At 41.2% G+C, this 285,063-nt stretch overlaps 22 protein-coding genes and 6 non-coding genes across 43 annotated transcripts; 8 read left to right on the top strand and 20 right to left on the bottom strand.

Annotated features, from left to right (window-relative positions):
• The first annotated feature begins 13,315 nt into the window (after positions 1–13,315).
• Positions 13,316–19,055, top strand: cibar1 (CBY1 interacting BAR domain containing 1). Of its 3 annotated transcripts, none has more exons than XM_034545173.1 (9): positions 13,316–13,505; positions 13,966–14,200; positions 14,302–14,370; positions 15,200–15,301; positions 15,538–15,543; positions 16,227–16,331; positions 16,512–16,625; positions 17,617–17,736; positions 18,613–19,034. In XM_034545173.1, the coding sequence occupies exons 1-9, from the start codon at positions 13,456–13,458 to the stop codon at positions 18,736–18,738; spliced, it is 927 nt and encodes a 308-aa protein (XP_034401064.1). In that variant the 5' UTR covers positions 13,316–13,455; the 3' UTR covers positions 18,739–19,034. The 3 variants fall into 3 exon arrangements, with proteins under 3 accessions (XP_034401064.1, XP_034401066.1, XP_034401065.1); XM_034545174.1 differs by lacking the exon at positions 13,316–13,505 and adding an exon at positions 13,828–13,860; XM_034545175.1 differs by lacking the exon at positions 17,617–17,736 and having other exon boundaries at positions 18,613–19,055.
• Positions 19,056–48,270: 29,215 nt separating this feature from the next.
• trib1 (tribbles pseudokinase 1) lies at positions 48,271–55,612 on the top strand. Its single transcript, XM_034545260.1, is given in 4 exon segments — positions 48,271–49,022; positions 49,768–50,060; positions 53,045–53,270; positions 53,272–55,612. Coding segments are annotated over 4 exon segments (1,089 nt in total). The 5' UTR covers positions 48,271–48,701; the 3' UTR covers positions 53,521–55,612.
• Positions 55,613–78,637: 23,025 nt separating this feature from the next.
• lratd2a (LRAT domain containing 2a) lies at positions 78,638–81,090 on the bottom strand. The gene is made up of 2 exons (XM_034545954.1): positions 80,913–81,090; positions 78,638–80,811 (listed from the first exon to the last, which is right to left on the bottom strand). Exon 2 carries the CDS (start codon positions 80,622–80,624, stop codon positions 79,815–79,817), a length of 810 nt encoding a protein of 269 aa, XP_034401845.1. The 5' UTR covers positions 80,625–80,811; positions 80,913–81,090; the 3' UTR covers positions 78,638–79,814.
• A 7,280-nt stretch (positions 81,091–88,370) lies between these two features.
• Positions 88,371–108,634, bottom strand: fam91a1 (family with sequence similarity 91 member A1). Of its 3 annotated transcripts, none has more exons than XM_034545106.1 (24): positions 108,319–108,634; positions 107,477–107,561; positions 106,967–107,118; positions 105,809–105,866; positions 104,018–104,085; positions 103,601–103,714; positions 103,289–103,379; positions 100,507–100,569; positions 100,120–100,226; positions 99,853–99,891; positions 98,673–98,785; positions 98,315–98,421; positions 97,727–97,839; positions 97,517–97,603; positions 97,232–97,361; positions 95,527–95,675; positions 94,751–94,885; positions 93,762–93,875; positions 93,173–93,245; positions 92,047–92,199; positions 91,515–91,616; positions 90,908–91,031; positions 90,738–90,807; positions 88,371–90,082 (listed from the first exon to the last, which is right to left on the bottom strand). In XM_034545106.1, the coding sequence occupies exons 1-24, from the start codon at positions 108,388–108,390 to the stop codon at positions 89,897–89,899; spliced, it is 2,505 nt and encodes an 834-aa protein (XP_034400997.1). In that variant the 5' UTR covers positions 108,391–108,634; the 3' UTR covers positions 88,371–89,896. The 3 variants fall into 3 exon arrangements, with proteins under 3 accessions (XP_034400997.1, XP_034400999.1, XP_034400998.1); XM_034545108.1 differs by having other exon boundaries at positions 92,053–92,199; XM_034545107.1 differs by having other exon boundaries at positions 97,727–97,836; positions 108,319–108,604.
• On the top strand, positions 108,202–114,553 carry klhl38a (kelch-like family member 38a). The gene is made up of 4 exons (XM_034545110.1): positions 108,202–108,314; positions 112,227–113,583; positions 113,777–113,882; positions 114,264–114,553. The coding sequence occupies exons 2-4, from the start codon at positions 112,228–112,230 to the stop codon at positions 114,551–114,553; spliced, it is 1,752 nt and encodes a 583-aa protein (XP_034401001.1). The 5' UTR covers positions 108,202–108,314; position 112,227.
• Positions 114,554–118,204: 3,651 nt separating this feature from the next.
• Positions 118,205–143,377, bottom strand: spire1a (spire-type actin nucleation factor 1a). 2 transcript variants are annotated; one of them, XM_034544950.1, is made up of 18 exons: positions 142,843–143,377; positions 138,684–138,715; positions 130,246–130,524; positions 128,134–128,259; positions 127,222–127,296; positions 126,951–127,115; positions 126,653–126,739; positions 125,979–126,108; positions 124,323–124,370; positions 123,927–124,084; positions 123,688–123,769; positions 123,446–123,588; positions 122,182–122,211; positions 121,269–121,406; positions 121,100–121,170; positions 120,283–120,310; positions 120,011–120,174; positions 118,205–119,919 (listed from the first exon to the last, which is right to left on the bottom strand). In XM_034544950.1, the coding sequence occupies exons 1-18, from the start codon at positions 143,192–143,194 to the stop codon at positions 119,649–119,651; spliced, it is 2,379 nt and encodes a 792-aa protein (XP_034400841.1). In that variant the 5' UTR covers positions 143,195–143,377; the 3' UTR covers positions 118,205–119,648. The 2 variants fall into 2 exon arrangements, with proteins under 2 accessions (XP_034400841.1, XP_034400842.1); XM_034544951.1 differs by lacking the exon at positions 122,182–122,211.
• A 1,848-nt stretch (positions 143,378–145,225) lies between these two features.
• si:ch211-215i13.3 (brain and acute leukemia cytoplasmic protein) lies at positions 145,226–148,570 on the bottom strand. 2 transcript variants are annotated; one of them, XM_034545881.1, is made up of 3 exons: positions 148,243–148,570; positions 147,867–147,991; positions 145,226–146,549 (listed from the first exon to the last, which is right to left on the bottom strand). In XM_034545881.1, exons 1-3 carry the CDS (start codon positions 148,379–148,381, stop codon positions 146,424–146,426), a joined length of 390 nt encoding a protein of 129 aa, XP_034401772.1. In that variant the 5' UTR covers positions 148,382–148,570; the 3' UTR covers positions 145,226–146,423. The 2 variants fall into 2 exon arrangements, with proteins under 2 accessions (XP_034401772.1, XP_034401770.1); XM_034545879.1 differs by having other exon boundaries at positions 145,228–146,549; positions 147,847–147,991; positions 148,243–148,566.
• A 1,100-nt stretch (positions 148,571–149,670) lies between these two features.
• Positions 149,671–157,741, bottom strand: atp6v1c1b (ATPase H+ transporting V1 subunit C1b). Of its 3 annotated transcripts, none has more exons than XM_034545870.1 (13): positions 157,648–157,741; positions 155,740–155,914; positions 155,578–155,645; positions 155,394–155,479; positions 155,085–155,179; positions 154,768–154,859; positions 154,221–154,319; positions 153,577–153,645; positions 152,183–152,275; positions 151,791–151,884; positions 151,421–151,518; positions 151,126–151,249; positions 149,671–150,436 (listed from the first exon to the last, which is right to left on the bottom strand). In XM_034545870.1, the coding sequence occupies exons 2-13, from the start codon at positions 155,869–155,871 to the stop codon at positions 150,338–150,340; spliced, it is 1,149 nt and encodes a 382-aa protein (XP_034401761.1). In that variant the 5' UTR covers positions 155,872–155,914; positions 157,648–157,741; the 3' UTR covers positions 149,671–150,337. The 3 variants fall into 3 exon arrangements, with proteins under 3 accessions (XP_034401761.1, XP_034401760.1, XP_034401762.1); XM_034545869.1 differs by having other exon boundaries at positions 157,518–157,685; XM_034545871.1 differs by lacking the exon at positions 157,648–157,741 and adding an exon at positions 157,518–157,632 and having other exon boundaries at positions 155,740–155,873.
• Positions 157,742–160,325: 2,584 nt separating this feature from the next.
• azin1b (antizyme inhibitor 1b) lies at positions 160,326–166,735 on the top strand. 3 transcript variants are annotated; one of them, XM_034545243.1, is made up of 11 exons: positions 160,326–160,507; positions 161,321–161,464; positions 161,895–162,079; positions 162,240–162,413; positions 162,647–162,819; positions 163,038–163,251; positions 163,415–163,489; positions 163,895–164,060; positions 164,269–164,378; positions 164,886–165,103; positions 165,211–166,735. In XM_034545243.1, the coding sequence occupies exons 3-11, from the start codon at positions 161,978–161,980 to the stop codon at positions 165,284–165,286; spliced, it is 1,308 nt and encodes a 435-aa protein (XP_034401134.1). In that variant the 5' UTR covers positions 160,326–160,507; positions 161,321–161,464; positions 161,895–161,977; the 3' UTR covers positions 165,287–166,735. The 3 variants fall into 3 exon arrangements, with proteins under 3 accessions (XP_034401134.1, XP_034401136.1, XP_034401135.1); XM_034545245.1 differs by having other exon boundaries at positions 164,886–165,114; XM_034545244.1 differs by lacking the exon at positions 161,321–161,464.
• Positions 166,736–169,096: 2,361 nt separating this feature from the next.
• adnp2b (ADNP homeobox 2b) lies at positions 169,097–175,791 on the top strand. Its single transcript, XM_034545812.1, has 5 exons — positions 169,097–169,230; positions 169,356–169,655; positions 170,486–170,607; positions 171,756–171,860; positions 172,080–175,791. Exons 3-5 carry the CDS (start codon positions 170,500–170,502, stop codon positions 174,765–174,767), a joined length of 2,901 nt encoding a protein of 966 aa, XP_034401703.1. The 5' UTR covers positions 169,097–169,230; positions 169,356–169,655; positions 170,486–170,499; the 3' UTR covers positions 174,768–175,791.
• Positions 175,792–175,985: 194 nt separating this feature from the next.
• On the bottom strand, positions 175,986–178,622 carry ggcta (gamma-glutamylcyclotransferase a). Its single transcript, XM_034545813.1, is given in 5 exon segments — positions 175,986–176,557; positions 176,788–176,829; positions 176,831–176,921; positions 177,005–177,150; positions 178,174–178,622. Coding segments are annotated over 5 exon segments (489 nt in total). The 5' UTR covers positions 178,282–178,622; the 3' UTR covers positions 175,986–176,455.
• A 769-nt stretch (positions 178,623–179,391) lies between these two features.
• On the bottom strand, positions 179,392–182,059 carry snrpd1 (small nuclear ribonucleoprotein D1 polypeptide). Its single transcript, XM_034545815.1, has 4 exons — positions 181,928–182,059; positions 181,230–181,306; positions 180,529–180,720; positions 179,392–179,615 (listed from the first exon to the last, which is right to left on the bottom strand). Exons 1-4 carry the CDS (start codon positions 181,939–181,941, stop codon positions 179,539–179,541), a joined length of 360 nt encoding a protein of 119 aa, XP_034401706.1. The 5' UTR covers positions 181,942–182,059; the 3' UTR covers positions 179,392–179,538.
• Positions 182,060–183,121: 1,062 nt separating this feature from the next.
• Positions 183,122–201,711, bottom strand: LOC117739419 (ankyrin repeat and IBR domain-containing protein 1-like). Of its 2 annotated transcripts, none has more exons than XM_034545810.1 (21): positions 201,514–201,711; positions 198,013–198,365; positions 194,989–195,160; positions 194,739–194,870; positions 193,985–194,176; positions 193,024–193,141; positions 192,662–192,882; positions 191,687–191,775; positions 191,441–191,585; positions 191,060–191,220; positions 190,730–190,818; positions 190,370–190,500; positions 190,103–190,237; positions 189,776–189,862; positions 189,579–189,645; positions 189,348–189,493; positions 188,479–188,657; positions 188,256–188,307; positions 188,043–188,099; positions 187,764–187,887; positions 183,122–187,422 (listed from the first exon to the last, which is right to left on the bottom strand). In XM_034545810.1, the coding sequence occupies exons 2-21, from the start codon at positions 198,198–198,200 to the stop codon at positions 185,954–185,956; spliced, it is 3,954 nt and encodes a 1,317-aa protein (XP_034401701.1). In that variant the 5' UTR covers positions 198,201–198,365; positions 201,514–201,711; the 3' UTR covers positions 183,122–185,953. The 2 variants fall into 2 exon arrangements, with proteins under 2 accessions (XP_034401701.1, XP_034401702.1); XM_034545811.1 differs by having other exon boundaries at positions 190,370–190,494.
• Positions 201,712–203,371: 1,660 nt separating this feature from the next.
• Positions 203,372–205,266, bottom strand: LOC117738895 (receptor-transporting protein 3-like). Its single transcript, XM_034545046.1, has 3 exons — positions 205,103–205,266; positions 204,235–204,406; positions 203,372–203,915 (listed from the first exon to the last, which is right to left on the bottom strand). The coding sequence occupies exons 1-3, from the start codon at positions 205,116–205,118 to the stop codon at positions 203,555–203,557; spliced, it is 549 nt and encodes a 182-aa protein (XP_034400937.1). The 5' UTR covers positions 205,119–205,266; the 3' UTR covers positions 203,372–203,554.
• Positions 205,267–210,190: 4,924 nt separating this feature from the next.
• fam83hb (family with sequence similarity 83 member Hb) lies at positions 210,191–222,846 on the top strand. 2 transcript variants are annotated; one of them, XM_034545045.1, is made up of 8 exons: positions 210,191–210,511; positions 215,251–215,443; positions 215,540–215,872; positions 217,088–217,252; positions 217,395–217,519; positions 217,639–218,190; positions 218,328–220,746; positions 221,568–222,846. In XM_034545045.1, the coding sequence occupies exons 2-8, from the start codon at positions 215,321–215,323 to the stop codon at positions 221,586–221,588; spliced, it is 3,738 nt and encodes a 1,245-aa protein (XP_034400936.1). In that variant the 5' UTR covers positions 210,191–210,511; positions 215,251–215,320; the 3' UTR covers positions 221,589–222,846. The 2 variants fall into 2 exon arrangements, with proteins under 2 accessions (XP_034400936.1, XP_034400935.1); XM_034545044.1 differs by lacking the exon at positions 221,568–222,846 and having other exon boundaries at positions 218,328–221,140.
• Positions 222,847–223,279: 433 nt separating this feature from the next.
• si:ch211-199g17.9 (uncharacterized protein LOC108180085 homolog) lies at positions 223,280–225,897 on the bottom strand. Its single transcript, XM_034545461.1, has 8 exons — positions 225,862–225,897; positions 225,483–225,582; positions 225,325–225,372; positions 225,125–225,179; positions 224,091–224,180; positions 223,931–223,994; positions 223,764–223,830; positions 223,280–223,653 (listed from the first exon to the last, which is right to left on the bottom strand). The coding sequence occupies exons 1-8, from the start codon at positions 225,895–225,897 to the stop codon at positions 223,559–223,561; spliced, it is 555 nt and encodes a 184-aa protein (XP_034401352.1). The 3' UTR covers positions 223,280–223,558.
• LOC117739898 lies at positions 225,740–225,872 on the bottom strand. The gene has a single exon (XR_004610461.1). It is a non-coding gene; the product is annotated as a U8 small nucleolar RNA (small nucleolar RNA).
• Positions 225,898–226,419: 522 nt separating the features above from the next.
• Positions 226,420–226,536, bottom strand: LOC117739902. Its single transcript, XR_004610466.1, has one exon. It is a non-coding gene; the product is annotated as a U8 small nucleolar RNA (small nucleolar RNA).
• A 318-nt stretch (positions 226,537–226,854) lies between these two features.
• On the bottom strand, positions 226,855–226,987 carry LOC117739901. The gene has a single exon (XR_004610465.1). It is a non-coding gene; the product is annotated as a U8 small nucleolar RNA (small nucleolar RNA).
• A 321-nt stretch (positions 226,988–227,308) lies between these two features.
• Positions 227,309–227,441, bottom strand: LOC117739896. Its single transcript, XR_004610459.1, has one exon. It is a non-coding gene; the product is annotated as a U8 small nucleolar RNA (small nucleolar RNA).
• Positions 227,442–229,339: 1,898 nt separating this feature from the next.
• Positions 229,340–229,472, bottom strand: LOC117739899. Its single transcript, XR_004610463.1, has one exon. It is a non-coding gene; the product is annotated as a U8 small nucleolar RNA (small nucleolar RNA).
• Positions 229,473–229,802: 330 nt separating this feature from the next.
• LOC117739897 lies at positions 229,803–229,935 on the bottom strand. The gene has a single exon (XR_004610460.1). It is a non-coding gene; the product is annotated as a U8 small nucleolar RNA (small nucleolar RNA).
• An 830-nt stretch (positions 229,936–230,765) lies between these two features.
• Positions 230,766–244,401, bottom strand: grinaa (glutamate receptor, ionotropic, N-methyl D-aspartate-associated protein 1a (glutamate binding)). The gene is made up of 7 exons (XM_034545757.1): positions 244,266–244,401; positions 236,144–236,483; positions 235,368–235,483; positions 235,029–235,229; positions 234,332–234,460; positions 233,568–233,711; positions 230,766–232,473 (listed from the first exon to the last, which is right to left on the bottom strand). The coding sequence occupies exons 2-7, from the start codon at positions 236,445–236,447 to the stop codon at positions 232,324–232,326; spliced, it is 1,044 nt and encodes a 347-aa protein (XP_034401648.1). The 5' UTR covers positions 236,448–236,483; positions 244,266–244,401; the 3' UTR covers positions 230,766–232,323.
• A 2,407-nt stretch (positions 244,402–246,808) lies between these two features.
• On the bottom strand, positions 246,809–256,095 carry mapk15 (mitogen-activated protein kinase 15). Of its 3 annotated transcripts, none has more exons than XM_034545957.1 (15): positions 255,423–256,095; positions 255,102–255,287; positions 253,624–253,722; positions 253,316–253,345; positions 252,355–252,445; positions 251,832–251,962; positions 251,079–251,242; positions 250,748–250,887; positions 250,582–250,639; positions 249,603–249,740; positions 249,265–249,370; positions 248,832–249,135; positions 248,163–248,293; positions 247,877–248,029; positions 246,809–247,706 (listed from the first exon to the last, which is right to left on the bottom strand). In XM_034545957.1, exons 2-15 carry the CDS (start codon positions 255,183–255,185, stop codon positions 247,521–247,523), a joined length of 1,815 nt encoding a protein of 604 aa, XP_034401848.1. In that variant the 5' UTR covers positions 255,186–255,287; positions 255,423–256,095; the 3' UTR covers positions 246,809–247,520. The 3 variants fall into 3 exon arrangements, with proteins under 3 accessions (XP_034401848.1, XP_034401847.1, XP_034401849.1); XM_034545956.1 differs by having other exon boundaries at positions 255,102–255,244; XM_034545958.1 differs by having other exon boundaries at positions 255,102–256,095.
• A 1,411-nt stretch (positions 256,096–257,506) lies between these two features.
• Positions 257,507–259,538, top strand: LOC117739162 (proline-rich protein 2-like). Its single transcript, XM_034545460.1, has 4 exons — positions 257,507–257,608; positions 257,725–257,777; positions 257,915–259,447; positions 259,534–259,538. The coding sequence occupies exons 1-4, from the start codon at positions 257,592–257,594 to the stop codon at positions 259,536–259,538; spliced, it is 1,608 nt and encodes a 535-aa protein (XP_034401351.1). The 5' UTR covers positions 257,507–257,591.
• A 745-nt stretch (positions 259,539–260,283) lies between these two features.
• On the bottom strand, positions 260,284–264,556 carry vps28 (VPS28 subunit of ESCRT-I). 2 transcript variants are annotated; one of them, XM_034545356.1, is made up of 10 exons: positions 264,475–264,556; positions 263,136–263,199; positions 262,986–263,014; positions 262,769–262,806; positions 262,565–262,654; positions 262,355–262,460; positions 262,151–262,252; positions 261,746–261,799; positions 261,576–261,667; positions 260,284–261,193 (listed from the first exon to the last, which is right to left on the bottom strand). In XM_034545356.1, exons 2-10 carry the CDS (start codon positions 263,173–263,175, stop codon positions 261,073–261,075), a joined length of 672 nt encoding a protein of 223 aa, XP_034401247.1. In that variant the 5' UTR covers positions 263,176–263,199; positions 264,475–264,556; the 3' UTR covers positions 260,284–261,072. The 2 variants fall into 2 exon arrangements, with proteins under 2 accessions (XP_034401247.1, XP_034401248.1); XM_034545357.1 differs by lacking the exon at positions 264,475–264,556 and adding an exon at positions 264,178–264,437.
• LOC117739081 lies at positions 264,522–266,595 on the top strand. Its single transcript, XM_034545359.1, has 4 exons — positions 264,522–264,839; positions 265,144–265,257; positions 265,433–265,589; positions 265,780–266,595. Exons 2-4 carry the CDS (start codon positions 265,165–265,167, stop codon positions 265,908–265,910), a joined length of 381 nt encoding a protein of 126 aa, XP_034401250.1. The 5' UTR covers positions 264,522–264,839; positions 265,144–265,164; the 3' UTR covers positions 265,911–266,595.
• Positions 266,596–267,111: 516 nt separating this feature from the next.
• On the bottom strand, positions 267,112–283,677 carry cap2 (cyclase associated actin cytoskeleton regulatory protein 2). Its single transcript, XM_034545360.1, has 14 exons — positions 283,390–283,677; positions 280,008–280,135; positions 279,798–279,898; positions 278,478–278,555; positions 273,456–273,599; positions 272,814–272,918; positions 272,189–272,276; positions 270,973–270,984; positions 269,151–269,333; positions 268,759–268,922; positions 268,529–268,652; positions 268,360–268,442; positions 268,082–268,222; positions 267,112–267,948 (listed from the first exon to the last, which is right to left on the bottom strand). The coding sequence occupies exons 2-14, from the start codon at positions 280,123–280,125 to the stop codon at positions 267,865–267,867; spliced, it is 1,425 nt and encodes a 474-aa protein (XP_034401251.1). The 5' UTR covers positions 280,126–280,135; positions 283,390–283,677; the 3' UTR covers positions 267,112–267,864.
• Positions 283,678–285,063: the final 1,386 nt, after the last annotated feature.

Raw genomic sequence — 285,063 nt, 5'->3', positions numbered from 1 at the left:
CGATAGTTGTGTTTTCTTATACGGTGATTAAGGTTACTGCATTCAGTGCTTGAGGGAGGAAATCTTTTTTTATGCAGTCATCAGAAAAGGCCTTTCTATTCAAGCAGACTTGAGTCCACAGAGCTCCATCAAAGGCAGGACTTGGAGCAAGGCCTACGGCTTTTCTTTGGGTTTCACAAATCATAATTTTTATTATTTTTATATAATTATTTTATTATCTGTGTGTGTCCTTTTGCTGCACTCTGGGTATGAGGGAGTGACATTCCCTGTAGAAAACTGACCTTGTACATGGAAATCAGACCTGGAGAGAAAGAGTATGAAGGTGAGAGCACGAGTGACAGAGGGTCGGAATAAATGTGTGTGTATGCGTGTGTCTGCAGATGTGTACATTACATGTCTCTGCCTGTCTCGTCAGTGACAAGTGTCTGGTGCTCGCTCCATTTGTGTGTGTGTGTGTGTGTGTGTGTGCATGCGTGTGCGTGTGTGTGTGTGTGTGTGTGCGTGTGTGCGTGTGTGTGTGTGTGCGTGTGTGAGGGTGCCTGTGAGTGAGGCAGAAATGAAAGGCAGGAGTCCCATCTGTTGTCGTGTAATGACTGTGCTATTTGGAGGCAGGAAAGGTTTGGTGCGGGAGCAGCTGGTACCTCGCCCGGTGACCTTTTAGCATTCCTCCTCTCACCATCTGACAGATGTGTCAACTCGATTATTTCAAAAGGCCCTGAATAAATAAGCGATTGTGAGAGAGCGCCACCCGCTAACCCAAAGAGTCGACGGAACGTAGGCCCCACACACAAACGCGCAGGTGAAAGTGGATGCAACAAGGAATACGCCGGCAAGCACACTAAATACTTGCACGAACGAAGACCGACACCAGCACATGCACAGTGAACAGCACAATCAAATTCACCTGCGCTGAACAAAGTGAATGATCACAGAGGTGAGCGGACCATCACCCCTGTTGTTGCATCGCTCTCCCCTCGCTCTGCTCCACCCTCTCTTTCTTTTCCTATCATCTTCTAAATAGCTGTCGAGTCGCTGGTATGAGGCTTGGTAAAAGGGGTACAATGGGGGTGAATTGAATGCCATTGTGGTTCGGGTGCCCTTGGAGCACCGCTATTAGCTGACTGTGGGTGGAGGGGGGGCATGGGGGGGAGGGGGCTCAGGTGTTACCGGGAGGCCGCCGATGGAGTCTCATTCCCTGGCGGAACCCACAGCGGACAGAGGGGAATGGGAGTCTGTTGTGCATATTGTATGTGCGTGTGTGTGCGTGTGTATATCTGTGTGAGTGTGTGCGAAGGGGCGGGGGGCTAATTGACTCACTGAGTGATTGGGGGACTGTGAAGAGGCGACCGCAATCAGACCTGCCCTGATAGAGTTTGATGCCTCCCTAAATAGTTTTCAAATGGAGGAGCAGGTGCTGTTTTTCCGAAGCAATCCCCATTGCCCGGGTGTATAAGAGAGGGTGTGTGTGCTCTGGTCTGCCTGTGTGTGTGTGTGTGTGTGTGTGTGTGTGTGAGCATGTCAGTACATGTGCACTAGTAAGGCTATATCCAGGTCATTGTGTGGATTTTGTGATATTGTACAGCTCAAAATCAGAGGGAAAGTAATCAGAATTGTTATGTGTGTGCATTTGTTGTTCCATTATATTAGATGCATTTTGTTCTGTTTTGTGTCACCTTTAATTATTGCATTCAACATAATATTCAAACAAAGAATTCTCGATGTGAATACAGAAAAAGTATTATTATGTGAAGGTGGTGAGCGAATACAGATGAGGGATATATCCCACAGAGGAGCCTCAGAATTCAATTTTGGTGGCTAAAATTGGAGAAAAGCCCTTCATTTAGTCTATTCCTCTGTGTTAAGAATGACTAGTGTTGAAAATCCTTCGATGCCGTTGTTCAAAACCCCAGGGATTTGAACAGGCCTCGGACCGTCCATCTCTCTCGGCAAGTGTGAAATGGGCTTCATCAAATGATGCCCAGTCCTCTTGATTTCACTCGATGCATCCAAACTGGTTTGGTTTGCTTATTGGGATGTCATGCTTTGGGATGTGTAGAGGCCGACTTGGCGCAGTCCATTCTCTGCTTGTTTTATTGCCTTGTTTTACATCAACTCCATACAACATGCTTTGAATAACCCCCTAAGTGCTTTACGAAGAGAGAATTTATAACACTTCTGGCACAGGGGCAAAGGCAAGTGGGTGAGTGCTCCAAACATATGCAACATTCAGAATTTATTTGATTTTTCAAAAGCCAGTCTGTAGCGTTCTTGACAGTCCAAAGTCGTATCAACCCAACCTCAGAGCGGATGCTAAATTAACATCAGGGCTTTTGCCCGCTGGGTCAGGACCATGCACCATAACCGTGGTGGTTCCTGGACTCTTGTCTCAGTGCTTCTGTCAGCACAGCGAGCCCTCCCCATCTATCATCTCCATTGATCTACATTAATGACAGATGGTCGTTATGGGTGGTGGAGACAGCTTGCCTTCAGCACAGCATGGCTTCACAGGCATGTTCAGGCAACACAGACTGTGCATGTGTTCTCTGGGCGTACTGGTATATGTGATATCTTATCTCTTCTGATAAACAAAGGCCCATGTCTATTTTGACTGTCAATACAGAGAGAGCAAAGCTGCTGGATTTTGAGAATTCAAGCAGGAGCCATGAGCACAGGATAAATGTTTCATCATAGTGTCATGCAGGATGAAGAACACATCATCAAACCGTGGCATCATCCAAAAAAAATAAATCCATACTACTGCATTGGTATAGTGGGTTTTCTTTTATATTAGTGTCTTCCTGGTTTAATGTTTGTGTAATTATCAAAAAAGGAACATCTGTCTGTGTTGAAAAAAAAGCAATTCTATTTTTTTTAGACACCTAAAATCCCATTACAAAATCTGGGTCACTAACCCATTCACTTATGTAATGCACCCAGACACCATCCAGATGCGTAGCATGTGGAACGAAGCGGGGATGCTCACTTTCCATGGAACATTTTGCTGAACTGTTGTATATTATACATTTTGAATGTGGGTGCTTCACAGATAGAAAGTGTATTTAAAGATGCAGAAGCCATGTGTGCCACAAGCCAAAGCTTGCACTTTAGTTCTGCCCAAAAGGGCCAGACTCAAGACCAGCCTCTGCAACACCTTTGTCCTGTTCCCTCGTATTCATGGTGATTGCTTTAAACTATCGAATGTCTTTTTCAATAAGGAAGGAATTGATACCTCTACTGAACAGTCAGGATACATATTGAGAGTTTCATGCATAAAATAACTAAACTTATTGAGTTCATGTTTGGGTTTACTCGTTTGTGTGAATCTTAACACACAAGTATCCTTATACACGTAAATAAGGTAAATAAGGTAAATAAGGTAAATCAAGATCATTTCAATAAGCAATTAAGCTTCTAAATTATTCTTTGGTGTGGAAAATGTCCAAGGTTATGTCCTTAGATGTTTTGTTTTGTCTGACCAACAGTGGCAAACCCAAAGATATTCACTTTACTGTCATAGAAAAGTATTTGGGGCATTTTTGATTAACAAATGACTTGAAAGATTCACTGATAAGGAAAATAGTTTTCCATACATTTTCTGCCAATAACTGACTTCTGTTTCAGCTATAATATCATAGAAACTGATATTGCTCTGATAACAAAACACATTGATGAGCAAGGTTATACAGCCCAGTTATAGAATAAGTGGGTGGTAATATGTAGTGTGGCAACCAGAGTTATCTAAGTATTTACTTAAAGGTGCTCAATACTAAATTAGAGCATATCTATATATTGCCTCCACACGGTTTTCAACATTACGGCCATAACCTAGAAGGTGGAGAGCAACAGAATGCAAACCAAGGAGAAAGTCAGATTACAACACACACAGAAGGAGAGAGACTTTATTGCTCCACTATACCTTTACATTGCAGATAGTTGTCTGCTGCTATATCAATGCTCTGAATATTGAATTCAGCCCTTCGCTGCATGTCGTCTTCCTCTCTCTGCAAATGTCCTGTCAGACAATGCAATCGATCCAAACAAGATACCACTGTGGATGTTGGGATAACAATGAGGTCAGACGTGGTGATGAGAAGTGCCTTTGTGCTGTGAAATCTTTATTCTTCGTGTTGTCAGAGACATCAGAGGCTATTAAAACAGACGTGTTTCAGATCACACAACAGCAGAGCTCCTTCTTTTAGGTTTATTAACTGCAAACCTTGAAAGACTGGCTCTAACTAGCTCAGTATGATTTATTCATAAGACTATGGATCTGCATAAAGCCATGTCAATGCAGCAGGCTATCTTTAGGAGGTCAATAAGTGGTCAATACATATTTTACTTGCATGGGAATTATTCATCATTCTTTTGACTGTTTATCTACCATAGTGTCAGAGGACATCAATAATATACTTCAGTTACCCCTCCTATTATAGTGGAGAGGGTGACTTGTCATTATGTTGGTCAGTTATTTGATATACGAGCAGTTTTTCCAGTCATGAGGTTGTCGAATCAATAATTCTTTCCTTTCCAACCATAGAAGGTCAATCCACATATATATATAAAAATAGATGGTTCTTGCAAAACCCAAGGGATTAACAAGTTACAGCTCATTATTCTTATGAAACAGAGGCCCGATCAATGGAAATTACATTGTGTCACTTTCAGCAAGTGTATCGCAAAAGAGATTCCAATCTGATGAATATTTTCGTACCAAAATACATGCTGCATTAATATGCATTAAATATTTCAAGTTAATAATGGAACTCATTGGTTTTGGGTTTTGTCAAGATTTACAAAGAGTAACTGATTTTGCAAATAAAAGGTTGTCTAGATAAATAAGCAGATGCGATAGAGGAAGTAGTCATCGTTTGTCTAGTTGTAGTTATTGGGGGAGTTTTTCCTGATCCGATGTGAGGTCCCGGGACAGGGATGTAGTATGTGTACAGATTGTAAAGCCCTCTGAGGAAAATTTGTAATTTGTGATTCTGGGCTATACAAAATAAACTGAATTTAATTGAATTGAATTTTCAGCAGAATGAGATCCACTTACGATATTTCTTCTGGAGGAATCAGAAAGTTTGACAATTCCACAGTTTCCACAGAAAGAAGAAATGATTTTGATTTCTGCAGCACTATATGATGGAACCAAGCTCACATTTAAACCCCACAGGGGTAGAAAGTTCATGTTGGATACAACTTGGCCTCGCTTCCAACTGCTGCATTTAGGCTGCGTAAAATGGGATCTGTATGTGTAAACATGGTTCTTGTGTGCAGCAGCAAGAAGAGCATCTATAATCAAAATAGTTATTAAAGTCAAGGTGGAGCTACAATCACAGAGCTGTCTCTGTGAACTTAGATCTTAAAAGCTTGTCAACTCATTGGGTCCCAAAGGTGTCCAGCAGCCACTGGGGCCCCTTGGACCCGGTACCAGCTCAATGATTTAGATGAGGCCATAACATTCTAAATGGAAATGGGAGGCTATACTTGCTTAATTGACCTTTATTGGATGTTCTGCTTCATTTGAATACTGGATATTAAATGAACATGATAATTCAGGCCCAGTGTGTTAATGCCATCACCAACCCCCCTCACCCCCCTTCATCCCCTACATTTTAATATTACCCTGTCCCTGTAACTTTTATGGCTCCCATTGATTTAGCACTGCTTTTTATTAACTGGCTTTCATTTTCCATATTGGCACACACTTACACAAAGAAGGGTTTACTCCAATTGAGCAGCACACTAGTACACGATTGGGAGTTGATGAGGCTGTTTCTATTTAAACCATTCACTATTCTTACAGTGACATATATAGGCTGTAACATGGAGATGATATCTAATAAGTAGAGGAGAGCCCAAGGATTGGCTAATGGAACAGTGGCTACTTGTGTTACAGGTGTTCGTGGAATCGTTTTATTATTATTTTCCATTGTTCTGGACTATTTCTTATATTAATAGTGTGTTTAGTTTACTCATATTTATCCCTCTAGCCGTCCCTCCAAATATCTCAAGCTATCAGCAAAACCTGGCCACACCGATACACATGCTAACTGCTGCATGCACACATCTACAAAGCAAAGGCGGTGTGCATCTTTGTGAGGACGATAATTCACATACCATCAATGTCGAAGTTATGAAGACACTGTTGTGGTCTGGCTTTGAAAGGGGAGGCCAAGAGAACGCTACTGTCCTCTTGTGGAAGCAACGGGGCTCGAAAATGGAGGCTTTTTTTTCAGAGCATCACATTCACAGAGTCACACTGCCAAAATAAATGCACATTTTTAGCAATAAAGGGTTTACAAATTTGTTTCAATTAGCAGTGACAAGTCAGAGCTTGAGTCCCACACTGAGCCTGTGTGTGTGTGTGTGTGTGTGTGTGTGTGTGTAGGTGTGTGTGTGTGTGTGCGTGCAAGTTATAGAGAGAGTGAGAGAGAGAGAAAGAGAGAGAGGACAAAAGGGCAAGATAGAGGTCCCCTTAGTCAGCTTGAAATAGATACACTTTCTCACCAAATGTGACAAATATAAAAAATAAAAATAGGGAAATATATTTCCAAAAGAAGATCCAATGCTCCACAGCTCTCACATGATGACAAATTACCAGACCTACTGGAGGAAGACCCTAAGAGCTGGCAGCAGCAGCCTACTGCATGTTGCTGCCACTCATAAACCGAGGGACATGAGTAGTGAGTCACTTGCACCTTGTTATTGTTTTTGGTTGTGTGTTGGTTCGGCTTTGTTTCCTGTTGGTATCATTCCAACCCACTTTTAATTTGTAGAACGTTACGTATTTTGTTTTATTGATTTTAATACTTTTCAACTTTTAAATATGCGTTGGTTATATGTACAGTGTTACATCATCCCAATAAAGCTATAAATGAGAGAGAGAGAGAGAGAGATGGGGCAACTCCACACACAAATGCACAATCGACAAATAGGGACACACACACACACACAATCTGACAAAAAGCTAATAACCCACCAGCGCATTAGAGGTGAATTACTTCCCGGATGCAGCTCCTGTTCCACCTCCTAAGTGGATGCATTATCATTGTGTCTGTCAGAAAAAAAGTAGCCAAAGAATATGAATATGCGTTTACATCTGTCTTCTATTAGTATGCATGCCTGAATCCACACCTCAACACAAAAGCCAATTTTCTGGCCATCTGTGGGATGGCTGGTAGAGGTAATGAATATTCTTTATGAATATGTTTTATTTTGCGTGGCGGCGATACATCATGAACATGCCACTTTCATTCCCTACTCTCTCTCTCTGTCCCTCTCACTCACTCTGAGGGGCACAACTTGATGAGTTTAACTGGACTGTACAGAGGAGGGATGGATGGATGGATGGATGGACAGATGGAGAGAAGGTTGGCTGTAGCCACACTCTCTCTTTCTCTAATAGGAGCCTTAATAAGCCACGCAGCTGCTCTGAATGGTGATGCTGGAGAGAGAAATATGTCTGAAGGTAATAGCTCTTATGACTTCTGCAGTAACCAGTCTACAGTCCTGATGTTCATTTAATTACCAAAGTAACTCAAAACTGAGGTACAAACGAATGAATATTCTTTCAGTTTTACCTTTAGCTTTAGAGTCCTAACAACAAGAATCAAAGCTTATTGTTTGTATAGCTAATTCACAAGTGTTTCTAAAATATCACAACAAATACATAAAATATATTAGTAAGCAATTACCCAAATACTTTCTGGCACAAATCCAACAACTGCATCTCTGACATATGCTGTGTTGAGGACCATGCTGCTTAATTACAGAGCATATACATTTTTATGACACTGAGTTACAAAATGAAGATAGAGAGCTCCAGTGTAGGATCTGTACGCCTGTAGGCACCTTTATATGTCACATCAATGATTTAGACATCAGTGACAGTATTACTTTTGCTCTCTGGGGCCTTGGCACAGTCCATTGGCTACTAGTGTCCTTTAATGATTTATGATTGAAGTTAGCCTGCGAAGTCCCCAGAGCATCCCCCAGAGCATCCCCCAGAGCGAGAGGCGCAGGGAGTGACCAGTTTTATGGCAGGACTGGGAATCAATTATGCTAACGGTGGCTAATGAATGCACTTGAGGGAACTGCTCCCCGCACTCAAGGGCCATTCACTATTTGCATATTGATAGCAGAAGGACAGCGGCCACTTTCATCTGCCTGTGATGAAGCACCCTGGAAATGGACTTCTGTGTGTTCCTTTCAGTCTTACTGTAGATCACTTTGTTTCTGGTTCATTTTTCCCTCCTATTTTTTTACAGAAATGGTTTACATTTAGCCGAGAAGATCATTTTCATTTATATAGAGTCGGGGAAATTATCCACACAAACAGTTTTTTCCCCACTTCTTCATAGTAAAACACACACACACACACACACAATAGTGTGCCCTCTAAGCCTCTTCCTCTCTTTCAATAGTCTGAAGTCATTTTCAATTAGGGCTCTTTTGCGGTCGGTCCTGGAAGTGCTCCAGTTTCTCCCCAATGGACTCTAGACACGGTTTAAGAGGAATAATGGTGAGGCCTTTTACTGCCGGCAAAGGTTAACATGCATTAAAGTCATCTGTTTGCAAAAATGGACGTCTGGCAACACTCCCTCTCACTCCACTAAAATGCATTAAGGTAAATAACGCCAGACCGAGAGGGAAATCACTATGTCCGCCGCATCTCAGTGAAGTAAAGAAGGCTATGAATATGAAATATGCTATGAATAAGTTATGTTGTGGTGGTAACATTGCGAAAAAGATTGTGTGTGAGATGACGGCTTTTTCAGAAAGCCATTGTGGGGCCTTCCTCATTCAATGAGATGATGAAAGTGATACAATAATTATTTGACATGAAATCAGAAGCCCTCTTTTGTAAATGAGCTTAATGAATGAGAGTTAAATGAGAGGATTGATACAGCTGGACTTTTTATTTTAAATGTCTGATAATGTCTTTGTTATTATGTAATTGCAAACATATTGTGTCCTTTATCTTAATACAAGATAATTGATGCGTTACCTTCATATACTTGTTCTCCCCTACTGTACATTTAACTAAAGCTAATAGCAAACACCAGTCCCTTGACGGTCTTTGATAGTTAATTTGTGCTAAGCTACGCTATGCTAACCGTCTCTTGGCTCCAGCTTCATACTTAACGAACAGATCTGGGAGTGGTATCGATTCTCTAATTTTACTCTCAGCAAGAGAGCAAATAAGAAAGGTCCCAAAATGTCAAACTATTCCTATAAATGGTCAACCGACAAACAAACCAGTGTCTAGGATGTCCTTCAGCATGGCTGCCAGCCTATGTAAACTTGCGTTGTGACCACATGCATGTATGTCTGTCTTTTAAGGGATACTTTTCTTTCCTGTAGGAAATATAATACAGTGGAAGTTTACTTTAAAACAACTTTAAGAAAAAATAGTTTATTACAAGAGTCATAGAGTATCATACCTGGGGAAGGTAAAGTTTGGACACAAACTTCTAGAAACATCCATGAGTGATGCTTTCACTCGGTGGAATAGACAGACAGAGGCAGACAGGCAGTGTTGGAGGCTCCCACTAATTTGATCTGGTGACATTTCCTTCTCCAGCTCCTCGGGGGTAAAAGAGCAGCAGCAAGGGAGTGAGGGAGTTAGAGGAGGAGGTGTTAGAGAGAGAGTATAAGAGAGACAGAGCTGGAGAAAGAGAGAGAGAGACATAGAGATGGCGAAGGAGACACTAATGAACGCAGACAACAAAGACCCTAACCTGAGCTCCAAGCCCCTGGAGACACAGAGAGGTTTTTCATTGGGTCAATAAAAGCACTGGACCGTGTCTGCATTGGCTTGCCCTTCAAGCACCCTCTTAACTGCAGTGGGAGGACTTTTGTTCAAGGTTGCTGGAGTTAAAGGGGAATATCGCAGAATGTCATATCAGGAATGTGTGATTCTGAACCATCACTCATGATGTCTGTGCACAGGGAGAAAGGACCTGCGACATCTTGTTTATGTGTGATGTCACACGAATGTTTATCAAAAATATTTCCCACTGAATATTTCAGGGTTAATTTCTCCAAAAGAGCAGTGTTGTGTCCCTCTGCCAAACCACAGGAATGCAGCCGCTAGAGGAAGGAGAGAGAGGTAAGTTCAAATCAGCATGAGCAGATATTGACTCTTGGCATGTAATTTCATTTTATGCACCAAGTCGCAAACAAGATATCACACTGTTCATAATCCTCAGCGTCCCTGAACACACACACACACACATACACACACACACAGACCCCTTCTTGTTATTAACGGGGATCCTAAAGCTGTATGAGGGCCTCTGTGAGAGGGGCGAGAGGGGGTGGGGGGGCGGGGGGGGGGGCTTCACACTAGGACTTGCACCTGAAGGGTAAGAGTCAACACACACACACACACACACAAGCACGCTAGGGAACACATACTCAGTTGCCCTGCTAAGTCCCCCCACGTCTGACATATGTCACTCCCAATCTGTTCAGCAGGCCACACGTTGTTCCCGTGTCGTACCGCCGCTGTGGCATAGAGGGCTACAGAGGGGGAGAGTCAGGCAGAAAGAGAAACGGAGAGAAGGCTGAGCAGGAGGGCGTAGAGGGAAAGAGTGAGAGAGAAGAGAGCAAGATCGAGGCAGGGAGAGCTGCTCGTGGTTGCTCTCCTCTCCTTGCTAATTGGTAGTTTGGAAACAACACCATCTGTTCTTTAATAAAGTCAGATGCACAGTCGAAAAAGATGCCACCTCTCCTGAATACATTTTCCAGCAGCCAACGCAAATAACTCAACAGCCCCAGGCTTCTTTCAACAGAAAGATCCTGCAGGACACCAGCTAGACAGACATCTGTTCTATTTGTTACAGTAGGATGTTTAGGGATTGTGATCTAGTCCAGGGTTACTGCCAGGGAGTCCTGAATAATGTAAGCATGTGATGACGAAGATAGTGAGGAGAGAAGTGAGTCAGTGGACTCTTTGTGTGCACAAAGAATCCACCTGTAACCATGTGAATTCCTGTTTAGAGCTTTGCAAAGGGACAAATGGAAGTGGATTGCCACCATGTGGTTGAGTAATGCAATCACACTGAAGAAGCTGAGAAACTCTGCTTTGTCTTGCTGCAACTGTATTGTATTGGATAAAAGAGAAAATAAGAGAAGAACAATGTTCACTGTCTCCTCAACTCCATTTAACCCCCTCCCCTCCATGTTATTATGTGTCATAATGAGCGGAGTAAACATTATTCTGCCGTGTACATGTATAGTCTTGAATTACAATAAAGTTGACCATGTACATTTTTCTTGATGTATTTTAATCAAAACTCACACAGCCTGAATCATTTTCCAGGAAATTCATTACACCATTTTATACTCAGCATAAAACTAAGGGTGCTTACTTGACTTTACACAACTCATGTAGGATATCATCACGCAGAAAGGTGTTGGTATCTCTGTATAATGACCCCTTAGTCGTAGTAGAGGAAGGTTAAATCAGAAGCATCTAACAGAAAAAATAATCTATACCAGCATCAACTTTACCAGAGAGTATAAATCAGCTCCTCTTGGGATTCCAGGCACAGAGCTCAATGCAATGACCGTGTTTTACATCGCCAATCTGTTACAGTGGGATCTCCCTTGCTTCAATCCCATGGATGATTAAGCGTGATAATTAAGGTTTTTGGACATTTTCCACAGAGGAGCAGACGTGGCAGCTGGTGACATTCATGCATTCCCAAACACAGAGGAGGGAATTACAATGAGGCCTTCATTCATTTCAGTGATCCCAAAGTCTGCTCTTGGCACCAGCTCAAAAGCTGTCAAGCTGTTGTTGAAAAGGACTATTTGTGTCTCTCTTTGTTGCAATGTAGGCAATGTACCTTGATCTATTTGTGGAATTATAGAAGTCGTAATATTTGGGGGGTTTTCAGCAGGGATGTTCTTGCCAAGCAAAGAAACCATGGAGATTATCCAATTACTTGTTTAATATTTTGTTTAATATCTCTCATAGGTATGATGCAATATTACAGATTTATTTTATAGCTTTCTTGGCTTGAAAACAAAAGACTACTTCTTGCTTTGCTATAGTGACAACACCTTTTTCTCTTGCTCTCTGCTTTGTTTTTGTTTATGTATTATTTTTTGCTACTTTACTTTACTTTATGACAAGGCGTATAAAACAGTTTCCTGAAGTCATTGTGAGGATTATTTGTTTTTAGCTTGAACATTCATTGGAAGGATAATTTAAGACTGAAACATAAAGAAACTAATCCATGCTTTCATTTCCAGCAGGTTAGATTGCTGCATTCAGAATGTTGCTGCAGTTTAAATGAAAATACTTGTATCCGTCAGTCTCTAAATGGCCTATGAACAAAATACATATCTTACTTTATATAACTTCTCACATTAAGAGGACTACTAACTGTTCCCAAAGTGCATCTAGGAGACGCAGCATTTAGTCAGTGTGTACACCACAGAACTGGAACAAACTTCTAGAGGATATAGACTTGCACTAACTTTGACTACCAGGTTCAGAATGTTCTGCTCTGCCTTTGACTGAACCTTAAATACTCATCAGGAACTATCTTTCCCTTCTTATTCTTGAAACCATCTGAACTTTCTAAACAGTATGCATATATGGAGAGCAATACACTTTATGGGAGGACAACAGGACCACGGTTATTTCTTAATAGAAGTGATGGTGATGCTAACTAGCAATGCCACACTATAAAAATATGTAATCCCAAGTACAAGACCTGCGTTTATTCTGTGACTGAAGTTAAACTCAGTATCCTCAGGTAGAGCTGGCTGTCCAGTAATGGTTGCGATGTTGGTAGTTTATTCTCCAGCACCTGCTGCCATTGAGCAGGATGCTGAACCCCAATTGCTTCTGATGGTTCGGCCATTACTCTGGCATGTGTCAGTGAATGAGAGGTAGGAAGACCTTTGGATAAAAGTGTTCTATAAATGATGTTCAGTCCAGTATTATCAGCAATATATACTGAAATTATCAAAAGTGAAAAAAAAATGGTCTGTGTAAATAGGTGTAAGGTTTATATACTTATTTCATTATTATTTGTGGTTGTGATTCATCAAGATAGGCAGCATTTGTAGTATTTGGTCGAGGTGGATAGAGCATGATTTGGACTGCTTTACACTGTTGGGTTGTCTAACCTATTACTATACTATCATATTCTTTTATATATAATCTGCTCAGAAATTAGTTCGGTGAATAAAAGATCTCTGATGAATATGGAAATAAATGTCAATATTGTCCTTTGACGGACTGGTGTAGTATCAAGACGGATAGATATATAAATGACTCAATCTCCCAGAATCCATTGCGCGAGCGGAAACGCCGGGTGACTCCATGGAAACGGGAGACTGGCGTTCTAGCTTGGGAGAGACGCAGCATAGTTAGCTTGCTATCTCGCGCTAAACCTGCGTCCAGATAGGCTGCCTGAACGCTGACAACATTGCATGTACTGCCTCTCTGCAAAGATGAGCCGAACACCGGACGCAAGAGCGAGGTAAGGGGCACACTGCGTCACAATAATTCATCATTTAACGCCAGTGAGTTGCGTGGGGAAAAACTAAAACGAGCATACACACGTTAGCTAGCTCTCAGTCAGCTTGTGCGTTCACGCTTTAACGTTACATTAATTCCAGATATAACCAGTTACCTGTTAAGCTAGTGGACGAGGATAACTCTGACCCTGTCAGCCACAAGCAGCAAAAACAAAGTTCCGTTCATAATCTTGAAAAGTTACCTTTTGTAAGATGACATGTGTGTCTATAACGGTAACTTCCGCCAGCTGTTACGAAATGAATGGGTTTCACAGTACTCAGACATGCTCAAGATGTTTTCGTTATGGACCGACACAAGTAAAAACACGTTATAATCTCTTCCCCGAGCAAATATGTGAGACGAGTGCAACTTTTGTGTCCTATTTGATGGCCGCTGTTCATCTCGTCCGTCACTCTCTCCAGGGACAACCAGACCAGAAAGATCCAGGAGAACATCACCAATGTGGAGAAACATTTCGGAGAGATGTGCCAACTGTTTTCTGCCTATGTCCGTAAAACAGCCAGACTACGAGACAAGTCGGATGTCCTGGTTCGGGCAATCGGCGTGTACGCAGACACAGAAACGCCCCACCTGAAGAGGGGCATGAAGCAGTTTGCTGACCACCTGGCCAAGATTCAAGACTACCGTCAAGCTGAGGTAAAACTACTGCTTTCTCTTCATTCATAAGTGTATAGTCATCTCACAGTCTAGATGTGTTGGGTAAGACCAAACCGGATGTAAACGTGTTTTCCTTACAGGTGGAAAGACTTGAAGCCAAAGTCATAGAGCCATTAAAAAGCTATGGAGCTGTGGTGAAGCGTAAAAGGGTGAGTGTTTCTGTGAGCTACAGCCATGTTGACCACTGCACTGATTCCAAGTGAGCCAAATGACGCAGATAGCTTAAATCATGTTCCAGTTACACAAGTACAATGGGTCCTTAAAGAGAAACGTGTCCCTTTCTTGTGTTTCCGTTACATCCCATTTATTGGAGCTTTTTTTTAAATAGCATGTTTCAAGATTGACCTCGTTCTGGGGCAATTTTAGTGTCAGTGGTATTACCACCACATGGCCACATGAAGGCAGTGTTGATTTAATTATGAACTTCCCACTTCTTTGCACCATTGTTATCATCTCCCCCTCAGCATTTTGTTTTAGGATTAAAAGAAATGTTCAGCGTAAAACATTTTTTGGAGTCCCCTCTCATACAATGTTGCCATATATTTTAAAATGAGTCATGTTGCCTTGTGTTGTCTGGTCACCCACTGTTGCAAAGTGATATCCAAAGTTGCCTCTTTTTCACGTCATCTTTTTGTTAAAACACTTTGAAACTGCAGATTTACCAGAATTTAAAGTATGTGCCAAAACCCCACAATACACTTTTGTGTGAGTTTAAAGAATGCAGTGCACTTGGAGATTGTGATTGGTCATTGTAAAGGCAGAGTGAGCATGCCAAGAAAACATTACCAGCTGTATCAGAGTAAAGAAAACACAAAAAACCTGCACCACAGAGTGTACTCGAGGTCTCGATCTGGAAACGCTGTGGCTACACCAAATATGGGTTTGATTATGTCCCGACACAAATGTATAAATAATTGACTATCATTGTTCATTCTCATAACGACTACTTTGTCCTTGTGTGCTCGTGCATCCATGCAGGAGGATCTGAAGACGACTCAGAGTGCCAGAGACAGAGAAGCCAAACAGATGGCTCAGCTTGAACGGACCAGACAGCGGAACCCCTCGGACAGGCAGATCATTGTATCCTTGCCTTGTTTCTCAAATGTCCTAATATATAAAACAGACGAGTAACTTTCAATGTGACAACAACCACCTGTATACTGCATGTAACATATTGAGCATAACTTAATTCTAGATGTGGATTAATATTGCAGCAGGAAAATAAAGTTGGAGAAAGTTGTAAAGTATCTTTGTTACAGTATAGCCATCTGATGCAGGCTGGTATATTTTTGATGTTTCCTTGACCAAGCTTTCAGTCTCAGGTGTGTCCCATGGTATTTGTGCATCTCATTCCTGGTAATGTATGACTACAAGATGAACCACATTCCATTCAAATGGAGGTGTAACAAATCAACAGAAATCATTTAATGTGTTCATTCTTTTCATTACTCTTTATTAGATGTGAAGCACATCATGAAATTACTTGTAACTTACTCACAAACGTATAAACTCCCTGGAGTGTGTCCATTGTCACACCAGTTATACACATACACAACCAGGACTTATAGGAAATAAAAGTAATAGCAGCAGCTCATTTTACACGGCTCAGATTGCAGATGTTTTTCCTATGTGTGTAGTTAAGGTGGTAAATTGCATGCATGCATGATACACATGTCTCAAAATTGCAGAAGCTATTGTTTCCCCCTTCCTGTTTAAAGAGTACATTAGTATGTACGTATCTGAAGGGCTTATGCAAATAGGTGGCATATGTGGGACTGGAACGGCAGGTGTGAAACTTATGGTACTGCTGCTCTGCTGTTGGATGCTATTGGCCTGGGTATCAATTATGAGTTTTATTTTAATGAGTAAATTAACAAGTATAAAGGGGTGCTGTTGAATTTCTATCTTGATAAATGGTTGTTCTCAAAAACTTCAACCCAAACCTCTCGTGTTGGTCCGATATTGTTTTGTAGCATGTTGTATATTCATATTTTTCTCCCATTAGGCTGAAAGTGAGCTCCAGAGAGCAACCATGGATGCCACACGGACCACAAAGCAGCTGGAAGAAACCATCGACGAGTTTGAGAAGCAGAAGATCCGGGACATCAAGGTCTGCTGCGCTGAGCCACCTTAAATTAAGTACTACAATTGCAGTGGTTGGAAATACAGTATATTCTTTTTTTCTTCTCTCTATTTCATGTCTTGTTGGCCCCATGTAATTGTTAATTATTTTAAATGGTGCTGAAGTCTACTCGGTACTTAATTATTATCCATGTCTTTCCCCTGATAGAAAATCTTTGGTGAGTTTGTGACGGTGGAGATGTCGTTCCATGCCAAGGCCTTGGAGGTGTATACCTTGGCCTACCAGAGCATTCAAAGTGTGGATGAGGAGGAGGACCTGGAGGTAGGCTGACTCTCCACTTCAGCTTGACCAGCATTACTGTGTTTGTGCACAGGAAATATTTGAAGATGCAAATGTAGGTGTAGTTATTGGCCTGCCATAATGTGTCACAGACAAACACAGAAAAGGACGTCTATTTAAATGTGCTCATGTACTAGAGATGAAAGCTGATCGAGCTTTATGTACACCCTCTGCTTTATTAACCTGGTGTTTATATTTAACAAGTCCAAGCTAGCATGGTCTTATGCAGCCTTTTACTCAACGACTCATTGCTCGTGTATCCTCTATAGTCCACACCCTCTTTGAAGTAACCTGCGGTGAACTCTTCACAATTCAGAGTCATAGCGCGCTACTTTCTTCTGTTTACAATTTGGTTTGAGAGGGTTTGCTATTACTATTTTAAGAAACACAGTCTGTAGTGAGAAAACAAAGGATCAATGATTCAGTAAACAAGGTTCCTCCTGCAGTTGCCCTTGAGCTATTTTCCTCCACCCCTCGCCATCTCATCTGTGTGTTTTGCACTGAATCATCTCCTTCCATTCATATTGAAGTGAAACTCCTCACCCAGACGAGGCTGTTTTTCAATGACTCATAGAACAAAGTATGGGAGATTTAATCATCTGAAAAAGGCCCAGTGACAGGCATGAAGATAATCCTGATTGAGAGTTCTTGTGGAATTTATTTTTGGTGTGGTTTAAATGGCAGTTTGCTGTGATATCAGAGCCATACCTGTTGAACTGCTTAATTGATGTGCGGTATAAGAAAGATTGCCAGTTGATGACTATTCAAGTTGTCTGTGTTTGCTCCTGTGACTACATTTATTTATACTTGCAAGTATTGCGTTACATCCCTTAACAAACAATGTGAAGACAAGGCCATTTTTTTGTTCATGGTTATGTTGCATTGTGTTCAGTGAGACACATTAAGGTTACTGATGAGTGTGTGTAGGCATTGTTTCTCTTTGGAAAAACGTAGCGCCTACTGTCTTTGGCAGGTGTTCAGGAGCTCGCTGCACCCCCCTGACTACCAGTCACGCTTAGACATAGTGCGAGCTAATTCCAAAACCTCCCTCGATCGGACCGGGTCCTTCCTGAGTACATCAGGGACCTTACAGGTAAGATACAGACAGTGCATAGATGCTTTAATACAAATTCCCCCAGAAGATCCCGGTTTCTGTTGTGGCATTGGTATTTCATCTTATGAATTTAGTAGTTGTATAAGTTTCATTGAGATGACGAAATAAATTTAAAAAATCCCCTTTTCAAACTAAGTAGTCTTCCTCTTAATAGTTGACACTGGTGCTCAAATAACTAATGTCGGAATCAGTTGTGCCAAAGTTTATAGGCAGCATTAGCTCGGCCATCATCAGCTTAAATCTCCACACACGTCATCGCATGCCAGTAACATCATGCATTTCCTCCTACGTTCACAGTGTACCCAGCATCTCAACCGGGGCACTGCATTAACTTGTGACTTCAATAGGATTGCCTTGAAAAATGTCTGGAGAGCTAGTCTTCATCATTTGGCATTCTTTAAGATTCGTTGTCTTTCTGTCCCGTAGGGTGTGTTCAGATGTCGTATCTTGTATCTAGAGATGTCAAGATTGCAACTTGCACGGGCAGATTGCAGTTTGCACGACATCAGAATGGGCCTCAAATGCATCTTGCGCCACATCTCGAGATCATACTTTGCGGCCATGATTAGGTTTTATTTTTATCTGTGGGAATCTGCAATCTCTGCTAAACAACAAACACAGAAAGTGAACTTGGCAGTCCTTCAACACAAGACATATTTATGTTCATATAGTGTTACTATACAAATATAGAAACATATAACTTGAGGGATTTGGTGCATATTGGTGCGTGTTCACACACGTACCTGGAATTTCCCGAGTGAAACAATTGGGAGAAAACCGGAAGTACCAATTGGGCTTAATGTCTACCTGCTAAGTGGTTTTAAGTGCATAGTGACTGTTTATTTGTTGTCACAGCAACAAAGAGCCTCCAGTCGGCAGACAAGAAGAGAGGGGGAGGAAGAGGACGACGAAGAGGATGAAGATGAATCAGAGGAGGAGGAAGACCAAGAGGAAGAGGAGGACACAGATGATGAACATTAATGTTGGTCTCATTTTGTGTGTCATTATGGAACAAAAAATGATAACTAAAGGTATATTACTGTGTCATTGCCAAATTCACCACTCGGGTGGTCTGAGCAGTATTGTAGTGCACGACTGTTGTAGCTGTGTGATGCTTTGTAAGAGAACATGTTGTCCTTTACTAATATTTGTCTCTGACATTTCAGCCAATGATTATATGTCTTATATATTTTTATATAAAACATTCTGAAACACTACATTCATATTGTACTGTAACTACCATTGCATTTTATTGCACCATGTTAGTCATCTTTATGAATAAAAAAGAAAAAGCCACGTGTATGTGTATGTGTTATTCTAGTGAATTACCATTCTATAATAAGTACATTGTGTACCCTCAGTCACTTTGCATAGAAATGGCAGAAGAGAGTTTGATTGTTATTTTAGAAATTGTGTGAATCAGCCTAAGTGACAGTAGTTACATGACGACCGCAGTTGAAAGTGAGTCATCTTTTCCACAGAAATACAAAAGTTGTACAAATGAAGCTGGGGCATTTTGCACCATTCTGTGTGTGTGGGGGGGGGCACAGTATGTGTTGTCTGCCACAGTGGAGGCTGATGGCTCCTATGTCTGTTTTTCATGAGTCACTCAACACATTTATTATTCTGCCTGAATACTGAACATGTTTCTGCCCTTGGACTTGTACATATAAATGCACACGTATTATATGTTTGTAAAGAAACAACATACGCACATTTACACACCTGCACAAACAGAATTCATGGAGCGGTCATGCAAGCAACAAAAAGACGTTTGATTCAACACAAATGAGGGTGACCAAAACCTCCCTTCCAGCAGCACTGATTATCTCGTTGCCTGAGATAATAGCTGTGTAGGTGGTGTGTCATCAGCCCTCTGTGCAACACCACCTTAATGCATATAAAGGTTAATGTTTATGCAAACACAGTCACACTGACACACTCGCGTACCAGTTTTACTTTGGTGTACTGTGGATCTGAATGGCCTGTGTTGCAATGAGTCATCACCTATAAAGTGTGTTTGTGTGAGTCAGAGAGCTTTTCCAATTCCACATAAACCTAAAGGCTCCACTCCCTGATCACAGAGCAGAAGAATGGACGGTGACAGGCGAGTGAAAAGGCTCTGAAAGAAAAGACATCTTCATGTGAGGCTAGAAGTTAGACCAATCTGCGTGTTAGCCAAGAGTCAAAGGTGCCAAGGAGGCAAGAGGTAGTTATGAGTCATTGACTGTAAAAAGAAAACAAGGGTAGGAAACAAACAAGGATACCCATGCAACGGACCAGATGTGAAGAGAAAGAAGGAGGAGTGCAGGCAGGAAGAGGGCCAGTTGAGAAAGGTCAGTCATAACCCCAGGTCCTTATCATTGACTGTGACTCATTGCCCCTCAGCGTCATGCCACTCCCATCAACTCCAACACCCACAGCACACGGCAACCACTGCAATCGTCTCGTTCAGCTGCTTTCATATGCAGCACCTTTCCCTTGAACCTCAAGCCACTGATCCTAAATTGCTAAAAGCCCTCTCGTTTGCCACAAATATTTCTCTGAACATTAAACTAAATTGCTAGTTTCTTCAAATACGGTTCTGCAGATGACTTCCAAAACTACCAATAAATGCAACTATTGGCAAGTGGAGTCCCTCCAATAAAAGAAACAAGCAAATAAACCAATGTTTTTTTTGTTCCCCGTGGGATTGAAAAACCCTTTGAATCGCTGTGCCAGTTATTTAGGTTATTCACTTCCCCAGACTCACCACCAGAGGGCGATGTGTAAAGCATTTCTTACATAGGCTCTTTTTTCAGGGAAATGAAGCTATGGAGACATTGTGTTCTTTTCAACCTGTAGGTAGCTGCATTGGAATAGTGTATGCGTGTGTGTGCGTGTGTGTGCGTGTGTGTGTGTGCGTGTGTGTGTGTGTGTGTGTGTGTGTGTGTGTATGCACGTGTGTGCGTGCGTGTGTGTGTGTGTGTGTCACCTGTTATCAGTTAACTCTCGAGAGAAGCAGACTGATTGCATTTTGAAAGCCACAAAAGAGAGCTTCGAACTGCGAGACTAAAATATCCAGATATGTAATTTAAGCATTTTAAACTTGACGGAATCATTTCGGCCTCCACCTTCATGAGAGTGCAGTTTTATGCAAACACATGTGGACTGACTGAGCCTGGTTGAGTCTAGCAGTACATGCAAGTGGTCCGTATCCATATTCAAGTCAAAACCAACCATATCAGTGCTAGTAGGAGCCATTGTTTGTGTCTACTTTCTCTCACAGGGATTCGATATTCCACCTCAGAAACTGACATAGGCATAGAGACATGTCTTGACGTGACATTTCAAGTACACACCACTCCATATTTTACTCCACCTACAGCTGCAGTCTGTTGTGTGATTGTATAGGGGGATGATTCATAGGCCAACCCTAATGGAGTCAGTATCTGTGCTGCAGAATCCTATGATTGGCTCTCCCATCCGATCTGGCTCACGAAGAGGTAAGGATTCCCTCTTCTCCCCCTCTGACTCTGACTCAACTGCAGTCTTCCCCAGTGATGGGCATGCATCAATGTGTGTGTGTGTGTGTGTGTGTTTGAATGAAGGAGAAAAGGCATGAAAGTGAGTGTTTGTAATAATATATCCTTTATTGATCCCACAGTGATCTCTGTATTTGACCCATCCTTAGTTATTAAGGATGCAGTGGGCCCAGGGGGCAACTGGGGGTTCAGTGTCTTGGACACTGCAACATGCTATGGGAAGAGCGTGGATCGAACCAGGTGCCTTGTGGTTGCGGGATGACCACTCTCCCCATGAGCTACAGCCGACACCAGAACAGAACTCGAAAATCATATTTGTGCTGGCGTACTTTCCCAAAGAAAATATAATGTGTGTGTGTGCCTGTGCGTGTGTGAGAGACAGTAATGCTGATGTTAATATACATGCATGTGTGCCACAGACTCCTACAGTACAGTTGTTTGGAATATTAAATACAGTGCCGTGCTGGCAGCTGTTATAAAATCGAGAGGCAGCATAGCCGGAGTGTGACTCACATACTGACTCACTGACAGCGCTGCCATGGTGCGTGTAGGTTTCTGTACGTGTGTGTGTGTGTGTGTGTGTGTGTCTCACACACTCTGTGGTTCCTCTGGCAGACTCACTGTGTGTTGCTGGTGTTCTAAGAACTCTGAACCCCGCCACAATCCCTGGATTTCACACTAGCGAACAAGGTTAGATAAGAGTGTGTATTAGTGAATGGGTGCGTGCGTGTGTGTGCGTGTGTGTGTGCTGTGCGCGTGTGTACGTGTGCGTGTGTCTTCCCTCCTGCAACAACATATGTGTTGTGCATTTGCAATGGTCCGGCAAAAGATCTTTGCACTAATTTAACAAGAGCAATGTTCCGATGCCTGTGAGATATTTGCAGGTATTGTCAACTCAATCATCACAAAGCAGAACAAGCAATATCCATAGATACCAACACATTCATCACTCAGATGGTCATAATGCAAGTCCATCTACTCTCAAACTGGACCAATCAGAGCAGAGCAATGTCTGATACTCCCATACAGGGCAAAAAAACATGCAACTATGGAAAGCGCTAAAGTATCAGAAAATGTCCAAAAGGTAAAAACTACTAGTTAAAATGATAGTTCATCAAACAAATCAAAAACTATAACAATAATGACAATATAATACTTTCCCAAAAGGGTTTGAATGACAAAAGCAAACAACAGAGAATGAGAATGTAAATTCAAAGTGGGGAGCTGTAGCTCATGGGGATGAGGTGGTTGTCCCGTAACCAGAAGGTACCAGGTTCAATCCCCGCTCTCCCCATTAGTTGCATGTCAAAGTGTCCTTGAGCCCTGGGTGATTTCACAGCAGCCCACTGCTCCTTAATAATTAAGGATGGGTTAAATGCAGAGGACAAATTTCATATATATGTAAAAATGTAATATGACAATAAAATACAGTTTAAGTTTAAGGATACATCAACAGATATTAACTCTTGGGAAATACAATACAAATATTCCTAATAGAATCTGTAAAAGAAGAGTAATCACACTTCAGAAAAAGGTTTGTTCCAACGATAAACGTTTACAAATAAACATAAACCCCATACGTGGTGTTATTGGTAAATATATAGAATTCCTCGCTCCTCAGGAGGATGTTTTTGATGACGTGTGTGTGTTTAAACTAGATTGTATGTTTTCATGTGTAACTACAGAAGTGTAGAGACTGGAGCTGCGGGAGACCTGGAGCTGCTCCGGAATGTCTTGCCAACATAGACAACAACCGCTCAGCCTCCCATTCACCTGATTTATGCACCAACATGAAAGGCAGTGTACCTGTTGTCAAGGGCAGTAAGTCAGAACAGGTCTTGTACAGTATCTGTCCTGCATTCCAGGACCACAGGTACAAGCGTAAATCAAGGGATGCTTCAAACAAGCGTACAGTACTGTACTATCCGTATGCGTCTTGTGCTTTGCAGTATATCATCTGATGGTGAGAAAGCAGAAAGCCACTTCTTGTTTACTTTCCAATGTCTGATAGATGCGTCACTTGGATATCCCCATGCAGCATAAATCAATGTTTGCAAATAATAAAAGGGAAGTGAGAAACCTGGTGCACACGAGTGAGTGAGTGAGTGAGTGTGTGTGTGTGTTTGTGTTCTCTACAGCCTGATTTTGATGTTTGATGTATTTCAAGTCATATAGTCTGTAATTAAAAGACCTGGAAAAAAACAGACATGGATGTAAAAAGGGTTATTTACCCAGATAGAGGTTGTCTTACAGTATCAATGTATATATATATATATATATATATATATATATATATATATATATATATAGATACTGTATATATAGTGTGTGTCTGAGAGCAGGTGCATCACTTGAATACAAGTTTATTTCATGTGTCATAAGTCATCTTTACTGTGTGTGTGTGTGTGTGTGTGTGTGTGTGTGTGTGTGTGTGTGTGTGTGTGTGTGAGTGCGCGTGTGTGTGTGTGTGTATGTGTGAAGCGTTGGCTTCATACTTGGCCTGCCAATCTATTCCGCCCCATGGCTGTTGTTAATGATGTCGAAATCATCCACTTTCAAAAGAATGGGCAGGACAGAGTGTGTGTGCGAGAGAGAGGAGAGAGAGAGAGAGAGAGAGAGAGAGAGAGAGAGAGAGCACACGCTTGCATCTGGGTATTGCACAAGATGCTTATCAGTTGTGATCAGTGAGTGTAGCTCTGTGTGCATGTTGCTGTGTTTGCCTTTTTTTTCTTCTTTTTTTAATCTAGCCCATGCCTCTCATCAGCCAACGGCCTGGTATCAGTGGGTCATTGTGAGCCTGTGTGTGTGTGTGTCAGGTTCCTGCCAGGTGAGCAGTGATCAACCACTTCCTAGTATAACACAACACTCCTATCAGCCTTTCTGTATCTCTGCTGTAGTTCATTAGACTATTAAACTATTATTATTATGAACCTTAACTCCATAAACAGTTTCTGAACCTTGGCCACAGATGAATTGACCTTTAGCTAAGCTTCACCACCTGCTGCTACTCCGTCAAGCTGTCAGAGCTGCCATGGAGCCCAAACTGTCATTAACTGCACTCCCTGAATAAATACTATCAAATCTTTGGGAAATGAAAATGTGATTTACAGAGAGAAGCTGACAAATGGGTCTACAATATGTATTTGAAGGATATATCCAGGATATCAAACTGATTCAGCAGTACAAACTAAAAAAAAAGCTATATGATCGCGGTGTAAAGGGAATCACCACATCACCTGGCAATCCAGACAGAATACAATGAAATTAAGGAACAACATATTCTTCTTTATTCACTCATACAGTCATTAAAAAGCAAAAGCAGCATGTGATTACATTCAGTATACTCTCAGTACTGAAGTATCCAGTAGTTTATGATGCACTACTCTGCTCATGTTAGCTCCACAGGTTTTTATAGAAATGTAATGTTTATAAAGCTGCTGATGGGGCAGGGCTTAGCAAAGGATCAATAGAAATGTGAAGTTTTGGCCCTTCTGGTGGACCATCATGGGACCTCAGTTTGGAAACAAAATATACATGAAACAGCGAGAAACAAAACATTTTTGATCCAGCCATGATTTACACAGTTGATACAAAGAGTTGCTGGATAAATCACATCAGGTAAGATAACGTTACATTAATGAATGGAACATAGCTAAGTCACCTCGCTGGCTAGCAAACCAATAAGGTAACGGCCATGTTGGTGTTGGTGACGTACAGTATATTGATGTAGTTCACTGATCGGTTTCATACAAAACTAAATGGTACTTCAGCAAAACTACAACAAACTGCGACATTTCAAACAGAATCCCAAAAGTATTTATCTTATCCCGCTGACTACTGTACTTTTCTTTCCGAAATAAGGTCCCATGGGAGACACTACAGGGGCGGAACTTTGTCTCTCTATAGAACCATATGCTTAAATGTTATGTGAGCAATTTTACTGCTGATTTACTCAATGTTGTTGATATTCACTATTACTGAAAAGAGTCATTTCAGCCTCGCTTTGCTTCCTGCTCTTTCCTTTGCATTTGTCAAAAAAAGGTTTATTCTAATTGGGTTTCGATTGCAGCTACTCAGTAATGGATCCACATATGAACAGAAGATGTGAAGCAGAGAGACCAACAGACACATGGGGACTCTTCTTTGTTGTTCATCGGTAAAGCTACAGGACTGACACAAGGAAGAAATACAACAAACACAGTTGTACTAGGGACATATATCATTTAAATCTAAAGCACATACCAAAGGAATTATTCAAAAAGAAGCCTCGTCGGCAAATTATATAGTAAAAGTATTTGTTTTTAATTTCTCTACAAACAGAGGGCATACGCTGCTACAGTCCTCATGTCTCAGGTAAGTGTGAAGTGCCCCCTCTTGTCCTCGCGCTCTCCTTAGCCTGAAAAATAAAGTGAAACCAAAGACAGAATGTGACATGAGAAGCTGTCAGGCCCAGTTCAGGTCAACCACGGGGGGTCAAAGCTATGTCTGGAACCACAGAGTCCCTGAGTGATGTATTAAGTGTCTCTCAGGGACACTTCAGTGCATGACAGCATGGAGAAAAGGGAGGACAGCGTGGTTGCGTGTGTGTGTGTCCATTTACGATTCCTCCAAAGTTGAGAAGAGTCCATGAGGCAAGCTAGTCTCTTGAGAACATCTCATCCACTTCCCTGAACTCCCCATGCTACCTTACTGAGCCTCCAGCAACACGTGAAAACACAGGCAGGAAGCCCGTCTTTTGACACTATACACAAAATATCATAGGAGCATCACACAATTACAACCAGGGAAGAAGACACACAGAGGTTCTCGCAAACAGCTACAAGATGACACAACAAATGTGTGACCGTATAAACAATCGCTTTCACCTACACACACACACACACAGTGGCAATAAGACAGCCTGGGAACAGCTAGTCCACTAATGAGGTCTATCCCATGAGGATTTGGTACTGCACAGAGGAATGCAGGCCCTCCGCTCTCATGACTGACCTGCCCTGACACACACACACAGGAACAAACACACACAGACGGAGCTACTTTAGTGTCCGAGAGCTGCCCTCTCACACATGAATGAGAATTGATAGAAGACATCCAAGAATAGGACACTTGTAATTTGGTAGGTGCTGCTTTCGAAACGAACATAACAAGCTCACTGGGGAATTTGACACTAATTTGAGACGAGAGCGGGTAGAGGCAGGAAGAAGAGGGGAACGGGCTGAGAAAACAGAACGAGACGGAGGAATAAATAAACATGGGCACAGAAAGGTCAAAGAGAGAAAGCAGTGCAGAGAGAGGAACACTGAGTTATGAGGGTATGAATCTCTGAGTTTTATTTGCTCTCAACATTTGTTCTCGAGATTGGCTCGTGGTTTGGATGTGAGAGCCAACTTCAGTGAGTTTACTAGAACAGATCTGGTGTCTGAAGCAGACAGACCCCATCGCCGGTGGCCTGTTGGTGGGACCTGCTGCTCGCCGATAGACAGACAGCATGAGTGTCCGTCTCAGTCACGACTCTCTCAGAGAACACGACTTCCTAACTCTGCAGTGAAAGTAGAAGTTTGAGCTGATTTTATACGTGGGTTTTGAAACGTTTTTTAAAACGTCTTTGAATAGTCGGCGCACTCGCAGATGTACGGCTCGAACCATTCGGAGTGAGTACAATATCAATATAAACAATACTACATTTTAGTGCTTATATATCTAGAAATTTAAAAACATTATTCATAGAAGAAACCACTATGGATTTGTTTGGTGTTTACGGTTTCTATTAGATAGATAGATAGATAGATAGATAGATAGATAGATAGATAGATAGATAGATAGATAGATAGATAGATAGATAGATACTTTATTCATCCCCAGGGGGAAATTTGGTAATTTGATATTATTGTCTTGTGAGATTTTTGGGTTATTTTGTAGAGCTCAGACGGTGCATAAAAAGATATACTGGTAGAACAAGACCTAGAGCCTGGGAGGCTGTATTTAGGCACGAGCTCAGCACAGCCCATTCCTTTGCTCAGACTTCTAACACGTTGATATTCTCACCAAACTTGGTAGTTTGGCCTCACGGGTTAAATCAGAGGTCACGAGCCTTGGCATCGGACTTGACTTTTAAATCCCACATAAAACAGGTGACCAACGCAGCTTTCTATTATTACAGAAATATCACTACGGCTGTTCCTTTCCTAACAAGATGCCAAACAACTAGATTACTGTAATGCCCTCTTCAAAGGTCTACCAAAACAATCCATTGACAAATTACACTTAACTCAGAACTCTGTTGCCAGGCTTTTAACTAGAAGAGAGAGAGAGCACGTCACCCCATAACCTGCACTAGCTCCCAGTCACTCTAAGGATTTATCTTCAAGTTCTTTTACTTGTTTACAAGGCTCTTAATGGGTTGGGATCAGCCTAAATTACAAATGCTTAGTGGTTTTATCATCCTTCAAGGCCTCTAAGATCCTCTGCTAGTGTTCTTTAACTATCACTCAAATAAGACAATTCAGCACCTTTTTTTACTTTGCGCCACAAATATGGAATTCCCTCCCCAGGACTATAAGAGATGGAAGCTGCGTAAACATTTTAATTGATAATTTAATCCATATTCAATCAGCATGGCCTGTCACTCTTGTTTACATGTGTTAGTGTAAGTATGCCTTCCTTTGCTCTATTGCTTGGTTTTGTTTAATTAAAGTTAAAGTTTAATTAAAAGTATTTTGAACTACCACCTGTATGAAAGGTGCTGTATAGAAAAAGTTATTAAATTATCATCAGTACATTATTACTGTTATTATCATATTCACAATCAGCAGGGTTAGCAATAAGTGTGCAAGAGTATTTGGCAGTTGCATGGCCTCTTATTTACGGTAGTTTGACTGATATTTTTCTGCGAAGACACACCTTACTCTGCTTCTGATTAAGTACTTGTTGCCTTCATCACATAATTTATTAAAGTGTAATGCTCATTAACAAGGTAGGTAGAGTTCATGATTTTCAACTCAGATGTGGATGTTTTCGTAAGGAGCCGCCTTCTTGTATAGTGTCCTTCTATATAATTACAATGTCCTGAATAGGAGAAAAGGTGTTTTAACAATGTTATGCCGATATCTGATCTTTAGCCTGTTAGCATGCTAACATTTACAAATTAGACCTGAACACAAAATACAGCTGAGGCTAGTTGAAAATGCATTATTTGGTCACATTTTTTAAATCTTATAAAGGCAACATTACTATCGGAATGAAATTTCATGAAAATCCTTCAAATAAATGTTGAGACAATTAAAACCATCATAGTAGCACTAGAAAAGATTAAAACATCTTGGACTCGTGAACATCTGTACAAAATGAAACTGCAATCTATAAAACTGATTTCAGACAAACTATCCAACACTGCCAAAGAGCCATGTCCATGTAGCTTAAAAAAAGGGTTTATGCTATATACTGTACTTTAGGCCTCCCAGTTCAGTACAGTTAACTGGTTATTGTTATGAAATGCTTCATTAATGGTATATAGCATATGTGTGCAGATAACTACCCTAAATATGGCAGTATGCATCTACTACTGTTTGCACTCATCCCTAGAAATAAACAGTGGCCTGCTGCTAATCATCCCTGTGTCAGACATGCGTAACACCGCATGTCACAGCGGCTGCGCATGTTGAAAGCCTCGCAGACCCTTGTTTTGGAAAATGTGGCAGGGGTTGCCATGGAGCTTGTATTTGATCTATTGTAATTAACCGAGCCCATTGATTGCACAATGCTTCTCCCTGGCTCGTCTCCATCAACAGGCAGCCCTGACGTTTAATCAAACACCACGTAAACCACCGTTTATGAAGTCGCCTCCCCACAATGATTTGTCCTCACATGGCCCAACAGGGATGAAAGGAGAACAGGAAGTGGAGGGAAGACAGGCCAATAAGGAGCATTAGAGGATTTAACAAAGCTCAGGTTTACTGTTTTGAATTATGACTTGAATCTGAGCTCAAGAGAACTGATAAGTGTTAACTGATTACTGTGTGTGTGTGTGTGTGTGTGTGTGTGTGTGTGTGTGTGTGTGTGTGTGTGTGTGTGTGTGTGTGTGGGTGGGTGTGGGTGGGTGAGGGTGGGTGTGTATGTGCTTTACGCATTAAGGTGTTGGTAAATGAGCTTCAGCAATGCTTGGCAGATTATTTTCAACATAGCCATGCTAGCTGTTTCCCCATGCCTTTTTATGCTAAGCTAACCATATCCTCGCTGTAGCTTCATATTTAACAGACAGACTAATGATCTCTAACTCTCTGCGAAAAAGTAATGAACTAAAATGTCTGAACTGAATTCATTGGGATTACCATTATATTTGTATCTTCTGTTAGCCACAGTGTTTAATCATTCCTCTGAAATCGAGTCACGGAATGTACGGTTTCATGCTGAGGAAGTCCTACTAAGTGGCCACATCCCTCTGTAAATGTGTCCTTTGTCCCTTAGTAGTACAGTCACTGTGTCCTAATGCGTGTCACGCAGCCTGCTTTAAAGTCAATTAGCCCTGCTTTCCAACCCCAGGGTGACAATCTGGGGCTCACATGTCCCGTCAGGGCTGACCTTCACATGAGGGACTGAGCCAACACTCACATATGGCCAAGCCCTGGGGTTGGAAACTGCCGACTCTGGCCAAGGACAGGACTGTGAAGGGTGGATGGATGGCTATGAGCATGTACTCTCTAGAGATATGGCAACTTTCTACTTTTTTTATTTTTCTAAGATATAAAAATAGTGTTTTGCAATGTTGTAGAAAAGGTATAGTAAGAAAATAAAAGCTAAGTTCACACAATCTTTTGGAGTATGGTGTTCACTTTATTTATCTGAAGTGTGAAAGCCGTTTTTCTGAACACAAAGTACAATAAACTTAATCTGAGAATTATCTGCAAGGGATTTCCAGTGAAATTGATCGGTACTGTTTTTGGGCTCGTTCTTTGAACCTGCTTGTAAAATGGTGCAATAACCCTACAGCTATTTACATCATACATCATAAAGCCATTTTATGGAATCTTGACAACGTTCAGTAGGCCTCATGACTTAAGTCTGGACTTTCCCAAAGCTGCTGTAAAAGCAACTTCACTTTTTTCATTTCTGTTTTAGTAACCAAAGTGGATCAGGAGAACTGGATCCCCCAAAGCAACAATCAGCTCAATGAATGAAGACTTTGCATTCAATATGGAACAGAGGACCACCCATCAATAAGCTACTGGATATGGGGAGGTCCACTCAAGGCAGCTAATCTGGACCATGTTTTCTCAAATGCATATTTCAGAATAACAAGAGCGTATCCGTCAGAGGGGATTCCTGTGATGTAAGATACAAACAAAGTTAAGACGCATAACACGTCTGAACCCATAATGCATTTTCACAGGCTCTGGGGGTCAAGCAGGTACTTCTTCTGAAACTGAGGTCTCTCTGTGTTACAATTCAATAACAGCATAGCGTGGGAGTAGGTGTAAGACATGGCTCACTGAAGTGAAACAAGGTCTTTCAAATTGCCTTGGCCAGCTTCTCCAAACAGTGTTTACTGCAGTGTGCATGTGTGTGTGTGTGTGTGTATCTGTGTGTGTGTGTGTCCCCAAATGTGTGTGTGAAGTTTTGAAGCGCTGATGGCTGCACTGTTGTGCAACTGCAGTCCATTTGCCCAAAGCAAATAGCAGCATTCTAAGAAAGAGGAAAGGGGGGGGTGCTTAAGCGAAGGCTTTTTGCATGTTTTTTTCTTTTCTATACTTCACCAATGTCATTCGCATTTAATCTGCAGGGCTTGTACACTTTTCTGTTACATTTGATGTTGAGCAACACATTCATAAAGGTGACAAACAGTTGTGGCACTCCTTTCAAAAACACCTCACTGAAATGCACTGGGTCATGAGTATGAATCCTGGGCAGAGCCTTTTTAATGTTAATCATGGTCTAAAATGTGAAAAGGTCATCTGGTTTGCACAAATGCCTTGCTTAAAAGTGTTGGCTCAACTTGTAAGAGCCTGTAAGTCTGCTTGCATTCCTGCATAACCATAACCTCTGGAAGCAACAGGTTGCCAGGTGAAAGCCTCAAGCTTTAATCTACTCACACGTCTGAATAACAAAAATGTAAACTGTGGGAAAAAAAATGACAAAATTAAAATCCACACTGTGTACAAAATCTTAGCCTATAGAAAAAATACACATATTTTAATAATTAAAATTACCAAGAGAAAATATTGAACTAAACTAGAACAACAAAACTCTAAAGCCATGGCTGTTATATGTTGCTTATTGCTTAAAAACGGAGAGGGACTACATATAAACAAAATGTATTTATTAGAAAGCAATAGACCTTCACGGTACTATGTCACTGAATGTATTGTAACCTGCAGTACAACCTGACTCAACAACAGCAAACAGGAAAGAGGAACACCTGTGTTGAAAGACAAATATGAAGGATGATGAAATAGATGTTTTGGTAAGGAGGTAACCCTGTCGGCACCGAAGTCAACAATGAACTACGCACATGCATATGTGTATTCATGTGTGTTTATGCACACACAGGAAGGGTGCGTTTCCTGACAGGCCCACAGCCACAGGGATTTTACCAGAAGGCAGAAAGCAGAGGGGTAAGCGTGGGTGTGTTGGGGAACACCAACCAGATTCTGACCAACCAAACTATTCCAATTTCCACTCCTTTTGTGAAAACCTAGTGAGGGCAAGCTGACCTGATCTGCCACCTGATCTGTCCCCTCAACCCCCCAAGCCACTGTAACTGTCATTACCTTTGCCAATGGGAATCCTGTGTTTACTGACCACCAGCCAGTGCCTGGTACCAAGATTGCTTACGGTCACTAAGCACACATATGTCCGCCTGTTGGTCAGTGCACTTCTCCATACTGGGACATACGGATGTCTGCTCCTCCTATAATCAGGATGTAAGTCGGTCATCTGTTCAATGGTTCTCCTCTGCCCAGTCTAATACTGTTGGAAAGTCGTCCTGTCTAAATGTCACATGTTCATAATTACTGTCCTGTCGCGACAAATAAAGATGGCTTCAAGAGAGAATGAGTGCAGAAATGAGCGATGGTGGTTTTGCAATAGAATTATAGAAACCCACTTTGAAAGCAGCTCTGCTGTTTGTTCTGCCTGTTTTGCACAAGATAAACCCTTATCTTTGTTATGAGGGGGAAAAAGTAACTTTATGTTGGTTTAAAATGTATTTACACAGTTGTGATACTGGTAAACTGACGAATAAATTCCATCTCATACATACACATCACTGGCCCTTTAAGTCATTGTAAGTATTAACTAATTTTAGTCATTTGTTGTGTAACAGTGCAATGAAGAGGCGGGTGGTTTTGATGTTGCATGTACATGTGTGTTTTTATGATCATTTATATTGAGCCCTTTTCTTTAACTTCAACTCCCTTTTGGTATGCTAATTGTTTGCAAGTAGCTCATCAACGCAGTTTCAATTATTCAACATATGATGCAAAATAAGTCTCATATGTAACCCGTTCCAACACTGAAACCCAAGGTCACATTTTAATTGGCTGTAGCAGAGCTGTGATACTCTCATATTGCCAGTAATGATGGGTTTCCAGGCTGAGCAAATTCCTAACCACCCGTTTGTCACTTGAGTCATCTCGCCCTATGCAATCCTTTGTCTGCAAGCCTTATGCGAGGCATAACCCACAGACAGTGGAGCTTTTGAAATGCAGCAAATTTGAAATGTAAAAATGTTCCTTCTCTTTGTTTGATTAATGCCCCAGACCACACACTGTGTGGCGGAGCGGTGGAATGTTTCTTCTTAATAAGCATGTTTCAGGTCCAAACAGGCTGTTTCCTTTCATCCATATTCATGTTGCAAAGTCTGAGAAAACAGGCATGTCTGAATCATCATAGCCCATCACAAGGCAACTGTGCATTAATGTTTACTTCAAAGTGAATGTCATTTACTTCCCAACATCAATATCACTGACAATTATATTCATGATCTGACTCTGATGAGAATGTGGCTTGCAAGGCTTCATTGCACTGCTGCGTGAAATCATTAATTTGGCTTTTAGTTGCAGTTCAAATAAATCTGTAGCTCAAAACTTTTATTTTCTAAACACAAAAAGCAAGTCACATAATTCTCCATATAGCTAAATGAGCACTTTCCTAGTCACGTCCCTTTCAACAATAAAAGCATCGGCTACGCAGCAGACAGACTTTTCTTTCTCTAGCTCAAACACTTCTGACATGACTATTGGACAATAAATGGACAGTCTGTGGAAAGAAATATTAACAGTGGAAAGTATGCTCATCCCTTGAATTACACATTCCACCTTCCCTTTCAGATATCTTATCTTGACAAATGTGTCATTACAAACATATTTCTCACAACTCAAGCCTATATTAGGTATGGAATGCTGTTCTGTGTACACCAGCAGAGATGGACAGAGGATCTTTAAGAGCTGGAGCAAGCAACATTAAACAATAGATTATTTTAGCTCACCGACAGCTGATTTACGACAGCAGCAGCCTCAAGACTCCTACAGGCTCAACACTGAGGTTTCCCTTAAAGTAAGACTTGCCTCTTCCTTCCCAGTATTCCTGCTGTATATGTTTGCATTATATTAATGACATATGGATAACAGTTTGCTCTCGTCTAAACCTTTCCCTTTGTATTATTTGCAGTAGGCTGAAGAATTAAAAGTAGAGCTAAATATATAGTCTATTTAGCTCTTTTGCTTGTGTTGACATTATACTCGATCTTTCATCATCTTTGGAGTAGTTTCTATATTGTAGCCTTAAGACGCGTTTCCTTTGAACATCAATGAAACTCATGGATTTCTGGTTTAAAAGAGGTGCAAATGATCTATTTCAGTTATGTGCTCCTCTTTTTTTTACGGCCTTCCACTTCTAAGGATGATAAAACATTCAGTGCAGGCAGGGCAGTATATGGATATCATATGGTGACCAATGGTCAACCCTACAACATTATGGCAATATCGATAAAGGTATTTGATCATAAATATCGTGATATTTGATTATCTCCATGTCTGCTAATAGATCAAATTCACTATCTATTCAAAGTGACTGGATGGAAAAATCACCAGAGTCTCCATATGAAACCATAAAAACATTTACTTTTACCAATATAATATTTTCCAAGAAATATTATTAGAGACTGGGAAGTATAGGCACTGCAACCATTGGTTTCATTCTCCAAACTGTTACTGCTCCTGTTGTAAGAGCAGATACAGTATTTCTAAAAGTACTACACAGCAAGTCGTTTGTGTTGTTATGTATTAAAACATCAAACAGGATCATAGTCATGATTATCGGAGGTTACATCTTTGTGACTGTTGAGCAGCCACAGCTTTGTATGTTGATACCTTTCAGATCTACAGCCTACAGGCGGTTAAACCATTTAGGTTCAAGATTCCTGGATGTTATGCAGGTGATGTCTTTACACACTTAGCACAGCACATGACTTTGGATAAGTTCAGCGATTACATCATTCTTGCCTGTATTGTCTCCTCAATAATGTCATGTTATCCTGTGCCCCCGACTCTGAAAGGAGATGCCTGCGTTTGATCAATGACTGCCTGGACCGGGTTCCGTCTACTCAACGTTAGACTGTTTCATTACATCCCATCAATCATTCAGTGATGTAAACATCCCCTGAGCATAACGGTTTGCCAAATGCCCTTTACAAAGTGGGCTAACGGAAGGAAGAGAGACAGGAGGAAAGGGAGAACAAACGCACGAGGAAGAGAGAAGACAGAGGATAACCAGAGAGAGAGAGAGACATGATGAAGTGAGGAAGCGAGAGACTCTGAGTCAGAGTCAAATATCCTGACTGAGACGTAGATGGAGATTCTGCGAGTATCCTGCTCTCCCAGTGGGAGAGAATTTGTTTGGGCTGGACAGGATACAGGGGGGTACATCTGGACAGATTAATCCCAAATACAATATACAATATATTTTTTCCTGTGCTGTGTGGAACAGGCCTTTTTCTCCAGAGACTCTCTACAACTAGAGCTTCACCATGAGCTAGTGCGCGTGATGAGCAATACCAGCTATTGATATGTAGGCATATATTACAAGTGGGCCACCCTTCTTATCAATACTAATAAGAAAAAGTAGTCAAAAAATGTATCGCTGAGATCTGAGACTGCAGTTACTTCCCTTAAAAGAAGTCTGACATGCAAAAAAATGTGAACAGTCATCATACGATGACTCACTTATCAGAGAATAAAGTCAAAAACTGCATTTTTTCATCCAAATTCCGAACTATAAAGTGATATGCATCAAACTGAATGATGACATTGCTCATAAAGCTTCCAAATATGATAAATACCGAAACCAGCTCTGACCATTAACACACGTTGTTTTACCTTCAACTAGATTTTGTTCACCTTACTCTGCACAAAAAAACATTCCCCACTTTATTTAAGTCAATTGCTTATTAATTTTCCATACGACAAATATATCATCTTTTTTAAGATTGCAGGTGAACCTACTATTAGGTTTTAGTTCAAAATAAAGTGGTTTATTTACAACCTCCTCTACTGCCTGTAAACAAGCCAACATTTTAGCCGGATTATCGACTGTTGCCCCATTAGATATATGTTTAGAGATCTCAACAAATAATTTGATGAGACAAAATAATAATAAATAATAATAATAAAGTTGTAAAATGTGTCCTTTGTAACCCTCCATACAGTACTTTAGTCCTTTGTCTGAATGTACAAACAATTTGCTAACCACAATGTTGCTGGAGTGATTTTTGACATACATTTGAGGTCGAGTTGACTGGCACAGACGTGTCCTCACGCTTGTAAAACTTGTGAAAGGAAAGAAGTGTGACGAGAGCGAGGCCTGTGGAGGTAAGGCGAGCGGTCACGGTGGTCTCGTTCCACCATCAGCCTTATTCTTTTATCACGAGCAAGCGAGAAAGCGTTACATTTGTGTCATTGTGTTCTTATGAACTCGGCACCTGAAAATGACCAGGCGAATGTCATTCCCCATATCTGCGTTCCTGTCCTCCTCAATCCGCCTGTTTCCAGTTACATTTCAACCGGTGAAAAATATTTACCCCTGAAAATGAAGAGGATAACTTTTCATCTCCGACACTGTTCCAGGAGACATCTGGCTTGTGTTTTCTGAGCTTTGGTGTGTGCGTGTGTGTGTGTGTGTGTGTGTGTGTATGTGTGTGTGTGTGTGTGTCTGGCGGAGAATGGTAATCATAAGAGAAGTGGATTGTTTCACTGTCTGTGCTCTCCAACAGGAGAAGTCAGCTGCAGTGAATTGCACACGTACACAAGCCACAAAGCCTACCGACATGGAGCAGAGAAACACTCTCTCTCACACACACCCACACATTACACACACAATGGGGATGTCCATTGTGTGTGTACTGTGTGTAGGAGGAGGAGGTTCTTGCTATGCTTACTCCTCCCGTATGAATGCACAAACACACTACAATGCAGGGGAAGATCCACCGGGGTAAAGCTTCCCATTCATACTTATACCACTAACCTCCAAGGTCAAACATGACGTGTATACAGTCTGCCTCCTACTTGCACTGGGGAATGGGTTCAGATCCTTCCCTTTTCTCCTCAACGAGCCTCTCGCATACTAAACCCAACCTTCGGACCATGAACCAGCTCACAGTATAAACCACATGGTTGAGTAAATCTTAGTGTTGACGTCTTTCAAATAAACAGAAAGTCCAGTATACTGTTAATGATTTGATCATCTTCTCCAGGTGTCTTTTGTGACACAGATGTGAACCGTTCATTGGTGTCTAATTATAAAGATAATAAAATGTGATGGTTTTCATAGCCGTGACTGTAAACAATACATTTCTCTGTCAAAAAATCAGATTTGGTTTAAGTTATTGCTCCATAGAGACTTAGTTGCGAAAGATGATGAAAGATGAATATCAAGAGTCTGCCAGGGTTTTATGAGGCTATTTAAAAGTGTTATATAGATCATGATGCCTTGCAGCAACCTGGCAGCAGTTGAGTCCTGAGCAGGTCACAGGTTTGCCAGTTTGGCACAATAAGTACATATATCAGATTCAAGAAAATATTTTGTTTCTGCGAAGTGATCAAATTCATTTGTGGCAGTCATCACTGACCTTACAGCCCCACACATCCTTACAATTATCTTAAGGCATAGTTTGGGGGAAATACGCGTATCCGTTTTCTTGCCGAGAGTTAGATGAGAGGTTAAATACATACGCAGCATAGAAACTGGACAAAGCTAGAATAGCTGTTTTCCTGTATTTCCAAACCTAACAAAATCTCCTGACCAGCATTTCTAAAGCTCAATGATTAACCAAATATTTCTCATATGTGTTATCAAGGTACTGGTCCGAGCCAAAATATTTTCCACTGACTGATTTCCATGTTTCCAGTCTTTATGCTACATGAGAGTGGCATTGATGAAGAAACAGTTCAGCATTTACAGTAACGTGTGTACCCTTGTGAACAATGTCCTCCTGCTTCTCCACACGCCAAGAATACTGTAAGTTTAGCTACATATTCACAAGACATGAGAGTGGTTTCGTTATCCTCATATAACTCCCAGCAAGAACGTGAATAATTCCCAATATTTTAAACCTTTCCTTTAACAGCAACAAAATGCTTCTCAGTATACAGTGCAAGTCATTCCCTCTAGCTTGTCAATATATTTTATGTGACAATTTCACTTTCTTCCTTTGCTTTTTTGGTAGTCTGGAACTTGACATCATCGCTAGCATGTGAGGCATCATTGACTAAAAGCCCCACATTTTTTTAATCCAGTTCAATAATGCTAATTTAATTATTAAATAATTAGATCACTAGCTGCCCTCTAGTCTTTGCAAGCGTGTAATTAGCCACTAATGCATAGTTTGCTCTTTCACAACTGGGAATCATTTTCTTTGGTTTCTGGTTTTGAAATAGAGCTGTTTATTCTCTCCTTTCATGTCATGAACCAATTGATAGATTGTATGTTAATCGTCAGAACCTCAGCAGCTACTGGTGAGGTGCACAAATCTCTCAAGAAGGCTGTTCCTTCGTGCCCCTCCTCTTCTCGTGAATACTGCCCATCTTTTCCAAGCAAGCCTCCACGCAGGTTTTAGCCGTTCTTTCAGATGCACAGCCAGGCGTGGTAAAGAATAATAACACGTCAAAAAGCTCACAAAAGCACAGACGGACGAAAATGGAACACGCCTGAGGGTGGAAAAACACTTTAAGATTTCTCGCTGGGCTCTTTGAATTTATTGAGTGCCAAACTGCTCAGGATCAGGGGACAACAAGTAAAAACCATGAGGCACAACTTTCAGAATTACCTTGCTATGCTATAAGTTAACTGTACTTCTGTGTAACCAGAATTAGTTGTATTATTACCAGAAATATTGCTTTGCTGTATAGAAGATTTCATACAAATCATCTTGGGCTATAAAAATGCATTTATAGTTTTCTTAGGAATCTGTTTTTCTACCACAGTCGGTTAAGTCGATAAATTATGATGTATTTGCTTCCTTCTGAGATTCTTTGTCAAATAACAATTTGACATTTGTGGCCAGCCAAAACGAATAGCACATTAATTTAACATACTGTATGATTGACAGTGCAATACAACACAGTTCATAGAATTGATAATAGCATTTGTTATCTGCAAAGAAAATGCAGATTTATCTAAATAACAAAGTTAGTACAATGAGTCCTCTGTTACTGCACCACTTCAATTTGAGACTATTTTAAAGAAAATATTGTTGCACCTTTCTCTCTGTGGCTTTTAGCTTTGTATTTCATCTGTGACAACAACTTTCAACATAAGCCCTCACAAGTCTCTTGTTTCATTTGTTACGCCAACGCTCAACTAGGATTTAAAAAAGGGCCGGCTCAACCTAACCCCTTTAGAATTTACCCTGTGGGAAAATGACATAACACCAAACAATGAGGAAAAATCAACACTAAACATTGAGTCACAGCCCAGTAACTTGCCTAACACCTAGTCCTGCCCAAACACTGCAGCACAAAGAAGCTCCTCTTCAGCCCACTGCGCCACGAATAGACGACTCCGGTCCTTGTTTGTGTGATTGCGATGGCCCTGTCACGACTACACTCGCCGACCTTCGAATGGCAAAAATAAAAGGACCACACCATTCATACATAGATCATACATACATATTTGATTTGTCATTCTCAGTGACACAAAAGTATAAAAATAAACACATCCACAACACATACTATGTTCCTGTTATGTTTTTGTCAGATGAACCAAAAAAATAATACGAGAAACACACACACACACACCCCAGGGCTGCTGAAGCAGCCGGGCATGACAGATCACGCTGCCTCTCCATTATTACGTTGTGTTCCGATTAATAATGCATGTTTCCTGACACCTTAATTACCTCCGCCCACACCCTATAGACACATACAAACCTTCATTCAGCACCAGCTCTCTCACGTCAACACACACACTCTTCTTTCTGTGGCGGGAACACATCAACAGCACCCACAACACTGGACGAGTGACTTGAAGGAACTGCAGCAGTCTGTGCCTGAAAGCACGCTGCAGGACGTGCTCTTCACTCAGCTGTCACGCACCCATAGCGATCCTGTCACACTGACTCAGCGCTCACTGAAATGTGAAGAACCGAAGACAAAACTTGTTTCCTGCAAGTCTGACTGATTGGTTTAAATTTGGCGCAATGAATCACCATTCAACAAAAGTGTGCATGAGGTTAACGTCGATGGAGACTTTTGACCTGGAGGTCTACAGGGAAGACAAGGGACTGTATACGGATGACACATTTCAGTCAATGTTTATGAACATTTGCAATCCTCATGCACCTTGTCCACCTTATCGGATGTTTGACTGATAGTGTTGCTGAGCAGTAACAGGAAGCACACATTGATTGGAACTACAAATACAAAAACAAGAGCTTCAAAATCCTTCATCGTTTTCTCACCTCTGTCTGTGTGAAGATTGAATATCACAATAATGCTCAAATGTCAGAAAGGTGTGTGTGAAACCTGGTGTACACGAGTGTGTGTGTGTGTGGGGCACTTCAGCTTTATTTACCTGAATTTAATGGAAGTGAATATTATGTTATTTTATAAAATACCTTTATGATTTATTAAAAATGCCACAGCAACACATGCCTCTAAAATGCCACCTTTCCTCTGCATACAAGTATCTCTTCTGTAATCTGGACCCTTTTCCTGTTAGTCACTGCTATGAACAAAGCACCACAAACAGAAATCCTTTTGAAAATGAAATCAAAACTTCAAGCAAATAATGCACAGCAGAAAAATATGCACTGTGGAGGAAACTCTTCAATGGACCACAGAAAAACACGGCTTGCAAAAAGTCCACGAGTTCTGGATCAACAGTTTGAAGCTTTTCGACGGTTCAAGACGTTTCTGAGAAATAATTTGCCCCGTTCTGGTCTACTATCTCCCCTTAATTAGGAAGTTGTACCATCATGACTCATCAGGGACAAACATCTATGAATGAATTCCTTTGAAAGACTTTAGTGCCTGTTTCAATAACATCACATGCTCTCCTTTATGATGACACTCTGCTGTTGAAACTCAAACACAAACTTCACAAATGTTAACGCACATTTTCCACATCCTTCAAAACTGATGAAACGCCAAGAAACGCGGGGCCTAATTTTCAGCAGCCACAGAGTCTGCAGTTAATGGAGCGGCGCTCGGCTTTCATCTTTCTCCCGTGAGTTGGAGAGCAATCATATCATTAAAAGCTCTGCGTTAGGTAATTTGTGAAGAGTGACAGGTTGTTGTTGCTGGCTGAATAGTAAGTATGCATGTGTACACACAAACACTTTCTTTTCTCGCTTCCTCTTTCTCCCGCTGGCCTAGCCCTCGTTCAGGCAGTGTGTTCCAATGCATGGGAAATAATTGGTCATCCCTTTCATCACGGGATTAAGAGAATAAATCTCCTTTTGGAGTGGAGCAGCGCTAACAGTCATTGAAATCCTGTTACATGGGGTATTATCCCGCAATTAATTGCTTTTTCCGAACGCTAAGCTCTTCTCTCCCTCTCGTGTTCGCACACTTTGATAAATTTACTACCGGTTGACTCACTCCAGAAAGAGGTTGGGGGTTATGGGACTTGTAGAGGGGATCGGTGACAAATAATTCTATCTCATTGTCCCACTAGAGGTGTCATTAATGATGGTCCGACCTCTTGTGTTTTGGCTGGAGGATGTACTTTGTATCCTCGCTTATTGAAATGAAGAGAGACTGAGGATCTGCTCACTTCAGGAAATAATTTAAAGTAGGTATGTGTTAAATGCAGATGGTCCTTTTGAACAGCTGCTGTATCTTATCTATCATCAAAAAGGTACTTTCACGTGCCATCCTCATGCGGCCCTTTAGGTAAAAGAATACTTTTAACGATGCCGGTAAAATAAATCAAAGCAACTGACAATCGTTTGAGCGAAAACACTGAGAAGAGGACAAACGACTGCAAAAACAAGCAAGAAACCTTTAAATGCATCTTTAGCCGTGCGTGCAGCGTGGACAGATGGAAATGTTAGTTCGTCCGCCACCACTTTGATTCAGACCGAAATATCTCAACGTTTGTTCCATGACTTTGTACAGATATGTACAATAGGTCGAAGACGGTGTAACCAAAGGACTTTGCTGATGCCCTGACATTTACTCTCGAGCCAACCATGAGGTTGACATTTTAGGTTTCAAGTAAATCATCTTAACAACTTGCTGTGTATTGTGTTTCGTGCTAATTAGCAAATATAGCGGTCAACATGCTAAACATTTTATCTGCTACACATCAATCAACATGTTTGCATTGAAACTGTGAGCATGTCCGCATGCTGACGTTAGCATTAAGCTGAAAGCATCACTATGCATAAGTACCATGGATGAATAAAGAACTGGATACAGGGTTGGAGGTGGGGCCATATTTCATTCCTATGAAAATTACTCAGTTTTGCGTGAAGCTAAAACAGTTTGACTTCCTTGATATAAAATATGCTTGGACAAAAACATTATCCACTGACTTACAGAGTTTCACAATGCAGGTCTATGGTGAAATGTCTTTTTGGGCACACAGGCATCACATGATGGACCCAGAAGTTGTAATTCCACAGTTTGGCCACTATGTAAAATGTGCTTCAAAGGCCGGTGCAGCCTCAGAGTGCAGGTAGATAGCAAAAGCATGGCTCCCTCAAAAGCAACTTGCCTTGTCAATCACACTTTGATCCAAAATGTTCCTCATCTACCACCCTGCTCTCCCACAAAAGTGAATGGTCACCAGAAATCATTTGTAAAAGATTCTCAGGGCAGCAATAAAGTCACTTCTTGTTTCCTTTTCTCAATCGGTGTTTTCTCATTCCACTGAGGGTGACATCATGGGCCAGACCCGGCAGAGCGGAGACAGCTTGTGTAACCTCAGTGATGGGCTGGTGACAGTAAGATGGTGACGCGTGTATTGGCCACATACACACATATGCATACACACACACGCATACACATGCATGCATACACACACATGCATACACAATTGCTATCCGCTTCCCATTACCAACCGGAAACCCCTTGAGTCATCCCGAAGTGGAGCTCTGAGGGTAAGGCCAACTATTTCAGTGAAATCATGTGTTGAAGAGTGACTAATAAAGGCACAGAGTTGTGAAATGATGTTCTTGGGACATGAAGGGAAGTAAGCTGATCTTTTCAAGTGAAATTCTGCTGATGAAGGCTTAACGGGGTTGACCTTTACCAATAAATTGCCTACATATAAGAAAAATAAATAAATTGGGTTTTTATGCCTGATGGTTGTAAATACTGCATTGCAACGTTATTGTACCGAATAATTTCAATCATACAATAAAAACAATTAATTGGTCAAACTTACAATTTCAATTAAATCATGCTTTTGTGGTATTATTAGAGGTTACATGACTGGTCAAGGAATGCAGATGCTTCCATGCAGATCTTTCTATGGTCTAATGAATATGAACACCTATGTATTATAATGTAGACCCATATATTAGACAGCACTAATGGAAACACTAAATGAAGGATTGTCCTTGAATCTTTGCCAAAGGGCCGGGAAGCTGTTCTGGAGGATTAACACCTTACTGAGACACGTAATGACAATAGTACCAAGTACTTCAAAACGCCAGAATCAATAATATTGATACCGATACATTTGCCTAAACTAAGCCCAAAACGTATTCTAATGTAAGAGGCATCCATTTTTTTTTTACGGTTTTATTAGTTTTGAGTACAGATCTGAAAGATGCTCACTTAAGACAGGACTATCACTACATCAAGAATAAATCCACCGTCTAAACCTCAACACCCCACGTAATTATAAACCTGAACCACTTGCACCATCTGGACAAAAGGGTTTGCAAATTAATGTAATGTTATTGTTTTCCCTTAGTATACGGTAAAAGTGCTCCTAAAGAGTAGTTTTCATTTAACTTTCTGCACGTTAAAACTACATTTAAGACGATGGAGTATTTAATGTTGCATTGGGAAAGTTTTAACTCAACATCAACAAACTAGGTAATGTGATCATAAATATATTTCATTCGGAAAATATTAGGTTTGACAACATTGGCATTGTCAACATGACTCAACATATCTGTTTAACATTTGAGAAATGTATTAAACTGTATTTTTATCCATCCAAAGTAAATGCATTGCTATAGGTGGGTCATCACATTCCACATTAATCGAAACAAAATGAAGAATTTTCTTTACAGCGAAAACTTTACAACTTCTCAGAAAACCTTTAGGGAAGTCTCTGTGCTGAGTATGTTCAAACTTGACAACTCCCCATAGTGAGAACAAATGTTTTCGATCAATGGGGAACAATGTGTAGGTGTTGGTTCCCATGTAAAAACAATTAGTGGTCATGAGCTGTAAAATCAGACCACATATTAGGAACATTTAAACTATATATTAAACTGGACTTTGAAATGCACAAATCATTCAGCCTAACAGATCAAAGAAATAGTGATTGACAGATTGGGATGACTAGAAAAGGAAGGCAGACATTTTTGGCCAGACTACAGCCTGGAGTTCATCCACATGAAACAATCCCCCATCTTAGCTCCTGGTTTGATTGATTGTCTTTCAGGTCAGCCAAGGTTGTGAAAATACACATCATATTCAGTAGAGATGGTTCTAGTGGGCCGTTGACTAATTTTGGATGAGGAGCTTATGTTAAGATACACAGTAGACAAAAGGAGTATTTATGTTGTTCTAAAGGCAGAATTTATGGAAATGGCAATTCAATAATCTTTATTGCTAGCATATCGTTGAATATCCAGTGGCTCACTTCTATCTCCCACACCCTAATCCTACATTCAGAAATTGTCAGCTGTCCAAAGACACAATGGTAATGGCAGACAACCAGACATTTACAGAAAACAAGTTCTGCTTTACAAAATTCATAATGGAAAATGTAGCAGTATAATACTAATAGAGGAAGATGGTGAGCTTGTGAAAAGAATAATGTTGCATACAGTTTCATTACTTCCTTCTTTCATTAAGTGCCTTTTTTTATATGCTCAGATATAGGTTTAAAGTTCTGCTGTAATAACAATAATTACCATATTTATAATAGTTCTGCATGCCAGTTACAGACATACTGATCGTGTGTCTGTGCAGAGATGAAAACATCTGGGGTGCAGTGTGACCAGAAGCATCTTCCAGCACATATCTTCAGGGTAATTATTAATAAATATGATTTAATAAGAATCACTTAACAAATGTGCATTACAAACAACAGCTATGCATGAACATTCAGTTCAAATGAACTGCCATGGCTGATTTTGTGTTCATGTCATATGATTCAGCCCGTAATCATGAGCCGCCAAGACGAAAACAATTATTGAGTCTGTGATATTCTGAGTTTTTGACAACTACGATTTCTCAGTGTATGTGGAAAAAATATCGAAGTGTCAACAAACAAGGTTATCTTTGTGGGAAATGTTCATCCCAAGGCATCTATCACCGTTATCCAATACAATATTTCACAGTTTGTAAGCAGTGATGAGGTGCATTAGTGTCCACATGCAGTTTGGCAACAGAAGAACAGAGAAATTAAATAGCTTGTCAAGCTGTGCGAGGGCATCAAATACTGAAGGTCGTGAATGCAAACTACACAAATTGACTTTCCAGATCTGTATCCTATTAGTTAATGGGTAATACAATAGCAAGTGGGCAAATAGTCAGTGACCAGGTACATGCATTTGGTGGAGGAACGCAGCGAGTAATGTTACAACAGTAAAGAAGTCACTATGCTTACAAGAATAATATCTGTGGTCATGTACAGAACGTCACACACCAGGATATGGACTCAGAGTTCACTGACTTTAAAAAAGGATGCTACAAACATGAGCGTTATTTCATCAGTCCAGTAGTCAACCGACTTGATAGCTTGCAGCCATAGTAGTAAGAAGTAAGCACGGTAACTGGTGACTCTCAGCCGAATGCATGCACGGTTGCTTGTGTGGCGGCAGCTGTTGAAAGCACCAAAATAACATGTAGTTGTCCTGTTAAAGCCATTAATCCATCGTTCAATACATATTCATCTGTATGTGCCAACCATTTATGTAAGTTAATACAAGCAACAAAGGACACATCGCTGAAAGTCACCTATCAACACAGTCACTCGTTTAATTGAAACACCTGTTGCACTAAAACAGTTGTGATCACGTTGGGATTCTGTCCAAACATTGATTCTTATAACCAATTATGCAACAAACCGGACATTTTGATGCTGTTAACAGTTGTATATCAATGTTTAAAGATAAAGACAAAAGGCCACTTCCATTGCCATAATGTGCACACATATTTTTTGATGACGTCGGCTGTGAAAAAAGGTATATATTCACACCAGAAAAAACTGGTTGTGAGCAAAGCACTAAGATGATCATCATTTAAAGGTGATTACATTGGTGTTATTAATTAAAAACTGATCAAGAGTTGTACTTTCAAATCAAGTCTGGAGTCAGGCAGTGAAGTTGCACGTCGTAGTTTAATGGCTACCTGTACATCTGACTTGAGTGTCAAATCAGCAGCTTTGCTCAGAGCAGCTCAGATGAGGAATAATTCACAGCGATGTCTGGCTGTCTGCCAGATCAGATTGAACTATTCTCAGAGCAGATCAATTCCCAGCCTCTCTTTACCACTGCTGGTGGTGAGTGACTCCGCTAATTATAACAAGGGAGAGCATGACCTGAATACTGTTTTTCTCTTGCAGCTCACCAGCACGGGGACACACTCCTACACAGCAGACACACACACACACACACACACTAGTACACACTGCCCGACCAGCTACTACCTGCAGTCCAGCAACATAAACTATCTTGCATAGGAGTAACGTACAGCGTACACATGTGGTATGGTGTGACCTTGTGTAATGACTCCAACATAAATTATTTTACGTTGGAACAAATCGTCATATCACATGCATGCAAACACACACACTCTGTGTTTATCACAGCCAATACAAATAAGCCTGTTTTTCCAGTGTATACCTAAACACTGTGTCACACATATACAAGCAACACACGTACATCATCACGTTGACGCACTGACACACCAGGTCCGGAGTATTGTCAGATAACAATAAATCATTGGGCCTTCCACGGCACTGCCGCCCATTCCCACAGTGACTGTTCATCCTGCTTTTTGAACTTCTGAAAAAGAGAGCGAGAGACCGCAGAGAGAGAGAGAGGGAACCTGTTCCTGTGCCTGCTCAACAGCATGACGAACACACTCGCTGACAGAGACGCACGCACACATCAATCAGTTGGTGAGTCACCTTATTCATGGGACGACCACTGCACAAAGAAAGAATGCAAAGCCTAAAAATAACAGCCATCATTCCTATGGAATCTGCAGCTCATACGTGTTTAGACGGCCTGCAGAGACAGGTTCACGTGACCTTTTTGAGTCAAGCTGAGGCGAGCCCTTGTGACCTGGTTAAGTGTGTGACCTCTTGTGGAAGGAACTGTGTTGGAAATGTGGAAATAAATGATTTGGAAGGGCACGCTTCTGTTTGGCAGGAGGGGTTTTGTAAAATAGAGGTGATAGTGCTCTTACACACACACACGCACGCACACGCACACACACACCACACACACACACACACACACAGGCCAGCTGGTGCTCTGTGTTTTGGTGAGGCACTGGGCCTGTGTGACTTAAAGTAGTGGAAAAAGAGAAGTCTTGTGCAACACGGTCATGAATCGTTTTCAATCACCCTTCAAAGTCTGGTTCATACATTCGTAGGTAACAGCCCATAGTTTACTGATCATCCTGCTTTCGAGAATACTGCATCACTTTCACACCGATTGCTGATTTGTGTATATACAAGTACAGTAGTTCTAGATTGGGATCAGTCTCTGGGAGCCCAGCTGCTATGATGTTGTTTACGGAGCCGCACTGGCATATTTTATGTGAATGCTTATAGCCCATGCACCACTAAGGCTTTATAAGAGTGAGTCATATCCACATAACAAACAAACCCAGCATGGGAACATATCATGGTGATGTTAAAGCTAGAGTTAAGGCCCATACACTGGAGCTTTGTGCGGGCTAGTTCACACTTGAGGCCGAACATTTGGAGAGCAAACAGCTCAGGTACCATACAGGAGGTCTGTGGAGAGATTGTTGCAATAAAATGGCTGAACATTAAGGAACAACTGAGTCAGAGAAAGATCTTTAAGGATTGTTAATTATTGTCTAAGCCATGTGAGCATGCTTGATCAGGCAGCCATGATAAGTAGCAGATGATTTCTTCATTCCTCTCACATGGTAGTTTTGTTTTTTTTACCCCCAATATCAGCAAAATCTCAGAGCAGTATTTCTGAGAATGTTGACACCATAACAAACAAACTGAGGCGGAAAAAAAGAGCACGGATGCTTGCGCCATATGGTCACGCAGTCTTCTGTGAAAGGTAATACAGCCGGCTGTTTCATCAGAGCGGAGCTCGAGCCGGTGCCGCTACAGGATTGCTCAATGGTTGTGTCACCAGGAGGCTGGACTGGTCGGGCGGAGTGTTTGAGCTCTGAGCTCAACATCACCGCAGCTCACTCACTCTCTGCCTCTCTCTGAGTGTGAGGCGGTCTCTCTTTCCATCCCTGTCTCTCCTTCTCTCCCCCTCTCTCTCTCTCTCTCTCTCTCTTTCTCTCTCTCTGTCTGGACTCTGAGGGATCGGGATTTTCTCACCAGAAGTGCACAGACCTCAGAGCCACCGTCGGGCATTCGCTCTCCTAAAAGGACGTGGGTCGGATTATCCCTTGAATCCGCGGAAGTTTCATTTATAGCTCAACGAGAATGAATCTCACACGGGGAAATGGAGCGCAGCGTTTGTAGTTTATTTTAAAGACACGTACCAAAACCAGTCAGGGTCTCGTTTTTGCTTTGATGGTGAGTCGGTCTATCAGGATGAACTTGCAGTGGAGCAGCCCGGCACCCTGCATCCGCACCGGCAGAGTCGCGCACAAGCGGCTGGACTCAGACGATCAGCCGCCGACCAAATGCGCCAGGCTGAGCGCCGAGGCGGGGGACACGCAGGGACTCCTCGGCACCTCTCCTGGTTCCCCGGTCAGCCCCGTCTCAAACGGTATCCCGGCGACCCACCAGGGGCCATCCAGGATAGGACCATTTCTGCTTCTACCTCAAATGGACCGGGAGAGCGTGCACAGCGCGATGAACAGCGACACCGGCGACGAGCAGCTGTGCAAGGTATGCGCAATCCCGTCGTTGTGCAATTGTCTTTGAATGAATGGTCTTTGAAGATATGGCGTTGCTCAACAGCCTGTCTGACATGTCATCGGGATTCAGCCGACTTGTTCGGCAAATGTCATTCTCACGTGCAATATGCGTGTCACACATTTGCGTAATAACAGGAGTGATTTTTTTAAAATCCCGAACTACATTAGATTATTTCAAATATGTTGACAAAGACAGGAAGCACCAGTCCGCCCCATAGCCTCCTCAGATGGAAATACAGCCTACCTATTGAAATCCACCTATCCTCGGCACTGTAGCTTCACACGGTGTCTGTCAACTCGGCTCATTTGCATACACGTCACTGCAATACGCCACGCCGTGACACACACAACAGGCAAACATGTGAGGCAAATATTCATGATAATGACAGTATCCCTCCGCTGCTCCAGATCTATGCGTTTTATGTTGCACGACAGACCTGCAGGCGTTTGGCTTTGTTGATTAATAAAGTTAATCGCTTCATGCTTTTCTAATTCGTTTGTCATGTTTTTGCAAAAGCAGCTGGAATCAAAGAATATCCCACGCCTTTGTTTTTTTTTTAACTCGCTGCCAAATGTGCATGCTTGTTTCCTCAGATGATCATTAAGAACACACTGACCCATTGCCTCCTCCTCCTCCTCACACACAGTCTCCCGCCCCCTCTCTCCGAATCTTCCTAATTTCCATCCTGCATCTCTGTTTTGCTCTCCTCTCTCAGGTCTTTGATATGGGAGTGTACCAGGAAAAGATCAGAGCCTACGGGATCCTACCAGCCCACAAGAATGTAGCCGGAGTCAGGGACATCATCCTTGGCGAACGTAAAGCCTACGTGTTCCTGGACAAGGACTTTGGGGACATGCACACCCTGGTGAAGAGCTGTCGCAGGCTGGACGAGGAGCACGCCTGCAGGCTCTTCCGTCAGGCGGCTCAGGCTGTGGCACACTGCCACCAGGCGGGCATCGTGCTGGGTGACCTCAAACTGCGAAAGTTTGTCTTCGCAGATGAGAAAAGGTGAGAAGCATATCCCTTGCAGTACTTTCAAGGACACTTAAAATACTGGTCCTCAGTGTCAGATGACACCTGAGCGCTTTCTCGCATTGTAACCGTGCACCTGCTCCGCATCATGTTCAATCGTCTTAGTTTCATTGAGCTCCTATAACAGGTAACTTTATTGTGATGCCGTCAGACCTAAATACATGCATTGCAGTGGGACGAGCCAGTGAAGGCGAAGAGCCAACGCAGCAGCAGCTGATACACACAGGCCATGTGTGCAGATATCAATGTGGGCACAGATAGAGTAGGAGGTTCTGTACTTGTGGAGGCAGACTGCATAGCTTCCCAGATTCTCGCCCTCTCTGTCTGTCTCCCGACGTGTCTCTTTGTATGCGTGTTTGTTTTGCATGTTTGCGCGCACGCATGTGTGAATGTAGTGGGTGGTAGTTTGGCAGAGCTGCGAGACGAGGCTGGTGAATGAGACAATCATCCCCTTCTCCATTCGATAGCTTAGAATATATCTATTCCTCATTATTTATTAACACATTACATCATAACAATTCTGCAGAACAACTGCTTCCAACAAGGATTCATTGAAATAAACGTTCATCCCTGCATGATTGAGTAGGTCAAAGTGCTTTGCTTAGAGCTGGCTCCCACACATTCGTGCTACACATTCGGTTCAGGAAGACACACAAAACGCCTGCTTACAAAACTATTTGTCGCCTCTTTGCCCTCGCGTCACACTCTTTCCTGTAAGCGCCTGTTGATGTAGCACTACCCCCTCCTCCCCCCTTTGGCTTTCCAAAGGCCCTTTTTCATGGAGACTTCTCAACAGTAACATTCTCCAGCCATGACCTCTGGGTTAGCAGGGTCACACTGGATGAATGAGAGCAGACAGCCAGTGAGAGAAGTTGAAGTTGGTTGTGTCCCTCTGATAGCTATACGGCTGCAGAGCGATGAGTCACAGAGTATATGTGCAGAAAGAAAGAGGAGGGGGGCTGCATAGCTCATTTTATTTCCTTGTGCGTGTGTGTGTGTGTCCATACATTCATATCTGTTGTATGAGCGCTAATTAAACATTCAGAGCCAGCTCAATGGCTTTTGCCTGTAATTTAGTATTTAGTTCGCAGAGCATTGCAACATTGATGCTGGTACATCCACAAGACCCTGAAGTTGTGGGATACTTCTCATTACACTTTGGCAGGCGACATACTGCAGTGCCACTACAGATGATTTACCGTGATGTGACTATAAGAACAAAAGCAGTAGATTTTGCCGATAGTGTGGAATTTAGCTTTGGTTCACCCTGAGGTGGCTTCCTCTCTATCCAATCACTGGCAGACCTTTGACGTACATCAATATCAGTCTTCTTGAAATGTTTCAATTCTGCGTAACCCCATCAATCCGAAATCAGGCATCTTTCAAATCCCGACAATCACGCTGTGATGCAATGTCCCTGCTAACAATGCAGCACCCGAGCCAGAGACAGAAAGTCACAACTATTTGACAAATGCTATCTCTACGCACACACACACACACACACAGTGCATTTGGAGAAGCCAGTTTAGGGAAAGTGACTAGCACTGTGAAGCATGCAGAGCTTCACTGCTGGGCCGGCCTTCCTGTGCGTCACTGATGTGGCAACAGCCATTTGAGGGTAATTATGGGATGGCTGGCGCCGCAAGTGTGGGACCCAGGTGCAGATAGCCGCGGAGAGAGAGAGAGAGAGAGAGAGAGAAAAAAATGTACTCTCAACAGAAGGATGAGTCATTCTCTCCACCCCTCTAACTCTCTCTGTTCTGTTTCCTTTTCTGTCTCCATCGCTCGCTCTCTACTCCCCTGACTTATCTCCTCCACTATCTTGGTGTTTAAATATTATTTTCTTTCTATCTTGGTCCTTCTGGCTGTCACTCTTTTCATCCCCTCTCTGGCTGATTATTCCTCTCTTCAGCCACTCCGTCTGACAACTGAAGTGTCTCCCAGAGTCAGTCGACCCTCTGATTGTGAGATAAAGAAGCATACTACTTGATAAAGCCTCAATCACTGTGTTAGTCTTGGGAGCAAATCTTAAGAGGCACACATTTAATTTTTAATAAAATCCTGGCACGTCTGTCGCTGTAGAAAATGAATCATTCATTTTCCCATTCCTATCAATCATTTTGAAATTGAGCTTCAGACATAAATGTCCTATTCTACAAATACAATTTCACAATCTCAGTTGCTCTGGACTAACTGCATGTCCTGTCTTTAACATGGCTAAATATAGCATTGTGAGTGTGAGTCGGGGAGGAGAAGGACTTGTATATTTGTGTGTGTGAGTGTGCATGTGACCATGTGTGCCAGGAAGTCATTAGAAATTTGCTTCGGCAGCTCTGATTCTCAGACCGGACTTACTGTTGTGCACTTAGGTCTTAGGGAGTTCACTGGTGTGTGTGTGTGTGTGTGTGTGTGTGTGTGTGTGTGTGTGTGTGTGTGTGTGTGTCCATCTGCCATGCAGCTTAAGGCTCAAGGAAGGATGCTTGTTTTTCCTGTGATGCAATTAGTGACTTACATTTAATAGATCATTGAAATGTTTGACAGTGGTAAACAAAGCCACTGTTAGAAATAGACTTACACCCACACAAACACTACACACCACTAGTGTTGCCCTAGATCAAGGAAAGACTATGATTTCAAATATTGTTAAACATGGGAACTCTGATGACATCTTTTCCAACAACAACACGACATTCTGCAAAGAATATTCGGCTTGTGACATGCAGATTTGGACGGAGGTTCTTTGGTTTCACAAAGCGTACAAGATAACAGATGATGTCACTTCCAAGTTGCAGTGCGACTAAGGCTCTCACTAGTAGCTGCTGTTCTTGTAGAAAGGGGATTCTCAAATGTAACATGTTGCTCACAGAAAGGAATGTACTACATTAAACTTCTTTTATTTGTCACAGCTTTTTAAAGGTCCTTTGAAATGTCCTGACCTTATTTTGACTTGTTCTTCACAGGACACAGGTGAGACTAGAAAGCCTTGAGGACTGTCGCGTCCTAGAAGACCCAAGCGACGACTCCATGTCAGACACTCACGGCTGCCCCGCCTACGTCAGCCCAGAGATCCTCAGCGGCTGCGCGCCTTACTCTGGCAAGATGGCCGACATGTGGAGCCTGGGGGTCATGCTGTACACCATGCTGGTTGGCCGTTACCCGTTCCACGACCCGGACCCGGCCAAGCTGTTTTTCAAAGATCCGCAGAGGCCAGTGCTGTTTGCCAGAGGGCTTGTCGCACAGGGCCAAGTGTCTGCTCCAGAGCCTGCTGAGGAAAGAACCCTGGGAGAGACTCACGGCGAATGAACTGCTTGCTCACCCATGGTTCCACCAGCCACCGTCGTCGCAGGAAGTGGCACTGGGTGAACAGGAAGTGAGCTCGGCAGAACAGATGGTACCATCCTTTAAAGTGGAAGAGGATGATGATCTGTTCTGCTGACGAACTCGATTCAGCTGAGACTGGCTGAGGGACCAAAACAGGAATTGCTATGAGGGATTCCATTGTTGTGTTTTTACAATGGCACTTTTTAGAAACCCATTTGTGTAGAACTGAGTGTACATGCACCCTCAAGCTTTCTACAAGAACTCACTGTACTGTATTTTGTTGTTGTATGTGCGTTACTTGCTAAGGGCATTGTTCACAATGATCATTCTTATGTTTCTTTATGTATGTTTTTCAAAATGATTTGGTGCTAAAAGAAATAACAATTTCTGAATTTGCCAGATTACGTTAACAAAATTAGCTCAGCAGCTACTATGAGTGTATCACAGAGAAATAACCCATGGCAAACAACAGTCACCGATCCTTGCTCTCAGCCTGGACTCAGAAGGCTTCAGGAAGCATTAGATGAATCTTGAATTGGAGGCGAGGAGACGTGACGTTGTTCCTCTCACTCTAGTCTCTGACCAGGCTGCAGGCTCCACCGGCTGACTCACTGCCCGGCTCGAGGAAGGCCTAGCACAAGCTTGACGTCTCGCAGCAGGCAGTGTCATAGAGTGAGAAAGACGCTTAGCAGAGGACTGATGTGTCACACTCAGAGGGGACGCTACGAAGGTGTCTGACTGCCAATCTGGCAACGTCTCAGCAAGTAGAGAGCTTTTACAAATCTCACACCATCCACAGAAGGTTGAGACCGGCAGGATGCTACGAGTGTAAAACTCACTGAAAAGTCACACACACACACACACACACAATAATAAGCAGTGGACTGGGCTAGCACAAGTCCTTGTAAATGAGGAGGAAGGAAGACGTTTTACAACTAAATCTTGTACCGATTCAAAAACATGCTCATATCTGAATATATCATCAAAAAAGGTTGCATCGGAACAGGAAGTGTCGATAAATGTGACTGTGATCAATCTGTTCAGCTCTTCTGAAACACTGCATGTGCAGTTAGCCACAGATAAACCCAACACTAATGTTTCTTAAAATAAAGTCAGACGTTGTCACATGGCTTTGCAGCAACAGAGATGGTTGATCTTAAGCCCAAACCAACAATTCCAAATGGTACTTTCACTTGAATTACAACGCCATGACTTATCTCTCAATCCAACAATGTTGTATTTTTACTTCTTAAAGAAATGTGTCAAATATTCAGTTAAGGAACTATTAAGTCAGAAAGAAACCCACTTCAGAAAAATGAAGACTTTCTCAGTTGAGCAGGTGAACGTGTTTTGTTAATTTCTGTTGGAACATTATGTCGAGCTGTGTTGCTTTAACAAAGCTGAGTGTTGTGCCCGTATCACTGTGTTTCATAAACTGAAATGTGGCTCTGAATCAGTCGCAGGCTGTATTTGATGTTGGTCGTCTAATGATGACTCAACACTTCAGCGTGTCTGTAGAAAATGGGCCTGACCTTGGCTGGAAGAATCGGTTCTGACTGTTTCACGCTTTTCATGGTACTTTTTCCCTTCCTTTTTATTTTATTTCTCTGTCGTTGAAAGCTGTATCCAAGGAGATTCGTCATCATAGTTAGAGACATGATGCACCATGTTCTAAAAGATCTCTTATCTTGAATAGTGACAGGCGGATGCAGACCTTCAGTGACATGTATCTTTGCAGGCTCGATCTGCAGCCAGCTATTTCATTCTGGCACAATCATTTTGAAGACGGTACTAAATATGGCATATCTGAGAAGCGCTGTGCATTACATGTTTGGCTCAACAAGTGGATTAATAAAACGTCTGCTGCAGTTCTTTAATTCTTTTCTCTCATCTGTTCGAGATACCAGATGGGAACGGATTTGTGACAATCTGAATTGTTCCTCACAGAAAAGTAATTTCAGAGATTAAGGATGTTATTCCTGGTTCGTACAAGCAGAGTCACACATTTGTGTGACACGTAGAGTAAACTGACACGGGTGCACAAACTTCATATTGCACTGTGAATTCTGTATTTGTGACACAACCTCGAGGCTATTGCTGGTCCGGACAGGTTACATACGAGATGTATTCATTGTACAAAAGGTGTAAATATGTATATTAGAAATATGTGTGGAGATGTTGAATAAAGATCACATTTTTTCATATGACCATGTTGTTTTGTTTTCATTACTATTGCTTGTCTCTCTCACGCACACCCCATGCAAACACTTGCACATTACACAGCCCAAGCTCATGCCAAGGATTCCTTGCAATTCTCATTACATTTTCTCATTTTCGTCAGCGTTTTCAATTTCCTCCTTGAAAGGGAAAAAAACAAACCTCTCTCTCTCTCTCTCTCCATCTCTGCCTGTAACCGTTTACTCTTCTCTGACCTTTGCGTAATGTAACATTTAACTCCTCAAACACACAAATGTCAACAGTGGGTCAGTGTCTTTTCCTGGAATACGCAAGGGGGAGCGGATACGCCACTCGCTCTTATTTCCTCAGCTTCAGCGGTAACTGGTGGAAATCATCAAACAGTAGCACTATTCAAACCCAAATACATATAATCCTTTTTTTAATCTCATCCACTTTTGCTTATGAATCATTGTTTGACCTATAACATATTGGCACGTCGCCACTGTCCGTGTGTTATGACTACCTTAGGCATGGCTGGCTGGGGCTTGCGTAAGCCCTGTGTTTGCGTGTGTGTTCATACGCATACCTGCCTGGAAGTGTGTGTGTGCATGGGTGTGCATGTGTGTGTGTGTGTGTGTGTGTGTGTGTGTGTGAGCACAAGAGTCAGATTAAGTATCAACAGGGTAGCTGGTGTGTCTCAGCTGGGAAGCTGCCAAATAAGCGATTGCCTAACCTGTCAGAGACGTTTTTTTCGGGGATGACAACTGGGCCCCCAAAAGGTAGGTTAGTAATTAGGTGAAGTAATACATATCAGGAGTAAGGTGTTTGGGGGAGGGTTGGAGGGCGGGAGGGAGAAAGGAGGTGGTTGTTTGAAGGAGCGTGAGGAAATTACTTTTGTTTGTACATGTAGAGTCTGTCATTTAGGGCTTAACATGATTCAATGATACAGAAATAGCTATTGTACACTTTGCTTAATACCAGAACACACTGACTGAACATCGGAGATATGGCTTCAGTTGGCCACAATAACAGGAAGCAGAATTACTTTACGACACTGGAAATCAATGAATGGGTGGAACAAGTGTTGAAGATGTCATCATAAGAGAAGGAAGCATACATAATGAGAGGGAAAGAAGATGTAGCTGAAGAAGGTTTGGGCACCATTCTTGGCCTTGACCAGATTCACACTGAACAGCCTCTAAAATGACAATCCACCATTTTGAAAGCTCAGGTGATTAAGGTGGATCCACTCCTGTATTGTTATTATGGTTTTACAACACTGGGTACAATGATGGGTGCACATTTGTTTTCTTTGGTTATGACATAAAAAAAAAAGTGGTTATGAAAAAAGTTTCTTTCAGCACGTGGGTGAAGGACTGTATGTGCATTGTAAATAGGATGGATGCCTACAAGTTAAACATCAATAAAAGATAATGATAAGGGAATAGTTAGACATAGTTGGGGAATGTATGAAAAAATGATGTTCCAAAATGTCACACTTCCTCAAAGGTTTAGGTCAACTTAAGGTTATGGTTAGTATTCAAATAGAGGTGTTTTGTGGTGGGGAAACAAATGAAGTCAGGTGTTCTCCATTGTGTGTCTGTGTGACCTCATAAAGTGTAAACGGCACCCTTCCTATTTATTCAGGTTCATTCCCAACCACACATACACACTAACTTCCTTGTTGGATGAACACACACTAGAGCGTCATAAGATAGTTCCTCAAGCCTCATGACCTCACTTAATGAAATTGAATTGCAGAGAGAGTTTACTGGTAATTCATGGGATGTTTGAAGCTCTTGAGGGCCGATAACAAAATATGTGATATCATCACATTTATCACAATATATCATTTAGGGTTACGGCTTATCATTTCATTATTGTTGATGATAGTTTGGTGAGGGATAAGGCTGGTGTTTTCAACTGTCATCTTAAATCACAAAGGCATACCTGGAGTTAATTTGAGTGATGTCAAGTTATGGTCTCTACTCCCATCTTATGGAGATACGGCAAACTGCAGCTCTGTGGCCGATAACATACTGCATGTCTTTGTAGTACAGTCTGTCTCTATTGCTCCTCCTCAGGTTTATTCTAGTGTTGCTCCCATTAAGCGGGTTTGGTGGATTTTATTTTTAAAAGCCATGTATAAAGTGTGCCTTTTTAGAAAGTGAAAACTTTTTTTAAATATATGACAATTAGGAATGACAGATGAAAAGACCAATACATAAGAAAAACATTACATTAGGTTTAAAGAATATGTTTAAACGTCTATATTCGGCCCATCTCATCTCTCTTTAATCTCTTTTATATTTGTACAGATCAAATATTCCAGTCAAGGTGAAATCCCATAGAACATAATAGAGATGACGTATAATAATACAGTGTGTGCAAACTGATCCGGTACAATAATCATAAGTTCTGCTCTGCGACTGTGTCTTAGTGGTGAGCAGGGTCGTCCTTCAATCAAAGGGATCGGTGGTTCGATCTCCGTCTCCTCTAGTCCATGTTGTTGTGCCCAGTGTGTGAATGGCGTGAACAATGACATGTAGTGTTAAAAGCACTTTGAGTGGCCGGAAGACAGGTCCAGTTACTATTTACTCATCCAACATTTAATTATTCTTCAAGGCTAAATTAAGGAACTACCTTGTGTGAATACTCTGACATTGTAAAATGAAATCCTACAATAAGTGTAATCATCTTTGACTTTCATTACACATTTCTGTGCAGTAGCTGAAAGCTTTCAGGCACCGCTGAGCACACTTCATGTGTCAAATCATCTTCCGTGTAGAAACATGTTTTTTAAGAGCTATGCGGGTGTTTTACTCTTATTGGCTAATCTGGCAACATCGTTAACTGTCTGGGTCAAGGCAAGAGAGGCTGATTGGTTTCCATCGACAGATGGACGATTTTACAACCAAACTGTTTAAACAATTTGGTCTGCTGCCGTTTAGGACCCAATAAAGCCCAAATCTGAGGTCGTATTATGTTGCCTGCCTCAAATCAAATTATAGGTTTTAATGCATGAGTATGGGACTTTCTATTGTTTCGGCAACATATGACAGCCAAACGTGTCTTATGATGAAACCAGCAATCTTCTTATGTTATGTAGATTTCCTCAGAAGAATTGTTCTATCCAGCTATCTCCTGTATGTTAATCTCACATCAAAGTCTTAGATCCACCCGTACCTTGTTTTAAAGAGGATAGTTCAATTGAAAAGAAGAGGGATAACCAGGCCAGGTGCATAAAAACACTGCCCTCTTCTGGAATTTTGTTGTCATAACATGGTCATCGTGAACAGTCAGGAGTCCATGAATCCATAAAACACAGAATTAAGTATGTTTAAAGCATTGTTTGATGTGTAACTTTCCAACAAAGTAAAAAGCTTAAGATATTATGTCTCTTGTATTTCCAGCTAGGAACTAGGGCTCAGAAAACAGGCGAGGAGAAGTTCTGATTAACAAACCCTGTAAATTCAGGCCACCAGGGGCCACATCATCTGTTTTCAAATTCCTTTTATTTTTCACGATGATAACAAAGAGCCCTGAAGGACCACTTTGCTTGAAATAACCTCATCAGAGAAGCGCTCTCCGTTCCCCTCCTGTCTATGCGTAACACTCAAGACCTCCACTTGCCTCCAATGGAGAATAATGCTGTCAGAGAAAGACCAAAGATTGTACTATTCCATGTTTTTTTGGGCAGCATCCAACGATTGTTTTTCATTGTCGATTCATTTGATGAATATTTTCTTATTTAGAGGTTCTCTGGGGAGTTTTTGACCATTTGCAGTGTTACAAAGCAATGTCTTTATGAGTGTTTTAATTGTTCTCGTGCTCACACATGAGCCGGTGGGTGACACGATTCACATTCCTACCAGTGGTTTCACACTATTCCACTATTCCACCGGCGGTGGTAATGTGTCAACAAAAGCATTGAAGAAGACGACTGTTAGATCCTAAACATGGATTTAAACAAACCTTTTAAAACCTTTCTTTTATGAAGAAGGAAATACATCAACATGTTTTTTAGAGATCAAGGATTTACACGTGTTCCAGTGCGAAACACTGAATGTAACTATAACTTTTGTTTGTTTTGTAGAAAACTCCAAAGGAAACCTTTAGTAACAGCTAACACGTGATGTAAAAAGAAGGGCAACTTTCATTCACTTCCATTTCCCTCCTCTCCTGTCTGTATTATTCTGTTTCTCTCTCAGATTTCAAAGGATATGGGTTTACTGAGCTTGCTTGATTAAATAAACATCTCTCCTGCAGGTAGAAGAGACCAAACAAAGAGAAGTGATTGATTCTAAGTGCCACAAATACAGCATGTGTTCTACATCCCACATGAGCTCATCATTACATCCATTTATCTCTAATAGCTACAGCAGAACAGGAGGTAGGCTGCATGTCGTTTCATCCACGAGTCCCACTGCAGTTTCCTGGAAATGTGTAATTCTGCCACCAGTGCGCACTCATGCTGCAGTGTGAACACTGACATGGCAATTAGGCCAAATGGAGAGTACCAGAGCGTCCTCTGGAAGCTTTGTGTCATTCATAAAGTCATACTGACAGACAGTTCTAAACAATCATATTTATTCTTCAGAAATTCTGCAATTTCAGAGGCAATTCTGAATATCAATAGTCAAAGTCATGAGGGGGTCGAGCCCATCCCAGCATCCCAGGAAGCATCGAAAACACGCTGCAAAACCATAACAAGACCAGCAAAAAACCCTACAAGAAAAAACTAATCTTTCCCACAGTAAAGCTTACAGCTGTGACACTATGCCTCCCTTATTTGCCTATTTTTCAAAGTGAAATAACTTCAGCTCTCGGGAAGTGGAAATACTAAATTGTATTGTTTTGGTTTGATAAAAGTGAAATTAAGACAGAAAACAACAAGGCCAGAACAAAAAAGTGTTATTCTTCTTCTCAAGTCTTCTGGGGAACATCGAAATGAAGCTGTACTCCCAACCTCTGGGGTCTTTTTACAAAAGAAAACAGAATCACCGCCAATCTCACTGCAACAGACCCAAGTCCGTGAGGAGAATAGAAATCAGGCGACTTTGTGGTTTTCATCATTGATGGTATTCATTGGAATTTAGCCCAGCCAGGAGTTGATTATTTCTTGTATGAAGGTCAAAAGATCTTTCAAAATATGAAAACTGTCTATATACTAAACCTGTCAGGGAGAGCTGATGTTTGTTAAGTGTGGGTGTACAGTGCATGTACATGCTGTTAATTCCTCTAAGGTCATACATCAACACTTTTCCTTACTGATGGCAGATAGAAATGGTGCAAGAGATTAGCTCAAAATTAAACAAAGAGCGCAGTGTAAAGGGATTTTCTGTACAGTGGCTGTTGCTGCAGCCTTTGTGGTCTTTCATGCCACTGAGCTTTAAAATTATTCTTACTCTCTAAAAATGCCCATTAGCCCACTTGCTGCTCACTTCAAGCTGCAAATAAGATGTAGGTACCATTGTACGGAAATACAGGGATCAGTTCAGCAGCATTAATGCTTGACCTGCATATTTAATAGCAAAACTGCATGCATGAGAGCAAAAGCGCTGCAATCTCACCTGTGTATCTCACAGTTAATCTACTGGTGGAATGAATCGCCGACATGACATAAACATTTAAGTGATGTACTTAATACATTTCTACTTACTATGGTATATTTCAGAGAGGAATGTTGTAAACACTGCAATAGGGGCAAAGTGTGGCTTCACTTTTGATACTTTGCTAGTACTTTGAGGTATTACTACTTTTAATTAACCTGCGTTTTTGGCCTTTGGAGACAAAGCTAACAAGCTGTAAACACAACATGAAGGTGAATGTAGCTACTGAAATTAATCCAAAGAGAGACAACACAGACTAAGAATCAAACACGGCCGACAATTAAAAAAGAAAATGTCTGCAGACAACACCACAGGGGCGCAACAAAGGCATCATTAGTCCACCAAAATGAAATCACGTGCCACTCCTTATAGAATCAACAGATGAGTAAAGCATAAATCACAGAAGCAACTACAAGGAGATGTATAAACAATATAAACTTCACAGCACCTGAAGCCACAAACACACAATAAAGCAAAAAGACAGCTGCAGCACAGTTTCTCCACACACAAAGGCCTTGTTACTAGGCAACATACTGGTTGCTGACGCTCTCCTCTGAGGCCTGCAGTGATTTACAACAGCAATAAGCCGGTGGCCATATGTACTCACCTGTCTCAACGTCATTCTGTGGGTCCTGTGCACCGCAAGGTCCTCCATGTTAATTACCAGTCCACTCAGAACTGTTGTCCCAGTGTAATCAGTCCAGTAATGTTTGCATTCAGCATGTTAGCAACGTACACCTGTTGATGATGCAACATCGTAGGTGTGTTTGATTTGAGTCCCTTGGCGTGATCTCCAGGTTGTGCATTAGATCGCTGCTTAATTAAGGTAGATTACGGTTGCTCCTCTTTGCAATCAGGCCAATGTACAACAATCCTAACCAAACCTCATGATGCATTCTTGTGCATTTCTGAACAGTTCAGCAACTGCGAGCCCCGGATAGCAGCATCTGGTCTGTCTTCCCAAAAGCTCACTGCACAATCATGGAACATGGGGGTGATTGATTTGTTTGGCATCTGCATGGAGGGTGTCCTAGTCACCTATTTCATGGGTGAGAATGAGGGGAGAGCTTGTCAAATTGTATTGCTTTCACTTCGATTGTTATCTCTCAGTACATCACAGTTTTCCATATTCAATTAAATCATACATTTAAGTTCACAAATATATGATCTTAAGATTGTTGCTTCTAATTGTAATGGTTAAGTACAGAATGTGCCCCATCGTCAGGGGAAGTTGTCACGCTATGCGGGGCAATTACCACATCAACAACAAATAAGAACATGTGTAAAGGTAAAGGCTTTCCAAACTCATTAATGCGGTTAAAAAATCTGATTAATTTAGAAAGATGTTCAAATAGCAAGGCTTCATCAGTGTCTGGAACAACCCATGAAACATAACAAATGAACAAATAACATTTAGTCTACCGTGGGCAAGACGACAAACCATAAAATAAATAATTAAATAATTAATCTTGAACCATGACTATTTTCAAAACCAAATGCAGCATGAATGTACTGCTACAATACTACAATCTATTTAAGAAAATATTTTATAAAAACAACTTTTTTACAGTAACAAGAGTAAATCTCACCTAATTCATTACTTCCACCACTAGTAACTCTCTAAAGGGGACAGTTCTGCATAATGATGAGAAGGCCTAGTTTAACTTTTCATGCTTTAAGTACAACATAGATATGAAGTTGATATGGTTGAACGTTCAACACATACAGAGCACCTGAAGCATTAATTCTGAGTTGTGTGTCTGGCCACCTAGCAAATGTAAGTCAATATCCTCTCTCTTTTCAGCTCTATAGGATCTCGACCAAAGGTTACTATTATTATACAGATGCTCCACTATGTTCTATGAATCTTCTTCCACCATTGAGTGTGCTTCACTTGCTCGTACTTATGACAATATGACAAGCAAGCTGCGTGTAATTGAACTGAACTTCATTGATCCTCGGGGGGGGGGGGATCAAACACACGCCCCCCTGACACGCTGTCTAGACTCATTTAATTGGGGACTGATGTTCGTTAAGTTGGCTCATCACCGTCCCTGCTCATTGGCTGGTTTGCTTTTCTCAGAGTGGGGGATATTGAGAGCACTAGCATATTACACTATAGTCTATATACAGAGCCTGAACTCTGTTAAACATGAACACAGATTAAGTCACCAATCCACATAGTTATACCCCTTTTCTCTCCAGCTACTCTGAGCTCCCCCACGGGTGAGCCAGGGGGTATGAACAGGGGAGCAGTGAAAGGGGTAATCTTTCACTCCTTTGCATAGCACAAAGGCTTAGCTGGCGATAAGCTCACACTCTGCAGCAAGCACGGCACGTAATATTAGATACACACTGCTCGCTTTAGGAGGAAAGTTGGTCCGACATCTGAGAGATTTGAGAGGATGTTGAGGCAATAATTATACATGCAGAGATACAGGAATACACATGTAAGCACACACAAAGAACCAATACACAGTCCTGATGTGTTTACCTTGCATTTGAGCTACAAGGCCTTTAAAAGTAGCATAATTACTTAATAACAAAAGTGCACTGTAAAATAAAATAAAACAAGTGTGTGTGTGTGTGTGTGTGTGCATGTGTGTGTGTGTGTGTGTGTGTGTGTGTGTGTGTGTGTGCGTGCGTGCGTGTGCGTGTGTGCATGTGTGTGTGTGTGTGTGTGTGTGTGTGTATGTGTGTGTGTGTGTGTGTGTGTGTGTGTGTGTGTGTGTGTGTGTGTGTGTCTGTGTGTGTGTGTGGCACAGGGTTTCGGGATGCTGTGGTCCATTTATTCACTTCTTTTGCACATAACAGGTAGCTGCCGCGTTCATGAGTCAGCGGGTGATGGATGGAGAGGAGGAAAACACTCAGAGGCTGAAGGAATGATGGACAGATGGAGCGAAAAGCAAGACAGGAGTTTAGTGGGACGATAGCGGAGGGTTGGGAGGGAGGGAACAGAGTAAAATGCAGCAGCAGCAGGATGGGGGATAAAATGGAACAAGAATGAGGGGAGACAAGGAGAGCGAAAATAATAGAACAGCGAGAAGTCAAGAAGGGGTGTTGCAGCAAGCTGAGAGTTCAGTTTGCATGGCTCCACTCTGCGGGTGACTTTAATTACTTTTCAGCGCCACTGCCTCTCCTGGTCATGAGCTGCATGCTCCAATCACCAGCTTCTGATTATCGGGCCACTGCCCGCTGTCAGGCCGTAATTACGTTCACGGCTGGAGAGCGTCTCAGCACGTCTGAAAGCTTACAAAGTCGTCATCCATGCTCTCCTTCTCTTTGGGCTTCAACTGCACAATGTCGAGTGTGCTGTTGTTGCTGGAAGTAGATTAAACTAACAATAATGAATAAATAACAAGATATGTAACGATTATAAATAATTCAACTATGATTTATAAACCAATGAATTAGTATAACAAAATTAGGATTTTCAGCTTATGCCACAAAATCACCATTAGGTTAACAAACAGAATATAAAATAAGATAAAAAATAGGTAAAACTTCAACATTTTATATTATTCAATTAAATCCTAATCTCAGGGTTGCTAGGGTACATGGATCTATAATTTCATATAGTGTATGCACAAATCAAATGACCAACTTCTTTATAAATGGAATATTTATATAATATTTATAAATGAATAAACGATACAATTTAAATAAATTAAAATAACTCAATGGTTAAGGCAGGTGCAAACCGGAATTGTGTTAAACTAGGGGATTTGCATGTGTTATATCAATTGTCCCATCTATTCAGTGGAAGTTATGATTAACAGTTTGTTTTCAAGGCTGACTTGCAAACAGAAAGGTAATAAAAAACGGGAACTGATTGCAAAAATAAATGTAATTGATTCATAGTGAAACTGCACAATAAAGCGCAAAATCATCCAAGTCATTGTGAAACACGTGTATACACTTCTTTAACGAATGGAAGCACTGCCTCACACACCCAACTTCATCCACTGCGTAAGCAATGTATACTTGTAACATCATGGCTGACAGCCTGAAGTGAGAAAAAAGCCTTTTGATTCCCAGTTAAAACACAACTGTCCCCAAGATCTGTATTCACACTCATGGTTTTCCATCTTCTTTACTCATCTAATCTCTTCCGTCAATCTAACTTGTTTGAGTTGTTATTAAATGTCAATCACTCTAGGCTACTCAACAAGCAGACAAAGCCGTTTTTGAGCGTGAGCCGACAGCATGGCACCGGCACCAAAACATAAATCCTGGTGGAGCTGAAAAGCTCAGGGAGAAAAAGAAGAGATGTCTGGAGGAAGGGTGCATCAAAATATTTACACTTATTTGGAAACCAAATACGTATGAGCGACTAGTTGCTGTGATAAGATGTGATGCATCATTGGGCTTTACTTTGCCCAACTTGTGAATGACGTGCTGGAGACCATGGATCTGGATGTGAAGCGGTGTATTGGAAATATGCAAGGCCAATGTAAAGGCTTCTCTGCACTGCTTTCCGAAAAGTACCCGACTCGAATCCATGTGTGCTATTCACACATCCTAAACCTTGTGCTGTCAGACAACACAGTGTGTACTGGCAAGTGGGTCTCTTTTTTCCTGATGAACAACACATCGCTGTCGAGTCCAACCAGAGGATGAATAACTGGGAGAAGGAGAGCAAAGACCCAAGATGCAGACGTCTCACCTCACGCTGGTGGTCCAAAGATGGAGAGACCATCAAGGGATACATCAGTCAGCTTCTGAAGTATGAGACTACACTTACAGCTCAGATGTTCCTAAGAATGTTCCAGGTTACGTCACCAGTCTCTGAATACCTTTCAGACAAGTGGAGTGGACATCCTGACAGCTCATCGGATGGTTGCGGCTGCAAAAGCAGAGCTGAAGGATATGACCAGAGATTTCCAGAGTGTCAAGACAGCGGCCGACAAATTTGTCCAGTGAGCCAACAATCAACTACAGGAGCAGGGTGAGGAGACTGAGCTGGAGGTGGAGAGCACTATGCCACAGAAACGGGGAAGAAAGAAGAAATCCATGCCTGGAGAGATGTCCTGAGATGAGGCTGTGACTGATCCCGAAACATCATCAAGATTGAGGTCCACAATCGAATCATGGACACAGTCGCAGGAAGCATGCACCAGCGTTTCCTCAAGAAGGGCACTTTGTATGCTGATCTGGCACTTCTGGACCCGAAAAACTTCAGCCAGGTAACATCTTACAGAGATAGAAGTGTTTTCTGCCATTTGATGACAGTGGCCAAGTTACAAAGCAAGCTCAAAGGTCTGACAGTGGGATGGGCTGAAGGCATCATCAGTATTTGAGGAGTAAACAATCAAGGCAACAGAACCCGAAGATGAGGCAGAGATGGTTTACAAAAAGTGCTCATCTTGTAAGGACTGTCCAATCTGTTCCGTACAAACTCCTGACAGACACATACCCCATCTCATAGGCCTTGCATACAGGTTCCTGCTTACCCTCTCTGTCACACAGGTAGCATCCGAGCAAAGCTTTTTTCGATGCTGAAATATTTTTAAAACGGGGTCAGGAGCTCATTATCTCAACAGCACATGGAGGCTTTTATGTTGATGGCTACTCAGACAGATGTTTTGCAGATGCTGCGACAGTGAGAAAATCAAAAAGTGAGCTGCTGCAAAAATTACTCATGTAGTGATGGTAATAATAACACTCACCTGGTTAAATAAAGGTTTAATGAAGATTTAAGAAAGAAAAAAAATTCACCTGGGCCGGCAGAGTTAGTTTAGGTTCTGTTACTTAACTTATTGCACCTTCAACACCCCCTACAAACAAACACACACACACACACACACACACACACACACACAAACACACACAATCACACACCCAGCATGCAACACTACTGATACCACTGATGTGTACGCCCCATCATATGTTCTGTTCTGTTCATTTCTACAATATAGTATATATATAATTCATATCCTACCCTCTGATTCCAGTTTCTTTATTGTGTGGTCTTTCTCTGATGACATGCATTCCTTAAGGCTCCGTAGTTATATCTGATACTAGCCAAGATGTTAAGCATATTCATCTAGCAAACTATACCTTGAGTGTTACAATAGCCAATATCATGTTATTCCATGTGTCCATCCAGGCAAATTGGTGGATCCAAGTGTTATTAAAAAAAACATATATGATGTAATTTCTTTGTAATCATCCAAAATAATGTTAAGTGTATGGGTATTTGTCCAAGTAGGCCACTGACTGGTCGATACGTGCAATGCATTGGGTGGGCAACGCGCCGTGTATTGAGTGGGCCGGTCTGACAGTAACTCCCGGGCCACTTTTTTCCCCCAGTCCGCCCCTGCAGGCAGCCCAAACTCCGAACGCCCACATCCCACAAGCCGGCATTGGTCTGAAGGTCGCATCTTTCCGGGTCACCGAATGAAGCTGCATGAGGCCTCTGAACTCTTGCAGACTAGCACCTGCCTGCTGAGCGCGATCAAAAGAGCTGGGACAGCCCGTCAATCGCAGCAAAGTCCAAAGCATCTCAACTTGTTATTCATCTGTCAAGAGCAGAGCGAAGGAACATCTCTACGCAGGGAACAAACCAATCTGAAATTTGTCTGTGATGTTTGCCTTTTTGTGTTCTTTCACACCCAATAGTGCAGCACTAGCTTACAACAAAATACATAATTTGTTTCAAAAACCATTACCAAATCTAAAATTGTAACCCTGCATATTGTGATCTTGTGTCAGATTTAGCTGACTCAGTGACTGGTTCTTTAAACCAGGCTGCAGATGACCCATTCGTATGTGATAATGGAAACTGACAAGATGTTCATTTAATTTTGCCAGCTAAAACCAGACAAAGATGAGCTTGGCCATGAATGAACTGAGGTTTTGAACCATTAAGGGAAAGTCTTTGTCAAGGTCATTCTCCTGCAACTTGCATTCCTTTTAACAGAACTGTAGAGGAAAGAATGTGAGTCTCCGTGTGCACCTCAAGGCCATTTTAACGGTGAGCAAACGTCACTGTGAAGATCAAAAGAGTTAGGACTAAGTAGAGGCCAAGCTGGAAAAGTGAGCCATCCAGGTGAGGGAGGTTATTATTATAAAGTATTTAATTATGGCTGGCTCTAGATAAGAGAACAAATTGCCAGTTGGGTCTGCCATTATTAGTTACATTAAAGCAGCATTCATTTATTTGGTTGTTTTACGACTCAGAACACTGACAAATCATCTCATAAAGTCAGCAATAATGCCCCTATTTATACATATATAGGTCTCCACCAACTCCTGAGTTTTTAAGAGCCAAATTACTCTTATGTTTTGATGTTGGGCAAGTAGTGTTTAATGGATTTATTAGAGCTTTATTTTTGTCAGAAACAGCTGCACGCCTGTGGCTAGAATTAAGGTTTTAAAAAGCAGTGAGAGTGAACAAAACAGCGAAGTAGAGAGTATAAAACCAAAGCAATTGCAAAGTTGCTCATATATTCTGCTAACTGACAAGGAAACATACTAGTCTGAGTTCAAACATGAGAATTAGAAGGAATATTGTTATCTTGATCCCTGATTTTCACGACTTGGCTCAGTCTTCTACTCGTAAAGCCTGACTGTGAAGGTCCGTATCCCGGCAACCATAGAATAAAACTAAAACATCTCCAGGGAAGATTTATAAGACACAAATATGTCACATTTCAAACCACCTCTTCAGTCATACATATCCATTGTTAATACTAATAAAACTCGAGACCTGGCCGTCCTTTAAACACGCGTTACAATCCCGACTGTCGAGGCATTTGGTTAGCAGATAAAAGCCTTTTGTATGTCGAGGTTATATCAACTGGAGCAAAAGGTGTCGACTCCCTTTGATTGCTACCAACTGTGTGTCTCTTTCATGTGTGTGTTTGCTTTCCAGCAAAGCATGCAGCCGTCAGAGGAGCAAGCAAATGTTCTCCCCGAACAAACTTCCCTGACACAGGATTTCTGTCAAGCTTGTCCTAGAAGGCAGCAATGCCACCAATTACCTCCGCAGAGCTGGCCAGCCGCCTCGCCGGTTTGACAGATGACTTTGACCTGAGCAAACATGAGGACCGTCTCTTGGTTGACACATACAACTGCTGTTAAGGGAACGGGTGATGGGTTAAAGTGGGCGTGGAGGACGCAAGCCTCTTTCTCACACTGTATCCAGTGCAAGCCTCAGGCAGGCAAGGACAGGTGAGTTATCTTGATGGTATCTTCCTGTACGACCCCTGCGAACGCACCTCTGTGCAGTTTTCCACAAACGCACGTACACACAGTGACTTGTTCCCCAAATGATCGGGTTCATAACCTGCTTCCTGCTGAGCCCGAGAGCTCGGCCATGCTCACACTGAGCTGTGAATGTGTGCAGCTTGCTGCGATAACTCAATATGGAGAGAGAGTCGTGGCAGATATGTCGGCGTGAGGACAATAATATAATAACCATCTCTATTTATATTGTAGCAGTTGTCAAACAAACATTGCAAAACTGCCTCTCATAAAACTGAGATAAAACCCAAATCACGTGAATAAAACCAGCAATATCAACAAAGCAAACAATAACAGGACATTTAGTTTTGTAATGTGGACAATGTAGATGACTGATCAACTGACTGTGTAAGCTTGCAGACTCCCTTGTGTGTTTTGATGAGGCCGATATGACTCCACTAATGAGAATGACTATGAAAAGCTGTATGAATTTAAAACTTTGACCCTCCTCTACAGAAAGATAGCATCCGTACATTAGTTTAATAACAATTTAATGTACAGTCAGCGCCACATACAGTGGAGGATGTAACATCTAAATAAACTTGTATGAACTACATGCACTTGGCAGTGTAATTGGAGCACACTTTGTGTTTTTCAAATTGCGGCACTGTGTGACTCCTTATGCTGTTATTAACATGCCCTCTGACAAAACATGCTGCTAAAGCACCTTAATCAGAGTAAGGCTCTCGATTTTTACGCTCCCCATGCAACTGAGTTGATCCTTTGTGTTCTGTGCAGCTGTTATTATCGTACTCAAGCCTTTCGAGGCACTGGAATTTCCTCGGCTTTGGCTGACACACCGGCAGAGGGATGAAAATGCACCTCATGAGTGTGAGCTCAATATTTTGGGCTTTTGGACACAGTATGAATACAAATTCAAGGATTCAAGGTTTTTATTTGCCATTTGTGCATAGACCAACAGTCCAGATTCAACAGTTTAGGAAATAAAAACACACTATAATAAGAAAAAAAATTATAAAACATTAAAAAAAACTATAAAGGTGGTAATGTGTACAGAAAGATGGTAATATGTACAAAAAAGCTGGTAATATGTATACTAAAAATCCTTTGTGTTCTGTGCCGCAAATAGAGTGTGAACGTAACTGGATAGTACACTCCACCTCACCCCTGGTAAATAGCAAAGTTAATGATAATACATTTACTAAGTTCCTGGGTTACCACATTCTACCACCAATTGTATAATTGTCATGTTAAATTCAAAGCTGGAACAGGTTTTCCTTGAAATACCGAACCGTTAAATTAAATATTTGAACATGTGAATTTACATTACCAATGTCCCACTGGCAAACCAAAAGGTTAGCTAATAATTAACTTTCTGTGATCTTACTGTCCTTTCAAATTGTTCACAGGAACTCAAAGGTCAGAAAATAATTTAACTTTGTATGAATTATTTGTTATTATCCATAAATTGAGCATAGCAACTTTTAAGAAAGGGTTTTTCATAAATTCAATTTCATACACAGAGACAAAGAATTAGAGCGACAATAGAGGCCAGAGTTCACTCACATATGCCAGAGGGGTGACCCAGCCAGCTGTTACCCTAACTTGCCACACTCCTGGCATCTGGAAGCCACACATTTATGCAAATGTACAGCAATTAGTACCTGGATGCTCATTTGGCCTAAAGCCTTCCCCAGATGTGACCAGATCAAGGAGGACAGAGCCAGAGGGTTTATCCTCCGAGGTGAAAATTTCATGAATGCTAATGTGTCATATGACATGCTAGCTGACCTCCCTGCATGCAATACTGCAGAATGATGTACCATACAAGAGTCAATTCTCTCTTTTGGCAAAGCCGTTAGTGACAGCACCTCGACCCCTGTGAAACCATTAGGAGAGAAAGCTCAGCATACTGACACTCTATCTGAGCAAATGGCCCCTCTGAAGAGACAGGTAAGGCAAAGCCCTTGACTCTGTGGAGAGAGACCAGGCTGCACTCTTGCAGCTGATTAAGTCACTGGGGACACCCAAGTCCCGTCTGGTTATCAAGCTGAAAATTCCTCTTCCTATGCACCCCGTCAGTATTTGGTTTTAGATCATCTCATAGAAATAAAGAGCAACACGAGATCAGCTTCCAAGAGTGATCGAACAGCGTCCCGCTTCAATTGCACAATGAAGGCAGTGGTCCCCAGATCTCAAGACAGATGGTATGTGCCAGTTAGACTGAGCCTTCAGCTGTCGGGCTGTGTCCACAATCTACTTGTCCACTACACTCCATCCACCATCAAAATTATACGACCAATAAGCACCCTTGCCATTATGGCCTATTTGCATCATGTACTCTTCCAGTCCAGAGAAGGCTAATATTTGGGTAATAACCTTGAAAATATCACGGTCTGGGTTTTTTGTCTCTTGTTTCTTGTTTCATTTTGAAGCCCTTGTCTCTTGTGACCTCTGTTTCCCTGCACTTCCTGTCCCTGTGATTGTCTGCCATGTCCCCACCTGCACCTTCCCTGTGTGCTTCCTGTGTATGTGTCTTCCCTGTGTCACCTGATCATCCCTCATTCCCTTCACCTGGTCCTCACGCCCGTTTCACCTGTTGCCCATTTCCTCATTAGTCCATCACTACTTAGGTCCCCTCACTTGCACTTGTCCTCTGCCAGTCTTGTGTGTTAGTGCCAATCTCTCCAGAGTACCGTTGGCTCATGCCTGATATACTTGCCCTGTTCTGTCGACCCTGGATTTTGCCTCCTCCTTCTCTGATTTGTTTGCCTGTTTTGACTGACCTCCCTGTTTTGACCCTGCCAGAAACTAAGTAAAGGTGTTTCGCTTGTCCATCTGCCTCTGAGTCGTGCTTGTGAGTTCCAGTACCTGTAACACTTACAGGAAACCCCTCTACAATGTATTGTGTATGCTACTATGAGAGTGCATTTTATCAATAATTAAATTAGGATAGATATCCACCATACTTTCTAAAATGGCCAAAAGTCAGTGGATTTAACTAGAAGGGGCATTGGAAGCATTCATACCTTATATGAAAATAGGCTATGGGGTGCAGTACAATTGTCTGTGCTTTCGAGAGCATCGCACTCTGAACAAGTGAATACTGAGCCGGCCTCATTTGTTTGTTAAGGGGTAAAGCTGCACAAGGAGGAGAGGCAGAATGCCAATCCATTTGAGTAGCTCCTTCTTGGTCTTTTCCCCATCTTTTGTTATCTACTTTAAAAGATGTTTAAAGATCAAATGGAGGCTGATTAGTTTGGTGCAACAATTGTGGCCAATAGGGATTCATACCAGGCTGTCTGTTTAGAGGCTGCCACATAATGAGGATGTAAATTGATTATGTAAGATCTGGCAGACACACTAACATATTGCATATTTATACATTTCGACCACTCTGTTCTGCTCCCAGAGATGTTTATATGTAAGCAGGACTGAGACGGAACGCTCAATGCACAGTCACTTCACGCAGTCTGGGATTTATGCAAAGTATGAGTTAATGACTAAGAGCTTAGATTCCTCTTCGGTGCTATTCAACACCAGCTGCATGTCAGTGTTTCAGTTTAGACTGCAAGCTTATACTGGATGAGCTCATACTTACTGTGGGGGACTTTATTTCTTATTAATTTTCCTGTGAGAAATAAACGTCTCAAATGTCTTGAAGTATTTTATTCAATAGAATTCAGCTGAATGGTCAGAGCTCTTTCCCTACGGATGGGTCAGAGGTCTAACAGTGAGACAAGATTTAAGCAGAGTACGAATGCTTCTCACAAACTGAACTGCTTCTTCATTATCAAACACACACACACACACCTTTTCAGATGGAGCTAAGATGTCAAGGCTTGACAGATACTGCTGTTTCTGCTTTAGACAGTGGAGTTCTGCTTCTGCAAAGTCTGGAAGCACACGATGTTTAGAGTTGAGCAATACAAGTTACATCTAAAAAAAAACTTCTGCTAAATTGTCACAATACTTAGAAGAATTACCAGCTAATCTTTATCTGGCACAATTTTACACATGTCTTGACAGAACTAAAGAGACACTTCAGAGACTCTGCAAATGATAGGGTGAATTGAAAACATGAGTACTCAATAACTTGAAACAACTGCACATCATTAAACCATAAACAGGAAATGATTGCCAAATGAAGTGATGTAACTATCCAGATGTTCAGATAGTTGCAGCTAATTGAATTGAAGTGAAAAGGCTGGTGTCCTTGTAAAATACACATAGAATGGGATTCATTCTCACTAAAGACCTACTTGTTGTTCTGCCCTTTCAAAGGTGATCTCTGCCAGCACATACAGCTGCGTCAACAGATAAGCAAGCGATAAGAAGAAATGATTGGGCTACCGCGTCCTTTGACTCACACGGTCTGCTCGTGTCCACTAATTTACCAGCTTGATGATGCGTTAACCCTGAAGAGAAAAGCCTGTACTGTTTGGGTTAAAGTATGTAAATGTGCTCCTGATTTCCTCACGTAATGCAGCAAAGTCACTTTCAAGTGTTCCATGAAATGAATGAATACAGCAGTTGGTCAAAGGCGTAGACCTCAAACCAACCTGTCGCCAAAGCTTTGTATAAACATGACTTGAATTGCTTGCGTTTACTTAGCTGATGCTAATTACCTGCAAGCCAACTGAGATCATTTAAAACAACTCAATTCACGTGACTTGTGTGCCCCCCGGCAAACACTGAGTCCTGTCATCTCAAAATGATCAGTTCAAAGAACCACTGCTAGTGAGCACTGCCATGGGAAAGACCAGGACAACAGCGGGGATAAACAAAGCCAGGCAGACAATGAAGCCACCTGCCTCTTCGGCTTCTGAAACCACACAGCTGTGCCACGCGACTGTGGACCTCATATGAAAGAGCACAGCTTCAGCCGGCATTTCGGGCAAAATACTCGGGCAGCGATCCCAGTAAAATAGAAAAGTTTTGATCAATTGCACATTGGTGAAAAGCAATCCCTAACTTTGATGGCTAATGAAACCCTGACTCAGCAACAATACCTCAGACATTTTTTATAAATTGGAAGTTTTGGACAGTCAAAGACTTTCTTTCTCATACTTTGATAGAATCTTTTAAATTCCGAGACGATGTAACAATTGAAAGAAGAATTAACACAATCTTCCTCTTAGAAAAAAGTTGAATTCATAAGCGGCTGCTCTTCATTGAAGGTTACCTATAGTCATGCTCTAAAAGCTGCTCTCTTGATGGGCGCTGAACAAATATCTAACTATTCACCATGCCAGTGATTCATTCTTTTGTTCGCTGCTAATGCAAATAACACATTTTAGTCATTCCTTCCTTCAAAGTGTGTCATATCGACCTGCCAGGTCAAGTATGACGTCAGTATAATAGTTGTCCTCGAGGCATTGGGGGGTTTTCCTGGGATGACTGGAACACACAATGAGAGGTTGTGTTGCTTATGTGGGTGGCTGTTACTCACTCCCAGCATGCAGGTGTAATCGCATAATGTTTCCCAACATCTTCTCTCTGAGTCTAGGCAGGTCAGGCCACGAAGGGAGTGAATCCTAAAACATTTATAAGCATTTGAATGTGTGCATGCAGTTAAAATGACATTATTAACACTTGGTTACTAGAAAAAAGGAACCCTGGGTGGGCCTCCATGTTGCGCCTTGAATTAGGTCCTTTGTTTATTTACAGAGAAGGATGAGTTTGCGAAATCATATGTCTCTTTTTAGATGCTGCACATATTCAACACACTGATTTCTCTACTGAGTTTTCTATTTGTACAGCTGCATTTATGAAATACATTGGGATGTAGTTATATGGTTGTGTCACATCTTCCATTTCATAGTAAGAAACAACAATAGTCATTATATAATCTTCCAGCACTATTTACATTTTAAGTTAAGCATTTTGAGAAGCTACAGCAGTATATGGTTAAGCTTATCATAAATAGTGATAACAGGAGAAAGCAGCAAGGTTGGCTCTAAAGGGAATTAATCAACGTACGAGGACATTTGAATCTCACTAATCTATGTCTTGTATCTTGTTTGTTTGATTGGTACTAAAAGAATACATATAAAGTCAGGCCATACATAAGTGTAACAGTTCAGCTCCACACCTTCTTTCTGTTAATAGTTGTTTTCATTATATCTGTTTGTCTATTAACTCTCTTGTCATTTCAGACCCGGTCATTCACACCTGATCGTCCTTCATTCCCTTCACCTGGTTCTCACGCCCATCTCACCTGCAACCCATTCCCTCGTTAGTCACTCACTACTTAGGTTCCCTCACTTGCACTTGTCCTCTGCCAGATTGTCTTGTGTTTTGAGACCAAGTTCTCCAGTGTGTATTGGTCATGTCTTGTCCTGAAAATATTCTGTTCAGTAAAGGACTATTTCTTACTACCTCTGTTTCGTCCATTGTGCTTGGGTCCCTGGTCTTCGATCCGTGACACATAAGGCTTTGTCTTACAGATGGAAAAGGGGCACCATTGCCTCCATCATCAAATGCAAATTAACTAAATCGACATAGAAAACCCAAAGCTGAGAAACTGACAATACTTGCAGTCTCTAGGCTCTTGTATTGAAAACCTGTTTGTAAAGAGAAAAAATATCTGTATTATGTGTTGGGCTCTAATGGTCTGCCAAGTCTTTTGTTTGTGTTTGCATAACAGAAAAATGAGAGCATTTCCAAAGCTAAAGAACCCATTTGGTGAAAATGAGAAATGGACCACAACAAGATGAACCTCTCAAACTGTTTTCTAGGTTGAAGGGTTGTGGTTGCTAATGTGCATCCACTTAAATGTATGAACAATACATGTGGAGGCATGAATAGATAAGAAAGAACATTGTTTCTGACCGAGTCTAAACGAGGCTTGTTAAAATGCTTCTTTTGATTCCTCATCCACTGTGTACATCTCACACGGACAGCAAATTATTTTAGTATTATTTAGTATTTCTGCCACAGTGGGACATGAGTGCTGGTTTCTCGCTCTTATAATGCAACTAATCTAATCAGTTCATTAGCATCCTATGGAAATAAACCACACAGAGTAGTAGCAGCAGCAGCAGCAGCAGCAGGCTAAGGTACCTGTAGGCGAGCGCTGACGGTTGATTATAATTGGGTTGCCTCCACCATGTCCAAGCTTTCACATCCCATTAAGAGTAATGGACTGGGAGAGAGTTGATGCTGCTTCACTGTAAGAGCAGAATGCACCTTTCAAGTATATGTAGAGTATTCTAAACAAATCTTATAACTCAGCTCATTAAAGAAATGCATTCAGTATAATACCTTGTTGTACCGCCATGATTGTGAATTATGTAATGGATCTCTGTTACTGGATGAGAGTGTAATAATAGTGAGTTGTTCACTGCAGATGCTCATCGCATCAACACATAGTCACATGTAGAGAGAATAGAATGTTGTTGTATTCAATGTTAATCGCAGCGACACTTCGATGGAAAGACAAAGAGACGGGGGTTTCACTTGCCATGAAGCATGGACATGCTGTGCATCAACCTGAAGAACAACCCTACCTGTGTTTAGATTATGATTCAATGTGCTGCCTGTATTCTTGACCAATGTGGTGAAGTCACTCCTTCTTTTACCTGTATATTTACAGTATGCATTTACCGGTTCAGGATTCGTAAGTTTTGCTCTGCAGACAGGAGAACGACGATTGTTTGACTGTGGCCCGGAGGAGGCTTGCGGATCTCTCATCTGAGACTACTCTGTATCACAGCGTTGTTTTTCACTTAATTGAGTATGCTTTATTATAACTACCGATCCAAGACGTCCCTTTGTCCTTAAAGAAGATTTATGAACATAACATATACCACAGGAGGAATTGTCTGTATGCATTTAATACACGTTGTGATATTATATATTGAAATAATATTGATTATATCAAAGACAAACATCGACCAGTGTAGTGAAAACATTTGTACTTGTTCTATAAATTTGTTAAAAATCAAGCAACATTTTCATTCTAGTGCAGCAACACGCATTTATGTGTGGTTTCAAGACAAAAACTTGAGACTATTAGTTCTGCTTTTAATTGGAAACAGATGAAAACCCTCATAGTACCTAAATATTTATTTCACTTGCAATGACAATGAGGGCTTTAGGATGTCACTATAGACCGAAATGCCTCCATAAGATTGTTGACAGTGTTGGTATGAAAGTTCTTTGCTTCTCAAATTACACCTTTTCCTTCTTCAGACCTTTGAGTGGAACAGCTTGAGAATGAAAACAGCTCATGTTCACACTGAGGACCGAACCTATGACGGGGAGTCATGAGTCGACATCGCTCCATTTTAAGAGGTCGCAAACAAGAAATGTTGAGCAAAACTGCATTGATGTATCTGGAAACTAGAAACAAGCACAACCAGCAGACGCCAACCACGCGTCTTCACACTCAAGTTCATCTGACATGAAGTTCAAAATAAGCCGAACATCTCAAGAACCAAGTGGTTCTTGAGATGTTCAGCTAAAGCAGTAACATCTGCACAGCTGCACTCCAGTCTTGTTAAATACATTTTAGTTCAATATGAAATTGCCTACTATACTTCAGAAACGCTGAACTCGACAAGACCCGAAGGAGTCCCAGTCCCAATTTGATTCTAGCACTGCCTTCAACATCAGAGCAACTGCAGGAACAGCTACTGCACGTACCGTGTGCACGTACCGATGTCAAGTTCAACAGTCTGACTTATTTGAAACTGGATGTCAGGCTGCTGCAGGTTTTAAGCTGTGGGTTTACAGCTTCCTCATTCGGTGGCTTGCAATTTAGTACAACAATCCAGTCATTTCTGCATTAAAAACAGTAATCATTTGGAAAATTGCTTAAAATATTTGTATGATTTCTTTTCAAGCATTTCACCTGAACTAACATAAAAGTCGGAAAATTAATGTTAGCCTGAAGAGTAACATTTCCGTTCTCTTAAAGGGAATAAACTATTAGAATAAATTAATATGAGAAAAAAACGAAACCTACGCATTGTAGAAGTTTCTGATGCGGGGAGAATCACTGGAAACTGCAGATAGTGGAGGCTTCTACAGCAATAACTAAATAAGCTTATTACTGCCATCATCAGGGCACAATGAGCACTCGTTCCATTGATGCAACGCTCTTTCATCACATTGAGGCTATAAAAACACCCTGTAACAATGTTCCCTTGTGGTCTTCAGGGCTGAGAACAAAATACCGTCTGGAATCGTACAAGAAATGATATGAAACAACAAATGTAGTAGGTTATAGTTTAATATCAAAGGTGGCAGGCAGATAGTTGAAAACATTGCTGCAAACATTCATTGTAGTTCTGATACAAACAAACAATCTTGGAGGAGCATTTCTGTCATTCTGTTTTCATCCAAACATCAAATCAGTGGGTTATTATTCCTGTTATTGCTCGTCACTTTTTACTTGAATGCAATCATTTTGTCCATACCTGGATCCTGTGGGCAGGGCCAGAACTAGAAATGATGGGTCCTTTGAGGATTATTGCTTTAGGCCCCCTTAATGAATTTAGTCAAGTTTGTCAGCTGTCAGCCCCGAGAATCATCACAATCGTTTCCATAACATAATGACAATGCTGCTAAAACTATCAATTGTTTTCATCATCAATTAATCTGACGATAGCTTTTCTTGATTGTTTAGTTTCGTAAAATGTCATAAAGTTTCCCAGAATCCCAAAGTTGACGACTTTAAATACCTTGTTTTGCCCAGACAACATGAACAACTCCCAAGACATCCCATTTTAAATGGCTAAAACAATTAGCGATAATCAAAACAGTTGATTATGTTTTACCTGAGAAATAGGCAGAAAGCAGGTGCTCTGGAGTCTGGTGTTAGACAGACCCGGCCTGCAGCATACAGTAGGTTCCAGTGGTGATTCCTCAGGTAAAAGGGAGTTCAGCGAGCAGTTCTGACACATTTCGGTCTGAGAGATGACACCACACAAGGATCAAGGAACAGGATGCACTACGAATAGAGAAGCATTCACTCTACTTACAGGGTAGTGACAGTTTGATGTGTAAAGCTTTTATAAAACTACAGTCTGTGTACAGTGACAGTCTATACAGGCTGTGAGCTACAAACAAGCCTATCGACTAATTCAATTCAATCAGTTTTCCCCTAGATAATTGCATTAAAACCTGATAAGGCCATTAAGCATCTGAGGGTGTTGATGATTGTGGTTAAGGCAATAACATTGTTACACACTTATGTCAAAACATAAAATTAAAATGACAATGTCCAAGTGGAAATGATGACGTGCGTGCTCCAACGTGCTCCAATTCAAACTCAAATGAAGGAGCGATGGCTTGCTAGCAGCCTGTAACAGTTCATGTTTGGTAAAGGCTCCTCTACTTGCAAAGCAGTTATTAAGAAAAAGCATCAAACAGGTGAAGGCGCCTCCATCAGTCGGCGCCTGGCTCACTTTTGATCTCCTCCACGTCTGCGGAAGTGAGCGGCCAGTTCCTGCAACATGGCTTTCCTGCCCAGTTGATCGTTCCTCCTCTTCTCCATGATCGTGTCCTCCAAACTCTGAAACTCCAACATGTGCGAATGTTTGTCGGACATATCTACTTTCAACCTGTAGGGCTGCTTGCCTATCCGTATCTCTCCGCCCATTTTGAACTCCCTCCTGCCGAATCTGCACCAGGCGGCAAAGCACTCGGAGTTCCTCCAGCTCAGCTCGCGGTTCTTTAAGCCCATTTGCTCCATCGCGTTCTGCACCACCATGTCCGGAGCCAGAGCTTTGAATTTGTAAAAGTCGTTCACAATCCTGCACCTCCTCCCTTGACTTGCATCTGTCAAAAAGCTGTTTTTCACCTCGGCTCTGTGCAGGTGCACGACCTGGAAGTCCCCCACGTACACGGCCCAGTGCGGCAATAGACCGATGGCCACAAACTCCACCAGGTCACCTGCTTTGCATCTGTTTAGTAGATTCTCAGGGGAGGAAACCTCCAGGTTGGCAGACTTGACGCTCTTCTCGTAAATGCACTCATCTCTGTTGTAGACGGCGCTCTCCACCTCGTCGCGCCGGTCGAATTGTTTCTCTTCCTGATTCGGGTCCTTCATCGTGCCATCGGCCGCGCAGCCATCCCCCAGCTCATCGTCGTCGTTAGAAAATATGTAAGAGACGCCGATCCGTGGACCTTCCTCCGTGTCCACGCCGTGCGGGTCCACTGTGGGAATTTCGGCGTAACTTAAATGGGACAGCTTGTCCATCTGGTTCCCCATGCCGCTTCTCACCTGGCAGCAGCCCGTGTAATACGATCGGATCGAGCAAGGTGTTACTGGTCGCCAAACATCACCTCCATCTGCTCCAAAACCTCGACAGGTTCAAACTTGCTTCGCTCTGCCGTCGGACAGGGTTTTATCCAAATTACGCATCAGTATGTCTCCGTGGTGATGCTGCTGGGATAGCCTGTTGGTACCACGTCAACAAGTGGAGTTGGAAGGAGAACACAGACTGGTTTCAAATCCAGCGAGCAGAATGATCCGTCAGGTGGAGCCCCGGAGACTCACCTGCTGTTTCCCTGCGTAAAGTTATGTCTGCCGGCGGCCACATGGGATCAAATGAGAGTTAACATCCAGTTCCGGCTCGTATGTTTGTCTACGCCGCGGTTGAACTAGTCCACAGTGATGACGGAAGAGCGTACATTGCGCACTGTGCAACAGAGATCCGGTCGGCGCTGAACTGAAAGCAGATCTTTCGGCATCGCGACAGCAACTCTCTTGAGCGAAACAGCTCCGCTTTTAAAGCGGAAGTGCGCGGAATTTTCTTCACCGCACATGAATATCCTGCTGTTCATGTCCAAATACTTCCATGCTGTTATAGATGTTGCGCCTTTGTCCAAACAGTTGTAAGCATACAACTTTTTCTATTTGGCTTTAATTTGAATTAAAGACAAACTTGATGTCTGGGGTAACAACATTGTGTCTGAGTGGTCTAACAATGTGAACTGCGCTATATATGTTGTATTATATGTAATAAGTTAAGTAATAAGTATTTTGTATTTATAGATGTGTTGTCCATTTTAGTTTCTTAACTTTTTAATGCATTGTAATTTATCTAGTAAATTATCTGTGTTTAGTTGTTTTTTATTTAATTTTTTTATTTACTTTTTTTATTTAGTTGGTTATTTATTTACTTTTTTATTTAGTTGGTTATTTATTTGTTTATGAGGCCACTTGGATTGTGTTCTATTTTAATTTTGTATTTATCCATCTATCTACTAGGGACTAAACTCTATTCTACTTTCTACCTTTAGATAAACAGGCCTTTGTCCTTAATCAGTTTTGGCAAGAATTTCACATTCTTGTCAAACTGAAACTTCCCTGGTTCCAAGGATCCTCCTGCCATTGTGCTGACTCATACCAGTATCCAAAAGTGGGCAATTCCTTCAACACCTGAGAGCGGGGTCACACAGCTGTAACTAAGTATTGCAGCCTCTCTCTCCTCTGTCCTTATCCTTGTAGACCTTTCTGCTGCCTTTGACACAGTGAACCACCAGATCCTTATTTCCTCCGTCCAGGACCTGGGCATCTCAGGCACCGCGCTCTCCCTCTTCTCATCCTACCTCACCGACCACACTTAACGGGTAACAGGGGCGGACTGGGGGAAAAAAGTGACGCGGGAGCTCCTGTCAGACCGGCCTACTCAATACACGACGCGTTGCCCCACTTGAAAATATACCCATACACTTAACATTATTTTGAACGATTACAAAGAAATCATATATGTTTTGTTTTTTATAACATTTGGCTCCACCTATTTGCCTGGATGGACAAATGGAATAAAATGATACTGGCTATTGTAACATTACACGGTATAGTTTGCTAGATGAATATGCTTAACTCTGGGCTAGTATCAGATGGTTATACTATAACTACAGAGCCTTAAGGAATGCATATCAGCAGATAAAGACCACACAATAAAGAAACTGGAATCAGACGGTAGAATTAGTATTAACTATATTGTAGAACAGAACATACGATGGGGTGTGAACATCAGTGGTATCAGTGGTGTTGCATGCTTGGTGTGTGATTGTGTGTGTGTGTGTGTGCGTGTGTGTGTGTGTGTGTGTGTGCGTGTGTATGGGTGTTGAAGGTGCATAACAAAACAATAAGTTAACAAACAGAACCTAAACTAACTCTGCCGGCCCAGGTGCATTATAGTCACATGGTAATAAAAAACAATATCAGTATACTTATGTGTTATTATTACTTCACTCCATGAGTAGTTTTTGCAGCAGCTCACTCTTCTCTGCAACACCGTCTATGATTTTCTCACTGTCAAGCATCTGCAAAACATCTGTCTGAGTAGTGTGGTGGAAGATTTCTATGTTTGATCAGGTGGAGAGTTGTGGTTCAAATATTCAATTGCAACAGAATCTCCGAAGGAATCAAAGTTGTCTTTCCGTTTATTCAAGCTTGCAAGCTGGGAAAGGGTTCAACAGCCACGTATCTCAGTGAGTAGCAGTCTTTAACATAAAAGCCTCCAGGTGCTGTTGAGAGAGTGAGCTCCTGAGCCTGTTCTTGATATATTTTAAGACGTTTTATTTTGAAAAGGAAATATGTACCCACGCATGTTTTATTTTGAAAAATGACCGGATACATCCGTCTGTGCGTCTGAGCCTCTTAGTCTTGACACATGTCAAGAGGCTACATGATATAACGTCCACAGGAACGACTCGCAGACGTTGGTTTCTTTAGCTTGCCGGTTTATTCACAGGAGCTCACAGTAGTGAAGGTATGCTAACAGTGGCTAACCTGAATCGCTAACTAGCTCACGTTGCTTCGCTCACACTTGTCATAACAACAACACAACACAGTCACTACTCCTCCAATCACAGGGCTCCACCCTCCCAACCAGCACGCCGCTTCCTTGTGATTGGCCAGCTAACCTGAACATTTCAAGCAACATCCAAACCGTGAGTGTGAATACAGTTCGCCAGGAGCAGTATAAATGTCAGTCAGTGATTACGAATTTTAGGTATTAGAGTAAATTGAACGTGTTCTGTGAAGCATAGAATGTAGTCCGGGCCGGCGATGTCAGAGGGAGGGCCGGTTGGTGACGGAGGTGGGCCGGCTGAACCCACGTCGGCCTACCGGGGAATCCCCGGTATCCCCGATGGCCAGTCCTCTCACTACTGGGTTCCCTCAGGGCTCAGTCCTCTTCTCTTCTCTCTGTACACCAACTCTCTCGGCTCTATCATTCACTCACATGGCTTCTCCTACCATTGCTACGCTGATGACACCCAATTGATCCTCTCGTTTTCCCAATCTGAAACACAGGTAGCAGCACGAATCTCTGCCTGTCTGACTGACATCTCTCAGTGGATGTCCGCTCACCACCTGAAAATTAACCCAGACAAAACTGAACTCCTTTTCCTTCCAGGAAAAGGCTCTCCCACCCACGACCTAACTATTAACTTCCACAACTCAGTGTTGGCCCCGACTGCCAGGAACCTCGGTGTGACACTCGACAGTCAACTCTGCCTGACTGCCAACATTACCGCAACAACACGCTACTGTAGGTACATGCTGCACAACATCAGGAGAATACGACCTCTTCTCACCTAGAAGTTCGGCACAGGTTCTGGTCCAGGCTCTGGTCATCTCACGGCTAGACTATTGCAACTCCCTCCTGGCAGGTCTACCTGCTAATAGCATTCGACCTCTACGGCTCATCCAGAATGCAGCTGCTCGACTGGTCTTCAACCTCCCGAAATGTACCCACACTACTCCGCTCCTCCGCGACCTTCACTGGTTACCGGTGGCCGCCCGCATCCGCTTCAAAACATTGGTACTTGCGTACCGTGCTGCGAACAGATCGGGTCCGGTCTACATCCAGGACATGGTCTAACCTCACACCCCAGCTCGTTCACTTCGCTCGGCTTCTGCCAATCGGCTTGTAGCTCCTTCACTTCGAGCTAAACACTCAACAAAGTCACGACTGTTTGCTGTGCTGGCTCCTCATTGGTGGAACGAGCTCCCCATTGACATCAGGACAGCAGAAAGTCTCTACACCTTCCGTCGCAAACTAAAATCACATCTTTTTCGACTATACCTTGAATAGGGAAGGTAGAGCCGTAGTAGCACTTTAGTAGCACTTAAATGTCTCTTACTGATAGCACTTTGAAGTTTAACTTTATTAAAGAAATTGTACTTTCTCGATTCTTGTTGTTCTGAGTTTGTACTCGGTTGAATGCACTTATTGTAAGTCGCTTTAGATAAAAGTAAAATGTAATGTAATGTAATATTTTTTTAATTTATTGATTATTTCGTCATTTATTCGTTGATGTATTTATGTAGTCATTCTATTGGATTTAAATGTATCTATTTGTTTAGTTTTTTAAAATATGATTATGATTTTTAGAGGGAATATAATCCCCTCAAAAAACAACTGTTTAAAAAAATGCAGAGTAGGCAAAGCTTAATCCTGGGTTTAGTAGTTGAATGTTGTCCTATTAATAATAACAACCTTTCACTGTGAGGAGCACAGTCAGAGGTCCAACATCAGCGATATTTACTGTTTTGACCACCTGTCAGTCCTTGAATGAACTGAAGCTGCACAGTCATTTGCTCCTTCTCCAGCTCCTGGTGGGACCATAATGTCGTCATTATATCCGTAGTGGCTTGTGGCCTGCCTAGACTCGCTCTCAGTTATGGGTTATTTTCTCACCATTGTATCCCACAGGAAAGGAAAATGTGCTCAATATGCCCCAAAAATGGCACACACTGCCGCAGCCTCTGTGTGAAACCACCTGTCTTGGAAATAGTATAGAGAGAGACTGGGAGAGATGCTGAGGGGTGTTTGCATGTTTGACAGGCTGTAAATAGAAACTCTGTGTGTTCAACTCTGTGAAAAAAGGAGACCAACCGAGACAAAAAACTTTAACGGAGAGGATGAACCTGAGTTTGACCCCAACATTGAGCTCGGCACCCACTGGAGGAAACATTTACAAACTAACTGCAAAGTCATCCAGTAGATATGAGGGCACGTGCCTCAACAGAAAAAAAACTCTCCTTGTGATCCATTAATCTAGTTTAAACAGGCAGAATGGCCTCATTGGCCACAGTGGACTCAGCAGATTAGCATGGAGGCTTTTGGGCAGCACTCCTTAAGACTACCACTTTAATTAAGAGACTGAGCTTTCTTAGAGCTGCACAGGATCACGCTGTGTGATTTCCAACTCTGACTAATCCAGATTGAATGTTTTCCCTGGTTGGTAATTCAACCTGGGTCACAGGGCTTCCAGGTCAAGGCCAAACCAACGTTTAACGATTTTAGCCACGAGAGCAGCGTGGCACTGTGTCAAGGTCCGTCTGTTGGACCACAACTGTTGGATGGATTGTTTGCATCCATGACCTTCAGAGGAATGCATCTGCATGGCTTTGTTTACACAACTTATCCATGAAGAAATCTCTTTGCACAACATCGTTCACAGTCATTCATGATCCTTAGATGTTTTATCCTGTGTGACTTTGGTGATGCCCAACTTTACCTCTTGCGCCACCTCGAGGTTGACATTTGTGGTTTTGGGTGAAATTTCTATTGGATGGATTGTCATGAAATTTGTTACTGAAATTCATAAACCCTTCAGGGTGAACTGAAATAACATTGCCAATTACCTGACTTTAACTAGCATCAACACCTGGTCAAAACATTAACACTTGTTGACTAAATGTCTGCAAAATTAATAATTTGAACCTCAGCTGTATACTTTGTAATTAGTGCTAAAAGTCAAAGGGCAAGATGCTAACATACTAAACCAGGATGATGTATGCTAAACATATCTGCTGTTAGCACCATTGTCACTGTTTTGTACAGTTGTGTTCAAGAATTCCTGGGGTGGACTCGAAGAAATAGCCGGAGATGGAATATTATAATAAAAAGTGTTTAATCGAAAATATTACCAAAAATTAATAACGGTTCCGATACAGAGTATAACTCTCAGCTGAGGGAACATGAATCACTGTGTCCACAGACTGCCAAGCAGTTAACTGTCTAACAGTAAATCACGCACACTAAATATAATCCTCAGGTGAGGGCTTCCAAAGGATCACGGCCTACATGCAGCCATCCTGCCTGCCATGCTTCTCCGTCCTCATCCCAAAGAAAAAAGCCCCATCTGTTGCAAAAATTAAATTTTCATAGTTCCCGCTCCTCGGTTCCCATTGGCTAAGCTGTTCAGGTAAGACAGTGGCGTCAGTCTGCTCATTGGCTACGACCAACTGTCTGTCGGTGTTGTAAGCATGTCCTTGCCCCTAGAAACATGATGTCATCACTCTGTTCCGCATCTCCTCTGCGCCATTTTCACATGTGCTCTCTGGCGATCTCTCCAGGGGGTCCAAAATGCCCCTAAGTCTGCTCCCCCATTCTTCTCCGGGCAGGGTGTGAGGACCCAGGTGGGCATCTGCATCTGGCTGTCTGTGGTGAATCCACATCCCAAAGTTCACACCTCTCACACAAAAAATTCCCTCCTCTAAAGCATTGCAACCCCCAACACATTCTTTAATAATACAGTACATCACTGAACAATCTACACAGAGATATCCTTCAATAATATACTAAATCACTAAACAATAATCTACACACAGACATTCTTTAATAACCGGTATGAAGTTATAGCAAATCATTAAATCCCAATGTACACATTGCTATAGTAATTTATCTAATTCTACAGTGCTAATGTTAGCATTTCGCTCAAAGCAGCGCTGTTCTGAACAGCCCCACAGAGCTGCTTGCATGTGGTGTTGTCTCTTTTGGTAATACAGATGGAGAATGGGTATCTATGACAACCTGCACCAAGAGGGATACAATGTAGCGTCATGGACTGACGTCATACGATGCAACACAGTTCAAGGGAACTTCTTGACTATTGTACTTCCACTTTTACACACCATGATGAGACGGGACAATAATTCAGTGTTCGAAAGGCCGATACATTCACAGCATTTCAGCCAACGAGGCATATGGTGGAAGTCAAAAATAACAAACATGTAGAATGAATTGAGCAGATACATTTCAACTTCCCGAGCACCATTGACCGCTTCTTGGAACTTCTTATCCTTAGGTGGCATGACCCAGTTTACGCCCCTTGTGCCACACTGTAATTTGTGGTGCTGGGAAATTACTGGAGCAGGGAGGCCTGGGAGACTTGGGGCTTCATCTGTCCGGTGAGGGTACAACCAGCCCCCGACGGACACCTTCATCTTCCTCACAAAAATGTGGGGTTTTCATAGCTTTTCAAAAGGTTTCCCATCCATGTAAGATACATTGTTTTTCAGTGTTCATTTAAATCTACAAGGATGGGTGAACAAGTGTGTACTTGAGGCAGATGGACAGAGCATCCGGGCCGCTGCATCTTGCACGCCATCTGTTCCACCTGGCTAGAAAAACATCTACCGTGTAATGTGACTGACTACATTTCGGAGGCAGTGGGGGTTGACATCAGTGGAAAAAAAACTAAAAGTATAGATCAGGAAAAATGACACCAAGACATTTTCAGAGAGGAAAAAGAATTTGTTCTTATTACATATTTATTTATATTTTTATATACTTTTTACATATTTATTTGTAATAATACTGGAGCAAAGGGGAGATGGAGCAGGGATGGAGGAATGTCACTTTCTTTTTTTGTACCATTTAATTACAAGAGCATCATCATCATTATTAATTCAGTCATTGGTATTCACAGTCCCATTAAACAAGCTACAACAAAGATTTCCTAAAATATAGGCTGACATATAAAACTAGCAATGTTTTTCTTTTAAACACTGTGGTAGATGTATACCTAGGGGAGGACGGGGAAGTGAGATGACTGCACACTGCAACTAGATAAACGATAGGCAGGTAGACGACGGCTTATTGTGAAAGGTAGGGGTGTATGAAAACACACCAAGAATGAGGTGTACAACACAACGCATACACACAAAAGTTTCTACAGTCATCATGCTTCAACGGGATCTTGTGTCTTTTTTTTTTTTGTCTATGTCAGCTTCACGTTATTAGAAACAACAACCACAAATGGGTCAACAACTGCAATGAAAAAATAAGAGGAACAATTCAAGCATAATAGCATTCTAAATGCAATAAAAAGTACTTAAAAAAAAAAAAGTATATTATTGGAGCCACACAAAAAATTCATGACAGACTTCAGACACTTTTTGGGCCATCACATCTCTGATATGCTGGGCAAAGCAGTTGCATTTCTATCCCAGGGGTCTATGACAGCCTTGGAGAGTGTGGTGGGCTGGCCAAGAGCGCCCTGCACACAAACCTGGAGCTGATCCAGAGAGATACTGGCATGGAACAGTGGCACCAGGCCTGGGTCAAACACACAGACCTGACTGTTCCCGTTCTATGCAATTAGGTACACTCAGTTAATCTTGTCGAATTCTTCAGTGGTGATGGTTGGTAGTTTGTAGTTGTTGATTTTATTGGTTTTAGACAATCATTCAAATAAATAATTTGTAAATCTAATAAATGGAAAAACAAACACCTAAACAAAGACATGGTTGTTTTTGATAGGCTGACAATAATAAAAGGCAGTAGAATAAAATAAAAAGGACCGTAAAACAGAAGATTAAAAAAATAATATATATGAAAAGAAAATGATCTTTGGTGTTCAAAATTATAACAAAGAATTTTTTTTAAAAACTGCAGTTTTTTATGGTGCCCTGTCCATTTCCAAGAGGAAACATGTTCTTGTTGTAAACCATGTGCGCATTACAAGGGATCCAAGGTTACAAAAAAAAGGAAATTACATGACATTACTTCATCCACAGGTTTGGACAAATTCTGCACAGTGCAAACCATAAATGACCCCAATATTGATTACAAGTAAAGAGAAAAGTATTCTTTTATGGTAGAAGTAGTGCAACAGTATCATGCATGAGATCACTTAACATGAGACAACATAGGGAGGCAGCGGGGTCTGTATCTGGACTCCGTCTGATAAGTCCAACAACTTGGTCCTAGAATATGCATATTGTTGAATGATTCCTGAAAATGTCTGTTCATTACGTCATTTTTACGTCACGTTTATTTTGTGGGTCATTTTGAGAACATCTATACAATTATTAACCAATTCACTCTGCTCTCACAGAACATCCATTGATTGAAGGGTAGGGTTGGGGGGCAGTGGAGTGTCCAGTTGAGGTGGTCTTTCAGGTTTTATGTTGTTTACCTGGCCCACTGTTGTGATAATAGCACCACTCCTTAAGATAACACTGCCTTGCTACGCATATAAGGAATCACAGAGGGGATCAGCAAAGGGGGTTTGAACTAGTGTTGGCAACACAGTCAGAAGGATGATTCCTCATACAGTAGGTGAATGAAGTGCTGGAGCTCATGTTCCCCTGACTGGATACTGACAGACAAGATGCAGGGTTGGACCTTGAATAACAATTTCCTCAGTGAGAGGGTGGTCCTTTTCGATGAGATTGTGTTTTTTCATTTTAAACTTGTGACCGAATCTGGAAGTTTTGAGGGGTGTGGCTTATGTGGGTTGGTCCTTCTGCAGAGCTGTGATGTCCAGAGGAGGAGGGGCCCGTCCGCTCCACTCGCTCAGCTGCCCTTCCTTGAAGAGGAGGTTGAGGGCGGGCAGGGGGACACCAGACTCCGCTGGGGGCTGACTAAGAGGGTTCGACATGCCACTGTCCAGGTCAGCGGGCTGCATGCCGTCCTACCAACAAAGGGCAAATGCCACAGGTCAGATCACCAGGTAGAGTGGATGATATGTGGGTCAAGGATAAACTTCTCTGGGACAAACTATAATGATCACATCCCGGTTGTATGCCTCCACCAGCCATCCGAGACCAGCCGTCATGTTGCAGTTTACATCCATGTCTGTCCAAAATATCAATACGTCATAATTTTATCCCTTCAGACATTTGTGTGAAATTATCATAATTAGCGAAAAGTTTATTGAGTTATGGCCGAAAACATGTTTTGTGAGGTCATAGGGACCTTTGACCTCCAAAATCTGATGAGTTCACCATTGAGTCCAGGTGGACGTTTGTGCCACATTTAAAGAAATTTGCTCAAAGTGGTCGGCGGCTACAAATGTTAAATCATCTTAAAATGTACGTATAAAATATGCAAAAGAGAATAAAAGGCTCAGTTACACCAGGAACGTGTGACACAAAGCAAAAAAATAAAACAATACATGTTCAATAAACTTTGTGTTCTCTCTGTCATCTCTGTCTTTAATTGATTCCAACAGACTCAATTTGTAAAATAAAAAAAAAGTGACTACTGATTTTTTCACCATCGTTATTTCTTTTCTTTTCTGCAAGTATTCTCAAGTGGCAACCTGAAAGGGCAACAGAGTGCTTTACCTGGAATGACTGCACAAAGCTCAACACCTTCAGTGAAAGCTTTCGGCTTAAGTGAAGTAGCTCTTGAAGGCTGAAACAACAACAAAGTCTGGCACTTTAGCAACACGCTTCTTTACATGCTTGTCAGTGTTTTAATCAAAGCTTCAATACTTGAGGATCTTTTTTTGTACCTTTCGTTGCTGCACAGTTTGTGCGAGGCAATTTTTTGACACACTTTGCGGTTCAGCTCAGAGCTGAAGAGGGGCATGCCGAAGCACAGTTCAAGAGGGACCCACTCATCTTCAGATGAAAGGTCTGAAAGAAAGGGATTGGAGAGCAGGGATGGGGTGACATACATGAAACACATACCATAAACAAGGATAGGCTGGTCTCCCATGCTGGTCTTTTCCGTCTCTTCCAGCTCTCTCACAGTATATAAAATATATATACAAATATATACATGAAAGAAATACTTCACCCACAAAAAAAATATGTGTATATCAATTGCTCACCCTGTGTTACTTTGAATTCTTAAATATTTTTTTCTTGCATGCCTTTACGGTGAATGAAGAAAGCCTCACGGTTGAAAGTTGTATGACAGTTTAGAAACAGATGTTCTGATAATTAAACAACAAGCCATCAAGACTTCGCTCAGTTTTGTTTAATTCTCCATTCGCCGTGGAGGCAAGTGAGAAAAACAATGTTTTCTTCAAGAATTCAAGGTAACACGGGGTGAGTAACAAACAGCCATTTTGTGGCTGAAGTATTCCTTACATTAACCAAAACAAGTAGACCTACTGTCTGTCTTTCCTTTGATTTCCCCGTTGTTTTCTTCTGTCACAAGCTCAAAGGACTCAGTGCTGCCGTTGGTGTCCAGGCCTCCACCTAGATGGGTGTCCCCTTGAAGAAAAGCAACACATCTCCATAAGCATTAAGGCACAGAAAGCTTGATTCACATCGAGACTACAGCTGTAATGCCTTTCAGTTAAGAAGCTTAATTAATTGCACAACGTCAGAAATCATTCCTTTTGCAGAATAAATATCAGAAGAAAAAATGGACATAACAGTTGTGCGCATAAATATCTATGATAAATAAGCAGAGATGAATTACGTCACCAACATTCAATCCGTTAATCTTAAGGTAAAGGCTAATGCTGTTCGATCCACATCCATTAGCAAAGGCTATCACAATTAGGCCCACAATTATGCAGACAAACAGAATAATCAAACAGGACTGTGAGCAGTCTTTATCTAATTTGCACCATCAGTGCCAATTGCCTTTAGAGGTAAGGACATTGTTACTAATTCAGCTATATGTCTCCTCTCTCACATGCACCTCTGCACTCCGTACTGTCGCTGGCCCTGCGACGGTGCCTGTTGTTGGCGTTGAGCATGGTGATGTAGCCACACTGATGCTTCAGGTCCACGTTCTCCTTCAGCTTTTGGAGCGCCTTGTGCACACACATGTTGGAGTAGGAGAACTCTGCACAGGATGGAGAGACAACACAAACAATATAAGTTAAGCTTAAAGCTCAGCACTCAAACTGACAAATAGGATTTGATATATACTTCTATTAATATCAGTGTAGCATGGCATTCTCAAAGGGTGTACTTCTGTGATAGAAAATGTATTGGAGGGATGAGTGTTAGTGTTAAGCTTCACACACAAATTCCCGAAAGACGGGTTTCAGAGGATTCTAATTACTTTTATGATGTTTGTTGAGGTAAAACCCTCAAAGCCAGAAACAAATACTTGATTCACCAGAGAAAGGAGCAAAACTTGACTGAGATCAGCTCCATAATGTACACATAACAATAATTTAAGCAGTGACAGTACACCAATCGCGATTTAGTGCATCTATTTTATTTATTTAACCATTATGCACCAGGACTATTCCCATTGAGATTCATAATCTCTTTTACAAAGGGGTATTGGCCAAGGCAGTAACATAAAAAGTTTCACAAATATAAAATAAAAACTAATATAAAATTCTTAAAACAAAACAGCAAAAAAAGTTTAAACAAACAGCATAGGAAATGTCACATAAAATAAACAGGCAACAGACTTAAAATAAGCAGCAAATTACAACAATGAATTTACTGTATCTGGTGTATTTGTATAATTATTATATACTATACTAAAGTGTGGCTCTTACCTACCGCACCCCCAAGTCTAGGAATGTGAATAGCAACGGGAATAATCAAATAATAAAGTCTCCCACTCCTTTCTAAGATAAATGTCAACCCTCATGCTTTTGAGCTTTTTGTCTTTTTGAAAAAAGTACCAGCTCAAAAATAGTGAAAACAATCGAAGCAAAATCTCTTCTTTAACATTTAAAAAAAAATAAAGAATAAATAAGCCTTGCACTGCATTACCTTAATATAATTGTGTATTAGCACAACATTTAGGCTGTCACTAAGTGACATTAAAGCTTTATCTCCATATAATAACTCACCTCCTTTCAGATCTTCTGCATTAAAGGGGAATGGGATGTGAACGGTTTCTCCATGGCCGTGCATACCGTGACCCTGAGGGTAACACACACACACACACACTACTGTTTATATATCCACACAGTGCCACTAAATGTTATTATTGAAAACACGCAAAGAGTAGATATATAACATTACAGTCCGTAGAAAAACTACTCCTTCACATCAGAGCCGACTCCTCCACTGAGTCACTCAAAGCGCAGCTCAATGCCCTATATTTTACTTTGGCTTTTGAAAGCATTTAAAGTGCCACTAGCTGGCCTTTTATGCTATTTGTTTTTTAGTTGTTGCATTACTCATTAGTTTGATCTTGATCCCTGCCTGGTTATACAATGTTTTTGTAGTCTCCCCCATTGACCTGCTTTATTTTGCCTGTACATTTTTTTTTTTTACTTTGGTCAGCCTATGTTGTTTTACATGTGCTATAAAAATACATTTCAATTTACTTGAATATTATATGATGCAATGTTCAAATGAAAGCAACTAAGCAAACAAACAAAAAAAAGACATCCTGAAACAACCAGACTGTAAAAGTGGAGCTCATATGTCTACCTGGATCAGTACAGCAGAGTGTGTGAGGGCATCGTTGAGCATGGTCAGAACGTTGGATGAAGGCACGACTCCGGGGTCGTGACCCCAGGAAGTGATCAACAACTTGTCGTAGGCCTGGACAGAGAGAGAAAACGGGTCAAGGAAAGGATTTTTCCTCAGCTGCTAATCACTGAACCCATCTAGACTGGGGTGTGTTAGTGTGAACAGCTCATCACTCACTATACTGAGGTGAGTGATTACCAATAATGATAAGATTTGTTTTCATATAATACTTTATTTATTATATACACTTAAAATACTACTTATGTCCTGTGGTGTACTACAACATCTCAGTCAAAAACAAAGTTGATGACGAGGAAACATCTTTCCACCGTTCATACTGCCAACTTGTTGACGTTTCACGACGCCAACCATAAAATAATGAAATCTCCACCCTGTGACTGATTGCATGGCTTTCCCTAACTGAGACAGATCCTTTCCAGGAAATTAAGGTGATATTTCTTGTCTGTTTCGTTGATTATTTTCAGCTCTTAAAGTGGTGAAGAAGGAAATCCTACTGTTAAGTTCACGTGAAGAAACACTGTTGAATTGAATAAGATGACAAGTATACAACAAGTAGAAAAATACATGCTGCTATGTTCCAATAAAATTGCATGATATTACTCTTCCTCCCCTGAGAATGCACTTCATCAAATTCTCTTTTCATCCCTGTTGCACATTACCAGGATAGTAAAAAAATTCCAAGACCATCAGAAAGCCTTAGAGAGGGAAAATGCAGGTGCAGGGTTTGGTATGACTGATAGTGATGCGCCAGGTGCTTTGTTAAGAAATTAAGGTTAACAGGGAGGAAGCAAACTGCGTTGAATTGAAACGGCAAGGTCACAATTTAAAAGGGCAAGAATCAAAGACAATTACATTTATTTCTTCTATTTTTTGCAAGTTTACATTATTTTTCCTACCTGCATGATTAATTATTAGTCTGGGCTCACCTGGAATATGTCCGGCAGTTTGCGGAGCCTGGAGCCTTTTGAGAGCAGCAGAGAGGGCGGGCCTTGGCCGGTGATATGGTACAGGTATAGCTTGAACCAGATGGAGCTAACCTCAGGAATAGCCGGGCCAATGTGCTGCCGGGAGAAACAAACATGTGTAAGTGTACAGAAGCAGAACTAATGCATACACATGTATACATCCTAAGATGACTGCATGCTGGAGAACCTCTTGTGGTTGCTGCGACACCACAACTTCCAGCCCACTTTTGTCTAGACGGGGGTTTGCCAAATGTGGTTGTTGCAGACACACTTAGTGGAGAATGCACTCTACTGAGAGCACCATTCTGGTTGTGTCTGTGTTGTTTTTATGTTGGAAAAGCAGAAATGTAAGCTTTGTAAGATATGAGCAGAAAATAATTCACTGAATTACACTTCACTGAGTCCCAGCAGTGTGAGAATAAACAGCAGCGTGAATGGCACAACAAGAGTTTAACTTTCTTTCCCTCTCTGAGCTCAGCTAGAAAGCTGGAGTGTGGCCAGAAAGAATAATTACCCATGAGCCTTGCCTCTCTTCCTCCCTCCCTCTCTTTGTGTAGCCTTGTTGTTGGGGGCAACTTCAGGCTGAGTGCCCACAAAGCACGCACGCACACACACACACACACACGAACTGTCGACTAAAACACAAACACACAACTCTAAGACCTTCAACATTTTATTCAAAATCCCAGCAGGGTGCACAGTATCTCCTCTGCTCTCCCTTCCTCCAGGCCTCATACCTGAGGCGTGCAGCTGCTGATGGGCCTGATCTCGTTGCTCAGCGGCGCCATTGAGACCAGCAGCTTGTAGTTCTTGTTGAGGACACGGTTGCAGGTGGCCTGGTCCAGACCAAGCAGGCTCTCACAGCGCAACATGTCCAAGGGGAAGCCTAGTTGGAGAAAAACAGTTACAACTTCTATACAAAATAGTCTGAGAAGTGAGAGTCATTAATTGTATTCATATAGTTTTCTTCTGTGACGTTTCTGAAGTAGCTGCATAGATCGCAGTAGAATAGAAGTCTGCAGTAGTAGAACATTTTGGCTAGCTGTTTCCTAGCTATTAATGAGTTGTTGACTGTAGCCTTGAGACAAATGTAAACAAGCATTGGAGGAGAGCAAATAAAGATCCTCTAAATGAATATGCCAAGTGTGGATGCATCAAACATTAACTGTGTTGAAGTAGTGGATTCAATTACATTTATTTTATAGAGCCCCAAATCACAAAATCACATCTCATCCAGAAAGCACAGTAAAGGTTCTTTCTTCATAGCCGTGGTGTTTAGAAGTTTTCTCTCAAGGCAACTTCTGTCAAGATTGTCCTCTCAAAGGACACCGTGTACACTTCATAGCTCCTACTTATATATAAGAAATGTCTATGATGTGCTCATGGTAATTATGTAATAAATAAAATCAGTACAAGAGTCGAATTTCACAAATGCAAAGAACTGACTGAAACTCGGTAAAGCAGGTCAAGGACCAGATGTTTATATTTATTCCACAACAGAGGGAAACAAACACTGACAAAAGCCATTTACAATACGCAATGAGGGTGCTGCTTCATACTGTATCGTCTAAAGGAGTTTGGATGCTGATTTATGTAATGCGATAATGTATTATTAACACTATTAATATTATTATTATTATCAGTCTTTGTATCATTGCAGGTTTAGTTTTAGTAGCTTCAGCCAGCGAGCCCTCAGTGCGCTCGCTTCTCTGCAGCCTCCTGCAGCAGCAGCTCAAGACAACTGAGAGATAAGACAATCAGAAATGAGGCGCCAGGCCAAACCAAACAAACAGCATCTGCTGGCACAACAGTTGTTACATGGAAATTCAGAGAGTTGCTTTGTAGATAGAACAATACAGCTTCACTCTGGATTGACAGGAATATATGACCAGTTTCAAGAAAGAATACCCAGACACAGATGAGGGGAGACAGACAGCCGAGAGCGACACAATTCACCAAAAGCAGCACTTTTGGTTGCTTACAAAAAGTTCCCATCAGTATAACTTTTAAACTTCATTACTTATTATTGAAGACCGCAGAACAAGTTTGAGTTGTTGAATAGGAGTAATTTACAGTAGTTGTTTGCCGTAACACACACACACTTAACCAAGTTCACTCTGCTAGTCCCAGCTCTCACCTTACATTTCTGTCTGATTAATATTTGCAGATTTGAAAATTTAAAATAAATGTTTAACAATTACTAAAAAATGTTGGCAGTATTTGTATAATAAATTATGTCAAGTGGCAAAATACTAACTAATAAGCCCAAAGGGAACTGTGTGCAGACAGCAGACACAAATATGAGTTTCTATTTCATGCAAAACAACAAATCTAGGCTCCAAGCTGCCAATTTACCACAGGTAGGTGTGGATCCAGGATCACCTGGATCTTGCATATTTGCCCATAAAGGGAATGGCAAAGAGGGCAGAATTGTATAATTACCTATATTTGGGATATCAGGTCCCTGGTCCTGAGTGAGGTCTTTGTTGTAGCGCAAGAAAAGGATGGTATTTTTCAAGGTCAGAGCATGGTCAAAGTAACGCTGGGCCTCGCCCTCTGCTGTGCTCTCCACCTGAAACCAGGAAATACATTCAAGTTGAGTTTGAAAATGTACACATCAACTTATGATGTATTTTCTACTTTGATTTAGTATCATCTGGTGTTTCATGACAAAGGCTTTCCTATATACACTAGCAAGTCTTTGTTTTCTTTGTTTCCATTGCTCACCTTCTCCAACTCAGCCAGGAAGGTATCCAGAGTCTCATCAGACAGCTTACCCACCTCAAACATGGTCACTGCATGACTCTTCAGGTTCTGATAGGAGGACACAAGAGGGAGGGGTCAAGATGTACAGTCCATGTACAAAGTCAAGGAAAATTATTCTGTCTCGATTAAGCCTTCTGTGCATTTTCCTGATGTACACATCCAGTCACTAACCGGAGACAGGTTGCCCATCATGAGGAAGGCTGTGAGAGTAGAGTCAAAGAGGAAGGCAATCCTCTTTGTGGGTGCAGCTGGTATGCTCAGGCTGCTTACACTTCCTGTGTCTGCTACAGAGATACAGAAACAAAATACATATATCAAGAGCAATAACCCTCAGCAATAACATCAATGCAGCATCAAACAGCACAACTCTGTGAGGTTATAGCATTCATAAATTCAGGATATGAACTTTAAAATTCAAGACATTTGCATCTATTTACACAGACCAACCAAAACCATGTCAAGTAATTAATGTAAATGTGGTTGTCGAAAAGCAACTTTGTTAACATCCAATTTGTTAGTCTGAGCAACAGTTCCGCCTTAACATGCATAATAAAGTCAAACAAAAACACATATTAATGTGAGAATTTCTTTCAGAAGCATGGCAAAGCTTTCTTGGGGAGTAATTAGCAAAGCTGTTAAAAAAACTTCTGAAGATATTCAGAACATGCTTTTTGTGCATACATAAAGTTATGTATTTTTTTGCATAAACAGCGACATCTCTGTGTATTGGTGTGTGTGTGTGTGTGTGTCCACACAGACCTTCTTCCAGACTGGTGGTGTCGGTGTCGGTGGCTGAGGAGCCTCCCTCCATGACAGGACTGCCCTGCTCCCAGGACAGCAGCATCTTCTGAGGGTCCATGGTGCTCCTAATAGTGGTTTATTAAATGAAAATAATCAAATACTTTAAATAAATGATATTTCCTGATGGAGAGCATTCCCCCCCCCCCCCCCCCCCACACACACACACATTTAGCTAACTAAATGTGTGGGGCGGGGAAATGCCTCTAAAAATGTAAAATAAACAAAGTTTATGGGCAAACATGGTTAAACACATGACTCCACTTCCAGTTATATTCTACGAAGAGGTGAATGGTTGATATTGGCCTCCTGCACATACTTGAGTCTGTTGACAGATGGGGCATTCTTCCAGGTGGGGTGGAGCTGGTCTGAGCTGATCACCTGACCTTTCTTTACAGCGAAGCCGAGACGACAGTACATGGAAACTGCATTCTGATAAAGCCCAGTAAAAACAAAAGATGTTTAACCCACAGAAATTTGACACTCTTTCACTGTCATGTACCATCAACCTGTGACCTGTCACCCTCTTGGACTGCTACTACTGAGGTGTTATACTTCAGGTGAGGAATATTAAATGATGAATGAGAGAAAAGGTGAACAGCACCTCTTACTTGCAGCTAAATGTGGCTGGAAAGAAATGGCAGCGCTCGATTTTTATCATAGATTTCATACTGAATGATTGCTGGTGTAACAAGAGTTGATCCAAAACCGCACGCTTACTGTTGACGTCCATGCAGGCAACACAACAGACCCTAAATTGCATATATTTAGTTAGGTAACTACATGAATTTAAGATATTTAGTGTTAGTGTTTCAGGCTTCAAAACAATTAATACAATGTAACGCATGGATCAATGTTTAGTCCAAAAGATGGAACCACTTGATAGACTTGTTATAAGAAGATTACTTCTGTAGATATTTTGAGGGACCAAAAGGCACTAAACACAAGGTGAATCCTCTTTTTGGGGATGCTCTCTCAATGTCCAACATGATCTACTATAAAAAGCCATTACTCAATGTCTGGTGACTAAAAAAGAGAACACTGTGTACTTTCCACAAAAGTTTGCTGTCTCCTTAATTCAAGATTTACCTTGCCGATAAATATGTGATGCCTGCTGAACAGGCCAGCTCAGTTAAGTACGGTGGGCTTGATTGCTTTCAACACCTCTGAGGTGGAAGCTGAGGTCAACTCTCAGCCCTCCTCCTATCATATCAAAAGAAACACAGCAAAGTGGCTCAGGCCATGAGGTAGTCATTACACAAGAGAAAGTTGAACTTGTCTCAGGGAAAAAGTTCTGCACAAAGAAGAACTCTCAGACATCTCAATCATCTCTTAAGTTACAGGGTTAACACTGCCTTCAGCCACTTCTCTTAAGTGCTGCTATTCAGCAGCAGGAATGAACTGACAGGGGAGTTCAGCTCTTCACACTGGAAGTCATAACACTGATAGGGAGCATTTAGGAAGCTGGGGAAAACCTTCTGCAGCAAGTGGATACCCACCTTCACTAAGTCCAAGTCAATCTCCAACACATTCGCCAGCTGAGAGGCAGAAGGAGAGAGAGGGAGAAAAAGAAACATAGGACTGGGTTGAAACGTTGATCAATAAACACACACAGAAAAAAAATATGTAGAAAAATTATACTCTACACCAAGTGTAAAATCATTAATCACGTAATTTATTATATGTTGAAATTTCGCACAAGTCATATTTCCAAGTTGCTACTAGGTCTTGTCACAAACACACACACACACACTTTTAAAGCCTACCTCCGCTACGTTTGTCTGCTCATCAATGGACACAAAGATTTTGTAGAGCAGTGTTTCAAAGTAATCGCCCTGGACGCGGTTCATGACAAAGCCTTCCAGCGGGGGCACTAAAAACACAAACAGTGACAAACAACTGTACAAATATGTCCACAAATATTTTTTACATCATTTAATTTTGGAAATAAATTATTATTTTAATTTGATTTTCTTCAGTATGCATCTGTAATTCCACTATCAGGCATAGTTTCGGATTAGTCCATTGCCCATTAACGCACCTAAATTCCCAGGGTTGTAATTTATGTATTCAGAGTTTAGTCGAGGTAATTACTCTGGGAACCATAATGGCAGGATGTGTAAACACACGCACATACACACATGTTGCTGTACCTGAAATGCAGCTGTCATCAGCTATGGGAACATCCAAGTAGATGAATCCTCGGTTGTACAAGCCTGGAGTAAAAACATACAGTAGTAGTGTGTTAGCACGTTTGACATAGTATAAAGCTTTGCCCAAATATTCGACTATTTGGATATGTTTGTTGGGTAGGTATCCTGTATTAAATTAGGTATTAAGAATTTTTTTACTTCTACAAATTACAAACTTGCATAAAACACTGGAAAATCCCTCTTGTTGAATAAGAAATAAAAACAATTTATTTTTAATGAGTAACAAGTGTGCTTGATTAAATTAAACACAGTTGCAGCACTTTGCCGTCCATCTCAGCCGAGAGCGGAGAAATGTCTGTCACGTCCTTCTCGCGTGATGACATGGAGACAAGCCCAGCCAGAGCCCTCGTTGCCTTGTTTGTATTCTACAATCAGCACATTTCAGGTCGAAAGGGCTGAGCGGAAGCCGCCGTAGGCTGCAGTACACATGGTCTTACAGACGAGCGCTGAGGGAGAAGCAGTGCATAATGTGAAGAGACAGCAGCCTCAAAACTCGAAAAACGCATGCACGCACGCGCGCGCACACACACGCGCACGGTTTTATAACAGGACTTATCATGAGACAACTTTGATCAAAGTAGTATGATAGTATCCATTAACATCACTGTCTTACAATAAAAAGTAGCAAGTTATTGATCATGTGTGAACAGAAAATTGCAAGAATGAGAATAGTGGACATAAAGTTGAGCCAATCAAATCTGAATTTAAACAGCTACTTGTATTCAACTTGCCGTGCGTCTCCTGTATTTAATTGTATTTGTTCCCACTCAGTCAAAAGCACTCCAGTGGCCGAGGGTCATGACTGTTCTCTAATTGATATTTAAACTGCATGGACACTCTTTCAAATTCACACCGGCACATCTTGAAACACCTTAAACTGCAACATTAGTATCAGCACCTTTGTTCAAACTTCAGCTGTAAAAGACATTTGCACCTTGCTACTTGAATTTCAAAGATTTCAAAAATCAAGGAATGCAAACAAATGTAATTCTTCTTGAATTTTATATAGAAATCCCATTTATATTATTACCCTGAGAAAATGTTTTTAAGGTTAGTTCATGGTGTCGACCGATATAAAACCAAGTTGAACCAATAACTTCAGCAGTGTTCTCAAACGGCTCTTTTCTGTCTCCAATTGCTTTTGATTGATCCAGTCTGCATAAATATTTAAAGAAAATACCAAATCTGAAGATGTTTCTAAAGAATAGTCAAGCTATAAAAAAAAACAGCCCTTTGGAGGCAACTTGTTTCAATCATTCCTGTTGAAACCGGATGCAAGAGTGGGACAAAATGCAAAAGTAGACACATTTTATGCAAAAACTTGAGCTGCCCCAAACTCCAGAAGTTCAAAGACCATGTATACACAAATATCGTATATATATATATATATATATATATATATATATATATATATATATATATATATATATATATATAGTGCATCCGGAAAGTATTCACAGCGCTTCACTTTTTCCACATTTTGTTATGTTACAGCCTTATTCCAAAATAGATTAAATTTAATATTTTCCTCAACATTCTACACACAACAACCCATAATGACAAAGTGAAAACTGTTTTTTGCAAATTTTTGCAAATCTATTAAAAATAAAGAACGAAAACACAACATGTACATAAGTATTCACAGCCTTTGCTCAATACTTTGTTGAAGCACCTTTGGCAGCAATTACAGCCTCAAGTCTTCTTGGGTATGATTCCACGAGCTTGGCACACCTATTTCTGGGCAGTTTCTCCCATTCTTCATTGCAGAACCTCTCAAGTTCCATCAGGTTGGATGGGGAGCGTCGGTGCACAGCCATTTTCAGATCTCTCCAGAGATGTTCAATCGGGTTCAAGTCGGGGCTCTGGCTGGGCCACTCCAGGACATTCACAGAGTTGTCCCGAAGCCACTCCTTTGTTATCTTGGCTGTGTGCTTCAGGTCGTTGTCCTGTTGGAAGATGAACCGTTGCCCCAGTCTGAGGTCCAGAGCGCTCTGGAGCATGTTTTCATCCAGGATGTCTCTGTACATTGCTGCATTCATCTTTCCCTCAATCCTGACTAGTCTCCCAGTTCCTCCTGCTGAAAACCACCCAACAGCATGATGCTGCCACCACCATGCTTCACTGTAGGGATGGTATTGGCCAGGTGATGAGCAGTGCCTGGTTTCCTCCAGACATGACGCTTGGCATTCAGGCCAAAGAGTTCAATCTTTGTTTCATCAGACCAGAGAATTTTGTTTCTCATGGTCTGAGAGTCCTGCAGGTGCCACTCCTCAGTAAAAAGCACATGACAGGCGAGCTAAATTTTGAGCACCTGAGCTAAATTTTGAGTGTCATGGCTGTGAATACTTATGTACATGTTATGTTTTCGTTCTTTATTTTTAATAGATTTGCAAAAATTTGCAAAAAACAGTTTTCACTTTGTCATTATGGGTTGTTGTGTGTAGAATGTTGAGGAAAATATTAAATTTAATCCATTTTGGAATAAGGCTGTAACATAACAAAATGTGGAAAAAGTGAAGCGCTGTGAATACTTTCCGGATGCACTGTATATATATGTGGATATATATATATATATATATATATCTTTGTTGTATTATATATATATATATATATATATATATATATATATATATATATATATATATATATATATATACACACATATCGTATATATATGATACGGTTGTCTTAAAAGGGAACATAGTATGTGACAGATACTTACTTAAGACCACATTGTACTCCATTGGTCCAGCCAGCTGAGGACCAGAATCTATCATCTTATCAATGGCTTTCTTCTCTCCTGGAGAACAGATCTGTGTTTACAAACAACAAACACACAACATTAAAACATACTTGTACACAAGGCTTTGTTTATCAAAATGAATGATGAAAAGAATAAACTCAACCTTCCTCAAATAAGAAATGAAATATCTTCATGTCAATACATCCTCTTTCCTCCCACCGTATCCATCCCAGCCTGCTATCACTAAAAATGTTATATCTACACACATGCCTATTATCAAATTGTACTGACCCTGATATCGTCCTCGGTGATGTAGCCTGTCTGTGCCGTCCACCACGGCTCCACAGAGATTTCCACTGGTTTGGCCGGAAGCAGGTCCCGCGCTGATTTCCTGCGGAAGAATTTCTGACAAAGACGACAAGCGGGGAGGCGAGATCGAATCACTTGCATCTAATAAACATGTCTATTTTGTTAATATTGGTTATATATATTCTAGAGAGAATGGTGGTCAAATATTTTTTTTTAAATATACGGAAAATGCAACTTTTATGAGGCTGTGTCTGCATATTGAGAATTGATATGCGATTGGTTGTTGACCACCCAATCAGGGCAGAAAATGTGCTCAAATGAACAAATCTATGAGCTAAATGTCTGAAGCGTTGTTCTATAGATGCTGATCTAAAAGACTATATTAGAAACAGGCCTTACTTTGGACGACCTGCACTGGTTCATTAGGTCAATGTACTGGTTTCTCCCGATGCCAAGCAGCCGCAGACCTGTGGGGTAATGAGAAAATGGTCAAGCCAATAAAACTCCATCATGCCTCAGTAACTGCCCATGAACTTGTAGTCGCTGGACATTAACACTAAGGCAAATAAATCTGGCTGCAGTGCAGCTGCAAAAGTCTCTCTGGCATTTTTCAATTACAGGCTCTTGAGACTTTACCAACAAAACTACAACAAAGAATTACAGCAAGAAGTTTGAGAATTCATATTGGAGTAACTTTGGAGAAAGGAGTTTGACGAGATGCAACAGTGACTCATCCAAACTGTGCTGAGGCAGTACGTCGGCACATACTCACACACTTTCTTTGAGACAATCCTAACACACACACACACACACACACACACACACACACACACACACACACACACACACACACACACACACACACACACACACACACACACACACACACACACACACACACACACACACACACACACACACACACACACACACACACACACACACACACACACACACACACACACACACACACACACACACACACACACACACACACACACACACACACACACACACACACACACACACACACACACACACACACACACACACACACACACACACACACACACACACACACACAGCCTCGCCATCCACCCACTGCTGCATGACACACTTCCAAAGCACCTCCAGGGAGATTAGAGGACAGAAGCCCCTGATAGGGCGGCTCTAACGGCCGGCTGGCAGCCTTCTGTCTCCACAGCGTGAAGGTCCTGTACAGTGAGGAGTGAGTCACTAACAGTGAATGCCAAAGCCCGTTTCACTTGACAGCAGTAAGTCAAAGAATGCTACAACTGACCTTACACTTGACTTTTAACTTTGACACAATTTTAATTTGATTTTGGAATAATTTCTGAGGAACACAAGATCCTCTGTGATGTAGTAGAAAAGCGACCATAACATGGGATTTATATCAGTCAATCCAAAAACCACTTGGCCAGTACTCTGGTTTGGTTATGGTAAGAAATGTTTTACGTTGATAAGTAACGGTAGTCATTGGGCTTTGAAAACTATTTAGCTAATAAACGTTCAAAAGAAGTGTGGGATTTGTATCTTATTCAAGAGCAGAAGTGTTAAGCCAAGGCTTTTTAAGAAAACTCAAGCCTCCACAGCACGAAAGCAAACTGAAAATATTTTGAAAAACAGATGCATCTGTCGAGAAAACTGAGCAACAGACGTAAGCTACTCATACCAAAAGCCTGGCATGCAGCTGCCGATCCTCACCCAACTTCCTAAAAAAACATTTTAATTGGCTTAATTTACTTCAGATATACTCGGTTAGAAAAACATCTTTACACAAACATTTCCTAAAAACTAAGTGGCATCCTCAAATTGCTTGTTTTTGTCTGCCCAACAGTCCAAACCAGAACATATTAACTCTATTTTACTTTAACTATTTATCAAACCAGTTAACTATGTGTCAATCGAATAATTGATCGTTCCAGCTCTAGTTGCATAATAGGCACTATAATTCATAAATTCGTTAAATCCCCAAGGTTCCTGAAAACATATTTTCACTGTGACTGTTCTCCCACCTCATACACTGACAACCCTTCAAAAACAGGGAAAGATGTAAAAAAACAGAGCAGAGAGGCCGAGAGGGCAGGAGTGGGAGGTTCACAGAACCCCAGTAAAGTCATTTCAACAGAGTTGGAGAGAAGGGGGGAAACAGGATGATGGAAAACTCACAGTCAGCAGCAGTGAAGTTGGGCAAGGAGTCATAACTCTTCTCACTGTTCATAATATCCTGGAGGTGCAAAAAGAGAACGGAGACAGGAGAAAAGAAGAATTAAACTCATTTTCTCCTTTCCATGTCCCTCTGCCTCTGATTAATAACAGGATTAGCAGATATGGGCGGCCGTGCTAATTTCTACACCCCATTTTCATTAGGTGCTTAAAATGGATTATAGAAATATGACATAACCTTCAGTGGTCACAATGGAAGCTTAGTCAAGTTTAGTTTAGCATGCATAGGAAATAGGGTGAATCCTTTTTAAGTATAAGCTGAAAACTAAATGGGTTGTCTTTATTTATGTGTGTAAGTCATAAGAAAGAGCACTGGGCATATTAGTCACATGTGATCTAATGAAATGGGGAAGTATGCTGAATGTGGAACAATCAAATATGACGAATCTGCACCCACCATCTCTGTGTGAACACACAGGGCGGTAAAGTTATGGATATACAAAACAGAGGTAACTAAATTCCAGGTGCATTATTTTGGACGAGGCCCAAATTGTCTGAAGCACACACAGCAAAGATTTTCTCTGGGTGTGTTAGTGCTGGTACATGAGGCTTCACTAGACAATGACTGACACCTAGTGCCTGACTGATGCCAAGTCCATCAACATAGGTAATACATTACCCCACACGCTCCTCTAAAACTGAAGAACATTTTATAGGCTAACTGAACACATATTTATCATAGGGGTGGTAAAGTTTGGCATGTGACAACATTTTCAACATGCAATTGACATGTAATTTCAGATGCAGGACTCACTAATTCTAGCCAATGACAATAGGTTTCTCCTCTATACATACAGACTATACAAAGGTGCAGCTGCACAAAATGATACCTTTATCGTAAGTCTTGTGAGGTGTACCATAATGTTTTATATATCCAAGCAAAGAGTACACTTGTGACATCACCATGTTATTGTCGTGAGTTTCAGAAGAAAGCAATGCTAGATGACTGAATCAGCCAGAGCGTTCACATACTGTGAGTACAAAGACAGATGTTTAGGTGCTTGAGAAGCTGCTGAACAGAAAAGTGGTTGAAGCCTAGCCTTTCCACGTCAAACACCTATCTTCCCGTTTCTGTTTGACAATCCACCAGAAGCTGCTTACCTCCATGATTCCTATGTAATATGAGAACGGAGTGATGCGTAGCCCTTTGACCATGATGTCAGACAGGTGGTAGGGGTACAGCATCAGGTGGTCCCGGCTGTACTTCAGGAGCTCTTCATAATACTTGCGCTCATCCTTCCTCACATGGCGCACTGCTCATAAAACACACACACACACACACACACACACACACACAGACACACACAGACAGGTCACAGTGTTCATACATTAACACTTCCAGGCAATCCATATACTAAGTAGGAACCAATGAAGTGTAAATAATAAGATGTTTTTTTTGCAGCACTGTTGTATTAGGATGCATTTGTTTTAGACAGATGTACCTGATAAACTGGAAACTGGGTGTATGTGTTGCCAGTCCATAAACTCACTTATTCTTGAGCTATTTAATGCAAGAGGTTTTTTTTGCTCCTTGTCTTTTATTCTCACAACTAACAATAATGCGTCAGTACAAGGTGGATGGGACTTAAATGAGGGGCAAACATAACTCACCTAGGTTATTGCGGAATCGCAGCTGGTTGCGGATGCTGTACAGCAGCACATGCTTCTCATACTCACGCTGAGAGTTCCCCAAACTCTGCAGAGCAAAAACACACAGCACACAGGTGATGTTCATGGCTGCATTCATTCAGTAACCACATACCACTGACTCTGTTGTTAGGACCACATCAACCTCAGGCCTCTGGAACTTATATCCACAAGGTTAGGAAAATAGATTGTAAATGTACCCTTAATTGAAATGTCAAAGTCTATATCGGGAAAGAAGACCTTGGAAACTAGGTGCATCACTATACATTTTAAGTTACATTAGCACAAACCAGTTGACACACAATAATCGTTGAGGTCTGAGGCATCAATTTGTCTGCTTAGAAACCTAATGCATCTTTGGTGAGGATGCACTGGGATGGAGGCAGTTAAAAGAGGGGCACATACACCTGCATCCACTGAACCCCGACATGCTGGCCTAATGGCACACAGTAGCGCTGTATGCAAGATGAGGGATGTGTACAGAAAATAAATAGTAAAACAATCCGAGTGATTTTCAACATAGTTGAGCAAAAAAGTCTGAATCCAATATTTGCAACTGACATCCACCCGCTAAAATCATGTGTCTGTCATGTGATGCAGCGGAGCTTCAATGGCCGTAATGTAAAGATGGCCAGCTGTGGCTCGGGATGAATGTGAAACCCTGCAGAGGAGGTTGGCGAGTCGTGCGCCACTGACAGCTGCTCGTATGACAGAGTGCACCGCCGTGACATTGACATGTTCCCCGCCCAGGACACAGCGGTGCCCCCCTCTCACCTCGACCCCGTGGAAACACTTAAACACGGTACCTGTTTGACATTTGCTGGAAGCTTGGTCCACGGGTCATTCTGCCTGATGTGAAATTCCACGTCCGTGTTCATCGCTAGCTAGCTATAGCTGGCTAAAAGCAGAATCCCTCGAGACGGTCAGAAACGGGCTCTCGGGCAAGTCCACGGTTACGTTACCCCCCGGAACCCAATAACCGAGCGCAGCGACCCCCCGGCTCGAGGAGAAGTTATCCGGTGATTATTGTTCCTTTACAATAAAGGGTCACTTCCTTGTTGTATTTTCGAACAAGCCGTTCGTCACGCTCGTGGCTACTTTCGTCACTTCCGGTCGAGGCGTGACCGTTGATGTGAATGGAGCTCGAGAGCGAGGTGATGAGAAATGAGAGATGATGGAATGATCAAACCTGACTAATATCATGTGAAATAGTGTTTCAGCATCTTTCACCATCATCTGGCTCGAAGGGTCGCACTCGATTTTCGTATTATCATTCAATCTAATAAAAAGACGATAAGCCAATAATGTGGTGCTCCATCTCTCAGTGGGCGACTTTCCCACTGCAGTGATCAACACCAAGCCATTCCTGAAGATGTCAAATAGATGATGATTGTATACTTTCAGTTAAAATAAAGCCTATGGAACTTCTTCAAACAGAGGGTCATTGTAGTTTTTAGCAAGCATTGTTCAAAGAGCAGTAGATAGTGTATTTTTTGGGGACTATTTTCAGCCACGGATTAATACACATTTAGAGAACGTGTATGTGGCTCAAAATAAAAAACACTGCCCATGTTTATGCTACCCAGTGTGCCTCATTGATGTGTTTTAATAGTACGACAGCAGTGGGTGTCAATAGCCTCATATGAATACGATATATCAGTGTTGCTGCCACTGTAGAATAACATTAACTATATAATGAGAATGGGACCTGTTTATGTGAACTAAGGTCTAATAGGTCTAAATCAAAATATACTTTTATAGAAATGTTTTTTGCAGAATTTGAGTAATTATTGTTATAACATATCACAAGTGAACATAGACTATTAACATTTATTCAAAATAGAAATGTATTTTTAATTAGTTTTTTATTAGATGAAAAAAAATCTGATTATAAAAATAGTGCAAAATGAAGATTAACCGCTGTACACCTTCAATGTTCTCCGCCAGTAGAGTCACATAAATGTCCCTCAAGCCATCATTAAAGGAAGAAAGTGAGGTTTTTCGGCCAGCAAGATGAAGCAAAAGTGGACAATTCCAATCTTCATTTCGTACCCCAATCTGCATTTATCAAGGAACTGTTTTTTGTCAGAATTTGTGCTTTGCCCCTGAAGAAGTCTGGAGTGCACCCCATGACCTATAAGCATGAAGCTGTCACTAGGTAACTGTTAACAGAGTGTATGATTTCACTTTGTGACAAAGTCCACCAAAGCTGCGTATGCTCGCATGTCATGATGTCGGACTTGCTGACAGCTCACTTTCTTGCAGCCTTGTCATTTAATCTGTAACTCCAGTTCCTTGTCATCTGCCGCTAAACAAACATAACAATATTTCATCTCACTACCTCAAGAGCTGCAATGGGTTCAATTAAGATGGGGGCTAAACATAAGGTAAGATAAAGAAATGACAAGTTAGAGATTTAAACTGTGAGGAAAAGGAGCCTTAAATGCCTCAGAACCATATCTCTCCCTCAAATATGAGTGGAAATGGAGGGCTATGACATAAAAAGAGATGATATTAAATTGCTCCTATAATCTTTCCTATCAGTGACTTGAAATAATGTTACAAGAGATTATATCCGGATTCATTTAGTTTTATCTTTCAGCAATATATCAGAGCATACTGCTTGTTGCTCTGTATCACTGATTCCCAGCTTTGGCCCCTGACTCTTTAAAATTAAGCAATAATAACTTCATCAAATGTTCTGGTTTCATGGATATGAGGTGGGTGCAGTTTTCCTTCTCAGACTGTTTAGTCTAAAGGATGTTTAGAGGCCTTAAGAGGTGAAAGTACAGTATTAAAAAAATAAGTCTGCATTAAAAAACACAATTGTGTTAACATGACAATGTTAAAGCAGAGTCCACCATTCCCTACTGTATTTAAACACATCCTAACACATTATCAGAGTTGTATGTTACTGCCAATGCAAACTGAACAATTTTCATGGGGTAATGGATGCTATTTGGCAATGTGACACATACATTGTTACAATATAACTGACACATTTAACAGGTGAATAGCAGTAGTAGTAGTAGTAGTAGTAGTAGTAACAGTAATCATCTCCAGTTGTACTAATGCTCAGAAACAGCACCACATTAAGATGCAAAATGAGCCCATTTCTTACAGCTGTTTCTCCTGATCAAGCTGGCCCATCAGCGCTGTACTATATTTACTTCATCCTGGGTTACACACATGAGGGAGGAGGAGGGGAGGACTTTAACATCACAGGAAGATGGATACAGGTCAGCAGCTCTGGGACACTTTGATTAAACACCAGCTTGGATGGGCTGGATGGCTGAGTCAGGACCCTGTGAAGATCCCCCCCGGCTATTGTAAACGCCCTCTCCACTGGACCCTGGCAGAGCTGTAAAGCCAGCAATTGGGTACCAAACAGCTCCGTGTCACATGAGAGGCCTGGCTTCAGTCACGGTGGCCCAGGATACTATTCTTAGCTGCAGGAATGTACACAGTGGCCTCATGGCGAGCTCCACAGCGCCTAACTGGAAAGCCTCGTCGTTTCTCTGTGTCAAGTTCCTTTTTTCTCCCTGACTACACTATTAACTTTCCCTCTGGATAATGTTTTGGTCCTCTTTTGATTGAGACTGATATTTTTTCTAACTAGACCGACCAGACATTTCGGATATTATTGTTTTTCTGAGGGCAGGAGGTAAGGATTCACTTATTCACAGATGTTGCTGATTAACTGCCAACAGGTTCAACACATTTCTCTCAGTTTGACACAAATGCTTCAGTGCTTTTGTTCAGCAATAGCATCAGTATCTGCTTCAATTGTATCCTTTTCTAACTGAGTTTGCTCTGATTCAAGTTTAAGGAACTAGGAAATTGCCAACATAATCCAGTGGTGCACCATTTACAATACTGCAATAAACATTACTGGAAAGTTTATTATTGATAATATATCAATAAATCAGCATGTGGCTACAGTATATATATATATATATATATATATATATATATATATATATATATATGTGTGTGCGTGTGTGTGTGTGTGTGTGTAATAGAAGAGCACACAAAGCCATAGTGGATAAATGTTCAGAAACATTATTGATGACCGAATAGAAAGTATCCCAAGTGATTGAATATTGTTTATTAGTGTCCATCACATTTTAATTTGTTATGCAATTTAACATAAAGAGTTCTTGGTACTACCAGCAGTCCAATATCCAGGTCAAAAGACACCAGTCAGAATGTGCCCCGCAAGTGGGAGTGAATCAGTACCTGTCGCTAGGTGTGATTATAATGCTTAGTGTTGCTAATAGCCCAATGATATTCCTTTCTTTAAACGGTAGGATAATCCTAGTGTGGGATATGATGGAGGAAAAACATAACATACAAAAAACAGCAACAGCAATGGAGTGAGAGATGTTTGGGAGGGACAGAGAGACACACACAGATGGTCAGTGAACACAGTTCTGTTAATGTCAGCGATGATGGGCTGGTTGATAAGGGAGATGTGGCCTAATGCTACATGGATGCATCAAGATTATTCAGAGGGGGTAAAAATAGCAATCTGTGAGTCACATTAAGGACAGCTGCTCTGCAGGGGTTTCGAGAGTGGGTTGATAAATGAAAGGGTTTGCTTATTTAATTTGGATTTGTAATGTATGCCAATGTTTTTATCAACCATCTCTTTCAAAAGGACAATAGAAATACAACACTATGACCATAGGTTCTCTCTTTTCCGTCTCCACAGAATGGCCTTAACACCACGAGAAGTTTTCATTTTCAAAGACTCAGAATTTCCCTCCCACCTACTTGCCCAGCTCAACATCCTCCGTCAGGAGCGTACCCTGACAGACGTCCTGCTCTGCACCGAGCACCAGGAGATCCCGTGCCACAGGAACGTCCTGGTCTCTAGCAGCCCATATTTCCGGGCCATGTTCTGCAGCAACTTTTTGGAGAGCAGTCAGGCCCGAGTGAATCTCAAGGGAATCTCTTCAAATGTCCTCAGTGGCATTGTGGACTATGTCTACACAGGCTGCATCACTATCACCATGGAGATTGTGCTCCCGCTCATGCAGGCAGCCTCCATGCTCCACTACGGAGGTCTCTTTGAGGCATGTTCCATGTTCCTCCAGGAGCAGCTGAGTCCAGAAAACTGTCTGAGCATGATACGACTCTCTGAGATCCTTCACTGTGAGAGTTTGAGGGAGAGGGCGAAGGAGATGGCTGTGAGGTGTTTCTCTGATGTAGCTGCTACAGAGGACTTCTGTGAGTTGTCTCTTCCCGAGCTTATGTGTTACCTAGAAGATGACCGACTTTGTGCCGAGGAGGAGCAAGTGTTTGAGACCCTACTGGCGTGGATCCACCATGAACCATTCTCACGACGCGGTGCCATCCATGATCTCTTCAAGAAAGTCCGTCTTCGCTACATCCATCCAACTTACCTCTTCCAGTTCATCGCCAATGACCCATTGGTGCAGTCCTCCACCCTATGTACTGAGATAATCGAGTCAGTGCGCCGCCTCATGCTGACTGCCAGCTCCAAGTGTAGCCGAGAACTTAAGCCGCTTTGGACCACACCGCGACGTTACACCTGCAGCGAAACACTGGTGGTGGTTGGAGGACGCAAAAACAATGAACAGACCTCACGTGAAGCCTTACTATATGATGAAAGGACTCATCGCTGGCAGTGGTTGGCCAAGCTCCCCCTGCGCCTCTACAAAGCTGCATATGTGTGCATTCATAGCATCCTCTATGTGGTTGGCGGGCTCAGCCTCTGCATGACATCAGGTGACAGCTCAGTCAGCGCCACAGTTTACACACTCTCCCTGAAGACCAACCAGTGGCGGACTGCTGAGCCTATGCTGGAGCCACGCTATGCCCACCAAAGTGTATCCTATCTGCACTTCATTTTTGTGTTAGGAGGCATTGGCGTTGACAAGAAGATCTCTCAGTCTGTTGAGAGATACAACAGTATGTTTAATCAATGGGAGGCCATGGCGCCGATGCCCACAGCGGCGCTGCATCCAGCTGTTGCAGCCAGTGATCAGAGGATCTACGTTTTCGGAGGGGAGGACGCAATGCAGAATCCAGTCAGGCTGATTCAGGTATCAGTATCGCAGTCCAATTCCTCTATTATTGCCACGCAAATTCAGACATGGCCTTGAACAGAATGCATTGTCAGTATCGACAGATAGAACATTAGGAATCAAAGCTATTGAGGATACCACACAAGCAGACAGAAAACTACAGTCTTTGTTGCTGCAATAAAGAGGTTGACTGTTCGTTGTGTGTCAACAGGTCTATCACATCTCTCGCAACTTGTGGTCCAGTCTGGAAACAAGGACAGTGAAAAATGTTTGTGCTCCTGCTGCTGTCATTGACGACAAGATCTACATCATAGGAGGTGAGCTCAATGAATGGCTGCTCCATTACATTATAAATGTAGTCATTAACATTTTTACAGTCGGTGGGATTTCAAAGTAATTTTTAAGGCATCGTCTCTTGTCTCTTTCTACTGGAGATGTAAATCTTAAACACATTTTTAGACTATTTAACTTCCTAAAACAGCTGGACACTTTATTAAACATTACTCAAACAGGAGTGAACAGTACATTTGTTTGTCAACAATGGAGCTCTGCAGCACAGAGGAATAAACTAAATCAGGCTTTGGCTACACATCACCGTTCCTTTTGGTCTTTACTTTGGATTTGTTGATTGTAAGAAAAATGTTAAACATCACCAGGCTTAATCTTAAAAGCGTGCTTGATGAATATCTATTTTTCAGGATACACCAGGCGAATGATCGCCTACGACACCAAAGCCAACAAATTCGTCAAGTGTGAGAACCTAAAAGAGCGGCGGATGCATCACAGTGCAACAGTGATCAACAACAAGCTCTTTGTCACCGGTGGACGCATCCTCAACGGCCACGATGTCATCGAGGACTCAGACTGCTTCGAGTGTTACGACCCCAAGACAGATGTTTGGACCTCCAAAGGTTCTTTGCCGTACAAGCTATTTGACCACGGCTCCCTGCCGCTAGTCTGTGTTTCCAATAGACCCAACCCACCGTGACCCGCCATCCAACCAGTCACTTGGGCAAATGCTTTGCTGCATGTTCTTCACCTCCCCTTTGCCGTGAGTTATTGGCCACTAACTACACAAATGGGAAACCATTTCAAACTGACTGCACTCCTTTATCACAATTTATTGATGTTATGAAGGACTCAGACTGCTTCGAGGGTTTAAGACCTCAAGACAGACGTTTGGACCTTGAAGCGTTCTTTAAATGAACAAAGGAGAGCTCAGCTGATGAGCAGAGGTGTCATTCCTAAGGCACCTGGGGTCGAACTGGGAGAACCCATGAGATGACGAGAGGCAGATGTAGCTTACTTACACAACAAACAGCTGTTCAGACACATACTTAATCCAAAAAGCTCCTTCCACCGATGGCTGCACTCGTTTGATGGTAGTTAAACGTGTTAATGCTTTAATTTCCCAGACATTTATACACATCATATTGCTGCCTAGCAGCTGCAGTTGATATCCCTGTAACAATTAAATACATATAGGGTATAATATCTCTGCGAGCTCTGCTTCTCATGTAAAACTGAAAGTGAAAGATCAGACAGCTAATATAATTTGCACTTTATATAAAATACATTCCTCTTTGACCCACATGCTCAGAGAGCACTAGCTCATGAGTTGATGAATTGTGAAAGAATACTGAGCTCCCAGTGCAAAGTACCGTAGTTTATCATGTGTGTCGATGAGATGCACAATTTTACTAAAACAAGATCTTCTGGGCATACTTTAATTCAGGTTAGCTGGCTTGATTTGTGACTTTTAGAACTGTTCCTACAACCCCCAACAAAGTATGTTCTGTATTGTCTCATGGATGATTTCACTTGCTACACGTAGTGCATATCATATGAAGTAGAATAAAACAATGTCGAAGCACTATAAGCACAAGGGTTTGTGTATTTCAGTGGCCGTTTACTTTTAATCTCACGATGTACAGTTGTTGGATGAATTAAATGGCTTCACAGGCAGCTGTGTTGATTTGAGGACATGTGACAATGCTGCCTTTGAGGCAAGTGCATGGCAGGGATGCAGTGATCTGCTAAGAGTAACTAGGACTGAAAAATGGTGTGGGGGGAGGATTTCTGGGTTTGCAACCTATAAAACAGGCTCATGCACACATGTAACCCGCATGTGGTTTCTCACAAACACGTTTGGTGTGATTGGAAATTCACCCTTCAATTCTTCTGAGAACAAAAGCTGTAATGTATCGGAGGGAGATGTAAGACAATGAGACTGTGGAGCCTCTCTGCAGGCCTCTACTGATACTTCTCTCCTGGCTTTGTAACCCTCTTGACCCTAATGGAGCATACATGCACTGTGCTCCAGCCCCTGGTAACAGTTGCCATGGCAACCCTGTTATCACCCCATTTGATAATTCATGGCATGCATCCCTGTAGAGAAGACTCCGTCACTGATTAACTGTGCTGCTGTTACTTGCACAATGGACTTCTTTTCTTTCTTAAATGTCCTGCTGTTCTCTATGCTTGTCCTTTGGATATTGATTTTCTTGTATGTCTATAAAGGAACACTGTTATTTCTGCATATATATGTGGTGAATTTCTAATTTATTGCTGAAGAAGAAATAATTATTTTGTTTTTGGACAGTGGTACAAATGTTGTTTTACTGAACTGGCTTTGGTTGAACTTGGTGCAGATTTAAATGGTTCTCCATCTGTCTGCGGACTGGCTGAGTCATGTTGCCCTCATACTCAAGGGAACATTGTTGACATGGGCACAGAAACATGTTCGCTGGCTATCAAGTGACACACATCAACAAATATACTGCATAATATTTAACTTTGGTGTAACATAATAGGAACTATGACAGAAAGTTAAAACCGTTTAGCTGGCCTGAAACAAATACACTGTTCATGTTACATTATGATGGACATGTGTCGACCTCTTGACCCTTCATGCCTCCTCATAAAGAGTTTCAGGAGGAGCTCAACATGTAGGCTAAATATCGAGTTACCAGTTTCCCCCCTGTTTGCATGGTATGGCCTACTTGTATGCAGCCCTCCGGTGAAGCCGACCTCAGGGAAAGAGATGCAGGATCAGATTTCACTCTTACATTTTGATCCCTGCCCATTAGTGCGGAAACATCAAAACTTGCCCAGGAGCAGCACACTCCACATTAGCAAGCCCAGACTGTCATGGCGTTAAACGGCTCCTTGTTAGGCTGGCCACTCTGAGTGCTTCACATAACCTTCTGTGTATGTGTCTGTGTGTGGATTCAACACCAGATGCCTAACCAAATTATTATCAAGACACACAAACAGTGCAGAATGACACATAAAACCAGCAGAATGCCTAAATTCAAATAACCTAAAACCTTAAAAATTAAGAGTCTGTGACGGTTAGGAGTAACTTTCCATCAGCTGAGTCGGATGTCATATGCTTAACTCAGTTAGTCAGAACAACAGCCTGTGAAACTTTTTATTGAGCTACTGCTAAATACACAGCCTATGCAGACTGTTTATTGACTTTGTTTGCCTGCTGTCTTTCCGTAGAAACCAGTGTGTGAGGGTCACCCTTCAGGCAGGTTATTTTAAGTGTCTGTTACTAACCCATCAAGGGATAGCATTTCATTTCAAGCCTATTCTGTGTGTGTGTGTGTGTGTGCGCACACACAGAATGACAATTGTGGTCAGAAGAACTATATGCTTATGTAGGAGCAGCATGAATGCTGCCATCAATATCCACCAGTATAAATCCTAAACCTTACCCTACATTTCACCATGTGGGTTATTTTTAACAAGCATCTCGGCATTGGCATACTTTTACATCTTTTTGGCTTAATCTGAATATCCACCAGGGTTTATCTGTACTACTGTGTAGCCAGAGAGTGTAGAAAAGCTATGTAAAATATAACCTGTCGGTAACATCTCATTTCCCTTTCTTTTTTTTTTAAATACATGTTTCAAGAACCTTTAGTTCTTATACTCAGATCTCAATAACTAGAAAAACGTGTTTGTTCTTCTTTGAAAGAAACTACAAGTAGTTATACTAATTGAGGCGTTTCCCTGCCGTGTCATGTGAGACCTATTCCCAGGCTGTAACTTCACCCCTTTGTGTTAATGTGGTGGACACGGGGATTTCAAATGTTTACACCTATACAGCCAGAAGTGGAGCAGAAATGATAAGAGATGCTGCCAGTCATATTCAGACCAGAAAGCTATTCAGATACAGTATGACTTTGATTTGAAACAACTAAAGTTTGATATTGTTTAGGCAATAATGCAAACATTTTGAATTAATACTAAATGGAAAAAAGGAAAAAATCTAAAAGAATTCAAGCACATTTATTTAAATTGCTGTAGAGCAACTTGCAAGTAAAGGTCACAAGGTTTGAATATAATTCACTCATTTTAAAACTATTACCAAGGGTCAACAACAAAGACATTTTTTGTATGGCAACACTCAATCGGATCAATTCTGAATATGGAAATAACTTTTAAATGCTTGCAATACACTCCTTCCATCACCTGATGTCCCCAAGACCAGAGTGATGTGAAGTGGAACAGACAGATTTATTTTCATTGTAGCCGTGTCGCCCTCTGCTGTCTCACACAGTACTGCACCTTTGTGAAAGTACATTTCTCACCAGGTTTTATATTCCGTTAAAGGATCATTGAGCCAAAGTAAGAAGCATGATGGTTTTATTATAATTTCTTTGACAAAACAGATTACAGCATGCATACATTCCTTACAGAGGTCTAAAATAAAACTGATCAGATGTATGTTTCACTGAACATGGCATTGTTATTGAACTGGTTAGGCTTTGTGTTCATTTGATAACTGTCACAAAACACACTATATGAACGTGTGTGTGTTTGTCAAAGTAAAGATATTTTGAAAGAAATAACACATTTATAAAGCATATTTAATGATGGTTATAAACTTGCCTACATTCAATTAAATGGAGTGTTTTGTTTTAGTCTTAGTCCATCTCACAAACAACCATCAGCCATTCACAAACACACACACACTTTCATTCATAAAGAACTCTGGGAAATGGCACTATGGACTCCCCGCTCCAAGAGGTGAAAAACAATATTTTTATAATAATTATTAAATTACACACAGAAATTAGTCCAATAAAAGTGCTATTTGTGATTTAGGAGCATTTTAACACTGAGTTCATAAACTATACAATAGAAATAAAATCTTATTACATTGACAAAAACATAACACCAATAATGTTTTCAAAAAGTAATTTCAAATAAAGAAATCTTAAAACATGGTAAAATTATACTCTTAGTTAATTTTATACTAAATTTAGAACAATTAAGATTTACAGCATGTACACATTCATAACCCTACATGTATGTGCTTCTGTTGCCCAGCTTGGAACATCAAAAAGGGCAACAAACCAAACCTTGGATTACCCTAAAAATGTCCCCCAGAGTATATAACACATATGTACAATAGGTCCATAACTACAAAAGGCATTCGAAGAAAGAAATTACATGTTGGCACCAGGCACAGAATTGAATTTACATTAAAACGACTAGCTACAAAACAAAAAAAACAAAAAAATGAATGATACATTTGGCATAATTGTTGCTGGAAGAATAAGAGGGGAGGGCAAGGGAGTGGAAGGGGTTTACCCCAACGGACCTGACAGGAAGCTGTACAGTGCATTTATGTCAAAAGACAATCTGTTGCTAATCCTGAGTGCTAGAAGTAAACAGGAACTGGAAAAAATATCCAAAACCCAAATTATGGAGGGGTCTACAATAACATATTATCATGCAGCTTTTGGCTTTCTGTATCATCTGATCCTGCTCTTATGTCAAATATACATTATCTTACCTGGTTCTCAATAGCAACATCAGCAACTAACAGATTTGACAGATTTTTTTTTTTATAGAAACATGGCTCTTCTTTGTTATCTGGCAGCTATCATACAGTCCTGACCAATCATAGCCTGCCAACTTTTCCTGAGACAGGGTAAGGTATAAAAACCTTTAGTAACTTTGGGGTGGGGTGGACTGGCTTCACTGGAGGGGTTGTTTTTTTTCTCCATTGAACAATTTAGCTCTACGAGAGGCGGGAAGAAAAGTGCAAAGGACAGTCCCACTTTCTACGCCTCCTTGATGGTGCGCTCAGAGGGCCTGAAGTTGACCGAGTTAGATGACGACATGTAGAAGGATTGGGTCTTGCGATTGAGACGAGCACGTTTGGTGGCCACGCACAGGCTGCGCCTGCTGGAGGTGATGATCTCCATGATGAACTTTTTGCAGTCTACACAGATCTCCATGGTGACCCAGTCCTCAGTGAGCTCCTTGGGCAGCTCAGGCTCATCCTGTGACTGCCCTTCTTTGCTGTTACTACTGCTGCTCTGCTTTGACAACCTGAGGACAGAAATTAAAAAAAGAACTACTCTGAAAAAGGCACGACATTTCCTCAGTAAATAAAATGAAAATGGATTGTACAGCAACATACTTGTAAACACTTCTGCGTAGGCTGTTTCGGCTGTGTCCAGACCCGAATGGGTGCTTTTCTGGCGCAGCAAGGGCAGACGCTCCACTTGCCTCTTCTTTAGCCACCGCACTGGGGCCCAAAGAATAAATGGGCAGTGTGGAGTAGGGCTTGGATGGCAGTCGCATCTGAGATTTTAAAAAAATATATTTTTTTATGCCCTTTATGGAGGGGGGAGGAAATTCTGAAGTGAGTGTTCAAAAGTGTGTTTAATATAAAAATCAACAGCCGCCAACCTTTTTAGAGCACTGGGAACACACAGGCCTGGAGAAGAAAAAAAAATAGCTATTATGTTGAACATGAACAGAAGCTATTCTTGAAACAGCACTTCACAAATGTATGTTCTAATGAACGGTTTAAGGATTAACCAGAGATATCATCTTTCTTATTCCACACGTGTGTGTACCTTTGAGTTGGTGTCCTAAAGCAGAGATGAGAAGCAGGCTAAAGAAGTCTGGTAACCTCAATTCTTTATCACTCCAAACCCCCAAATTGTATTTATTTCCAAACTTCCCTTAGGAGCCACAAAAGGCTTGATACAGTTTTCACTTATATAGTGCTGTCCTGACCCTCCGGATGGTTTATTACACAAAACCATCTGAGAATCCAGCCTTGGAAAAAGAAACGAGCAGGCACTTCCAAAGAATATTTGGCAGGGGAAGACGGAAGAGCAGCAAAAAGTTATTTATTCCTTGAGAAAAGCTTTCACTGCCGTCCATTGATCTTCTTTAAATGAAGAAATACTCTCCAGTTCACATAACTGTTGCTATTGCAGCATTAATACCAACCTCTTTAGGAGCCGCCAATGTCGTCTTAAACGAAAAGCTGACGCTCTCTGTCGTCTCGCTCTCACCTAAGACGAGCCCCTAGCTGCCGATTGTGTCCGGAAAGCCAGAGCAAACTATTTACTTTTCGTTTCGACTGATTTTTGATACCACGATTAATACATGACATCCCAAGAATCCAGCAGCCGTACAAGGTTAGTAGTAATTCCCAATGTGTGTAATTAAACTTGGAGTTCCCCTTTAAGTTGGTAATAGCGATTCAGTTTACCTTTTGCAGAACTGGCAGGTGTAGGCCCAAGTAAAGAGAGAGAACTTCTTGGTCCGACATGAAAAGCAAACCTAGAGAGGAAAGTATGCGGTGAGGAGAAGAAAGTACAAGGAATCTGTTGTATTCAAATGACAATGGAAAATGATCCCTCCGATGATGAAAATCCTACCTTTCCTTTCTTGAGGGCTGTGTAGATGTCTTTGTATTGCTGGAACTTCTCCAGCTCTGCCTTGACCAGAACCTGTCTGATGTGCATCACCTCCTCCACCGTCAGAGCCAGACACTCCACTGGGTAGCAGAACTCCTCCTGGAGAAAAAACACATCATTAAAATCAGCAAACTACCCGTACATATGCAGATTTAGAAAAAAGTGGAACAGCGAGAAATGATGATATCTGCTGCCAATGAGCCACCCATTGCACACCACTTAACCAACCGACCAAGCATGCGATGAGATGGTGACAGCACTTCCATGTTCTGTGAACCACAAATGAAGCTTCCACCGACATGACACTGATAATGAACAGAAAATACAACGCATGCGGGTGATGTAACGTTCCACTCATGTTGGTGGTCCACAGCTTTCAATTAAAAATCTATCTATCTAAATTAGAAGTGGATAATTCTTTTTTAATTACTTTTGAAATTACGAAATGGCCGTTTAAGTTTACTATAACCAATTCCACGCTTCCAATTTGCAAGTGGACCCCCGTCACGGTGCATGCTGCAGTCGCCAGGAGATTTGTGACATTGCTGGGAGCCAACCTAACATATTCATCCATCTATTGAACATTTCTATAGCAGAGCATCCAAAGTCAAAGCGAAGAGAAGTTCTTCACCAATCATACTCTCACTCTCCTTCAGTTGGCTTGGATTAAAAATGTAATTATTAACTGATTATTTCTCAACAGTACTTTCCTTTTAAAATTCCCTGAGACATTTTCAGAATGCCGCAGATCTCCTATTCACACAAATGATTGTGACACACGGTCCCGTTCATCTAAAACCAGGTCTATTGGAATACCCACAGTTCCCCACACAGTGTTATGTGCCTCTGAAGATATGCAGTAACAGTGACATACCGTGCCCCGAGCACCGCTGGCAGCTTCCACCTGACCAGCAGACAAAGGGAACAGGGCATTTAAACAGGTAGGACCTTATATTCTAACACGCTATGGTGCAACTATGTTTAATAGATTCATCAAGTGTTGAATTGTATTAAGAGGACAGTAGAGTTTGATGAAATGGCAGCATTCATAACTCATGACTAGAGGATCACAACCGGTGACTGGGTCTGATGGAACGAGAAAGGGACAGACACAAGGTCACAGTGACCACCAAAATAAAATCAGTTCACCCTTTGGACGTTTGTGTCAAATTTGAAGAATTTCCCGCAAAGGCGTTCCTGAGATATTTCACTCGCAAGAATGGGACTAACGCACAACCCGAAAAAAAAATAGAAAATGTTTATGGTAAATGATAGACAGAAGGGTTACTAGGTTACCTTGGCAGTGGGATCCGCCATCAGCTGCAGCATTATATGAGACAGGAAATTACTGCAAGTAAGTCTTTGGTATGAGACAGCTAACCAGTGCAAACATTTTAATGACATAAAATGAGTAACAGAAAGATCTTTGTTGCAGTTCCCCTGTAATTGTGTGGCTTCTGATTACCTCAAACTGTCACTAAGATGTTTAATTGTCATTTTTAGAGACCAGGATGTAATCACCAACATGAACGTCTTGAAGTTAAAGTGAGACAACTGTCCCCAGAAGAGCCGTCATTTCTTTTGATTTGATGGTTGAAACTAGGGCCCCTGGTTTGGCACCAGAAATCAGCAATTTAACTAGAAAGTGGTGCGAATTAACAAATTTCATCAGAATCCACTACGGCGGATACGGCGGCCTGTCCTGTGTCTTCAATTATATCCATCAACCTCACTAGAATCATACGACCGGCGCAGAGTTACTCAGAGAACCAGTGACCTCATGGAAAATGAATGACCGGTCACAGGACGGGAGTAAATTCAACAGATATGTTGTACCAAGTGTTGTTGGAAGATTTCAAATTATAATGTCTATATGAGCTGTTGTATACATGCACCTGTTACTCTTTAAGCAGACTCTCCTTTTGTTACATTTAATTTTTTTAACTGATAAGAGAATAATTTTTGTTATACCAATAAAGAATATAATTGACCATTTTAGAGTAACCACCTAATATAAGTATATTTGCAACGAGTGTAGTAAGATCTGTCACTAATGCAAGCTCTGCCATCTACTTTGGAGTCTTCACTCATTTGTTCATTCCTCCAGTTTGGGATGATATAACTCCCAGTTTACATACCAAAGACTTGGAGCTCTGTCTGGAGGGAGGTACAAAGGGGCAGACATTGGTGGGGGTCTCCTTCTCGATTGAGTGCCGCCTCTGTGGAGACCGACGCTTGTCTGAATGTTGGGTCGCAGACACAGGCAAGAGATTTGGTGGAACTGGACATATGGAACAAAAAAGTAAATATTATGAAGACAACTTGGACATGTTTGTACTGACCAAGAAGAATACGTAATATATTCCAGTTAAGAGCTCACCCTTCTTCCCGATGACGGACTCGGGTGACGTGTCCTCCTTCAAAGATGTGGACATACTGGAGCTGCTCCGCGAGGGCTCCTCCTGTCAACCAGAAGGTTACACTTATTTAGTCACGTGACGCGGATACCTTTAGATTACTTTGAATGGCAAAACAAAGTCCATTTAGGTTTTGACTTTGTTCTTGTGGAAACGTAAATCAACATTTTTCAAGCTTGAGCACAGGAGTCAGACATCTTACGTCAGAGTCGGAGCTGTCCAGCTCAGCCAGTGTGGGCGCTATGAGCAGCCTCTTCCTCTGGCTAGGGAGCTGGGCTCCATCTTGGTTTGGGCCCAGCAGGCTGCCACTGGCCAGAAACTGGGTGCTGACAGCCAATTTCCTGAGTCCATCAGGAGAGTCTGCGAGTGAAATAAACGAGTCAACTTTTATTACAAGGGAACAATACATTTTCAAGAACAATCTCCCCATTTTAACAGCTGGGTCTTTATATCGTTACTTCATACCACAGAGTCAGCATACACGGGCTACATGGGGACCAAGAAAAGCCCCGACCATATGCTTACATTACAGATTTTCTCCACAATCGTTTGATTCAAGTGAAGGAAATGTATTTCTTTACAAAAAGCTCTTCTTTACCTGAGGCCCGGAACAAGTCCTGAGGAGTGCTGATGCTTTTCCCTGCACCTGCAAAGGAATTAAGGGAACATAACCATTAGCAGGACCACGCATTTTCACATTGTCATTTCTACTTGATGGCAACAAGCATCGGTCAGGTGCGAATTGAGGAGATGCTGGGTAGTTGTGGGCTACGCTCACACGCACATATGTTGTGCATAGCTGGAAAGCACAGAGGGAGAGGCAAGTGAAGGGGAAGTGCCAGGGGGAGCAGAAAAAGACAATGAGTGCAGCACAGCGCGTAAGGTTATTCCCATACATCCATCTGGAATATGGTCATCCTGTGACACTGTAGTGACACATTCAAAGTGTCATCAGCCGTTCGACTTTTCACCAGCGTTATGCAATTTGTCATATTCCTCAGTGAGAGCGGATTAGGGTGACAAGCAGGGCAGACTGGCTGCAGGGGCAGAGTGATGATCTGTAATCTCACCCTGCTGGCTCCGTCTCAAAGGCTTTCCCTCATCACCTAGACCACAGATGGTCTCCTGTGAGTAACCCCACGCTGTCATTCATAACATGACTACAAATAAAATGGCTGCGCTGAAGCTTTCCGTTTTCAGTCTACCTCCGACCAAAGAGACAATTTCACCCAGTCAGAGATTTAGTTGCACTGTGTTGACCGATCTTTTCTCAGGTACATTTTCTGTGACAGTGTGTCATACAAACACACACTCGTACATCACAAGCACGAAATGATAAAAGGGTGTGTTTAAATCAAGGAGAAGCAGGAGCTAACCCTAAAATAGCCTGGAATGAAACACAAGGTGCAACAACAGGAACACAATAGGTGACGTGAAACTTTACCTGATGAGTCAAAGCTGTAAGACGTGCTAAGAGGTCGATTGACTGACAGATATGCCCATGTTTGAAATTAAGGAAATGGGAGCAAATAGGAGAAAAAGAAACCCACGAGTTAAAATGGATGTCAATGAATAATCCAAGTTTATAACACATATTGCTTGGAAATCTAACATTACAGAGCCGTATTATGTTTAGGTACAACCGGTTTGCCTGCCATATGTATTGTATATGTAACCACTGCTCCACATTACCCTCCTGTGTTGTGTAAACCACATAAAATCGCTGTACAGTATAGACAACATATTTGCTGTTTGTATCCAATTAAAGCCTTTAATGGTTTGAACATTTCATCCAATTACCAAAAGGGTTATCTACGTCTTGTGCTTTTAAAAAAGTAACATCAAAGAGTAGCATTACAAACCTGATTTTTATTTTTCAAAGTTCAAACCAAAGAACTTGAGTTGAAGAGCACAAGTGTCACTAACCACAACTGTTACTTTAGCAGTTCAGGTCAGGCAAACAACTCGAGGCTACCGGCTGCAGTCAAAGTGATCCTTGATCAAACAGTCTTCTGATTAAGTGAACAGATCAATGTAGGCAGTGGGCTGTTAGCGTAATCATGATGGATGTGCTGAAGTCATGGTTAATGGTTCTTTGTCCCGAGTGGTTGTGTTTGGCTCGTAAAGCAGCAAGTTAACAGACACTCTCGCTGATGGAAACAATCAAGGCAATTGTGCTCATTCATTTTTGCTTAATGGCCATTTGTGCACGTGAACATTAGAATGTTAACGTGTACAATTGTTAGCAGCTTACCGAGGCGGCTTCTGCGGATCATGTCCGGTGAGACCGGCCTGAGCTTCCTTTCAGCCTTGATGCCCTCCAGCAGTCGCTCGTGGAGGCTCCGGGGACGTGCCGGGTGGGGTTTCAGTTTACGGGATGCAACCTTTCATGACAAACACCACACCAAGTGAGTACTAGTGCATGTTTGGTAATCACATTAAGTCAGTGGATCAATAATGTTTTCCCTTTGAAATATTTGTTTCAGCAAAGAACCACCTAACCAGCACAAAAACTTGTCAGCATTTACTGATTGCATTGATAAAAGGAATCTTAAATATCAAATTAGCTACATCACTAAGAATTATGCATGACAAATATTATTTCAATTCAAAATACCATGCACCCCTATTTGACACAAACTACATTAAGCCATACAACTCTTCGATTCATCAAAGTTGACTTTGTTAACAATAACATGTGAAAGTATGACCCCTATGATCCACACGTACTGTGAATGGCAGTGTGCATTAAAATAACCGGCAATAAAAATTGAAATGCAGTGACAACCAGATTGAATATCGATGATAATTACTACATTAGTCACTCTAAATGTTGCCAATACAACATATATAAGTATTGTATACTGAATATGGTACAGACTAAAACTACATTTGCAGATTTTTGTCACTGTGTTGTGTTCTACTCACAGGGTTGAGAGGCGGCCTCGACCTGATGAAATCAAGAATGATCTCATGAGCACTCTTCTTTAACCTTGGTGGGATGTCTCCCTTCACCTGGAATGACAGTTACATTTGAGGATCAGGTTTTATTTTACTTGCAACTCAAGTGGTTGTATAAACCTGCAAAGAGAAAATACCATTGCCTCATGATATCATGTGACTATTAACATAAAGAGGGGGGGGGGATCACCCAATTGTGATGTATAGGTCTTGATTTATTTGAAACAAAAGGGATAAAGACTCAATAAAAATATTGTCTTCTTACCATGACTTTTCTCAGCATGTAACGTTTGGAGCGGATATCGTCCATCAGCATTTCGTAGGGTGTGAGCTGGTATTCAATGGGTAATGGGTTGTACTGACGGTCCTGAACCTTCTTCAATTTAACACCATCTCGTAGATCTCGCATCACCTGCACCCAGAACCGTGCCTGGCGGAGACAAAAAATATGTGACATGATAATTACTGCAGTCTATAAGTTATGCGATTGCCAAAACATGGTCATAGAGTTTGAAAAAAAAAAAAAATCCTCTTACCCAATCTGCATTTTGCAGCTCATCGAGGTCTTTAACAGGCTCCTCCCGAGTACCGCCTTCCATTTTCCGAAGGTTCTAGCCAAGAAAAGGAAAAGCAGAAAAAAAAGAAATGCATGAAAATGTAAGATGTACCACTGCATTCATAGTATGGACTCAAATTTAGCTGAGGTCACCGGCAATCGGACAATACTGTCAAGGCAGTCTGTTTAATTAGTGGGTTGATATTGATTTACACAAGCATGTCAATATCCTATATTGACAGTGTATCAGAGGAAAAAAAATAGAAAACAATAGTCTGCTAATGGCTGCTATTGACGTCTGCCTGCTGAAGCCTCACTGCAGAAGCTAGTTATTGTAAGGATCACTCGTTGTCAACTGCACATGGAAAGTCTAGATATTGTAAACATTTACATTTTGATGGGCGACGTAGACAGGGAAATCCAACAAGAAGACGCTGATACACACTGCTAGAGAAGGAGGGGAAAACAACATCGGCAAGAGAAACTGAAGGAAAGACTCATTGACTCGCCTTCTAATTTGTCAGCACGTGGGATACCGTATGGTTACTTATTAGCAACTATTCAGTGACACTCAGGGCGGGAGGGCAATGCAGCCCCCATAGCCTGGGGGTCCAATCCTGTAAGCTCCTTACATTAGTGTAACAAGGTTACACTTGATTCTATAACCATAAATTATGTAAGGTTGTTTGCATGAGTCATGCCTCGTGCAGAAGACAAAGCCAGAACATATTGCATGAGTGCGTACATACTGTGAGGCATAGCTACACTTTTCCAAAGTCTCAATTCACAAGATAGCTATAAAATAAAATGGGTGGGTTAATGGAATCGTTTGTGACTTATCCTCTCCCCATTTATTAATAACCCGCAGATGTCACATGCCATAGTTTCTTACCTCTTTGGCATTCTTGATCTTCTCCAGAAAGGTGTTTAGTTCCCTGGTCTCAGCATAGAGAGCACGACACACAGCCTGGTAATGACTTGCAGCGTTGGATGTGCTGGGTAGGTGGGAAGAACATAGCTGTAGAGAAAAGAAAAGGAATTAGGTTGTATACGGTGGTACTTGAAACCACCGTAAAGCCCCATGAGGTAAATGTGTTTTGTGATATTGGGCTATACAAATAAAATGAATTTAACGTACATAGTTATGTAACAATCTAAACTAAACATGGCTAGTACAAGTATCCTGCATAACTATAATAGTATAGCATATCGAGCGCTTCAAGCTCGATGCTAAAGTCAGCATGCTAACATGCTCATGTTAAGCAAGTATACAGTGTAGCATGTTCACCTCACATTTTCTAATTGGCACTAAACACAAAGCACAGCAGAGGCTGATGGTGAAGTTATTAGTTTTGCGGATATCAGTCAAAGTATTTTATTAAACTGAAATGTTGCCTAATGATTGCACTAGTTTGAGAGTTGAAATGGAAATTCCAAGTTATTACAACTCATCCTGAGGGGGAATTTGAATGTCTATATAACATGTAATGTTGCTCCATCCCAAATAGACAAACGTGTGGCTCAAAGTGATGCTAGAGAAATCACCAGCGTCACTGTCACAGTGACGGGATTTCCCCTGTGGCGATAAGGAATTCTTCAACTGCACAACACGCGTTATAATTGCATTCTAAAGATTTCTCATTGTAAAGGTGTTGCTTGCCATCACCTGCGGTTGTCTCATCAGTATTGCAGTTTCCCTGTGGGGATAATGATTGTCTGAATAATAGTACCCAACAATTCTTGAAATATTAAAAACTCGACCAATGTTGTGGTTTTGGCGTGGCTACAAACATGAACAGTTTGAACCCGTTGGTCCAGTTTGAGCTACATTGCTGACAGTATCACCGAAGCACCCTGGCCCTCATGGCATTTCACAGTGATTGTAAAGATGATAAAGGCCATCTGCCAGAGCATTGGTAGACAGTCTAATTATCTCCAGTCACACGAAGGGAGAAACCAGTTGAGTGACATATTATGATATTCTCATACAGGGCTCGGCTAGCCACAGGAATGTCTGACACAATGTCTTCTTCCTCGTCCATTGAAGGGAAATTCACATGTGAAATGACACCTGAGCAGTGAGAGTCTTTATGAACATGCTTAAAATACAGCCGCATCAGAGTTTATGCAAAAACAAATTATCTGTGTCAAGCAAACCTTATCTATTACAAAGAAATATATATGTAGGTTAATTTTATACTTTTTAGATATTACAACAGTCTGTGCCAATGTCATAGTTTAGAGATTCACTGTTTTGATGACGAACTTATTATAATAAGTAAAAACCCATTCAGAACATTCAACATCGAACTATTCCTGTCTCAGTAGGAAGCTTCTCTAGCAAGTCCTGTCATCTTTCGTCAACTTCACGTCTTGCTGAACCCTCATCGACCCAACCTTCCTCCGACAGCGCAGCAGAGTACAAGTAAAGGAAGGAGGTCAGTCAGGAATGTGCAGTAATCTACTCCAGCCATGTCATACCACCATAATGCATTTTACACTCAAGAGTTCATTGTTGGAGGAATTGGGAGTCAGGCAAGGCACACACTGGCAACAAACCGACCTATTAGTTGTTCATTATATGGAAGAACGAACTGTGAAAGTTTCTAAGCCTATTCCCCAAAAACCAGCATGTTTACACAGCTATAATTGCCAGTCTCATATTCACAAGCTACTTGGGGAATTTGCAGCATGACTGCCGGCCATCAGGGGAATTTGAGTGATGTGTATGCATTGCTTCGTTAAAAGATCTGATGTAAAAAAAAAAAAGAAGAAAATAGCATAAAGGGAGAAAATAGTCAGAGCAAAACAGGAATCTGTATATTTAATATGCCCAATATGACTTTGATCAAAATGTTATGAGTGAGAGGATTATACTTTTGTTTAAAACAGATCTCAAATTGCACCCGACTGAAAATGTGCCATCTGCACTGCTCATCTGCCTCTGAGCATCTTTCACCAGAACAACAAAAATAAAGCTTTTGTGAAATGTTCTGCAACCTACCGTGATGAGGTCTCGATAGCTGCGAATGCTGCTGACAGAGCTGGTGGTGGTGGCAGAGACGGGCTCCTCTTCCTCCTGCTCCTCTTCTTCCTCCTCACACTCATCCTCCTCCTCTGTGGCTTCGTAGCCCTCGTCAGGACAGGGGTCACTCTGGTTTTTTTCGGCGTTTGTCATCATGTCGATCAGACGCTCCAGCGGCGGGCTGAGTTCCCGCTCCTCATTTTCTTTGAGGCCATAGTCTAGAGCTTTGTAAATCATGATGCCCAATGAGTCAATGACCTGTGGGACAATGGACAAATAGAATGGTGTGTATTATTGTGTACTGGCAAATAAATTGCGGATATAAAACTCTTTCAACTGAGTTTCTACAGTGAAAAAAAAAAGAAAAGTTAACTGGTCTAGTTATATAACTTTTTTCCTATCCACGATTAGTTTACTTGCCGTTTGTTATGAGTGCCAACATTATGTTGTTCTTTCCAGCCGACGGACTACACCGTTTGCTATCCGTTTTTATGTTCATTATATAAAACGCTCTATACAAATACAGATTGTTATTACTATGATGGTTGTTATTGTTATTATATCAAATACAATGTTATGTTGCCCCCCGCTGCTCTTTGATTATCGGCACACAGGAAGATTTTCCCATCACCCCTGACTTAACATTTTTATCTACAAAAAAAATGTAATTCACCTGAACAGACCAGAAGACAGTTCATGTCCATAAAACAGATGTAAAACCAGGCCACAGTGTTCCTGCAAACTGCGTGATTATTACCATAATCTGGGGATAATTTAATTTCATCACTGCTTCCCTTCATTAACAAGCAGGGTATGACCATCTTTTTTTCCTCTCTCTTTTGCAGTTCTCCAAAATGTCTTAAACGACCACGGCGCGAGACCAAACAAAGTTGTTCTTTCACTGCAGCATGACACGTTGGCTCTGCTGTGCAATGTCCACTCCTGACAACTTAATCAATCTACTGCTCAAAGTTAAGTTTTTAAAAAAGTAGTAAGAGTAAAATATTCACTCCAAAAGGAGTACACTTCGACTGGCACTTCAACTTTCAGTGCTTGAACTTTGAAATGTCAACTCCTTACAGGACTTTCAACACAACTGATACTTTAGTACTCCCATTTAAAAAAGGTGCAAGATCGGGAGCATTTCTAGTGACTAAACGGCTCAATGTGACATTACTCCACTATATCTTGACACAGCAAATAGTTGTTTGCTGCTACATTTATTCTCAGAATTTTAAATTCCAGCAAGAAAATATACTGTTGCTTACATCTCCTTTCCTAGTTTCCAGTGGTGTATTATAGAATTCATCATTGTTCACTGTAACATTCAACAAGGGAGTTGTGTCAGTGTGAAACTGCTGTGGCTGCGAGGTTCGCACACAATTTGCATGTGGACAGGAACGCACAAGTAAGACCTCAAAGACATTTAGAATTTGTTTTGTTGATGTAATAAGATGAGCTAAATGCGCTGCATACAGAGAGTCATTACTGTACCGCGTGTTATTAATCCACAATGGAATGGAGCGTCATTGTTTAATTTGGACACCTCCCTTTTTCAACAAGAGCGTTGATGTGGGCGAAGCTGGTGTTGTAGGGCATGGCCCGCTATGATTGGGCCAGAGGACAGAGGCTGCTGTGGTGTCTGGGAGTGTAGCGCACAGGAGGGGAGGGTGTGGACTGAGCACATTTGGGATAATTGACAGCAGCAACAAAAGGCGGAAAATCATTACATATGTGGCGCCCTCGAGTTAACACACCAAGACGTTTCCTATAGATCGTTTAACATTGACCTTTCTGAGATGCACTATTTTTCTAAAAATCTAAATTCAATATTCAAAATGAAATTAGTCACAATGTATGAGTTTGCCAATAATTGCACATAACATGTCATAATCATTTCAAACCACGCCGTCGTTGCTCTATAATAACCTGACACCTGGGATTGTGGTTCTCCTCTATGATTTAAACCTCTGAACTGTCAGTTTAACAGCCTCTATTAATCTGATGATTTTACTGGAAAAAGATTGGTTTCCATTTAATAAACCATCTATGTGTGCAGCTGATAATCCTGTTCCAGGTCTAAAATAAATATCTTATTCCTTAGTGTCTCATTATGTAACCTTATAATCCATCCGTACAACAACATGCGCTCTAGTGGGCGGAGAAGCTCGGGACTGCTGGAGTGACGGACAGCACCAGGGTGTCATTCATGTGTAATTTAAAGCAGTTGCACTATACTAGATTTCTAATCCAGTATAACATTTGCAATGCTGTCAAGGCTTGGTTGGACTAAGTTTCAATGCCAATACAAAATGGCTTGTAATAATTAACTGCGTGTGGTTTAGCACAGACTCACCGTTTCACATAATTAACCAAAAGTGCTGTACATTAATCTGGTCCTTCTGGCACTCCTGAATGCAAATAGTGACAGCGTGTACTCAATTCAGCAAACAGTTAAGTCCATGTATGAATGCAGAGAACAAAAGACAGATAACTACACCCCGTCACTGCACCAACATGGCAGTGTTGTAAAAGCTTCATGATTTCATGTTAACAAATGGCATCACGTCCCGTGGGAGATTAGGCCAGATGGAATGGGGAAGAGGCCTTGTCAAGTCAAATTGTTTGGCCAGCAACCAGGAAAGAGGAAACATTACATACATTTTCTAAATACACCTAACAATCTCATTGGAAGACTTGTGACAGAGGAATGAGGTGAGGAGCCAAAGCAGAGTAGGAAAGAGGAAGGAGGTGAAACAAGTATGCGATAAACAGTTAGGAAAGACTGCCAGAAAATCCTCTGGTGGGTATCGTTTGCGTAATGTGACAGAACCTCGGGGGGGGGGGGGAAATATACTCCATCCCCACTCGAAGGCAACTTTTCTCACGCTCCAAACAAATAATCATACTTTTGTTCTGCATGAGATCCCTGCCCGGCACAGAGGTGCTTCAACAATGAGTGTTTTTAATACTTCTGAATCTCTCTCAAAAGTGTCGGAGGCATCTTGAGAATCAATGACGAATAGGAAGAGAATTTCTTTCATGAATACTCTTTTGTCTCCCGAGTTTCATACAAATGAATAAGGAAAAAAAATCCTCAGGAAGTGGACCTTTTTTCTCCAAACAGGACCCAATTATTTGTAGCCACTCGACAAAATTAAGTGACGTTTTTCCACTTTAAAAAATGGGTCAAGCTGTACGCTCGACATTGCAAATGCTAACCTTTTTGAAAACAATATATTAATAAAGAGGGGCAAACTGGCAAGTTTGGTCACTCGTGAGTAGAAATGTATAAAACCTGCGTATTTATTATGTGTGCTGCTTTCTTGACCAGAATTTGCTTGGAAAAGGTATTCATTCTCAATGTGACTACCACTGGTTAGATGAAAGTATGAAGTAAAGTTAAAAATATAGACACCTATCCTTGGTTGGATAAACTGGCTCGACAGGCCATGCAAGAGGAGCAACTATGACAGGGAAAAGAGTCAGTGAGTCAACCACGAATCAGATGGGCAAAGTACGAGACGTTTGTGTGAACCTTAATGGTGCTCTTTAACACAAACGTGGGAGAAAGAAAAACAAGTCTGGCTAATGTGCTGCTCAGTGTTTTAGCACACATATCTGTGTATAGAAATATACAACTACTCCTAGTTTAATTAATTAATTGTCAATTTATATCAGTTGTCATATTTGTGTCTATAAATATGACAACATAGAATGCAAGACTTCAGATTTCCGAGAGTTAAAGTTCGGGCAGGTCTGGGAGGGGAGGAGTAGTAGTAATGTGTCACTTTTAACAATCATGAAAACTGATTTAAACCCTTTTTTTTTATTAGACACTTCATTTATCAAGCTCCTCTTTTATGGAACTAGCTTCCACTTTCAGTCCAGGAGGTAGACAGTCACCTCATTTAAGAGTAGACTTAAGACTTTCCTCTTTAATAGATATGCTGCTATAGGCTTATAGGCTGCTGTGGGATGTTTTAGGATACACTGAGCACCTCTCTCATCTTCTCTCTCTTCTTATGGATGAATTTACATCTCTCCATTGCACCTTATTAACTCTGCTTCCTCCCCGGAGTCGTTGTGACTTCACGTCTCATAGGGTCCATTGGACCTGGAGGTGTCTGATGCCTGGTGAGCCGGCCTCCCGCGTTGGCCCTGCTGATGCCCCGCCCCCCCTCCTCTCTACCTCCTTCTGTTTCATGGATTGGAGTTCCATTCATACATTGTCATATTCATTGAATGTGTTTATGTAACTTTGTAATGCTGTTCATTCTGTACACATGACATCTATTGCTTCTGTCCATCCGGGGAGAGGGATCCTCCTCTGTTGCTCTCCTGAAGGTTTCTTCCCTTTTTTCTCTGTGAAAGGTTTTTTTCTATTTTTTCTATTATTTTCCTGATCCGATGTGAGGTCCTGGGACAGGGATGTTGTATGGGTATAGATTGTAAAGCCCTCTGAGGCAAATTCGTAATAAATAAACTTGAATTCATTTGAAGCTAACGTCTATATTCTTGCAGACTTCAGCAACTGGATTGACGTAATTCTTTGAGTTGGAGTTAACGCAGCACATTCTTGCCTTTGAGGCCCACGACAACACTGTGACCATCACAAGTCAGCTAAGCAGCCTTCAGCTTGCTGCCGTAGTAGCGAAGCCATCACTACAAATACCGTTACATAAGCAGAGCTAAATCTAGAGATCTTACACCACAAGAACGGATGCTCGGCCTCCTCCAGTCTGAAGCAAGCATCACTATTCATTGTGTGACAGAACACGACTCGCTCTTCTTTATCCCTTTGTTAAAAAGAAAGCGGTCCAGTTTGCATTCATATGTGAAGTCAGCTGGAAATTACAGAAGAATATTGTGAAAGAGTCCCTCTGGACCAAACAGCCATTGTGTATCATCATTGCAAGTTATGATACTGGAGGTGCAGGTAAAAACATAGTAGATATTTGTTAAAAAAGGGGGCATATCCACGTAGTTAAAAGTTAAACCTGAGGATTACATGGTCTAGCTTATTTCTCTACAAACAATCTTCACCAGCTGCAAAAGCGAACCTAAAATGTTGGCTAAAGAAAACACAACACAAACACAATTCTGTGACAGAAGAGAAAAATCTGTGACAAAAGCTTTGATAACTTTATAAACTTGAACGACTGAAGTAGAAATTCAAGTCATCTTCTCAGGGGTGATTGAACCAGCTGAAAATGAGATAGATTTCTTCTGTGTGATATAAATAGAATACTCTGAATCAGACTACTCAATAAATGGCATTCCTGTGGTTTGCTTGCTGTGAATATCCCTGTATAGGCCAAAAGGTAACCCTAGTGGGCTGCAATGTGAGCTGCATGGGTGCTTTTAAGTGAAGCTGTCAATGTCACAAAAATCAATTGATTGATTTGGATAAAAGTAGGATATAACAATTAGGTCACTGGTAAAAGGCATACAGGGATCAAACTGGGTGCCAGTCACTCCAGGGGACTATGTCTACACTCAAGTCACAGACCAAAGAATAACACAAAGAGCTGTACTTATTTATATAGATGTACACAAACTGTCTAAAGAATATTCACTAAAACTCTACAGCCATCATCATTAACACTTGTGTTCCTCTTGTGCAGTATCACGTCAGTAAGAAACGGTCTGTAGAGACGGAGCTCATTGCCTGCAGTGACGGTATAAGGAGACACAGTAAACTCAGAAGTGACTGACATATGCACCGCTCTGCAGAATCTGAGCTAAATAGCCAAATACAGCGAACCTCCACCCATATGGAAAGAGGATGAATAAGACTGACAATGCAGTTTTAATATGGAATTTTGTTTTGAGAACAAACAAAAAAAACAGGTCTGTGAGTGAACAACGGTACAAACTTGGGGTATGGTGGGTCCATATTATTTGGAGAATGAGTAAATAAAATCAGACTACTCACATTAACTGCCACTTGCCGACAACCTCTGAAGACTGAAACTAGTTGTGCATGAAGCTGGCAAACCAATCATCTTCGCCCAAAATTGAACGACAAGGAAACTGCAACAGGATACGACAACTAATCTCGCCTTAATAGTCAACAGAGGACAAACTGGGTTGAACGCGTTAACAACATAAGGCGCAAATGATTTTCTTTTAACACATATTTACTACAAGCCATAAAGATGACAGAGCCCCACAAGAGAAATGCCAGTTTTAACTCAAGTGACCAAAGGGTAACTTATTTAACATTATTGATGATTATCTCCAAGTGTCAAGAAGCATAGAAGAGTATGAGAGAAAGGCACTTACTGATTGGCTGACTCACTTTCACAAGGGACCGAGACAAACCAAAACACACAAAGCCGAGACATGAGGGACGATGCGCTTTGGTCAAAATGTGACCAAAATGAGAGCGTTGCTGTGTATCAACAACAAAAAGTGTAGCGCTGCGTTTGAGTCTGTGTCCATTCAAATTAATTTTCCAGAATTATCTGAATATAAGTAGGTCAAGGCCAAGCACTAAAGTTAATTTATAGTTACAGTTAATGCTTAGAACATTAAATTACATTCATCACATTAATGTTAACACATAAGATTTATAACCATAATGCTAACATGTTTAGCACACTTAGCATATTAATGTTATGAACCCAAAAACGAGGGCATTAGATGTTCCGACGTTTGTGGGATTTCCAGGGATTTTTTGAAGTATAAAGCAGAAATAGTGGTTATTTCTTCCATGGTGGATGGCGGAAGTTATAAATGTTTCCATGGAGATAAGCCACACCCCCTCTCCAGTGCAAGTGAAGTGAATGAATTGATTAGATGTTGCCATGATTATGGTCTGGAATTCCTCAAATACGTTCATGACCATCTCCTGCTCGTCAGCAGAGAAAAAAGAGGCTCTTCCTTTGAGTTTATTTGCCTTTGTGCTGTTAGTAAATCATGTTGTTTTCTGTGATCGGCACTTCCCCATTTTGAAGTCGGATGGGCACGCACAACTATCCTGTGAACCGACGTCTGGCTCAAATTGGTTTGACCCCGGATCAGCCTTTGAGAAACCGGGATTGCCTGATGTCAATCATCGTGTTAATTTAAGCTGGCTAATAGGACATTTGATCGACTTAGTTGAGCCACGTACGAGAAATAGGGCCTAGGTCTCTACTAACTTTAAAGGCAATCCAAATTATTTCAGTCTCAGCCAAAATGACGGACGGACCAACAAACCAACATTGTCACACATTTTCAGCATGTGTGACTGAAACTTAATTGGGGAAAAACAAGCCACGGAGTTTAAATTAGAGCTCACACAAACGACATGCGATTAACTCTAATCCACAAGACAAAAACAAAAACACAATAAAAAAAGGTGCGTCCTCAAAGTTTGACCTTGTGGTCAATTCTGTGGAATAGTAATGCTGATGCACAAATAGCCATTGTGCAAGATGTTACCAACAAGGCCAACACACCCTATTCATTCTTAGTAATATAGCAAAAGCAAAGATAATGATGCAAGGAGGAACTCAGCATCAACTAGCAGAGGAGCAGGGAGTGTCAGCTGAGGTCGAGAAATTTTTACTTTGAATTCAGCCATGCGAAAACAAAACAAACTGCGCATGCCTGTGATCACATGAACTGAAAGGCAAACATGAAAGATGATCAGACTTGATAGAAAACATTGTGTACTTAGTTTTTGTACACAAAATGAAGATTTGAGAGGAACGTCTCGCTTGGCCAGACAGACACTGGTCACATGTCCTCTTCACGTGGTTTTGGCAATGAGCGTATGATTGTATAGAAAGTAGCGCATTTAATGAACAAAAAGAGAAGTCATGCTCTTCTTTTAGGTGCCCTTTTGCATCAGAGTGCAGCAAACACAATAAGTACTGGACAAAGCTAACTCCCACTCTATTGTTTAGTCAATGAAAGGGTGTAATGCTTGTATGTTGGTACATTTGGATATACAATAGGTAACAATTAATTTTCATGTTGCTGCTCCATCTACATTTTGACTGACTCAAGATGATTTCTACCATTTCCTAAAGAAGAAATATCATACTCCGAAGAAAATACCACCCTTCTTTACCAGCATTGATAACTAGTAAGTGTTCATTTATATATGTCTTTTTGCATTGGCCCCACTGAGATGTTTTTTCTCAGGCCACTGTCAACAATATTGCCAATCGTGTGTTGTAATTGTTCACTAGTAGATTCAGTGGAGGGCAAGCTGTGAAAAATAGTTTCTGAAGTTGTCATAACAAAATGACGCATGGCAGTTGTGGACTGAAAAGACATCTGATAACTGAATTAACATTCAAGTTTTAAAAGTTTTATCTTGAGATTAATACATAATGACCCACTGCTCTACATGTTGAAAAGGAAGACTAATTCTCTGAGGCAGAACTCTGAGTGCTTAAGGAGACTGACGGGACACTCACCTCCAATGACGTTGCAGCCGGTTGGTATTTATCTGTAATGACAGAACAAGGAGTTATTACGCTCAAACACTTTAAATAATTGTTAATAGTGCAAGCACACCCTTGGATGCATTTGTGTACACATTCTGTATAAGTACGTTTGACATCTAAAAAGACAGAAAACACACATCAGTGTTACAGGACATAAAATATTCAACTTGAGTGGAGACTTAATGTAGGGGAGCTGCAAGGCGCGATTGCTCGACCGCGCTGACTGTAAAACTACCGAGTGAATAAATGATTATGTTTCCTCTGCAGTCACTGCCTGAGGCAAACTGAGGTGTCAAAACCTGCCACTGGGGGCTAGTTAGTGATACGACTGTTGCCTCGTACTCTGGAGAAAGACTATACCCTCTCTTCATTTCAATGAAATCCTCTCAAAATAGACCGTCAATATAAAAGAACCTTAACCTTCACGTACACTACAAGCCTTTTCTAAACAATACAACAAATTACAGGACTGGTAAAAAGCTGACATTTCTTTCCTTTATTGGACAAAAGAGACAATAGCTTTGACAATCTAATCTCTTGTTCCGTAACTGGATTTTCCAACACATCTGTACCTATCCGATAGATCTCAAAGCACACACAGTACGTCTCTCGTACTGAATAGTTACATACACTTTAACTTTTGACAGCTAATCACTGGACAATGGTGATTGGAACACAGGGTAACTGCCGGTAAGAGTAACATCTGGGGTGAAAGTACAAATAAGGAGATAGATGTGCAGACTTTGTCACCAGTCCAGACTGTAAAATTAGGTCATTGCATATAAATGACACGTTGGCCTGATGTGTCATCTCTGAATGCTAATGCAACTTCAGTTTAAATTGAAGCAGTGATTGAGTCATTTCCAATTAAAAAAATTGGACTTCTGACTGCTGGGTCTGCATACTATGAAATTGGTTTTCTATACAGATCTCAACTCAGTTCTGCGCAGGTCACCATGAATTACAGCCAACAGACCGGAGAAAAAAATAAACAAACAGTCATCGGCCAACGCTCATTTGAGAAACACTGGGTCCTCTGTTTGTCCCAGTCCAGGAGAGATGGCTTGGCCAGGGCCCTCGTCTCTCCGAGAGCGATTAAGTCACCATGAGACATATTTGGAGCAGTGTGCGGTGTCACACAGACTATCCTATTCAGTGAAATGTCAACCGCTTAGCTGCTGAAAAAGGGGCTTCACAGGTAGATGCGTAGATTAAATCTTTAAAAAAGTTTGTTCTTGCCCCGGGCTGCACGGTGGTGTAGTGGCTAGCACTGTCGCCTCACAGCAAGAGGGCCGTGGGTTCGATTCCCGGTCGGAGCGGTCCTTCTGTGTGGAGTTTGCATGTTCTCCCCGTGGCAGCGTGGGTTCTCTCCGGGCTCTCCGGCTTCCTCCCACAGTCCAAAGACATGCTGCAGGTTAATTGATCTCTAAATTGCCCATAGGTGTGAATGGTTGTATGTCCCTACATGTGCCCTCGATGGACTGGCGGCCTGTCCAGGGTGTCCCCTGCCTTCGCCCTATGTCAGCTGGGATAGGCTCCAGCGCCCCCGCGACCCTAATGAGGATAAGCGGTATTGAAAATGGATGGATGGATGGATGTTCTTGCCCCCTCTCTAATCTTATAAATACATACAATATGTTAAAAAGCATATTTAAACCCCATTAGTGACAATTAACCACATCAACTGTATTGAATTACATTTTGGTTAAAACTACATTACATGTCATTTAGCTGACTCTTTTATCCAAAGCGACTTACAATCATGTTACATTCATACACTGTAGACACAGCTACAGGGAACAATTCAGGGTTAAGTGTCTTGCTCAAGGACACATCGACTAGGGCGGGGATTGAACCCCCAACCCCCTGATTGAAAGACAGACCTGCTAACCACTGACCCAGTCGCCCCACAAAATACTCCATGCAACAAATTAACAAAAGAAATATCCTCTGTACTGATATGAATCATTGAAACTCTTTAGGGGTAAACAAGCAGCTCTCATTCAGGCGCTTCTCTTGGCAACATGGAGTGGCAGTGAATATATTCTTCCCCAAACTCCGTGTGAATTGATCGAACTGCAGCAGGAGCAGCATATATCTTGCATCAATTGAGCCAAAAATAAGCACTTGACTCAGACTGTGTTGCTTATTGGTCTGATTCTGTTTGCTACGCATCACTAACATACACACTTCCTGCAGTGTGCAGACGACATTGTGATACAAGCATTAAGATAGGCCGAGGGGCGTGAAGGCCTCAGTGTTGGTGATCTGAGTGCTGGCCAAATAATGCCACCTTGTCCCCGACTCATGTAGGCCATATGGAGATTACATAAGCAATAATTTTTTGTGCTGGGGTAGCAACCTCTGAAACGGGACTCAGAGCTACTGAAAGCTTAATAGGTCTCACGTCTCTCTCATCACCAGGCCTAATAAGAAGCAGGACACGGCCGAGCTGTCCCAAAATACCTCAGCCAGAGGAGCAGCAAAGGACTCTCCCCCATAATTTCCAAACTCATCTGCAGTCAGACTGAAGTCTGTGCATCTAATCATCACGTTTTTTTTATTTTAGCAGCATCAAGACTTTTAGAATGGGTTTCTACTAAAGAGTGTAATTTCAACACAAAGAAAACATCTCCAGTTGGTTTAATATGATGAGATAAGTGAGCGCTTGACTGCAGTGTTAGGGAGCGAGATTGCATGGAGTGGTGTAAACAGGGGATGGGAAAATAAGAAACAGTGGCTAATAAGGTCCCAGGAGAGACAGGATATAACCTCAGTGCCTGAGGCGATGCTGAGCTCATGGACACACCTCCCCCACCCAACTGCATCTTCAAATATTAATGGAATGCAGTTAAGGTATTTGAGGAACTCTGTAAATCTCTCTACACATCAGAACTGATGTACTGGAGAGGCTTTGCAGGAAGCACCTTTGAATTAGTTACCAGCTGGTCTTTGACCCCAAAGTTGGTAGTTGCTCCAGTAGTTGACTGCATTCTGCTTAAATCATCGAGTGTAAATCTATGCTCGCCTATATTAAAAGACACCAGGGTTCAAATCATTCAGTCTATAATGATTTGCTATAATCTGCCTCTTTTTGTTCACGAAGGCAGACGGGTAGCCCGCTGTCTGATACATGAGTGATTTTGGATCCAAAAAGGTCTTCATGTGGCTCGTTTTGTATGTGTGTAATTGTTACATTTGTGCTTTTCGGATTATTTAGCTAAATTGTTTGTTTTTTTAAATTAATTATCTGTCAATTGACTGATCAATTCATCTAATCGTTGTTTCATCTCGTGGAACACACCAGCAGGAAAGGAGATGTCCACAACCACAAATCAGTGGATCTACTAAATGCAGCACATGTGCATGCAAGCATCCACCTTACTATGTTTACCAAACTATATTAAAACGTGTTTCCATTGCGTTTAAAATCTCCCTCAGGTGCATTCAGCCCACACCAAGCACCTGCTCTGATCTCCCGCACCCTAATCTGTGCCTTTACCTCAATGACACAACACAAATAATGTGCCTATTGGCAGCAATATGAGTCATCTGCGTTTGGCTTTTTGCCAGAATGTAACCATGGCCCTGATGCTCGCTGTATGTAACCATGGCCCTGATGCTCGCTGTATGGCTTCGCTCTGGACTGGGCCCAAAGGTTGTTTACTGTAGATAACTGACCGGTGGAGGAGGGTCATTTAAAAACAGAAACCTAGACAGAGCAGCCCTGTTAACACACCCTTTTGAATAAAGCAACAACATGAACCATGTTTATAATGTCAATACTAGATTATGTTGCGAGAACAGACCCTGTCAGTTAATTATTGATACACAGCTTTCCTTGTCGCCTTCATTCCCGGCAGCTATGCGGTGATCTGTGATGTATTTTTAATGACCGCATCGAGCGTCTGTAAACAAATTCGCCACATGGCTGGAAGCAGACAGCCACAACAATATGGCCTCTTTGTAGAGATGCTGCGTTCCTTTGGCCTGTGAGCGATGTGAAGGGAAAGGCGTCATGATCTGTAGAGATAGCGGTCTTTGTTGGTTTAGCTGCGCAATTGCTCAAACCGGACTCGGATTTTAAGGAAATCCCGACACCTTGGCCGCGGGGTCTCGGTTCGTGTACCTGTGCAGTCTTCGAAGAGCAGTTTCACGGTCCCGTCCCACCCGATCCTCACATCCCCGGGTCCCTCGATCCTCATCGGGTAGTCGACGGCCGATCCACCGGCGGACTTGGAGCTTTTCCTCCGACGTTTCTGCGCTAAAGTCCGACCGCACTGGTAGCACACGGCCCAGGCCTGCTCCTCGTTTATCGGCTGGCTGTACAGTTTCAGGATGTCTTCCAAGGAGACCTCCGCGGCTCCGTCGCTGCAGTCCATGTCCACGTCCCCGTCCCCGGGGCTCGGATCGGACGCGAAGTCGCGGAGAATGGTCGGCGAAGTCAACATCCCGTCGTCGGTCCCCGGTCGCTTGGCCATGCTCACTTCGTCATGACCACATAATTTAAAGAGAGAAAACGAAACAAACGCGGGTTTATCGATTAAGTTAATATTCCGGCGTCAGTCGGCTACACTAACGCGAAGCTCTCAGCAGTGTGAACGAGGAGCGTCAACGGTTCACGGTGAGCGACAGCTAGCTGACAGCACGCTCCGCATGGTCTCAGTGCCCGCCGTGTAAACTGCGCATGACTCGCTTGTCTATCATTTTTAAACTGAAAGCGGATCTCGTCATTTTGTATGCCACATAACTTCCGCCCCCAGGTGTGTTTCTAGGCCAAACTCAGTTAGGTTAAAGGGCACTTTCTACTTGTTAAATATAATGGTTTAGATGGGTGGGTAGTAACTACGGTATTTAAGTTTATTTGCAAGATCAGATAAACACCATTCTTAAGTGCACAATAAAAACATGATTTATAAAAAGTACACAATTTTGAGATAGCATTATCAAAACACTAGTTTGATTAATATTTCCTGGAGTGCAAAAAAAGATTTTGAGAATAAATAAAAACGGAGACAGAGAAGAAAAAAAATTGCTGGCTGCTGAAGGGCTTGTTCTGGTCCTGCCATGGGGCTCATCGTGGTTTAGGACTAATGCTCAATCTCATACTCTTCTTCAAAGTCTGAATTTTCAGAAATGTGATCCTCACATTCTGAAACCCCTTCGTCATATCATCATCAAAAGCTTCTCTCTCTCTTCCTCATTTAATTGCAAGGCCCTTTTGGCCATCTTGATCAGTTGTGATAAGGAACCACACGGGCAAAGCTATATTTATTGAGTCACGCAACCAACTTGCAGCTGGGATGGAGTTTGAGTAAATAAAGATTGGTTCCCACAAGACAGAAGGTAAAACGTGTGAATATGAGAGCAGACAAGTGTTGGTCCTTGAATTTATCAACAATGGTGCAACCTTGTGCAGGAACGACAAGTACAAAACTCAGACACACACACAGACACACTAACACTAACAGCCGGCCCAGATAGGAGGACAGTGAAGTTTGATTTCCTTAATATTTTATTACATGCAAATAATTCAGAATGCTTTTTCTTACCTTATCTTGTGCTGCTGTGATTTTCCTCCTGCAGATCATCTTATCTCATCTTATCTTTTTTTACTAAACTTTGCAGTCTTCTACCCAAAACAATAAAGCCTTTTTTTAAATCAAATTGGCTAAATTTAAACAATCACATTAACATTAAAATGCTACATACATGTTAATGCCTTAATACAATGATCAATTACTATAATAAAATGTATTAAATAATATAACTCTAAACACTGATTTCATGTTTGAAACTTTAACCGTTAATACTCAAATTATACTTTTACTTTGGTAAAGTTTTAAATGCAGGACTTTTACTTGTGAGTTAGTTTTACATCAATATAGCCATATTTAATCAAGTAAAGGACCTTACTTCTCTCGCTGTCAAGTTGTGCTTATTTCTTTGGAAAGCAGAAATAACAGCAGCTTACTTTACTTCTCAGAGACTCTTTCTGCCGAGTTGTATCTCCAGCTGACTGAGATGTAGCTCACATTATTATGTGTTTATTATAGATTTTTAGTGAACATTGTTGCCATTAAGTATTTATAGTATCATGTTTCACTACCAGTAAGAGCTTACAGACTGATGTTAGGCAATATGTTTTATTTAATGGAATAAAAATAGTTTTTTGGGGGAGCATTTTATCCCTGCATATTTTCTTATGGGACTCTGGGACAAACACAATAAATAAATAAATATGAACTCAACTGCTTTTGTTTTCTTGCTATCAGATGATTATCATATTCATACTATTCATACAAAAAAAGTATGTAGTAGTAAACAAATAGATATCTATCAACTCAAGTGGTTGTGGGCTCGGTAAAGGACAAAGCGAAAACTGTATCTTCAAGTATTTGTAAGGTATAGGAACACATCAATAAATTAATAGAAAATAACATAAAGCAAGTTATCGGTAATTGATTATGTCACTTTGACTGTAAGGAGAAATTACTACACGTCTCACCACTCTGAGTTTCACAACTTAAGAAGCTGACAACAATTTTAATTCAAAGAAGAAAACTGTGGTAGATCATGTGTTTAAATGTTGTTTTCCATCACAAAAGTTTGCCTGTACACATTCAAACGTTATCATCTCAGGGAATCATCAACAACTCTTGACAAGCAACAGCTATCACAAGCAGAAAATGTTCGGTCAGACTGGTAAACATCGCCATCTGCTGGCCATAACTCTCACTCTCCTGATGACCAATTCTAAATAACTCTTCTTAATGTACTTCTCTGTGCAGCTTTTCAATCTCTATGTGTTATAAATGAGCAAAAAGTGTTATTTCAGACAGCTTGCTTCTGATCATGTTTGGAGACATTTTCCACCAATGCTGAAACAATTTAAGATTGATTTAAACATGCAGATCAGTGTAAGCCACACGAATGACTCATCAGTACAATACATACTCATGGTAAATGGTGTAACACAATATAACAGAAAAGAAGATGTAGGTGAACACATAATACTGAACAAAAAAAAATCTCAGAGTGAAAACAGGAGCAATTCAGATTAAGATGTAGGCACATGCGGGTGTGTTTGTTTCTTTATCTTGCAAAGGCTGGAAAAGACAGTCTTCAGCCTTCAGGCATTAAACTTCCAAATCTCAGTTTCTAAACAGCACTTCAGGGTCTTTAAAATTAAAATCATTTACAGCATCAACTGAGGTTGAACATCATCATCATCATCGTTTTTTCATTCACAACAAAAGGAATATACTTGCACAAAGAACTGAAGCTAATTCTTAAGGAAGGCCCCACACAGAAAACCTTTGATGTGCAGACTGTGATTATCATGTGCAAACAGGACGGTCTGTTCTTCTTTCCTTGAAAATTGGCTTAACACAGTAACTCATTCCCTGACCGGCTCCATAAGCATGGGAGAAGAGCATGGTGGAGAGCGTGCACACTTTTTGTGATCCACTCTCTGTTTCACTTCACGCATGCATTTGCAACAATGGCACAACAAGGATGCATCATCCCGAGCTCTTTGGATGGAGACATGGGTGCTTTTGTTGTAAGTCACTGAGATCGACAGCCGAGGTCTTGCAAAGTCACGAGCAAACATCATCCACACAAGTCTGTGAATCCCCGTCCCATCGTCTGGTGAACTTTTCACAGCTCGAGCTGCCATCTTCCTCTTCACAGAGTCTTGGCTTTTCTTCATCTTTCATCACACACGTTCCCAGGTTCAGCGTCTCCACTGCTGTTGATATTGACGGGCTGCCCGTCCTTAGACAACGCGCTGGCCTCTTTTGACGCCCTCCTTTTGGACTCACGAGTGGTTTGCTGTGAAAAGATGTGAGAGTTTTGAATGCCACATCATGTAAACAGAGCGAGTGGGCAACACTGGCCAACTGAGACCTGAGTCACTGAAGCTGTGCCCATAAGTGGAAGCTTGAACAAATAAAACATAACAATATATGTTTCAGTGTGGCTGGAAATGTAATTTGTTAGGTTGTGGAATTGATTTTTAAATTCAATAAATACATTTTTGAAACTTAAAAACAATAATGAATTTAAAACATGCAGAATAAAAGTGTCCACACTGTGTTATCTTGTCTGTCTCCTTTTATCTGCTGTACATTTGCATTTAGAGCAGATAATAGCTCCTTTAGTGCAGTATAGCTCTTACAATAAAATAGGAGGAAAACAGAGAAAGAATAAAACAAATGTTATATTATAGGTCATACGCAAATGAAGATAATTCATACAAAATACATCCTTCTTAATGTTAACTGTTTGCTCTCACAGCTGTATAGCAGAGGACACTCAAACATTGATATCTAGGAAAATATAGTCTAAATAAATGCAGATAAAACATTTATAGGTCTGGACCTATGTTTTATTTTTACATTTGATTAATTGTATCAATAACAATGGAAGACAATAGTGAAAAATACCCATATTCTAATTATTGGTTTTATCCGTCCATTCATCAGCACAAAACACAAACTAATTGACTAAGAAGAGATAGCCCAAACGCCCCTTTGGAAAAGGTCTGCAACTAATAACTTGTTTCATTAGGATCAATACTGCTTATTTTAGAAAGAGCCAGGGGGACATCTGTGAGTTGCTTCTTTTGATCGACTATTCAGTGTCATTATTGACAAAGAAAAGCAGCAGGTTTTGGGTATGGTTGTTGTTGTTGTTGTTGTTGTTGTTGTTGTGTGTGTCTATATTTGTATCTTCCTCAACGTGTTGCCTGTCAATATTATAAAGCCATTCTGAGCCAACTTAAAATCATATCTCTGCAAACTTGTTTCATAACATTATCTCAGATCACAAGACATCTGCCCTCATTTCTTACCTAAAGCGGTTCTCAAAAGTTAAATTAAGAAAGTTGATGTCCAAGTTCAATACTATTGTAAAATTCCAAACGTGGCATGAATAAATTGAAAACTACTGATTCTGATTCCTCATAAAGTCGCAGAGCAACCTGCCAGAAGGACTTTCAAACACTGCATATGCACATATCATGTCAGAGGACAGTATGTCATGCTGTTGGGACTCGCGGCCTGTAACGTCAGAAGTGTGAAGATAGAGGCTGTTGGTGTTGATGTTTAGCTGTCAGACGTGCCAATACCTGCTACTAGTGACACCTACATCACTCAAGGAGCGCCTGGGTCTCCTCTGGTGGTTGGAGCCAGTGGACGTGAGGGCCTGCTTCCCACACTGGGTGCCTGTGTTCACCATCCTCTTCTCCCTCAGACTGGCCTCCAGAGCTTTACCTTTGGACAGCAGTAAGGGCTGAGATTATCATGGGAAACCGGTAGATTCTTGTCCTTGCTTCTTTCAACAATAAGACAATAGTAGAGATGCAAAACTGCTATAGTGAAGGAGTTGACAGCTGGCAGTGTAGAGGTGTTTATTTAGCTTTCCTGTGATCCCTATATGTGCATCATGTTCTCATCTTATTGTGATGTGGCCTGTGGCACATGCAAAGACACAGATGCAGTGGGAACAGTGCGGAGGCTCTTACTGTTTGCTACTGGCAGGGAGGTCTCGACGTCCGTGTTGGTAAGCCACGTCGATTCCGTTTCTCTGGTCCAGCTCTCGTGGTACCTCGGCTCGATGATCGCGTCCGCCCGACTCCCTCCACAACCCATCGGGAAAATCATCCACGGCAAGTGCGGCTGACACGGGCTAAACACGGCTCGGGTTGCAGCATCCTCTCCCGGATCTCTACTGCGGCTCGATCCGTGGTTCCGTCTCCATCATCAATCGGAGCTGCTGCTGATGTTGATGCTCTCCACAGACAGCAGCTGACCAGCATTAACACACACCGGAGCTACCTGCGTCATCCAACTGCACCCAGTCGGACCGCTGATTGGCTGTGAGGGATATCAACTCCGTCACCATAGTCATCACACAAATATGCGCTTGCCCCAAAATCCCACTTTACTTTAAGCCCCCCTTATTAAGCATGTATAAATATATAGAAACATAAAAAAAATAGATTATAATGTTGCCTAGTTGTAGGCTCAGCAGATGTAAAAACATGGTTTTGTGTTTATTAATGTACAGCTATTTGTCAATAACAGATGGTATATGAACTCATTTTTTAACTGTTTTACTATTGTCATTCATTTATTGTGTTTATACATCAGCCTCCACTTAGGAGTGCCAACAGGAGGAGTAAAAGTTGTTAATAAACAACTCTTATATTAGCTTGAACTGCACGTAATAAACCATGTATCAATAAGTATACAACATATAAACGCTAAATATGATGGCTTAAAGTAAAGTATCCCCAAAACCATCACTGTTTTTAATATTTTTTTATTTAAGAATATTGTATTGATTCATTGTGAGTTAAATAATCAAAAGGATAGTTTACAAAACAAATTCTTATTCCCTGCTTTAAGTTGAACGCCCATTTGTATGAAAGGCCATTTGCCATGTTTTCAGATGAAAACATAGATGTAAGTAAACAACTTGGAAAATTGTACTATTTGCTTCATTAATAGTGTTTCAGATCAGACACCATTAGTCAAAACAAGTTTGTGGTTCACAGGTTGTTACAAATCCTCTAGAAAGGTATTTATCCAGAAATACGACGAAGATCATGAGATTTTTCCTTTCTAATAAGCATCATTTCTACTGTTACAAAATGTTAATAGCACTGGTCTTTTAAATTATATATTAATAATTATGTTTGTTTATTTATTTAGTACGTATCACAGTGCTTTATAAAAGTCAAACATATTAAACAATAAAAATATAATATAAACAGTTCAAATGTAAGACAAATAACCAAATTAGAAAAGATTAAACAAAAATACCAATATACCTTTATAGACAGAAATGAGCCATAAGCCACCGATAGTGATTCTGATGTTGGTTAATATCAACCTGAAAACATTTATGAATTTTATTCTGTCGTTAAAAAGCAGTGAGCCAAAGTCAATTATATTTCACAGAGTATTTATTTTTCACATTAATTTTAAATATGTTGTGTCATTCACAGTTATAATGACATTACAGTATTTGCACATAGACCCATAGTTTTTCTCAAACTGCTTAATATACAGAAAGTATAGGAGCATAATCAGCATATCGCTTCTTGTAAAATAATCTGTCTCAGAGTTTCACAGGATTACAGTTTTAGTAGTACTACTTGTAAACAGATATTCCTTACATGGAGCTGAAACACATCACTTTCAAAAACTGAACAAAACAAAAACACATTCACTGATTTAGAGGCTTTAAATAAATACTATATTTAACATACAATTATTTTTCTCCCCATTTTCCCCACATATGTACCGTTTTTGTTGCTTTTAATAAAGTAGACTGACAGGAGAGAAAAACACAACAATACAATGGAGCAATGTTATGTCCTTTGATGGGGAATGTAAAAAAGAACAAAGAAGATGGCACATATGTGTTAAGTATATTATAACATAAGTTCAAGGTCCTATGGACCTGGGGATGTACCAGGAGCATCAGAGAGGAAAAGAGGATTGGAATGAAAACTGGAAAAACAGGGTGGAAATAAATTTAAATCTTGGGGATGTGAGCATGTCACATCGGAGTAGTACCGCACAGAGAGTCAGACGATGATGGAAATTCATCTAGACTTTGAAGTCCAGCAGGTTGCAGTCGATCTTGTAGTAAACATAGGGGTAGTACTCCTGCTGGCTCAAGTTCAGCCCTGGGATGTCCATAGCAGCCTGCAGGCACAACAGAGACAGTTAGACAACATAATCACACACACAAAATCATTGTTTTTATCCATGTTTCGATACCTTTTATTGTATCACAGTATGTTCCCATTAGAGTTTCATGTACCATTGTTTGCATATGTGGTTTCTCTTAAAAATACATATTTCCCTCCTGTATGTAGTGCTATATATTCATCTAGATTGTTGGAGTGTGTTGGAGATATTGGCCGTATAGAAATGTCTGCCTTATCCCCAATATAAGGGAACTACCTGACACCCTAACTGAAAAACCTTTGAACTCAACAGCAATGTCTCTATTCAGAAATCATGACCCGGTTACTCAAGATAATCCACGGACCTTGTGAGTAAACCATTCCTACATGAAACAACCAAAGCAAAATCTGTCACACCAAACAGGATGTTTTCGTGTACCGAATAAAGAATAGATTTACATAAATGCATTCCCATTTGTTCAGCATGGTGAACAGTGAACGGCGATAAAACAGTTAGGAAAATGTATGTATAACAGGCCAATGGCCCTCCATCCTGAAGAGACAACCAGATGTCAGGAGCTCAAACACATGGGAGGATCTTAGTTATCCTAAGGACCCTGTTACATGGCAAAGAGCTGGGCCTGGCTTCCTCCAATCATTTTACTTGCCACTTTCACTGTCAAAGAGCGTGTGAAGGGGACTCACATCAATGATTGCAGCGCTGCTGTCCAGGTGTTTGTACAGGTCGTAGACCACCTCTCTCAGCTTCTTCATGTTCTTCTTGGTGGGCTGCAGCAGCATGGCCTGGAAGTTCACTGGCAGTCCATATCTATGAAACACAAGAAGTCTTTCAAGCCATCTTTCCTCTTTCACAGGAAACAAGAATTAACAAATCTTGCATTAAAAAGGGTGAGTAAATGGATGTGAAAGTATGCACAGAGCAGCAGACTGAACTTCACTGAGGGTGTTTCATGTAAGCTGCTGGTCTTCACTTGCTTACCTCAAAACTGATTCCACAAACACACGAAGGGCTTTTATGTGAATCCACGCGATGAAGGCTTCGCTGAAATTCACTTTCAGCCACCGTACCAAAGGCCCCTGGGTGGAAAGAAACAGCATTTTATTATTTTCTAGAAAATAAATAAATAAATATATATATATATATATATAAATAAAGAATATATACTTGTTAACTGGCTTAAATTCCCATTTTGGATGTTTTTTTAATTAAATCATCCTCGTGAATTACCTGTAGGCATATTGACAGAATTATATTAAACTGGTTTCAGCCCAATGTAAGAAAGCTCCAGGAACTTCTTCCTTCCCTACTTAGTCAGTGGCACTGTTAATGACGAAAATAGCAGTCGTACAAACTGTTTCTTCTTGTCAGTGGACAAACGTGTCATCTCTTCTTTGTCTGCCTTCAACTCCTCCTCATTATACTGGAAATCCCGCACTGTATATCTAGGTCAGGACACACAGCAGAGCGCTGGCAATCAGCTGTCAGCGAACACACAGATCCCTGTCGTGCTAATTGGAGAGATTGTTGAGTGCTGGCAAATAGTGTTTTTTATAGAATGACAGTCTTTTTTTACAGCATAACAAGCCAGTTCCTCTGCTAACAAATAAGTAGCCTATTGCAATAATGATATATCATTACTGCGATTTATCTGTGGTTGATTTTACAAAAACACAAAATAGAAACACGAAACTAACATTGCGTTAAGATAAAACCATCAAGTGGAAGATAAAATGAATTTACTTGTTTTCTCTGGCCTTGTGCTTGAAGTCATCGATAGCCTTCGTAAAGAGAGTGACACTGAACAGACCGCTGTCGTTGTCCTCATACAGCAGCCTGGAGGTGAGGACAGCACACACAGCTTTCTTTATACTGTAAACTCATATCCATGGACTACTGTAATCCCTTTGTACAAGACAGTCAAGTATAACATTCATTGTAAAGAAACAAAGGTTGAACACCCTGTAAACAATTTGATTTGGCTGCAAAATATTTACTCAAAATTAAGATTTCTTTAAGACCTCTTGTTTCTTTAACATCTAAAAATGAATTGGCCTGCTTTGAATAATCCAAGACATGTAAATAGTGCTTTTATCAGTTAACTATTTGTGACAGGTCTGATACCACGGCATGCATGCAAAGTTAAAAAAAGTCAGCAACCACTTGTGGCCCCTTGGCGCGCAAAGCACTTTACTATGGCGACCATAAACTAAGCTGGGAGCTGGATACATGAAGTATGTTTGACACATTTCAGGCTGTTTTACATACAAAAGGAAAGCTGATGACAAAAAGAAGCACATGTCAAGCTCAGCTGCTGACAACGCTCATCCACGCCTCACGACTCGGCTACTGCAACAGCCATCTCAATCTTTCCAACAAACTAGTCTGCAGAGGCCCACCTCCTCACCCCTCTCACCCGGTCCAAGCATCAGGACCTTTTCAACTTCTGTCTCCTCCCTCTGGAACACTCTCCCACCAAAACCTGTCTCCCTCCCTCCCTCCCTCCCCTCTTTTAAAACCACACACAAAACCCACCAACTCAAATCCGCTTTATTCCCACCCCGTTCTTCTTTTTTCATTGTTTTTATACGGTTGTTGCTTTTAATGTTTCTGTTATTATTATCATGTACAGTGCCTTTAAGAACCTTTTAAAAGCACCGTACAAATACAATGTATTATTATTAATATAATAATCACTAAAGATAAACTCAAACTAACTGATCCACTTTTTGTGCAGATTTCCCCTGTTCTAGCTGCATACGATATATATGATGTTTCCCATTTCCTGTTGCATCAGCAGATATGTTTTGGAAATACAGGTTGCTAAGTTACTGTACCACACTTAGCCATGTCTATCCAAAAGCCCGAACATAAAGTCTCAAATTATCTGGCCCGGTTGGCAAAAGGTCAACCACATAATCTTTTCTATTTTGATATGAGTCAGAAGCTTTTTAAGGGTCAGCCATTAAATGTTTCTGATACAGACACCACCACACACCTCGAGTGGTTCATAAGTGGTGATGGAGAGGAATTCTGTTGCTTTAAATTCAGATATGTCACAAAACACAATTGTCTTCTTTTTTTGGTAAATCATTCATACATTTGTGAAAGTAAGTGAACTAAACCACCTAGCTTACTTTGTGGAGCGTGGCACGACCATATCTGTCAGGGTCTCATACGTCTTCTGCCAGTCAGCATAACTTATCCTGGTGAGGGTGGAAAGGGAAGGATAACAACAATGTATACAAATTACCAAAACAATTTAAAAAATAGAGGAATAAATTGAATGGACAAAATGTGTTGAGTTGTCAGCCGAAGAAGCCTCTTGGACACCACATGATGGGACTGAAAATACAATATGTTAACTGTCCGTCTTCTTAAATGACCTTCATCTACCCCATGCAACCCACATTCCATCCATTATCCAACCCGCTTATTCTATTTTAGGGTCGTGGGGCGCTGGAGCCGATCCCAGCTAACATTGGGCGACATTTTAGAGTCTCCAATTAACCTGAGCTGCACGTCTTTGGGCTTTGGGAGGAAGTCGGAGAACCAGGGGGAGAACGTGCAAACTCCAAAAAGAAGGACCACCCGGAATCGGGGATCGAATCCGGGCCCCTCTTGCCCGTTGGGGTCACAGTGCCAGCCACTGCACCACCATGTAGCCCATGCAGCTGTAGTAAGAGGAGATCCTCTATCAAATCTACCATAGATACAATGACATGAGAACTCTTACCTCACTGTATAGTGAATATATAGATACTGATGTAAGAGTACTTACTTTGGGACAACCACCAGCATGGTAATAAGGTACTCCGAGTCCAGTACAAAATCTTCTTTCTTCACTATGTCAGCCAAACTCCTGGTCAACAAACTCCCCCTAAAGGATGACACATGCAGTTCAGATACTCTTTAAACTTTATCTTTAACATTTATTTAAGGTACAGCAGAAATTCAGGGCAGCTCAGAAAGGGTGATGTGTAAAATGTATATTGTTAAGACAACAATGTTAAATTAGTTTTTACTTCATATGGCAGTAAAAGGGAAAACATAAGAAACAGAAAAAGATTTTCTGTGATTTCTGTCTGCAACTGCTGTGTGTAGGACAAGGATGATATATGTGCATGCTGTCATGAAGTTAAATATTGCACGAGGACTAACTTTAACATTGATCTGTTGTACAGGAAAATAACCACAGATAAAACACAAGCTAATAGTTTGCAATAAAGCTAAAGAAGTGCTACAGTATTTGGCTTTAGTCAATGCTTCTGCAATCAAATTCCAGACAACATACAGTATATTCATGTTATTATTAATGTATAACTTACGCATTCTTCCTCTCCAAGTTTTGCAGGTTTCCCTTCAGGTTGTTGTAGGCTGAAGCTCTGGCCTTTAGGTCATTGTCTATCTGAGTCGCTTGCTAGAGAACAATAAGAGCAGGAATAAGCGTACCGACATTTCCCAAAATGTGAAAAATATGATAAATATATAATAAATACCAGGATGGTTTCCATATTTTGAAATGAGTATAGAAATATACTACAAGTAGTTCAGGGAGGATCATTTCCTGCACCAAACATATAATACATAATAACTCTCAATTGATCACAGGAATAGGCAAAATCAAACTGCGACAGATTTTTACCTTGGCGATGATCTCAGAGATGTTTTTCAGCGACTGTTTGATTGGATACTTAGCCATGTCCCACTGAAACCTGGTGATATAGGTGACCAGATCAACTGTGGAACAGATTGAAGTCATCTGCATTAATCACCTTCATTTCCAATGGCTGTGTCTGATTGTACCTCTGAGCACACAGGAACCTACAATGTCTTGCTCTGAAGTCCAATAAACAACATCATGCTGCTTTCTACCTCCTTCGACGTATGTCTGTGAACAACTGACAAGTCTTCGTCCGGACAACAGACTGATGATTAAGTAAACAGCAGTTACCTCCATTAGCGAGTAGGTTCTCCTGGACTTTGTCTCGGCTGTCCTCCAGGACATCTGCCATGTACTGCGCGACCTTCCTCACCACACTGAAACGCAACACAAGAGAAGCATTAGATGACAACAATAGGCAGAACTGTAACATATTTAGAGGGAATTATACAAACTCTTTCACGTAGAGGTTTACCTTTCCACAAAGGTGTCTAGTTTGGCCAGTTCATCCGACAGACCCACCAACACATCTAGTGTTCCGACCTGTTAGAGACAAAACACAAAGAAAAATGAAGAAAAAACTCCACTAGACTACTTAAAGGTGGATTGACTTTGGTGGGGGATACACATGACTGACCTTGAGATCAGGGATGTTGAACTTGTTGTTAGTGGAGAGGTTGTTGGTGCGTGTGGTGGCCACCATCAGCTTGTCCCAGGTCTGCTGGCACGTCTTCTCCCCCGGTGCAGAGATCAACCAGAATTCTGTCATGGCTGTTGGTGAAAGGTTTGTGATGTGTGATGTGAGGAAGTCACTGAGGGAGAAGTAAGAGAAAGAGTATCAGTAGAGCTCTGCGATTTGTTACAGGGCTGCTGTTCTGTAGCCGACTCTGAACTCCCTGTACATTTTACATTTTATTATATGTCTCGTCTGCACTTTGTTGATTGTTTATTTGTTGTCTACTGTTGTTGCTTGTTATGTCTGATGTCCTATGTTGCACATCCACCTTGTAGGTGTAAACCTACTTGGCTATTAAAAGTTTCTGATTCTGATTCTGATTCTGAGAAGGAGGGCAAGTAAGAAGAAAGTGGGTGATGATGATATGTATGGTGAGACAATAAAAATCATTCAGCCATCAGAATTAATACTATTGTCATTAACAGCATGGTAGATATTCCTTAAACAGCTTTGGGTGTATTAAGCCTAAATATTACGGTATCAAAATAATCTAACTTGAAGGTTAGGGAATTTTAACAAGATACAACTTTGTATTTAGAGATACTGCAGCTCAATTGATTTAAAGCCAAATGTAGCATTTCATACAGGAAGGCTGCACATCTTCAGTTGAAAAAGCTGTCGTACATATGTAGTAATTAAGTATTCCCATTGTATGCTTCTGAATACTTCCACTCTGCTACAATTCAGAGAAAAATGGTGTACTTTTTACTCCACTTGCTAGTTACTTTGAATGTTGCGATTTGTAAGCAAAACACACAATCAACAAGTAAAAACGATACCTTGGTCAACATTAAACTAATCAACTGTATATAAAGTAGTTGCAATCGGCTCCTCCTCAAACTTCAACAACGTGTCCTGTAGTCACAGGAGGAAAAAAAACTAAAACTCTTTGACAGCTGTCGACAGTTTAAACAACACAACGTTGCTCCTCACGCTTTCATAACTTATTAAAAAGAAGACTGTTGTCGGTATAATATTACATTCATGCAGCCATTACAGTAGTAAAGCAGTCCGCAAGATAAAACAACTAAGGTGCATGATGAGCAACGTCATTGTCCAATAATATGAAATACATGTTAGTATCATTTTGCATGATGAGAACTTACAATTTTGAAATTCAAGTTTATTTATACTTTGGTACCCTTACAAAGATGTTTACTGTAGCGCATGACTTATATTTAGCTATAACTGCCTTTGCTAAAGTAAAGATTATGAGTATTTTTCCACGACGTGTAGAGGACGGATTTGCAGCTGTGTAAGTATCATGAATACGATTCATATTAAAAATATATGTGTTCCTCTTTCGACGTCTATTTTGCTTCTGTTGCTCACATATGCCCATGATTGTAATGTGGTCACTACACAGTCACTGGTTGATTGCATCAGTAAAACTCAAAGAGACTGGTCTCCGTGTCTGCTGATTGACTATCAGATGACCAGTTGGTGTTATGCAGAGGGCATGCTAAATACTGACACCACGAACAACACGTGACTCAGGGCTGCGGCTCTTCGTGTTGGATGTGTTAACCATTCTCACTGCAAATTACTAAGAATTACTAAAGTATACCTGGTTCCTGTGTGTTTAAATGCAGTGTTATCTCGCTGCTGACACGAGCTTGGTTGCATCGCAGTCCCATCTGCTGTCACGACGTCATTAATCGGTATATTTCCGTACTTACCGGTATGCGTATGGCTTTAGAATTATGTCCACGCGGTGTAATTCAGTTGAACAGACACAGCTTCTCATACATAGCGCAGATAAAAACAGCTTTTCGACTCAAAGGTGCATCAACATATCGTCTCACTCACAGTCAGCTGATCAATTGTGGTGCGTCTGCGCAACGGCTGCTGCGCGCTGTACTGGCGTCACGTGACCGACAAGTGCTTGTAAGATTCAAAGTCTGAATATAAAAACAGCAATAGCAGTTATTCAGTGGTGGAAGACACGAAAACTGTGATTTAATTATAAATAAATGGATAAGTTATGGAGAAAAAAGTGCTGGACAAATGATTAATAAAGTCAAGCCCGTAGATTCTATAGAAGTATATATACTGTATATAAGAATTACAAAAAATGGTAGTGGGCCTAGTACAAATGCAATGTTGTGTTCGGTTGTGGTTTGAGATGGGAAAATACGTTTTCTAAGACCTAATTTGTTAGCTCCATATTGTGAAGATAAATATTACCCCATGTTATTTGATTACTTGCTCTCCACTTTGTTTAATCATATGACAATCCAAGAAATTTAGATTTTTCTTTTTAGCTGCATCATTTTTTGGTTAAAAAGTAGTTGTAGTATTTTCGATAGTCATTAAAGGCACCTTGAGTGTTTGTTTTGACAGCTAGGTTAGTTTCACTCAATGTTGCCCTCTTCTGGTGAGATGTATGTACTACATTACTGAATATTTCCTGCCTGGTGAGTTCTAATGAACAGTTTAATTGGAGTGGACTGATCATGAACTGATTCAGCTGTTTTTAATTTCTCAACCATCTCTGTCCATTATAATACAATTAAATACATTATCCTATATGTCCATCTGTCAATGTATTAAAAGTGATATCAAGTAAGAATATCAAAACCACATGTGTAAATTCTACAATTAAAGTTACTTCCCACATGTGGGCTTTAAAATAGTCTTATTGTAAAACAGCATATGTAAAATGCAGAATATTTTCAAATGGAAAAATAATAGCTTTTAGCAACTGCAAAAGAGTAGTTATTAGGAGTCAGTATACTTCCTCGGAAACTATGTCAGCAACAAAATGTTTAGGGCATTTCTTTACTGTTATGTCACAAAGACAGATACCAATACCAGCTGATACTGGTGGATATATCTGCCCAGCTACTCGAGCATTCCTTAAAATTAACAATGCATATAAAGTTTGGAAAAAGTTTTAATTTTGGAATTGTATGCTGAGGGTATTGCTAATTGATTAGTAATGCAGTTAATTATACATTTTACTTCTTGCTGCAAATTCAGTTATCTTCCTAATGACAGTCAAGGCATTTAACTGAAGCATAAAATCTAATTTCCTCCTATCCTCGTGGACCCTGTTGTGAACCTCGAAGCACAAAGTTAACTTGTTCTCTTTACTTTAAACGTTGTTGCATTGTTGAATATATTAAAGCAAACAGCATTATACCCATTTAAAATATTTATCAAAGCTTTAATTTCCCTTTTTCATCATAATAACTTTATGGCAAAATCCATGTTAGTATTTTAACTAATATGTATAGATATATAGACTGTATGTCTATTATGTCTATCTCAGAACTGTGAACTGTCAGGCCCAATTTGATTGTCTATTCCTGTACTATTTACCTCAGGACCATGAGCGTGACTCTACTGCATGATGCATGCATTTAGTCAAGTCCCTTTGTCTCTCTCTGTAAAGAAGGCCGACCAGCTCAAGGACTTTAAAATATCTGTGTCAAAGTGCTTTCATATGGGACTTTCCTTGTTGTTGAGACTCTGCGGTTTTCTAGGCCACATTGTTTTGTGAACACAGTGTCCCTCGAGTTAACTGTCATAAAAAAAAAAGATAAGAGCATGGGACAGCCAAACAGCTACAGACATGCAGCGTGTTGCTCCAGTGTCACAGAAATACAAGTCATACGACTTAGGTGGCTGCAGGCTGAGATCTTTTGCCAGTCATTTCACTGTTGTACTGAACTCCTGACCACCATGCTTTATGAGATACATTTTTCGAAATTAATTTCTTCCTATCAAACTGAGTTACACAAAACATTAAATTATCAGAGTTGACAAAGTTTTTCTTCCGGACGGATCAACAAAATATTAGGTCAGCTCTTGAATCTTAATTTTCCTCCAGATTTCTTGAGCGTGAACCAAATATTCACGACCTAGACAGCATATTGTGTATGTTGTGTCGTTCCTGTGTCTTCACAGAAAGTGTTAACATTAGGATAAAACATATAATACATTAATCAAATGTGATGCAGGGCTAAAGATTAAATTATCTAACTGTATATGAAGTAGTTCAAATGAGCTCCATCTTAAAGAGCTGTAACATTAAAATGCTACTTCAATTATTTTTTCAAAACAATTGTTTTATGTTTTGTACACACTGACACATATTACAATTGTGTGTCTATTATACACATTGTTGGGAGAACGTGTGTCTTTTACTTATGTATAGTTGTTTGTTATTGTTTATTTGGATTTCCATTAGTTGTTATCTCTCTCTCTCTCTCTCTCTCTCTGTGTCGCTGTCGCTGTCTCTCTGAATTGTCCCACGAAAACCAGAGCAAGGGCCTTGGACTGATTGACTGAAACGAGTGGCCATCTAGGGAAAGTTTATGGTTATGTAACCTGAATAAACATCCCAGATCTACGGCGGCCTGTAAGATATTCGGAAATACATATTTGGTATGCGCTTAAAAATGCAGAAAGCTCATTGGTGGAACTGACCGTTAGGCCCCGCCCATAGCAGTTGATTACTCTTCCCACTTCCTCCACTTCGCTACAGTCGTTCTCCACCCATCAACCGAAAGAGAAGACGCCGCTCAGCTGCCGCTCGTCCGTCATCCAAACATATGGCACAAACCGCCCTCTTTCTTTCTTACGTCGTTGTGCCCACTACTCTTTAAAAATTCCGCCGAAAAAGAGAAGACGATTTTCCAAAACACTGTGGCCGTTATCTCACGTAAGTAACGCGTAACACTTGGGTTGAGTTGCTTGGATTCAGCAGGCGGACGTAACATGGCGGGCTGGTCGTTCCTGCCTTTGAGCCACACAGGACGAAGCGATTCATCGCGTGTTGTGTTTTTGAGCTGTAATATCGTTGCATTTGGAGACATTGGGATATGGCGTGCGGACATCGCACCTTCGTCTAGAGTGTGTTCCAGTTCTGTGCCGGTGTTGATGTTTATTAGGCTGTTATTAGCCAAACGCAGCGCTAACACGAGCCTCCTCGACGTGCTGTGGGCAGCCAGCTCAACGTGAGCAGCGCTCGAGGTGCCAGTCGGGTCTCAGTCGCGTTTCCGATGTTCAATACTGCTTCACTTCTACGTGCGACATGTACATATCAGTAACATGTCAGGGATAAGGTTTCATGTTTGTTTGGGGTGACGTATTGCTATTAAAACAAATCATCTAATTTGTCAAGTTAAGACACAATATTATCACAATACACGTGCGTGTTTTATTAATAGACAATTATTGCATGATGTTGACTAATAGTGACTTAAAAAACAGTAGGCTGAGAAAATATGTGGTCCGGCATATTATACTGGGTGTTTATCGGGTTAAATCCAGAAGCCACGTAACCCGGCGCGAGAGTTGCTGCACGTATCGATTGTGCCGGCGAAATCATCACAACAAATGTGACTCCATAGATAATAGCGGGAAGGTTTGTAGCGATGAATCAAAATGACGGGCAAGACTAGGAAATAATCACACGGTATATGGCTTGTTGTTTTCCCTGTGTATTCACACATTACGTGTGTGTGTCCATCAGGGCTCCCCTGTCACTGCACAGGTGCATGAGCGCTACTCAGGGGGCCTAGGGGCGGCTCTCCACCGGGAGCACTTTGACTTCAACGCCGAGCCACCTTGGGATCCTAGCTGATAGCGGGACAGGTCCATCTCCTGACTTGTCCATGTGAGTGACTCAGTGTCTGTTGTCCACAACATGGACACATTTCTGCTTACATATGCACACACCTGTAACAAAGTCCAGGAGCTGTGTGTTCCTGGTGGAATTGGGCATTCAAACCATGATGTGAGTGAACGCATGTTTGTATTGGTGTTTTTGAGAGTCAATAGATTTAGGTAAAAGCTCAATTAGGTGTGTGGGTTTTACAGATTTACTAATGATACAAGAAAGAATGTATGGGCGATACAAACACAGATAATAGGATATGTGTGTCAAAAAAGGACTACAGAGTGTAGCTGTTTTAAACATGGAAATGCTTCCAGGTAGAAAGTCATCAGCGCTATGAACACATCTGTATTTTATTTCCCTTGTTAATTGCTCTGAATCAAGGGTATTGTGGTAATAAGTTGTGTTCTTTTTTCCCCTCCTGTTCCAGTTTGTTGCATACCGGTAGGACCCCATTGGCTCAGTCGTGACCCCTTGACTTGCTTATCTGTTCTGAATGATTGTCGGCTTGAGATGAAAGGACTTGTTGACAAACCCAGCTACATCATTGAACTCCTGGAGGGAGGAGTAACCCTTGAAGATGTCATTGACGGACACATCTGTGAGCAGGCCCTGGTCAGTTCAGCTTTCATACCTTTTACTGGCTTCAGTGAAAGAAATTTCCCAAATTCTTCACATAGCTTTAATGACACTGTCATTTGCACTGGGCATGTTTTTGTTTTTTTTTCTGGTGAGATTTTAGTGGTTTGACCAGTTCACCTCCTTATGTACCCAGGATGAGAAGAGTGCGTTTGTGGTGGGAGACCTTGGTGCCCTGATGCGGCAGCATGTATGCTGGCAGAGTGCAGTGCCATGGATGCAGCCCTACTACCCGGTCAAGTGCAACAGCAGCCCTGCAGTCATTGAGGTGCTGGCCTCCTTGGGCCTGGGCTTCATTTGTGCCAACAAGGTCAGCTTTAAACTTTAAAAAATGGTAGTGTTTTTTTTTTTTTTTAACTGCATCATCCTCTTACGCAAGCATTTTGGGGCAATCACATTACCAGCACTCAATTGATTACTAGTCAGTGGATGGCTCTTATCCCATTAACCTATGCAACACACTGAATACCCTTTTGATTGTTTGAAGGGAGATTTTAGACTTTGTTGCGGAAATTTTTCTAACACGTGTCCTCTTTTCTGCAGACTGAAGCAAGCCTCGTGCTGGAGCACGGCGTGCCACCAGAAAACATAATTCTGTCAGGGGTTTGCAAGCAGCTGGCACACATCAAGCACGCAGCGAAGAACAACATCCAACATCTAGTGTGCGAAAGTGAGGCTGAGTTGTCCAAAATTTCACGCCTGCACCCTGGTGCAAAGTAAGTGATCAGATCCATTCTTTGGCTAGTTTTTAATCCTGGTGCACTTCTGCAAAATTGAAGACTGTCAATTTAATGTTAATCCAACGTTAGGTTGACACAGGTGGATAATTACCATAAGATTGGGAAAGTTATTGTTTGAATCAAAAACATACTTACTTTGCTTTTACTTTTTGATGTTTTGATGTCTGGCTGATGGTCCTTTTTGTATCTTGTAGATTGCTGCTGCAGTTGACCACCGAGGCTCACGCGGCTGAAACCAGCATGGCTTTTGGCTTTTCTCTGAAGAGCTGCCGGCACCTGCTGGAAGCAGCCAAGGAGCTTGGAGTCCAGGTGGTGGGGGTGACCTTTCACATCCCCAGCTCCTGCCAAGACCTGCAACTGGCCTACACCCATGCACTGTCCGATGCCCACTGTGTGTTTGACATGGGGGTTAGTACTTTTGTGGAAAATATATAATCATAAAATGATTAGTTTGCAGGAAATTAGAAGAGATGTGACAACTCAAGACTTTCTCATTACTAAATGCCTTTTTATCCCTTGTACTTTCTTTTTCATTAAGGGTAACAACTGATTGTTTACTGTTTCTGTTCAGGTGGATCTGGGCTTTAACATGAACATCCTGGACATTGGTGGCGGATTTACTGGCTCAGAAGGTCAGCTCAAACAGGTACGGTAAACAACTGATATTTTTTGGAGTTTCATTAATCAGACTGTCAAATCACTATGTACATGTTCTGCAAAGAAGAGGCCCGAAATATAAAACACAACTGATGAACACACAAGTGAACATACAACTCTGAGATAGATTACACCATTTCAGGCTACTTTATTCTCTTTGGCCATCAACATATTATTGAAGACATGACCAGTTTACTCACATTTTCATTCATCTAGCTAGGCAGCCATTTATACACAGCAGTGATGTAAGATGCCAGTATAGGTGCCTCTCACTAACAGCGTGCATAAATTAATGTCTTTCAGCTTTGGAATAATTTCATATCAAAGTTCTTGCACATGTTTCGTTTTTATTTGGAAATGCCCCCGAATGCATATTTACTGTGATCGTGTGCAGGTTGAGGCTGCCGTCAGACCGCTGCTGGATGCTTACTTCCCCCCACTGTCCGGTGTGCAAGTGTTGGCCCAGCCAGGCAGCTTCTACGTGGCCTCTGCTTTCAGCCTGGCTGTCAACGTGGTTGGCAAAAAGGTGATGAACCGTCACTGGGACAGCCTCACTCAAGGTGAGTTACTTATTCTCTGAGATGGTCTTTTTCCTGTGTAGTTTAGTTAAATCTGACTGTAATACATCTGTCTCCGGACTCACTGACTGTGAAAATGGTGGATAATTATCTGCACATCATAATCAGAGCAAAACCATCAGGGGTCAAGTCCTCCATTGCCAGATAATACACCATGTTCTATATTTCTGATATCACTGTATTTACACAGGTGTGAACAACGAAGATGCAGAGTTTCTGTACTACATGAATGAGGGTGTTTATGGCCCATTCAGTTGCAAGCTGCTGGGAAACTGCATCCCTGCCCCGTCAGTGCACAAGGTTAGTAGGGATCCACCCAAGAGAGTCAACCCCATTCAGGACTGAATGAAAAATCTGCTAGTTGATTAGGGAAAGGGGGTGATCCATTATGAGTATTTAAGGAAGCTAGATCAGAATTGAATCATATTGACCTATGTAAAGACCCTACATTGGTTCTGGATTTACACAATACAAAGCTGAGGTTTTTAAACGGTGTTATTTCAAAGTCTGGCAAAAAAATTATTGGCGACACACAAAAAGCAGCTATCCGGTTTTAGCTTGCTTGCTAGCTAATAGGTATGTTTGGGATATCAAGAATATAAACTACAGGAATACAGGTTGCCAATGATGATGCATCAGTTATTTTGAATGGTAATTGTACTTAAAAGCATTACTTCTGTAATATAGTTATTGCATGTACCCTGTTTTTGCATTTCACATGTAGAGTATGATTCAACATGTGCAGTAGATATGTCATTTACTGTGAAAGGTCTTTAAGTAACATTTCTGATTGTTTCCTCTCTCCAGCATGTGCTGTGTGCTGAGGAGGGAGTGTATCCCAGCAGCCTCTGGGGCCCTTCACTGGACCAGCTGGACCAGGTGGTGGAGCGCTGCCTGCTGCCTGAGCTCAGTGTGGGAGACTGGCTTTGCTTCTCCAACATGGGAGTGTGTGGCCTGGAGGAGTTCAGCTGCCTCTCTAGCTCCCCCCAGCTGCCTGTCTACTACACTGTCTCCACTTGTGACTGGTGAGGATGGAGTGAGTTAGCCTGTGAAGGTTCACCACTAAAACTAATGTAGTAAGAATATGTTGCATTTACAAGGAGCTCACTTTGATGCTTGGTGTTGCCTGCAGGTACAAAATGCAGGGGGCCGGTGTGGCACTGGACAGTGCCATGAAGAATTTCTCCATGGTCCGGTACAGTGTGTAACTACCCTCTGCCCCTGTCCTGTACGATATTGCACAGATCCCCCTTAGCCTCTGCTTTCACCATGTGAGAAGAGGGGTCAGCGAGCTATTTGGGACACGGGGCTAAATGTGGTCAACTTTCCAGCCACCTTGGAAAAAGTGTCCCATTATTTCTTCCAGGGATTTTTTTTTTACCTCCTAGAAATGGGAAATAATTGGTTGTTTGAAATTGGATCGGATAGATAATCTTCCCATTCTCGCTCTGATGGGCTCAAAAAATCTCTCTGCTAAAAGAACTCCAGCTCAAATGACAATATGCAACAAAATGGATGACTCTTTGGAGATGGGGAAACCCCTCCCCCCTTCCCTCTCTCCCTCCCTCCCTCCAACATGTTTTGGGTGGTTTGTTTCCTAAATCAAATCCAGTTTACAAAATGTACAATTGATTTAAATCATGTTCTCTATTGATTACCTGTTGACAGTCGTGTAAATCCTGTGTCTGTTCAACGCCAATACATTTTGTCTGTAGATGATTTTTGAAAGAATCAATGCCTTGTGTGGATTCTATACCCCTCACTTTGCATAGTTTAAATCATGACAATGATGTAACCTATTTCTTTATTGCAGCTCACCTCAATGCGTTATTATTTATTGGAATCAGATAATACAGGGGCAAATTTAAAGCGCCATCTTTAAGTGTGTTCTGCCCAGGTATTATACTGTGGACCATCTAACAGTGTTTTCCAGTTAAGATATTTATGTGTTTTTTTTAATGCTACATGGATTAAGTGTGCTGTGATTGCCATTTGTGACCTCAGTGGTTTCCCTTTACTCGAAAGGAATGAAGGAATTGCTGTGGGAGATTCTCTCTTGGCTGAGCTGTAACTTGAATACAGAGAAGCTGCATACACCTTAAAGCACTCCTTGCCTCTAATAGAGACAGGTTAATCTGGTTTTAAATGCACACACTCTTTTGTAGGTTAAATAAGTACTGTGACATTTAACACCGGAGCTCTAATTTTTCAGATCTTCATATTAGTATCTCGTCCTTGTTTTTTACAGGATCTGACAAAGCAGAAAATGAGCTATTACTCAAACATAAATGATATGTATGTGGCAGATGTGGACTTATTTGTCTATCGCTCACATGAAAGGCATGCTAGCTGTACACTGACTTCTCTGAGGTAGTGCAAATGACAAGTAATAAACTTCCTCATGCCTCTTTTAAAGTTATGAGGGAAATAATGCAGTCTCTTGTATAGCTAAATGTCTCATGTCTGATACAATTACAGGTGTTACTGAACTGCAGTTTTTAAAGAATCCTGCCCATGTGTGTTTATAAAATACTAATGTATTAATTACTTGCTTGTCTAAGGCACTAATGGACCATAGCCTGTTTTTGACTGTAAATTGTGCTTGTTAAAGTAATGAAAGTGATTAATTTAATACATTTCTGACTGAAATCCTTTTATCTTGTGTATGTGTGATCTTTGGTGCAGCAAACAGTTGTAGATTCCTACACAAAATAATAACACAATTTTAAAACCATTTGACCTGGTAGGATCTGATCTGGTGTGTATTCTGATTGTACAGTAGTTGGATGTCCTGGAAACAATTTAATCCAAATGTAGGGCTGCTTAGGCTCATCATTCTACAGCAGATAATGAGATCTCCTTTATGGCCCATTCATCCCAATAGTACCATTCTAGAGTATTTTAATGTGTTTTGATGTTATCAATCGTCTCAAAGAGAATGAAATCAGTTTAGATGTATATTACAAGATAGCAGAGCACAACAGCATCAGATTTAATCTGTAAAACTGCTGTTTTTTTATAAAGTAAACCGGCATGGGCTTTGATGGGGAAATACATTAAATGCTTCAATTACCGTCTACGGATAAAGTGTTCAGCTTCTATAATATGTCTTATCCACCCACATTACAGAATGTGTTCTTCTATGGTTGTGAAACCAGCAATTTTATAATTCTGAAGTTAAAGACATTTGGAGGTGGAATTCCATATTGGGTTGCCATGAGGACCTGGCTCAAGAGGAATTGGATCAGAATTGAATCAGATATTGAATCAATAATAGTTATTGGTGGATGGAAATGTCCTGTCATGTCCCGTCTGTCCCTGAACAAGTGTTCATAAAGCATGATGTAGTGCTGCTTTTTAAATAAGACCAATGCCATATATTGAGTAGGTAGCTTTAGTCGTTGCTCACTTTATTATTACAATTATCATTGAAATACCAAAGGCAGATTGAAGTGCACATGTCTAATTTTGAAACTGTTTATTTCCTCTGCTTTCAAATTAATTACAAACATTTCCTTGGTGTTGTATGTGACAGGTCTGAGCTCAAACATTGCTTTAAGAGGAGCTATTATAGCTCTAATGAAGTGTCTAAAGTTAATGTGTTTAATTACACCTGCTGCCACCGCGACCCGACCCCGGATAAGCGGCTGATAATGGATGGATGGATGGATGGATAGAAATAAGATTAATAGATGGGTGGAGAGTTTGCATATTTTGCCAATCTCTGCATATCACCCTGTTCAAAAAAGGCTGAGTAGAGTGTATAGAAGGAATGATCAAGGTGCATTTGATAGTGGTAGTAATGTTGATAATCAAATAACACACAACTTATGTCAAGAACAAAGCATGCAACGTTTCACTGTACAGCCTCATAAAGACAAATAGACTTTACAATTACAAGGTAACAACACAGACAGGATATATTTGAAATTACTTAAGGAGCAACTTAATTCACTATTCACTTTGAGTGGTTGATTCTGATTAGTGCAATAACGTGACAATGAAAGAATCTCTTTTCCCTTTCTTATCTACCTTGGGTCTATAGATGATGCCATCTAACTTCCTTATCCATCAGCAGTTGAAATATTGTTTAAACTGCAGCAAAGGCATTGTGAATGTTGACATGTTTACTATCTCGTGTTGTTCTGCTGTTCGCATTGAAAATGAAATCATCTAGGTTTGCATTGTCTGACCAGAGGGCACAATGTATCTTGTTGGTCAAAATGTAAATTAGGTTGTTGCATCACTTTAACACCAAACTGCTTCATGCAACAGAACTTCGAAAAACATTTCAAGTGGTCAAGTTTAGATTTGACAGACTTAAGGGAATTGTAATGGAAATTGGTGGGGATAAAGCACTGTATTAACATCTGGACTTGTGATACTTTAAAATAGCTAATAAAATGATTCAGTAGTCCAAAATTGTACAGAATATTGGTAACGCAAGAAATTGTAGGTTATGAGTCCACCACAGAGAAGCTTTCGACTGGAGTAACATCACATTGTTGCTTTGATATTTGATTTGTCTCCAAACAAACTGACCTTTCTTTGCAAAGGTGTTTTGTTCGGCCGTAATACAGACAGGTAGCTTGGTTTTTTCGCTCAATTTGTGTGTGACGTTTATAAATTGGTAGGCAGTAAGGTTGAACATAAGATTGTCCGACATTACAATTTGTATCAACTTTTACAAAAACATATCCTACTAAGCTTACACATTTTAAATTAACTTTCGCTATTGGCATACATTACTATGCGATGGTAGCTAGCCATTAAGATTTTATTGTAATTCTTTAAAACATTAGAAAGTCCTAAAACTTTATGCTATGCTAGCTAAAAGACATATGAACTGTCAATTTGACTTACTCCACTCCCAAAATGGTGGTTCAATTTAATTGGCTCGAAAAAGTAGCATGATATGACATCATACAACAAGGATCCACCCATTTAGCTCATTTTCTCGACAGCTCATTGGTTAGCCTTAGACTTGTACCACGTGACTGCTAGTGAGAGTCGCATTAGCCACGCCCCCCGATCTAGCTCACTGTTGTAGAACACAAAAGTCCAAATAACAAGTCAAGTATTTCAAGAAATTAGGAAACAGAAATATAAAATGTATCACCTGAACTCTCTGGAACGATATCTGACAGTCTGGGTAAGAGAATAAAAAGTTATTCCGTTTATGTGCTGAGAAGTCTCCCATTGGTCAGTTCGTGCAGTATGCAAATATGGACAGTGACGTCAGTTCCTGAACTTGAGCGCCATTTTTTTCCTTAATAGGGGAAGAAAGGGACAAAAGCTGACCAAAAGGAGCCCACCCTCCAAAGGGGTACGCGAACATCACCGTTCGTATTTGACTACATTCTTCATACAGCGGTGTGTGTTGACAGAGGATGCTGCTCGGATGAGTATCTGTGTGCAGCGCTGGTGGTAGCAGACGCAGCTCAGCGACACACACACACGCACACACACAAACACGCACACGCACACAGTAGAGGGCCAGTGGAAGTGGAAAACGTTCTCCCTGTCGGAGGTGGCACAGCGACAACTAACGTCAATCTACACCCTCATCTGGACGAGGTAAATATCCGCGAGGCTGAAGTAGGAAGAAGCAGCCAGCGTGCTACCAGGGGCTCAATGACTCTCGGCTGTGTTAGCATGGAGGGCAAGGTTTTAGTTGGTATGAGGTCTGTCGTTCAATCAAGACAGTTTTAGCTCCCTAGAATACGTTTTTTAAAATGTCCCTTTGGAAATGGTGAGCTATTGAATCATGTATTATCCACGCACAGATTGACCGTGTGAAATTGTAATCAGCTGTTGCACAGTAACTGTTGTGTTATTAGTGTCACCTGAATACTTATGCGGATTAAATATCCATGTTACGTTACAGTCATGTTATTTTCAGCCTGTCATTTTTTCTAACCTGGGATTATTGTTATGCAGTTACTATTTTACATTCTTCCTACGATATGTTCATCTTTGCATCTCTTATGCACGTTTTATAATGATGGTACGACTTCATAAAGTTGACACCAGAGGCGTTTAATAACATTATTCGTTAACATTATTAGAAGATCATCTTGTTGACTTTTTTGCCGGCTTGTGTTTGCTGTTGCCATTCTTTCCATTATGTGCCATTTTTCTGTGCGCTATTCCTCATTTAAACAGTCGCCATTCACCAAACAACTGTATGGAGCTGCAGTTAAAAGTGGAAATGATTATTTTACTCTAACAGTTTTTACTTTAAGACATTGACTGGGGAATGTTGTGAATGTACTCGCAACATGGAATAAATAACACAGTACATAAAATAAAAGATTAAGTTAAATTTCAGTGATATTTCTTATGGCTTCAGAATAGATATTGTTGTATGCTTCATGCTACGATTAAAGCTTATTTTCTTCTACAAGGCTTCAGAGGAATAATGTATCAGTATCCAGTTGGAAATATTGAGAAGATCCGAAAGGCACGCAAGGCGGTGAAAAACATCCTTGGTGAGATTGGCCTGGAAGACTGCCAAAACCTGTTGAAGGTATGTTTTAGTAACAAAAGTAAGATTTGGGTCTAAAGCTCGTATATAAGTGGAAATAACGCTTCAGATATGGTTGTCTCAAATATATATGTCTGTCTGTGTGTGTGTGTGTGTGTGTGTGTGTGTGTATATATATAAATACTTACAAGTTACAAACACTATGCTAATTTTGTTGTGTATATCATCAGCGTTGCTGTCCAAAAATGTCAAACATACAAGAATAGTATGCAAAACATGGGTCAACAGTCTGCCAACTAATGTTGTAATACTGGAGAAATGCATTTTGTGTTTTATATGTTTGTTACAAATAATACTTGTTAAAGGTAAGAATCTCATGTTTGAACACTTTTGTTAGCCATTAATGCAACTAACACTATAGTATGTACAACAACAGCATCAAAGGTTAAAAAAAAAAAGATGATTCAGTTTGTTGAATAGTTTTTTTTTTTTTTTTTATGTTGAGCTGTAGACATTTTAACAGCCAATGTAAAACTGATTTGAATTTGATTATGATGGTCACCTTAAATGAGCTATTCAGAGGGTTTTTGGTCTTTGGTTGTTATGGCAACAAGTGGGGTTGGGCGATATGATGTCATGTCTAGTGTCTAGAGTTTCTGCGGTATTGGGCTAGTGTGGACAATCAATGAGCAGGACGGCTTGATAGCAATGTTGGATTCATCGATTTTTCATGATTGTAGAGATCTTACACTTTACTAGCTTCTGGCATAATTTAGACTCAAATCTTGAAGGATGACACACTAATATACATGTATCCATTTGACGGCATCTATAAGCACAGCTGAAAATTAATGACGGACTGTGTTGAGGTGCTGGTGCTAGAATGTTACATTGTGGCACTAATACAATAGTAACAGTTACAATAGACACGTGTTTTTGCTTTGACTTATCAGTATGATGTAAATTGCACAATGTAATAGCTATAGAATACTGACGGGAACTCTGCTAGCTCATTCTTGTTTAATTTAATCTCATAAAATCCTGCAGCTGTACAAACATGTAAATGACGGAAATACTGGTGTATTTTACGCTGCCTTTTATAATGTTGGGTTAATAGTTCCAAATGAGATTCTTACAGAGAGTTGCCTGTTGCCACTTCAAGATTTGTTTGTTTGTTGTTTACTGCGCAGGATCTCAATGAAAAGTCTGAGAAAAACTCTGATGAAGACGAGGTCTTTCAGGAAACTGCTTGGGTGGATATCACAGATGGATACAATGTCAGACTGAAGAAAAAGGTGAATATGACATGTTTGGATGATAGTTTGATAGTTTGAGTTTTGTCAAATAATAAAAAATGTACTAACCTGTTGGTAACCATACCTGTCTTGTAAATTACGATGTCCTATTTAAGAAGAGAGTAGTCATTCTGTATTGCTTCAGGTATGTAGGTTGGTATGAATGTTACATATTTGGTACAAACTGCACTTTTAACTGTTCATTCTCTTTCTATTCAGTGGCCTTATAGGTCTCGAGCTCTGTGCTGTAGCATGTGCAAATACTCTTCACAAAACATCTACAACTTCAGGAGCCATGTCTCTCGTTGCCATGGATATGTGCAGTCATTCTGTGCGCTGGCACCCTGTTCTAAGTGCGTCTTCATCGGACCCCCCAAGTTCCACAAGAAGCACATGCTGTTCTTCCATGCCACCTACACACAACCGCAGAGGGAGGGGCCTCTACCTGCCCATCGCGGAAATGAGCGGTATCAGTGTCGAAGATGTGGATTTCCAGCCTCCTCTATCTTTACGATGAAGAAGCACATCATCCTCAAGCACATGGACAGTGTGGCAGAACAGTATATTGGTTACAGATTTATTCCTCAAGGGACTACATCTGTGAAGGTCTACTGCTGCAAGGTGTGCAAGGTGAACACTGGAAACCTGGACCAAATGTTGCATCACATGCTGGTTGAGCCATCGCACTTTTCAGTCGGCACACAAGTGCAGAGTATGATTTATGAGAACAAGAACTTCTCCATTAAAGCAACACCGAATGGAAATGGTGTGTTTGTGACATTCCCAAGCATTGCTCCTAAACTACAGCAACCTCACATGTTCAACAGTAAGTCCTTGGTTTTACCAAGTAATGGCCAACCTGGTGGCACTGTGTTGGCCTTACAGCATTTAGGAAGAACAAACAGTACTACTCTGATCTGTTCCCCCGGAACCAACCAGGCTTTTCTGCCCCCTCAAGCGTCGGCGCTAGTGCAGCTAGCTAGTGCTGAAGCTAAAGGTTTGCTCCAGCCTGGTGCCACGATAGCCCTCCGAGGTGCTTTGCCTCAAGGACTAGGATCTCTGGTCCAGCTTCCCACACTGTCCAACGTGTCTCTGAAACAGGCACATGTGGCTCTAGCTCCTGCTCCACCACAACATCCTCCACAACCGCAGCAAATCTTTCTCCAATCAGGACTGCGGGCCAACATGGCAGCTGGAGCTGTATTGAAGCCTGCTGTGGATACAAAAAATGCACCAACAAACCAAGTCGCCCTACAAGGTACCATGCTGACTTCACAGTCCCTGCTGAGTCACTTGATCCCGACTGGCAACAAGATGAATGGCATGCCCACATATACTTTTGCTCCACTGCAAGTAGCAATGCCTGTCTCCCAGAGCACAAGTACCCCTCTCAAGACTGTTGAGCAAACGAGAAACTCCACACCACAAACTAAGAAATGGATTACCTGTCCCCTCTGCAATGAACTTTTCCCTTCTAATGTCTTCGACGTGCACACAGAGGTCGCTCACCAGCAAAAATCCAACACATCCATGTCAGAAAGTGTGGCGGCACGAGCGTCATTCTTGAAAAAAATGCCTGACAAAACTGTAAAATGTCTAACGTGCAAAATTCTTCTCTCAGAAAAAAGCGTCTTCCAACACCTTTTGCATGGCCTAAATTGTTTGTACTGCTCCGCATTGTTCTTTTCAATCAAACAGCTTGTTGAACATGTAAAGCAGCACAATCCCACAAGCAAGACATACTGTGATTTCCTGAGGCAGAAGTACAGGCTCTACTCAAAAGGTATTGGAGGAATCCTGTTCCCGTACTTTGATGTCCACACCACCGCACCAAAAGAGGTTTTAGGAGACACAGAGGTCAATCTTGCTCTGGTCACAAATTCACTTGACCTGATCTTCTTTAAGTTGCAGCCCAGCAGCCAGCCAGACATCTGCACAGTAACTGCAAAAATCAACAGTGCGTATTGTCCCTTCTGTGACGAAAAGTTTCAGAATGAGACCAAACACCTTCAGCACCTGAAGCAAAAACACTTGGTAGCGCCCACAATTCATGCTATTCTCAAGACGGAGGCGTTCAAGTGCATCTACTGCAATGGTGTGTACACGGGCAAGGTCACCCAGCAGGCGGTGATGCTCCACATTCAGCGATGCCGGTGTTCCCCAAAACCACCACAGCCACTGAAAACTACAGCGGCACCACCACCACCACAGCCGCCACCGCCGCCAAAACCCGCTCAGCAGCTCAGTCAGCCGGTCTACTTTCTCCAAATGCCACAAGGACTGACTATGAAACCAACGTTGGCTCCAGCTCGCCTGATTCAAGCCGCACCCACTGCAGCGCGTCCAGAGACGGAAGCGGAGGTGCTGTCGAAGAAGAGGCTAGAGGCTGCGTGGAGGGATGTCTTGGAGACCAACAAACGAGAGAGGGAACAAAAGGCGGCCAGTCGCAAGAAGCAAGATCAGGTTAAGCTGTTGCCCTCGCCAGAGCCTGTGCTTCAGATCGAACCCACAGTGAAGCTGGTGTTGGAGCCCAGCGCAGTCGAGCGCCGCTGCAGTGAGGGGCGCAAAGACTTTATATCCAAATACTTCAACCAGAACCCCTATGCGACCAAAACCGAGACCGAGGAGCTGTGCAAAAGGATGTCCCTCACAAAAGCAGAGTTGGCGGCCCACTTCAGCAAGAAGCGCAGTAAGTGCATGAAGAGCATCAAGAGGAACACGGCTGCCATATTCCTCGGCTTTAACATGGCGGAACTGAGCAAAGTCAAGCACAATCTCGTAATCGACGAAAAGCAGCCCGCCGATACCACACAGCCCATGGAAAACAGTGAGGATGGACCAGAACCAATGGATGAAAGTGGAAATGAGAAAGTTACGAATGGGGAACCGGTGGAACAGATGGAATGAGTTGTGAAATGTGTGAAAATGTCCCGAATTAACTAACAGAAAACAACCCAGATACTTTAAGGAGAGAGAGAAGAGCATCATGCAGTGCATACGATGCATTACCTAACATACAAGTTACCTGTGAGTGAGGGCAGTCTCTTAATGTTGCCCACATTAATAGTGCTTTGTTTAACTTCAGTATGTTGTCTGTGGTCCGTATCCTAATTTCCACATAAATGCAGATAATATAATAATTAAGATACAGATGTATCGTTGAGCTGCAACAAAAATGTACCTGGTTACAATCTCTTATTCAACAATGGCTACTGACTGCAACTCAAGCACTGATTTTTCTCCTAGCTGCTTTTTCTTTGCACCTTTTATTAAAGCCCGCTTGTAATTCCTACATCACTGCTTGCCCGCTAATATCAGGACTTGGGTGCACACTTCACATAGGCTTGGTTTTTCAAGATATTATGTTTTCCTTTTAAAATATTGCTTTATATTACATATTTGGACCTGTGTTTTATCGTTCAGATTGTTCACACCACTTTCCCCCCCGCCCCCCACATTTAAACAGATTAAGGGAAGATGTTTCTCACTCAAACTGGTGAACCGAGAGAGAGGGAAATGCAAGATGAAGATCTTGCTGTTTTGAAGCCAAAATCTTAAGAATGTACAAATATTTGAGTTGTCAGGTTGCTTTATTCTCAGTTAAGAAACTCCTGGTTATTGTGTATTTCTGAACATGTTGCTTAAATGAGAATTAGTTTTTATTATGACATATTATGATTTGTGCCATTGTGAAGGTTGCATAGACTTGGAAATCTATTTCTAAATCGAGGAAATTTACCTCGAGATTCATAAAAATATACTCCCAAGTTATTGGGTGGCCACCATATATCTTTTGTTCTCCTGACGGCAGTTCTTTTGTACCACACTTGTATTTTATAGAATTCCTAGAGGATTACAAATGTTGGGAGGGGTGCAAACTATCATCCAAGGCCACTGTGTTGTAAAAAATAAAGGGGTTTCCTTATGTGAATGATTCATGTTTATTTTTGATTTCATAATAAAAAACTATAATGTTAAATGAAGCTCTGTTAAACTACCCCACGGTCATTTTCTTTCACTGAATAACCTGGCAAATTAAAAACATAAGTCCAATCTTTATTCTTGAATGAGCAGGAATAGAACATTTTGGTTAAAGTCAGAATAAATGCTGAAAAGGGTGAAGTATTCAGGGTCTTTCATCAGTGTTTATTATTCCCCTGAACTAAACAAATGTAAGCCGGTCACATGCATTTAGTCTTCCATTGTGTTAGCTCAAAAATGAATTGCATAAATAGTTTACAGGCAGCTGGAAATAAAGACAATATACGTTATATGTTGTGCCCAGCCAAAGTCTCATTATTACCTTCATGCACTACTAACTTCTGGTCAATCAATGGTGCCAATTTAACTTCATAACAGAGTTTCTCAATTCTAACCGCAGAAATGTTTGACAAAAAGTTTAAAAGGGCCAGAAACTGCCAGAAGGTTAGTGAATTAATAACCTTAAAAACTACTCTTCAGTCTATTTGATTGTTGCTCTTTATCTTCTTAGAATAGCTACTAAAAGGAGGTTGTTTTTGTCAAATGATGTCTACCTTCCAGAAATGTGAACTTTAAGCTCTACTTCTGATCTTCTCCTGGTCTTTCTGATTTTATCAAGCATTGAGGGGGCCGCTGTAGTTGTTGGTTTGAATGGCCTCCAGCCTCCTCAGGTATTCCCCTGGGAGTCCATTCTGCTTTGCACCCAGACAAACCACCTCATATGAAACACACACAGAGAGAGAGAGAGACATTCAAATTAACATTTAGATTTAGTCACAAAAACATTTGACTCTGTACATTGACTGAGTTGCCAACTTAATTTTGTTGTATGTTTTTTACAATGACAATAAACATCTTTACCTTACCTTACCTATTGGAAAGTTACATTTATTGCATAATATGGGTTTTATTGCTGACCAGTGTTTTTGGGTACATGCACACACACCTGTTTGTACTGAGGAGAGGGAGGGCAGGCGTAGACATGTTTTCATCTGATAAGTCCTGCAGAATATGAGTCCTTTGTCACTTTCCACTGAAACCTCCAGCGGAGAGTATATTCCCTTATTCACCCCTTCCTGTCTGAGGGCACAAACACAGATGCATGCTGCAGTTGATTCAAGTGGCAGCATTAACTGATTAACAGCTGTGGTTGTGTGTCTCACTTGTCTAGACTTGGGAGATCCTTAATGCTCAAAGTCCAGATTACCCCCCACACTTCTGCCCCTGGACAGGAACTGATGGTGGCCACTCCACCATGCCAAATGCTGTCCACATTTTCCTCATACAGGCCAAAGTTTAATTCATGGTCCTGCACAGACACACACACACCAACAGGGTGGGGATGTGAATGAAAGAAGTAAAAGACAAAAGGCTGTGACTAGAGATGAGTCATTATGCGTTTTAAACCACGTGGCTTTTAATTCCCTGTGTTGTAAAAAGGGGTGCTACGGCATTGTGTCCAGTGAAGTTGTTTGCTGTTGGTCGTCACAGCATGGCTGTTGTTACAGCTGGTGCTAAAAGCTCATCATTGAGGTGGGTTATAAGAAAATAATGGACGAGGTCGCCAAGTCACTTGTCACATACTTCAGGACCCTGAAGTTGGCCTAAATGATCAGGTCTTTACCAAGAAGAAGAGGCGCTAACCTTAGAGAGACAACGGACAACGTGTCAGTGTTTCGGTTTATCAGGCGACTCTGTTAACTGGAGACTTTCAGCCGAATATATCTGTTGTTGTCGTAGTTACGACAGCTGTTTTAAAGTAGGAAGAGACCACGTAGCTGTCTTCGTGAATGCCTATTTTTTTTTTGGTTTCTATGTAAAACAAATACCGAATTCACTCGGGTATGAAACGTCGCTTGCATAATTTAAGTATTGACCTGAAGATAAGCTTCCCTTCATTTGAAATAATACAGTTTGTCCGTGTCCGATTGTTTCAACAGCTGTCGTAAACTATGACAACCTACAGACGTATTCGGCTGAAAGTCACAATTTAACAGGGTCGCGTGATAAACCTAAACTGCCAAAAGCCGGTAAAACAGCGGGCTAGTTCCCCTTTAACATCCTCTTGATGACTCAATGTTAGCGTTACATTCAGCTAACGTTAACTGACGAACAAGCAATACTGACATTATGGGCATATATAATGGAAGACTGACATGGGTCCTATATGCAAAGTTCTGTGTTGGTTCGTTAATTGTTACTAGCAGTTCACTGTATGTGTCACTGTCAATTATCTTCACGATAACGTAAGAATAAACAAACCAGCGTGTTTCCACTCGGTGTATGTTAATTGCCACATGACGATATTAAAGCTTTATGACCGATTCGTTACCTTTAGTCTTCCGGTGGAGTGAAAGGTCGCAGACGGGTTTGCCAGCTGCAGTCTTTCCTTCAACAAGTTACTTCCGAAAGCGAAATACATGAAGCGACCGTCGGACATCTTTTGATATCCAGTGGTTCCGTCGGCTGGACGACTACCGCGATCTCGGCATATAAATAATATTGTTCTATATTAATGTATGGATGTTGGTGTCCGAAAGGTTCTCAATGCTTGTTGCCCGTCGAGGCGGAGACCGGCCGCTGTTACGTCCCAACTGGTGCTCCAACTCGCGGGTTCCCTGATCCACCTGCTCGCCTCACGTCAGCAGTGTTGGTGCCTTTGTCCGCAGATTCGTCACTCATTCATAAACATAAAACCGGCGACTTTCATATCAACTACGGTGGATATGATTGTACGTCGTAGCAGCATACGACTTTTTTTTTATTTTTTAAATGAAGATATATTTATTAATTACTTTGAGATATCAACCCCTGAAAGCATTTCCAGGTGCGTATTGTTATACGTCATCGTACACCGAGCCAATGGCTGTAGCTTTGAGAATAATTTGTTTTTTTTATAAATGTTTGAATATGTTCTGATATACGCTCAAAGACGCCTGTCAATCACGCTTAATGCTTCACAAAAAAAGTGGAATTTATAATTAGATACAAAAATTGGAGCAGTCACCGTGCTCTTGAAATCACAAAGATCTACAAATCAGTTTATTCACCATACCGATAATCAAGAAATTGTTAAAGGTTGCGTGGGGTTTAAAAAATATATTTGATATTGCAATTTTATTTTAAATGCTTTTCATAATTTGTGTAACACTGTAGTGGTGCGATATCTTATATACTTCCAGGTGAAATGCCAAACTCTAGCAGCATTTACCTGTGCTCTTGTGCCATCGCAACAACCCAGATAGCCTTTGATTTCTTTTAATGAAAGATGTTGTATAAATGACCTACAGTAATGCAATCACTTATAGCTAGAGGTTAAAATAACTCCAACCCATAATGTTACTGCCCTAGCTAGGTTAAGTAAGATGTTATGCTGTACAATTTACAAAAAACGATTTTTCCAAACAGCAATGGAGGGAAATTAGTATCAAACTTTCCATGCAATGGTACTTTATTCAGCCACGTAATGCAAATAAAATGTTTGGGAAACAAAGTGAATGAATAACAAAACAAACCCCGTTGCCAAATCAGCAATAATACACAGAGTCACTTTATCCTCTTACGGATTTTAATGTACAAAATAAGGAAATGCAGAATTGAACAAAAAAAAACATGGAAATTCACAAAATGTTTCTTCCGAGAAAAAAAATCCTGTACAAACAGTGGGGTGGTGGCCAGAAAACGTAGAGCATGGTGATCATCTCCTCGGGCCGCCCCTACCACGTCCCCTTCCTCTGCCACGGCCCCTTCCTCTGCCTCGTCCCCGTCCAGCCACTGAGAAGACACACATGAGTGAGTCAGCAACACGTGTCAAACATTGAGTATCACATTAGTCAAGCAGGACATTTAACATTTAGAATAGTTGGTCCTCCCCTCTGAATAGTCATGTCACTTTCTTAAAGTATACAAATGCCACTAGACCTGTAGGTGGGCCAACAATTTGAAAAAAGACAGGCAATCAGAATACAAACTAATGTGTCAGTTCGTATTAAACCAGGTGAAGAATTATTCCTGCTGAGAATTTAAATGGACCCTTTACAAAACCATGACACGTGTATCCTAAATAACCTACATCATAGTCACTGAAACACGGCATTGAATATCCCCGGGCTGAGTACTTATGATCATGCTGAAGCCTCTTCCCTTAAATCAGTGAACAGAAGATCAATGATGCCGAGTAGTAAAACAGTTGCAAGTATAAAGCCAATTATTTTTCGAAGAAGAAACAATGTTTAAAACAAGAGTTGGCCCCTCCTCTCTGCCAGCGGTGGCTGCAGGCCACGAATTGCATCAACAGATAACTATGTTCTTCATTCTTTCTAAACTACACAGTATTTTGATGTCAGGAATATGACAAGTTCCCAGTTAAATGAAATAGTCACTTCGCTGTTACCATTACTGTTGATGCTTTTGAGACAACATTTAGCCTAAAAAATCTCATTTGGTTCTGGATTTAAAAGACAAAAGGCCGACGTTGGAATTGAGCTAATATGCACGCTTCAATACTTGTTTATTATTCTCAACTAATTTCTTCAACACAAGGAAAAATGTTATGGCACAGTGTAGCTCTTCCTCATAAGGCCTTGTAATGATCCATCCACACCAAAATATAAAATTCCTACTATACTAGCATGCTGTATTATGGTTATCCGTCTGCTGTACACCTTGATGTTTTGACATTCCTCACCTGCTTCTCTCTTCTTGGACTTGACCTTTGGCTCAATGTCAACCAGCAAGGTGTCCAGTGGGAGGCTGTCAGGTAGGATAAAGTAGCGAATATTGTTGCCACGAATACTCAGCGATTCCAGCTGAGTGGGCTCCCGATTTTTCAGGGTCATTTTCACTGCCTTCAGGTGGGTGTTCATGCTCACATCAACACCTAAAAAAAGGGAAAGAAAGGAAACGTGATTTAAAAAACGTAAATGAATAAAGGAATAAATAAAAGAGCAGAGAATGATAGTAAACGAAAACTAAGCTTGCTTAAAACATTTGCAGTTTGAGCTTTAATCCACTGAACCAGCACATCCACACCACAAAATGTGAGCATTTCAAGAACGCCAGTCTTGTGTTTTAGTGTTGACAGGTTAAACTGAATTCTGGAAATTAGTGACAAGAACTTTGTGGCAGTAACTCTAAGAGTAACTGAAACTGTGACACTCATCTTTGCTGACCTCCAGTGGTTAGCCTTTAAAAAACTAGTTTTACGATGCTATTACACTAGTATTACAATGATCAGTGAGGAGGAAATGATTGAGTAAATACATTTAATCACAATGTAATTTCAAATAAATAAAATCTTAACATCTGGACTTTAAATTAATACATTTCACATTAGATTACTCATAGGAAGCAACCAACACATTTTAACGATGCACCAGCATGTCTTACCTGTGATGGTGCCATGGACCTGGGTTCCATTCTTCAGTTCAATGGTAACCGTCTCATGGCTGAGTTTCATCAAAAACCTGTGTGTCGATGAACAAGGGTAAAGCGTGAACACATTGTTATAAAATGGGAACGGTTGAACTCAAAAGAGCCAACAGTTTTCATCGTGTATACAAAACATTGTAACGTTAGCTAGCCACAGCTAGCTACCGACCGTGTCGCGTTCAGCACCAAAACAAAGGTGACGTTACTCCGGAGGGCGAGATTAACATTTCAAACATATTGCATTTGATTTGGGAAGTGATATTCAGTGACTACACGTAACCTACTGAAGGCTAAGTACAGTATATTTAAATCATGGAGCTAAATGTGAACTGCATAGAGACAGACAGGGCCTTCGAGCTAACTAGCTAGCATTATGTACGTTAAAGCTAGCTAGTTAGAACACATCGGGCTCTCACACCTCTACGCAGCTCAATGTAAAGTTAAATTATTAGTATTATCAATACACGAGGGTGTGAATCCGTCTGTTTCTGAGCCTGGAGCTCCGCCATTGAGCCTCCATTCATTCCGTTCACCGCTTCCCGCCTCATCACCACAGCCTCTCCGTTAACATCTACACCCATCCATCAGCATCGCGCTGTTTTCATCATCTTTTACCCACATCATTTAGTAAAGGGTAACTTTTAACGACCACTTACCTGACTAGTTTCATGATGGTGATGGATTGTAGAGACAAATCCTCCACAAGAGACAAAAAATTACACCGGTCGAGTGAAAACACAGGCCGCTGTTGTAAGCTTTACGTTTTCAGTCGCACTGAAACTACGTCATTAGATGAGCGACAGCAAAGAGGGAACACGACGCCTAGCGGAGGAGGATGGAACAACATATACAATGAGGGCCGAGACCATTCTGAATATATCCCTACACAGTTGACACTATGGTTTAAACTTTCATTAATAAAAAACAACAAACATCATTGCATCTCAGAACAGGGGAAGCTCATGTAGACACATGTCTGCGCTATACATATGTAGAGAGAAAGAAAGAGGCGGTTTTCTGTTGGAGAAATTGTTTAAGGCGGTAGCATAGACGTTTTTAATGAATGAAGCTCTAAATTTAACAATATTATTGTTTCTTTATTTACAGATATGATATTTCCCTGACAATAGCGTTTAAGACACACGAGCAATTAAAAAGAATAGCAACAACAGCTTTTTCGCAGCAGCAATTTTACCTTTTCACAGTTGGAAAAGCACAGGTGTTAATAATAACTTTGATTATGGCTCTGGTTTATAATACAATATTTATTTTAATTTGAGGAACACATAAGTTTGTCGGGGTTGTTGTAGTTCTCAATGGCTGCCTGTAGATGCTGCTAAAAAGCCCTTTAATTTATTATTTTAGTTTTACCTTTACGGCGTTGATCGATACGGTACCCGTTTACCTTTACGTCATTGATCGATACGGTACCCGTTTACCTTTACGGCGTTGATCGATACGTACCCGTTTATCTTTACGGCGTTGATCGATACGTACCCGTTTATCTTTACGGCATTTATCGATACGGTACCCGTTTACCTTTACGGCATTGATTGATATGGTACCCGTTTCACTGGTAGTAGGTAGGGCTGTCCTTTTTTACCTAATTGAAGGCAGTATATGCAATCAACAGTTCAATATTTAAACAAGTCATATTTCTACAGAATATTCCTGATTATAATTACTTGATCATGTTTGGCATATTGTTGATCATTTGATAATGGGCAACTGGCTGTAGATGGCATCCTCACAGCTTTACAGAGTCCTACATGTATACAATGTTCTGGTAATCAGATTTTTGTTGTTGTTGAGATGGTTGTGGAAAACACAGAGAAAAATCTCATAGCATCAATCTTTCAGTTGTTTTTATTGAGAGAAAACGTTGCACTGACACTTTCATTTACAGTTTTGGCCACACATCAAACCTCTCTTATGGACTGACTGGGAATGTATCAAGTATGTTCTATGCGAGTGCAATTTATTTTATTTTTTTAATTCTGATGTGGTTGTTTGAGGGATCACTAAAATATAAACATTAAATAAGGTGTACACAATGATACAGGACCATTCCATGGCACCATAAATTCAATTCCAGATCAAGAAAACAAAAAAGGAAATAATAATAATATAAGCCACTCATCAGTCCTCCACATCTTGCCCGTCCACTGGATTAGTGCAACACATTATCAGCATGCTTGTGCAAATTAAAAGACCCCACTCATCCATTTTGTATCCTGTAGCGACCTAAAATAAAAGTGAATTAAACTATTCCCCAAGAAAGAATATGTGAAATGTTTATGGGCGGCACCAGTATCCCTCACATCTCAGTCGGCCTAATGGAATGTGATCATCAGCACCTAAAACCTGTCCAGCACCTTCACAGTTTAATGTTGAATACAGAACGGAAAAGGGGATATTTTAGGGGTTTTGTCACTTCGGTGGAGCACGCCACACCTCGCACTTTAAACAAGCTCAACACTCAATCAATTATAAGTGATGCACTTATTCAAATCATATTCTGCATAACTGGCACAGTTAAAGTAGAGGGAGAGATTTCAACCAAATTAGGATAGCTTTACAATTGTTTGACTTGGCATGGAAGTATGATTAAAAACACTCGATTATTAGGAGTTCAGTCCCAGCAGCACCAGATCATCTCTCCACACAACAGGCAGTGTTTAATTCTCTTGTAAACATTCCAGTTGGGAAATTAAGTTTAAAGATAAAGGCTGATTGACAACCCAGGATTCAGAGTGCTACATCACATTTCGAGAAAAATCAAAGGCCACAGTTGAACAACTTAAAGAATCGTCCTTAATTATTACAGAAACACTAAAGTGTAAATAATTGACAAATCAACAAATCACTTAGCTCCAATTTAGTTGTTCTCAGGGGAAAAGGTAAAACAAGATAAATATGTGGTGTGAGGACAAACGATACTAATGTGCATCAAGAACCTCGGTGTAAGTGGTGTGTTCTCCATTTCTTTCATTGACAACTGTTTTGCATGTTTAAAAAGCAATGACAGTAATAAATACCAACAAATAAACAAATACGATTGAAACAAAAAGGCACACAGACCCAACAACTCTGGTCTCAACTGGAAGAAAAAAATCATATCCATCAAGGAATAAAGAAATAAAAGAGTATAAATTACAGTAAATCCCAACCAATCTCTCAAACAGCACACTGTTCTAGCCTTCAGTAGTGGAATAGACATGATAAAGTAAAAACAAAACAAAGTGAGTGTTTTCATGTTTTCATTATTGTCTGATTGTTTTGGCTCAGTTGTCAATGTACAAACTGAAAAATGGATATATGATAAATGTTTAGTTTCAAACAGACTGTTGTGTAAAGTTAGACTCTAGACTTCTTAATCCATCTACAGTAACACAGCTGTTCTTATATTTATTTATTCACACATGATTGGATATAGTTTGATCCATTAAATACTTTGTTTTGATGATTGATTTCTGTTTGTAGGCATTGTTTTATAAAAGCCACTTTAAAATTTAAAATGCAACAGTGATTCAAATTCAGCAATATACAATAGTATGAAGCTGTGATACCTAATTTGTTAAAGATGTTTTCATGTCAAATTTGGGTCAATCATCCTTATTGATATAATTAAACAGTTTTTGCACACTGACACTCAAAACTGAGCCAAAGTAGGTGTAAAATACAGCAATATGGATGACACGTAAATGAAAGCACATCTCAGGCTCATAGACAGATAATTTAACGGAATGGGTAGCAGGGTGGTGCAGTGAGCAGGAGAAATAGAGGGTTCAATTCCCCTGAACAACAAGCACCCATGATGCTGTAGTGCCTTTGAGCAATACTCTGAATTCATACAGACTCTTAGCTGAGGCTGACCTCTGACCTCCCTGTGCAGAGAGACAAGACGATATCTCTTCTCTGATTGCTGGAGTTTTACCAAAGAATTAAAACCGTCATAAAACCCAGATAGCACGTTGTACTAGCGCGACGTTCACCGAGCAGAAGAGTATATCGTCGTTCTTTACAGCATTCCAAAAGGAAACATCAGTGGTGTGTTGGCTCACTAACAAAACAGGCACAGTGTGCATGAAGGTCCAACAATCAGAATTAGGCCCTCTGATTGTACAGTACGCTAAACAAGCTCCATGGTTACAGTTATCATAATATTTGGCTCCAGGAAACTTGTGTTTGGGTCGGTGTGTTAATTAAAGTGAGGTGGGTTTGGATTTCAGCATGATCAGCACCAAAACGTCACCTGAACAAACTGAGGAGACAAATACAGGGAATAAATAAAATAAGAAAACAAAAACATGTGCAGCATTTTATGTGTTATGATATCAGTAGCTTTCCATTCATGTATTTTGATTTAAACACTAAATTGTTTCAAAGAATAGTTTGTCTGTTTTTAGAGCAGACAAAAGCACTTTAAAAAAAGGTCTGCGTATGACATCATCTTTACTGGACCAAGTCCCCAGGGTTTTAAGTCCTCTCTAAATACAGTATAATACATACAGGAAGCACTCCAAAGACCTACATCTTTCATTGCGGCTTCACCGTTATATCTTATATTTTTCCTCTTTCTAGTTTTCCCAGTCTTTGATTTTCTTTCCTCTTTCACTTTTACCTCTCTCTCTCTTCCTGAACTTGGCTTAACATTCTCTCTCCACATCGTTCTGTCGCTGTCACACCAGGTGTACTTGTTCCTCCCACTCATCAGGTGATTGGTCTCCCTCTAACTGAAGGATGAGGTCCAAGTCTCTCTCTGTGGCTGGGGCAGTGTGTGCAGGACTGTTTCCACGTTGGGAGTGTGAACACGGGTGTGTGTGCGCTTCGTCCAGCAACAGATCAGACACACACTCTGCGTCCACACCCTCCTCGTTGTTCTCTCTTTTTTCTAGCTCCAGAGTGCTGGGCCTCGACGTCTTCAAGCCCGCTGCACCTAGACAGGGACTCGCCGACCCTCTGTCTGCTTCTGGCTCGCCCTCCAGGGGCTGCCAGAGAGGGGCGTGGGTCATGTCCCTGGAGGTCTGGCTCTCTGACTCAGTCTCAGTGTGTGTGTCAGGGGAGGAGTCAGTTTCTGTGGTGGGTGGGGAGGGGATGAGGGCCAGGCTCTGGGGGTTGTTCTGGGGGTTAATGTTGTTGTTAAACCAGGCCATGATGTTGTCCAGCAGCTGGGCACTGGCTGTTGGGTCTAGGGGCTCCAGACTCTGAGGGTCACTGGGGGTGAAAGGGCCCCCTGGGGGGATCACCGGTGAAAGCAGCAGCTCTGGCTCAAGCTCTGGAGACAGGAGGCACAACTGGACAAGGGGCTGGGGGGCTGATTTGGGTGGACGTTCGAGAGCATAGGCGGCAGGACGCTCCTGAGTGTAAGAGCTACTGTGTTCGGGGCAGGGGTTGTAAGAGATGTCTGGTTTTGGGGTGCTGTCATACGTGACTGCATGTTCCCGGTTACATGAACTAGTATGGGCAGGGTTTTGGGTGTGTTCAAGTGAGCAAGAAGCAGTGTATTCAGCCTCAGCTAAATAACTACTGGAGTGGCTGTAACTGGGATCTGTAATGGTGATATGGTCAAGCACATATGGAGTGTTCAGTGCATTCTGGTCTGGTCTATGGCTGAAGTCGCTGTAAGCAGGTTCAATGGTGTAGGGAGCGGTGAGTGTACTGTGGTTGTATGTGTGGTGAGAGCAGAGCTGCTCCTGCGTGTGTGTGTCTAGGTCATAAGGAGTGGTTATGCTCCCGAGTTTCATAAGGCTGTCTCCCAGCTCCAGCAGCTCTGCACTGAGGGAGGGAGGAGGGGGTGGGAGGGGGAGGGAGTTTGACATGGGAGGCTGAGAGGTGGAGTCTGTCCTGTTAGGGGGGCGAGGAGGATCCAGGAGAGAAGTGGGGAAGGAGGAGCCTCTGGCTCCTGAAGGGCCGTCTGTGTTGAGAGACTGCAAAGCAACATCACCCGGGTCCCCTGAGGGTCGCCGCATCCTCTCCAGTCCTCTATCCAGCTCCACTCTCCCCTCTGTCCCTCCCTCTGGGCCTCCCTCCAGGCTTCGCTCTCTGCGAGACTCCTGAAGGGACAGCTGGATGGCCAGCAGGATGTTTGGATCATCTTCATCCAGCAAGCCCAGCACTCTTCTGCGGCCCTCACCTCTCTCTAGATTTTCTGGAACACAAAATATCACATTAAACAAGGATTGCTTTGTAAAGCTTGATTACAAATTGATCCCAGTGGTCAATGCCTCTGTGTGCATTGACCAAACTACATTGATGGAGCAATAACTTAAAATCCTATTTGATGGTTATTCTGGTGTGGTGACAAGACAAAATGTATCAATGGAGTGTTTACACTAGACGTAAATGACAACGGAACCTATACAGTGCAACATTGACTTCATTTTCAAAATGCCCCATGCTGTAAGAAATACACCTTTTTGCCTTTTGGATCATCCTTTTTGTAATGAAAGGCTTTATATGAGGCGATTATATACTGTAGTAAGGCCAGACCTGTGTTGTCACTCCTCCTACTCGTTTCTGGTGTGTTGCTGCTGCTTCTAAGGTTGTGCAGACTCAGCATGTCTCCTCTGCGCCGTGGTCTGTGTCTACGACGGTACTGGATGTCAGCATAATCCTGCAAAGAGTAATTACAGATAGATTACTAAAAAAACAACTCTTAAAGCTGTGTTGTAAGTCTATTTTTTATCAAACAGGTGCACAATCTTCAGCACATAAAACTGCATTTAGGTCATGCATATGCACAAAACAGCATAAACTATGGTGCATTACCTGAGACTGTCTCTCTCTTTGATCTCCTGCTCCCAGTACAGAGTGACGACTCCCCATCTTAACACACATAAGCAAACTAAGTCAGTTGCAGTCGTAGACATGCATTTAGATGACCTCATACTGAAGTAGGTCACCGAGTGGAGGTTTAGCTGGGCAGGAACCAAATAGTTAGCAGAATAAGAGTTAGTGTTTCAGTGTGGTGCGACAGTTTACCTCGGGGGAGGCAAAGCCAAGGTACTCCCAGTCCCATGATCCTCCAGGGTAACTGAAACAAAAACAAGACTGTTTTCTCAGTGTCACAGATGAAGAATAACTTGAATTACATTTCAAATATTTACACTTTTACTTTGTCTTCTGCATCCCCGCCAGTGGGAAGATGACAAAGCAAACAAAACCCATGTACTGTTTAAGCATGTGGGAGTGTGTTTGTCATTACCTTCTGCGGGGAGGATCAGGAGAATCGTTGGGCGCGACACCTCGGGCCACTGATGCCAGGAATTCCTGCCTCTTCTGCTGCACCAGACGTGCTGCACTGATTATCTTGTGGCAAGGAGTCCTCAAGTACGGTCGGTTGACCTTCTGTGCCAGATCCTCCACAACCATCTCCAGGTCAGTCTGAGAAGACACAAAACTACCATGTTAACTTCCATCTACTCAGAGACAGGAAATTCATATTTTACTTATAATATTAATAAAAGACATAAGTGTATTTTGCAATATCATCCCATATTATAACTACAATCTCATTATTCTGTATGACTAAAAGAAAACATTGCATAATTGTCAAGTGACTGCAAGTGAGCTAAGTTTTGACTTTCTTATAAAATAAAGAAGTTTGCAAAATAGTTGATTTGTAATAAGCATATAAATCATTAGTTGAACTAAAGCAATGTCCTTCATTTTTACTTTTGCACAGGGATGGTAAAACATAAAAAATACAGATTATAAACTGCACCAACATTATAAAGTGTGGTATGTTGAGGAGAGCTTTGTGACAAATGTCTGAAGAATATTAATTTCACAGTGAAAACAGTATCTCACAACTATAGGCTGAATTTCTGTGAATATCTGAATGGATATTCAAGGTCCTGATAAGAAGGACTTTGTTAATCAGTCACCCATCATTTAGCACCCATCAGTCATGCTAGACGACCTAATGGTCAGATTGCCACAAAATTCCCTAACAGTACTTTGTTTGTCCAAACCAGTTCAGCCAACCTGTGGTCTAACGAGCACAGCAATCTGTAGGGATCACTGGAAGAGCATTAACACTGTTAATCGTCTTGTCCCAGATATGTAATATACCTGCATTAGCTCAAATATCTCTTTCTGGGTGCTGCCTTGCTGCAGGAAGAAGCCGTATGGGTAAGAGCACTTTAGGACGCGCCGCGTCTTGAGCAGCTCACTCACACCGTCCTCAATGAAACGCGTGTCTGGAGGAGTTCCTTCACCTGGACGAAACAAGACAGATAGGATTAATGTATAGTGATAAAAACAAAATGCCCCGTCACCTTGTATATTATAAGAGAGACTTACGGCAAAAGAAAGCTCTGCTTAGCTGCTCCATCTTCTCTTTGGCTGTTTTTAGCAATTTCTGCTCCAACTAACAGACAAGAGGAGAATACACGTAAAATATTAAACGAACAGATTGCAACGTATGTCTCAAGGAGCGTTTAAGAGATTCAGCTTTTGCATTGCTATAAATGTGTGTTTATAATTAGAGAGTGTATTACCTTATAACTGTGTTCATGGTTCTTGAAGCGAGTATAATAGTGCATAAAACGATCCAACTCCTGAAAACTTTTGTGCTTCTTTTCTGCCTGTAACAAAAAGCATCTTGATTTCACTCAAATGGCTTGGTTTGTGTTTTGTGTACACGAGTACGTTAAAGGCTGCGGAGCACATCAACATGAGCTTCAATAATGTATCATTTGACAGGTGATGGGGTAGTTCTTGCAGGTGGAAATGTGAGCAGGTAATGTTGTATACAAATATATTGTGTGCATGTTTCTATCAGAGATTTTTGTGTGTAATTTCTTTGTGCATATGTGTGTCATTACCTCCACAGTCATCTCCTTGGACTGCTCCTCTAGCTGTTGGATGACCTCATAGCGAGTACAGCGATAGTAGCCTCCTGTTGATGAGCTGTGCTTCTTCCACTCCTCCAGACATATCCAACAGAAGTCATACTTGCACTGCAGATAGCGAGAAAGAGAAAGAGAGTGCAGAATGTATTTTAGAATTTTAACCAAACTGCAATAAATAATTAAATGAAACCATATCATTACAAATTATGACACAGCTGACAGATAGATAAATGTGTATACCTTGGCACACTGCATATGGTTGCATCCCTCATTCTTCTGAATGGGCGATTTGCAGTTGGCACACGGTTTTGAGTTGGTCAACAGCCACAGGCAGTTAGCAGCATCTTCATAGGCCTCACTCACACCTGCCACTGTGGAAAGTGCACACATGCACATACACACACATTAACAACCTCTCAATTGGCCAACACCTGCCCTGCAGATACACCCTCCATGACCTGAACACCTGCCACTACGTTATACAAATATATTAGACAGCTGCCGTTAACTGCCTTGTTGTCGCGTCAGACTACTGAGGTGCAGTTAAAATTACCCCCACTAACACACAGTAAAACACTAACAACACAGAGACAGACTTACACTCCTCAGGCTTCATCTCTGTAACTTTCTGGAGCCAGTTCCTCCACATCTGACAGTCACATGGCTCATGGGCCTCACCAAGGCACTCCCTGCAGACACACAGGGTAATAAACGAATGAGGTGCAATAAAATAGAGAGAAATGAGACTAAAGCAGCGTAGACAACTTGTCAATAATTCTTAAAAAAGAGAAGAGAAGAAAAAAGGAATAGAAGAACTTTCTGATAGTTGCCCACGTAAGTATTTAGGTCGACAGCACTGAGGCCTCCTTTACCAGCTGCGTTGAGTGTGCAAGTATCTGTATAGAGCCATGAATAAATCATTAAGTGTACCAGCAGAATAGGTGACCCTTGCCACAATCAACGGCGGGAGAGGGCAGCAGAGGGAAACTGTGTGGGTTACTGTCCCCTGGGCCTGGTCGGGTGAGCCGAACCGCCCGCTCACAACGTGCTGCAGGACACCATCGGATGGCAGGATTGTTCTCCACAAAGGCCTGCAAAATATATAACATATATATATATATATGCTCCATACACACAGACAGACAGGACGGAATGTACAGAGCAGAAATGATTGGGAAATGCCGAAAAACAGGAATAAAACTAACCAAACACACAAAATACGTTTACAGTTGGATGACAAATATTTATTCAGCTGGGGTGAGCCTCAATTTGAACATGAACATCAATATCTATATGGATATTAATTTCTACCTTGATGTCAAACTGTAGATATCGCTGGTCCATCTCCCTGGAAACTACACTTTCAATCACATGCACTGGCACCAACTGGTAGCACTCATAGGCCGGGCAGAAGATATTGTGTGCATCACCCTCCTGAATCTTTACATTGAGGAACCTGAGAGACACACAAATACATTCACAGGACAATTGATCCATAAATCCTCAAACACACTGACATATGCAGGAACATTTACACACACAAACACGGGTGCCTACCCTTCCCAGCATGCTCTGCAGAACTCATGTCCACAGGACATGTCCACTGGATCCTCAAACACTGAGATAGAGCAGAGACAGATTCCACACTGCAGGAAGACAGAAGATAAAGACATGATTCAGACATGGCTTTTACACTCAATTATATCACAGTGATACCTAACTATTGACTAAATATCTATTAACTTGAGATTGAATACTTTTTGCCGCATTGTCTTCATAATCATACAAAAACAGCAACGTCTATAGATCATGATCCAAAATCGTCAATACATTTAAATTGTTTTACTTTGTTATTACCATCATGTTGTGATATTATTGCCATCCAATATTAGTATCCCTATTTTTCCAAAAGCTCACCCAGTTCCATCATGCTTTTCAAATAAATAAAAAATATTTAAACCTATGTATTTCCTAAAATACAACCCAACGTCCACTTTGAGTTTAAGGAGTCCAACAACTTCAGGCCGATTGTCTGCAGGCAGACCAGGACTGGATGTGTAAATACACCGGCCTGAACAGCAACAGTGGACAAGAACCTGATGCTTATGTGCAGCAACAAAGAGTAGAGAGAAGAATTATTGCTAGAAAGATGGCCTATGACCTCTTTTGCTCTGGTAAGATTAGACATTAACCTTCTACAATTAAACACATGAGACACGTTTTCAATATCTTTACAAACCTTAGTTAATGTATGTCATCAGACAACACATGGCTCTCATTTATATAAAGGGGATATTGTGGTCTAAGGCAGGTTTTACATTAGATTTTACTGACATTGAAAATTGTACTGTTTACTACTTATGGCTCCCAACGTAAATATCTCTATGCTTTTCAGTAATCTACTAATTAAAACTAATTCAGTTAATTCACAAAAATGTAAAAAAACATGTTTTCTGCATCTTTAAAAGTTAAATTAAACACTGACGCCAGTTAAAACATTTTTTTTTAAAGTCATCAATGGTTGTGTCTCACCGAAGCCAGGCTCTCCTCTCCAGGTGTGAGGCAGCTGTCAGTCGGAGAGGTGAGGGTGAGTGTGAGTGGTGAGCGTGGGGTCCTGGGGGTTCGAGGTGAGGGTAGGGTGTCCCAGGCATTGTACCCGCTGGGTGGCGGGGTAGGCATGGTCACACCTGAGCGCTGGCAGCAACCCTCAGCGTCCGACATCCAGGCTTCCAGAAGCTTTTCTCTGTCCCAGTCTGAAAGAGAAAGAGAAAGAAAGAGAGAAAGAAAGAAAGCACATATAGAGGCAGGGAATACATATGTAATTCTCTCTGAATATTGCAACGGCAGTGCTGTGAGGGTTTGTGCAGGTCTCGTGAATGTCAACTTCCACATACCATGTGCTCGGAGCAGCGCTTCAGCAGTGAAGAGGGGGGCTTGCAGCATGTCTGCCGTCTCCACAATCAGCATGTCTTTCAGCCTGCGCAGGTCCTGAAGTTTCAGTCCCTCATAAGGCTGAAATGTTCGGGAGATACAGAAAGTGATGAAGGAAGGGGAAGAGAAAGTTATTTAACAAAATCAAGGAAAGTATGACATTTAAGGAAGTGAAAAAGATAATTTGAGAAAAATGAAAAGGTCAGCATGGGTGTGAGTTGGTGGTGGTGAGAAAGAGAGATTAAGTATTAGCATAGATTCAGCAGCAAGAAAAGAGATCAAACTGCTATCAGTTGGCAGCAGCGACTGCTGAAGTTGAACTGGGATCATGAAAAACACAAAGCTAGGTGTGTGCACGTGCACGTGTCTCAAAAACTGCTGTAACTTTGTGAATCTTGGAGAGAAAAGGTTCTATAAAATGTTTCCTTCTGTAAAAACAAATTGATTGAAGTTTGCCATGCATCAATTTGACTACTATTATGACTATTCAAAATTATTTCAATAACTGTAAAAGTATACATTTTGTCAAGGATGTCAAATAAAGAGATAAAATATATGGGAAAGTGACAAACCAGTATGATAAATATTACAAATGATCATATTAAAATCCTTCAACGTCAAACAAATAAATAAACAGGCGATATTACTTGAATAATCAAATTTAGGAAAAAATGCTTGTGCTTGGGAATTAGTGAACATACTGACAAACTGGATAAACGAGACATGGATTATACTTCACGAGTTGTGTGAGACTTTATAAACAGATTTTAAAATAATTGTGCTGTTGTTAAAGCTGGCCTCCGTTTATTTCAATTAATCAAGAATGTTCTTTTCAGATTCTCCGTTCCCCGTGGAGGAAATAAAACATTTGTCTTTGATGTCCAGCCAGCAGGAAACACCTAGATCTCATAACGGTGGACTCACCTCCTTGTATTGCAGCAGGTTGGTTTCAACATGTGTGTCTGTGTTTGACTGCTGAGTTGAAGAGGAGGAGAAAACCATCTGGGACTCCAGGCTGAGGGCCAGCTCGGTGTGGTGATGCCGCTCGGCATGGTCACATGGCGTCAACTTGTCCTCATCCTCCACAAAAAGGTCTGCATCGCTCTGGATTAGCAGCTACAGGGAGGGAAGAGAAAAGAGAGAACAAAATGAATGGGAGAAAAGGAAGATAAATGGGTAATGGAGAGGAACAAGAAATTGAAGGAACTTGCAACAAAAGAGAACAAAGGAATCAAGAGGTGTGAGCAAGAGCAAGATCAAATGGGAGAAAGGGAACAAAAGAGAAAGATGTGATGGCAGAAAAGCAGAAAATAAATTTAAGAAAGGGTAAAAGACAGGGACAAGTAAAAATGAGCAAATAAAACACAAGTCAAAAAGAAGTTTAGGGAGAGGAACGAAGGGAGGAAATGAAGATAAATGTGTGCAAAATATCTGGGTAACATTTCCCAAAGCAGCCAATATCAAACTCAGAAGCTGTAAATCCTTAAAAAAACAAGGCAGAACACACTAATTAACCTGACAGTAATGAAACACAAAGCAGATGCTCTTGGTGCAAAGACTGCCATCTACAGATTTCACTGGCTGTAAAATCCAATCACAAAGACAGATCTGTCACAGAGGAGAAAGCTCCTCCTAATGCGAGTTCTACTTCCAGAGTGGTCCACACACTTTCTCTCACCTCCACACAGCTCTTCATGCCTGCAGCGGCAGCGTAGTGCAGACAGGTGCTGTGGTGATTGTCGGTGGCGTTGACATTGGCCTTCTCGTACTGGCCTCCCTCCAGCCTGGCACCGGTCCAGCTAAGGATCATCTGGCAGCAGGAGAGGGAACCCACAAATGCACACAACACATTATTTGTACATCACCTTGGTTAATCCACATTTTTCACAGCCGTGTGTAAGTTTATCCGTGTGTTTAAGTGTTTGTACCTGCAGACAGTCGGCACGACGCTGCTCGTCCCTCTGGGGTCGGGCCAGTCGTGGTGACAGTGCTCCCTCTGGCAGCAGCAGGATCTGTGGGCCTTGGCACAGCACGTGGAGGCACGTCTCGTTGTGCACATTGCGCTTGTTGGGGTTTCCCTCTTTACTGAACAGGAAGGACCTATACAAAGTAGAAGAAGGAATAAGAACAAAACAGAGTTCAGAAAGGAGGTGGAAAGAGAAGACAGCACTGATGACTTAAAGCGGAGGGTGAAATCGAAGGTGAGAGAGAGATGTGAAGCCTACTTAAAAAAGAGACAGATGTGGAGGAAGGAGAACATGGAGGATGAGTAGAGAAGACATGAGGATGAAGCATGGCAGTGAGATGGATTGTGAGATGAGTTTGGTGGGTAAGAAGAGTAGTAGAGAGAGAGCGGTGAAGAAAGATGGCAGAATATTGACTTCAGTTTAACAACTCTGAGATAATGGACATGCTGGCTGGCGGTTGTGCACACGCATGTACACACACGCACAGATGGTGATGGATGTTTCAGTTGCACTGAGAGCCTGACTGTGGTTGCAGTTCTGTTTAGTAAATTGTTTTCTCTGCTCTTGGTCTGTCAAAATCTCCTTTTACTGATTAGCTTTGCACTCTTTTATTTAGCTCCACTTATATTCTGTTTTTTCCTCCGTGCTTCTTTCACGTTTCCACTTCCATCAGTCCTTTTCTATCCTATACTTGCTACTTTCTCCTCATCTACAATATACTACTTTGTTGTCTTTTCTATTTGTTTAACTTGACATTGTTTTCTACATTGTCCTAATGCAGTTGCATATTAAACTGAAGAGAAAGATATGTTTATATCAGTGGTTTAATGTGTATAGTTAAAAGACCTTCTCACAAACGTTCTACAAAAAAATAAGAAAATGAGAGCATGTAGGGATTTCCATTGGTTCAATATACAAAAACACTATAAACCCCTGCCTCTCTGCTCCCTTTGCAGAAGCCACTATTAAATTAGCGTTTGAATGTTTCCTTGCAGCCTATTCTTGCACTGCTCTTTCACTTTTGACCTTCTTATCCTGTCAGCCACAAGCCCCTGAAGCTTCTCCCTAATGACAGTTCACTGCCAATTCACCCACACAGCAATAATCACAAATTATTCCCTTTTCAACTGCAAACCAATCACTCCCCACCTCTACACACACAAACATGCACACAGCCCCATGTTCAGGATGGATGGCCCTTATATCAGTCTACTAGATACAACAGGCTGGGGGACATCACATGTTTTGCTGCAATTGTCGAGCACCAAAGCTGTTCAGACCGCACAGTAATTAATTTCAATAGGGTAGGGAACCTTAAGGGAGAGTTAAAATGTTACAATTCACACTGAAATTCTGAATTTATTTGTGTGTGACCAAAAACAAACCTGTTCTGTAGATTGAAGACTCATACAAAAATAAAAAAGGGAGCTACCATATGTTGACATACACATCTGCTTTAAGCCTTCTTCAAACAGGAGGTCAATTGTTAATGAGTGGCCAGGTCACTGATGGTATTTACATGTTTCTAAAGACTGTGTACTCAGTTGTTGTGGAGGAAGGGTTACACTTCCTGAACTGCACCCATTTTTCCAGTAATAGGTCTTCTTGTGATTTCCCAGTTTTCACATCTCATGATATCACTATCCAATCAATCCCAAGGAGACAACTCGAAGAGAGCCATATGTTAAAAATAATCTGAAAAACATCTGCATCTACCAGCCCACGCTGGTTCTCCAGGAGTCTTGTTTTTTGTCTGAGATTTCTTGGTCGTCTATCTGCTTGCCTCTGTCCAATCGAGCTGTTGGAACAAAGAAGCATTTCCTCTGATACTTATCCGGAGCAGAGTGTGCGTTCAGCACGCCTCTCTGGCCCATTATAGGTTAGTAGGAAGGGACCCAAATAGCACACCAACTGATTCACTGCGTTATATTCACATTCACCGACTCGGACACATTAAGCAGTTGTGGAGTCACAGCCCCCCTTCCTCAAAACACACATGCACGTGTGCACACATGCAGATGCACAGATAATTGACTGGCCTTTTCAAACAGCTTCCTCTGACCCTCCCTGTAATCATGGGAAAGAAAGGGCAGGAGAGAGGAAGAGTGCGAGCAGGAGGAGGTGAGGATGGCTATTGAGTCACTGAACCAGCTGTCTTGGTCATTGCCAGCAGCCTGATTATCCCTGCGGGGGGTAAAAAGACACTAATGTCTTGTCCTCTCTATGTTTTTCAATTTTGAACCCTTTCTTTTAGGTAGTGTAAGATTTTACTGTTTTCCTCAAGACATTATTCAAGGGGGGCGGGTACATCTGCTTCAAGCAAGTATACATTATGTTGCACAAGATAGAATCAAAATCTACACAGCAGAAGCAGAGACATCCTGCCTGTTAGCCTCAAGTAAGGGACACGCTCCAATGCAACTCAATAATGTTTATGCTCTCTCTGCCTCCAAAATGCCCAGTCTTTCAAACTCAACGTCCCAAATTTGTAACGCATACGTTCTGTTATAAGTTTGAAGTCTAAATCAAGAGTTATTTTCTCAGACTTAATACAACAATCAGAATCACAGAAGACCATTATACAGCTGTTTTAACAGGCTGGTTAATAGGCAAAATTGGCAGAAATCCCCTTTTCCTGCTTACTTTGAGACTCTTGCAGTTGCTCTTTCTAGTGATTGCTCCTGTTTACGGTTGTTTGCAGCTTTGTTAATCACTGTCTCTGTGGGTCTAATTGTGTCTAGTTGCCAGTGTTCTTCATGGTTAATGTACTTTTCCTGTGCCTGGCATGTGTCCACATGATATAACCGAATATTTTACCCTATAACATCATTAACATAGTTTGACAGTATATACACCAGGTCCCTTCTATACAAAAAGTACTTTCTTGCCTTAAAAACACAAATCTATATTTATATCTGTATTTGATAACTGCTTAACAACATTACAAGTAAAAGCTTCATACATTATTGTTGAAGTCTTTTTTACCTGAGCAGACGCGTCATTGCATGGCGGCAGACATAATGCAGGGGCGTGTTGTGCTGGTACTGCTCTCCGTACGATGCATTCGGGTCCAGGCCGTCCCTGAACTGAGGGTTGCCTTCATAGAGCTGCCAGGCCAGGGCCTCGTCACCACCCACCAGGGCCTTGCGGAACTTGGTGGCTGTGTTGCCCATGGCTTCAAGCTTGCAAAGGGCCGCCTAAAGGGAGCTGTGGCAGATTCCCAATCTGTCTGTCTGCCTGCCTGCGCCTCCCTCCTCCTCGTCCTCCTCCCCCTCGTCCTCCTCCCCCGTTCACCACAGGTCACAACTTAGATCAACATGGTTCAGTGTTTTCCTGCCCTGAAAGTAAAAGAGAGGGGAGAAGATTGATTAGCGGAAAAGAATAGTTAAAGACAGACACAAGAAGAGTAAAGCATTAGAATGAGCCGTTGGGCGACGGTAAGATGAAAGAAAAAACAAGACAGAAGTCAGAACGTGAAGAAGTATCAATCAACCAGTCCATCCATTGATTCGCTGGTGTGCTGTGGCGAGGATGTTATCTTACCGGAAATAGAGGGGCAGGAGAAAAAGGAGGAAAAGGAGAAGCCGAAGAAAGAAGCCAGGAAGAAAGTGAGATAATTATAAAGAGGGCAGGCGAGACGGGAAGGTTAATGATACCCAAGCCATTGATTTGTTAGTCAGTTGATGAAAGGCATGGTAAATATTACCACAGCTGGCCACTGCAAGTCCAGTTAGCTTTCCTTTGTGAAGAATGTGCATACTTTAGGCTGTTTACATGCTTGTCTGCTACTGGAGGTATGAGAGTCTGAGTGTGTGTTAAACCGTGCAGCACTAATATCCTGGACAAAACTTTTTTTTACTTTGCCTCTCAGGCGCTCAACCAAAGAATCACAAGAATCACAGCTATGGCTACTACAGCTGAGTTTCTTCTCCCAGCAACAGCTGATTAACCTCCTGTAGGTTCTCAGTTTCAAATCAGTGTGTTCTGATTCATTTCCTTCCTCATCTTCCCCACATCTCCCTCTTGTTTCACTCTCAGACACACACAATGCGTGTCCCGTCTTTAACACACAACATTACATCCTGTATGTGAGTGCATGTGTGTATTGGGCCGCTGAGGGTTTCATGACAGTCTTCATTCTATGGCCATCTGTCTGGCCCTCACAAAGAGCCTCTTTTAGCCCGGCTACAGTTGGCTGCTGACTGGCCGAGCTCTGGAACCTTTGAATAACGTGTCTGGCTGCCTCCCCTCCTCTACCTCCCATTTATATGCAGTGACACAGACATGGAAAACATGCACTGACAGACGGAGGCATATGGGCCGCGCAGAAGCTGCAACCACTGGTGAATAATAGCCAACACATCTTTCAAGTTCTGCTCCAATGATGCATGCAGTAGACCGGACCTTGTGTGTTTATATCTGAAAGGGTGGTGGTACAGGGGGAAGGGGAGGTTACTATAATTATTAGGTCAGTATGTCTGCTTGGCTCTCTGTTTTGTGCACACTGGTTTACTTCCAGTTCACTTCCCTCCTCTGTGTATCTCCGCCAGTCTCTCTCTGTCTCATACTAAATAAGGACAAGAAGTCTGGACATGGAGGAATTTTGGAATTCCAGGGAACGTAAAGTTTGCACTTGGCAGTGACAGTTCAATGATCTACCATTACAAAGCAGTTTGAGCCTACACATCACTCTGTGGTCGGGCGGCTAAGGAAGTGTTCACTCCTTGTTGACTAGACACTTGTCTTATTAGCCTTAAATCCAGCCAGCAACAAAGGTCTGTTCATCAATTATGTTTGAAAATGAATAATTGTAAGTACCACTCATACCACAGGTCTACACATAACAGGCCTGTCTAGAACATATGGTATTTACCTTTTTAGGTAATGTGATAATCAAGATGTGATGACTCATGAACTCAAGAATCCCAAACACATGAATGTTTCCTGCTGACAAAAATTCAAGTCATGGCAGCCATGGTTTCTCAAGAACCCAGCTAGCAATCACAATTTTACAAGCAATATCAGAATTGATGGTGATATTTTCGGTGAGATTGTCTTTGTTCTTTTCCACACACACACACACACACACACACACACACACACACACACACACACACACACACACAGACAGAACGTTAATGGTTGGTCAATAAATACAAATCTGAAAATCAAAGTCAGAAAATCAATCTGCAACTATTAAATTACTTTTTTTTCATCATTTTAAATTGTTGATTGAACTGAAGACATCGAAGACACTAAAATACATCACCGTAGGCTCGAGGAAATTATGTTTCTGATATTCTATAGACTAACTATAGACTTATTGATAAATCAGGAAAATAGATTAGCGTTATAAACATTCATTATTGTCATTGTTGGAAAATCTAACAAATATTTTCTTGACTAAATAGTTAATTTGCTAGGCAATAACATGTGGATGAGTGCCAGAAGTCTAAAAAATAATGATATTAAGTTGAAGGTAGTATAAAACAAAAAAGCAGCAAATGTGCACTTTTGAAACAGAGTGTTTCAGTTATGCTTGATAAATTACTTTAATGATACTTGCCAATAACTTTCTACCACTCAACAAATTGCCTGATCCTTTCACATCTAATGAAAATAATAATTAATTGTAGTCCTACTAGTTCTATAATCCATCTCTCTTATATATATAATATACTGATATGTATCTCAGCTCTATGTACGTTTTAACAGTACAGCTAATCTACAGCTATGACTCACTGTAGATTTAACTGAAGTACATGAAGCATTTGAGCCCTACCTGCCAGCACCTTTATAGACAAATCTAAAGTTATTACTAGGTTACTATATTGTTAATATAAACAAATACAACCCACTGTTGTGCCTTTACTGTTAACAAAACGTGCTGTTAGGTGATAGACACCAGTCAGACACCTTGGTCAGAGTGCGGGTGGATCATGACTGCTTCTGTATAAACTGACTAAACCAGGTTGACAAAGAGACATCAAACTTCTCTCGTGGAGCTGGAGTCGGACAGGAGCCACACAGTGACATGCAGTGCAAGTTACTTCAATTTCCCAAAATGAGCAGGGTCACCGTCAATCATCTCCATATTCAGGTCAGACCTCGTGCGGTTATCCCTGAAGAAGTGTGTCAGCATGAAATGGAGCACAAAACAAACAGCAGCCGACTTCTCTGTGCATGTTTGTGTCCATGCGGCCCCTCGGTTAAAGCTCCTTTGTTCAGCACACTGTCAGTCTGTGTGAATCACCAACACGACCGCGAAGCGAGCGTCGGGTGTAGGTTGTGCGAAACGCTGGCGATAAAAGCCGCTCTGCCTCGGGTGTTAACGTTTCCCCTCGGCTGCGACGGGCAGGTGGGTGAACGTTAACACCCAAAGGAGCCGCTACCGAAGCTAGCAAACCGCCTCCCTCAGGTTAGCGCGTTGTGTTAGCCTCAAACACCTCGAGCAGGACAACATCACATCTCCGCCGTTTTACTTACACGGTGTCTTTCACTTGGTCGCTAGTCGTACGTTCGGGAACTTGCGTAAATCGAGGGCCATTATCTTGTTACTGTCATTCGCATCCCCGGTTGCTTTTCCACTGGACCATCCTCTCCTCTCTGCCACCGGACCCGGCGGGGACGATGATGCTGCTGCCGAGAGCGGAGGGGCGAGACTGACTGGATCGCTTCAGTGTGTTGTTGTGGCTGCCAAAGAGAAAAGCGCACTGCGCATGCTCGGAACAACTGTCATCCGGAAGGCTCTTATCTGATTGGTCGGTTGTCTGGGGTCGTTTTGTGAAACGTTGTTATCATATTGTAACCTTTTAGAAAAGTTGTATTTTAGCCGCTATAACAGGTGAGTTGTGTATAACGACATACAACATTTTTTTTAAAGTTAAACAGGATATATGTTTATGATAGATTTAACTAGTCGGTTGCTGAAAACCGAAACAGAATATGGCTACATGATACTGTCTAACAGTGTGGATCAGATTCAGGCTCACCTCTCAAACAACAATCTCTATGAACAGTTTCAGTCCGGTTTTCGCCCCCGTCACAGCACAGAAACCGCCCTCATCAAGATCTCAAATGACCTCCTCATGGCAGCTGACTCTGGACTACTATCAATCCTCATCGATACCTCCTCGATCTGAGCGCCGCCTTCGACACCATCTCCCACACCATCCTCCTCGACCGTCTAGCCTCCATTGGAATTTCAGATACACCCCTTTCATGGTTTCACTCATATCTCTCTGGCCGTACTCAGTTCATTCAGTTAAAATCATTCACATCACATCCCTCCCTCCTCTCCTCCGGTGTTCCCCAGGGATATGTCCTCGGTCCTATCCTGTTTATTATCTACCTCCTCCCACTTGGACTCATTTTCCGCAAACATAATATTCAATTCCACTGTTACGCGGACGACACCCAGCTCTATGTTTCCTCCAAACCCTCTTCCACTTCCCTGCCCCCCTCCCTCTGTGCCTGTTTACAGAAAATAAAAAACTGGTTCACCTCAAACTTCCTCAAATTGAACAGCAATAAAACCGAGGTTGTCCTCCTCGGCTCCAAGTCCACTCTCTCCAAGCATCCCAGTTTCGCCCTCACAATAGACAACTCCTCGGTCTCCCCCTCCCCTCAGGCTAAGAGTCTGGGTGTCGTCCTCGTCAGCACACTGTCATTCCACACTCACATCAACACCACCATCCGGTCTGCCTACTTTCACCTCCGAAATATCAACCGCCTCCGCCCTTCACTCACACCCAACAGCGCCGCAATCCTGGTCCACTCTCTTGTCACCTCCCGCTTGGATTATTGTAATTCCCTCCTCTTTGGTCTCCCCCACAAACTCCTCCATAAACTCCAACTGGTTCTACGACAACTCCACTGGCTCCCCATCAAACACCGCATTGACTTTAAGATCCTCCTCCATGCATTCAAGGCCATCCACAACCTCGCCCCTCCATATCTGTCTCACCTCCTCCAAATCAACATCCCCACCCGGTCTCTCAGGTCTGCCTCCTCCATCAACCTGACTGTCCCCCCAGCTCGTCTGTCCACCATGGGGTCAAGAGCCTTCAGCCGCTCTGCCCCTCGCCTCTAGAACTCCCTCCCCCCTGACATCAGAAACATTGACTCTATCATTTTATTCAAAACCCACCTTTTCAGGCAAGCCTATGCCTGACGTGTTCCCCTCTGGGTTGCTCTGCTGCAGACTGTTCTGCTTTTAACTGTGCTGCTTTTTAAATTGTGTCCGATTTTTAAGTATGTTGTACGGCGACCTTGAGTGCCTTGAAAGGCGCCTTATAAAACCAATGTATTATTATTATTATTATTTAACAACCATAAGGCAACACATGTTGAAACACAATACTTTATTTATTAATAGTCACACAAAAAATTACAAATGTAAATATATTTACTGGAACGATTTTACTATTGGTGCTGACGCTAATATATAATTATTATTATTCATATTATTGATGGAACAAAAAAAATCACAACATTAATTACAAAATGTGTTAATTGCCAGCCACTGTCAGTTTATCTCTGCATCTGTCTCATCCGACTGACAGCAGATGCCCTGTTGGCAGGCCTCACACAAGTCTGCCTCATGAGGTTTGGTAAACCTTTTGGTTTTTTTTGAACTGTCAACACAATCGTAGTCGTCCCCATCTTTGTAACAATTCTTCCGGATTTTGGCAAACAGTCTGAGCAAGGATTCTTCCAGCTCTTCCTCGGAAAAACCAGGGCGATGAAAAGTATTGTCTTGGCAACTGAGACAGGCCTGTCCGAAGGGCCTCATGATCACTGACCCCCGGTCACGTTGCAGCCGATAACGGAACAACAACGACACCCGTGCTGAAGACCAGATCTTGTGGCAAGAAGCACACTGAAAGCTGTGGGGAAATGAGAAGACAACATATAAGAGTCATAGCAGCTCAAGGTAAGAGAGATTCTAGCTGAGCTATTCACAGGTCACCAGCGTTTCAAAGATGAATCAGGAATAGAATAAATATACAAATAAATAAATACAATATGTCAAATATATCTGAACTAAAATGGTAGACCGTACAATTTTCCAAGATGAATGTTTTACAATTGTTTAACTAACATTTAAATTAAGAAGGATCCATCTTCCCATAACATAACATATATCCTGTGTTCTTTCCAGGCACCACAATCAATACTTTGAGAATATGTAACAACAACACATACTTTCCAGAAACACTGTGGCAGTAGATCTTCCAGCCTCTCCTTCTCTCCTCCTGGGTGACATATTTTGTCTGGACATAGCTAAAGTTGAGATTCCACTTGTCTCCATAGTCCAGCTCATTGTCTTCGTTCAGCATTACCTCAAAGGTCTCCCTCCACAAGGATGGAACCCAGTCTGCACAACAATGTATTACAAAAAAAGTTATTAAATATTGTTTCCAAAAAATATTCAAAAAATAATTATTCATAACTAATCCAAAACACATTTATTCAAAATACTACTGTTATACAACAAGGAGGAGCCTATTGGTGTATGAAAGGATTTGGGTTATGCTACAGCTTATAACAGTGAAGTTATTTACTAATCCTCCCAATAACAAATATTCTGCAGTATAATCAGATTTCTCAATAATTACTGCTTTAGCACAACCCAAAGGCGACCCCTGGTGGTTAAACAGAGTTTGTTTGCGCTACAATGGATTGGAATGAATTATTAAATATTTAAATTAAAAATCACAATAATTAATCAAAAGCTCAAAAACACCTTTCGTCACAAATAACAGCTGTCGTACAACAGGGACGGCCCGTTTTAGTAAAATAAAGGTTCATTAATTAAGGTTGCAGCTTGTTGTCTGCGTCACTGCGGTTACAGAGAGGTGTTGTTTGTGTTTAAATTCTGTTTCGCGAAAGAGTTATTGATCCGGGAAGTCCGAATCTGTGAATAACTTTACCGAACTTCAATACAGCCGATTTTAAACCTAAAATATTGACGTTATATTAATGGCGTCAAATTGATCAAAACAAATATTACGAAGCACCCAATCACACAGCATATTAACGTATACTCCACGCATAAGACATTATGTTTTACCTGTAGATCTGCTCATGTTGGTCGGAGGTCCGATAATCTTCTGCTGAGATGAAACGACGTTTGACTTGCTCTGCAGACCTCTCTTTATACTCTTCGGTATCTTTTACTTTGGAAAACGAAACTTACCGACACAGTTTCGTTTTCCTTCTAGTCGGCTTCAGGTGTTCGGTGTGATGGAAAAACGCGCAGTCACGAGATATCTTAACACATTGCGACACATAAAAGGGGATTTTATATGATTATAGTCTCTCCACAGTTATGATGATGGCTATCGACAGGCATTGCATCCCTTTGTCTCCAATCCATGTTAAATTAAATGTAAAACAATGTATTGTGTTTCTCTTAGAGCTTATTTACTTCTTTTTTTTATCAATGGGGTTTTCCTGATTGAGTTTCTTAGCACACATTTGAACAATGTATCCACTAAACAACAATTTAAAAATGTTGTCTTCCCTTTTTCAGTTTATATGCTTATATGATACCTAGATTGGCGTGTCTGTCCATTAATTGTATGAACTGGTGTATTTTTTGTATAATTTACAATAACATTGTTGCAAGTGTACTGAATCCCTGTAAACACACTCAAGTTCAGTTCGGGGCAGTCCAGTAGGGGGCAGTATAAGACAGCTGGTTGATCCACACGCACCACAAACTGAAATGGACTTTTAATTGCAGTGCAGTTAAACTTCAGGATGGCCTCTTTTGCTGCACAGTGGAAACAAGTATTTTAAGAAATCAAGGGATTCCCCACAGGCCATTGCCTGTTTCTCAGAAGTAGGCCATTAAAAATACATTAAGTAAATATACTTTCAATATCTGAGTCCTGACTACCAAACCCCCCACCTCGATCAGTCCTGTCTGCCTGTTCATGTTCCTTCTTTTGACCCACATATGGCCTTCTTGGAAATTTAAAGCTCAAGTTATTAGTGTAAACACTTATGTCACCTTTCTACTTTGACGATAAAACTGTCTTTCATCTCTTAATGTAAGTGCTTTCCACACCGTAACCTATTTTAGGACATCGTTAATTGCTTTAATTTTTGCTTTGAACCTAAATTACATTCTTTACATATACACTTTATGTAAAACCCAAGACATCCCTGAGCACAGCCGTCCTGGTGAGGTTTAAAATAAAGCTCCAAGACCTGTAATAGGTCGGAGCTTGTCATGACTTCTTTCATTTTTTATTCAAATATCTTAGTAAGAATAATGTTCGTTCTTGCACTTGGGAACTATTTTGTTGTTGTTGTTTCAAGTTAATTGTTATTATTTAGTTGTAAAGGCAGTAACAATAACCAATGCCAGTATTGAAGCGGCCATGTAGTGACAGCATGATGATGACAAGCTGGTTTGATGAAGCAGACCGTTGTTTGGTCCCTCTTCATATCCTGTCTGTTAAGTTCTGCATGGTATTTCCTAATAATCATTATCTCTTTTCAGTACAGTGGAAATAATAGCATCAGAATGGCAACACCTGTCACAGGTATGTAACGACGCTATCAGTCCACACACACGCACACACACTCACACACACACACGCACGCACACACACACACACACGCACACACACACACACTCACACGCACACACGCACGCACGCACACACACACACACACACACACACACACACACACACACACACACACACACACACTTGCTATAATGAAAAACCTTATGCACACTATGGGACTTTTCTTCTACCTGAGTTGTTTATGGTTCGTGATGATGCCCCACCCAGTACTAAAAACTGATTGTAATGCTTGTCAGAGTGTCCTGACAAGGTCTTGAGTTCTGGTCAAAGCAGGAACACACATTTATTTGATAAAACACACACGCAGGTTTGACAGGCTCAAAATACAAATCTCATTTATATGTACTTGTCAGTGATTATTTGGGTGTTATCTGTTTTAACAACATAATGCAAATTAGGTAATAAGATTTCTTAGTCACACGCACACACATACACACACACACACACAGGGTCATGTTTTACTATTCATTTGCAAGATCTTCACACGATGCAGACTGAAGGAACTTAATGTGAAATATCATTATATGGAGGGTGATAATAGGAATGTATGTTGTCTCATTGGCATGACAGTCCAACTACACACAACACGGCCACCCCCTTCAAACACACATACATAGCAACCCATACTGTATAGTGCTGAAGTGGATGTGTGTGCCCCTTTCCTCCCGGCACGGTGGTGTAAATATGACCTCAGAGCCCCAAGCTCCAGAGAGTCACCTTATACTCAGGTGTGACATTACAGCGTGAGAAAAGCATGCGAGGAAAGCTTGGGGCCTCAGAGATGCAGGCTCCAGAGAGACAAGACAAGAGCAGACTCACAGACTGACCTCTTTGTATTAACTTTCTACAGTGCTGAAGTAAATTTCAGTTGATCCAAGTAAATGGTGATTAGGTAATTCTCTGGGACAACAGCTATACATCAGACTGTAGACATGCGCAGAATTAAAAAAAGGATGAAAAAGGATCTTCAAATAGTTTTATAAACCAATGTGACACGATAGCATAAAGCCTGCTCTGAAAAAGAACTGAGATAATAGTCAGACATAACCTGAAAAACTGTTGGTGTTGAGTGACTCCCGGTGCACTGAGCTACTCCGCTTTCACAGAACTATTGTGCTTTTGTCTGCCATCTCTCGTCTCACTTTGACAACAAAGTTATCCTCTGAAGCATTAATAATGCACTCACTGTACATATATAACAACATTGTCAACATATCCATTAAATCAGACTCCTCTGCTGGCATGTTGAGATGCAGGCCATGATTTAGCTGCTGCCTATTCTGCCTGGACCTGTACACCTGTTCAATGGCTGCCAGGTGACTCAGAGAGGGAGGAGAATGGGGAGAGAGGCCAAGTGAGAGAGAGAGAGACAGAGAGAGAGGGGGAGGGGGAGGGAGGGAGAGAGAGAGAGAGAGAGGGAGGGAGGTAGGGAGAGAGGGACAGAGTGAGGGAGAGGGAGAGGGAGAGAGGGACAGAGGGAGAGAGGGAGAGAGGGAGGGAGAGAGAGAGAGAGAGGAAGAGGGAGGGAGAGAGAGAGGGAGAGAGAGAGAGAGGGGGGGGGGGGAGGTTGGGTGTGGTAAGATGCCTTGAGCACATTCCATGAGCGACCGCACCCTGCGTTTCAGCGTCTGTATACCTGCTCATGATTGTTATCAGAGCTTGTTCCTGTGAGCAGACTCTCTGCTGGCACTCATACTTTTTTCATCAAATATATTTTCCAACACACAATATTCTTTATCCTCGCATCATACTCTACTTGTAATACTCGCTCAGCTGTAAGCAAACACTCAACTCTCATTTCACATCTTTGTCAAGCTGAGAGTTGCACATTTGCTTGAATTGGAAAAAAAGCAAACAGGCAAAGAAAGAGCCCAGAAATATGGCTCCTGTAGTTTGAGTGAATAACAGCTCACGTGGACATGTGTGCTTTGAAACAGGAGCCACACCTTTCAGCAGGACTAAACACACAACAATATTCATAAGTCTGTGTGTGTGTTGCTATCAGAGTTGCCATGAAACAAGGTGTGGTCTGTCTTAGAGACACATTTCAGGACAAAGGACGGCCCATATAAAATGCACACACACGCACAGCAGCATTTACTGTACCTGCATGCCTAGTTTAAATGTCATGGCTGCTGGTGTATTTGAGAGCAAGGGAGAGACACACAGAGAGAATCTCAAAGAGAAGACGTTAAAAGTAAAGAAACAGATGGAGGCTTGAGACTACCAGTAATGATACATGTACAAATAGTGTCACTGAATCTGAGTATCACCGGCACTGTGTGGCTTTATGGCCTTTAGAAAAACCTGCTTCCCAAATCCAGCCCACGTTTAAGGAAAAACTGAGTAGAGTAGTCTGCAGCAGAGGATCCAAGGAAAGGGTAACTGCAGAAGGCTGCTGGTTCAGTGTTTCACCAGGGAGAGAAACAGCAGGTGACTCATGCACACAGAGTTTCAGTGGGAAACATGTTTTCAAGGAAACCAAAGTGAGCCTTTTTCAAAAACTGGGGCAATTATTATGGGATCATTTTAAATGCTAATGAGTATTTTCACAAAAAGAGAAGAGTCATCAAGTCAGCAAACTGAAACAGTAACGTCAGTTACAAAGCAACCTATATTCAATTCAATTCAGTTCAGTTCATTTTGTATAGCCCAAAATCACAAATTACAAATTTGCCTCAGACGGCTTTACAAGCGTACAGAATGAACAGAGTTACAGAGTTACAACACATTCAATGAATATGACAGAAATGTATGAATAATTACTAGGCATGGAACATGATCCAGATTTCCACAATCCATGAAACAGAAGGAGAAAGAGAGAAGTGGCGGGATGCATCAGCAGGGCCACGGCAGTAGGCAGGAGGCATTGCGAAAGAGGCTAGACCAATAAGGTCGGCCTTTGAGGCAGGAGGCACAGAGAAGGAGGCAGGGACATTGGGTAGGAGGCCAGGTCTAGGCCAGAGGCTGGATGCAGGAAGCAAGGGGTCAGGACCCAGGACCAGCTATCAATTGTTTGCTAACATTAGCCGCCAAAAGCTACTGGTCCCACTAGACCCAGTGAGGCTTGGGCAGCAAAACCGCTGAAAGTATTGAATTGAGAAATGGTTATTTATTCTGTCATAAATTATAGTACAGCTGTTACAATCATCCAGGGACTCAAGGGGACTTACTTGTCAACCTGTCCACATACAAATACAAAGTAGGGATGCCATCCCATTTCTCCAGGGACAATGGTGCTACATTTCATATTTCGGCAGTGCTAACAATCCAGCCAACATAACATAGGGTGCCAAAAATAAAACAAGTGCAGATCTTTGTGAAGAAGACACAAACGGCGTAGGCCTACAAAGTGTAATGGGTGATTTGAACAAAACTGACGAAAATGTAAACAAAGTCCTGAAGAAGAAAAAAAAAACCATCTATTTTAAACGAGTTTTGGAAAAGGTTTGAATAAACTTCTGTTCCATGAGGCCATAACCATCCCGCATGAGCAACACTTTTAAAATACGCCACTGGGAGTGAACTTCCAATGGTCTTCTGTTTCCAGTGGATCAACGGGTTTTGGGAGGAGTCACCCGGTGGGAAAGCCCTGCCTCACCCGAGCCGCGTCTCCTTCCTCATTCAGCGCGCTGATGTGTGCTCGATGTGGCGGCGGCTCCGGAGGTGCACACCCCGCCTAGAGAAGCAATTAGCCCGGGCCTGGAGTCCCTGTGGCCTCGCGTCGCCTGTCCTCGCTGGTTGACAGTGGAGGGCGCACACCGGGGGTTTGGGTGCAGTTGTAGCCCGATCCGAGGAATACCCGAGGAAGGAGACGCGCATCGGCGGTTTCACAGAGAAGAGCGAGACCCGTCGGTGCGGACGGGAGAAGTTTGGAGGTACGGACCGGAGCGGAAATGAAGGCGAAGTTTACAAGTGCAAAAAAAACCCAGACAAGTCGTACGGAGGGTCTATTATATTATATTGGGTCCTGTTTTAATATATTTTAAAATATATCTTATATGTAATACTACTACTATAATACTACTACTCTATTGTGTCCTATGTCCTATTGCAATTATATCCTGCTCTACTCTTATCGTATTTTTTATATTCCAGCTCTTTCTGGCTCTTTGTGAGGACATATCCTGACATTCTCCTATGTTCCCTCCTGGTGTAATATCTCCTGTATCCCAGTCTATTTGATTTTATTTTGTTCATTACTCCATTAATGTGTGTGGGGTAAAAAAGTGAAATTATGGTTACTTTCCTCACCAGCAGCCTGAAGTGTATAAAGGATTAATTATCGTGGTAGCTGCTGCTGTGCATTGCAAAACCTGAACAGTATTGTTATTGTAGTCTAAGCACACAGAAGGCTCAGCATTGGCTGCCACTGACTACGACGTGCTGCTCTTTTTCCTGCCCTTTGAAGACATTCACGAAAGGGACCAAAACAGACACTTTTTGGTCAGATTGTGGAGAGCATTGTCTGCACTAGATAGTGGGAATAAATAATGATTGTAAAGGCAGAGACACTTTTACGAGCGTGTCTAATGCATGGGATGCACAATGCTTTGTATGGTTGCAGGTTGTCATTTGGCTAGCATGACATCCCTCTAATTTAGAATTATTGATGAGATAATACACGGTCCTTGTCGTGCAGCCTTGTGTTGAGCAAGACACCTTGCCTCTTTCGAAAGGCTTTGATTTAGCGGCTCTTATTTTATGTTTATTACATTTGTTTGCATCTTGTACCAAACAAGCAATGTAATGACTCAAACTTTCACCTTTTCAGGTTTTGCCTCAATTCACTCAAAGTGACTCACTGGATAGGAATAATCCAACATGTGTTTATAATTTGGGGGGGAAAGGTTTGTAGTGCCAGCTCTTCTTTTTTGTGGCAAAGTCTCTGGATGTGTGCTTCTTATTATAGATTTTATGCTGTCACACAAGCAATATGGTCGGGACTGCATCCCATTCATAGCTGTGTTTGCAGTTGTATATGTTACGAGGCGTCATTGTTTCTGCATGAAATGCAAAGTAGAAGTATTTCTAAGCTATTGTTGTTGGATTTTACCACTCGAGGGCCGCAGACGGTTAAGGCAGTTGGAACAAACAACAAGGGACTGCAGTGGACCTGTTTTTCAAGCAGTACTGCTATGTAGAACACAGTTAAGAGAAGGAGGGATGTGTAACACCATTTGTCCTCACATGCAGTATACATTCCCTGACCGTGGGGGCTGTCTTTTGTGTGACTTTGAGATGCCAGTTCAACAGGTGTGATGATATACAGAGAGACAAGTCGGGCTCGTGTGTTTGCATTAATCTATGTCTCTGTATGTTAATCTGACGAAAGTGGCACTGAAAAGGTTCCTGACGGGAGCACCGGGAGATTAATGCTCGTCCCTCCCAAACCTGTTTAGTGGTATTCATTTCTTACTCCATTCAGACTGAATTAGCGCACAAAATGAATCAACCAAAGAGGTATGTTTGTTTAGTGAGGAGTGTTCAGATGCATGTGTGTGAGACAAAAGAGAAATAGAAAATATTTGTGGGAGTTTGTGTCTCCCTCAGGCTTGTTTCTCTTATTCACATGTTGAGACAGATAACATGTCTACCCCCCCCCCTCAGCTCTTCACTTATGTTTATCTCCCTCTTCTTCATGGTCAGGAAATGCTGAGAATGAGCCAATTTACAAGGGCTTAGTGAGCAACATTAGGCACATTCTGAATATTAGGTGTATCAAGCTATCGCTCGAGCTGTCAGTCGGTTGCCGGGCCTGCCTACCCTGTGGTTGCGTGTTTGCAGAACCGGCTTTGTCAGGTTGGCATTTAGGGCAAGCTCGTCCTTGTGTGGGGGACAGAACACTTTTAACTAAGAGGAAGGACTAGAGAGAGAGAAAAGATCTCTATCATCATGTCACTGTGCCTACGGTTTTGATATTCAATGCAGTTGCTATAATAACAAACAAAGCAGCAGAATTGTATTTGAAATATGCGGACCAAAGTCCCCACCCAGTCCGCCAGGTAGGTGAGCAAAAGACGCCCATGCTTCTTATTTTGGGTTATTCTGCTGTTATGTGTTACTGTTCTGGCATTCTGCAGTGACCCAAGAGGTTACACGGGTGAATAGGAAGAGTCTCAGGCTATCTTCAGTGCTTACTGTGCTCTGTAGTCACCTGCTGCGCTCATATTCACCTCAGGGTTGAATTGCACCGGTTTGCTGTTTTCCTCTCGGGTCGAGTTTTTTTAATCATCAACAATTTTTATATAATCAATATAGTTTCATCTCCTCAATTGTGATTTATGTGTTGATATCTTTTGGTTTTAGTGGCAATCTTCATTATCTTTTGCTTTTTTTGATTAAACAATTAAAAAATGAATTGATAATGATAATAAAAATAATCAATAGTTTCTCTTTATTTTTGCAACTGAAAAAAAGTAGTTCTAACTATTTCATCATTTTAAAAGCACTTGCAGTGTTTTTGTTGGCTGTTGTGTTGCCACACATTATAAAAAGCACGGCCAGGTGCACACCTCTAAATCTATGGCTGTTATCACACGTCCTCAGGTATGTTCTTTACTGCTGCCTCAGCATAATTCACCTGATTACTCATCATGCCTCAGGCTGCTAAACGTCTTTAAAATAATGAACAAAACAAAACAAAACACGTAAAAGTAGTTTTGATTCGTCCATATTAGAAACTTGGCAGGAGTAAAATTATTCCATGAAAGTAGTATGTGCATCAAACATACCTCGCTGCCCACTATGGAACTTTTAAATGGGAACAGCACACCACAAAGGCCCAATTTCTATGTCTCAAAATGAGTAAGGAAACAAGATTGTCAGCCATTTTGCCTGCAGATGAATCACCAGAGACCATAATGTTGCAAGTTTATCCCCGGCAAGGCAAGGCCGGGCTACCTGGTGACTCATAGGCCTCTGAGGTAAACCAGCTTCTTTTCCACTCATTATAGGTTAGGACTTTTTATCTTGCCACCGATCTCTCAAGTGTGTGAGGAAGTTAATAGAATATACGTAACACACTTCTAAAGCTGGTACCCACCTTACAAAACCTCTTCTGATCCTCCTACTCATGAGCCCAGCTGTCAATACACCACAGTTCCTGAGAATGTACTTCTCTGTGGTGATATATCCACACAGTCAAAAACACTACCACATGACCACATGCCGCAATGTGCAGGAGGAACACATAGTCCTGAGATGTACTGTTCAAGTGTTTAACCAGCTTACTTTGAATACTTTGACTTATTGGTGGGTGACCCATCCAGTATGCAGCTATCAGGACTAAATATGCATGAGGGGATGTTCCTGGTTAGCTCAACTGATGCTGCTTGATGACTGAGGGGTTGGAATCCACGCCTGAGACCTCAGTTGGTGATCATTTACTTTTATCTTTTGAAAGCAGATACAGTAAACCACAAAATAATTACTTTATTTTTCTTATTTGATAGTAAACTGAATATCTTTACGTTCGGACGTGTTGATTGGACAAAACAAGCAATTTAATAGCCAAATGATTAATTGATTGATGCTATAAAAAAATAATCTGCAGATGAATAGAGAAAGAAAACAATCCCTCGCTGCAGTCTTAATTGTTATTATCTCTCTCCTTGTGTTTTTTTTCAGGAAGTTTCTTTTTGTCAGGTTTAGTTATCTTTGCCTTCCATTTATATTGTTTTTCGATGGTGGCTTGTCTTTTTTGTGCTTTGAGTGAGAGAATTGGTATTTAATTAATTGATTCATCCGCATACAACTTGTGTGAAGGATATTGAACTTGGCTCTCAGGGTCTGTGGATCTGCGAAGTGATTCCTAAACTTCTCCATCCTCTGTTTCTCAATCAAGCAATCGCACATTCACAAATTGTTATTGACAATGTTTCTTTTACTACCTCAAATTAAGTCAGTTCAAGTCATGGCATAGCTAATAGCATCGTCATGCTCACATATGTCAATATGTGTGTTTGACTGAACCAGATTGTTCAGGATGAAGTCCGAGTAGCAACTTGAAGTTTGACGCACCAGCAGGAGGATTTACTTAGCTGAGATACAAGGGATCCTTGCTCTACACCTCTAAATGCCTTTCTTACTCCTCCCTTTCTCTTGCAATAATAATAACTAACTTTGAATCGCAATACAATTATAATTGATTTATACTATTCCTTGCCTTAACTGCATCATTTTGCCTTGTAAATTTAGGAACATTAGGAGTTTGTGGAGATCTGTCACAACTGCCGTAATATATAACCATGTTGTATTGTGTGCCGGTAAAGGTGTGCTAATGTGACAAGTGTACTTGTTAAACTTACTGCGCAAGCTTTTGATTCAGCGATAATAGACCCTTTGTGTAAGAGGTTCGAGGTACTCTTGTGTTCTTGTGTATCCTGACACAGGATTGGTGTGTTGTCTAGTTGCAACGACAAAAGCATTGTGACTGATCCATGAATATCGTGTTGTGTACCTGTTTGCTCTGAGATTCTTAAGAACCCTAAACACTAAAAAAAAAAGGCTGTCCAGATGCTTGAACAATTACAAATGTATTAATAGCATTGTGCATCACTTTAAAAAAAAGTCCAACATAATTTGTCTCTCTGTGACCTTTTCTTTTCCTGCACAGGAACAAGGTCCTCCTCACTTACCTCTTCTCCCCCGAGTCCTGACCTTTGACCCCACCCATCTCTCCAACCATGGCACACCGATCTCAGAGTTCATCGGTTGGCGATAACCCCCTTGACCCAAACTACCTGCCCCCTCATTACCGTGAGGAGTACCGCCTAGCAATTGATGCTCTGATAGAAAAGGACATACAGGTAACACTGCGGTTTTGTACTTGTTTTATCAAATGAATAATTATTTAAAAAGATGTATTGGTTTAATGGATTTGGGTGTGTCTTCTGTCACACCAGGGTTACTTTGAGTTCCTCCAGAATGCCGAGGTTTTCGGTTTCCTGTCACAGGCAGAAATTGAATTCATCAAGTCCACAATCCAGTTGCCCAACCAGACCTCCGGCGTCCCAGAGCTGACATACTATGAGGGAAGTCAGCCGGCTGATGGCTCTTCGGACACTTACTGGCCGATGCAGTCTGACCTAGATGCCCCGGGGCTGGACATGGGCTGGCCGGTGCCGCAGCAAGGCTTCATGGGGCCCACGGAGGTCACCACTCTAGTCAACCCCTCCGACCCAGACATGCCGAGCATCAAGGAGCAGGCCAGGAGACTCATTAAGAATGCACGCCAAGTAAGTAAAACGGAGGGTAAACAAGCGTTTAACTTGCATATCCTGTTTGCTTTCAGCTGGTATTACTGAGAAAATCAGCATCTGAATCTAAGATCAAAGCATTACAGTCATAAACATCCAGTTATTCAGTGTACAACCACAAATCTGCTATTTATGCTTTTGTTTCTGAAGCACACATCATACTTTTTCATGGCTAATCTAAAAGTGGATGGGTGGGAAGCAACTATAACGTAATAAATTAACTACTACTACTTACTACTGAATGTCCTCTTTCTCTGTCTTATCGGTATGTATGGAACAAATCTCTAGTTGAGATAATGTGCTGGCAGTGATCAGTGTATGTGTAGGTAATGCTGTTTCATTCTAAGTCTAATCGTACGTTTTATCTGCCACTGCCGACTTCAACATCACTCCCTTTCAGACACATTTTAAACTCACTGGCCTTTAAAATATATTTTACATGAAGTGAACATGAGTCAAACCAAGTTAGAGTGGTGGGCTGTGTTGTTATTTGTCCTCTATTTCTGTATTTTTTGTAAAGGAGTACATGCCTGTCTTTTTAACTGTGACAGAAGGTGCGACTCTCCTGGTTCAGACATAAACGTGTTCAACATGCATATAGAAAGAAGACAGACAGCTTATCTTTCTATACCATGTTTATTGCGGACATTTAGTAGAGGTTAACATTTATTGTATTGCTGATACACTGAGGGCAGTTACATTTCCATGTAGTCTCGGTTATTTGTGCCAGTTGTTTTGTACATCCATCATAGGGCCCTGAAGTAGGCTTAGTGTATTTTGTCACCCAAAGCGGTTGAGTGAGGAATGAGGAAGAGATGTCTTAATGGAGGTGGGCACAATATTTTAATTAATTATTACATTTGTATAGTATCTATGGAACGGTGTGAATAGCGTTAGTACATAAAGTAGTCTTAACATCCTACTTACTTGTCCTTAATTACTTAATTACTTAATTATCCTGTAATTTCCCCACTGAGGGACTAATAAAGGATTATCTTATCTTATCTTATCTTATCACATTGTCAGGAGAAACATTTACGCTACCCCGTCAAACGTACCATAAACATGTACATATTGTAATATGTAAACGTTTACATGTTGCAATTTTAAATTACCCATTTAATTAAACTGAACTAATAACGACAGTACTATATTGACCAAACAAGTTTTCTTGTGTTTGCTCTTCTGTTTCAGGTTATTGCTGTGGTGATGGACACGTTCACAGATGTTGACATTTTTTCGGATCTTCTGGACGCGGCAGCGCGCCACATTCCAGTTTACATTCTACTGGATGAGCTGGAAGCCCATAACTTTGTTTCTATGGTGGAAAACTGCAAAGTCAACTTGGATATGCATCCTGTGAGTTTGCCTTTCTTACATTTTCTCAAAAGACTGGGCTGCCAGTTGACTATCCTTTGACATTTTTTTTTTTTTTAAACTTATTTATAACATGTACATTTCCAATAATGCTCCATAACATGATTGAAATTGGGTTTTACAGATGATGCGTGTCAGGACTGTGGCAGGAATAACCTATTATTCCCGTACGGGGACATCATTTAAGGGGCAGGTGAAAGATCGTTTCTTACTGGCTGACTGCAAAGCTGTACTCAGTGGCAACTACAGGTGAGTCATTCCGTTGTATTTATTATATTTGTATTGAATTCTCAAGACACCTTTGCCTGTCACTTTGCAAATGTAAGTACTTTCATGGCCTCCAACGTTTGTTCTTTTTTTTCTTCCAGTTTCATGTGGTCTTTTGAGAAGATCCACCGCTGCATCGCCCACCTCTTCCTCGGGGAGCTAGTTGCCACCTTTGATGAAGAGTTTCGCATTCTCTTTGCTCAGTCAGAGCCTTTAGTCATTGACCCATCCAATGGAGCACCCGCTCTCTCTGACAGCAGCAGCACCAGCAGTTACTTGGGCAACCAGTTCGGTCTGAAGAGGACCCAGTCTTTACGTAACCCCATAGGTTTCCACAGGCACCCTGAGCTTCCTGCTGCCTTCTCCTATGGAGACTCTGATCGTAACCTTGCACTTCCTTTCCGAAGGAACGATGCATTTCGTCAAACCGTTGAATCAGGAATTACAATTGGAAAATATTCCCAGCAACAGTTTCGTCCACAGCAGTCGTACCTGGACCAGGGGAGATCCATAGTTTCCAGACAAATGGATTTGAATACCTCCACCATCAAGAGGCACAGCTATGCAGAGGGAACCCAGGAAAACTACTCATCTTCAAGGCAATACATGAGGCACAGAGTCATGAATAATCTGGATGAGACAGATGTTCAAAGGTAGTTAACCCTTTAATATCTACAACTGTCTGAATTTTTCAAAATTATCACATGTATCACAATCTTAATTGAGCACATGTATTTACACATAATACATTTTAATCATATAATTAAGAACCACCATATTTCACTTACAGGGAGCAGACCCAAAGTAGCTATTATCTCAATGAAGGGCCTGGGCCGGAATCTGGCCACGGATACTACGACAGAAACTACGACAGACTTCGAGTTTATGCTTCACAATTTTCCATTGACCAGCATTCAGATTCAGAGCCTCCAGGAAAGTATGGCCGAAGCTACTTTTCATCTGAGGACTTAAGAGGACCTGAGGGACAGCAGGCACCTCCATTAGCTGGGAGGTATGGAGGAGATTTTACCAATAAAAGGCCTACCATAGGTCAGCCTTATGCCTGCCAGACTTCACCCACGCAGCTCCACCCACCAGAGAAGAAACAGTTTGCCAAACCATCTGATCAAGAGCATGATGAAGATGAAGGTGCCAAGCAAGGCATGAGGAGTTGGAGGATCCAATCCTATCTCAGCACTTATGATGACAGTGGAGAAGAAGGTCTGACTCAACCTTTGGGGCCTGATGCATTTGAAGACCTTCCACCATCTCAGCAGCCAACTGGCACTGAACATTCAGCTCCCCGCTTTGGAACAAAGGAGCCACCGAATGTTCCCCCTAAACCCAGACCAGATATCATGAGGCCGCGGTATGGAAAGCCCAACTTAACTGAGGGCAACAGTAAAGACTCTGCCCCAACAACAACCAAGGATCTGCTTCCATCAGTCAGTGACTTAAAGCCATTTGCACTGGAGAAAAAAGCCAGGGAGGCTGAGAAGGAAAGGGAGAGAAACACAGAGAGGGGTGCAGCAAGGGAGGTGGGTGTAGATGTGGAGGTGAAGGAGACTTCAGATATCTTCCTGTCCAAACATGAATCATTCCATTCACGTATTAACCCACTCCTTCAGCGTACCTCTCGCCTGCGTTCCTCGCTTATATTCTCATCTTCCAAAGCAGAGATGCACAGTGGTAGCCTTGGCCTAAAATCAGCAACAGAGAAAGACGAGGAGTTAGACACAGTGCGCACATCCTCGATTGTGGCCCAGATACTAGAGAAGAGAAGGTCACTGACTCGTGAGCCTTTTGAGTGGAGAAAGAAGGCTGAAGAGAAAGAGAAAGAAAGTGAGAAAGAGAAAGAAAGGGAGAAAGAGAAAGAAAGGGAGAAAGAGAAAGAAAGGGAGAAGGAGAAAGAAAGGGAGAAGGAGAAAGAAAACGCAAAAGTGATGGATGAAGAAAGGGAGAAGCGGAAAGAAAAAGAGGAGAGAGAGCGACAGCAGAAGGAAAGGGAGATTCGAATGAAAGATGAGATGAAAGCAAAAGAGGAACTTCAGAAACTCAAAGAACAGGTTACGAAGACACCAACTGCTGAGAAATCTGACGTCACAACATCATTGTCTATGAACATGAATGACCCAGCCAATAGACTGCAGTATTTCAAAGACCTGGCTGCCAAGAGAAATGCCTCAAAAATGGAGACAGAGTCATCACTAAAAGCTCCAGAGCCCGCTGAAAAAAAGCCAGACCATTTTGATAATCGTCCCCTAAAAACTACAATCACCCCAAAGATGCCAACGGTCTCTGTTAGTTCAGCAGAACCTGAACCAAAGAAGACAGACATCTCTACAAAACTGGCAGAGCTCACTCGTAGATCTTCATTTAGTTCCTCAAAACCACCCGTAATCCATGCCAAGCCTCCTCTGAGACCTTCAGAGGCAACTCAACCTCGTAAAGAGGAAAGTACATCTGAGGGTCAAATAAAGGATATATTCAAGTCTCTGAAGCCCCTCGCTTCACCTAAGATCTTCAGGAGAGATCCGTTGAAGCTCAAAGGACTGAATCCTCGTCGCATCTCTAGTGGTGAGGAGACTCTGACCACAGACGCTACAGATGCAGAGAAGAGTGAACTAAAAAAGAGTCGCTCTTATAGTTCTTCAGCTCTGACACGTGACGAATCCAGGGAAGGACTGCACAAGGTTTTGGGATCTTCTACATCCATCAACACACTTGGTGAGAGCAAGGGCGAGGGTAAGACACTTGACTTTTTAAAGAAGCAGACTCAGAGGCTAAAGGGATTCCTGGGGCCCAAGGATAAAGAAAAGAAATCTTCCGGAGATGATCGGGGCATGAGCACGAGTTTATCAGCTAAAGATAAAGGTTCTACTACTACAGACCAAACTACAGCCAATCACAAGACATCAACCAGCGCGTCGGGCACATCTCGATACCAGGCCCCGGGCAGCTCTGTTCTCTACGGTAGCAACCTACGAGATGACACCAAAGTCATTCTAGAGCAGATCTCAGCCAACAGTCAGAAGAACCGACTGGAGCGAGAAGAAACCGGAGGCGACGGGGCGAAGGGGCTGGAGAGACAGAACTCCATAAAGAAGAGTCGATTTCTGCATCCGCAGACCTACGTCCAGGAGCGGGAGGGATTACTGAAGAGGATAGAGAGTTTGAGGAAGGAGAAGAAGGTCTACAGCCGCTTTGAGGTAGTATATCACTGCAAGGATGATGTTTGCAGCATGGGTGGGAAAGAGATATGAACAAAAGCAGCGCTAGGTGTAAACAACTAAAGCAGTTAAGACATGTATTAGTGAAATCAGGAGTTTAGTTTAAATTTCATGACAAAAACCCAGCTGTTTGAAATATAAATCCTGTATTATCTGGACCGTGAGTCTGAAATAAAAATGTTGATTGCTGATTGATAAATCCTGTATTATTTGAGTTAATCAGATGCAGCAGGATACAGTACACTATACGTTTACAATTTAAAAAGTAAAGCGTGAAAGAACCATTTCTTTGCAACTTTCTGAGCCATAGAAATGATCATATATGTTTACACTTATGTTAAGGCATTTACAAAAAGGTTTTTAAGATTTGAAAATGGAAATAAAGTAATTAAAATGTAGATAAACACACATGTGTTCATATGTTTAAATTATATTTTTATAGATGGTCTCCATCATTTAAAAATGAATTATGTTGTTTGTGTAATTGAAACAATTTTTTGTATTCCCAAACAATTCAGATTAATGTTGACATAGTGTTTGCATGTTGGTGGACACGCTAATGTTCATTTCTTTTTCACAAGTAGTTAAACAATAAGATTGATAATGATTATTAGTCTATTTAAATACGACTGAATTAGTTTTTATATTTACTGGTATACTGGTTAAATATAAGTGAAAGAACATACTTTGAGCTGTCCCTCCATAATATTGACAGAGAGAATGATGGAGAGAAAAGACTAAAATTGGGTGGAGTTCATACACTGTTGCATTCACTGTTCTTCCTGTTGTTCTCTTAACAGATGGGGAATAGCTTGGGATAACGAAAGATGGAGGAGCCACCTTTTTATATGGAAACTGTTCATGCAAGATGATCAAAAAGACCCATTGCCCACATGTGCCAACGCCACTATCAAAGTACTGCTGTGGCTCAACACTGCAGCCTTTCCTGAATTTTCTCACAGTTATACAACTTGATAGACAATACATGAACATGCTGAAAACAAAATAAAGTCATTGGGTCTGGAATGTGCCTGTGTGCCAAGACCTGGTACTACTTTGACCAAATATGGTTACTGAGAGAAAAAACTGTGACTCTACTTGCATACTGGCTGCATGGGTTAATGTTCCACCAAACAGAAAAAGGTAGGGCCTAAAACCTAAAACAACTTGTATGAACGTGAATGAGGGAGTTAAAGAAAGACGGTACACCGGAGGGATAGAAAATAGATCCATGCCAGTTAAATGTGTGTGTGTGTGTGTGTGTGTGTGTGTGTGTGTGTGTGTGTGTGTGTGGTGTGGATTCATTGTGTGCCAATGGCCCGCCAAGGGCATTATCGAAGCTTGGACAATTATTAACCCAGACCAGAAAGCAGAGATGAGAAAATGAAGAGGAATAAAATGAGATGAAGAATTGATGAAGGTTGATAAAGGCAAATATGTGAGATTCTAGAAAATGAAAAGAAAAAAAAAACAGTGAAACTAAATCAGAAATGTCTAATTCTAATGTTGAGGTGGAGTTTCGATCGAGAGGGTCATATACCTTTCCATCAAGGCGTGGACCCACTTCTCAGGGTTGAAGATGTCAAATAACTATTTAGAGAAGGGCCTACAGGCTTTCATGGTTCGAGGAGTGGGGTTAAACATGTAAGGGTGCTAGCTCATGTCTTATGTAATGTAAATAAAAACGTAAAGCACTTGCAGTTGTTCTGAACACTGTAAAAAGACAAAAAATGTACAACGGTTTCTTTGTCTTTTCACTTTGAAATTAGTCATTAGTCATTTAGTAATTACCTATAAGGGAAAGGAAGAGAAAGGGGAAGCAGGGCCATGCCTCCTTACATAAGTCACTTAACTTCTAAGACCTACCACGCAGAACCGCTAACTCCTTTGTTGGTCTGTGAATACTCGTACACCAGAGCTTTAGACTGCCACAGCAGTTCCCAGACTGCTCGAGAGCTCGACGGGGCATCAAACTTTAATGTGTTGTTTTTTGACAGTACATAAAGGGCTGGAGGATCGATTGCCATAATGACACTTCAGGGATTACAATGTTTTCTATACGGGATTATAATGTACATATTTATCTAAAAAGGGGATTGTTGATATTCTAAATAACAAATTTAATGATGATCATCTTCACTGTACTATCAAAGTGCCTTGTGTTTATTTTAATTAATATGCAGGGATCGGTCTTAGCTGTAAAAAGTAATTGGCAATAAGTATGGTGAAATTAGTTGCTCAGGGCTAATGTGTTTTTGTTTTTTAAACCTCGGATAGTATTAAATTGTATTTGAAATACTGCAAAAATGTCTTTTATTAAATCTCTTTAAAACTGAAATTGAATCTGGCTGTGTGCACATAATCACAGGATGCAAGTATATTGTAGTGAATGGTTGTACTATTTTTATTTAAAGGCTCTTAGATTCATATAGTAAATTTGAACATTTGAAAACAATATCACAACAATGTTAAAATCTTTATATTTTTTGATATATGAATAACTTTTTAGTATATAAATACACAATATGAACATAGCAACATATCCATACAGGACACTACTACCGCAACTAAACACCATTTAACATTCAAAATGTAAAATATTGCAGGTTTGAGAATACATCAAAGCAAGCCCATTTAAGTGTTCCTGTCTCACAGAACCGGGTTTAGGAGGATCCTGCTTCTCTCTTGAAAAAAAGCCACGTTTGTGAGATTTAAGGTTTGGACCTGTAAGAACTGATCAACTTACTGGGGAGAAAACGAGGGACCCTGTAATGCTATAAACTACTCCCTTTCACTCCTGAATCTCTGCAGCTGTGTCGCAGGCGGCCTTCTCTATCTCGTCGAGCTCCTCGTAGAGACGGTGCAGCTGAGCCAACTTCATTTGTTCTGTAAGAATCACCAAATCAAAGGGGTTGGGAACAGAAAAGAAACACTGTCCAAAATAAATGTGTTACTGCTTGCAGAAGAATGATCATACATCATGAGATGGAACTTACCAGCTGATAACAGCTGACGTGTTATATTCTCAGCACTCTCTATTTCATCTGGGAGCATTTCTGGAGTCTAAGGAACAATTTGAAGGTTATCAGTCATTAACAAGATCAACATTGAGTCACACTTGACATCATTCTTAGTTATTTTTATATAAAGCAAACAAACTCACAAAGACAGAGTGCAGATTCTTATGCTGCTCTATCAGTTGATGAAGTTGGTTTTCAAACTTCATCCTGCAAAAATAAGGCTGAATTTATCAGAAATAAATGACATTTATATTGACATTTGATAAAAATGTTGTAACACATAATTGGACATTTAATAGGTACCGCTGCTTCCGGTGCTTAAGCTTTAACTCCTGAATTTCACATCTGTACTGTTCCAGCAGTTCCTCGCTTCTCTTGTTCTGCTTCAAATGCCTGCAAAACACACAATTCATCATTAAGTACAAGATATAAACATATATAAAGATTGTAACATTTGATTTCACCTAAACGTACAGAGTGCATATATTAGACCTGTTACAAGGTTTGAAAATTGTTAATCATTATTTCACAAGTGTTGGTCAGCGATTACATTGCAGACTGCACCATATTCTTCATATTACAACATTTGATCCCATATACATATGCAATATATATATATACAGTAGGTATTGTGCCCTTAAGAACAAGTCTATTGCAATTTAAACCTGCTGTTTGTAACTCTAGATATCAATATCACATGATTCTGTGACATTACACAAACATGTGTCACAGCTATGACAACCTAAATATATAGTACAATTAATCACAATGTATTTAAATGCTGTCTATTATTAGTAAGTTATTATGCTTGCATATGGGGATTAGATTAAATATATCATTACAAGTAAACAACACAAACAACATAAACAAGCATTTTACATAAAAAGTGAACAGACAGGAACAGCAAATAGTCACACTGGTATCAAACTCAAAAGCCCAGAATGAGACACATGTATGTATCTTATTTTTGTATATCTCAAATCCATCTTGGTGGAAATGGTTCTAGTCAATATATACCACAGAATAAATTGTACCATTGAAAAGCTATACATATGTACACTGAATTCATATTCCTTGTTTGTGTTACACATACTTGGCAAATAACACAGATTCAAATGTCAAATGTGTGAGAAGGATGGGGAAGATTTGACACCAGACAATTTCTCAAAGGAACAATAATTTAGTATTTGGATAAGTTGCTGCCATCTAGTGTTACATATCCAAAACACACAATTATCACAATATGAAGAAATAAAAACGTTGACAGGTCACGTGATGCACTCTTGTCAGCTGGAGACATTCAATAATGTGTTTTATCTGGTCAGTGTGGAGCTCACCTGACAGCGTCTTGCTCAGACTCTTCCCACTGGAACTGCAGCTTCCTGCACAACTCTGGAAAAAAACATCACAGCTCCTCAACTTATTAATGTTTTGTTTGTGTATTTAGTATTTAGCAGATGAGATATTTGTTTCCCGAAACAGTCAACAAAAACTCTGCATGGCATACATCATCAATTAAACATAAGTCTTTGAGAACCTTCTTTTTCTTTATGGTGTCCTTCCAGTTTGTAAGCTTCAATTTGTACTGTCAAAACAACAATAACATGTGTTTAAATACATAACACATAGGTCTCAGCAACAGGTACAATGAGAGTGTTAATAAAAACAATTATCAGGGAGGATTTTGTGTCTTACAAGTTGTCAGCTCTTTCTGCAAAATGTCACGGGCTGATTTGATCTCCTTAATTTCTTCCTCCAGGGCTCTTTTACCTGGAACCAAATACAGTGTGTTTGACTATTATAGTTATTTTTAAACTATAGGGTCACTTACTTGCCTCGTAAACAAACCTTTGTATGTCATTCAAACATGATTCAATCATCCTGACACTTCTGATTTACAGCTAATGAATCTCTGCTTATTGAGCTATTCCTTTTAATTGTATACAAAGTAAATCAGAATGGGTCTCGTAGGGTGTTGCAGTTCCCTACAAGATGGAGATATTAATCATATCTCATAGTTCTCCATTCATCATGATCTGATACTCCTTGTTTGGAGTAACAGGTAAGGATGTACCTCACTGAAGATGACGGAGAACGCTGTAGGAACCATTATAGTCCGTACGGACAGCTGTCTTACTCACGGTTTGAAGTTCTAATATTTTAAGTGTTCAACTTGTACTTGTTGCATGTAGTTTACCATGTGTTGCTGAAACTCTGACCCTTACCCTTAACTTATGAAGATTATTGTTGTATAAGCTGTTTTTTCTGTTAAACCTAAAATAAATTGTGTGTTAATTAGCATACAGGCAGCACAACCAGTCTGATTCAATTTTCCCTGACACTTCGGATTAAAGCTCATGGATGTCTCCTTAGCTTTTCAAAACATTGCTATTCCATTTTATTTGTAAACATAGTAAATCAGAATGGGTCTCATAGGGTGTTGTAGTTCATAGTGAGGTTTATGTGCACGACAGTCCTCATTGGAAGTCAAATTACGGGGGGAAATATATATACAGCGTCACACTGACTGTTTACATGCATGCACCCAAATACAGAGTTATCAGATTAAGACAATAGTGTGATCAGATTTTTGGTTACATTTGATAGAGTGTTGCAGTTCCCTACAAGGAGTATCAGATCATGATGAATGGAGAACTATGAGATATGATTAATATCTCATAGTTCTCCATTCATCATGATCTGATACTCCTTGTTTGGAGTAACAGGTAAGGATGTACCTCACTGAAGATGACGGAGAAAGACGTAGGAACCATTATAGTCCGTACGGACAGCTGTCTTACTCACGGTTTGAAGTTCTAATATTTTAAGTGTTCAACTTGTACTTGTTGCATGTAGTTTACCATGTGTTGCTTAAACTCTGACTCTGACCCTTAATTTATTAAGATTAAGCTGTTTTTATCTGTTAAACCTAAACTAAGTTGTGTGTTAATAAGCCTGCACAACCAACCTAACTACATTTTTCCTTGACACTTCTGATTAAAAGCTCATGGATGTCTCCTTAGCTTTTCAAAACATTGCTATTCCATTTCATTTGTATACAAAGTAAATCAGAATGGGTCTCGTAGGGTGTTGCAGTTCCCTACAAGATGGAGATATTAATCATATCCCATAGTTTTACATTCATCATGATCTGATACTCCTTGTTTAGAGTAACAGGTAAGGATGTACCTCACTGAAGATGACGACCAATGACATAGGAACCATTATGATCAGTACGGACAGCTGTCTTACTCATGGTTTGAAGTTCTAATATTATAAGTGTTCAACTTGTACTTGTTGCATGTAGTTTACCATGTGTTGCTTAAACTCTGACTCTGACCCTTAATTTATTAAGATTAAGCTGTTTTTGTCTGTTAAACCTAAATTAAGTTGTGTGTTAATAAGCCAGCACAACCAACCAAACTACATTTTTCCCTGAGACTTCTGATTAAAGCTCATGAATGTTTTGAGAATTAGCTTTTCAAAACATTGCTTTTCCATTTCATTTGTATACAAAGTAAATCAGAATGGGTCTTGTAGGGTGTTGCAGTTCCCTACAAGATGGAGATATTAATCATATCTCATAGTTCTCCATTCATCATGATCTGATACTCCTTGTTTGGAGTAACAGGTAAGGATGTACCTCACTGAAGATGACGGAGAACGCCGTCGGAACCATTATACTCCGTACGGACAGCTGTCTTACTCACGGTTTGAAGTTCTAATATTATATATGTGTTCAACTTGGACGTGTTTCATATAGTGTATCGTGTTTTGCCTAAACTCTGATCCCTACCCTTAATTTATCAAGATTATTTTTGTATATGCTGTTCTTTCTGTTAAACCTCAAATAAACCGTGTGTTAATTTGCATACAGCCGCACAGCAAGCCATCTGATTGGTGCACATTTACGAAGCGTCTCTTCAATTTTAAGACTTTCGTGTTGAACAGTTTTAACATTGTATGATCCGTTTAGCTCTATAAGACACGCTACATGCGGTATAATACTCATTTAAGGGTTTTTGATCGTTTAATTTAAGAAAACAATAAGAGTTACCATCGGAAGCGGAAGTATAGCTCCACAAAGACAAACAAAGATGTCAAGATGACTACTCCACTTCCGGCTTTCGTCAGAGTTCCATGTTCAAATTCATGCTGGCTTGTCCAAAGCGAATAAGTAAAACGAACTACAGGACTCAAGCTGATCACATTAGTAAACAATTAATACGACAGAAAAATAACCGAAACGTCGATTTCATAGGACCGTCCCAAAGCGCCGACGTGAGCCTAATTCAACACGAAGGCGGAAAAACGCGACAGTGAATTCGCTTGGTTCACTTTGTACCTTTGGCTTGACCGAAAAGCGTTACAGGAGTGGGTTGAAATGTGTAGTTACTACAAATTCAATCTAAATGTTAGATGGAGAACAGTTGAAACTTAAGAAGGAAGTGGAGGTTTGTCATTTAAAAACTAACGTGGATTAAAACAAATTTTCTCTCAGAAGATGTCGCTATTGGGTTTGAATACCTACATTGGAACAGTTCCCCTCCTTGTCAACTCACACTTCATTTAAGGAGGTCATACAATGTGCACATGAATAAAAAACGTGACACGTTTAAGTCAGTCAAACACTACCTTGTTGCAGCCTTCTTAATTTGCCCATCAACTGTTCAACTTTGGGATCCAGCATTTCTCCACCTGACAACAGGGCATAAAATATACCTCAACAGATTTATTTTGACATTTTCAAGATTAGTTTCATTTGTACTTTGTAAAACTCTACCTTCTCTCAGTGGTGTAACATTAATCAAGTCCTCAATGTTGATTCCTGTTAAATACAAATAAATGTTAATGTGAGAGGTCTCACTCCAACATTAATATGTAACTTCAGGTGTCCCTATTAGATAAAGTTACACGATTAAAACTGTTCTGTGAAATAAAGTGAACTTGTAAGCTTTTTATCTCAGACTGATATTACGTTAGCTGAGTGTTTAGCTAGCATTTACCTAAAATAGTGCTAACCTTTCTCCTTTAGCAAACTTTAATGACTATTAAAAATGAAATGACACTTAATTAACGGTAATATTTTAACAATTAGCCAGCTATTGAGGAAGATACTAAACAATAAGCCCGGTTTACTATTCTGCATTATTTCAGTTTCACACAATGTTTTATTAAAAGTTAGCTTTAGCTTAATAGTTTACTTTTCATAGCCAACAACAACTGGATGGCCGATTCTACCATGAATAACTTTATGTTAATTAGTTATTTTAAGTAAACATTAGCCACTACAGTAACTCAGAGTTTAATTTAAGATTAAGCCATCTAACCTGCCAATTCGCTCATATTGACTCAGCCAGCAGAGTCTCTCCTTGAGCTATCCAGATGAGGGAAATATCCTATTTTTACTCGCGAGTCCGTGAAGAGACGCGAGCACGAGCATCGAGAACGAGGTTTCGCGCCAAAAGGTGCGATTCAATCATCCTGACACTTCTGATTAGAAGCTAATTCTCTGCTTATTGAGCTATTCCTTTTAATTTTATACAAAGTAAATCAGAATGGGTCTCGTAGGGTGTTGCAGTTCCCTACGAGATGGAGATATTAATCATATCTCATGGTTCTACATTCATCATGATCTGATACTCCTTGTTTGGAGTAACAGGTAAGGATGTACCTCACTGAAGATGACGACCAATGACATAGGAACCATTATGATCAGTACGGACAGCTGTCTTACTCACGGTTTGAAGTTATAATATTATAAGTGTTCAACTTGTACTTGTTGCATGTAGTTTACCATGTGTTGCTGAAACTCTGACCCTTACCCTTAATTTATTAAGATTATTGTTGTATAAGCTGTTTTTTCTGTTACACCTAAAATAAATTGTGTGTTAATTAGCATACAGGCAGCACAACCAGTCTGATTCAATTTCCCTGACACTGCGGATTAAAGCTAAGGATGTCTCCTTAGCTTTTCAAAACATTGCTATTCCATTTTATTTGTAAACATAGTAAATCAGAATGGGACTCGTAGGGTGTTGCAGTTCCCTACAAGATGGAGATATTAATCATATCTCATAGTTCTCCATTCATCATGATCTGATACTCCTTGTTTGGAGTAACAGGTAAGGATGTACCTTACTGAAGATGACGGAGAACGACGTAGGAACCATTATAGTCCGTACGGACAGCTGTCTTACTCACGGTTTGAAGTTTTAATATTATATATGTATTCAACTTGTATTTGTTGCATGTAGTTTATCGTATTTTACCTAAACTCTGACCGCTACCCTTAATTTATCAAGATTATTGATGCATATGCTGTTTTTTTCTGTTAAACCTAAGTCGTGTGTTAATTAGCATACAGGCAGCACAACCAGCCTTCTGATTGGTGCACATTCACTGCTTTTACTGCCTTTTTACAAACGTTTTATAAACAATTTATAATGTCCCATAGGCTACCACGTGGTAAATGGTATATGATATAATACATTTATATTATATTATATATAAATATATTTTAGATATTTTGATGACATTAATCTTTTAAATACAAATTTTCTTCAAATATGTAACAATGTATTCACTATTCAAAAGCTTTAAACCAGATCAAGACTAGATGTTTGAGGCCGATGTCAATATTAAAGAGTGAAAACCTAATGCAAAACTCACATACTTATTGGAGCCTGAAAATAAAGCTTGTCTGACGACCTATGCAATGCATGATGCAATGGCAAAATATTAACTTAAAGTATATCTTTGGGATTCGTACTGCAGCTTCATTTATGATCAGCTAAATTGACTGATAATATTGGCCATGCTGATTTATTGGTCAGTATTTAATATCAAGAACACAGCCGGTTTACTTTTATTAGAAACATCTCTTCTCAAGAGTGGCTCATGGTCAGTGAACACACACAATTCAAAAAACATTTACACTATCGGTTTGAATGAAAAGCAAACAGCAGTGTAGAGGAATGTGGTTCCACTTTGATTTAATGCAAATATACAGTGCCAACAGACCTACAAAGCCCTGAAATTACTTTACCTATACACATCAAACCACTAAGGAGTTCTATGTACACTTACACATCAGTTAGATACAAACACAAGAGTTAAAAAAAGGGCTGCCAAACAACACTGTGTCTCTCCAAAACAGGAATACCTGTATAGTGTGCATTATCAACACATGCAAATGAGAGGAGAGGGCCATGCAAGAGGTGTAAAATCAAAACTGAAGTTACAAAATAAAAAATGTTCATGTTAAATATATCTCTCAAGTTGTGTGTGTTTACGTGCATTTTGGCTTCCAGTGCCTGTTGATTCCTTTAGCTTTTGAGTATAACCAGTATATGGTGGTTTCACAATCACGTCAAGTAACAAAGTCCTTGTACATTTTTCCAAACAACAGCATAAGCAGGTGTCTTCCTCAACACCATCTTAAAAGCAACCTTAAAGCAACCCTGTTATCTACATCAAGCTCAATAAATAGATACGTTATAAGTCAGTCGTCCATCTATAATGGTGTTAAAACTCAGAAGTTCTGAAACTTGGATCAGCTTGGTATGGAAGTGGGCAGAAATTCCAATACTTCAACTTTAGTTCACATTAGTTGTAATGAGAAAAAACGTATAGAGCGCTACATTTTCACTTCATGTTAATGACCAGATGAGAGCAAACAAGTGACATTTCAGTTTGGAATCATATAATTAATTTCAAAACATGAAAAGACATTCCGTAAGAATATATAGTTTATAAATAATAATTCATGTTCATGTTAATCACATCCAACACTGATCTTCATTCTTTTGCCAATACAATATTTGAGTTACTGTACTGGGTACTTACCCAGTACAGTCCTAATATCAGGGCACATTTCCCCAAAAAGCAACACATCCGAGGTGGGAGGGGTTTGAGGTATCATATACAGTTATACACTTAACTATTTACAGCTGTGATAGAGGTATTCCTCTGGTAGCTCTAAAGAACCATAACACACCTTTAGTTGTGTTTCCAATGTTGCCATGCAGAGTTACTTCACACCAGCGGGCTCAAAAGGTGAGATACGTTTGGGAAAACAGGAATTTCTAGCATTAACTTCTTCTCAGGAAAAACTGGTTTGCATCAATATTCGGCACTGTGAATACCTCCCCGCTCTTTTTCAGTTTAATCTCTGCAGCAAGGCAAAGCTGAGTGCCACGCATTCATAGGATAACATGTATGAGCCAAACTAACGTTGCCATCTGTGTTAGTAGAAGCACAGTTACAGCAAGCAAAGTGGTCAAACTGAGGAAAAGACCGATCATAGATTTGTTTAAAATAAATAGTGTCCCTCTCAGTCGGATTATATGACAGGTTGCATCTGTTCCACAGCACAACTGCCTGTTTAAAGAAGTGTATGTGTGATCGAAGAGGAAATGAAGAGTACCATGGGAAAAAGTGAAGCAAAAGTTAAAGGAGTTAGGGAGCATGTTAGCAACATTTCACAATAACGGGATTATCTCTGTCTCCCTCTTATTCTCTTTAAGGTGCAGCCTCATTCACGGGAGCGTCCCACAAGAGCCAGGATGTAGAGGAAAATGTTGATGATGTCAGTGTAGAGGTTGAGGGCAGCAAAAATGTACTCCTCTGGACTCAGAGACAGCTTCTTGTTGCCCAGGAGAAGCTGAGTGTCCACAGCCAAAAACTGCAGAGGAAACAAGGATGGAATTAGTCATTTAAAGAAATGTCTACACTTGGTATCTAAAATGAATCACACACAAATGTATTTTATCAGCTACTGTTTCAGATCTATCAAATATATCAAAATACTGTCATAAACTAAAAGACTGTACATGTCACAAATACCTTTAAGCACATGTTAACATACTCTGTACACATGATATGCATTTCCATTCTTATTTAAGGTTATATTGTCATACATATCTGATTCTCCTCTCAAGTTTGCCATGTATTACGACACTGAGGCCACGTGCCTGAGAGAACGCCGCACCCCCTTTCATTTGAATGGGACCACTAATCGATGCAGTGGGGGTGCTCATGCAGACGGCTCACACACAAAAAACCAGAGTTGTCTTTCAAAAAGTTGAACGTGGCTCAGCCACACCAATGCAGGGCAGCGTTCTGTCGACATGTCCATATATGCTTTGAGACAACATGGGATCGTGTTGGTAAGACCATATGGATCAATCTTCTCGATCCATTATGTTAATTCACTTGTAGCAGTATATTAAAGGTCAATAGAGCCATTTATTCTGCTCGGCTTTAAGAGTTGCTCTTTACACATCCAATTGTTGCATCTTCTCCTCATGTTCATCTGGTTGAATTCTACTCTTTGTAGAGTTGTCTACTTCTTCTGTTGGCCCAAAAATATATATAATCCTCTGTATAATAAAATATTCATGGCGTTTTAACAACTGTTTTGGTCATATATTCAGATCCTAATTACAAAGTTAGAGTCCCACGTTCCTCTTGCTAGGCATACATCTTTTTCCGACCCAGTTTGTGCTTCACTCTTAAACATTCTGCAGATATAATTATCGCTCTTTGAGCAGAATAAAGTTCACTATATGGTGGGAAATTGTCTGAATGCCACCTCACAAATATCAAATTACACAACTGGAGAATTTACCTTTGATTAATTGAACCACTCTTGCGCAATAAATAATGTTGTGGTAAATAACAATTCTTCAAAAAAGCGGCAAGAACTAAATACAAGCAACAGTTTGATGTGAGAAGGAGTGTCACTTTTTAAGAACACAACGCAAGTATGAAACCTACGCAGGTGAAGAGCAGGGCGCCCAGTGAGGCATAAACGATGTGTAGGATCCTATGGCGGATGAAGATGCAGAGAAAGGAGAAGAGCAACAGCACGATCAGGCAAACAAACAGCACGCCCCGACAGGAAGTGAAGTCATACTTGCTCTGTGGAGACAAGAAAAAATGAGCCGACATAAGATGTGAGACTCACAACTTTCAAGACTGAAAGAAATGTAAGTCAAATGCAGTCAAAACAATTCATAAGCGAGCCGTTTGAATATTTCATGTTTTTTTCATGAGGTTGATTTTGGATAATATATTTCTTTGTTCAACACCTATTAAACTCTCCTTACCCCTCATGCATTGTATCCATTTTTTTTTTACAGCACAGCTATCAGTCTGACTTTGATCATTTAGTCAATTTAAGTATAAAGTTGACAGGAAGAAGGACCCAGACGCCTATAAAAATGTTCAAATCCTTCATAATAGCTACAGTTCTTAGTTGTAAAGAAAAACACATGCACACACACACACACACACACATGGGGTAGAAACATTTAAAAAAAATATACAGTCCATTCACATGAAAAGGGATTTAAACAGTTTTAAACAGTTTTTCTCACCTTTACTCGACATGATATATAAATAAAGTTGTTACTGTAAATAACACATGCTCAGTATGTTAAGATAAATAGACAGACTCCAGAAGGTTCAACAAGCAGAGTGCTGATTTTTGTCTGTAGACATTTAATTACTTATTCAAACAGCTGTTTGTGTGTGCTGACCTGTAGTGAGAAGAGCACGACAGTGAAGCAGACCACTGCAGTGATGCCCACGGCCATGATGACAGTCTCTGTGTCATAGAAGCTGGCAATCATGCCCACCATGTAGGAGAGACTCAGGGTCAGGATGGACTGCAAGACACAGAAAACACCCGCCAAACACATCACTCATGACATATTTTACATGTTGTAGATTCAGATAAGATTCAGATGAGATGGACGATATTTCTGTCTCAAAAAACAACACATAAATCAATATGGTCTTTAGTGTAGATGTTTGGAATATGACAAAAACTGACGCTTTTATTTGACTTATAGCCACATCACACACATCAACAGTTTATTTTCCAGATCATTTATTTTTTGTGTTTCTACTTCATATGAAAATGATGCTGATATGTCTAAAACATTACTGATCAGTTGTTCTGCCTGTCTCTTGGTTCTGAATCAGTTCCTATCACTTTTCCTCTATCCTCCTCACTTTACTTTAAATCTCAAATCAGTTGCACCTTATTCACTTCATTAATTTTTCTGTATCCACTGTTTCTTCCAGAGTATCTCCCTCACCTCGGACTCCTCATCAGGGAAATTTGCTTTACGGAAACATACAAAATCCTGTCTGACAGTCGGTTGCTTTTTATGTCTGACCATTCATCAAGTAGTACTGTGATTGTGATTTTGTATGAGGGCAAGTTCTTACCAGGGCAACCAAGTTCCAGGGGTGCTTGCGGCGGAATTCTCCACAACAGCTGAGGACGATCAGAGAAACAAAGAAGACTGCATAGGACACATAGTATGTCCATGGATTGCGCCGGACAAAGTACTTGGCCTCGTCGACAAAGGTGAAGATGGCAACAAACGAGAAAGTGACCATCAGCTGCACTGTGAGAACCATGAAGACCTGGTGGGAGGGAGGATTGATGGTGAGATGAAACAATTATGTTTTAGTGTCTTTTCCATATTCATATAACTTGAATTAATGCTATATTTTCATCCTCATCAGACCGGTTTAATCTGGTTGACATGGTAAAGCACCTACTTTTCTAATGAAGGCTTGTCTGATGGTCTTGTCCTCAAAGCCAGAGTTGGTGAACTCCTCATTGTCGTAGTAAGAGGGAGGCCCATCACTATGGTAACCAGGACTGACGGTAGGAGCTGGTGAATGACAAAAACAGGAAAACAGTTTGTTTTTGTTTTGTTATCGGCCTTTCGCATTTTTTTCCAAAGGCTTGCGCAGCACCACGGTGGCTTTTCGCTGTGGGGAGCAAAGTGCTCAATGTGGTTGAACTTTGGCTCAGTGTGCACTGAGCTCTCCGCTCTCCACTGGGCTCAGGGGCACTAAACAGCCGGCAAAAATGCCAGGCCGAACAAATGGACACGTGTCTGTGGTGTTTTCAGCACACTCCAATTGTAGTATTGATCTCATTGATCGCCCAGTCGTTTGAGTTGAGAGGTTTTCTTGTCGACCTGGATAATGTTTACAGTTCTTCTAGCAGCCTTTAGTGTGTACATCCATTTGCAGGAAAAACTCTGCTCAAACTGGTAACTTTCACTGAACTGAGACAGCTTTATGAAGCAAAGAGGAAACGTTTTGGAAAGTAATAAATGAAGACAACTGAGGACATTGTTTTTTGTGGATGGAGAATTAGCGGAGTGAAATGACATGATGTGCTCACTTTCATAGAGGCACTTTTGGTTATGTCATGGTTTATTGCCTCTGAGTCACACTCAAGTATATAATAGCAAAGAATAAGGTGGCCTAGAAAGAGAAAACTCTCTTCATAAATGCCTCACATCTTTGGTTTAATCACTCACCCGTTGGGTCATCGGGAAAGCCTGGCTGTGCTTGTCCTTGCTGATAAGGCCCCTGAGTGTAGGGCCCTTGTGGGTAGGGCATCTGAGGGTAAGGCATCTGAGGGTAGGGACCAGGGGCAAAACCTGGGCCTGCCTGGGGGAAGCCTGGTTGTCCGTAGCCGGTTGCTGGAGGGTACGGTCCCGCTGGGGCTTGGCTGTAGTTTGGTGGGGGCATGCCAAAACCTGGCTGAGGGGGTCCATAGACGCTGTTGTGAAGTGGGTTGTTCTCACCCATAACAGGGTATCCACTCTTGTCCTGGGACATGATGTGGGCGATGGCTCACTGTGCTACTAGAACAATCTATGAGATGAAGAGAAGTAAAATGAGACTTAGTTCACTTAAAAAAACATCTGTATCCAGCACAAACATACATTGAACAGGCAAGAAGATTTAAATCAATATCTCTTGTTTGACATTGTATGAATATTCATACAATGTCAAATTCTCAGAGGTAAGCAGAGAAAAAGTAATGTTGGTTCAGTATCTAGGCCAAACTGGCAACGAGACAAGCACTTATGCAGTGATTAAAAAGGTGACTGGCAAAAAAACAATGTTGCAGCAAGAGAGGACAGAGGTACTGAGGAGAGGTAGCACTTTCAAATCCAGCTGTTTTACTTTCCTTTTGTAGATGGATTTGTTTCTGCTAAAATATGCATTTAATTCACTCTACAGACACAAATCAAATGTGATTGGTCTTCACGTGGTCCTATTGTGGACAAACCCGAATAAACTGACATTGACGCTGACACTTCCAAGGAATACTTTGAGAGAGAAAACTAGGCTGTGAGCGATCAGGAGGAAAAGGCTGAAAATAGAAAAAGAGATGAGCCACCAAAGGCCCTTTCAACGACAAAGACTGTTGCAACACCTGCAGTAGTGGAGAGTGCACTGAGAGAGACCGGGTTACAGGGGATGAAACGCACCTGGCCGTAATCAAGGCCTTGAAATGGATCAGGGAGATCTGCCACCACAGCATCAAAGGGAAGAATATAACTAAAGAGGACATTTTAAAAACCAATGGCAAGTTAATGCTCCTCCTCATTGTTTTGTTCTTATAAAGTGTACAACATTTAAATATGTTAGTTGATGTTTGACCTTTTTGCTTCAAAAGCGACTTTGACGATTAATAAAATAAATCACATTTGCGGATTAATTTTCTTTTGATTCATTTCAGATTGATCAACTAATTGTTTTAACTCTAATGTCAATGTTACCCAGACAGGGTGGGGTGTGATGGTGTTGGTTGATTGTGGTGTCAAAAATGTATCAACCCCTGAATTGTGTTTTTATTAAACTTATGAAACAGAATCTCGTGGAGGAAGTCATTTTGAAAGGATTTTTGTCATTGTAAATCTTTACAAATAACAAGGTTCAACCAGAGGTGCGGGTTCCTTTTTACAGCTGCCCTCAGTGGAAACTTGAACCAATAATTACGGGCTTCATTTATACTTCTATAAAAGGGTCAATCCCACACACTAACTGTATTGATTTAGCCAGCATAGAAAGTAAAGCAATTAAGGATGCAAGAGAAATTGAGGAGACGGTAAACGGACATTATTACCATGAACGCAGGTGGTGCCTTGGGAACCAAATGTATTATTAATCTGCTTTGCTTAAGGAAGAGGCCTGACATATTGGCCATTATTGCAGTGTCCTTCCCCCCACCAGGCCCAGCACAACAGGTTTCTGAGCCATTTACATTTCAATCTACAGTATAAAGCTAATTCACCATGTGCATGCATGCCACAGGGCTGCACACTAAAAAGGGTGGTCAGATATAAAAGGTTTATTAGTGCTTCAAAATGTGCTCGGCAAGTTTCATATCAAACTCTCTACTGGCAGGATGGGAGCCAAAAGCCATTCCCCTAATTGCTGACTTTAAAAGAAAAGCTTGAGTCTGCAGCGGATAGACTTCACAGCGGGGATAAACCTCTGCTGTTTAAACTACAGCCACTGTACAGTAGTTACTCTCAGTCCTCCTTATGCTATTTCTTTCACACACCACCACCACCACATATATATATTATACATGAGTAATAACATATCCATTCAGTGGCAGATTAGAAAGCTAAAAATCAGGCTTACTGTTTCTCATACTCCATCTATCTTTTTCCTCCACTCTTTCTAGGCCACACAGTAAGCGTTATGCAACACTGCTCTATTTTGCCCTTGTAAACGCATCCAGACTCTAGTGTGTGTCCTGATGATCTCTGCCTGTCCATCACTGCAATGAGAGACTCCAGACAAACATGGCGAGGGCTGGCTCTGCTTCATACAGACAATCTCCATTAAGATCATAACAGATTACGATCATTATCAGAGGAGCCAAATCCCTCCCGGCTTTCCAGACAACAATGGTTGTGTAAGGGGAGAGGGGATAGAGTACAATTTAGTTGAATTACTTGAAAAGATTATTTATTTGTCATTTAAATATTTGCACATGTAGTCAATATTGTTTTATCACTACGGATCACTTTCTTGACCTGAAATAACAAACATCCTACTCCTCCGACAGGACATCTGTCGTCTGAGCAAACCCAGAGATGTAACTGAATAACCCACGAGTCCTTAACTAATCATGTGACACACATAGTCAAAGCATGTGACCCCTCCCTGTGCAATGTCCATGTAAAGCATTTCACTTTGTAACTCTGGATTCAAAAGGATTTGCAAGCCATGTTAGCGCTGGGAGACAAGGCTGAAAATAAAAATCCTACTGATGTAAGAAGCAAAACACATTGCTCAAGATCTTTCCATTAATCAATTATCAATAAAATGTCAGAAAAATAAATGCTCATCACGATTTCCTTAAGCTCAAGGTGAAATTGCCAACAGTGTAAAGTTCAAAGATATCAGTTTATTATCAACTTCATTAACCTATACAACTTCTTGTGAGTCATAATTTTTGATAACAAAGACATTTCTAAAATGAGAACATTTAATTTCCCCAGTCCATCCAGTGATTTTGTTTGCCTATTTGGAGCCTTCTATCTGTGTATGATGGATTACTTCATGGTAAAACACCATAGAGTCAAGAGAATATCAGAAATATGAATTCAGTGAAGTCAGCCTGGTCAGCAGAGACAAACTTCTCCTCTGATACATGAAACTGTAATCGCTTAAAAAGTACTTGATTTAATAGTCAAGAAGTGTACAAAAATAAATAAAAATGAACTAAATAAAGAAAGAACTGATCTTTCGTCAGAATAACAAAAGTCAAGGCACTGCAGTAAAGGACATGTAAAGTCAGTGCCCTGTCTGCCAGCCACTCAACTCAAGCACACATAGATAAATTAAGAAACCACAATAGTTTCACTTCCATGTCAGTGGTGAATATAGTCAATCCAGTTTTTTTTGAGAGGGGTGAATCCGTTTGAGGCAGAGTTTGTGTACAGCTTTACAAGCATTACGTCGGTGATTTTCAATCCTCTTAGGAGAGACGCCCCAATGCTAGATGGATAAGAACTGTTCCAATATCCGTGGCTTCTGCGGATAGCTATCGCTAGTAGAATTAGGTTAAAGGGGGCGGGGGGGGGGGGGGGGATTCAGTGGGCTAGCCAGAGAGCCATGTTAACACAATTAGGCGAACACAATACCTCGACAAACCCACAGACAACATCCTATGTGCATGCCAAAGCAACACCAGGAAACACAGTAACAAAACAGGCACAAAAAGCAGTGGGGAGGTGTATGTGTTACAATGTGTGGTGCCTCAACAGGTTAAAAATAAGAAGTTGTGATCTTTGATGGAGGATGACTTCGATAAAATGACATTTTAAACTCATTTAAGTATACAACTTTTAATATGCAACACTTTAAACCAACATCTAGAACTTCACTGAGAAATAAAATGTTGTTTCAGTCACATAATGAGTGACTAATTCTGTGGTGAAAAAGTTTCATGTGGTGGTTTAAAACTGTATCAACTACAGAACCAGCTACTTTTTAATCTCACTCCTTAAATCAATGTTATGGAAACTCCATTTGGACCAATTCAATTCAATTCAGTTTATTTAATTTTGTATAGCTCAAAATCACAAATTTGCCTCAGATGGCTTTACAATCTGTATACAGGACATCCCACTCCCAGGACCTCACATCAGATCAGTAAAAACTGAAGAAACCTTCAGGAGAGCAACAGAGGAGGATCCCTCTCCCCAGATAGACAGAAGCAATATATGTCATGTGTACAAAATGAACAGTGTTACAGAGTTACAACACATGCAATGAAATGTATGAATAATGAGTAGGCATGGACCACCTGGTAGATAAATCCCCCACAGAGTTGCTGACTGCCTGTCTGCCAGCCGATGCAGCACTCTGGCAAGATGTTGTCATTGTGACGCGCCGTGTCAGCAGCTCTTGTGATGTCCAACCTGCAGACACCTCGCCTTGTGACAGATGGCTGCACTTTAGGTATAGCATAGTATGGTAACATACTGCAACCTTCTCAACTATTTTTTATAATAACAGAACAGATTTTTCTTTGTGCTCATTACAACATAAAAGTGTATAGGTTGAATTACAGTTTATCTTGTTATAACACATTTTCAAAGTTCTCAGTTCAACATGTCATACACTATTAGAACGATAAAATGTTCTCGCTAAATCTAAATAAATAAAAGGTGGCATGTCGTAATGACAGGAAATAAATAAATTTGGAAGAATCTTGTTGGAAGAAGACATTTGTTATTTTTTCGGGTGGCAACAATACACTGTCCCAGTTCTAACAAAGCTCAGCTAATTCATCACTAGTTTATAGTTGAAATCAATTATTCACTCCTTACAGAGTGTAAGCAGTTGGCAATTATCAAAATACTGCAGCTTTATTTATCTAGTCTGGACAATATAGACCAACTATCCATCCATCCATTATCACCCGCTTATCCGGGGTCGGGTCGCGGTGGCAGCAGGTTCAGCAGGCCGACCCAGGCCTCCCTCTCACCCGCAACACTTTCCAGCTCATTCTGGGGGATCCCGAGGCGTTCCAAGGCCAGCCGGGAGATATAATCCCTCCAGCGTGTCCTCGGTCTTCCCCGGGGCCTCCTACTAGTTGGACGTGCCCGGAAAACCTCTAATGGGAGGCGTCCAGGAGGCATCCTGACTAGATGCCCGAACCACCTCAGCTGACTCCTTTTGACACGAAGGAGCAGCGACTCGATTCCAAGCTCCCCCCTGATGTCCGAGCTCCTTACGCTATCTCTAAGGCTGAGCCCGGCCACCCTACGGAGGAAGCTCATTTCGGCCACTTGTATCCGAGATCTCGTTATTTCGGTCACGACCCAGAGTTCGTGACCATAGGTGAGGGTTGGAACGTAGACCGACCAGTAAATGGAGAGCTTTGCCTTCCGGCTCAGCTCCCTCTTCAAGACGGACCGGTACAGCGCCTGTTTTACTGCTGCAGCCGCACCGATCCGCCTGTCGATCTCCCGCTCCACCTTACCCTCACTCGTGAACAAGACCCCGAGATACTTGAACTCCTTCGCTTGGGGTAGGCAGTTTGCCCCCACCTGGAGGGAGCAATCCGCCGGTTTCTGGCAGAGCATCATGGCCTCAGATTTGGAGGTGCTAACTCTCATCCCTGCCGCTTCGCACTCGTCTGCAAAACGCCCCAGTGAATGCTGGAGGTCACGGTCCGAGGAGGCAAACAGGACCACATCATCCGCAAACAGCAGAGGGGCGATCCCGAGACTCCCGAACCGGATCCTCTCCGCCCCCTGGCTGCGCCTAGATATCCTGTCCATGAAGGTCACGAACACGACTGGTGATAAAGGGCAGCCCTGGCGGAGGCCAACACCCACCGGGAACGTGTCTGACTTACTACCGAGAAGACGAACACAGCTCCGGGTTTAGGAGTTCCTCAAAGTGCTCTTTCCACCGCCCGACGATGTCCCCAGTCCGGGTCAGCAGTTCCCCCACCCTGCTGAGAACAGCCTGGGGTAGACCCTGCTTTCCCTTCCTGAGCCGTCGGGTGGTTTGCCAGAACTTCCTTGAGGCCAACCGAAAGTCCTTCTCCATGGCCTCCCCGAACTCCTCCCATGCCCGAGTTTTAGCCTCCGTGACCATCGCATATGCGAGACCAACTAGTCTTTGAAAATCTAAATCTTACCAAACTGAACTGAAGTGCAAGCAAAGTAAACTCATCCTAAATGTTAAATACCCCTCTCTTCACTGCATAACTGTGTCATAAGGACAGCAAACAAAATAGCTTCACATTGCATCATGCATGTCCTGGTAACAAGCTGTCAGGGAAGAATACTGAGGCTGTTTCGGTCTCAGATAATGAACGTCATATTTAGGTATAATGCTTTAGCTTCAGTCACCACGGGACAACCAGACTGTAAATGGAGAACCAATAACACTGTCAACCTACAAATACAAATCATTCCATATGGGGTCTGAACTGTAAGAAGCAAAAAACTGTTTTTGGCCAATGGAGACAGCCTATATTTGGAGATGTGTGGAATAGTCATGGAGAAACATCGAAACATAGAATCAGGATATGGGTAATATAGCAGCATTCATCTTGTTATAATACGGCATTTATTCCAAGCATGTCATTTATTGGTTAAGGCCAAAACAGACAGGTCTTGTTATATCATCAATGAGCAGTTTCTCAACTGACTTTCTTTTTAAATTTACTACAAAAACATATCAGGGTTGCAACTAATGATTATCTTCATAAAGGATTGATTAGCATATTCTTCTTAATTAATCAATATGTTGTTTGGTCTGTAAAAGAAATGTCCCTCACAGCACAAGGTATTACAATAATATACATCAGTAAAAAGCAAAATCAAAATGGTTGCCTTATTAACTAATCAGTAAAAAGAATAATTGTTCATCCATAATACATATCCATGTCATGACATACGATTAAATATTCCACTATAGCTCCAAGTGAAAGGACCAAGACCTGATATGCCGTTATCGTAACGCTACACATATTCTTTTGTAAAGTGAACCATCCTGTTTAATTACAGTATAAAGCTTATCAAGATTATAATTAAAATAGATTATATTAAAGAAAAGCTAAGAAATGTCTATGGCTGCAACTAATAATTGCTTTCATTAACAATAGATATACAAATCAATTATTAAACTAATCAATGGATTGTTTGCTCTATTAAATGTCAGAATATATTGAGAAATATCTGTCACTAATTCCTAGAGCAAGGTCATTAAATTTCTCAATTTAGTCTCACAGATATGCAGTTTATGATCATAAAAAGTAAGTTAACAAATAAGGGAACAATAGATCCTCACATTTGAGAAGATGGAACATCTGAATGTTTGACATTTTTAGCTTGATACATTCTTAGAAACAAAAACTACTAATGTAATCACTTAGAGCTGAAAAGAACCACATAACGTTATGTTAATTATATGCAATGAATAGTGACTTAAAAACACACCGACAAGCAAGGAACACTCCACTAGACCACCAGTCTGGATCCAAAAGGTAAGATAGGCCCGTTATTTAAAGGCTGTGCGGGACCAGACACATGAATCCAACATACACAGTGAGCCTGGGCTGCACGCTGCACCTGCAGCGGGCGCTGCTCCATCTGACGTCTAGGCCCCACCAGCGCAGATAAACACTGCGACACTGCGAGCATCTGTTTCCGTTACATCCAACAAAAGCTCACACATATCAGCCCGAAGATAGCAAAACCACCATGGTGGAACAAACACCTATTAGTGATTCATAGGTGGAAGGTACCCAGTATCCAGCTGGCCATGTTGAATCCATATAGAGCAAGTATTTTTGGGGACAAAAACCACACAGCCCGCCCGCCCGCCCCCACCACCAACAAACACTCTAACGGGGCTGAGCTGTCAGCTAATGTTCAAGCCGAATGTATTATCTTAGTGATGTAACTTACCGCATCAACCTATGTAGCAATGAACCGCTCTGCTGAAACAATCCGTTTGTGTTAACGCGCGCGACGGGAGAGATGCTGAGCGTTGCTAATCCGCTCGCTAGCCGCACAACCATCAAAGTTAATCATAAGGTTTCTACATTTAGCGTTAACACACACACACACCGACTGTAGTCCCAGCACAGTCTGACCCACGTACCTTTAATGTGTATATTTCAGAGTGACAGCCGACATTAAGTATACCTCCTCCTCCTCCTGGTCTCTGGACTGATCAACTGAACAACTGGTCTCGAGCGGAGCCTGTGACGACACCACACGACGTGGTCACGTGGTGTGTGGGAATCTCCGCGTGTTACACAAAATGACACAATTTGTCTCTGCCCCCGCCATAATGACGCAGTATGTTTTCATTAGGGTCATATAAGAGAGAGATATACATATACAATATGTGCAATTAAAGGTCTGTACAGGCTGTACAAAATACTGCAATCGTAATATGTAGAGGGTGGAGGGTTCTGCATGATGCATATTAACAGCACTGTACTTAAGCAGTGCCGTAACGGAAACACATGAGGCCCCCCTGCAGAATAACCCTGAGAGCCCCCCCCCCATATGTAAGGGATAATGTATTGTCCGGCGGTCATTATCCAAAGATAAACGAACAGGACCCAAGCTTTTCTTTTGAGGGAAATTTATTCAATCAGAAAAAACAGCTCAAACAGAGAACAAATGTATTCCAACAGAAAAAAACATATGGCCTATCAAACAGCTCAAACAGAACATATGTTACAACAACATAACAAATATGCCTACATATAGTCGATACACCGGTAGGCTACTTTCTACAGGTTTGCATTTGAATACACATGTGCGCGTCTTTTAGAAAATCTGTGTGCAAAGTCTTTAACCACGCTCTTTACATCTCAACTGCGCGCATGTTTATTCTCTATGCTAAGAATGGCCAGACCGGACAGCCTCTCTTGTGACATGGAGCTTCTGAGATATGTTTCGATCAGTTTTAGCTTGGAAAATGACCTTTCTTACTTAACGGTTACTTTAATTATTTTGTACAGAGCCGTTGTCTTCTCAAAAGGGTTGCAGTGTTGTACAACGTGAAATGAAGTTAAACAACGATGTGGTTGTGGAGATAATTAAGGAGGGGGTCCGATAATGGGCGCAGGGGGTATAGTGAGAGCATAGGTTTAATAAGGTTAATGTATTTTCAAGCACAACACATAGACAGAGCAGTACAGCTGTCAAAGTATAACGTTAGCTACGTGGTAATGTTAGCTAACTATAGCAAACAGTACAATACCTGTCTCTTCTGGCAGATGAGTGCATCCTTCACCAGCTGGTCGAAAAAGACTTTTTTTGGGAAGTTTGGCATTTAATTCAGAAATGTTCTGTTTTGAATGCCGCTTTTGGGCACCACTTTTAAATGTGCGTTTCATTTTTCCTCAAGAGAAATTTCCTAGTAGTTCTCCCAGAATACACCGCGGCCCAACAATAACACCAGTCCGTGTAGCAGGAGGCCCTAGTGGTTGCCTTTACAACTATTATTTAAAACTTATAAAGCCAGTTTAAAATACTTTTTTTATTGTATAGCTTTATATGAGAGAGTAATGTAATGTAATATTATTTATTTATTACATTATTCGGCCCAGATTCGTTAGCCATCATCGGCCAGAGTCGATAAACCGGTTGCCATGTCTCAGACAGAATCTGCCCATGTCCGTAACAGCTACACCTGGGCCAGACATGGCAACAGTGAAATGTGCCAAAGGTGGCTCACATTTGGCCGCATCGAGCCGGAACACAGACGAGTCAGCCGACACTTAGCCGCAATACAGCCGAGTCCGCTGGCTAGTGTTGGATTAAAAAAAAATAATAATAATTGCCACGCGAGGCCCCCTGTCCCTGCGAGGCCCCCCCGCGGTGCGGGGGCTGCGGGGGCTGCGGGGGTGATCTCTACGGGCCTGTATTTATGTCAAATTGAAGGTACTTGTACTTAACGTAAAGTATACTAATTTAAAGTTACTTTATTCAACGGAACTACATCTATCCAACAGCTATAGTTACTGAATACTTTGCAGAGTACAATTAATACATTTGATATTATTATAGATGAAGCAAGTTTAAAAAAAGAAAAACGTTACCATGATATTGATGCTTACACACAAATGCATCAATACGTATAACCCAATTTTATTTTATTTTATGAAATGGGCCATTCTGCATAATGAGCACTTTTATTTTTATATATATATATATATATATATATATATATATATATATATATATATATAATATAATATTATTTTGACTAATCCATTGAATGCAGGACTTGATAAAAGAGTTCTTTTTCCACCCATCACTGATTACTTTACACTTCTACTCCACATTTCAGTTTCCTGGGTACAGACCTTTGAATCCGCCCACGTCAAGAAAATTCGGTCTGATATCAAGCAAGTACTTTGCAAATTTTAGATGTAAAAAAACACATACACTTATAAATACAATAATTGTTTAAGACTAAACCAGTGATTTCCAGGCTTTTTGGCTTGTGACCTCTTATAAAAAGCAGTGTACTTGAGGCCCTTTGACATTTTCTAAGATGTGCTTTGTTAGCAGTTCCACCAAAGAGAGATTTTCCTCTAGACTTCTAATTACCATCAATTCTGAGGTAAGTTTGAGACCCATAAAGATCAAAGTATACAAGATTTCAAGTAAAAAGCAAGGATCTGAGAACTTCCACCTCAGTTTATTCTTAAACTGTATTGCCACACTCATCCATGTTGGTTAAACATTTTAAACTTGGTTTGTGAAACATTCATGTTTTTCTTTCTGTACACATTAGGAACAAGTAGGCTTATTGCTGCATTCACATGAAAAACAATTCATTGTTGCATCATCAATTCAAACAGCTATTGCATATTTTACAATTATCATATGTCCATCAAAAACCCACTGGCTTGATGTGCATAAAATATATACCCTATAGCTCATAGCTACATAACATGAAAACGCACGTCTGGTTTGACCCTGCAGTGGACCCCGAGGCAAAAAGTATTTTGTGAGCCTCTATTGACGCCCTGTCTGATAATTAGTTAAAACAAACATATTTAAGAATATTCAGCATGTGAATGTTTCATTTCAGCTGATAATGTGCTCAAAGTTATTTGTGAATTACCACAAACTGACATACCTCAAACGAACCATCAGGGTCACTGAAGGTCTGGGGTTTCGGTCTGGTTGGTAATCAAGCCTTGTGAGAATCTACAGCAACAGGTATGGCTCCATAATTACAATCTACAAGAGGTGTAACAGTCTTCACGGTTTAATTTGACATGTTATTTTTCAGCTTGCTTTGTGTCTAACATCCTTGTGGAAGCCTCATCTTGTGTGTGTTCGTTCGGCCCCTTTGGTATTGTTGACATGACAGTCATTACTGATTCTAAGGACGGCTTCGAAGCAGATTGTCTAGGTCAGTCTTGTTGATGGTACCATAGGCCTGGGAATAGCTGCCAAGTTTGGCTCGGGGGTCACCTGCAGCTGCCACATTACAGTTGCTCTGATATACTTTCTTGCTGAACCGTGTTGGTGACCGAGCCTCTCGAACCTGAGAGTTGGAGCGCTGGTTCTGCATGGGAAGAAAACCAAGGTGACGAGAGCCAATCCATCTGAGCAAAGCCACACCGCTTTAAAATGTCCATATATCTTTAATCTAAACTGTCGCAAGCGTGTTAATAGCCGGAAATTGCATCCTTCATTAACTTATATTCTATGTGTCCTGAGATGTTGCATACTAACCAGGCGTGCAGACGTGACGCATAGACCAGAGGACAGGGATGGCTCATCCTTGCGTACCAGCAGGTTGTTCTGGGTTTGGTTCAGGGTCAAGGAGAAGGAGCGGCTATGGGCCACAGGGGCTGAGCGTCCACGCTGGAGAATCTGGTCCATGGACTTGTGAGGGTAGGGACAAGAGACAGAGCGAGTAAGAGATTGCAAGAAAAAAGGATGTAAAAACGAAACAAGATTACATCACAGCTAGAGAAAACGAAACTGAACAGGAATTGGACTGAAGTCTGTTGCTTACTACATTAGCGTTGGCGCCCTCTGTTGGTGATGTTGTTGCATCTCCATTACTCATCTGTGCCATTAGTTTCCTGCTGGCTGCAGCAGAGGGGTAGTTATGAGGAGGACCAGCTGGACTCCGAACAAAACCATCTGAGTGGAGATAAGAGTTTTTGTTTTCTACCTGAGAGTGTGGGGTATATACGTTTGAGAGATGCATGTAAAATACATGTTGCTGTTGAGATTTGTAACGGCATGAACATCAGGGCTTAGACAATATCTGAGTTTCTATACTGATATCAAGGGGTATAACAATATACTGGTATTGAAAATAAACACAATATTGAAAAATTAAATATTGATACCATGTTGATAGTACACATATGACGATGTTGCGTAAATAATCCAGCGCCTCTCAAATAATTATATACAGGCTCTCTTTCTACCTCCCTACAAACCTATTTTGAATGAATCATAAACCAAATAAAAAGATACAAAACACACAATAAACAAAGCTAACTTTGATCGCATTATTTTCTTTCTCTTCAAATGTTCTATAGGCTATTGTGATAATATACAGAACATTCAGGCCTCTTTTTATTCTCAGTGTTACAAACATATTTTGTATTTCAGTACCAACAAGTATTGAATTTTGATACCCAGCCCAGGAAAACATTAAATTCAGACATACTTGGGGCATGTGTGATGGGGTTATATGTGAGTTTTCCCAAGCAAGGGCTTGATAATGGACTTGTCTTCTCTACAGCAAGAGGAGTTGAGACGTTCACAGGCCCAGGTTTAGTGACCCCTGTATATGAAGGCTCGTGGTTTGTTTCTTCATGTTGTGTTTTCCCCTCGCGGTCTTCGTCCTCATCTGCTGCCGCTGCGCCCTTCTCTACTTTATCCTTCACTTTGGGCTTCACCGTGCGACTGACACAGCCTCCATCTTTTGGCAGCCTTAGCACCCCCTGATTAGTTCTCCTCTCCAGTATCATCTGAGGTAAAGAGGACAATTAGGTTTAACCTGTGTAATCAGGTCAAAAACTATTATTTCTGCAATACACTGCTCAGTAATATGGTAAAGATTAAATTAAATGTTGCCGACATTCATGACTCATTTTTACCTCATAAAGTTGGTTGCGGTACTGAACAACAGATAATTGCACATCATCATCCACTGTTAGCACGACATCATAGTTAAGAGCTGGTTCCTTGGCTGTATTATGAAACCTCCAGAGTCAGAAAACACAATTATGAATAAATCATAGTCTATAATTTATCAAATATTGATGACTTTAGACTTAATCGATGCAGCAAAACACACAGAGGACTTTTTTTTTACTGTTCACCTGAGCACACTAAAGAGAACAGAATAAAAATACATCACTACAATGATGTTGCTGTTAGGGAAACCACAGTTATTAATCAATTAATTCATTGTAATTCTTGATAAAGAAAATACCTGGCTACATATGGGTGTTGGAGGGCTTGCTCAGCAGTCAGTCGCTTGTCTGGGTTGAAAACTAGCAAAGTTCTCAACAGGTCCAGAGCATCAGGAGGCGCAGAAGGCTGGAGAAGATCCTCCAAAGGCACCTGTGGTCTGGTGAAGGAAGGAAGGGAAGTGTTTAAAAGGGGGCTTCCGAAATTTAGCATTACTCTGGTATAACAGAATTATATTGTACAGTTTTTCAAAAGAATAAAAATCGATGCAGTGGAACAAGAGAAAAAGTCTTTTTTCACAACCTGACGCCTACATTGCCCACAATGCAACTATATCTCCATCCACCAACAGTTTTTGGTTGGATAACTTCTTTCACATATGCAGACAAGAGATTTGATTGAAAGTATCAAACCAAATTTAAGTTTAGAGTTAAAGATACATAAATACCAATACTTTTCCTTTTAAAGTACAGACAGATATTTGCAAAATATCCGATCCTGTTCAAAGATCAGAAATATAGCAAGCAGAATTTTCTGCACTGCTCATATCCAACACTCCCTTTTCAACAAGGTGGTCTTTTAAAGCTGTCATTACAGTTCATGGTTTTCCTTTGTCACTACATCTCCACAATAATTACTGCTCCTGCTCTCTGAGCATGTACTGTAATCAGGCCCACCTCCACTTGCAGGCTCTGATAACAGTCTTCCCAGTGGAGGACGTTTGTTATTATCACTCACAAAACTAGCTCTAGCCCAGGAGTGACAAGGTGAGAAAGTAAGCATCACCAGCAACTGTGTACACTCTGTATTTACACATTAACAAACTGTGTACACTCTGTATTTGCACATTAACAAAGCAATCCATGTGAGCTGACCGCGTGAAATTGAACAGATGAATGGTTGGTTATTTATATTTAAGTAGGCTACACATACAAAACTAACGTCTTTCATCGTTAACATGTGCTGTAGGAGTTTCACAACATAAAACAAAATGTTCTTACTTCAGTAACATTCTCTGAATGATAGAGGATCCATATTCAGACTTGATTGCAAGAATATCTGAAAGTTAAATCACATTTAATTTATTAAAAGCGATTAATGCAGGCCATTAACACAAGTAAAGTGTAAGGGGTTTAAATTAATCTCTTTAATCTTTAATTTGATTACCTTCTGGGCTAGGGTGTGGTATGGCAATCATGATCTTCTCTATTTGATTAATAGTGGATGTACCGGGGAACAGGGCTTTTCCCAGCAGCATCTCTCCCAGGATACAGCCGAGGCTCCACATGTCCACACCTTTAGTGTACCTTTGGACAAGATGCACTCCTCTTATGGTTTGGAACACTCACAACTTACTTTCTACAGTATTCTGTCCCTTGAATTAAAATGTTTTAATGTCACCTTCTTCATCATTGTTAAATCAACTGCTGTGAAGAAAAAGCACCATGACAAGATGTGGTACAGATACTGACTAACAGATGCACATCCCAGGTGATACCTCGTGGATCCCAGCAGGATCTCAGGAGCTCGGTACCACCGCGTGGCCACGTACTCCGTCAGTGCCGGATTCCCACTGTCCTCTTGGATATGATTGAGGGATCTGGCCAAGCCAAAATCACACAGCTTGACTACACAGTCAGTGTCCAGCAGTACATTAGATGGCTGTGGGAAACAGACAAGAGAAACACTCTTCACAGGAAAAAATAATAGTTTGAAACCGAGCACCAAGGTATGAAAACAGAAATCTCACAAACAGTGAAAAGAGGTGGAATAGGAGTGGAGGAGGGAAGGAATTCTAGTCTCTAGGATCATAGGCCGTTTTGTGTAGCCATGTCAGGAGTTAGTGAATGCAATTGCATGAAACAGTATTTTGTACAAAAGTTGCTTAGATTTACATTAGAACTGATACAATTAACATCGGTATGGGTTTTATATCACCATAGACTGAAAAGCTTTAGGTTTTGGACTGTTGGTCAACCAAAGCAAGCAATTTGAAGAGCTCAACTTGAGCTTTAGAAAGTACTTTTCAGTATTTTCTAAAACCAAACAATGACTTAATTAATTGAGAAAGTAAGGAGCAACCACAAACAAATTAAAGGACGTCATTAACATGTCATACTGTGAAGGTACAAGTACAATGCCAGTATTTAAGTTGGATTTCTTTAAATCAAAATAAATACCTTTTTTTTTAGGTTTCCAAAACATATACTGTATTAATGGACTAATGCCTAGTACTGTCCACCTGGCTTACCTTTTGGTCCCTGTGGATAACATTTCCTGAATGCAGGTATTTGATGGCTTTGAGGAGCTGGTACATCACATAACGTTTGTGGATGTCCTTCAGCAGGGAGCCTTTCTTTATCACTGCATGCAGGTCGGTATCTGGTACAAGGTAGAACATTTTTATTATGATAACATGACCGTTGCAGTAACATCTACCAATGATTCAATCGTCATCAGTTATTTGAGATTTTTGGCATAGATCTGCTGAACACATGATCCTCCATAAATTTACAATGATTTTAAACAAGTTCCGAAAATAAAAATGCCAGAGAGAAACTGTGGAGGTCTGCAATGGATGCTGGTGTACAGTCATGGATTAGACTGCAGGGAGGGGGAGGCCAATCTGTGGACTCAGCAGTAAAGACAGTGCAGCCAGCCAAGTGAAGCAGAAACCCTCACACACACACACACACACACGCGATGTGTCATAGCTGATTAACGATTATTTTTTGAAGCTATGTTTGTGTGCAAAAAAACCTCCAAACACTCACCCATATATTCAAATATGAGGTATATGTCTTTATCATTTTGAGCTCTGATGACATTTAGAAGTTGGATGATGTTGGGATGATCTCCAAACTCCTGAAAACAGAATTTAGATTTTTAGTGACAGAAACTATACACATAGAAAGCCAGGGCTCTGGGTACTGTTGTTTGACCCATAATAACTGGCAGGTATTGTGTAAAGGTTGTATAAAGAGTAGGGAACGTTTTAACAGAGGTTACATAATGGTCACTATAAACCCCATTACTAGAACACTGGAATTTCCCTGTAAGAGGCACAGTTTAAGGTCACATAAATGTAGGTCAACAGATTAAGAATTAAACAGGAATATGTTGATAACAAGCCACGTTAGACGGGCACATTGTTGCATTGTCAATCGCTTTCAAGATAATAATAATGCTGGAGTTTGTTACTGTCCATTTTTCAACAGACTGTACGAGTAGTGTCGTAGCTCAATGGTTTTCACACAGTTAACTGAACAGTTGCACAATTGGTGGAGAAACATTTCCAGCATGTGAATAAAGCAATGAACTGTGAAGAAAAAGTCACAGAAAAATACAGTGTGTGCCAGAGTAGGAAGGGCATGATACAACTACTGTATCAGTGGAGCAGACTTTTAGTTAATGCAAAAGTGTTTATAAAAATGAGTATAAAAGGAATTTCCATTTTGTTGTTGTGGCATGTTTTTTCAGAATTGGCGATGGTGCTCATTAACTGACGAAGGAGTAAGGATCATAAATATCAGACACAACAATCACTGTTTATCATGAAGTGTCCCCAATATTGTGTACATTATGAAAGACTAGACAAAGACAGATATTATGGAAACACAATGTAGAGAAGTGGGGCTGAGATTATTAACATTACAGTCTTTGGGATTTACATTTAAGAGAGTGATAGTATGACAGTCAGTTGATATTTGCTTCAAACACAACTATTATTGTTACCTGGAGGAACATGATTTCCCTGAATGTCCGCTGAAAAAGGAACAAAACAAATTACAATTTAGATATGACATCTGCAACCGACACACAGCCATAGGGACAAACACAAGCCTCTAGTTCTGTTTAATCATTAGCCAAACTCGTCTTTCTATTGAAACAGGCAAGGGAGCCAAATTGGGAAACACTTCTAAGAAAATTATCAGAAAAAGGAAAAAAAACTAATTTGCAAAACAAGACTATTTGAATAAAGTTAACAGGATACAATAATGGCGTTACTACATTGTCACTTAGCAGAAACATCAAGCACTCACCTGGGCATCTGTCCTGTTCCTGAAGGCATCAAAGATCTTCTTCACAGCCACAATCTCGCCTGTCTGTCTGTCAACTGCTTTCCATACGATGCCATAAGCCTGAGAGAGATACAGCATACTGGTAACACATCAGGTCACCCTTTCTCCATGCAATAGGTGGCTTATATTCTGTGACGCATCTATAGAATTTTTACTGCAGGATGTCAAACAGGCACAAAAATATTGAAAACTAAATTAGGAAATCACCGGTGTCAGGGCTGTAGCAGGAATTTAGAAATACTAAGCTAACAAATCAATGCAGCTCCAGCTCCATGTCCAGATAAAGATCAGCAATTTAGCAACAATTTCAATAATTTTGAGTATTCTTTTTGTTTAACTCATTCAGCTGTCTTTTTTTCTGATTAATTTAAAATAGTTGTATGCCCAAGAGGTTGTCAAAACGGTCCTTTGCATAAGAAATGTTAGATCTAAGGATCAAGATATTATGTGCCTTTTATGTGTGCGGTATGTGTAACATTTAATCCCAAATAAAACAAACTGCTCTTCTGAGCACCATATTCCTATTGGAAAAGGTGAAGACATAACCTCCGCGTCCTCAATGGTAGCTAGCCCCAATGGGGAAGGGAGGGTCAGGGTGCTGATGAAGGCAGTGAAGTCAAGCATAACATAGGCAGCAGTGAGGCAGGTCATCAGAGCACACCGTCACTGGAGGCAGTGGATCAGATTCACACAGCCCTGCTGTGCATCAGGTGGCTTTTGTATCCGTCAATTAAACCCCAGGTCCAAAAGAAGAGATAACGATTTATTCAGAATAATTTAGCTTTCTTTTCTGCCGTAAAAACACTTTATGACCCTTTAAAGTCAATTAGCACAGTGCTGCTCATTATGCATTGGCTCCATAAAGCAACACTGCATAGGATGCCTTTAGCACATCTGTCAACTGTAAACAGTTTAAACGAATGTATAACATGAGTCACAGGGCGTCAGGTATGTCTAGTTAGCTAATACGCAAACAGAGCAGCAATTTGTGAGTCTCTGTGGACAGTCCATGGAAAGAAACCATGCTGTGTTTAGTCATGTGGCAACCATACAGTGGAGAGACAAACCAAGGGGTTTAGACTCTAAGGAACAAGTGTCCTCACACATCAGCTGAGTTTGTCCTGCCAAAGTAAATAAAGCCTTGCTTACAACCCTGGTATTTAGGACCTTAAGTCTGGATAATTTCAGGAATTTCTCTTAAGGCTAAAGTACATGGGGGGCTTAAAGATGTGGCCAACATTAATGTACAAGTTTTGCCAAAGATTTGCCAAAACAGCTTAGAAACTGTTTAGTAACTCACAAAACGTGTGCAAATGGGGATTCATGCTAAAGGGCCAGTAAGGAGCTGTGTTATGATTATGATTATATTGTATATCCTGGGATAAATTAGCTTCCATTTCCATGAAATCCAGAAAATGAAGAGACAAAAGGTCACTCACCCCTTTTCCGAGTCTCTTCTTGATTTCATACTTCAGAGAAATGTGGTCCTCCACCTCAGACAGGTTCGTTGATTTTTTGCTCATGTTTTTAAAAATAGTACGCTCCTCTGCTCAGAAATCATCAACATATCCTTTGAATATTTCTGAAAGAGATCAGTGGTCTTAAGTTTCTGGAAAACATGAAAACTGTTGGTAGAAATTACTGAATTGTTGAGCCACATCCGTCAGAAATGTAGCTTCAAATTGGAAGATCATTTCCACAACACATAGTACAAATGCATGGAAGCAAAAGACGAGTCTTTCTGTAGTTTTGAGTCTTACCTGGCAACACGCACGCCAACTAGTAGACAGCGATAAGTAGCGTCCCGTAAGAGTTAGCCTAATGTTCAATCCATGGCCGCCGAGAAGCCGCTGGTTCGTTTTTAATCAATTTAGTGACTGGAAAAATGCACTCTGTTCACCTGCACTGTACTCAGTGGTTGTTTGTCACGTTGATACTCCCACAGACAGACAGACAGACAGACACACACTTACTCACTCACTCACACGGCCCCTGCAGCAAACAGTCCACCCGGAGTTGTGTCATTACATGTCGTCCTGGTAACAAACAGGCTGCCGCCTGGTCCTTAAAGGAGCCGCAGCACAAACGCTTCCTGCTTCACAAGGATGCAGCAGCGGAATTGAGACACATCTATTGATGGGCATCATGGTGTTGGTCAAGCCCTCCTTTGTAATTGTACACATTATAATTGTTTGGCCTCCTTTAAAATGTTGCAAATTATATGAAGTTCCTCTTTTCTGTTTGATGGATGTTTTAATTTAATTAAAATTTAATGTACACTTTATTGTATTGATCCCAGTGGGGAAATTCTTCTCTGCATTTGATCCATTCTTATTAAGGAGCAATGGGCTTCAGTGAAGCACTCGGGGAGCAACGGAATACGACCTCTTCTCACTCAGAAGGCGGCACAGGTTCTGGTCCAGGCTCTGGTCATCTCACGGCTAGACTACTGTAACTCCCTCCTGGCAGGTCTACCTGCTAATAGCATTCGACCTCTACAGCTCATCCAGAATGCAGCTGCTCGACTGGTCTTCAACCTCCCGAAATTTACCCACACTACTCCGCTCCTCCGCGACCTTCACTGGTTACCGGTGGCCGCCCGCATCCGCTTCAAAACATTGGTACTTGCGTACCGTGCTGCGAACAGATCGGGTCCGGTCTACATCCAGGACATGGTCAAACCGTACACCCCAGCTCGTTCACTTCGCTCGGCTTCTGCCAATCGGCTTGTAGCTCCTTCACTTCGAGCTAAACACTCAACAAAGTCACGACTGTTTGCTGTGCTGGCTCCTCATTGGTGGAACGAGCTCCCCATTGACATCAGGACAGCAGAAAGTCTCTACACCTTCCGTCGCAAACTAAAAACACATCTTTTTCGACTGTACCTTGAATAGGGAAGGTAGAGCCGTAGTAGCACTTTAGTAGCACTTAAATGTCGCTTACTGATAGCACTTTGTAGTTTAACACTTTAGTAGCACTTAAATGTCTCTTAATGATAGCACTTTGTAGTTTAACGTTATTGAAGAAATTGTACTTGCTTGATTCTTGTTGTTCTGAGTTTGGACTCATGGTTTAATGCACTTATTGTAAGTCGCTTTGGATAAAAGCATCAGCTAAATGACATGTAATGTAATGTAGCAATATCTCTGGTGTTACACTGGATTTTCATGACCAAAACACATGAAAAATAGCAAAAACATAAAGCAAACCCACCCAAGAGACGTAGACAAATACAAGAGGGATGAGGCCCTTTTTTACTGACCCAATACAGAGTATGATTGACCAGCAGAATGCAGGCACTCTTCGTTAAACACATAAGGAAACAAAAGAACTCCTAAATATTTGAGCACAGTGTAAGGCCTTTTTAGTCAATTAAACAACTATGAAATGTATTGTTGCAAAGGGAGTTTTCCTTATTTCATCAATCTTTGATTTTGCCAAACATCGATTTGCTTTTGGGCAGCTCTGAAAGATGCATGTTCCTTCAGAATTTGTTAAAAATATATTCAGAGTGACTAATATATATATATATATATATATATATATATATATATATATAATCACTTTTTTACTTGAATGAACAGTCTCAGGCTTGAAAAAGTGGATGATGTATTTGTCGATGGAAACATGGATGATGGATTTTCATGACATTTCAGCAATGCATTGGAGACTGAACAATGGGAACTAATTGACAGTATTATAAAACCTGTGTATCACAATTAACCCAGCCCCATTATCACCACCTGTTTTCAATCAACTCTTTAGGAACAGAGATTGTAATTTGCTGTCCAAACAACTTAAAATAGTCGCTCCAATGGTTTTCTACCACTGCACTACTGTGGAAGGAAGGAAGACAGACAGTTGGGCTTGTTGGGGCAGTGCAAGTCAGATAGAGGAGTTTCAATTTGAACTTATTGCTGACTGAAGCCATGGGACTTCTACTAAGGTAGGACTAACTTTGAAGTGATGCTTTCTATGATCAACATTATACATTTAGAGTTGTTTTTTTTTCTTTTTTAAATGACTGATTGTTTGAAATTGGCTTTTTTTTTTTTTTTTTAGTGTGGTGCTGCTATGGCTGCTTTTTATTGGAGAACTTCAGGCACGCTATAAATGTAAGACTATACAAGCTACAATCGCACTCATGGTTCAAATTGAAAAGCTTGCAATAAGTTGAATTAATGACTTAGTCGTTGTAAAACAGATTCATTTTTTTAAAGATTGATCTTGTTTGGTGGTCCTTTATCAACAGCTTCCGATCCTGGCTTTGAGCCCGACATAAGCTACAAGCCCCAGGGCCTCATCAAACGGCCCACAGCACAGGTCCCCAGCTACCTGTCCAGGCCTCGACCGGAGCCCCAACAACCTCGCCACCAGCCCAAACCTCAGCCCGGTCCCCAGCAGCCTGGCTACCAGGCCCAGCCCAAACCTCAGCCCGGTCCCCAGCAGCCTGGCTACCAGGCCCAGCCCAAACCTCAGCCTGGACCCCAGCAGCCTCACTACCAGGCCCAGCCCAAACCTCAGCCCGGTCCCCAGCAGCCTCACTACCAGGCCCAGCCCAAACCTCAGCCCGGTCCCCAGCAGCCTCACTACCAGGCCCAGCCCAAACCTCAGCCCGGTCCCCAGCAGCCTCACTACCAGGCCCAGCCTAAACCGCAGCCTCGGTACCAGGCCCAGCCCAAATCTCAACCCGGTCCCCAGCAGCCTCGCTACCAGGCCCAGCCCACACCTCAGCCCGGTCCCCAGCAGCCTCGCTACCAGGCCCAGCCCAAACCTCAGCCCGGTCGCCAGCAGCCTGGATACCAGGCCCAGCCTAAACCTCAACCCGGTCCCCAGCAGCCTGGCTACCAGGCACAGCCTAAACCTCAGCCCGGTCCCCAGCAGCCCGGCTACCAGCCTAAACCTCAGCCCGGCTACCAGCCTAAACCTCAGCCCGGTCCCCAGCTGCTTCGCTACCAGCCTAAACCTCAGCCCAGTCCCCAGCTGCCTCGCTACCAGCCTAAACCTCAGCCCGTTCCCCAGCTGCCTCGCTACCAGGCACAGCCTAAACCTCAGCCCGGTCCCCAGCAGCCTGGCTACCAGCCTAAACCTCAGCCCGTTCCCCAGCTGCCTCGCTACCAGGCACAGCCTAAACCTCAGCCCGTTCCCCAGCTGCCTCGCTACCAGGCACAGCCTAAACCTCAGCCCGGTCCCCAGCAGCCCGGCTACCAGCCTAAACCTCAGCCCGGCTACCAGCCTAAACCTCAGCCCGGCTACCAGCCTAAACCTCAGCCCGGCTACCAGCCTAAACCTCAGCCTGGCTACCAGCCTAAACCTCAGCCCGGTCCCCAGCAGCCTGGCTACCAGCCTAAACCTCAGCCCGGTCCCCAGCAGCCTGGCTACCAGCCTCAACCTCAGCCCGGTCCCCAGCAGCCTGGCTACCAGCCTCAACCTCAGCCCGGTCCCCAGCAGCCTGGCTACCAGCCTCAACCTCAGCCCGGTCCCCAGCAGCCTGGCTACCAGCCTCAACCTCAGCCCGGTCCCCAGCAGCCTGGCTACCAGCCTCAACCTCAGCCCGGTCCCCAGCAGCCCGGCTACCAGCCTAAACCTCAGCCCGGCTACCAGCCTAAACCTCAGCCCGGCTACCATCAGCCCCGCCATCAGCCCCGCCATCAGCCCCGCCATCAGCCCCGCCATCAGCCCCGCCATCAGCCCCGCCTTCAGCCCCGCCATCAGCCCCAGGTTCTCAACTACCAGCCAAGTGGCTCCCGTCTTCCTGCCAAGACGTGGGCTAGACCTCGCACAGGTTGGGTTTCCATGTCGGTAAAATGTCCTTGTAGCTAATTTTCTAAATTGCTTCTTAAAACACGGTGTTGTGATTTTCACTTTTAGAATGAGTGGGACCCATTTCAACTGGCAGTAAATGGAGCTCAAGTTACAACGGAAGGGTAAGTCAGTTCCTGCTAATGTAATGGATAACTCAATTTGTTCTGCCCTGATGTCGGCTTACTGCCACTTGATGTATAAAAGCACACTTTTTTTTTTCTCACCTTTTCATTTCAGATATCCTGTCTTCAACAAATGGGCTTCGTTGACTTCATTTGGAAAAATAAAATACACTTGTTCTACATTGGTTTGGAAATCTACTTTTTGTTTACATAAAGTTTCTCTGCAAGTTCTTGGTGGCTTTTGGGCTATTACGAGTGTGCTTATGCCTGTGGGTATGGCTTAATGAGCCAATCCAGCAAGAGACTTGCCACTACTCTTGACAGTGGTGGTATTGTGTGAATAACTGCAACAGTGGCAAAGTGAAAACCTGTGACTAATAGTCCTACAAGGCTGCTAACAATAAAGGCTTTGCACAATTTTAAGGAAGCTTGCTCAAAACGCAAGACTTCGAATGATGCATGCAACAAATCTAGTGATTAGGGATCTGAACGAACAATGTAGGCTTCACTTTAGTTAAACTTGTTATATTGAGAGCTGTTAGTGAGCAACAAGGAATTCAGTTTGCACAAAAGTAAATAAACCTCAGGAAAAGACTTTTTTTTTTTTTATAAAGTATCAAGTTGGACAATTAAACACCCAGGGCAGTCGAAACAAGTAAAACTAAACATATGCTCTTACTCTGGCAAAACAAAGTTGGAGGTAGATTATTCTTTATTTCTAAAAAGTTACATTTGAAAATCAACTATTTACAATGAACTTAATATGCCCCTGCCCCAAGGATGTGTGCACCTTGCTTTCGCCTAAGTGACAAAGCCTCACTAAAAGGAAAGATGGATTAGATGTTGAAACGTTGTAGGAAATGTACACTTTCACCAGTTTAAATGATTTTTAAAGTGCGGTTTAACCTAAGTTCAAATATCGTTGCATTCATTTTCCATGAACTGTCAGCATTAGCTATAGCAGGATTCTGCCATTAACACATTGCTGATAGAATAAATGTTACAGCATAATTTAACCCCAAGTGGCAGGGAATTTAATTGGATCCCAAACAAGCTGTTGCAACCTTATCATATGCAGACTTCACCCAATGTTGTATCATGGCTCTTTGTCCACTGCAAAACCTAAGTATAAAATTACTTTATTGATTATTACAGTACAAAGTTGTAAGTAAACTTGTCACGGGCAGAATAGAATAAACAGCCAATGTTAAAAGATTTATCACAACTTGAAATAGAAAAGAGGCCAATGGCACATCACAGGGCGACCCTGGTGTGCACGGCTGCATGATGTACCAGACAGTGAAGTATACAAGGCGGTGAAGTTTAAATGGTTAACATGAATAAAGGACATGTGAATCATGACAGGAAAGAATTGGATCGATATGAGAACCTGTACAGATATAAAGCCACTCCCTGCCAATAACCAGAAGGAGAAAGTAGAGTGTTTTGTGTTCAACTTAAGTCAGAATTTCAGACGGATGCTTCAGGAGGAGTGGAGGAAGCGGTTGAAAGCATTGTAGGCCGACTCAAGATCAAATAGCATCTGGCGCACCTGGTTATCATCCAACTCGTCTGAGGCTGACATGCTGCTGAGGGTGGTCAACCTGGTGAGAAAAAGAATATGTAAATAAAAAGGTAGACAACAGTTATGGCAAAACTGTTATGATTTATTGCAGACTGGCGTATATCTAGCACTACTGGGGCTCACATATTCCAAGCACTTGTAATACTCTGGAGCAAAAAACACAGATTACCATAATAAATGTAGTTACTGTTGAAGGTAGCAAGATTGTTTAAGTTTGAACATGGACACATAAACCCAGTTGTTGTGTCATCAATTATACCACAGTATTTACCCATAATAAATAGTCACCAGTACATTCATCTAAAAAGTACATGTGTGTTACTGTGACTAAAGTAGCGCTTAGCATCTAGCTTGGCTGAACAATATAAACACTGTTAACTGGGTTGCCCAGTGTAACTAACCAGAGGCTGACTTTGTCCTTAGCCTCTGAGTCTGGAGGCATGTTGCTCATTCTGTTCATGGTTTCCATCAATTCCCTCAGGTCTGGCTGGATCTGGAACAACAGAAAATAATCCATTAAGGAGTTGTTTTAAGTCTGTCTCTTGTTTAAGTTTTACCCTTTTTTATTTACCTCATCCATGGCCCTGATCTCCAGTCTCAGCTTGTCCATCACAGTGATGAAAAGCTGAAAGAAAAAGTGATGAACATGAGACAGTGCTCACACATACTTTACAACATCCTCAATCACCAACAATAAATATATATAAGAATATTATTTTTTTTACTGAAGGCAACACAAACAGGGCACACAGTCTTTGCCATATTCAAACTGTCCGACTGCTAATTATGTTAATTTGTGTTATACAAATTGACAGTGGATATAGCTACCAACACTCATTTACTTTCTTCAATGACTGACCACAGGATGAGTCAAATTAAGTGAAACCACTTTTACTTTCATAAAAAAATTACGCTCTTTTATTCTGGCACATGCTCAAAATAAGCCTCCTGTTTGTGCTGAGGAAAGAGAACGTACAGAAACTATATCTGCAATGCAGCGGTTGAGGTTCCCCTTGTCATCCTTGATGGTGATTGGCCGATCCTCCTTAATCCTTTCCATGGCTAGTGGGCAGTCGAGCTAGGAAACAAAATGACAAGAGTAGCATCCTTACTTTGAAAAACTAACTGGTAGAACACTTTTATGGCTCATTTGTGAAAATATTTAAAACAAAGAACTCACTCTGTATTTCCTGCAGAAATCGTCGATGGAGCCCACATCGGAGCCCTGAACCTGTTTGAAAGCAGCCTTATACTGAACCAACAGCCTGGAACAGGAAGCAGTGTACCTGAAACAGACAACTCCTGCACATTAATTACAAATATAGAATTAAAGTCACAGGAGGAATTTCTTTTCGTCTTTTAAACAAAATCAAACTCAAGTATAACTCACTCATTCGGTGTGACACAATCTTTGATGTAAGCCTTCTCCAGGGCCTGAAGGGTCTTGACAACCGCAAACAACTCTGCCATGTTGTCATACCTTCAGAGAAAGGGTTAATAATGAGGTGAAGACAAACCACATTATGGATTCCTGGTTTCCTCTGTGTTCATATTAAGCTGGTTATATATATATATATATATATCACACACTTACTTCTCTCGTTCTCTTGCATTCTTGTATAATTTCACTTCCTGAAAATACATGATTTATGTTGAAGGGCTTTACAGTGTCTAACAAGGGGAATACTGCATATTTCTGAATGAAATAACCAAATAATTGTAATTGCATTACTGATTGTGTTTCTTTTAGTTTTATTATAAATCCTGTTTGCCGAGCCTTAATTTGAGCATCAAAAGGTTTTTTCATTTACCTCATATAACTCAGGCTTATTGGCCGGAACTGTGGAAAAAAGCGATTACATGCTTTGAGTGACATTAACTATAATTTACTGTTGAAAGGAGAATAATTGAACAGTTTGAATACCGCATTTGTATACATTAGATTTATTCAAAAGACTTACCTCCTCCCACACCTCCTGTAACTGGTATCCCATGGAACATGACGCTGATGTATCCAAACTTGATCTGAAAAAGATTTAAAGTTATAATGTGTAATTACAGACTGCTAGTTGTGACCAAGCCAAAGAGTGTTTAGAAGATGCTCTTCTTTTTGGTATTATGGAAGTGTGTCGATACACCAGATCCTCAGGTGAGGTGCAAGCCCTGCACTAGCATAAGAAAACTTTTATGAAGTATAACATAAACCTATTGGAAAGAACAGCATGTGTCTAATATATAATACGAGTGGCTATTGTTTAGGCCATAAGAGATGCAACAGTATTAAGATGGCTTGTCACCTTGAAATTAGGAAAACCCGAAAAAGTGTTCAGACATTTCCAACTTTATCCAATTAAATTTGATCAACATATAAAGTGCCGAACTGTAGCCTCCAAACATGATACAAGAAACGTTTACAATGCACGTTCACGATATCTACGAAGACAAAAGTTCGATTAACCTGACCGCAAGTGACTTGACATATTATTATGTAAGCCAAGTATTCATTCAGTCATCACTCTTTGAGTGAGTCACTAGAAACAAGACTCTACAGTCATCGGAGCTTTGCTCCTTTACATTTCATCATGGTTTAATGCACTTATTGTAAGTCACTTTGGATAAAAACGTCAGCTAAATGACATGTAATGTAATGTAATCGAGGTTCGTCCTTACAACAACCATTCTCTAAAGGCGACGAGCTAACTTTAACTTGTTAAGTGGGGCAAGGGACTCAGAACCTGGCCTGTCGTATAACATCAGAGTCAATTGTCACGTTATACAGACATAACAAACACATTATAAACGCAACAGTTATGTATTGAATGAATACGTTACGGTCTTGATTAAACCATACGAAAGAACATGGGAAGAATTTAAGACATCTCTTCATGGAATTCGCTGTTTTTAGGCCTTCGCGTTATTAATACATATTAAATGCAATATTTTTTTTTAAATACTCTTAAAACCCAGCGGCTACCATGCGATATAAGTTAAAAGATTGAACACCTAACTATGGAATCGAAGACGTTTCCGATTCACGGAGAAGAGAAGAAAACCCTTCAGCTGCAGAAAGCCTTCGATGTCTTCTTTTGCCGAACTAAGCTAGCTAGCTAGCCGAAGTTAGCTGTCGATGCTAGCACTGAAGCACTTCCCTCATGATTTATAATAACTGGGCAACACAGGGAACTGTTTGTAAAAACTAACGGTGGTATTAGTTACCAGTAATGTACTAACAGGTAGAACACACGCAAAATGTTTCAATATCAGTGTTTAAAAAAAGAAATTATAAGACAGTCTACTTACCCTTCGGCAAACTGCTGTGACGTCGATGTAAACACACCCTTCTGTGAGGACCCGTAGACGTCAACATATTAGGTATATTATGCCTCACTAGAAATGTACATAGTTTGCGATTATTACTTGCATATGAACGTAAGCAACGTTAGTTTTACATTATACTATGTTTAACACATATTTTGAAGGACTTGTTGCAGTAAAGAACGAGTAACAAGGCTAACCATATACATTTCACTCAGTCAATCATCAGTGGCAGCCCATCGTCGAGGCGCCAGAGTCAAACGTCTAAACAAAAAGGTAGCCAACCGCTAGCTCGTTGATAGAGTTTAAGGAACTGCAAAGGAAAGCTGAAACATTCAGGGGAAAGGAAGGTCAGTTCAAGTATGATATTACATGTTAAATGGATAATCTAAGTAACGCTGTTGTTATTAAATACCACCTAATGTTACATTAGCTAACTGTTAGAGAAGTAGTCCAACTAGCTAGCTAACTAGCTAGTCAACACCAGTTCACTGGGTGAATGTTCTCTATGTAACAGTGAAGACATATGAATAGTCTTCGAACTAGAACGCAAATGTATTATCACCTCTGATAAATCATGCAGCAAACGTATTAAAACAAATCTAGTAAAATAATCCTACAAGCAGATATTAATTTGTATTCAATGTATCACAGATCTGTTATTCACTTCCAACGATGAAGACCTCCAAACCAGCACAACAGACCTCTGCTCAAGAGGAATGTGGTGTTTGGCTGGATACTGTGCAACTAAAAGGAAAAGCTAAACAGGTAATTGTTGAAATTCGGGCTATTTTATAACCTATCAATACTTTTATTTAGATGTAATAACTTGTTCACAGACGATATTATAACAATAGCATCTTAACAGTAGCCTTTTCCTCAGTATTTGAACTTGAGTTTCTTCATATGATCATATTTTAATCTGCATGTCTGATTTTTTTAGAAACGACTTGCCCATCCCATCTTTAAAATGCTGAATCCTTTTGCTGGAGGCAGCGGATATAGTTTGGCTGTGGCACTCAATTTCACCCAGACCAAAATGGAGATGCCAAAGACCAAACAGAGCTCTATATCAACCTTTTTTGCACCTCAGGGCAGAGGTACGTTGCAAAACTCTGCTACCATCGAGTTGTCAATACATTTTCTTAGGATGATTATCATATGGTGCTGAACCAGTCAGAAGCTGATAAAGCTGCTGTAAACCATTGGCTTGGTGAATGTATAAATTGAAACATCCATTTCCTTTTGTGTTAACATAATGCTTTTTCTTTTTATACCTTCTGCCTGAAGTTCTCAATAAGATGTCTTCTTCTAAAGTGCCAAACATGGATCCAGTGCAGCCTTCTTCATCATCTACCTCGACCACACATGCCTTAACTGCACCCAACCCTGTAGTATCGGGGAAAAAAACGAAAACTTGAAATGTTTGACTTATATAAACGCTGAGCCTGGAGTGAATCCTGAGTGGAAAAGAGACCATGTGGCTGAGCCTGAAGCAGCACTGTGTCAGGAGCAGGCAGCAGAAGAGCAAATAGAGGAGATACATCCACCATGTAGTAAGAGGGGCTTCATTGCAGCCTCCTTATTGCCAAGTGACAGTCAACCTCTTCCACAGGCGTGGAGTCAGGACCCACTGTTCACTTGGAGCCAGTATTCTGAAGGTGAATTTTATCCGACAAAAAAAACGAAAAAAAACACCTCAGCAATGGACGTTAGTGACTGCGAGCCAACTTTCTTTAACAGTCTACAAAGTGAGGACGTTTTTGGTATTGAGATTAATGTGGAAGGTGGAACCTCGACTCAAAAATCCTTTAAGCATTTTCATTCTTCTCAAATGGATCAAGAGAAAGAAAACAGCAGGTTTTTGTCCTTTATGTCTCCAAGAAAGCACTCAACTCTCTCTCATATTGAACCTCTTTCAGATTGTAAATGTACAGAGCCAGAAACTGCATCACCTCGAAAACACGCTCCATTGTGCATGTGGGAAAGGGCAGATAAAGAGCAGAGCCTTGAGTCACAGTTCAAGTGGACAAAACCGAGCAGCTCTCCCCTAAAAAAAACAGCACCAAAGCTGTCCTGCAGAGAGGACGATGAGGACAGTCTGGCCATGTTGTTCACACAGGACTCTGAAGGCTTCAGAGTGATTGCGCACAGAGGTCTGAAAGCTAGGAATCCCCTCAAAGATAAGAGTAACAAAAGCTCTGTGATGGGGAGAACGAGCGCTTACAAATCTCTTGTGGAGGAGGATGAGGAATGCGAGATGCTCTTTACTCAAGACTCTCAGGGAAAAATGGTCATCAAACACTGAACCGAGACTTTGAATGCTTGTTTTAATAGTCTAGATGTGGATAAACTTGTCTCATACATGCAGTGAGTTTGACATTCTTGTTTGTATCCTCAATGACTTAATATTTAGCTACTTCAAACTGAATTTATTTTCATTATTTCTGTGACTTTCTTACCTACCTTTTCTTCATCTGTAAATATTTTGTCTTTTCCTGAATGTTGAAGTATTTCCCTGTTTTCCATGTGAGAGTTTACGTGTTTTTTGACACCATACATTATTTTCTCTTTTGGGTCTCTATGTAGCTCTCTCGCAAAAACTTTAACAAGAAGAGAACGGAGGGTTTGATTTTATTTGAAAATGATACACAATTACATTTGCTTTCACGTTAATTAAAAATGTTGAACACATTAGTGGTAATTACTATCTTCTTTATTTATGCTGGTGCCATGTGCTACATCTTAGTACAAAGGTTGAGGAAGTGCTCAAATGTGAAAGTTACTACTACCGTCAGTTTTTGGAAGGTGTACAAATGCAGTGAGCGGTGTAGCATAATACATGACTAGTGACTACCATGCACAATACACATTTAAAGAGGTATCTAAGATACACTTCATTAGATAGAAAATATACCAAGTAGTCCAATACTTAACACAAAGTTATTTTTGTCTGCCTGGCTACTGACTCACGTGTGCATGTTATGTAATCTTGAGCCTTTTCTGGAAAATATAGTTTTACTCCTGTGGTCTAAATGGTGCTTTTACTCTCATATGGTAGTCATAACAATGTTGAAATATAATTGATTATATTTCAATAGTTACATAGTCTTACATAAATGCCTTTATTTGTATGGCACAGAAATCTAAGAAAAGGTAAATACATGTGGGGATGTGTTTTCTAGAGGGACAATCAACCTCCTCACAAATTTTTCAGAATCAACTGTTTCAAAGTACTTGTGAGACATGAAGTCACAAATACAGGTGGACCAAAAGTTGCTTTTTTTGCAGTAATAATCCCTTTTATATCTCGGATAGAGATTATTAAAAAATAAACAATCAATTAACACAGTGGTAATGAAGATGAAGCATCAATCAGCCTGCGATTTCAGTCGGCTCAGTCACCAGTTTTGAGCCGTCCCAAACGGTCTTGAACTGCTCCGGTACTGGATACTCCCTCTGTAAAATAACCAAGAAGGTAACTGTAAATATAACTGAAACAACTACACACATGAAGGATTCAGGAAAACACTGCATTACATTTATTCAGAGAGATCCAATCCTCTCCTTGTTCCTTATCTCAGACACTCACATATTCCTCATCTTGTGGTATCAGGATGTTCATCTCAGAGCTCTTGGCACTGACAATGTCACAGTTGATGGAGTCCTTGCTGAGGTAGACCTGGCAGCCCGCCGTCGTGTTGATGGAAATGGTGGGAACTGTTCCCAACACCTATAGAAAGACATTGTGCACTTACTGATATGTGGCACAATTCGCACTCTAGTAAAAAACAACAAACAACTGATTCTAATGATGTTCAAACTGAGGCCAAATTTGAAGCCAATGTATTCTGTCAATGCTTTTCTCACCTGTAACTGAATCCCCTTGGAGTTGATGATCTCAACAATCCCAACGGCATTCTCAAAAACCAAACCCAGCTTCTTGCAGTTGTCTAGAGAGTAAATACACATCAATATAGTCATAATCAGAAATTATGAATTGAATCAAAATGTCTTAGTCTCTCTTCAGACTGCTCACCTATGATGATGGAGTTAATTTTGCCCTTAATCTGAAGGGTGGAGTTGTTGCAGCCAAAGACGTAGACCACTTGTTTTAGCTCCGTCTCCTCAATCGTCAGGTCGTGTTTCTGCTCAAAGTTCTCCTGCAATGTCAAGAGTACATATTCAGTCAATAACGTGACTAGATGAAAGTATAGTACCTTCCTTTGGGAATAATCCCTTAAAGAGAAAGTAAACGTTTTTACATACCACCCTCCATTTTTTCCCCTCAAGCTCCAGCAGAGGAGGCTTTTTCTGAACAGCTGCCCTGGCTGAGTTCACGGTCCCTGAGGACTTTGTTTTGGTCGGTGTTGCTTGTGAACGCAGATTGGAGTTCTTATGGGTCTTCTTGTCATCTGATACGTGTTTCAGAACTACAGATGGAAAATGTCAGGAATAATTACGTATGCACATGCAGGGATGTAGGAGAAAACATGGATCGGTTCCACAAATGTTCTGTATTTAATTAAATGAAATGACCTAAAACAGTAAACGTTCATGATATGTACAGATATATCTGTGGGCATGATCCTTATGTTATCAATGGTAGCTACAGTATATCATTTTGCACATGCATATTGTATAACCTTTATTGAACCCACCTTTAGTAATGTCCATGCCCTGGTTGAGCTGGGAAAAGAGTGCTGAGTGTTGGGCCACCGCACTGCCCGCCTGAGGCTGGGAGTCATCATCAGTGAAGACCGGAGGTGGGCCGGGGGGAGGAGGCGGAGGATGACAGGAGGGAGCACTGGGGGGGGTCAACGAGAGCAGGAGCGATGGGGGCCCTGGAGGGTGGAAAAAGGCAAATGTTAGATCGCAAAGCACTGCGTTTTTGCCTTGTGGGCTTTTAATGTGAGACAACACAGCTGTGACAGGTTTTTTGTAGACAACAGATATAGTAACATATCTCTCCAGCAGGGGGAGCAGTGCACAATAATATCTTCAAGGCTTGTCGTTTTTAACCAGTAGACCATGGTGTCAGGTTATTGGGCTCTGCATACATGCAGGATGAGAAAAAAAACACTTTTCATCTTGAGTACCAAAATACTTTGATAATGCGAAGAACAAAATTCTATTTTCCTTTAAGCAGCTTTAAGGGTTGTTACTGTGTCTCCGTCTGTCAGTAAACACCATATATAGATATATATATTATATATATATATAGTATAATATTATATATATATATATATATATATTCTGTACCAGCTCTTTATTGAAGCTATATGATGTTTTCACTGGATGAAATATTCAAACCAACGACTGTTCAATGAATAGAAATATTCTAGACATCTCGTGCATTATTTTATACAAATTTCTTTGAAAAATGTTGCTGGCTGAGCAGTGTCAGCTTATAATTAGACTAATCAGGACCTATAATCAGTGCTCTGGTCATCTCTAGTCCATGTCAATGTTTTTATCATGAATAGCAGCTTTGGTTTAACTGATGAGCTGTGTGTGGTGAAAGTGCACAGCCACCTATCAACTACTACAGTGAAGAGAAGCGTGCACACACACTAACACACACACACACACACACACACACAGTCTGAAGACCTCGCACAGCTGCCAGAGACAGACACACACACTCACACACCTATCACACCAGTTCAACTGTCACTTTACGTGCTTCTGAGTACAGCTGAGACTACTTGACCTTTGACACAAGGCACATGTGTCGTGAATATCATTGCTGAACAATGCTGACCTGTTACACTAAACAGCTCAGCGCATACCACTGGATTAGAAGCAGCATGTGTGTGTTCATGCATGGCTGTAAAACCGTCTGACTGCTTCTTTGTGTTCATGGCTGCTTGTCTGTTTATCTGAAGTAGAGGAAAACTGTGCATTTTTGTCCTTTTTTTAGATTGTGAGTGGTGTTTGGTCACAATTAATCAATTAACATAAAATGAATTGGCAACTATTGATAACAGATTAATAATTTAACTCATTTTTTAAGATAAAAATGTAAACATTCATCTGAGAATGTGCTGCTTTTCTTTGGGTTTTGGACTGTTTGGGCAAAATAAGCAAGTTGGACACTTTTAGAGTAAAGTTGTGTTTTGATATTTTTACTGCTTTAAAGAATTATATATTGAGAAATATAAGATATAATAAGAATTTGCGTTCATCTTTGGTAATAAAAAAACACCCACGTTTTCTCATCTAGAATGTTCTCAACATTATGTTTAGGCCTGATCTGAAGCAAAGGAACTAAAGTTATTGGCAGTGTGTGTGTGTAAAAAGCCATATGCCAGCCTGTGCATGTCAGAGTATAAGCGTGTCACTAAACCCTTATCTGAGCAGCAGATGACGGCTGCGTTAAAGGGGGACCAGCCCTGCAGTTTAGGTTACGGCGCAGGCTATGTGTGTACACAGACTCTTTGTCGGGGTTCTTCTGTGAAGAAAACCTCCATTCAAGTAAACCCTGAGGACCACCTGTTAGTACCACATACTCACGTCCTTGTACGTACACACACACACACACCACACACTGAGACTCTAACACACATTTCAGCTCTGTCGTTTGACAGCAGGGACAACAGCTGACACACGAACAGCCTCTGCAAGCGCTCAAGTTTCTGCATGTAGAAAACACACACGCATGCACAGCTGTTGAGCATTAGCTTCACCTGATGTTTTAACCTAATCATTTGATCTTAAAGGAGCAGTTTAACATTTTGGGGAAAACGCGTATTCACTTTTATTTAATCTTGTTTTTTCTCTTGCCGAGAGATGGATGAGAAGATTGATATCATTCACCTGGAAGGTAAATATGAAGCTACATGGTTGTTTTTGTCACTGACCTGCTCAGACTGTCTGACATCATTATGGAGATTATTTTGTGGAAGGTGAGGAGTTACACAGAGTGATTTTACATTGCAGCCCGTTGATGTCTACAGCGTTCTCCCTCAATACTGGACACATGTCAAAAACTGTTGTCCTCATTAGTCACTTATAGGGTCCAGGCTGAAAAAGTCACCCCTTGAGGTTTTCTGCAAATTAACTCAATGAGATGCAATGTGTTATTAGAGCCATGCTAGCTGTTTATAATCTTTATGTGAGGCTAAATTAAGCTGCCTGTCTCCTGATTATAGCTTCATATTTAACGTACAGACACAGACAAGACTGGTATTGATCTTCTCATCTAGCTCTCGGTGAGTTTCCCAAAATGTTAAATTGTTCCTTTAAAAGTGAAATTGCACCACGGCTTTCCTTGACTGAATAGAGATGAAAGACCCTTCTAGCTAACAAGGAGAAAAAAAGGTCAAGTGTGTCTGAAAGGATTTGGTTTCGGGCCATCACAATCTTTGGGATCTAGTGAGCGTGAGTGCAGAGGAGTCTCAAAGCTGACATCCATACACAGAAGTGTGAGGTTTTGGGAGCTCTATGGAGCACCGCGGGGTGCAGCTACTGGAGAGAAGCCTGTTCATTCATTCATGCTCTCTGCAGTGGTTTATGTAACCGGCTGCCCCACAACTAAAAATGGAAGTGTATGCAAATAGCAGGAGTTAATTTGAGCTCTGATATAAAAATAACAAGGCCTGTGAATGGAAACTAAACTATTAAACCAGTTGTTACAAGAGTAATGTATTGTCTATAGGCCAGTGTATTTTTAGAGGAGAAGTAGCTGTACTCACACTCTTGCTCCACACCAGGCCTGTAGTGTGGTACTGTTTGATGAAGGACTGCATCCCGGTCCAGATTGAAAGGTAAGAACGCACCCAGTCCTACATGAACGCCTGTCGCTGGGGAGGTTGGTGAGAGATGTGATGGTCAGAGGAAAACAGAAATAAAGATGGGGTGAGCAGTACAGTAGGACGGAGCAAAGAGAAGAGAGGAAGTGCAAAATAAGGGGTAGTTGAGGATGGATTGAAGGAGAAGATCATGAAAAACTGTGAAGACAGGAAATCGTGTAAAATTAAGCATTTTGCTGAAAGAGATTTAAATTCCAATGCATCTTTCTGGATATTACATATTGTGCTGATTGGTAAACAAAATATCACACAATGAAACAGATATGAGCCTCGTTCTTTTTGGAGTCAATGAGATTGATGCTAATTTTTAATTAGCCTTGCTAATATCGCACTATTGTAAAAAAAAAAAAAAAAAAAAAAAGCAAACTTAACGTTCACTGTGATGGATGACACAAGTCTGACTGAAAATAAATGAGAGGAATCTGAATCTCGAGATAACAATTGTCAGCAGTAAAGTATTTATGATCCGTAGTAAATGGGCTAAAATATGATCACTGTTATGGTTTTGACAGAATTAGACAGACTTAACGTTTCCTTGTAGTCCTTCAGCACTCTGTTGGTGTAGAAGGTGGCAGCATCGTTCATCTCCTTCACATACGGACCCGGCTTCTGATTCTAAAAGGCATTAAGTTCATCATAAAACACCTACCTCACTGTCATTGTAGGAGAGGTCGAGACCATCTATACAGTCTTCTGAACAAGTATCTGACTATCAGCAGCATCTGTCTTCATTTGAGAGCTCACAGTGAAGGGAACACACACTGACCAGAGCCCTGCTCCAGAGGCTTTTTCTTGAAGTATTCCAGTGGAAAAGCTTTGATCTCAATCTAAATTATATTTATCTCTAAAATATAGTTTGTTCTGACTAGAAAACAGAGACTAATGAGAAGACAGAGGAACAAATACTGGACATAAACATGGTAGGGCTGTGTTTATTTATACTAATCTAGTAAGGGAATCCTTTTATTTTAAGATATTTTGTTTCTATATTATTTTCATAGCAGGAAAGTTTTTTTTCCTGCTTAAGTTAAGAGCTTCCTTCGGTGAGTTTGTTTTATCCATTTGTGTGTTCATGTGCCTTTTATCACATCTTCTTCCATGTGTTTTCCTGTATGTGTTTATGTGTTTGTGTGTATTTGCACTCTTCCTTACCACAGCCACCCAGCCTAGAGCGGGGATGCTCTCACTGACCGCTGACAGGTGGTTAAAGAGGATGCTGCCGCGGTTTCGTTCACGGAAGCTCTGGATCTCCTGGATGTGATCCGAAATTGGCTTCAGCAGGTCGTGCAGCTCCATCTGCAGAAGAAGAATCAGGGGAGTTTATTACAGTAGGAGAGCAGAACGATGCAGGTGAAAATGGCAGTGTGAGAGAAGTATGCAAGATGAAAAGAGCTACTGTAAGTAGAGTGGTAGGATAGTGGGACTGCTTAACAACATATTGGATTTAAATCCAATTACAAAAAGCCCTGCCAAATAGACTCTCTTTCTCTTTCTTCTTCAACATATCTTAGATGCTATAGTATTAGCTAAATGAAATGTATTGTAATATAGTCTTTACATCCCCAATGTTGTTTCCCCACCCATCCATAGCCAGCCTGGTTTTGTTGCCAGTCAGTAATTCCTAAACTAGGACAGTAACTTATTTTATTAGCCAGAGCTTTTTTCCATTGGATCTTCCAGATCTCAGCTTCAGTATAGCCCGTCTCCCAGCCCTCAGCTCCCCTCCCTATCGCTTCGTTCCTGAAACATTCCTCGGTTCATGGGGAGATCCCTCTGGCCTTGTAAGGCATACTGCTCCTCCAATGTTTACAGTTTACCTATCACACATTCACCCGCACACATAGATTCAGGAACACAATGTTTCATCTGGGGAATTGCTGCTACAGCTTTCTTGTTCTGATCTACAGTGAACTGGCTGCTATGTAAAACATGTTTCTGTTAATGAGCTGTGACAAAAGTGTTTCTTTATTCAGATGAGAAGCTGCAGAACACAGCTCTGTTATTGAAGGAGCTGATTTATGACCCTATTATTTTTGTATAATACACGTAGATGTTTGTGTGACGCTATGCTGTATATGAAAATACAGCTCCTAAACTCGCGTGCAAAGGAGCAATAAAAACAGAAGTAAATGTTCTCCTTTTTTCCTCACGGAATTCTTCCCCCAATGAGTTGCACATGATCTCGATAAGCTGAAGTAAACGCTCCTTTCTCTGCTCCTCCGGCTGCTTTTATTCTCACTAAATCCAGCTAATATCTGTGTGCGAAGAGCTTTAAAGAAATATATATCTCTCCTCTCCAAAGCAGCTACCATACTTGTTTACTGGGTTTACGGAGTAGGAATGGATGATGAGGATGCTTTGAGGTAACATGAATTGCAATTTTATTTACTAATTATTCTGCAGATTATTCAATTTGTTGTCAATGTTTTGTTTAGAAAATGTTCACAAACCATAACCTTGAAATATTCAGTTCACTATCATAAACAACAAAATAATTAAAGCTGCAGATTTGAGCTGGAATCAGTAAGGATGGCATTTTTGCTTGAAAATAATTAATAAAACAACCAACTGCTAATAATAGTTTCAGCTCTACTATTTATGTGAAAATTATTAAAGAGCAAAGACACATTCTTTACCAACTGATAGCGTCCATTATAGCCGCCTGTCCCTTTTTACGCCGCACAACAACAGAGTCATCACGGCTCCCACTGAAAGTATGACTTGTATTCTGTGAGTCAGTGGACTTCCCCTCACTCACTCATGCTGCACATTGAGAAGAGACAAATATAAATTATATATTATATTAATACTGTATATTAGCTGTACCCGAAAATGTTCTGGCAAATGTAAACTGCTTAATTTCTAAGCACAGATTTACATTGGACCTACAGAGACAAACACGTACATACATATTACTTTACGCTAAAATAAGCTAAGCTAATTGTGTGATGGCCAGTAGCCAACCTAGCTTAGCATAAATACTTGAAACAAGGGGAAACAGCTGGCCTGGCCACCAGCCCCTCTAAAGCTCACTAACTAACATGTTGTATTTCATGCATTTAGTTATACGAGTGTTTTTTCTTGCTGGGAGCGGAATAGCTAAACCTTTGTGCAGAGCTTCTTCATGAAGCGGTAAGCTTGCACAAAGACAGGAGAACTTAATTCATCAAAGACTGAACGAAAGCAGCTCCTTAAAGTCCCAGCGGTATGAAGTGTGATTGCTCACACTGCGTTCTGCGTTTGAACTAGCTCACACAGTCAATAATAATCTCTGAACCAAGATTAACACAGTGACTTAAATACCTGTTACCACTGCTCCTCAGGCAGTTCCCCCAAACAAATGTTTCTAAATGCAAACGTAGGCTTCCATATGACTACATGGATAAGAAGTCAAATGAGGCAGAGATACAGACGGAAACAAAAGGTTCAAAAACGTCGGCTCACATTATTCGATGGGCAGTGTGTTACAAAAGCACAGCGACCGAGCCTTGACTTCCTATACAAGCAGTGGATCAAAGGTGCAGAGTGGAGGGCGACAATGGGAGAACAACTGTAACTGTGAAAGTCTACAGTGTGTCTGAACTGCCAGACACACAAAGCTAACAGGCCAACTTGAGGTCACATGAGACCGAGGCTTACTTTCTTTCACTCTAACTTTCTCTTTCTCACACACACACTTACACAGACATACACACATACACACACGCACACAGGCTCAAATATAGAACATGCCCATAAAAAGCCAGAGAGCACAACAGGGGCAGTGCTGCAGAGAAAGGCTAGACGTTTGTTATCAGTGTGTGTGTGTGTGTGTGTGTGTGTAAAGAGTTACAGCACTGGTCACACACCCTTTTCCTCATATGCCTGATCTGCATTGCAGACTACAGATATAGACATGAATGAGTGAGATCGACAGATGTGTGTGTGTGTGTGTGTGTGTTTGTTTGTGAAGGTTTTTCAGGGCAGGGGTTGTACTGATGGTACAGTATTGTGTGTGTGTGTGTGTGTGTGTGTGTGTGTGTGTGTATGTGTGTGTGTGTGTGGATGTGCATTGACGGGTTTATGGGTCATGTTGACTGTGAATAGAGAACTTAGCCTCAGCACCACTAGCCTCAGCTTGGCAATGAGTTTTTTTAAAGAGCATTTCTTTAATCATGCTTTTTAGAGAATCATAGACGTGACATTTTGACATTGTGTATAGCATTAGCATTCAACAACTTCAGCTCCCATGAGGCTTTCACTATACTGGGAATTCCAAGAAACTTGAATGCCTCACTTCAACTAATGTCTGTCTTCCAACCTAATTAACCCTAAATTTAAAGGATATAGTGCCATTTTGTCAATGCACATTATTTCTAACCCTCAGACGACGCTCGCAAGTTATAAACATGGTCTTTGTCATCTCTACCTTCCTCCCACATGACATGAACACGGCATAAACCTGCTAAGAAGGCCATCTTATTGATTAGCTCTTTTATTTTAAGTGTTGAGATTATCAAAGTTTACTATACAGGACAGTCATCAAATCAGATACCAGAGCTGTTTCCAGCAATTTACCAGTCAAGCTACACGTTTTGGTATTGCTGATGAACCTGAATATTATTATACATCCATCAATCCAATCATCTAAATATTTATTTTATGGGTTTTAGCTTCTTTTTTTTTACAGTTAAAACCTTTTATTGTGTTCCAACTAATAAAATATTGAAGGCCTCGCACAGTGTGAATATTGTTTCAGGACTTACCAAGGTGGGTTGAAAGGACTTGAATGTGGTTTACTTTTTAAGTCTCAAGTTAAGTTTTTAGGGAGTCAAGTCTCACAGCAGTTGAGTCCAAGTTAAATTTAAAGTCATTGTTACTTTAATACTATTCTCAAGTCTACACTTAGCATCTGCTCTGGTAGCCAAATTAGATTAGAAGATGGGCAGAAAACCCTAGTATGTGTTTGGACCATTCAAAAAGAGATGAAAGAAGCGCTCTATGATAACAACATACTTGGAAAGGGGGCAAGACTTCAGTTTCATCTCTTTTTCTGTGACTTGTTTTGTGTTTATTTGGCCAACAGTGGCCAATAATTTCATCTCTTTTACCGTATATCTCCCCCCCCCCCCACCCCCCCCCCCCCCCCCCTCTCTCTGTAAAACACTCACTCCTTATTTGTTTGCATTTCTGACAATAACTGAATACTCCTTTCACAGCCTCTTGACCAATGGCCTGACAGATAGGGAGTTATCCCTTCATGGTGGACACACACACACACACACACACACACACACACACATACCACACACAACACCAACAGAAGGCCAATGGGATGATATCATATCAGCGCTCTGTCTCTCTCTCTCTCTCTCTCTCTCTCTCTCTCACACACACACACACACACACACAGTGATTTTTCCCACCCCCCCTTCTCTATACGTGATCATGTTGGGAATGTGTTGTATTGGCGTTTTCTTAGTCAAAGAGCAGCGTAATCCCTCTGTGAACCGCCCGGCCTGCCGGGGAACACAAGAGCGGAGGACACAGACTGAAACACCACTCTGAGATACAGTTTATCTCTATGTGAGATGTTTGTTACTGAATGTTGTGAGCGTTGCGCTGAGCATCACTTGCTGCAGTTAACAGCAGCCAATCATAATGATGGTATCAAGTCACGTTTAAATGATTACTCATCATTTCCACCACAGTCAGTTGGATTCTAATAAAAGCAACAGAGAGCATACTTTATACAGAAATACTGTTAATGACATGAAGATTGGCATCATTTCTGTTCCTAATAATAAAACATGAAATAATCTTTTAACTACTGTTTGCCATGCAGAAAAAGTGGTTTTGATTTAGTTTACAGTGGCAAACCTTTTGGTTTGACAGTGAAGCATATCTCAGAGATAAAGGGGAAAGTGTCAGAAATAACTTGCACATTGGCATAAATTACTAGAATAATGGTTTCAATCATATTTTTTATTATGAATTATGAAATCAAAGGTCTAACATTCTGATAAAAACCTGACAGAATAAGGAGTAGTTGAGTGCACATCCACATAACCTCTGTGGGATTGATGCCGGATGCCAAAGGATCAATAAAATTGCAATACAACACACTGGAATCACAGCTCCCTTTAATTCAACAGTGACCACACACAGCTGTCACACCATTTCAGCATGTTGTACCTGTGCAGGTTTATGGTGCGTGGCGGCCATCTTGAGAAAAGTTCTCTGAGTCTGCACGGCCTTGTTAACCAGGTCCGCCTGTCAATCATAAAGAACCAAAGTAAGGGTTAGGATTATAATACATGGACCGTAACAAACTGCATGTAACTATAATGTGACCACTATAGACAATGTTACAGTGCAATGAAAAAGAGGTTTGAAAATATTTCATTCGCTTGTGTTTATGTTTGTTGTTTTCTCACGACTATTGAAATCCTGGCAGAAAATCTTAAACATGAAACGAAGGTTTAGTAACACACACACACACACACACACACACACACACACACAGAGTTTGGGTTTGTCCCAAGCAGCTGTGTCTTTGTCTCTGTGTGTTTGAGACCTCCAGTCGCGGGCCAAGGGAACCACCAGAGAGGCTTTGTCCATAAAAGGAGCTCTGCAAACTTAAAGAAACTACCTCTGGCTCTCGCTCATTTAGCTGTGATTTCTCTCTGCCTGCCTTTACTGGTTGGATTCAAAACACATACTACTGCTATTTTTGCCAACTGGCGTACCACAAAACACACTCACAGTCCTAGTATGTACAAGTCATTACCAAATAGGAAAAAGGTGCTCCACTAGCGTTTTGATAAATGAAAGTATGATCAAAGTTCAGTCATACTCCCATCCTTGGCTTTGTAGAAGACAGAGAACGTTGGTTCATGGCCCTCTCATACACAAACATCACTACCCTGCAGCTTTCCAGTGCTACACATTTGCTGGATCTAAAGCAAGAGAATCCATGTTTGTTTATAAATGTTATAAAAGTTGGCACAGGCAGAGTGCACTGGTATCTGTGCTCCCTTTAGAAAGGATCTCGGCTCATTCCTGTGAGCACCTTTGTATTGAAGTATAAGACACATGAACAGAAGCTGTTTAACTAATTTAAAAAGCAAAACATTTCAAACCGAGGGAAGCATCTGGAGTTACATTTGGAGTTAAACATGTACTTTAGAAATTAGTACCGCGACTTTTAGGGGATGGAGCTTTTTTATTTATATATATAATATTATATAATGTTGTATTTCTATCTTTACTACATAGAGTGCTGTCCTTTACTGCATTTTCTTGGATTGATGTCTTCTGTGAGGAATAACCTGTAAATAAACGCATTAACTTATTCTTGTGGTGATGTCGTGCCCGGGATACAGCTTGTATGATGCTCATGAGTTGATCAACATTTTGATTTACTCCTCTCTTCTCTTGTCTGGATTTTCGCAGCTGGACAGTAAGACAACAGTGTTTATAGAGACTTGAGTGACTGAATCAAACACAACTTACATGTTTCTCCACTTCACTTCCTATGGCGCAGCTGTAGTTCAGGTACTCTGACAATGGACCTGTCACTAGGACGTCGAAGGCCTCCACACACAGAGACAAACCTGGAGACACACAGAGAAACCACTGCCCTTAGTTGAGATTTCACTCCAGTTTATTTAGTGCCTGTTTAACTTGTTGCTACTATTGAGTATTGCTGAGGCACAGACTTGCCTCCGTCGATGCCATTGACACAGTCCCCATTAGCCAAGCCGCTGGACGCCGCCATTGTGACGGACATCTTCTCCAGGCGAGTCACAGCTTGCTCCAGCCGCTCCATTAAACCTTCCATGGTGACAAAACTAGAAACAAAAGAATGGTTTCTTAAGCTGTAACTTTTCGAATCGTAGTTATTTGTGTTGTGATACAGTACGCTTTTTCACTTTATTGATCCCAGAAGGAAAGTGTTTCCCCCTCTCAACAGGGAGGGGAGAGATCAGCACTGGGTCGTGAGCATAGGATCACTATTGAGGACCTAATCACTGCTCGACTTTCCCACGCTGCGGCTTTCAAAAAACATGTCATTGTAGAGAGAAACTAAATGTGGGCAATGCAGTGGGGTTTATATGAACACTGTCTCTGTTCGAGCTGTCTGGCGCTCCGCCACAGTCACAACCTCTGCCATGAACAAATGCACGTATCACACAATTGGATTAAGACGGGACAGAGACTGGAGTCAGGCAGAGAGGAAAAACTGAGAATTGAGTGGAATGAATAAAGAAAACCTGAGAAAATACCTGTTGAAATATACAGTATCTTTAAATAGAACCTATATATTTCTGTTTCAGTCGAAATGAAAATATTAAACGAAATAAAGAATTAAATTAATATATACAGACAATAATATACAACCAACAAAGACTTTCTGATGATGAAATCAAAAACAAATACTGAAAGAAGGAACTTTGGATAAACTATGTGGGAATAAAGGAGGATGAAAAAGATCTTCATGGAGGAATTGGAATGGATAATGTCTATTTCTTCGTCCCAGGTAAGGTATCAATGATCCTGGATATTCCCCTTTTCCACATGTTAGCACAAATAACTTCAGTAATTTAGATTGGACATTCAACATACATGATTATATAGACCAGTGGTTCTCAAATGGGGGTATGTGAGATTTTTCTAAATATATTTAAAATTATTATCCAAAAAATCCTTTAAAAATAGTTATTTAATAAATATTCAATTAAATATAAATGTAAGTCCATAAACTTAATTTGATATATTCTATTATAAATCAGCGCTGTGTATTACATGTTTTTTTCAACCAAAAATACGTTGTGCTGGTTAGGGGGTACTTGGCTGTAAACATATTTCACAGGGGGTACATCACTGAAAAAAGGTTGAGAACCACTGATATAGACTGGATCCAAACGAAATGTGGACAGTAGAGTCAAACCTAACTCACTGCTATGAGATGAACGAACCTCCAGCTGTAATCGAATGCCACTGAAACACAGACCACATTGTATCTCTTTCTTTCACACTGACCAGCCATATGCCTCACCATGATGACCTGCAGGCAATTAGTCAACAGAGTGGAATTCAACCCAGCAACCCTGTGCATGTTTACGCAGACTACTGCTAGGTAACACGCACATCCTAATCCAACACCTGCTACACAAATGATCCATAAAAACCCCAGGAGGCTCTCTGCATCACATGAATATGGCCGCTAGACTGCATAGTTTTCCCGGTCTGTAATCTTTAAAATGAGGTCTTGTAATGATGTGCTATGAGCATTAAACATGTCCTGATGGGCGTCATCAAGTCATCTCTGTGGAGAAACCTCTCAGCCATGCCAAATCACAGTCACAGGACTCAGCTGCTATTTCTGCCCTCTGGGTCACAACTGCCTGAAACCTGGAGAACTCAGTGTAGACTAATCATGAGCAACACGTCAGATATGAAGCCAGATCCAGGACATTTGCTTGGATTATTTACTTACATCCTGGGAAAGTCCAGCTAGTTATCTGACCCAAAATACATCTTCTTATCAACACATTGTTAACATTTACATCTGCAGACTTGATTGATTGTTGTAAGAACACTTGTATTAACCAATCATGAACAGCAGGACACATGTGAATCCTGGGAACAAGGTGTTGAGTTACTCTTTCAAGATGGGGCTCTGAGAAATAGTGAAGGGCAGATTTCATTTTCTGATGCAGCCAATTGTATACATTGAATAGATGACAAAGAATCAACTCCTGTATTTGCTGAAGTCCTACACACTTCAATTAATCACTGTCTCGCTCAATAATTATGTAGTTAAAAACCATGAGACAGAAACAGCCAGTGATTGCACTGATTGTATTGTCAAACAGCCACACCCTTCATGGCAATGCAAATACATGGCCAATGATGCTCTTTTAGCTTTATATGCACTTAATGCATTCAGCCAACCACAGAAAACGGACTGGGAAACAGCTAGAGTGGGTTCAAACCATTAATGGTACAAAGACTATACAACCTCAGAAAAATGACAAAATGTTGAAGTCAAAGGAATTCATCTATTGATAAATGTCCGTTGTTGTATGAAGTAGACATGAGTAGACCCCAGTAAACAAACACATTCCTCCCTCTGTTCCTGCAGACAGGTGGGCAACAGTGTCTGCCACATAAGATCCCAACCAACAGCTGAGAAAGCACACATGTTCCTGCAGTGGAAAGATATTACTGACTTTACCCTGACCCGCATGTGTCTCCTGAACCCTCTGGCCTGGTATCTGATCTTTGGGGCTAAATTGGGCTACAGACTGCCTACTGTAATGTATTTTAATGTAGGTATCAAGGTCCTGTGCTGCACTGTACAAGTAAACTTCAGTATATTCAGCAAATCATTGTTTTATCTGTATTGTGTTAACGATATCGCTGTTTACATAGACATTTAAACAGGACACTAGTGTAGTTTCAGTATGAGCTGTATGAGTGAAAGTCTTGGTCCTGGGTCCAATCATATCACATGGCCTCATCAGCATATGAGCACTTTGACTTAAAAGTTGAGTTAATGAGATAAAATGGGGTTGAAACAAAGTTTGAGTCAACCTTTGAGCCAACGTGGAGGAGATGTGATCAAAAGCTACAACACCTACTAAATGGACCGTTAGGAGAGATTGTTTTGTTGTATGAAACTCAAAACATCTCCAACCTATACCATGTATAGTCTATGGCAGTAAGAGGCTGTTCGAGACTCATTGTGGCTGATTCCAGGTGGGCTCATCACGCACTCTCACAGTCCTGAGATGACGCTTCATAATAAAACATGACATGGCACACTGCTGGCATGCTGACAGGACTTTCACCGCCCCTCAAATCTGATGCTCCACGCCACAACATCACCGTTACTCCTAACAGAAAAACGTGATCACGGGAAACACAAGAGTACAGCATCCACACAGTGTGCTCTCTTACACTGCGTGCTAAATATAAGGCACCGTGGCGCAGGGAGCAGGTGAAGACGTTGCACACCCCAGTATTGTTCCCTCAGCTCCACCAGAAGTAACGCAACTTGACAGGCAGCCAGAAACTCGTCAGTATAGAAACAACTTACCTCCCTCCCCTGGTCCCGCAAATGTCCACAGATGTTTGGTTGGGACTGTCAGTATACGGACGGATCCGTGCCTGTGCTGTGCTCGTGCGGTCCCCTCCTGCCTCCCTGTCCCGTCACTCAGCTGCGCGTCGCACCGGGGCTCTTCCGGGATGTCCGAATTAAGCAACGCGCGGAACCTGAGAGCCGCACGGCGAGCAGAGACCAGCACCGTGACTCGGTGCCGCAGTGTCTCCTCTGGGCTGGACGAGCGTTTACCTCGCAGGCAACATGGCAGCCTCAGACAGCCCCGCTAAAAATAGACGAGCTGTTGACGCCGTGGCGGAGTCTGCACGGGAGGAAATGGACTTGAACTTAACAGGGAAGTCATCACCATCTTCATGCAGTGAACTCGGGCCAGGGCTTGACCCCCGACCTGGAAATCCCCTCATAAACATGATAGCTGCAGCATTACATAATCTGCTGATCATCTGCCAAAACACATTTTAAGGAGCTCTCCAGCTATTTAGTTGGCCCATTCCCTTTCAAAAGGTTTAAGATAGTTATATTTCTTTAAAAATGTAAAATTGGTCGAGTAGATGCACTAGAGCAACATGCGTGCGTGCGTCTTTTCTTTTGCAGCATTCACGCAATGTCGTCAGAATAGGAAGAGAACCATCTACATTTATGTTATGAGTGTCCATTGAGCCTATTTGTTTAAGATAGTTCCCGCAACTGCTCACCATGAAGGGACACCAGATTAATTTTCCAAATTTGTTAGTTTTTTGAATGATTGTTTGAGTATTTTGTGTACATTTTGTGCAGGAAACGAGAGAAGATGCGGTCACCGGCCTCTTTGGCAACATGGCTTGCCTTACTTAACTGTTGTGTATTTGTAGTGCTTTATTAACGAGTAAAACTACAAAAAAAGTAGTATTTTTGTTTAATTAGCTTAAGGTTTTATTTATATTACGACTATGGCTTCAGTCCAGCAGCCTTTGGCAAAATGGGGACTTAGTATCAGCAGTATCAGCGATAGGATCATTGCTGCTCGAAATCACTAATACCACAAACTCCTCACTCATCTATATAATTCCATTCTGAATGATATGATCTGAACATTGCATTGGACCCCATAAAGCCTGTTACATAGGCTTTTTTGTTATAAATTTGTAGTTAAATCCAAAGTTCTTATTATTCTTATTAGGGGTTCCTAATTGATCTGTAACTCTTTTAGCATATTATTTACTATTCGTTAACAAAGCTACTAGTTAATTATAAATCCATTATAAATAATGCCTCATTAGAAAGTATACTGACTTTAGAAAGCACCTCCGGAGCCCTGACATTATCATGCTCAACATGACGAGTAAACTGATCTTGGGGGCCTTTAGGTCTCATCAGGACTCTCTTACAGCTCTACATCATCAGTTTATTGAAATAACAGCATGAATGCAGCCATGCTGTGTCATGATCTCGAGTTTCTTGTTTCAACAGGGACCAAAATACTCCCTGGAGCCGAATAAAAGACTGCAAAGACAGACAGGGCAGCGCACTCTTTATCACATGACTTATTGATTAGAGAGTGGATGAATAATTGATCATATACTGAGTCCTTAAATACTTTATTATGTGTCAGATGTATCAATGTAAGCTGTGGGTGTGACTGCAATGTGAAAGTTTCAAATAACGTCTTCC

Source organism: Cyclopterus lumpus, chromosome 11 (genome assembly GCF_009769545.1).
Source record: "Cyclopterus lumpus isolate fCycLum1 chromosome 11, fCycLum1.pri, whole genome shotgun sequence".
Lineage (NCBI taxonomy): Eukaryota > Metazoa > Chordata > Actinopteri > Perciformes > Cyclopteridae > Cyclopterus > Cyclopterus lumpus.
The sequence above is the reverse complement of the archived record's forward strand: the minus strand, read 5'-3'. Positions and strand labels throughout refer to the sequence as shown.

Coding starts and splice junctions, on each gene's coding strand:
- cibar1 (XM_034545173.1), top strand. CDS start 13,456: ATGTACTGCCTCTCTGCAAAGATGAGCCGAACACCGGACGCAAGAGCG. Junction 14,371..15,199: donor CTGTGGTGAAGCGTAAAAGG/GTGAGTGTTTCT, acceptor GCATCCATGCAG/GAGGATCTGAAGACGACTCA. Junction 17,737..18,612: donor GTACATCAGGGACCTTACAG/GTAAGATACAGA, acceptor TTGTTGTCACAG/CAACAAAGAGCCTCCAGTCG.
- lratd2a (XM_034545954.1), bottom strand. CDS start 80,624: ATGGGGAACCAGATGGACAAGCTGTCCCATTTAAGTTACGCCGAAATT.
- fam91a1 (XM_034545106.1), bottom strand. CDS start 108,390: ATGAACACGGACGTGGAATTTCACATCAGGCAGAATGACCCGTGGACC. Junction 100,570..103,288: donor GGAGTACAATGTGGTCTTAA/GTAAGTATCTGT, acceptor TTTTTACTCCAG/GCTTGTACAACCGAGGATTC. Junction 90,083..90,737: donor GCTTTGTGCAGTCATTCCAG/GTAAAGCACTCT, acceptor CTTTGTTGGTAG/GACGGCATGCAGCCCGCTGA.
- klhl38a (XM_034545110.1), top strand. CDS start 112,228: ATGGCCTTAACACCACGAGAAGTTTTCATTTTCAAAGACTCAGAATTT. Junction 113,584..113,776: donor ATCCAGTCAGGCTGATTCAG/GTATCAGTATCG, acceptor GTGTGTCAACAG/GTCTATCACATCTCTCGCAA. Junction 113,883..114,263: donor CAAGATCTACATCATAGGAG/GTGAGCTCAATG, acceptor TCTATTTTTCAG/GATACACCAGGCGAATGATC.
- spire1a (XM_034544950.1), bottom strand. CDS start 143,194: ATGGCCAAGCGACCGGGGACCGACGACGGGATGTTGACTTCGCCGACC. Junction 126,109..126,652: donor CGAGGCCGCCTCTCAACCCT/GTGAGTAGAACA, acceptor TTGTCATGAAAG/GTTGCATCCCGTAAACTGAA. Junction 121,407..122,181: donor CCAGCGGTGCTCGGGGCACG/GTATGTCACTGT, acceptor TTTTTTCTCCAG/GAGGAGTTCTGCTACCCAGT.
- si:ch211-215i13.3 (XM_034545879.1), bottom strand. CDS start 148,381: ATGATTTTCCCGATGGGTTGTGGAGGGAGTCGGGCGGACGCGATCATC. Junction 147,992..148,242: donor CTCCCTGCCAGTAGCAAACA/GTAAGAGCCTCC, acceptor TGCTGTCCAAAG/GTAAAGCTCTGGAGGCCAGT. Junction 146,550..147,846: donor GTAGGTGTCACTAGTAGCAG/GTATTGGCACGT, acceptor ATCTTTTCACAG/CAAACCACTCGTGAGTCCAA.
- atp6v1c1b (XM_034545869.1), bottom strand. CDS start 157,585: ATGAGAAGCTGTGTCTGTTCAACTGAATTACACCGCGTGGACATAATT. Junction 152,276..153,576: donor GTCGTGCCACGCTCCACAAA/GTAAGCTAGGTG, acceptor CCTCACCTCCAG/GCTGCTGTATGAGGACAACG. Junction 151,885..152,182: donor CACAAGGCCAGAGAAAACAA/GTAAATTCATTT, acceptor GTCCTGACCTAG/ATATACAGTGCGGGATTTCC.
- azin1b (XM_034545244.1), top strand. CDS start 161,978: ATGAAAGGACTTGTTGACAAACCCAGCTACATCATTGAACTCCTGGAG. Junction 162,080..162,239: donor ACATCTGTGAGCAGGCCCTG/GTCAGTTCAGCT, acceptor TTATGTACCCAG/GATGAGAAGAGTGCGTTTGT. Junction 164,379..164,885: donor CTGCCCCGTCAGTGCACAAG/GTTAGTAGGGAT, acceptor TCCTCTCTCCAG/CATGTGCTGTGTGCTGAGGA.
- adnp2b (XM_034545812.1), top strand. CDS start 170,500: ATGTATCAGTATCCAGTTGGAAATATTGAGAAGATCCGAAAGGCACGC. Junction 170,608..171,755: donor ACTGCCAAAACCTGTTGAAG/GTATGTTTTAGT, acceptor TTTACTGCGCAG/GATCTCAATGAAAAGTCTGA. Junction 171,861..172,079: donor ATGTCAGACTGAAGAAAAAG/GTGAATATGACA, acceptor CTTTCTATTCAG/TGGCCTTATAGGTCTCGAGC.
- snrpd1 (XM_034545815.1), bottom strand. Junction 180,721..181,229: donor GGTCCATGGCACCATCACAG/GTAAGACATGCT, acceptor CCCTTTTTTTAG/GTGTTGATGTGAGCATGAAC. Junction 179,616..180,528: donor GTCCAAGAAGAGAGAAGCAG/GTGAGGAATGTC, acceptor GTGTCTTCTCAG/TGGCTGGACGGGGACGAGGC.
- LOC117739419 (XM_034545810.1), bottom strand. CDS start 198,200: ATGGGCAACACAGCCACCAAGTTCCGCAAGGCCCTGGTGGGTGGTGAC. Junction 191,586..191,686: donor TGCAGAGCATGCTGGGAAGG/GTAGGCACCCGT, acceptor TGTGTCTCTCAG/GTTCCTCAATGTAAAGATTC. Junction 189,863..190,102: donor CCAAGGAGATGACTGTGGAG/GTAATGACACAC, acceptor TTTTTGTTACAG/GCAGAAAAGAAGCACAAAAG.
- LOC117738895 (XM_034545046.1), bottom strand. Junction 203,916..204,234: donor TGCCACAGTGTTTCTGGAAA/GTATGTGTTGTT, acceptor ATTTCCCCACAG/CTTTCAGTGTGCTTCTTGCC.
- fam83hb (XM_034545044.1), top strand. CDS start 215,321: ATGGCACACCGATCTCAGAGTTCATCGGTTGGCGATAACCCCCTTGAC. Junction 217,253..217,394: donor TCAACTTGGATATGCATCCT/GTGAGTTTGCCT, acceptor TGGGTTTTACAG/ATGATGCGTGTCAGGACTGT. Junction 218,191..218,327: donor GATGAGACAGATGTTCAAAG/GTAGTTAACCCT, acceptor TTTCACTTACAG/GGAGCAGACCCAAAGTAGCT.
- si:ch211-199g17.9 (XM_034545461.1), bottom strand. CDS start 225,897: ATGGTTCCTACAGCGTTCTCCGTCATCTTCAGTGAG. Junction 225,180..225,324: donor ACACCATAAAGAAAAAGAAG/GTTCTCAAAGAC, acceptor GTTTTTTTCCAG/AGTTGTGCAGGAAGCTGCAG. Junction 223,831..223,930: donor AGAATCTGCACTCTGTCTTT/GTGAGTTTGTTT, acceptor ATTGTTCCTTAG/ACTCCAGAAATGCTCCCAGA.
- grinaa (XM_034545757.1), bottom strand. CDS start 236,447: ATGTCCCAGGACAAGAGTGGATACCCTGTTATGGGTGAGAACAACCCA. Junction 235,484..236,143: donor CTTTCCCGATGACCCAACGG/GTGAGTGATTAA, acceptor GTCATTCACCAG/CTCCTACCGTCAGTCCTGGT. Junction 232,474..233,567: donor GCGCCCTGCTCTTCACCTGC/GTAGGTTTCATA, acceptor TTTCCTCTGCAG/TTTTTGGCTGTGGACACTCA.
- mapk15 (XM_034545958.1), bottom strand. CDS start 255,185: ATGAGCAAAAAATCAACGAACCTGTCTGAGGTGGAGGACCACATTTCT. Junction 253,346..253,623: donor GGAACAGGACAGATGCCCAG/GTGAGTGCTTGA, acceptor TTCCTTTTTCAG/CGGACATTCAGGGAAATCAT. Junction 249,136..249,264: donor ACCGCAACCAACTTTATGAG/GTAAAAATGAGT, acceptor TCTTTACCTCAG/ATGATACTGGAGAGGAGAAC.
- LOC117739162 (XM_034545460.1), top strand. Junction 257,778..257,914: donor ACTTCAGGCACGCTATAAAT/GTAAGACTATAC, acceptor CTTTATCAACAG/CTTCCGATCCTGGCTTTGAG.
- vps28 (XM_034545356.1), bottom strand. CDS start 263,175: ATGTTCCATGGGATACCAGTTACAGGAGGTGTGGGAGGAG. Junction 262,655..262,768: donor AATGCAAGAGAACGAGAGAA/GTAAGTGTGTGA, acceptor CTTTCTCTGAAG/GTATGACAACATGGCAGAGT. Junction 262,253..262,354: donor ATTTCTGCAGGAAATACAGA/GTGAGTTCTTTG, acceptor TTTGTTTCCTAG/CTCGACTGCCCACTAGCCAT.
- LOC117739081 (XM_034545359.1), top strand. CDS start 265,165: ATGAAGACCTCCAAACCAGCACAACAGACCTCTGCTCAAGAGGAATGT. Junction 265,258..265,432: donor TAAAAGGAAAAGCTAAACAG/GTAATTGTTGAA, acceptor TGATTTTTTTAG/AAACGACTTGCCCATCCCAT. Junction 265,590..265,779: donor TTTTGCACCTCAGGGCAGAG/GTACGTTGCAAA, acceptor TTCTGCCTGAAG/TTCTCAATAAGATGTCTTCT.
- cap2 (XM_034545360.1), bottom strand. CDS start 280,125: ATGGAAGGTTTAATGGAGCGGCTGGAGCAAGCTGTGACTCGCCTGGAG. Junction 272,919..273,455: donor CTCTAGGCTGGGTGGCTGTG/GTAAGGAAGAGT, acceptor AATGCCTTTTAG/AATCAGAAGCCGGGTCCGTA. Junction 268,923..269,150: donor GGGCATGGACATTACTAAAG/GTGGGTTCAATA, acceptor TTCCATCTGTAG/TTCTGAAACACGTATCAGAT.